The following is a 244,295-nucleotide window of genomic DNA, read 5'->3' as shown; positions in this document are numbered from 1 at the left end:
CTCAAGCAAGTTTATTGTTGTGTTGATCAAGGCTTGAGTTGTAGATCTGTTTTTCTGTACAAGTATACTTTTTCCTGTTGGCTCTAAATGTGTTCAGATACGGTAGAAGCCTGGGGTACTGAGATTAGACAAAGTTTAGAAAACTAAAGAATAAAATGCAGGTTTAGAAGCAGTAGACTAGTTATTAAAAAATATTGAGTATTGTATTAGCTTTTCTTTTGACAAGATTTATGTACAGGGTAACCTGGTATTTCTCATGGAAGACCACAGGACTGGTTTTTCACTGCAGGAAAGGGCACCTAGCCCGTATTTCTTACCTTGCACTACAGTAATGTCACATTTTATTCTAGTTGTATAGCATTTGAAATGTGTGTCCAGTGCAGGCTATTACTTTGGAGGCCTTGAGTCTTGCTTGAGTTACTTGAAAAAACAGAAAATTTTAGTATTAATGAAATTTGTACTGTAATTGCAGTAATGAAGGGACAGTTGGAAATAATAAGGGCTACAGCTTGTACTGGTATGAAGGATGGCAAACCATTACTGTAATTTATTTTAATTCATGTTTATGGCTGTATGTATATGAAAGTAGCATTCCTATGTATAAACAATCCTTACTTACCCCCTTCCTTTCTTTTAATTCATGGCCATTTGTTTTGACATCAGAAGCAGTAAAATTGTATACAAACAAACAAACACAGCACTGGTTTTATCAGTCTGATGCTATACTTCACACAGATGTGCAAATCACTGTGGGGTATTGCCTACTGTACGTAAATAAAATGATTAATACACAGTGTGGTTATTTGCTTGGAGAAACTGTTTGATTCAATTAATGTGAGTGATCTTATTTTCATTTGAGTCTTAGACACAAATCCCGTTTGGTTATCTTGGGCCAGTCGCTTTCTCTCAACCCTATGAAGGAGGCAGTAGCAAACCATTTCTGGGGGGAAAAAATATTGCCAAGAAAATTGCAGAGAATTGGGCACAATTAAACAGAAGAAAAAATATTGTTTGAGGAGTTGCTGTCCTCTTTGGAAATAATTCTGTTTGGCTAGCACAGTGTTGGGAACCCGCAGCTCTGGAGCCACATGTGGCTTTTTCAACCCTCTGCTGTGGCTCCTGACGCTGCTGCTGTTGCCGCCTCCATGGCCTGCCCACTGCTCTTGCAGCGCCTTGCACAGCCCAGTGAAATTTGGTGCACATCACAATGGGGGAGACAGGGTCCCCTCCTCCTCCTAGAGCCCATTACGATGTGGAGCCATAATGAGACTCTGCCCCACTTGCCCCTAGTGACAGCAGCAGTGTCATTGGCTCGCTTTCACCTCCTGGATGTCAGTTGCTTTTCCTGCAGAGCCTGCAAGTTGCCTGTGTTGTGATGCCCCATTTGCCCGCCAGCCAGCTGGTCTTTGGCTCTCCGTCAACCAGGTGCTCATTGGCGTGCTGCTCATGGGCTGGTTGGCCTGCGGATATCAGATTTCCACCACCCAGCACCAGTTCAGGGGTTCCTCCTCCCCCCCCCCCGGTATGGCAAAGCCATGCGGGTTTGACAGTGGTGCGGGTGAGGCCAGTGTCTTGGGGCGGAGAGACGGTCACACGTCTTCAGCACTAACAAAGCCCGGAAGTAGCCACCCACCGTTTCCGTCTGTAGTCTGTCTGTAGCAAGACCCAGAGAGAGAGAGAGAGAGGTAAGAGAGAAGAGAAAAAGGAGCAAGAGAGAGAAGGGAAAAAAGAGAGGGGGGAGAGAGAAGGGAAAAGGAGAGAGGAGAGAAAAGGAGAGAGAGAGAGAAGGGAAAAAGAGGAAAGAGACAGAGGAGAGAAGGGAGAAGGAAAGAAAGAGGAGAGATAGAGGAGGGAGAGACAGAAGTGGGGGGAGGGAGAGGGGATGAACAACACATCCGACACCAGGTGTGGCGAAAGGTGGCTGGGAGGGAAGGGGTGATGCAGGGCCGGGCGGGACAAATAATTTAACTGGTTCCCTGCCCTAATGACTGGCTGGATAGGTGTGGTGGGAGGGGTCATGTGACAGGGGGAGTGAGTGATGTTGAGTTGGCCATGCCTACGCCGTCACATCGGTTGTGGAATTATTGGCTCCTAGTGTTTTCCGTGGGAAACGGGTCCAAACGGCTCTTTGAGTGTTTAAGGTTGCAGGCTCCTGGTAGCAGATGCAGCCAAATCTTACTCTTCTAATTCTTGTGGCGTTCCTTAAGACAGCTAAGATTCTTACATACTAGACAAGCTTTCTTCAGTTTAAAACATTCCAATGAGTTGGAGGAACACTTCCAGGTTATGTAGCTAGGCTGGCCTAATATAATTTATATTTTTGTTATTGTTATTTTAATGATATACTCGGGTTAGCGGCTTGATTGAGCCTTCTGCCACCACCCATCTTGGAACATCACAGTTGACATCCACCTTCGGATGCTAGCAAGAGAGCGCTCACATTCCTGGTGTTGGTTTTCTGGCAATGTAAGATCAAAATGCAAAATGAAAATATAACAGCACCACTGCATGGCCATGCGCTATAAATGTGTGTGGTGACCAAAGGATTCAGCTATTCCTTTTCCTTAGTGATAAGCAAACTCAAACTGAACTTACTGAAGAAAGAAAAGATGCAATGTAAACCTTTGCCTAACTGACTCAATGTCTGCATTACTTTCTACTCTGGGCATGTGGATTGTGCCTCTGTGCCTATAGTTTGGCCTGCAGGCTAAATCCAGAAAAGAAATCAAGAGGAGATTCCATTGGATTAGTTTTCCCTTCCTTTTTCTACAGAAAGGAAAGGTAAAAATCCTCATGGGGGATACACAGAGAAAGTCTATGATGTAGAAAGACAGCTGATTTTCTCCCTTTTGCTCTCAAAGTTTGCTGTGATGTTCATTTGGGGAAAAGATGCTGCCTACCAATAGGCCTTAGTGCCCTGAAAAACAGATCAGACCAGAACTGTAGGAAATAGAGAAGACGGCCTCACATTTCCTAGCAGGTAACTGTGACTTCTCTTACATGTATAATAATGTGAAAAAGGCTTAAGTCTGGTTCACATTAAATATATTGTCCTAACCCCAACACTAATATTTGTATACCCTTACAATATTTGTATAATAATATGATTTGGTGAAGCCAGCCAATAGCCTAAGATGGGAAGAAAATACTTTCTTGGAAAACCATCTCAACATTAACTACCATATAGCCAACAAATCAAATCATCACTGTCTCTCATGAACATACACGCATACATACATACATACGCAAAACAGATTTTTAAAAGGATGTTTAATGAAATGAAAATCAATGTAATCAGTATACATACTGAGAGCAATAAATTACACTGAAGCCATCCAACAGTACAAAAGCTGTAAACATTTCATCATCCTGGTCTTTGAAGGCAAAATGGCAGTTGCAGCAGCTAAGGCTACTGTCTAAACAAAGTGATATTTGGCACGCGCAAAGGAGGATATGATTTGGTCCTGACAGGAAATGTAGCCCAAATCATTTGGGGAAATCAAGGATATTTATGATATATAGGCAATTTTAGGTGATTTCCTGTGATCAGTATTTCTGCATAAAAATGATTTCATGGCCAGTTCTGCTCAGCTAGTGGCAGCTTTTTTAGCAAGGGGCAGTCTCAGAAAAGCAGAATTGTTATCAGTCAGCCATGAACAAACCAATACTTGGCACTGGTTCAGTAGACATGCACAGACCACTAGTCCGTATTTCCCCTTCGGCAGAACAGGAGAAAGTAGATTTTCAGCCTAACCATTAGGACTAGAGATTGAAAATGCATGTTTTTAATTTCTGACAGCTAAATCTGCCTTTAATACTCTACTTTTAAAAACAAATTTCTATCTTGAATTATGAGTGGGAATAAAGTACATTCATTCTCTTGAAAAGGATGAACATTGGCAATACATGACCAGATTCAATATCAGAGAAGCTATTTTACAGAATCTAAGTGCTCTATTGCCCACTGTGAGAAATCATGAAGTTACAATTATTTTAACTGTATTTGGCTAAATCAAGCTTGACCACCAATCCAATGCAAAAAAGAACAGAGATAATGGAATACTTAAACCTTATCTATCACCTGTGGCAAAGGTGTCTTTAAACAGTACATGGGAGTTGTGATACAAAGACCAGAAGGTTGCCAATTTACTCAACTCTATCCCTTCTTCATTAATAAGACTATTTGTAATCTGCTTAGCTCCCAAACCTGGAAATGAATTAGTACCAATATGAACAGCAAGCAATTGATAAAATATTTTTAAAAATACAAGGCGATCCTTTTCTGGACAACCTTGGATACAGAAGATACAAACTTTCAAACCTCTATGAATTCTACAAGACTGACTAGACCCTGGACAGTCTCACAAAAAAATTCAAGATAATTCAAAAGCTTCCATTTATTTTCCACTAGCCAATGCTGATCGGAAGATGTAACAAATGCCTGTTTACTCCCACTTTTTTCCTTTTTAAATGGGTCATGCAGTCATCGACAGCGGGAAGATGCTGCTCATTGTTATCTTCACTCTCTATTAAATAGTCTTGATTTCTCGAGAGTGACTCTCTGTAAAAGCTTGACGTTGAGATTTCACAGTCTGAAGGCGTCTGCCGTGCAAGCTGAATTGTGACCAGGTGAGAAGCTGTAGTAAAGCACAGGTCATGGGGACAAAGACAAGGAGGTAGAAGCAACCCTGGCGTAGTGTAGGTTTCCAGGCTACACTGGAAGCCAACCTTGGCTGGGCACTCACTATACTGCTCAAGGGATTCCGTTGAAAAATGTCATAACCTGGGTCAAAAAGAAATATGAGATTGAGAAGTTGGGTCAACAAGAAAGATGAGAATGTTTTCAAGAATTGAGAGGGTCTAATTTGATTTTGTTGTTTACTGAAAACATTTCTTTCCCTATTATATTCATGTACTTCCACCTCAACAGCCTTCCTGATGCCTTCATTATTTGCTTTTGTAAAAATAATGAAGTCGGCCTTGAACAAGTTCCCAATATTTATAACCAGGACATTATTTGTATGGCCATTTACTTCTTTGTAAGACTACCTGAGTCACAGAGTAAAAAGTAACAGTTATTGTCCTGATCAAACAAACATAAGTTGTGCCCTGCCTGTTCCTTCGGTTTTGAACCAAAACTTACTTACTTCTCTTTTTTTAGCAAAATAGTAAAAACAAGTGCAGCAGTAGAGGCCAAGTTGTAGTGGGGCAGGGGGTTCTGTTCACTTTTATACTGCAACTGCACTTCTCAGGAAGATCCTTCACTAGAAATACAAATATTTCCCTGCATGATGTGATCTTAGCAAAACAAGAGAAAATGAAATTCTCTTAAACAAGAATCTTTAAAAGTTTAGATTAAAATCTTTTCCATCAAGCATATTTAGTAGTAGAAAACACCCATTCCCTTTGGGGGTGCCTATTGGGTATGAGATTTATTCATGAAGAAACTATCCTAGTTTGCTCCTTTCAATCACAAAGCTCACTGGTGTGGTATCTAGAAAAGCAAAACATGAATCACCACATCACTAAGGGAAAGGGATTTTTTTTCTTCTTCTGTAGATTCACAATTCAGCAGAAAGAACAAACTTAAGAGGGACCACTGTGCCGTTTCTTTTCTAGACCTATTCTAGACATTCCCCAAGAAAAAATAAGCTGACAATAAAAAGCAAAACAATGAATATTGTCATTGCTGATGTGTTGTCTGCCCAATCAGTTATCCTGCTCTGATATTCCAACCAATTCCCCCACCGCCCTTCACCTACCAGTGTAAGCAGAAAGCAGCCAGGTGCCTATTAAGGGGGCAAAGGTTTGGCCTGGTTTGGTTACCAAGGCCACCATGCCAAATAAGAGGGCTGAGGCAGCCTGCTGCCTCCGATTTAGCACCAAGTCTTCGTCCACCAAGTCAGACACTACCAGATTCAGCAATTTGCAAGTCCCTTCAGTAAACACACGGTTGCTAAGGAAAAAGAGAGGGAGGCTGTTAACAGAAAGCACTAGCATCAGGCTAAGAGAAATTCCAGTTCATTTTTGGCTGATTTGAAACAACTGGGAGTTAACTCAGTGCAAAAAACTCTCTGCTTGACTGCTTATGTGTATGTGTCTATAAATATACTGTATGTGTTTATGTGGCTGCATATACATGAATACATCTGAAGTGAGCTGGTTCAGTTTTGTTTTCTTTTATATTGGCCTTCACTCCTAGATTGACTACTGTAGATATTCAGAAAAAGATCCATAAAAGAACACAGAAGCAGCATGTGGGAAAAGGCTCTATTTGCAACCCCCACAGCTCCCTCCAAATTCATCATCATAAAGTGTAAAAGTTCATTTGTACAATTTTTAATATGAAAAAACAAACTCTGGAATATCATTACCACTGAGGTGAGATTGTTCCCTACCCTATTGTCCACCTGAAGGTGCTGAAAACCTGGTTTTGCCATTTGGCCTTGGGAAATAGAAACTTGCAAAATGGCTGTATTGTGTGTAAGATTTTGACTGCACTCCTCAGTGTTTTCTAATTCTACCTTTTAATTGTCCTAATTGTTTTTTGCTTTTGTTGTTTTAACAATGTGAACCATCCAGAGTCACGTATGTGAGATGGGCAGCTATATAAACTCAATTAATCAATAAAAAAGCAGGTTTGATAAGTTTCTCTAGGACATAAAACATCTGTTTCTTTTCAACCTTCCCCACAATGAAAAAGGATCAAATTCACCATGCCCTATTCATACATTTCTTAATACATTCACATTTCCTGTGGCCATCAGAATCTGACTTTAATGAAAAATAAAAATAATTGTTGTGGTCTGCTAGCAGCCTGCAGATCTGGCAGCCGAGTTGGACAGTGAGGAGGCTGGGGAGGAATATGGGCCAGTCCTGGAGTCTGGGGAAGTCTCAGACGAGGGCTCTGCGTCGGAGGCAGAGAAAGGGCCATCTGGGAGGTATGTGCTGCCTCTGGAGCCTCCAGAGTTGGACCTCAGCGAGGCAGAGGAACAGAGGGAGCCTGTTCCCAGCGTGTGCATGCGCAGAGCTGCCAGAAGGCAAGAACAGTTAAAACAAAAGGGAAGACTCGGGAGTAGGGCTTGGAGATGATTGGTCCCTCCCATAAAACTTAAAAAAGGAGCAAAGGGGCAAAGCAACATTGTTAATTCTGTGCAGTTTAAAGTCTGAAGCTCTGTTTGATTCTGGACTCCATGTGGCTTTGCCAATTAGGTCTTTGGCAGCATATCAAGGGAGATAAAGATGGGTGATTATCAGCCTTATCCCGAAGGACTCTACAACTATTTGGGACTCATTTGTTAATGAACAGAATTCACAGCTGTTAAAATAAAACAGGTTTTTGGGACTACTTGTGTGTTTTACTGACTCAGGAAGCCTAGGTCAGAACAATAATAATAATGTGGTCCCTAGCCAAAACCCCCAAAACATCTGTCCCCACTTTAATATGCTTTTCAGCATGGCATCAACTCTGTTCACCAACTCAGTTCACCAAATCATTAGCCATAACGGCACTTTTAAAAACTCCTCGTTCCTCAGGAGCTAGATTTATAATATAAAAAAGAAAATGAGAAACCCACTGAGCTTCATAAATCTGATCCTCCACAAGTTGTCATCCCAAAAGAACATTAGTATCTCAAGAGATATAAATAACTAAGCCTGCACCCAGAATTCAAATGTTAAAGAATTTAGCTTCACTTTCTATGATGTCAATCTATGTCTAATATTTTATCATAGAGGCCTAGCCCATTGTGTTTATCTACCCCAATTCTCCAGTGTCATAGCAATATAGGAATAAATACCTGGCTATGAAGAAACAGAGCAGGTAGATCCAATCTGGTCCAGCAAGGAGCATTATTACACTGAGCAACAGTTTCAGGAAGAAAAGCCCTCGCACTACAGCATATACGCCCCACCTCCGGCAGAGAGAGAGGAAGTAGAGGTTGTTGAGGTGAGGAGCCACATAGGAAACACCTGTGACAAAGAATAAATAAAGGAAAGTCAGAGCTTAATGGCACAATTCCTATTTATACAGTATAGAGTAGATCCTGGACAGAATCTTTCATCATCTAGTCTAGAGGAAGTATAGGAAAAGAGACCTGCCTAAAACCCTGAAGTGAATACTAAACTAGATATGTTTTTCTTTTCTTGGTAATTATTTCCTTTGTATTTACATATCTAGCAAGAAATGAAGAAATAAACTTATATACATTCTGAATAAACCAGCTAAAATTACTTTGGGGACCTTTGATTTTAAGAACTCAAAGCATAAAAATGGACGTAATTTCACTGCATTAAATATCATTTTTAGCAGAGCAGACTAGACATATATCTTATAACCAATCATGTTCCTCTTTTTAAAATAGCCACATTACCCTAATCAATCAATCATAATAAAGGATTGCTTGGTTGATTGATTGATGGAAAGTAATCAGATTAATATCTGATTCTTTTTCCTCCAATCAATAAATCAATTTTTATTATGGTTAAAGTTTAAGGTGGGTGTGGTACAAAAAATTTGAAAACAAAAATACAACATACAAAAATAAAATTACATAAAAAGCTAGAAAATATAAAAACAAAAATCTAAAAGGAGTCTAAAAAGAAAAATAAAAGCAATAAACGGACATTAAAACATACATTTTATTGTACTACCGGTATTAGAAATCTTGATACATTGTATTATTTCAATATACTGATGTTTATAGCTTAGAGCCGTGATGGCGAACCTATGGCACGCATGCCAACTATCAGTGGGCATGCCAGCTCAGCTCTGGCGCGCATGTGCGTGCCGGTCAGCTAATTTTTGGGCCTTCTGGGCCCACCAGAAGTAGGGAAACAGGCTGTTTCCTGCCTCCAGAGGGCCTGGGGGTTGGGGAGGCCCGTTTCTCACCTGGCTCCAGATCCTCTCTATGCATCTGGGGAGGGCAAAAACAGCCTTCCCCACCCCCTCAAAGGCCCTCCGGAGGCCTGAAACGGCCCATTTCCCAACTCCCAGTGGGACAGGAAGTGACTTTTTTGCTGTTTCTAGCTTCTGTTAATTTGCAATATTTGCAAAAATGTAAATGTGATTATATTTGCCAGGCTGCATGATAGGTTGTATATTTGGGAACAATTCTGGCTTAAATTTAGTGAAATTTCTATTGTGTATGTGTATTGTGTATGTTTTGCCATTGTCTTATATTCTCCAAGTGAAGTTAACTTTTCTGATCAGACAGCAATGTCTTTCTTAGACACTCCTAGAGAGGCTCTGGAGGCTGGGGACAGCAAAAAACGTTTATAGTTTAAATTATCGAAAATAGAGAAAAATATTTCATCAATACTATGATTTAAGATAATATTACAATTTAAGGTTTTTTTTTTTTACAGTTTAGAGCATAACATTGAGAAAACCAGTACAACTCGCACTGAATTGCAATATAAAACTTTTGATCTTAAACAAATTATTGAATATTAAAGTGCCCATTATGTTCTTACTTGGTATCTTTGTGAGTATGTGTGTATTAATGAAAGGAAAATAGAGAAAATTTAACAAGAATTGAAATATTCAAAATAAAAAATAGAAGAAAAATAAACATAAAAATAAAACGTTGGATTTCTAGCTTCTGTTAATTTGCAATATTTGCAAAAATGTAAATGTGATTATATTTGCCAGGCTGCATGATAGGTTGTATATGTGGGAACAATTCTGGCTTAAATTTAGTGAAATTTCTATTGTGTATGTGTATTGTGTATGTTTTGCCATTGTCTTATATTCTCCAAGTGAAGTTAACTTTTCTGATCAGATAGCAATGTCTTTCTTCCAATGTGAGGCAAAACTTACTGTAAGCATATATTTTGTTACATTAGGATGTTTTTCTTGTTTTTTTCTGAGATTATTCCTAATAAATTGTGGTTTCATTTCAAATGTAAATACCAAGATTTTCTACATAAAATCATGCATGACTTTCTACTACTTTTGAGGCTTTTTATGTTTATCATCTGTGGTACAATGTTTCTGATATTTCATGGCATTTCCAATATTTATTTCTAAATATTGGATTGGTCTATATTATATATTACTGATAGAGTTTGTAAAATACCATTTTGCACCAATTTTCCTTTAGATTATAACTTGCTGCAAATTTTATAGATTTAGTCCAAAATTCTTTCCATTATGTAGAAATTCACTACTACAGCATTTGAAATTAAATCATTCAATTTTCTGATTATTGAAAAGCCATCAAAATCAATAGGACCCTTTAGTAGATGCAATGAGTATGACAATAAGTTTTCCTCCAAAGACAGGAAAATTGAAACATGCATAGAAGTTGTTCTGAATATTCATTTTGGTTCTTTTACACGTTCTGATTCAAAGAACATGTCAGTTTCTGCAGAATAGATCATGTTTGTTCTCGTTGTGTACATGGTTTAGATTACATGAATTCAAGTTTTATATAAACTAAAAACCCTTCCACAGTGACATAAGCAAACATTGATTCTTGCTAAGCAAAAGCCTTTGCATAGCACTTACATCTCTAAAGCCCTTTTCCATTTAAAATGGAATAAATATTTATGATAAGTAGTAGGATTTGAGGTTTATTTTGTTTTAAAATTTAGAAGTCCAAACTTATACTAAATAGACCATATTCTGCATGATTCTATGTCCTGGATTCATTCTAGACTAAAAAAACTGTACTAAATGAATTTTTAAAAAATATTGTGAATCTAGATTTTTTAATTAAAGCTCTCATAACACTCAATATGGATGATAGTTAGGGATTATTATTAATCCAAACCCCCTGGAAAAATATTAATCTAAACCCCCTGGAAGAAATAAATTTGTCTGACTCTTGTACATTGGTTTCGATATGAATTTGAACTATACTAATATGACAAAGTGATAGTAGGCACTTTAGTATCACTCATTTATGAGAGACAGAGAGAGGGAGGGACGGAGGGAGGTAAGGAAGGAGAGATCACTAAATAACTTATTAGCTACAATAATCATATCCAGTAAACTGTTGGAGAGAAAGGAACTATGAGGATACATGAAAATGTAATGGAATTCTGTCTGGTTGACTTCAATCCTATAGTCTTATTACTGGTCCTATTTGTTTTCATGGAATTCACACACAAAGAATATATATAATGCTACCTTTAAAAGACTATACTGTTTGTCATAATTAAGAGAATGACCGGAACTAACTTACATAATTTGGATCTATACTATTGGATACTGCATATCATATCTGTAAAGTTTCTTTTTTTCAAGAGAAAGAAGTAAAAAAAAGTAATTCCAGAAAATGATTCAGCTGAGATGGGTCATATATTTTCTACCTTTAAAGAGTAATAATATCCACTCTACAGTCCAGCTTTACCTGTTTCATACCCCTAAATGTGCCCAGGTAGAACGGTCACTATTTATTGCAGTTGAATACATCTGCAGAACAATTTCTGGAAAGCAAGAATCTACAGCTGAGCAGTGCTTCCTACTATTCCCACTTTGGACTTACCTAGAAGAAATGATCCCATTGAAAGGGAGATGCGGTCAGACAGCAAATGCTCCAAAAACAGAGGGAAGAAGTTGCTGTTAAAGTGGCAATGAAAAACCTGTAAAACACATTAATAAGACCTATAAAAAGACAATTAGAGAACAAATAAACACACTGAATCCTTAATGCAATATCTGCCCCACAAGGATAAATATTCAAGCCAGTTCAGTGGGTCTGTGTTAGATCAGAAAGAATCAAATCTGTTCCATTGATGGAACCCAGTAGTTTAGCTCTAAATAAGATCTTTGAAGGGAATAACTGCAAAATTACTGCAATATGCTCTACATGGGACTGCCCCTGAAGAGCATTCAAAAATGTCAACTGGTGCCTAGATAGTAAATGATGCCAGATATATGGCACAGATAGCACCACTTCTGTGTCAGCTGTATTGGTTACCGGTATGTTTCAGGATGCAATTCAAGATGCTGATTGTCACCTTTACAGCCCTAAATGGCTTAGGATGGGGTTACCTGAGGCATTTCCTTTTTCCAAGTTTCTCTGCCCATTCAACTCAATCTAGCAAAATAGGCATGCTGCAGATCCTGTCAGCCAAACAGTGTTGGCTGGCAGGGATTAGAAGACAGCCTTTTTCTGCAATGATCACCGCTCTATGGAACATCTTCCCTTTGGAAAGTAGAATGGCCCCAACCCTGTCAGCCTTTCATAAGACCCTAAAAATCTGGCAGGAAAATGTGAGTATTCTCACACAAGCCTATCTTGACATCAGGGTGATAATATTATTCTAGAAAAGCTGTGTTTTATTACTTTCAAGATGCAGCTGCTGCTGACTTCATAACACAACAATTATTTGTACCACAATTTACATTACTCCGACTGTACATTATTTTTGCTAATATGCAAATAAACCACAGAGTCTGCACTGCCAATTAATACTAACACTGTGTCAACATCTGCAAAGACTAAGAACATCTACTCATCATATAACAGGAATGCCATGTTTGAAGACAGAATGGCCTCATAGCCTTTCCTCCTGTCATATGAAAGTACACTGATGAAGAATGCAGAAAAGGAACCTTTGTTCTGTTGCACACAGTAACTTGAAGATTAACTTCAAATTTCTTCCCAAAAGGAAGGCTTCTCTCTTAATGGAAAAAAGCACAAAAATATTTAGAGTTCTCAAGAATGTTCTTATCCCACCATACAAATTATTTTGTCTGAGAAACAGGAAACTGAAAAGTTTATCATAAATTTTCCCAGTGGCTGACTTGTCACACACAGTCAAGATGAGACTATTGGTCAGATTCATCTTGATCTGAAATCTTTCAGATCAACACCGCTTTCTAATTCCAACTTTCCCAACCCATCGCTTTCTAGATGTGTTGGAGCTATAGTTCTTAGAAATCTTAGCCAACATACTCCTCAACCAGGCTGGCTGAGAATTCTGGTAGCTGTAATTTAAACATAATATTGAATACAGAGACAGAGACAATTATCAAAGATTTATGAAATTATATTGAAGATCACCAACACTCTGCTGGATAGGATCCCTATCAACGTACTAACTGGGCTTTTAGCTAGAAGCCAGTACTGTTTTGTTACAGAGACTATCCAACCCCTACCTGCATTAAATTCATGGAGACAAACCATAGAAAATTGTGATGTCTGGAAAGCTGTTTGAGGTACTCAGCCAGTGTGATTCTTTTATCTTGATTTCTAGAAGGATGATCAATATATAATCTGCAGGAACAAATTTCCACATTTTAAAGATAGCCAATATAATGAATTCAGGTCCTTATCTTCTTGAACATTTATTTTCTTGGTTAGGTAGAGAGGATAAAGTTCCAAAACAATCATATCATGCAAGAACAGGAAACAATTGAATAATAGTCTCTGCCTTCTCTCTTTATATAGAATGATGTATTTTTATCCAGTCACCAAACCAAAAGCAACACAGAATATAATTTGTTTAAAAGAGGACTTTAGTAAAACTTTCAAGGTGAATTTGTCACCATTTTGTTACAGAAGGCAAGCTCCATCTCGATTTACAGGGGTTCATTTCAAAAGTGCTCATGAATTACACAACTAAGCTTGAGGCCATTTTGCAGATACTGATATTTTGTTTCATTTTTCTGTATCTCTCAATATTAGAGCTAGAAACTTCATGGGGAAGGATAGAGGCCACAAGGAAAAATAGACAATTATCATCAACTGTATTATATCAGAAAGGGAGAGCCTAGTATCCTTCATATATTTTGAGCCTCACCTTCCTCTTGGGTTATGCCAACTAGATCTGATGGGAATTAAAATTCCTAATTTTTGGATGACAGGCTTTATTATCTATTAAATTATATTATAAATTATACAGAGAGACGGTTTGGCGTGGTGTTAAGGCACCAAATGAGAAACTAAGTGTCTGTAAGGTCTGGTTCTGCCTTAAGCACTAAGCCAAATGGGTGACTTTGGGCCAGTCACTCTCTCTTAGCCCTAGGATGGAGCTAATGACAAAGCACTACTGAAAATCTTGCCAAGAAAACTGCAGGGACTAGTCCAGATAGTCACTGGAAACCAACAAAAAAAGGAGAAGAAAGAGGAGACCTGATTTTGAATAAAAGGAGATAGTGAGCATACATTAAAACATTTTATTTAAAACATTACAAAAAATTTAAAAGAAAAGCTAAATATTAGCCAAATGTTTTTGAGAAATCCAGTCAAATAACCTTAGTTAATTGCTAAGCAGCTAGTTTTTAGCATTACATATTTTATATGGCTAGCAGAAAAAGCCCTTAGGTATCAGAGTGAATAGGCTTCTTCTGCACAAACCTTTCACATATATGGATTAAACGCATCCAATGTTCAGAGGGTTTAAATACGAAATCCAGTTAGAACAACTTCATACAGAAGTGCTGAAACTGTATTCCTACATAGTTTAATAATTTAAATTTTCCATCACAATTGGAAAGCATGGTTCTTTGGTTTCACACTAACCATGGATCTGGAAGCTCAGTCATGCACTGCTTTTTAAAAGAACCTGAATTCTTTACAATTCCATCTCCTTAAAATTTGAAAAGTCTTTAGTCATTTCTTTCACAAGAAATAAAACAATACTTGGAAAAAGCGGTCACTGTTTACCCACATCATTTTGTATATACTGGGCTAGTTATTTAAAATGAGAAAAGATACTGGACAACCAAACACCACTCACTCTTTTAATGCTTCATTTTCATCCCATTTCACGTGTCCATCTGTCTGAAGACACTGCCTCAGTAGCCATGTGGCCAAGGTAAACCCAAGTGCTGAGCAGAAAGCCAGAGCCACGCAGAATACCCTGAAGGAGAAGAAGTCCTCTTTGTTCCACACAGCATAGGACATAAAAACTGAGAGGGAGCCAATGGCACTGAAGAGTGAAGAGTAGAAGTTGAGGTCAGTTCTATCCTTTGCAGACACAGCGAGATCAGCAAGCAAAGCATTCTGGTTTAGATCCACCACAGTAAGGAAGCTGTCATATAGGCAGAGACAGATAAGGAATTGTAAGCCTGGGTTGGTCCAGGCAATCCAAAAAGCCAGAAATGACAAGGCAAATAATGGACCATTGCGTCTTAGAGCTTTGAGTCTCTTTGAAACAACTTCTGGAGTGGAGATTGCTATTCCAGACCTAAAAAGAAGAAAAATATAGTCTATGAAAACTGGTTGAGCTTCACTCCACTTCACTCATTCATTTTTAAATTAGACACCACCTTTTTGGCCAAATAGTAAGTTAATTTGTCTCAAGCATGGATTCAAAGTTTCTTCCCTGATATTCCCCTTTTGCTGGAAACTGTCATCAGAGACTGGCACACACGTAGAAAGTAACATCAAATTTATATTTAAAGAGTTGGAGGTCTTTCTCCAAACTAAAGAAAAGGAACACTTTGATATAATCTAGACCTTTAAAAGGTTGGTCCAAGAGACACAGGACTGACCTTAGACCAACCTAAATTGATATAAGAGGGTAATCTTGATTACTTCACAGCCTGGGAAACTTACAGGGAAACTGAAAACAAAAGATATGCATCTTAAGAAGAAAAAAAATTCTTGCTAGTACAGTAATAAAGCAACCTACATAGCTATCTTTTTTTCTGTGGAGCTTCCAATTTTAAGCTAGTTTCTGACTAGGGTGTCTGAATGTCTGCAAGATGCATTACTGTGAATAGTGTGAAATCTGACATGTTTAATGAAACATAATTATAATTACTACATTCTTTTAAACATCTACTGTCAATGAGCTTCTCTATGTCTTCTTATGCTGTTTAGACTTTGAAGCAGGACATAAATGAAACACTGCTTACTGCTGGGTGCTAAGAAAAGCTCTGTCACTCAACCAGCCAAACAGAGGATCGTTGAGGCTGTTCCAGATCAGAAAAACAGTCTAGGAAACAACAAAAAGAATATGACTTTGATACTGAAATATTTAACCAAACCTATTATCTTACAAGTTAGCCATGCCTATATTGGGAAGAATAACCACAATAATTGAAATGCCTATATACATACCCTTTTAAGGAGTTGCTTAAAGGTACACCAAGAGTGTCCACACAAGATGCAAAGCACTTACCCATTTTGGATCTGAATATTGCATACCTATAAGAATCTGATACCAGATTTTTTCAGACTAATTACTGTACTCTGAAATTATTTATTACTCCAACTCATTTTAAACTTTACCCAGAATTCTACCAAACTACAGTTTTTACATTTTAATGTCACTGAATCTTTACAACCAATGCAAATGCTATAGCATACATATATTTGCCATATATTTGCATATACTGGCTAATCAATAGTTCACGCATCTTCTATGATAACTATGCCATAATAAATTATAATTTATTTAATTTCTGAAATACCACATGTTATCACATGAAAGGAATGGCTAATGATGATTTTCAAAGTTAAGAACTTACCTCCCCAATCCAAAAGGAAAGTTTATCAATTTTATATATAGAAACAAAGGTGTCCACATAATAGAGGAGAAACACATTATGCAAAATTGAAATAAAGAGAGACAAGGATCCATAAACTACTCCAACGGGGAAGTTGAACAGGCAAGCTAAAAGCTTCAAACCCATGTTGATTCATGTTCTGGATGTCACCTCCAGTTCCAAAATGACCTCTCTGTCCAGTACTTGCTGACTTGTTGGTGGGACCAAACCATCATTAACTCTGTTTGGGCAGACAAGAAGAAATTGGACAATTTAGTGTATAGGTTTGATACATTCCCTACTCTTTCAAAGAAAGAGACAAGTTAAATTGCAACAAGGAAACCAACTTCAGCAAGTCTTGCTCTGGGCTTCAAAACCTACATAAGATGTAGGAAAGGAAATTTATAATAGGATTTATACATACAGTAACAAAGGAATATGCATCACATGACAGTAGGTTTCAGATCAAACTGACTACTCACTAAACTCTATTGTACTTTGGATATTTATATACATCTAATACAAATCAAGCCTACTTTTCTGCTGATACATCTTCATAGTCAAAATAATCAAAATAATTTAAAATTATACAAACTAGAATGTCTTAAGCTTGTGCAATATCACAGATGCATAGGACGGGGATTGGATGGGGATGATGAAAATCATACTCTAATTTGAAAAGCACTAGAATGAAGTATTACTAATATTAAATAGGAAGGGATGCTGAATGCCTAACTTTTTAAAAAGATAACTTTTAATGTGCTAATTTTATAACACATGATAGCCATCTTCCCAAACATGGCACTTTTCAGAGTCCTTGGGCTATAGGATCTTGAATTCCCATTTTTTGTGTAGGCTGTGTTCACACAATATATACATACAAGGTTAGTTGGATCAAGGTTTACTCAATTTTCTGGATTGATATAGTACATGAATTATTAACTAGCTGCACAGAATGAGTTCTTACAATATCCAAGACTGAAATGGAAAATTTCCTTCCAAGTCTTTCTGTATGTTGTCCAATGCAGCTACAGACTAACTTCTGAGATGTTTTTTTGTTTTTGCATAGAGGGTTTATCCCCTTTCTGGAAGAAAACAAAAACACACCAGGCTTATGTGCTCTTTACAGAATTACATGTTTCTTGAAAGCATAAGTTATTTGCAAGACTCCTTTCAAAAGAATATGGCAAGTTTAATGATAAAATAGGATGAAATACATGAACTACAGTACTTGAACTTCAGCAGTCTACTTGGCATATTGATACATAATTGCCTTAACTTGAAGGCATTTGGAGATAACATATTTAAAAAAAAAGAAAACAGTTTTCTGTTTTCTGAATTCAGAGTAAGGTTGATCTTTTGCAATTCAATCTATATAATTCTATTTCACCATAATGTGAACAGAATTATTAATTTTAAAAATTCAAATAGGAATCTAATCCAGTACATTGGAAAGGGCAAAGAGAATTTTTTTTTAAAATAGATTCTTAAATATATTTAAAATCAAGATTTTCACATGCAAAATTGACCTCCAATTATAGTCAGCCACAATTAAACACTACTGTACTATCCCACAAAGTATAAGTTAAACTGAAACAAGGAAATTGTTTCTCATTCGTCAGCAATATGATCTATTTCTTCTTGCAAGAAACTAAAGTCGACATTTTGACAATTATAATCAGAAGCATTTTCAGTCTAAATTTTTAGTCAAAATGTTACCTAAGTTATTAATTGGAAGCAAATCATAATATTCATACTAAAAAAAATGCTCAGCAGTTTAAGTCAACTAGAAAACCCCACTATGATTCATTGACTTTGTACATTGTTTGAACATAAAAATACATGAGAATTTGTTGGATGGCATTAATGATCAATGTTTAATTGGCTCTTTTGGAAATTTGAATACTTTTTTTTCAGAAAACGAAAACGCTGTGCTTTGTTCTATGACTAGGTCATCTATTTTACTAGTAAAGTGTTCAGGGAGTTACCTGTTTATTTGTCTACATAATTTTTTAACAATAAAGAGAAAAATAATGGCAGGAAGATCCCCTTCCCTGGTCAGTTTTCTAAAACTACAACTAAAATCTGTGGGGAAATTATGTCAGGAACCATTTGTTTAGGCAGGAGTAAATGGTAAAAGAAAGCAGACATGGTAGGCAGCACTGGGACCAACTGATAGGCACTGCAAAGTGCAAAGGCTGCTGCTACAAAAACTCAAAAAAGTTGGATGAAAGGCCGGTTTTGAGAAGGTGAGAATTTCATGCACAAGCAGGTAGTTGGATGCCTATATCTGCCTTTCAGCCATGCTTTTTCCACAGGAGTACAACAGGGAAGTGACACATGCTACAACGAACTGCCACATAGCACATCTGAATATTTACAATCCAGTTTTGTTCTTGTGTACAGGTTTCAGGTATCTAAACGAGTGTTTCTCAACTTGGAAACTTTAAGCTGTGTAATACTTCAATTCTCTTATATATGCAGGCTGGGGGATTTTGGGAGTTAGAATCGACAGGTCTTAAAAGTTGTCCAGGTTAAGTAACACAAGTCTAGGTCTTTGCCCCGGATAATTATTAGGGAACACAAATGAGAGTTCAGGAAGCACCCTTCAGCTCTGCCTGTCAATATAATACATTATCGAAGAAGCCGTCAAGAAACCTAAAGAAATGCCTCAAAGGGCGGGTGGTTTAGCCTAATGCAGGGCAAGAATCTGCAATCTACAGGAAACCAAGAGCTAACCGACCACCGAGAAAGAAACCGCTTTAGGAGCGGTAAAATCCTTTAAAATTAGGATTAAGATCGAATGACTTGAGAACGAACATTCTTTAAAAGAAGAAAGACGAGGCAGAATTTTTATAAGAGTTTTAAGATATATTACTATAAACGAAGGAGGGTGGGGGGGAAACCCTCAAGGAAATCACGAAGAGTTTTGCCTACCCAGCCATCGCTAACCGAACTCCGCCGGCATCTACGGCCCGATTTTGCCTGTTCCGTTTTCAGAATCGCGCAGCCGTACTTCATTTCTCAGGGGCCAACCTCCGGAGTTTCCAGTGACGTTCACAGGACGGCCATCTTTAACACTGAAAGGACTAAGCTCTTAAATGCCATGTTTGGTGTGGGCAGTAATAATAATAAAAAGAAACGTTCGGTAGAATTAGTTCATTGTCAGGAAAATGGTTGTTGTTGGAGTGATATTACTAATTTTACCGAGATCCGTCCAACTTCAGGATGTTTTCTTCGCGGTCTTAATTTTTTAAGTATATTGTACATCCTGTTTATGTTATAATTCCGGATTCTTGTTGTCCTATAAGAATTTCAAACGTATGTAGGGCATCACGGAGATGATATGCAGATCGGTGACGTGGGATAATGGTGTGTGTGTTTTTTTAAATATAAATCAGTAAGTTAGAAATGTTTCAGTATTTGCTCAGTTTATTTGGATTCCGATATAGCAGCCACCAAAACAAGATCTATAATTTTAAAACGTAAAGCAATGCATTTCCAGAATATCCAAGAAGTGAGTTAGATGCATATTATGGAAAAGACTGTGGTTTTTATTCATTCTTGGGATACTGACTTACTCCCCTAAACTGCTCCCACCTTAGAAAAGAAAAGCTATCACTGGACTTTTTCAAGAATAATCATTTGACCTGGATGGTATAAGGTTTTTTTGCCTTAAACAGGGGGTTAGACTGGGATAAATCCAGGATCCCTTCCAACTCTGTTGTTCTATTTCCAAAATGCTCCACCCAACTGTGTTGTTTGGGATTGCGAAAAGATTATTACCTGCCAGTTTCCTCCAGTGATGTGTTACATAACTTTTAAAGCTTTGTTGAAATGTCTTCAATTGGTTTGCCAAAAAAGAAACTCATCACCAAGATAGTCTAGATGCCCCCTTGAATGTAGTGTCACCAATGGAGCATCTAGTAAGGTTTCTTTTCTTTGCAATAGTTAGATTGGTTCAGCGTTTAATTTAAATACATAAGATAGAATCAGATTTGTGGTGTTTTCAGTATATGGAATAAAATTATATTTAAATCACTGGCACTACATAGTTCAAAATAGCCTAAAAAGAATTGAGGTAGCTTGGAGCAATATGTCTTGCTATTTGTCCTCTGGATTCTTGAGTAGCTTTGCTTGCATTGTGAAAATAAATTGCCCCTTAGACTTTCTGCATACTTACTACGGAACCTCATTAGAGTTCCATGGTGATGCTCCCTACATAAAAGGAGTTTGAACAAATGATACCAATTGTTGGTATTTGTTTCACTTATTTCATATAGACTGCTAGTTTGGTCTAATGGTTACAGCACCAGAATGTGAGTTCTAGTCCCACTTTTGGCATGAAGCCAGATAGGTGACCTGGAGACAGTCAGTCTCTCTTATCCTAGGAAGCAGGCAATGGCAAACCACTTCTGAAATTTTGCTAAAAATGTTGCAGGGACTTTTTTTTTTTTTTTAATTTGATTTATATGCCGCCCTTCTCCGGAGACTCAGGGCGGCTTACAATGCGTTAAGACTTGTCCAGGCAGTCACCACCAGGTGTGAAGACTGACTCAAAGGCACTGCTCCCAAATAAATAAAGTCATCCGACAAATAATCTGTATTTAGAGTGCTGTAGTAGCTTCTCCACTATGCAATTTAGGTGGATGCAAATTATCTTTACCTTTTTCAAATGGATGCAATGATACTAAATAATAGAGGTAAATTCCCCCCTTTTCACACACAAAATCCTAATCTCCCCCCAATGATCTCTGAGTCAGGTTTTAGCTCTGTACAAAAACTCAATTGGGGAGATGGTTCTTATAGCTATGGGGGCAAGTTGTTCCACAGAAGGATGCCATCATTGAAAAGGCCCTGTTACGGCTTTTCTGCTTTTAATATCCTGGTTTTAACTGCTTTTTTATTGCAAACTGTATTTGGCAGTGGTAATATACTCAATAAATAAATAATTACATATATTGATCTTTAAGGTTATCTGTTTCAGCATAATTAATTTTTATCCATTAATTTGTTGAATTCTGCTAGGTAATTTGTAATGAATATAGAGCACTATAGAATCAGATTTGTGGTGTTTTCAGTATATGGAATAAAATTATATTTAAATCTCTGGCACTACATAGTTCAAAATAGCCTAAAAAGAATTGAGGAGGATGTCCTGAGAGGTCCGTGTGTGTGTTTTCCGTAGCTTCTTCTGAGAATGTCTGCATCATACATGAGTCAAGGAAGACAGTTAATTCACTTTGTTCCGTAAATATTGTTTTACAGTGTTTGTAATATCAATTGCCACTGATGATTCACAGATTCCACTTACTAAAGCACAGGAATATGATGACTGATACTGTATTAGGAAACGTTTGTATCTATTAACATACCTTAAATAGCAATAGTGTACATGATGAAATAGAGAACCTGATTTGTCTTTTAGGACATTTCCTCACTTTTTTTGCATTTGGTCCTTTTTCTGAACTCTTATTTCTCTATTTTTTGATATTCTATTATAATCCATTACATCTGACAGCTAATTTAAAACTTTGAAAAGAGATTACTTAGAATGATGTATTAAATATTCAGATTTATTTCCACATCAGTGTAACAGCTTATGAATAAAAACTATCCTAGAATTGGTATTACTATCACTAGCCTGTATCCCAAAAGAAATAAACTACCACTGAAATGTGTTTTAAACTTTCTGCACAACTATGATTTGGTAAATGAGTGACTAAATTGTAGTTTATTTAATAAAACAGTTAAATCATACAATCTTCAGGTTACATCCTACTCCAATTAGCACTTTGCATTTATTTACAATACTTGCCTAATGCCGCTATTGTGTGACTACAGAAAACAAAAGTTCAATATTCCAGTTCTAGTAAGAACATAATCTCTAGTTGTTCACCCATCAATCCATGCAGTGGTGAGATTCAAATTTTTTCCCTAGCGGTTCTGTGGGCGTGGCTTGGTGGGGGGGGGTCATGTGACTGGGTGGGCATGGCTAACAACATCAATCACGTAGAGGGGTGCCTCACCTGGCCCCTCCCCTTCCAGCCACTCCTTGTCGCGAATGGCAGAAAAATGGGGAGGGGAATTTTCCTGCCTACCATCCTTCCTTCAGTCTGTGCTGAGCGTCAGGAGTGGATGACAGGCAGAAAAATCCCCTTCCCCATTTTCCTGCCTTTCATGAAAACGGCTCCATTCCGAGCCTTCAGCGTTGCAATCCGGGGATACGCTGAAGGCTCGGAATGCCTCTGCTTCAGAGCAGAATGACTTTCACCTGTCTCTTTCTGGGCGTGGCGCTTCTGCCTGTTGGGCCATGTCCCAAAGTTGGCAGCTCTGCAGCCAGCCGCTTTGGTTTTTCCCTCTTTTTCCTCATGGGAGGCTTGCGTGGTGGCACCAGCAGAAGGTGAAGGCAGAGGCATGGGGGAGGCAGAGGCGATCCCAATGCATCAGCCCCTTCGTCCTACTGTCTCTTGGCTTGCCTGCAGCTGCACCAAACAAGCACCAGCGTGGGGCATCTGGATTGCCTGCCTCCCTCATGCCAGTGCTGGTGCCGCTGCGCAAGCCTCCTGCGAGCCTCCCAAAAAGTGGGAAAAAGCAAAGCAGCTGGCCCCGGAGCTGCCAGCCTCAGGGAAGCGGCCCAACAAGCAGAAGCGCTGTGCCCAGATAGAGAAGGGCAAAAGCGGTATTTGCTCTGCCCCAAAGGGCCGGTGGGCTGCACAGGCAAGGCGAGCTCCGGGGCGGCAGCAGCACTCCGGAGGGCGTATGTCCCGGGGCTGCATATGCTCACCACATGTCCCCGTGGCCAGCTAGCAAAGGCAGGCAAGCGTCTGGGGGAGTGGGTAGGTGGGGAAGGGGCAACCAGGGGTGGTTTTTACTGGTTTGGCGAATCATTTAAAATCGCCATTACCGGTACGCGTGATCCAGTCCTATCCGGTCGAATTTTACCCCTGATTCCATGGGTCAAAGGCCCCTTGAAATAAACAGTCTTCATAGTTCTTTAGAAGAAAAAGTGACTTGGGACAAAATCTATTTTCAGAGGGAGTAAATTCCAAAGCACAGGGACCACTACAATTAAGGCCCAACACCTAGTCCATACCACCTGCAGATCTCTCAAAAAGTCATCTCTAGATAATTGGAGCAGATGAGCAGAATTGTACTTCGCAAGATAGTTCTGGATATATCCTGGGGCCCCAGAGGATGTGAATACTGTACATGTGTGTGTGCTGTCATTTTCTTCTACCATGTGATTCCAACTCTATGATTGTAACTTGTTTATCTTTTTTCTTATTCACAACATTTTATATTGCTACATTATAAAAAGTCAATCCAGCAGACAAAAACAATTACATAATAAACATTTAAACAGTAAAAGGACTGAAACAAAATTAGGGCCATGGATAATTGAGATGAGCCGAAATTAATTAGTCATTGTTTCAAATGTCATTGATGCTAATCAGAAATGGTGTTCCACAGTCACATGATACATATCTTAAACCATGAACTATAATTAGAGTTATGTGGGCTCTTAATAATAAGGCCCATCACACACAGCTCAATTAACCTATGATGATAATATAGCCACGATGCTAACCTGTTCTGTGGGTTTACACTTTACTGCAGTGTTTTCCAACCTTGCCCACTTCCAGGGTAATAGAAACTGCCAGATTCTTATCAATAGCCATGCTGGCAGTGGAATTCTGGGAGCTGAAGTCCAAAAAATGCCCAAGGCTTGGAAACACTGCTTTACAGCTAACATCAAACAGCATAACACATCTTCTCCTATCATCATCTCTTTTTTCAAATTTTCCTTTGAGGAAAAAAGGTTATTTGCTAGTTTTGGCATTAATTTTGAAAATTTTTCAAACAAGTGTAAAGTTGGAAGGAAATTGATTCCTAAAGATAATTCCAAATAATAGACCATCTGGGCCTAATGATAGAATTCCTCCTGAAATAGATTTGTATTAGGATTTCCTTTGCCTAACAAAGAATGAATGATGGCTAATTAATTGCCCCAGGTGTTGCCTGGGTTTGATAAAATGAGTTAATGAGGAGCAATGAGCTGAAAGTAATAAGTGTGTGGAAAGAGAGAGTTGCAAGTAAGACTGGTTAGTGTAAGATTGTTTGATAACAATGTTTTGTTTTTAGGTAGAAGAATAGGGTGGGATTCAAAGTCCTAAAAGGTAATCAATATTTAATAGTGGTACATTTTTAAAGTTGTGATATAGCAAATATGATAATTGGTAGTTTTACTAAACATTTACAAATGCTTTCTGTAATATGTTATTTTTATAATAGTAGGGCAGTTCTAATTCTTGACTAATACTTATATAAGCAGTACTTGGGAGATGCTGTTTGATTGTTGTTGAGTGTATTACTGAATTTAAAATGTTAGTGACGCTTTCCAGCCTGTTACGTAAACAATAACCTTCCTCCAGCTGAATGGTCTCCAGATATGGTAAACTGTAATTCTCACAATCTTTAACTAGCATAACTTCTGACAATGGGGGATATCCATTGTCTAATTTGCTTTGTTTTTCTAACATTTCTTATTAGGTTTTGTTCTTGTTGTTCTTGTTGTTGAAAACAGCTAAAGGTTCAACTCTTGTTGAAGGGTACTAGGTACACTTGAGGTATAGTATACTAGGGTATATCTTACATGTCTCTGCTGATTACTAAGATTACATAAAATTATTTATGAAATAGCAGGATGGCTAGCCTATTGTGGACTTGCAGATTGCTAGCCAAATGCTATGTTGTGAGAACTTGACCAATATGGTTATGGTTTATGGTTCAATGTAATGTAGAAATTCTTACAATTATGTTAACTCCATAAATTCTGTACAGTATGTTATCTAAAGGTTAGCAAAGAATATATTGAACAACAATACCAAGCCAACTACATTTTAACCTGAAATATGCAAATTTATCCTGTGCAGCTAGTTTGTGGAACTGTAAAATGTGAGAATGTAGAAAATTGGTTTAATTGATAAACCATGGTCCGACGGAATATGGATAAGCATGCTATGAGAACCAGTTTAAGGCACTAGGGTAGAATTCTAGTCCTGCCCTAGGTACAAAGCCAATTATGTGACCTTGGACCAGTCATATACACTAGGCCAAAAGAAGGCAATAGCAAAGCATTTCTGAAAATCTTGCCAAGAAAACAGCAGGGACTAGTATAGGCAGTTGCTAGGAGTCAAGAGTGACCTGAAGAAACCAAAACAAAACATGCTATTTGAATTACCGGTGTGGATTTTGTGCAATGCAATATGCTAAAATACAGCATGTGTTTTATTAATCTAGTGCAGAAGATTAACTGAATAAACCCTGATTCAATTAATCATGGATAAATGTAATACAAATATCCAGTGTTCATTCCATCAAACTAGGATGAACAAAAGAAAAAAACTTGGTTGATTTGTCCTTAAGTTTTATGTTGGACAGCAAATCTTATAACATTGTTTTACTGCATCCTGTTTTGCCATCACTTTAAAAGAAAAATAACATATATAAGTTATAAACAAATAGTCCTGTTGAATCATGCATAAGCTCATCTAGTCCAGCTTTCAGTATCGTATACCAGCCAACTGGATATATTTGGAAGCTCAGAAGCCTGGACAAGGGAGTGATAGCCCTTTTTCACTTTTGCTACTCAGGATTCATGAGACAGTAAATAATCATCAGTATTAGTAGCTACTGAGACTTTGATCCTTTATGAAGTTGTCCTGAGAAAATTTACACCTCCTGCTTCTTTCTCCCTGTATTTTTCTTGATTTTTAAAATTTTGTTTATATAACAATTTATTTATTTTTATATTTAAAAATAGTAATTCAGTTTAATATAACTGGATCTATATATAGACCTGGGCTGTAAAAACTAGAACAGCCACAAGTTACTTTTTTTATGTTTTTACTGTCACAGGCTGCTTATTTGGATTTGTGCAAACCAGAGTTAGAAGCTATAACGTTTTTTTAAAGCAACACCTTTGATAGTCTTACTAATGGGCCCCAGTGTATTAGCTCCCAAATCTATAATGTCATGTGTAGGAGAAAGTTAAACTTAAAAACTTTCAAATAATAGACAAAACCACACATTTATAAAGTAATACTTAATCCTTGATGCTCTCTGAGCTTGGTTGTTTTCCTGCAGATGTTTCATTACCCAACTAAGTGACACCAGTGGCTTGAAGCATGAGGTTTGCTTTTTCGTACTTCAAACTTCATAGCCTTGTTTACAGCCTTGATTACCAAAGACCTTTTTTTCCTGATAAACTCTCTTAACCCTGTTAATGGAATTTATTCAGCTTTGTAACTTTATCTTTAAAATTAAAGTCAAGAGGGTAGCCATGATGATGCAATTGAAGTTTCACCTGAGGAAGATGAGAAACTTTAATCACATCATTGCAACTGTTATCTTGACTTTTTAAATCGTATTTAATGTATTGTATATTATTACTAAAATATTAAAGAATCCTTTTAGTTGGATTATGCTTGGCTTCTCTTAGTTTCCCCTGAGGGACTCTCTCCCTCTCCCTCTCTCTCTCCCTGTTTTCTTTTCAACTATATAAAAATGGCTTGTTTATCGAATGATTAGTTTTGCAAACTTATTAATAAAATAAAATATAATACGTGCTAGTCTAATTCCAAAATAAAATAAATAGGAGGATAAATAAAATAAATAGGAGTGATAAAATAGATATGTGGTAATACAAAGAGTTAGTAATCGGATAAATGAATCTCTTTTATAGGGTAAGAAAGGAATTAAATAAACCTCAATAGTACTTCTTATTCTGCTGTGGAAAGAATCCAAGCTACAGTGTTACTTTAAAAATGCAAGGAGGAACAGAACATGTGCAATACTGTAATGTCAATAAGAAAAGATTGAGATAATATCTGCAAGAATGTTCTCCTGCTTTCTAGAGTTTATTGGTTGCTATGCATTCCTTTGTCCTGTTCTCCAGACAACAAAACTTGAAACCTGAACTGAGAGAGCAAGAGAGAGAGAGAGAGAGAGAGAGAGAGGGAGAACTATTCATGTTTAAGTAAAGGTAAAGGTTTTCCCTGATCAGTCGTGTCTAACGCTAAGGTGTGGTGCTCATCTCCATTTCCTAGCCGAGGGAGCCAGCGTTGTCTGAAGACACTTCTATGGTCATGTGGCCAGCATGACTATAAATCAAGGTGCATGGAACATTATTACCTTCCCACCAAAGTGGTATCTATTTAGCTACTTGCATACTTTCAAACTGCTAGGTGGGCAGGAGCTGTGGCAGTGATAATTGCATTTCCTTACATATTCTTGGGTATTGCTTGGGCAGAACTTACTTGCTGCTGTGGCACTACTATGGTTGGTAATGTTGCTTTCGCTTTTTAATGCAGGATTTACGGGGCATTTGATTCTATTTTTATTCCTTTAAAGAGAGCTAAACTGATGTGAATCTCTATCTGTGTCCCATTCTAGACTGTGAAATCTGGTATCATAGTTGGGTATAAAATGCAAAGTAAAGATTGGTGTGAAGATTAAAATCCTAAAGCAGACTGCAAAACACATAACTAACCTAATTCTAATAGTGGAACTTGTGAAATGGGGGGGGGGAGTATTGATCAGCCAAAGATAGGAAACCTTAGACTTTTCATTTTAGGAAAGTCTATTTCTGATATTAAATTAGCAATGGAAGTTGGTGTTTATCTCCTTGATATTGCAGATAGTGAAATGAAAAGAGAAAGAAATGTAAAAAGTTGTATTTTTCCTTATGTTTTAGCTAGCCAACTTCATTGATTTTTAAAATAATATTTTGGCTGCTTTTTAGCTTCAGGTGGCGATTTGTATTTCTATTAGGAGAGAGTTACCATCGCTGTTTACTTCAAATGCAATTCCTGAGAATATGCTTGAGAGTTGGCTTACCCAATTCTGTGTAACTGAAGTGAAGTCAGGAAGAGCTTTCAGTAAATTGATTATGATTGTTTTAGCAGATGCATAGATAATTTGCCATTTCCTGGTATATTATGCAATACTGTGTCTGAATTGCATAGTCAAAGCGTAACATTTATTGCAACATTATTATTGTTTATAATATTACTATTATTAATATTAACTGATTTTTAATATAAGCAATGGCTGAGGGTTGGGGGAGACCAAGGCACAGTGGGACCATAGTACAATGTTGAGGACTTTAATTTTGCCCTCACTATTGTGCTAGTTGTAATCAGGCTCCCTTCTGTCTGTTTCTTATAAGGAAAAACATGTTTCACTGGTACTATCAAAAGCCTTGCTTTCCTTGGAAATGACTATTGAGTTTGTTGCTGGTGTCCCCTCTGCTTAGTCTCTCTGGATGTTTGCTAGCATCTTGTCTTTTTCTTATCAGAATGCTGCCCCTTTCTGTTTTATTTTCTAAGACGGCACCCAGGAGATTATACAGCAATTCTTGGAAATAAATACAGTGCTTGTGGCTGGCTTTTTTTCTCTTCAGCTACTTTCCATTTAGGCACGTAATTGGGAAAACATATGGGAGGTCCTATGGCACAGGAATCAAGTATTATTAAGCTGCTCGGTGGGGTGCTTCTGCATAACTTCCCATTTGATGTGAACCCAGCAGTTGTGTGTTCTAAATCACAACTGTTTATGCAAACTTATCCAAGTATAGTTTATTTGGGAAGCTAAAGTTGCTTAACTCTAAGCCAACTCTCTTTGGCTTAATGTGCAATAGGAACACCATCTATATGTGCACATACAAACTAATTTGGATCACAGTTGGGACAAAGTTGAAATTCTCTTCTATCCAGAATTATGGCTTCAAAAACAAATAAAAAGGATCCAAGTACATTTTAAAATGTAGCCTCAGGCCTGTGTTTTCCAATATATAAATCTGAGTACTGCTTTACATCGTTTTGCATCACTCCCCATATCCTGGTGGAGCAGGTGAATAAAAAGCTTCCTCGTTTTTGTTTATTAGAACACCATAGTAGATACACAGAACTTGTCTCAACAAGCTTCAAAGCTACTGAAGTACCGTAATTGTTTAGTGCACTAATTATGAAATCATTATTTGTAAGGAAAAAAGTCCCTTTAGGCGTATTATAAAGGTTGCTCCTGAACAAATTTCATTTTAGAAAATGTGTATACTTTACATGCAATTTTTCTAAATATTTAGAGTTGATAAATAGATATGAACTATCGGTATTTATGTTTTCAAGAAGTTCAGCATCTCTTACTTTATCTTCACAGTGTGGAAGAAAGAACCTAGGTGAAATGCTTCATGAAAAAGTGGCACTTGGTTAAGAAGAAGCTGTGTGCACCATCTACGAGTATGGCTCTGTACTATCCTGGCATGTTTCAGAATTTTCCTTATGCATTCCTGCCCCAGGTTCCAATGCACAACACTTACAAGCCTCTTGCTATCATGGACTATAACATGGACTATGGTTACAATGACAGTTTATCCAACCAAATGGCGTACCATCATATCTATGGTCCAAGTCCTTTTTTTTACCCTTATCCTTTCTGGCACTTTCCCCAGGTGACTTCTCTTCCTCTGTACCAGCCTTACAGTAACTATCATCCTCATATGGCAGTCCAGAGACAAAGCTGGGATCTGTGGCCTGAAGGGTTTGTTCTGAGAGGAGAGCTCCATTGGGGTAGGCTTGATCGTGTTGTGGGGCCTAGGAGGGACTTGCCAGTCTTTGTGAAAGATGATCTCAGAAGAGTCTATGGCACGTATCCAAAGACAGATGTTTCCATAATGTATCAGAATGGTGAATTTATTGTAAAAGGAAACCCCAGGGTAGGAGAACAAGAATACAAGATAGAGAAGACAATCATAAGAAAAGAACCCACCCCAACTGCCAGTGAAGCAGAGGACAGCAGTGAAGAGTGGAACAGAAAGAAGAAAAAGAAAGCAAAGAAATGATGTAGCTGGATTAAACTATATTGATTGAAAAAGCACTCATCTCTGCTGCTGTAAGAGCCAGGGATGTCTATAATGAAACCGGGCTATAAGCACAACACGGGGTAGTGAAAAATAGTATTCGATTAAAATTTGTACAGTTGTCAGTTGCTTCCTTTGCAGCCAGTAATCACAGAGGGATGTGTGTGTGTGTGGGGGGGGGGGGTGTATTCACTAATATTTTATGTATAATTGATTTTGTGTTCCTGCTTGTTTTGGCTATATTTGAAATGATTCTTCCATTGAAAGGCCATGCGAAAATCAGAATTGCTGCTACCGTTACTTCAAATTCTTCCCAAGGATTTTTTCTGTCATATATATATGGGGTAGGAAGGAAGGGAGGCACTAACTACTAAACGAAATAACCATAAGATATTCACTATGGATCTACTTAGAAATTAAACCTGAAATGACAATACAAGATAATAATGTATTTCATCGCCATCTATTTTTTCACCTGTAATTTCAGATACACAGAAAGGTAACATTAGGGCAGGATTATCATTTTAGGTTAGCAAGTATTCACCTTGCTTAACTCTTAAAATAGACTTTTGAATATCTTCTGTGCCATTGATTATTCCTCTGAATCTCAAAGTTTTATTCACAAAGTTATGATAGACTATTAGACTGAAATCTAATTTGTACACAAGCTATTTGAGCAATTTTAAATAAAAACAAGCATGTTCTAGTGTGATTATTCTTACTTTGCTTGTGGAAATTTCTTTATAATGGTAAAACTATATTTTTTTTGAATAAATATTATTTCATCAGGCATTATGGACTTTGAGGCAAAAGTCAAATCATTTTGATTTTCTTTTTATTATTTTTGATCTTGGAATTGGAAACATATTTAGTCTATTGGGTCAAAGTTAAATTGACCAATTGCTGGCTATCTTCCACTTGATCATATTTAGTAAGGGGTTCCATTATCAAACTATTCTTCCTGTTAAGCAGTGTTTCCAGAGTTTAAGTGTTAAGCACTCTGGAACAGAGAGGTACCACATAAACTGGCCATGGTGCTGAATGAAGTGATACCTAGTTTTCAGTATAAATAGCCAGGTCTATGAAGTTTCACAGGCCCATGAATCCTGTTAAAACTGGATTGTATATTAGACTCTGAGTAGAGTTGAAACATCTGTGGATTGATTCCATTTAAATGTTAAGAATATTGTGTATTTGGGACTTAAGGCTGAATGCATAGGAGGCATCAGTATACAGATGACAAGCAGGAACTAATGAAGTACTGTTTTTGATGGAAGTCCTCCATTAAGGATGGCCATAATGGCTGTTGATATAATGAGAAACAGTTACCCGTGTTTCCCCAAAAATAAGACCCTGTCTTATATTTTTTTGAACCCTGAAATAAGCGCTTGGCCTTATTTCCATGCTCTCAAAAGCCTGATTGGGCTTATTATCAGGGGATGTCTTATTTCGGGGGAAACAGTATAAACAGTGATATAAAACAGTTATAAAGATGATATAAAAATGTTGGTCTTATGATAGTCATGGCAGCATTCTTCATCCTCTGGAAAACTTGATGGGTCAGGTTTAAGACCTGTAAAGTAGAGGACAGTATAAACAGTGATATTTATCTATATAACACTAAAACTCTTGTGCCTGTTTGTTTACAACCTTCAGTTGAATGAAACCGTGCATCACAGGGCAACAATTTTTCAACCAGTATACTGTACCTCAAATGGGCTAAATTAAAGAATGCATGCAAAATCCAGAAACCATTACTCCCATGGGATTGGATTTGGAAAAGTTGTAGCTGCTTTAGAGCTGCTAAACTGCCAGTCATCCATGGTCATGTGATTGTCATTTCCGGTGCTCCCTGCCAGCCTCCCACAAGTCAGTGGGGAAGCTAGCAGAAAGTTGCGTGTCCAAGATCAGAAGGCAGGTAAATGGCTGCTGCTGGGTGGGGGAGGAGCAAGGGTCTGTTTAAGAGGTCTGGTGAAGTTTCTGAGAGTTCTCAAGGAGGCAAGGGGGTGTACAAGACGCTTGGTGCACAGAAATGTATGAGATACTGCAGAGGTCAGGGAAGTTGAAGTGGGTGTGGTATAAATTGGGGAGGGTGTATGAGGATGTGGGTGAGGTGAAGCAAGAGTTGAGGATGCATGGGCATGTAGAAATATTAAATAAGGAAATAACTCTGAAATGATGTTTCCATGACCAATGGGTCCTGACTTGTTTAGTTACTTCTACTGTCAAAATGAAACAGAACTTGTCTGCTATTTTTAATTTTGGATTAAGCACATCATCAGATAACAGAGCCTGTTTTTGAGGTGTTCACCACCTCTGAGAGATATTCTGACACTCCAAACCCTAGTCCAAACTTTCAGGAATAAACCAAAATGACTACCTTAGAATCAATAGAGATGAGCATATAATGCTTGACTCCAGAACACAGAATGAAATCTGGCTAACTGGAAGAAAGTGGGCATTAAGATGGAATCGCTAATCTTGCAACTGTAGAGGTAGTGATGTTACGTTATCTTTGCAACATTTCCATTGGAGAAGCAGCTGAACCAGAAATAAATTCTTTTTTTTTTGAGGTGGGGTGGGGAGAAGATTGCCCATTGTATTTTATTTTATAACAAAATTACAGGAAATAAATATAAAATGTAAATAATCATATTAAATGAACTAAAAAGAACCAAAAAAAAAAAAGAATTTCTAAAAATTAGAAACTCCAGAAGAAAAAGGATCCCCAAATAAACTCAATATTCTCTGTGTGTGTCCGCGCGCACACATAGGTACCAGTAGAAATCACTGGTTTAACCCTGCTCCCCCCCAAAATGTAACAATGATGCTCTGTCATATAATATGGTGAAATTTGTACCAAATAAAAACATATACAGTTATCTTTGAGTACCAGCCACAATTTAATCCAGAATTTATGTTGCTAAGTGAGACATTTGTTAAGTGAGTTTTGCCCCATTTTACAACCTTTCTTGTCACAGTTGTTAAGTGAATCACTGCAGTTGTTAAATTAGTAATACAGTTGTTAAATGAAACTGGATTCTCCATTAACTTTGCTTGTCAGAAAGTCGCAAAAGGTGATCACATGACCTTGGGACACAGCAACTGTCATAAATATGAACCAGTTGTTAAGCAGCCATGTCTGAATCAGGTGATCATGGGGATGGTGCAATGGTGATAAGAGTGGAAAATTGTCATAAGTCACATTTTTCAGTGTTGTTATAACTTCAAACGGTCACTAAACGAACTGTTGTAAGACAAGGATTACCTGTAGTGCTGCATCATTTTTTGACTGGTAAAAAATATCATTTCAACACAGATAAATTACAAATCTTTGTATCTGGAATAACATCACTTTTCCATTTCCCAGTGTAATTATTTTGGCAATCCTCCCCCACCTGTGCTCAGTACAACCATAATTCCTTCTGTCAGATTCCAAATCAAAATTTATTTATAGTCCAAAACCAAATATAATAAAAGACTGGCATACAATACAATAGATATAAAATTGTGAGTAAATCCTAAAGCAATTAGCAATGATCAAATAAAACTAGCAATGAATAGCATGAGGGAGGATGGTTCCTAGGAGATAAGAGATAAGAATTCTGCAACTTCCTTGGAGATCTCTGAAGGGTAGGCACCTAGGAGAAGAGTAACAGTCTGAGCGGTCCTTGGTGCTCTCTGAGCTTGGTTGTTTTCTTGCAGATGTTTCATTACTCAAACTAGGTAACAACATCAGTCTCCTGGTGACAATGGCAATGAGAGTTATTAAGAATTGGAAGCATTGCACCTGATTGCCATTGGCTATAAAACAGACAATAGCACATGAGATATATTCTGTCTCCAAGTCTGATCAGAAACAAGTTTAAGTTTCATATGGGAGGCTTATATACCTACCAGTTATTGCCTTCATAGGTACACCCCAATTTGTGCCAAAGTAAATAGTCATGGAACATATGAGATGTCATAAAATACCTAGGAACAGACCAGGAAAGAGGAATGTTTGTGCTATGAAAGGGATGGCAGAGTTCGGTACTGTCATTTTGGGTATCTAGATCCCAATTCCTTTGCTTTAGCTCAGCCAGGGCTTTATCGAGTCCCAAAACAAATAGTGTTATTTGCAGTTTGAGACTTATTGACCCCTCACACATCTACTTTTGTACTGTTTGCTCCAAAAAGATGTAAATAATTTAAAGGGCCAAATCATATTGGTTGGTGAGCCCAGAGTCAGAAGTAGATTGGCTTAGCTGCAGAAGATCTCTTAGGCATTGTGAGGAGATCAATGTGCCTCAATCTGCTCAGTTCTTTCATAAGGAAAGGAATATTCCCAGATCTGGGACATTTGTTTCTGCTTATAAGTAATGTTTGGAACATTAAACATAATTAGAGCTATTAGGAAAAGAATGGGTTAAAAAAACTAACTAAATATTTTACCACTGGAACTTGCAAGAGGCTTTTAAATGCCACAAAATAACAGCATATTTGCAGCCATCTTACCCTCATAGCAATCACTCAGATTGTTTTGAAAACAACCCAAATAAACTCACATAACAAAGAGCTAAGGACATTGGCAATTTATTTTACTTCCATTTTGTGCACAGTGGAGTGTGAGTTCCCTATATGTCTTTAACATCTCAAATGCTGCTGTAAGAAGAATTACAGCTCAACTTCAAATATTTTGTGAGGGAAATCATGCCTTATACACATAGCAAATGCTCAGAATAGAATACTGTATATGTAGGAGATGACTGGGCTGAACTTGAGGCAGGAGTCAAGTACGTCATTAGTTTGGAGTCCCTTTGCACCCACAAGACATCTAAATCCAGCCTTTCTTGAATTCCCTTGACCCTTATCTATCACTAATTTGCCTTAATCATTAGTAGTTCAGTTTCTTGTAATAGTTAGCATGGATTAAACTTGTACTCACTTGAACAACACTAGTTCCTGATTTCTTGCACCTGGTGACATGCTCAGAGTGTGTGCTCACATTTACATTGGATGTAAATGTGCCAGATCAGCCTTTCTACTTGGATACTGTCTTTATAGCACTTTAGTGAGTCATGCCTTCATGCCAAAAAGTATCATAAACTTTTAAAAGATTGGCTTTGGTTGTAAGAATAGCTACTTAAAATAGAACTGCTTTAACTTTTTAAGAATAACAAATGATCCCGAAATTGAATGATGGATGGCAAATATTTAACTGAATGAGTTTGTAAATCTGTTCTTGGCAGAAGTTCTTTGATGATACTCTGAAGCATTTGTGATCACTCTCTGGAGTTTATTAGCTGCCTAGCTGTAGAACTGAATCCACGGGGCGTTTCATTTCTTCTAAAGCCTATGGAATTCAGTTCTCAGAGCTAAGCCAGCCATATAAGCACCTTGTTCTTTGCAGATGTCATCTGTCGGAAAAAGCAACATGGATTTACTACTAAAGATGCCAATGCTGTAAATGTCTCAATTTAATGGACCTTAGTTTAGTAGATATTGGATGTATCAGACACATTTTGTATACTATATTTTTGTACATTATAAAATCCCATTCACCATCCAGTGGTGAAATCCTCTGTGGTTTGCCACTGATTCGCTGCCCACACATGTGTGGTGCACGCCAAATGCACGCTGCATGCACGCACATGCACAGTGCACACCAAACGCGCAGTTCACATGAAAAAAGGACACTAAACAAGGTAAGTAGAACAGTGGGGGGGGGGGAAACAGCTGTGCCGCACTATTCAGATTTCCTGCTTTCTAGTGAATATAAATCACGCGGCACAGCTGATCATCAGAAATACTGATTCGGACCAACCGGTAGCTTTCGTTAACTACCAATTCGCTGAACTGGTAGCTTTTATCACTACTGGTTCTCCCGAACCAGTGTGAACCGGTAGGATTTCACCACCATCACCATCTTAACTATATGTCAGATATGTAACCATGATTACAGAAAACTTATTCAAATTTAATGAACATTTAGTTTAAAGGGCACTTGCAACCTTCTCCCGTTTCCCCCCCCCCCCCGTTTGTTAAAACAAAAGTTAACTGCATTTTTAATACAGTCGGGTGGGAGGGGGAAGTGCTTGCAAATATTTCAACATCTCAGTGTAATTAGATATGTTTATTCTTTGGCAGAATTTTAGAATTTCCTTTTCTGTTCTCTGCTTTAACACATCTTTAAAAACATCTTCCTGTTTAGTAACCAGCCAGGTTGGGACATGAACCCTACAGTGCTCTTCAGCCTACCTGAGTGATAGGTGGGATGGACTCTGAATTGGCTCACATATTGTATTAAGCCAAGAAGTAAGCCACAGTGATTTTTTTCTGCTTTGGAATTCTTTCTCTCTGAATATGTATGTGGGTGGGTGAATGTGTGTATGTGTGTATATACATATACACACATACCTATCCACTTACCTACCCCAAGTACTGCAAGAAGCCCATCTGGTGATATAGTATTCACAGTGTAAATGGACCAATGTTGTTGGTTTTGGCTGGGGTTAAAACAGGTGAGTTTAATCTTCAAACAATTATGTAAGCCAGGGGTGGGCAACTGTGGCCCTTTTACAACCTGTGGACTTCAACTCCCAGAATTCCTGAGACAGCTTGGCTGTCTCAGGAATTCTAGGAGTTGAAGTCCAAAGGTTGTAAAAGGGCCACAGTTGCCCACCCCTGATGTAAGATATTCTTCTATCCCTGTGAACTAAGATAGTACTTTGATAGGTGATATCTGCAGTAGCTTTCCCTAAACCTAATGCCTTTCAACTTTTCTCCATTATGCATGTTGGAGAATTTTATAAGTTGCAGTATCAATACAACTGACAGATTAGTTGTTCCAATTTTCTTAACCTTTAAGTCTCTAAGCACTATATCATCTAATCGTTTTAGGGATTTTTTGCTTCATGTGTGCCTGTTTCAAATTAAGATCAATATCACTTCTTTTCAGTGCTGTCTTAGCAGAGCTGACAAATGATTGTATGACTAAATCTTTGAAAGAGAGGCAAAGATACAATTCTGGAATATTAGTCATTCTTTTTATGTATCTTCCCCTAGAAATTGGACATGGTTTTAACGGATACAATCTAATCATAATGCAGCTAGTTTTAGTTTGTATTATTTATTGTTGATGCTGCTATTCCCATAATTTAATTTAATTTAATTTAATTAATCATATTTCTCTGCCGCCCAACTCCCAAGGGACTCGGCCCTGCCATTGGCTAAATCAGTTGGGAATTATAGTACAAATTAGCTAGAAGAAAACCACATTAGCCAACTCTGGAGTAGAAAGTTCAAAGGCAAAGAAAATGTTCTCCTTTTCTCCACTCTTGTTTTTCCTTTGCCATCTCAGAGAACAATAGCTTCCCTGATGTGCAAATACACTCTCCACACTTTCTTTAAAAAAGAAAATACATAACAGTTCTAGCAAACTGAAACTATATTTTTAACTGTTTCCACAAATCATATTTTTGGTTAGCCAGAAGAAAGGACTGTATTAGAATTAAACATATTGCTCTGATTTGATGATTGCTAGCCTGTAGTCAGTGACATGCTGAAATCAGCCTGTCAGTCCATCCACCCACCCACAAAAAAACAGACCAGACCAAAGATTATGGTACTGCAGAACTCTTTCCTGAATTCTCCCAAGATACCTCTTGTTCCAAAGCAGGATCATAACACCCAAAGGCAGATAAAGTTAGGAACAAAGTACTAACCTTCTGTGTGGTCGCTCCAGCTGTTTCTTCCCAGACTGTTCAAGAGACCTAGCCGGAGGCACTTAAATATGACAAGCTACTTACTCACTTCTCTTCCTGGACTGCTGAGGCATGCACATGGTCTGAGCAACTTCCACTGCCCCCTCCTTCCAATCTTTCAGCTTCCAGGCTTTTCTGAGAAATGAGGAAAGTGTGGGAGGGCAAATCAAGTATCCCACAGAAGAATCTCTGCCAGCATCTTGTTCTCAAGAAAATCTCTGGACTTGTCATTGCAACTGTCTGTTCCAAGAAAAGGAAAGCACGCTTGAAACAGAAAGGTGAGTGGGAGGGCAAAGAGATACAGTACTTCAGCAGGGGATGGCATTTGTGCTTCCCTTGCTTGACAGGAACAGACAATTCAAGAAAACGCTGGCGTTTTATGCTATCTTGGCGAAATGGTTTCTTCCCCTCCCCCCTTTCAGAATTCAGCAGCCAAGATAAAATTCTATGGCTGTTAGCATTCCTACTTTTGCCAAATATATACAATAACCATTGAATACACTCCTTGGGCCTTTGGATCTTGTTTAGACTGGTTGATAGCCAAATAGGGAAAAATGAGCACAGCGCCCAAGCACAGTGGTAGCAATTGTTTCATACAGCAAATGGCATGTATGAATTTGCCCTGGGTTTGTAGCCATGCCAGTGATTATACTCAATCCAAGTACTGTAAGTTTTGTGTTTTAAAGGTTGTCTAGATTAACAGTTTCATCAAGCTTGGCATTATCATTTTGACGCCGTGACGCAGAGCCGTGGGGCTGTCTTCTTGAGTTCTCCACTCTACAAGGCAGAATTTCTTTCCATATTCCAGAGTAGTATTGTAAGAAATTAAAATGGTTGGGCCTTGTAAAAGGGGTCCAGCAGAGAACATTTTGTTGAAAGTTCCCTCATATCTGGAATCAGTTCTCAAAACAAGCCCACAATATGCTCCTCAAATACAGGTCCGCTTCACATATTGGTATCTTTAAAATGTACTCATGACAAGCTGATATTTACACATAACAAGCCCACAATGTGCTATCTTTCTCACAGCAATATGAGAGTATATGAAGTTTTTCAAATGAATTTCAGTTGCTGCCATATAGCCTTTCCTGCCATATGAACACATTATTTAGAGGTGTCAGTTTTTCCATCGTATTATTCTAACTGCATGCAAAAGGAATAAACAGACTTGTTAACATGTAACGTGCCATAATTCGTTAAACACATGGATTTGCATATTTCTTTGCTGCCATAAATAACACATTAAAAAAAGAAACCACCTTCAGATCTGTAAAGTTATTTCCTTGTCAAAGGCCTGGTTCATACAATGTGCTATTTTGTGTAATCATAATTTCTTGAATTAGCCATCACTGTTTAGGTTCACATAACCTAACCCAATTCAGTCAACGATGGCTTGAGTTTTTGCATATCTTGCCATATAAAATCAACTGTCTCATACTACCACATGGACTTCCAAAAAAGACAGAGGTAACCTTTCTAAAAATGATAATTTTCCCCCCAATATTCCTCAGGAGATATGGTATCTCATGTTTATCAAAGAAGGAAAACCAGAAAGTTCCTGGAATCAGATTTAAAGGAAGTAGACAAGAAGCAGAATCCAATATGGGATAAAGGTATCAATAATAATTCCTTTGGCGACAGAGGATATTTATTTATTTATTTATTTATTTATTTATTTATTTATTTATTTATTTATTTATTTATTTATTTATTTAGTATTTTTGAAATCACCCATCTCCCCCACAGAAAGACTCTGGGCAGTATATAAATAAAATACCCTTATGGTAGAAAGAATATGGTTTTTAGGAATTCCGCACTGCTTTGCTTATTTAAATATGGTATGTCATAAGTTTTCCTTCCCTGTTTCTTACTGTTATGCATATTACTATTTTGATTGTGAAATTCGGTATTAAGACAGAATTGCAAGTTAGATCTAAGTGAGTCATATTTTAAAGAGGAATATTCATACATTTTTATTATTATTATTATTATTATTATTATTATTATTATTATTATTATTATTATTATTTATATACCGCCCTTCTCCCGAAGGACTCAGGGCAGTGAACAGCCAACAGATAAAACACAAGAAATACAAAATTTAAAAACAGTATTAAAATCCAATTAAATTAATTTGGCCCACAATTAAAAACACCCCTGTATTAAGACCCATAATTAAACAATTTAAAAATTAAAACAATTTAAAAGAGTTAGGCCAGCCCGGCTTGCTGGAATAAAAACATCTTTAGGGAATGGCGAAAGGTGCGAAGATCCGGGATCCACCGTATCTCCGGGGGCAGCTCATTCCAGAGGGTAGGTGCCCCCACAGAGAAGGCTCTCCCCCTTGGGGAGAGCCAGCCGACATTGTTTGACCAACGGCACCCTGAGGAGCCCCTCTCTGTGGGAGCGTACTGGTCAGTGGGAGGCTATCGGTGGCAGAAGGCGGTCTCGTAAATACTGGGTCCTAAGCCATGGAGCGCTCTAAAGGTAGTAACCAATACCTTGAAGCGCACCTGGAAGACCACCAGGAGCCAGTGCAGCTCGCGCAGGAGAGGTGTTACATAGGAGCGCTGAGTCGCCCCCATAACCACCCGTGCGGCCGCATTCTGGACCAGCTGGAGCCTCCGGGTGCTCCTCAAGGGGAGCCCGATGTAGAGAGCATTACAGTAGTCCAGGCAGGACTACTTTATATTATATTTAAAATATAATAAAGATTGTAATTGTTCTGCTAAAATTTATTTTCTGATTGGAGTTTTAATTTCCTTCCCATCACATGAAATACATAAACAATACTAATTAATTTGCTTTTGTTTATTTGCACATTTGATTTGAGTTTCTACTTGTTGTCATTTACATGTTTTCAGAACCAAGATAACCTAACATAAAACCAATATCTGGTCTTATGATATGTTTGAAGAAATTAAAAGTATCAAGAGTAACCCAGGGTTTTTAGGTCTCTAGGTTTTATAGTCTTCCCAAGCCTGAGGTAGAGTAGCTGAGTTCATTGGTTGCAAACAAAAATCCTGTTAAGTGTATTATAGTATAATATTTTAGAGATTATTTGTAATTCATGACATGCATGAAGTGTTAATATGCAAAGTGCTAGTTGGTGGAGTAAATAAGATAATATGTAATAGTGACCATTCACAAAATATTATTGGGTCTTTCAGAGATACTATTAATGAGCTCATTAATACACTTGTTGGGTTTGCAAATTTTTCTAAGTAGAGTCAACTAACTACATTATGGCACACTTTAAAGTGTGAATTCATCAGATCTATCCTGCAGTAAACCATTGCTGGATATAGATCTGTATATCCTTCAAACTACAAAACTCATCTGAATAATATTCTTCTTAGGATGGGTACAGTGCTTCAGAAATACTCTCAATTCAATTACAATTTTTTAACTAACAAGTCTGAAAAAATACTAGAGCTATGCTATGTTGTGCTTTTGAAAAGGTGTTTCAGAGTGCATGGCTAAATTGTCTCTTTAAAAGCAGTCACATTATGTAAGTCCAGAAAAAGACTACAGTGCTTTAAGAAAATATAGACAGGGACATTCTTGCTCCTATGGTTTTTTTGGAAATCAAACACAAAACACTGCAGAGATAAAAACTTTTTATCAAAAGTTTTCATCACAGACAATAGATTTTCTGGCATTTTCTGAGTGGAGCTATAAATGTAGCGCTTAGGACATTTCAAACAAAAAATACTACCATGCCAGCAGGGAGATTATTGGCAAGTAATATCATTTTACCATATAATATAATCCACATAATAAAAAAATTACCAGAACTGTAAGAGCTATGCTGAATTTACCTGAAAGGAAAACAGGTGTTTTTTTTAACCAAACTTTTTATCAATCTTATATTTTTTCTGAGAATATAATAATCTAGTCTTCCTTTTGGAAAAAGACTATGTATAAAATAATTAAAGTGTCTTACAACAAAAGGAGTTAATGAACAAGATTGGAGTTAGTGCAGATGTCTGAGGGCTAATTCTCCACCATTACATTTTTACAGATTCTGAACCTTTTGATACCCCAAAAGAAATAAAAGAGGGGCGTGCATAAATGCACTAACGTGCCTATCATCCCTGTCATTGTATTTTTATTCTCTTATTCTTTATTTGACAAATTCCAATAAATAAATAAAATAAATATATATAAAGTCCAGTTAGTGATGTGGACTATAGTGCATGAAAACCTACTATTTAAACTTGGAAATATAGCAAGATTTTAAAGCATACAATTAAATATTGCTTGGGGCTGTTTTTAAAAATGTATTTTGCATTTTATTCTTTCTCTCGAAAACTCCCTTTAATGCTGCTATGCTAAAATATGGGATATTACTTAATCCTACCTTAACCCATTTTTATAAAGATAAAATACCTAATAAGATGAGGAAAACATTGAAAAAAGTTCACAGCTAACTGTGAAGCTATTTTTAATGCTGTTGGTTGTGAACCTGAATATTTAATGGGGAAGTAAGCCAGATTGCAATCACTTTGGCTTGCTTTTGAATAAATGTTTTCTGGTAACTGACAAAATATGCTAAAGATAGCCTAATCCCAATCACATATTTTAAGTTTTATTTGCCTATAGGTGTCCATAGAGTTGAAGTGGTGGGGATGTCATCTTGCATGAACCATGTAATTTGTTACAAGTAATATTATTTGCTTCATTTAGGCAGTGATGCCATGATGTTCCTAATCATGGTGATCATGGTGCAGCAATCAACATGGCTTCTAAAGGATGCCTATAGCCTTGTGCACGGTCACTCATGCCCTCGTTACCTCCCGTCTGGACTATTGTAATGCTCTCTACATGGGGCTCCCTTGAAGAGCACTCGGAGGCTCCAACTGGTCCAGAATGCGGCCGCACGGGTGGTTATGGGCGCACCTCGTTACGCCCATGTAACACCTCTCCTGCACGAGCTGCACTGGCTCCCAGTGGTCTTCCGAGTGCAATTCAAGGTGTTGGTTACCACCTTTAAAGTGCTCCAACATAGGACCAGGATATTTATGGGACCGCCTTCTGCCACCAACAGCCTCCCACTGACCAGTTCGCTCCCACAGGGAGAGACTCCTCAGGATACCGTTGGCCAAGTTATGTCAGCTGGCGACACCCAGGAGGAGAGCCTTCTCTGTCGGAGCTCCTGCCCTTTGGAATGAATTGCCCCCGGATATTCGTAACATCTCTGACCTCCGGGTCTTTCGCTGTGCCCTCAAGACTCTACTGTTCCAACAGGCGGGGTTGTCTAACTGAATGATTTTAAATTGGGTTTTAATTCTGGGTTTTAAAATTTGGCCAATACTATTTAATGATTTTAATTAATTTTAACTATGATATTGTATATTTATGTTTTAATTCTGGCTGTACACCGCCCCTAGTCCTTCGGGAGAAGGGCGGTATATAAATAAAATATTATTATTATTATTATTATTATTATTATTATTATTATTATTATTATTATTATTATTATTATATTATTATATAAACTTCAAAATCTTTCCCAGATAGCCATCATTGGATGTTATTGCCCATGTTTACCTAAAAAGAACATAATGTTGTGTAAAACCATGGTATACTTTGCTTGACTTGGGTTTAATGTATTCTATGAATTCGATCTTTATGATTAGAAGCAATGTTGAAGGCTTGTGAATATACTGTGTTATAATGAGATGTTATTAACTTAACCATGGCCAAGCAAACCAGGGCATAGTCTAAAGTATAAACTTGGTCTATATTTTCTTTTTAAACCACATAATGTTGACAATATTGATCTAATTCTAAGGGACTGATAGCTACCAAAATTATTTGCTTTAATTTTAGTACAAAAACATTTTTCTGTCCTCTCCCAAAGCGGAAGGTGACAAAAAAACTAAGCCTTATTTCAAGTAGTGAGTATTTTTGCATAACAATTTTGTTCTTTTAGAATAAAGGGGAAGAACAGGGGTTTTCCAGCATTCACTCTAATGTTACAGTTTCCTGCACAGATTTTCTCTTAAAAACAGAAGTATATTATTATACCTTTGTTTATTTTTAAATTTATAAAAAAATATATAATTTTATTTACTTTTTTAACCTGTACGATCGTTAAAATCATTCCTCAAACCAGGATAATTTCTGATATTCTGAAAAGATATGTGAAGTTTAAGATTTTATAGATATTAATAAGCAAGACTAATACTTCAAATGAATTTAATACTCTATTGCCATTCTCATTACAAGTCTTTCTTTTAACCGCTTCATTGGCTTGAATATGGCAGTTCTGTGCTACATGTTATCTACAGAGATCCTGCAGTGATGTATTACTGCTTCTAAGGAGTCATCAGCCCAACTGAGTTTTCGGAGGGGTAAAGGACTATTACTTTCCAGATCTTCACAGGTTTCTCAATATCTCTGTAGGAACTCAAGATCCTTTTCAGAAATAATAGTTGATTTTTAGATGTCACAGCAGTTATCAGTATCTAGCAACCTTGACTCTTTGAACCCTCCCTCAGGCTCTGCCTGGTCATCTCCTAGAGGAAAGACTATGTAGATGCTAGGATAAGGTGACCAGACGTCCCGCTTTTGAGCAATTTGTCCCGCGTCCCGCGGCGTTTCAAAAAAGTCCCGATTTTTCTTGAGCCCCAGCTGATGGCTAGAAGAAAAAAAAACTGTTTAAACTCTTGCCCGGGGCTTCAAAGGGCCGCCCTACAGGCAATCAGTGTAAAGCAGTTTTTTTTTCCCGTAGCTAAGCTTCAGAAACGAAAACGAAACCGAAACCAGGGTCTTTGGTGCAGCGTGACAAAATGAGGCAGAGAGAGATTTATTTTTATTTTTATTTTTCCTCCCCAAAAAAGGTAGGTGAAAAACTGCAAACATGGGAAATTTAGGAGGAGAGTTCAAGATTTTAAAACACAAAGGAAAAAAAGCTGTATTTAACTAGGGAATTGTAATAATTGAGATACTATTAATTGTATATTGTGTTGAAAGCAGAAATGGTTAAGTTGTGGTTCGGAGGAATATATGGGAGAAATTATTTGGTTTATTATTATTGGTAAATATAATTAATTGATTTGTAAGAAATTGGATTGCATGGAAATAATTGGAATATTCATGTTCATATTGATTAATATACAAAAAAGATAGTTTTATAACTAATTGATTTATATTAAAATGTTGAATTTGTATTAAACAACTGTATTACATAATTACATAATTAAACAATGTGAGGATGGATATAAAAATAGATGACAATGGGAAGGGGTATAATATAGAATAGAAGGAAAAAATTGAATTTGATTAAGATTAGAGATGAGGATGAAGGGTAATATTGGTTTTTTTAAAAAATAGATGAGGAATAAATATGGCAAAAAGGAAATATAGAAATTGTAAATTTAATTGAAATGACTAACCGCTGTTTAAATTTGTGAACCAGCCAAATATTCTGTTCAAAGAAAATACATTGTATGTTTGTATGTGTGTTTCTAATTATTGCTATTTATTCATATTTGTTCTCTTTTATTCTTTAAAGTTTAACAATTCATTCTTTATCTTAATATCTTTATATTTGCTTGGGGTTGGCTTTCTTCCCTTTCATCTTTTTTATTGTACAGCAATCTTTCTCCTCAAACCTACCACCTCTCTTTTCTTTCCTTCTTACTTTCTCTTCCCCCCACCCTCTTTTTCTCCTCCCTACTTCCTCTTTCTTTCTCCTTCTCCTCCTCTCTTCCTCCCTCTCTTACCCTCACTCTTACTCTAATTTCCATTCCTTCATCCCTCTCTATTGCTGTAATCCTTTAATGCATATGGACTACTCAGAGGGCTGAAAAAGTTATTTTTGACTGGTCCTCACACTTTTGACCAGTCCTCGAACTTATGACTGTCCTCACATTTTACATTTTTGCCCTATCTTGTCATCATGGGGAAGAGAAGCAGTTGTGAAATGAGTGACATGGTTGTTAAGAATGCTGCATGGGCATAAATGTGAGGATGGTCATAAGTGTGAGGACCAGTCAAAAGTGCGAGGACCTGTCAGAAATGACTTTTTTCAGCTCTCTGGTTAGTCCTTTTGTGCATATGGACTACTCAGAGGGCTGAAAAAGTTATTTTTGACTGGTCCTCACACTTTTGACCAGTCCTCGAACTTACGACTGTCCTCACATTTTACATTTTTGCCCTATTTTGTCACCATGTTGAAGAGAAGCAGTTGTGAAATGAGTGACATGGTTGTTAAGAATGCTGCACGGGCATAAATGTGAGGATGGTCATAAGTGTGAGGACCAGTCAAAAGTGTGAGGACCTGTCAGAAATGACTTTTTTCAGCCCTCTGGTTAGTCCTTTTGTGCATATGGACTACTCAGAGGGCTGAAAAAGTTATTTTTGACTGGTCCTCGCACTTTTGACCAGTCCTCGAACTTACGACTGTCCTCACATTTTACATTTTTGCCCTATCTTATCACCATGGTGAAGAGAAGCAGTTGTGAAATGAGTGACATGGTTGTTAAGAATGCTGCACGGGCATAAATGTGAGGATGGTCATAAGTGTGAGGACCAGTCAAAAGTGTGAGGACCTGTCAGAAATGACTTTCCAGCCCTCTGAGTAGTCCCTATACACATAGCCATGGCCACCTGGTCACATGACCAGCTAGCCACGCCCACCCAGTCACATGGCCTCCAAGCCATGCCCACACAATAAGCCACGCCCACAATGGTGTCCCTCTTACCAATGTTAAAATCTGTTCACCTTACCCTATACACATAGCCATGGCCACCCGGTCACATGACCAGCTAGCCACGCCCACCCAGTCACATGACCAGCTAGCCACGCCCACAAAATAAGCCACGCCCACAATGTCCCTCTTTACCAATGTTAAAATCTGGTCACCTTATGCTAGGATGCAAGCTGAACTTGAGGGAGAAAAATCTAAACTTGAAACTGTTATTAGTATTGGTATATATTAATAGATTTATCAATCTTTTGTCAACTTCTTAACAAATGGTGGCCTGCACAATTAAAATGTGCATGGCATGTATGCAATAAAACAGCAGTCCCCAACCTTGGCGGCTTGGCAGCCCAACTAGAAGAGGAGAGGGGAACTGGGCAGCACAAGCAGTGGGCTGGTGCACACACGCACAGCTCAACTTGTGAGAGTGGCAGGCTGGCACATGTGTGATTGTCCACCAGCCTGCTGCTCATGCAAGTTGTGCTTTGCACGCATACTCCGGCCAGCCACTCATGCAGCCCAGTTCTGAATAGGTCATGGTCTGGTAGTAGGCCATGGCCCAGAGGTTGGGGACCCCTATAATAAACAATATAAATAAAACATCCATAGTAATAAAAACAATAAAATGTCTATGGTGAGAAAGGTAAATCATCTAAGTAATAATGACAACATCCTAACCCTATATCCTATTTAGTATATTGTAACAACAGTTCTATAATAGTACACAACCAACATTCAATTACAGTAAAATTATGTTTAAATTACAAAAGCCCTAAGGAATGATTCAGTCATCTGTTTCCCAAAATGCCATCAAGGTGGGGCTGATCTAATTTCTACTGAGAAACTGGTATGTCACACTTACATAATAGCATAAAAGTATTGACACCATGTGTAAAACTACTGTAGGCTGAAGCTGCCATACCTAAAAATGATGCAGGTATATAAGCAAGGTGGATAACCAGGAATCTTACCTAAAAGAACCCTTCAGAAGATAAAAGGAAACTAAGTTATTAAGGAAAGAAAGTGTATATACAAATGTGTATATACACACATACATACACCCGTTGGTTGGATTAAAATAATTCCATCATTGGTTTGCTGAAAATGTGAGTGTGTATTAGCATGCGCTCAAGACTTCCACACATACATGACTTTTGCCATGCGGCAAGGCTTGACTGAACAGCCTTTTGGGGCCTGCTCCCCTCCATCTTTGCTCTCCGGGGCAGCGGCTGCTTCTCTCCACACTGCTGGGAGAGCGTCTTGTGCAATTTAGCAGCTGTGAGCCATCGCTTTCCTCTAGGTCCCATCCAGAAATCACTGTGGCTGAGAGAAACAGCATTCAACATGGCTGCTGCTTCTCTGTGCTGCAGCGCTTTCCGGATGGGACTTAGAGGAAAGTGGCTGCTCACAGCTGCTAAATTGCACAAGAAGCTCTCCCAGCAAGAGCAGCAGCGGAGAGAAGCAGCTGCCGACCCAGAGAGCACATGGAGCATCCCGTTGCGAACCGGTAGTAAAGATAAGTAGAACCCACCCCTGAATACACCCATGCGTACACCCATGTGTATGTATATTTCACGCACACATTGTAACCAGTAAAATTTTGCTGTTCTTAAATTCTCTGAGTCTCTGTGTATTTGTTTTGTGCCATTGAAAATGATTTCAATGTGGCTGTTTTCCAGGTCTGTGAGTATGGGTGAATAATCATAAGCTGAACCTGGGAACATACATGTAACACATGCTTTCCTAAAATGTAAAATTACTAGGAATTTTTCTGTAAATACATAGTGGGTGGGCTGCTTATGACTGGAGAAGCAGACCTAAATGTATTTTGCTATCAAGACTTACAGACTTTATAGATAAAAACAGCACTTTGAATTGTACTCAGAAGATCATAAAATCAGTACAGGATCTTGAGCACAAGATAAGATGCTTTTGATGTTTATTTGCACATAACTGGGTCATCATTGTACCAATTGTAGCTTCCAGATGTTCTTCAAAGGCAGCTCCATCTAAAGCACATTACAGTGGTCTGCATTTGTGATGAGGAGGGCATGAGTTAGATACAGTTCTAAAGTCCTCATGTACCAACTAGTGTACTGCCAAAGATGGGGGGAAAACCCTGATTTTGCCTTCCTTCCGCTTACCGATCCAGCAGTACCTTTGAGTCCAGGAGGACCTCCAAATAATAGATTTGTTCTCTTTTGAAAAGTAGCATAAAATATGAATCAGAGAAAGAAAAAAATGATGAGGTCATGGTGAACTTGTCCCCTCAGGCTCGTTTCTTCTTTCAATTCTCTCTGGGCATCTTTTTCTTCCATTGAAGAGAATCATGCCATTTCTCCCCAAAAAATTTTTCAGACTATTTTTTCCATCTAGGACAGTAGCAGAAAAATACTATCAAAATACTACTGTACTCTTTTCTTCCTCTCCAGACTGCAGTTTCCAGCAGCTGCTTTTCATTATTGAGGGTAGGAGGAAGAAAGCAGTGGAAAATAATCGAATTTTGTGGAAGATGGCCTTTGATTCCTAGACCAAAATCCTTGCGTTCTGATTCCTAAGGAGGCCCCTCAGCAGAAAACAGCAAAGTGATTTTTTAAGAAAAAAGATCATACCCAGCTATTTAAAAAATCATTATGTTGCAGGCTGAGGAATCCTCGAAAGGCTGAATAACATGTTACAGGTAATTGTAATTATAATAATTACAAACAACATTCTACAAATCATTATGTTATGGGAAAAGTGATAAAGGCAAAGCTTTACAGGAAGTGTTTTATATGGAGCGTGATAGTCTGGCATTTTCTTCTTAATTACTCCTCTCCTCCCCTAAAGAACAACACTATTGGATTACAGCGTGTCATTAGATATATAGCTCTTTTATGAAATCATTTTAGTTCATTTTTTTCCAAATACAATCCAGCCTTTATATGAAAATAAGATGATTGCAACATAAAAGAGCCTTCACACACAGGAAGAAGAAATGATTGATCTTGTTTACTATCAGGATTATAAAGTTGGAACCTTTACAAGCAGCAGCAAGATGCAACGTGAAATTTGACAGTGTAATACTCTGTCAAGATCGTTTGTTATTTAATATTGCTGTATGCACTCTTTTCACTCTTACTGATTTTCTGAACAGAAGATTTTTTTTCCCATCTATCTTTCCTGCCCCCATCTCCATTCCTTCTTAGCTTAACAGATGATTAAGAATTCTTAAGAACTGAAAAGATGGCTCATAACTTTGAGACATTTTGGAGACTCTTTATAAATGAATTGTCTGGTAGTGGAACCAGACTTATTTACTGCCAAAATGGCTAGCTCCCCCCACTCAACCCCCACCCTCTTCCGTTCTGGTCTGAGTTACAGTCAAGCTCTATATCTCAATCAAATTGGGCTGAATCCTAATTTCTGTGGGAAACCTCAGGATTTCTGCGAGTTCTTTGCCTTGCTACTGCCTACCCCATCACCATTTTCATTGATGTCTGCCTTTTCTTCCCACTTTCTAGCATTGCCAGTGTATTAACAAACTGATTCTAGCCAAGTTGGACTTCATTACATTTACAATGTGTTTTGACTTTTGTAATGTGCTTAATCTGTGATGCGGCTTTTGTAAACCATTCAAACAGAATTTGAACTGCTCCAAATGCTGTCGTGGAAGTTTTGGGGTTGGCCAGCTATTTAGAATGCTGTAGTTAGGGTCATACATACACGTATTAAATCCTAATGCAATTTGCTTAATTTGGACTGTGGCGTGTGAATCCAGTTTTGTGACTTACTCCATAAACCATAACTCACCACAGTATATGATCCTTGTCAGTATTATTAATGTGTATTAGTTGTGGGATCATTCTCACAGCCATATTAACATGCTTGAAGTAACAGAAAAAATATGATGGAATAATTTGTACTGCCTCAATGGCTAAGCTCAATTCTGCCTCAATAACAAGGCTTGTGAACCATGTTGTCTTACACCATTAACATGAAATAATTTAAGAAGAGTAGTTGGTAAATTCTCTTGGCTGTGTGTTTTCCTTGTTACAATGTCATTAGTTGGCAAGAAAAAAACAACCCTCCAATGCTTTCTTTAACATGTGGCTAAGAAAGGTTGGGTAAATATGGGCAAAGACATAATCCAATTTTCAAGTTGCCTAAATGACAGGTAACAAGAAGAAACCTGTTTATATACTGCATGGCTAGTGCTTTTCTTGAAGAACACAATTGGTAAGTGCTACAAGAATATGGCAGTACCAGTAATGAGAAGTCACAGCCAGCAGCATCCAGAAACAGTTCATGATATATACCATATGAAATGTTGTTACAGTAGGCAAAATTGCCTGGCCACCAGCCCAGCCCAACTAATAGAAGTATTAGAAAGTATAGTAATCCAAACTCCTTATCAGCAGAAGTAGCAGAAAGCTTGTAATATATGAGATAGAACAGCAGAGTCCAGCTGTCTTTCTCAGTTTACAGAGGCATTCTCTATAGATCCATGATGGCGAATCTATGGCACCTGTGTCAGAGGTAGCATGCAGAGCCCTCTCTGTGGGCACGCACGGCGTTGCCAGCTGCTGTTCTAAGTTCCATTGCGCGCATGCACTCTTCGTGCCTAGGTAGATGCATAAGGTAAAATAAAGAAAGGAGATCAAAAGTGATTCACAGTACATTCATTTTTTCTAAAATCCAAGAAGAAGGCATATTTGCATACACATAATGAATACATCCAAGGATTAGCTATTCTGGTTTTTTTAAAGAAGGTGTAATGTTCTTGTAAAAGAGTGATAAATTCCTCTTTATAAGTAACTCACACAATATTCACAAAGTTATTTCAGAGAGTTATGATCAGGCATTATGCAGGAAGATGCCACACATCTAGACTCTCTTTTGGCTTAGCCCAAAATGGCTATTGAGAAAATGCCCTGCAATTGGAGGAGATAAAGTATGCTCATATCAGCATCAAGTAATTAATGGAAGCTCCTGACCACATAATTTTCAATATTATCTATTGATTGTTTATATAGCAGTCTTCACCCTTAGTTCTCGGGCTCTTTGTAATGGTGAATTCCCAGATTCAGGAGGTGGTTGTCTAAATAACCAGCTGAAAGCTCTTTCATTATCACTGAAAAATCTCACAACTTCTCCGATTCATAGAAAAGAAATTAACAAGAAAGAAGTCTCCACCTTTAATGTACTTTGAGATATATTGATTGTAGATGGAAGCAGTATAGTTGCTGGAATTTTTGTATCTCATACTTTCCTTGTCAATAAATCTTGCTAAAGAGATTCAGTCTAATGGTATGCTTAGAACCATAAACATTGCTGGACATTCCTCCATCCAGGATCAAAGAACAGAAAAGCTGCAGTTTCATACAAAGCTACAAGTATAAGAGTGAGAAAATCTCCATCTTTACAGACAAATTAACTTATAGAAAGAAAAAATATCCACTTGCTAAGTCTTATTCTTCTGGAAGAATCTTATTTTCTGTGGTGGGATAGTCAAGAAATTAACACTCTCAGTACTCTACTCAGAAAAGAATCGCTTTTGATTTGAGAAAGATGCAAAGACCCTGAATATGTTTCTCAAAGAGCAAGACAGTTCTTTTCTTTTTCATATTTTCTATTTTATTCTTCAATATCCTATTCACCAATTCATAACTATACACAGTCCACCTAGGATAAGACAAGACTGAGCATGTTTTCCCTTGGCAAAATCATTTTACCTCCTACATAACTGGCCTGATTTGTAAATACCTGGCCCACTTGAGACTCCTGACCACTTTTTGATTATTTTAATTCTTCCATCTTGTTTTATCCTGTGCCTTCTGCCCTCTTTTTAGCTTTATTTTCTTCTACATAGTTACCATCCTTCTTTTCTTTTCTTTCACCTTTCTCCACCTTAAAGTTCAACTAATACAATTACTTTATGCTGTTGCCTCTTCTGTTCCTCAGCATTTTTTCTTATTTATTAGCAAGGAAATTTGGTGGTGGCTCCTAAGTTTGTGCATAGTACTGGCACAGTGCTAGATTGCCAGAGTCCATTGCTGGGCCCACGAGCTCCCTGAACTACAGCACCATTCTCTGCTTTTTTGATGGAACATGCTAGAAGTTGCCAGTTCTCTTGCCATGACAGCTTAAGAAGTATATATTACAGAGTTCTTTACTTTTTTTAAATGTTAATTTAATTTTCTAATTCCTTTTCCGGGTTTAACTTGTTTCACCAACTTTCCCTTTCCTTTTCCTCAACACAATAAAATGATTGGATCAAATCCACTCACATTCAATTGCCAGTTGCCATCCTCTACCTCATAGTCATTGATCTGGCTATGGCTTCTTGTTGAATATTGCACCTATTCTTATATTTAATTTTATTATAAGCTTCCAGCAATTTATTTGGGAAACTGGCAATTGTATTTGATTAGTACTACTTAATTCATTTTTCAGTATTTTCTTGAGGAAATTAGTCACATTTCTCTACTTCAGTTATTCCCTTTATAGGTCACTCAAATCTCCAGGCGCCACCATTCTGAAAGTTGTCTCACTGTGCGGCATATATGAGAATCTGAATAGATCTTCCTTGACTCATTGTTAATATCTGCAGTGTGCATACAGAAGCAATCCATAGGAAACCAACATTCAGAAATTCTCACTTAAAATTTCTCCTTTCTTCTTGATCCTTACAGCATTTAACAAAGACAGAGATCCTTCATCAGGACTTTTCTAGACTTGTTATTGTTATATTAAGCCTTCTTATGCATTACATCATAGATTTCCTTTAAGAGATCTCACTGCTAATTTGCAGCACTCATAGGTGGAGAAAGTTTTAAGAGTCATTAAAAAAATACCACTGGAACAGAAGGGCTACAGGTTGTCTACCCAGAAAATAAAGGACAAAAAAGGGAAGGCAGAGAATACATACTGTGATACTTTCAAACATTTATCACCAGCAACAGCAAGTTTTGTGTAGTGGTTAAACTACCAACCTACAAACTAGGACACCATGAATTCTGGTCCTATCTTAGGCATGAAGGCAACTGGGTGATTTTGGGCCAGTCACACTCATTGCCTTTGGAAGAGGGCAATGGCAAACCACTTCTGAAATCTTAACATTTCAAGGACTTGTTCAGACAGTTGCCAGGAGTCAACACTGACTTGAAAATACAAAAACACAGAGAGAGAAATTCTAAGGCTTTATGCACTCAAGAATCATTTGAAGGATTTGTATTTTATGAAGGCTTTTTTAAAAATATAATATTAGAATGTCAAATTGAGCTTGACTTTACAATTACTGATCAGTGCAAGTTAGGTATGTTGCATTTTTTTAAAAAAAGAAATATTTTATTATAGATGGTATTCAACATTTCAGAGCAGCAACTGAAATTATTAATAGAAGCATATTTATACAGTACTTATCCACTACTATCAGTTAAAACTACTAGTTTTCTCACACTAGAGGTGATATTGCTTTTCAGGCTTTCTTATTTATACATAGCTTAATACCACTCTCTAGTGGTTAAGCCAAGAGAAACAAAATGTATTACAGTACTTTTAAACAAAGTAAAACCACAAGTGACTTTCTCATGTTAACTAATGTTTTCTTCGCAAATTGACAAAATAAAATTAGTGTGCATATATCTTGTAGGAATAGGAATACTTAAGTATAGCTTTTTAACAAAAAACTTTTTTTTTTTTTACAAAAGCTGTTTATAAAGCTTTTTTGCATGTAGTAACAATACCTAAACAGCCCTAAAGAGGAAACAAGCAAGGTAGTTTCACACATGCACAGAATACTATTAATAAGTATGTAGAACAAGCCATTTTATCTTTTACATGTAATGGTAATCAATAAATCCACAGTAAAAATGATGCTGCTAAGAAGGATCCCCTTAAAAACAAAGCTGCATTCTGCCATAGTTAACAGTTTTACAGTTGTTTCAAAACAAAAGCTCAAAACATTTTAGTTTTTATTTTAAATCCCCCACTGAAAATTATCCATTCAGTGCCAAACTAATGCATGAGTCACAGTGTCCACTTCTGTCATAAAATACAGTTTTAATATATGTAGTGTAATGATTAGGGTCATATATTATGTTAAGTGAAAACCAAACAAAGTACGTATCAGCCTCTATGATGCTTGCTTGCTATCGGCTGCCATAGTAACGGGGGGAGGGAAGTATAGGTATTTGAGCGGGGAAGCAAGCTGGTGGAGATGTCTCATGATGTGACTGAAAAGGGAGGAAAAGGGAGGGATGCTCTCGTCGTCTTCTGCGCAGCTGAATGGACTTGTTGACAGCCAGTGAAGGTCAACCGTTCTGGCATACCAGATGGATGGGGCCATCTGAAGATGCACTTCACATGACACCATGGGGGGCTGGGGATTGGACATTCAGCCAGGGTCCTTGGGGAGAGGGATTTGGGAATACTTTCAATATGTAATTTTCGCACCTTATTTATTGTTTGTTTGTTTGTTTGTTTGTTTGTTTGTTTGTTTGTTTAAACTTCTATACTGCCCTTCTCCCGAAGGACTCAGGGCGGCGTACAGCCATATTAAAACAAACATATACTCACCAAATTTAAAAACAATTTAAAATAAATATATAAATTTGGCCCTTAAGTTAAAAGCTACAAACACCCAATTTAACATTCATTTTTTTAAGCCAGCCCGGCCTGTTGGAATAAAAGAGCGAAAGGTACGTAGGTCGGGGATCATGCGAACTTCCAGGGACAGTTCATTCCAGAGGGCAGGTGCCCCCACAGAGAAGGGTCTCCCCCTGGGTGTCGCCAGTCAACATTGTTTGGCCAATGGCACCCTGAAGAGTCCCCCTCTGTGGGAGCGTATTGGCCGGTGGGAGGCTATCGGTGGCAGAAGGCAATCTCGTATATACCCAGGTCCTAAGCCATGGAGTGCTTTAAAGATGGTAACCAGCACCTTGAATCGCACCCAGAAGACCACCGGGAGCCAGTGCAGCTCACGCAGGAGAGGTGTTACATGGGTGCACCGTGTCACCCCCATAAACACCCGCGTGGCTGCATTCTGGACCAGTTGGAGCCTCTGAGGGGAGCCCCATGTAGAGAGCATTACAGTAGTCCAGACGTGACGTGACGAGGCGTGAGTGACCGTGTGCAAGGCATCCCAGTCCAGAAAGGGACACAACTGGTGTATCAGGCGAACCTGATAGAAAGCTCCCCTGGCCACAGCCGTCATATGGTCTTCTAAAGTCAGCCGTGCATCCAGGAGAACACCCAAATTGCGAGCCCTCTCTGAGGGGGTCAAGATCTCGCCACCAATAGTCAGCGATGGAGCTAGCTGGCTATATCGGGATGCCGGAAACCACAGCCACTCAGATCTTGTGTTTCTTTCATTGCTATCAGTTCATACTCAATAATGAGTATGAACTGAGTAGTTTTACTACTACTTTAACTATTAGCCACCTAGAGTCATGTATGAGATGGGTGGCCATATAAAACAAACAAATGTCATTTGCTAATATGTCAGTTGGCTGTACATGTATTTATTTTTAATCAATATATGATCACCTTTGTAAATTATTATCAGATTAGACTCTCACTTAAATAGTGGCAGTGAAATGATACTAACAAAACATTATATTACAACTATAATTCAATGTGGGCAATATATAGTAGTTTGTTCTTTAGTTTATGGATTTAAAGTAACTAGAGTAGAATTTATTGGTGGAGATTTTAAAGTTTTGTGCACATTTTCTGCTTGTGTAATATTTTCCTCCATAAATATTGGGAGTTAATATATTTGTTTAACACCCCTATTTGCAGCTCTGGTAATGTGACAAAAACACCATTGCAGGGCAATCTGTCTTTTGGAAATGTGTGAGATCATGATACCCACATGGGATGAAGCTTATGGTGTTTCAGCACAAAATTGCTTTCATCCAGGGGTGAAATGTAAAATTTGTTACTACTGGTTCTGTGGGCGTGGCTTGGTGGTGGCAGGTAATGTGACTGGGTGGGCATGGCCAACTTTTTTTTTTTAAACTTTTCAAAGCATTTTTTTCTACAACCTCTTCGGCTGAAGAGGTTGCAAAAAAATGCTTTGAAAAGCCTCTGCCGATCAGGCAACTCAGCTGGGATCGTCAGAGGCTTTTCAAAGCATTTTTTTCTGCAATCTCTTCAGCCGAAGAGGTGGTAAAAAAATGCTTTGAAAAGCTTCTGACAATCCCAGCTTAGCCACACGATCATCAGAGGCTTTTTAAAAAACTTTTAAAAGCATTTTTTCGGCGGAAGAGGTTGTAGAAAAAATGCTTTTAAAAGTAAAAATGATAGTGCGGCTCAGCTGGGCATGGTGGGGGTGTGTGCAGGGATTTTTGCTACCGGTTCTCCGAACCACCCGCCGCCATCGCTACCGGATCAGGTGATCCGGTCTGAACCAGGAGCATTTCACCCCTGCTTTCATCAAATGAATCTTGACCACCCTCTTGGATGCCACTACTGGCCTACCTGCAGTATACAGTCAACCTAATTTTTTAAGAAGTAACTATTAGAGATTAATAAAGGAGAATATTATAAGTCAGGGTTGAAATGAGAGGCTCTTTGTGCTCTTTGAGCTTGGTTGTTTTCTTGCAGATATTTCATTGCCCAAACAAGGTAACAACATCAGTGCACTGATATTAGAAATTAGTTGCCTCTTGCAGTAAAAAATTAGAATAATACTTGTTTTTTTTAAAATCTTCTAAATTGAAATTAAGGTTTATAATATGTTATCTGGCAAATAAATATATAAGTTTGTTATTTTCAAACAGAGTAAGTGGGTCATTGAGATACCCGCAGGAAGTAAAAAGGAGTCTAATATTCTTAATACTGGCAAATAGCCTTTTAAAGCAGGGGAGGACAAGCTTTTTACATTCTACTTGAGGAGTAGAAGATGTACAGTCAGTTATTTCATTACGATGGCCAATTCATGATTGGCCCAATAAAATGCCGGATTTGTTTTTCCCTAGTGCGAAGTAGCCAATTAACACACAATGAGGGAAACTGCAACCTGTTTATTCTGTACAGCACAAAGAGGTGTACTCTTGGGAACTTCATCACAAATCAAGAGCCTCCAGTTAGCATAGCTTTTATACATTTTTGGAAAACAAAGGTATATAAAATATTGTAATATTTGCAGGGCCATTCCTACAAATTAGCAAGCAATAGGCAACAAGCAGCAATGTATTCACATTCCTCTAGAGGTCCTTCTGTCCCTGCCTGATAAAGCTTCTAATTTAGTATGCACACTTTCTAGCTAATTTATCTGCTACAAGAAAAGGGGACTTTAGTGCATTCTAAGTTTATAATAAGAAGAGGGTCCAATCTTGTTTCCATTGCTAGCCTCCTTCAGGATGGTTCAAGTTCTTTGATAAAGCTATCACAAAGCCTTCAAGGAATTTTAGGGCCAGGATGTGAGGCCCTGAAATGAGACGTTCTAAAGACAGAAAGTTTCTCAGCAAAATGGGGTTTCTGCAGCTAAAACTAGCTATATTAGTCCTACAATTACATCACTACAGTGGTTAGAACTACACTATAGGCCCTTTTATGTGTTTTGAGTATTAAATTGGTAAAATACCCATTGTCCCTTTATATCCTTTAAAGTCTGGAAAAATTAGCCTGATGGACAGGGGTGTTGAGTATTTTTAACAGGTGAGGTTAGGCCTCCCCAATCTCCTAGAAATGCAAAAAGGGCCAAGACTTTTTATACTTATGCATCCCAGGGGAGTTCTAAAGCTATAAGTGGGGTAATGCAAGACTATATATAAAGGCTGTACATTGTTACATACTTGGAAGCAAAGTCTTGTGTGGTTACTTGGGGCAAATTTGAATCTGAAATTCCTGCAGAGATAAATAATCTATTCTAGACTGCTAATCTAGCCAGCTATTTATTGTATTTCCATGCCACCCATGGCTGATGGCCACCCAGGGGATACGAAGCTGGACCTGAGATCATAACTGCTTGGTTGAGAAAAGAGCCCATGGTATGCCCATTCAAGAAACACGCTGGGAGTCAGGTGGCCCTATAAATTTTAACATAAAAGTTTTTTGTGCCATCTCAGGCAACTGGATTAATTTAGGAATCCTTAAATTAGCATGTTGGGTGATAAAACTGTAGCCAGTGGCTGTCAATTCCTGTTACTGCTGCTATTCTGGTAATTTGGCGATAAATCTAATGACTCCTTGTGATTGCACTGTTCTGCCGCTGTGTTTGCTATTTGGGATGGCACATTTACCCAACCTATAATTCAGGATTGTGCTGCTGAGAGCCACAGAGGATGGACTTTGCAATACTTGAAAGATGGTTTTTGTAATACGGTGGCAGTGGCTAATTAACATGGGTTTTCTTGCATTTTAAATTTGCTTTTCAATTGTATTGCTGATAATTTCCCATAAGCCTTAACCAAGAAAAAAGCCTCCCTTTCCGAAACCAGGACTGGCAAGAGAGCATTTTCTTGCATTTTAAAGTCCATCCTCTGTAGCTCTCACTGCTGAGAGGGAACAAAGCCCGTCTCACTCCTCAATCGCTCTCCCTTCTCCCTCTCCCAACGCCGAGAGCGCGTGTACGCATGTGCGTGTTTTTTGTTTTTGTTTTTGCCTTCTCCGGCGTGAATCTGAGAAATCGGGCCGGCAGCGCGCGCTCTTCCGCCAGCCTATTGGAAGCGCTGCCACCGGAAAGCGCCAAGTTCTCCAACTTCAACCATTTGCCACTCCCGCTCCATAGAAACGCCCCGTTGAAAGCCAAGCCGGAGCTACGTAACGAGACGGAGTTCGAAGTTGGCTCGGAGTAACAACCAATCCGAAGAGCGCTCCGGCTTTTGGTGTTTTTTTATTCCTCGAGGTCGGCACGTGAACCGGAACGCCCTTCCTTGAGGTCGACCAATCCCGGTGCCGCCTCACGAACGCCACGCCCTCCTCTCACCCCCCTCCCGCTCTCTCCCGCGGTGTTGTGCAATGGAGAAGCGAAAGCCCGGAAACTCTTACTCCGATCATCCCCGAAGCGGGCGGCTGTATTTGGAAACATGACCCAGAACTGTAATGGGAGCGGCGGCTACACGCAACTTAGCGTTTCTGCGCGTTCTCCCAGCCAACATCGCCAGTCGGTGGGCCGCGGGACCGCGGATACCAGGTACGTGCGAGTGACCGCTCCCCTTAAATAGCCCGCGAGGAGCTTGGGAAGCGGAAGGGTCAGCCGCGTTTCCAAAACTTGATGGGAGGGTGCTGATGCCGCGCTCGGGGAAGGGAACGTGTTGTTCGGTGGGTGCGTAATTCGCTCAGCCGGATAAAATGGACAAGATTCTTCTTAAGATGGGTCCTGGAGTGGCTTATGGGCTTCCCTCTAAAGCAGTGTTTCTCAACCTTGGTAGCTTGAAGATGGGTGGACTTCAACTCCCAGAATCCCCCAGCCAGCACTGCTGGCTGGGGGATTCTGGGAGTTGAAGTCCACCCATCTTCAAGCTTCCAAGGTTGAGAAACACTGCTCTAAAGAAAAACGTCGTGTCGGAAGTTTATTGCCTATCTTAATATCTTTTTATGTTATCTGACAGAATAAGATGTTCCAATCCTGAAAGAATGTGGGGTTGGGGGGGGGGGGGAAAGAGGGATAAAAACTTGGTTGGGATGATGCTTGCAAGGAATGGCTCTTTGCTTTTGCAGTTGGCTTTATCTGAGGAGAAACCACTTCTAGGGGAATAAATGGATAGTTGAAAGTTGAATACCAGCATTTATTTAGTGTATGGCAAATACATGGACTTATAGTGGTTCAAATATTAATGTCCAGTCAAGGACAGCAATAGGATAGCAACTAAAAATAAGCACTATTAGTATGTGGCCCCAGAAGTTTGCACATACTACAATCACCATATGGAAGAAGGGCAAGCAATGTGACCATAAAGGGAGAAAAATACAATATTTATTTCTAGGTCGTGTTCAAAATTCCTTTGTACTAAATAGTTAAAAAGAAGTTCCATTTCTCACTATGTAGCACAGAAAGAAAATGGACTCTGGAAAAGAAGGTGCTCTCCTCCTGCAAAAGTATTGTGTTTCCTTTCTCTTTGGTTTGCCTTGAGATTATATGAACTATTTTCTGGATTTCAGAGGAGAAAAGGAATCCTTTTCACATTATGTAGCTAATCTGAGAATTGCCAAATATTGGATGATATTCTGAAAGGCAAACTTAATATTTTATAGTGCTTTAGAATTGACTGAGATATGAACAGGATGTCTGGGAAAGCTAGATGCTGAAATAAGGGTAGAAGGAAAATGCATTTTGGCATGATCAATGAGGAGAGTTTCCCGGGTTAGAGGAAGTTCAGAGGTGGGTTTTTTTTTTTTTTTACAGATTCAGAACAGACTAAATCTTACCATAATAATTCTAAATTCTGTTATGATAAAAAGTATATTAATGGGAGGTAGAACCGCTGGACATAGCCACACAGCTTTTGGTATAACTTTGATGGTAGAATTTTGGCACTGTTGAAGTACTTCATTGGCACTATTAATATTTGAGGGAAATATAACCAATAAGGAGAGGACTGAAAGATACATTGATTCTTATTCTCAGGGAATTATTATATAGAAGAGCTAAGTCATAATAGGGTTTGTCCGGTTTTGACTTAATGCAACAATATTTGATCCCGATCATGGATACACAACAGTTGAGAGACCAGCACATGTGGAGAAGCTAGGAAATGTTAAACATTTATACAGTACATTAAAAAAAAAAAATGTGATTTATTCCTCATATCTTACCTTGTACATTTAGTTATTACGCCATAAACTCTCACTATGCTGCCAGGTAAAGCTTTGCTTTTTATTTTACACCTAGAACACAAACCTTTCTGTGAGGCTGTGCATATGTTGGTCCCTCAGCTGTCAAGCAGCTAGGAAACCACTAATCTGGAATATATCCTAAATTAAACTATTAGTGGCATTTAGAATATCTTCTTGTAATATAAGTTAGCATAGCATTTAAGCCATCTGATGAGATGGGTTGTAATTAATACAGTTTAAGTCAGTTTAATTTTTGCTTAATATGTAGATTAGCAATAAAATAAATTATTATGATGGGTTATTAAAATCTTGTGTATTCCTAAAAATTTTATTCAGTTGTAAGCATGGAATCTCATATCACTGTTTTATTGTACAACATTTTTTAGTGTGTGAGACACTAGTAATGTTGCCATAATGTGATGTTCATTAGGAAAAGTGTCATTACTATACTTCAATTTTTACTATTGCTATTCTTACAACTGGTAGAAAGAAAACATTTTTAAAATTTGATAGAAACTCCGACTCAGGTATTGTTTGTTGACAATACATTTATATTAATAATGTAGCATCTAGGGTACATCTAAAAAGATCTGATTGAGAGAAAGAATTTACTGTATGTTTTAAAATGTCCTTTCTGAACATTGCTAAGTTTTTATTATGTTTGTTTTTTTATTATAGAAGCAAATGTATTACTGACTTTTTCAAACCAACTGTCAAACAAGGTAAGCAATGTTTCTTTTAATTTAGATAGCTGTGTGGCTTTTTGTGTTGAGTGGCCTTTACATTTGATTTATATATAAATAAATGTATGTTAAAATTTTTATAAAGTTGTCCTCCAATGAAAAATCATATGCAGTTGTATACATTAACAAAATCAGAATTTCAAAAGTTGTGATTTAATGCGAGGAAATGTGATATATAGTGCCATGCTTCTTGGCTAGACAATGGAAGGGATAAAGTTCATAGCTGAAACAAATATGAAATATGGTAATGTTCTGTACTTGTTAATGAATGTTTACTGATTCATAGAGATTTTATGAACAGCTGCATGTATCTCATAAAATGGACTAGAAATGAAGCCGGCTTAAGAAATATTTTTCCAGATTTAACCACTTTCCTTCACTTTAAGTGCTGTGATGTAGAGGTATTTGGTCTGGACTACTGTTATTATAGTCCCTTTTTGGTAGATTCTTCTGCTTCTCTCGTCCCAGGAACTACACGTTCCCCCTTTTGTGATCATATTTTCTGAGGACTGGTGAAAACAAATGATGGTTCTATTATTCTTCCTTAGTGGATCCTCTGACAATTGGGATGGAATTATGCTATTATATAGGCAGTTAAATTTCCAAATCTCAGTAACTTGAAGGAACTAAAACAATTTGCTAATAATAATGTATTGGAATAGCTGTCCCAAGATTGGAATATTACAATTACAACATTTCTCCTTTAATCCATATTTCTTAATATTATCTACAACTGCCCTTGGCTTTGATCACTGACCATACTAGTTGAAGCTGATTGAATGTTGCCATCCAAAATAACAAGAGAAAATAAATTGCCTGAAAATAGGTCTACACTGATGGTAGTGTCCCTTATGTTTTTCCTATTCAGTTGAAATGCTGGGTTCTCTTACCTGTAAAGTATTTATTGGTATTACTGAGCAGTTAGTATTCTTACAGCTCAGTGATGGCTAACCTTTTTGCCATCGTGTGCCAGGAAAGGGGGGACCGCGGGGGGTGCGTGGACACACTCATAATTCTATGTGCCCCATGCATGCGTGCATGATCCCCCCCTCGCTCCTGGCATGCGATGGCCCACTAGGCCCGTTTTTCTTCCTCCCCAGGCTCCAGAGCCTTTCTAGGAGTCTGGGGAGGGCAAAAATGGCCTTCCCCACCTCCACCCCCGCAAGGCCCTCCGGAGGCCAAAAACGGCCCGTTTGCCAATTTCTGGTGGGACTGGAAGGCCCATTTTTCTCCCCCCAGCCTCCAGAGCTTTTCTATGAACCTGGAAGTTGACAAATGGGCCTCCGGGGGGGGTGGGGAAGGCCATTTTTGCCCTCCCCAGACTCCTAGAAAGGTTCTGGAGCCTGGGGAGAGAGAAAAACAGGCCTTCCCCTCCACCCCCTGAGGCCCTCCGGAGGCAGGAAACAGCCTGTTTCCCTACTTCTGATGGGCCGAGAAGGCCCAAAAATCAGGTGTGGAGCTGAGCTCGCGTGCCCACTGACATGGCACGCATGCCATAGGTTCGCCATCACGGTTATAGCTGATACATTTCTTGCTGTGAAATATAATTCAATTGTATGACTTAGACCAGGGCTGTCAAACCCGCGGGCCAGATGCTTCACGTGCTAGTCATGCCCATGCCCGGTTTAGCAAAGGGGAAAAAAGTTGCGATATGTCATATGATAACAATGTGACAACACACATTTGACACCCCTGACTTACATCATAGGCAAATAACATTTTTTGACTCCAAGAACCCATTACTGGGATCTTGCATGTTTTTGATTCTCTTGGAAAGATTTAATCTTACCTAAAGAGATTCCAAACAATGTCTTGGAAAGGATATTCCTCTCAAAAATCTAGTAGGTGGTGCAGTATTAACCTCTTGTTCAAATAATCTCACCCAAAGACATATATGTTTCAATAAATATAAAAAAAATATTTAATTATCAATAGTCAGGGACTTGTACTGGCCTTTGGAATATGACAATTGTGACATGCTTCATGAGATTGTAGAAATTGTGTATGATTAATCTGTTATTCATTTCTTTCATATGTATTAATGAAGACAGAACTGGGTTGTGCTCTCCAGAAAAAGGAAATGGACAAGCTGGACATACAGTTTCATGTGTAGACCATGTTAAAAAGAATACATCATCTTCAAAGCAAAATAGAAAGAAGAAATTGCCTTGCTCACCATCAGGCAGAAGCCCAATAATTGATGCTTTATTCCGAAAGGCTAAGTCAGAGAAAAACAACAGTTCAGAAAATGGTGTTTGCATGAAATTTAATCATCCAAAACCTGTGGTTCGGAGACTGTTCATATCTAATGCCTTACCTGACGGTTCTTTCCTATTAAAAGATCATATTAACACAACAAATTTGGAAGGAAATGAGAACTATCCTGTTCAGACAAGAACACATTTAATAGATAATGATAGTAGACAACATAAAACAGAACATGAAGACCTAGACACAACTGGTTCAAGCTTGAATAAATGGCCTTCCACTTCAGGAAATAACAGTCTGAAGAGCCACGTAACTCAGTGTCAAAAAACAATCTATTCCAGGTTGCCACAAGTCAGCCCAATTAGTTCTTCATCTCCGAAATCATTAGGAACCGTTGGCAGAAAGAGACAAAAGAAGGTGAAAAAAACTGCACCGTTGTTTCTGAAAATAAATCTTTAGAAATTATTTTTTTCTATTCATGTATATTTAAAGAATAATAACTGCATAGCTTATTAATACAGGTAGTCCTTGATTTATAGCAACAGCATTTAGGCCCATAGCGCTTTACAGCACTCTCTGGGGTAGTTTTGCTGTATAGAAGCATTATTTGAATATTGCCTGCAACAATCTGGGTCCTCGTTTTACCAACCTTGGAAGGATAGAAGGTTGGGTCAACCTTGACCCCGTCAGGATTGAACTCTAGGCTGCACTTTAACCACTGCATCACCAGGGCTGAAACCGGTCACTTAGTTCAGAGTTATAGCAGATACTCCTCTCAAAATTACTTACTGCCTGGTTCCAAAATTATGGCCAATGTAGCGCCTCTGCAGTTGTTCACCCTTATGACTGGCTGTATAAATGCTGCAGCGCCCCCCACCCCATTTATTTCCTCCCTTTCTCCACCCCCACCCCCACTGAGTCCCTGCAGGCCTAGGGTCTCCTTCCCACCAGGTTGGGCCCAACACCTTCCTCGCCTTTTGAAGATCTCAGGAACTCAGGTTAGGGAAAAAGGATAGTTTGCTCCATTCCTGGGCCACATGGTGTAATCCTGGAAGTACCCACCATGTTTTGGATAGCCACATTGAATTGTGGGTACTCCAAAAGTAACAGCTAATTCCAGGATTGCACCACACAGATCAGGAATGGAACAGCTTGCTCTGCATGGCACAGTGCAGAAATGGCTGTCATTTTTTCTTTGACTTTAAAATAATTATCCTAATTTTATTAAGAAAGCAAGGGTTTAACCCAGTGTCCTAATGCAGGCTCTACTGCAGCTATGAGCTCATAGTTTCTTCTACAGCTCCTGACCCTCAAAATCACAAATCCACCAGAAGAACTCTGCAATCTCCTTATGAGGAGCAACCTTTTAGAGCTCAAGAGGGTGGTCTCTTGGCTTTTCCTTGTCTGGCTTAATGCCTGAGTGCTGGTCTTGGGCAAAATGTTGTCTCCACTCCTTTGAAGAGTCAACCTGCCATTTCCTCACCCAGAAGCTAAAAAAAGCTCTAAATGTTTATTAGGTTTTTAATTGTACTAAACCATAATGTAGTTGGGTTTTACATCACTGTGTTATGTGACAGTAGCAATTGTGACACAGGCTATCTTTAGCACAAATTCTGAACTTGGCCAATGTAATTATTTTCTGAGGAGAGAGGTGCTTCACTTTGATTGGTTTACTATAAACTGAAACTCCTTTCTACCTTTGAATCTGTTTAAATGTTTATCAGTTCTAAATTTATTACTTCTTCTAAGATGCTGTGATTCTGCAGGTGATATTTTAACTGCTTCAAATAAACAGTCATGGTACTGTTTAAGCCTGAAATGTCTGCTATACTGAAAAGATCTATATTCTGTAAAAGCTTACCTGTATATTCTAAAACCTTTTTCTGTATATTCTTATTTTAAGGGCATCAAAGATTTCTTAAGAAAAAATTCAAGCTCAGCTTCACTGGAATCTTCTTCAGGTACAAACAGCAACATAAATGATGTAACATAAAATTTAAAAATATATATGCTATCTCATTACACCTTGGCTATTATTCAAATAAATTATATGGCCACCCCTCTTACAACAATGACTCAGGGTATCATATAAGAATTAAAGCAATGAGAACATCCATATGTAATCCACAAAGCCTGAAGTTAAAGGGGGAAAAAACCCTCACTGCAATCAAAGAATCCACATCAGAAGTAGATCTCACCTAACCACCAAATTTTAGGAGTAACAGCCAGGTCTTCAAAGCCTTGAGAAAGTTTAACACTGTCAGGACAATACAGTTTTTGGAGGGATGTTATTCCACAGGGCAGGTGCTGTCACAAAGAAGGCAACTCCTGGTTGCAATAGCATGGCACTGTGATGGAAAGGACCTGGAAGATGCTCTTTGCACAACTAGGGCTTTATAGGTGATAACCATCACCTTGAATTGCATTCAGATGGCTACTGAGAGTGCAGTTCATGAAACAGCAGTGCTATATAAATGTAGCAAGAAATGTCAAAACACGACTGCTGCAGTTTTGTGGACCAGCTGCAGCTTCTGAATGCTTTTCAAGGGCAGCCCCATGTAAGATTTGTTTCAGAAATCCAGATGGAATATAACTAAGGTATGATTCACCATGACTAAGGCTTTTTTGGTTCGGGAATGGATGCAATTGTTGCACAAGATGAACCCACGCAAGGCTCCCCGCTCCCACCCACAGTTGCCACCTGTTCTTTGAAGAACCTTTAAATTGCCTATCAGATCTGCAGCTCCTGGCCCTCAAAGTCACATAAATTATATGCCAGGCAGAATTAAAGATGACAAGTCTCTGGAATCAGTGGGGGAAGGGGCTTTATATTCCACAGCTATCCAGTCTTACTGGAGTTGAGACAAAGCCTCTTGTCCCCCACAGTCCTCGGGCACTGGGAAAGGTTCTTGGCAGCATTGCTTGGTTGGCCCATGGTGGAAATGTAAAACTGGGTATTATCAACATAGTAATCTCACCCAGCAGCTTCATGTAATATGTTAAGTAAGAGTGGGGAGAGGATAGAGCCCTGAGGAGCTCCACAAAGCAGGGACCTCTAAGACTGACTGGAACCAGCCTTAAAGAACAGAGAAACAATATTAATATAGTGTCTCCTAATGCCCTGAGCCACCAAGAAAGATTCTGTGACTGATGGAAGGCCACTGTATTCCATTTGCAAAACAATTCTATACATAATTATTTGGAAGTAAATCCCATAGAATTAATTAATAAAAAAAGAAGGGCACTGTGTAGCAAGAGCTTCAATGTCATGCATGCCTTTTAGCTCCAAAATTCAGAGTTGCTTACATAACTTTTAAGCTATTATCTTGTTTACTATCCCATGATCTCTAGCTGACTGAACTTGCTAAAAGTTGTAATTTTAAAAACTGATACCTATTTTTCAGACTAAAAATATTTAAAATTATATTTTTTGTGAAGATGTCATTTTAAATCCTAACTCCAAATTTATGTATGCTATGAATGTTTAAAAAGCTACATTTATAAACCCAAGTATAGTTACTTATTGCATTTTTGAACTGCCCATCTCACTCCTTGGGATGATTCTAGGTGGCTTACAGTATAATAGAAATATAGATTAAAACATATATTCATTGGTTCATCAGTTTCTTATATTTTTTGATGTTTCTAGTCTTTTTACTCATTAAAAGAGCAAGAACTTACATGCTTATAGAAGAGAATATATGTAGCTTAGGCTTGAACTGTGGAGTCCTTGGTGCTGTCTGAGCTTGTTTATTCAATTGGGTAATCTCTTCAGGGATTAGCATGTAAACAACCAAGCTCAGACAGCACCAAGGACTCCACAACATACAAACTTCTGACCTTGTAAGATATTGTTTTGTAACTCTCTTATCTCTCACATTTTTTGCTTAATCTTGAGCTATGAACTTTATTCATAGCTTAACATTTTTTAACATCCTATTCATAATTTATTAATTTCATAACAATAGTATTGAACTACTTTAGGGAATTAAATACAGTACCCAGTTCCTACAACATTTAATTTCCTGAGGTTTACCACTTCAAAATGTATACTGCTTAACATTATACGTTTTGTGTATGTGCATGCATGCAAGAGGAGAGAATAATCACGTTCATTATTATTTTGACCATTTGAATAGTTAATAATGACAGGAATATACAGTGTAATCATCACTTTATTTTCATTTTACAGATGAGTCTTCTTCAGCACAAGCTTCGAAAAATGTGTTTCGTTCAGGATTAAACTCTGATAAAACTATTGTTACAAAAAGCCAGCCCAGTCCAACAACATATTCCAGTGCTACAACTTCATTTGGAATAGCTAACCATAAACATCCTAGAAAACGGAAAAAGATTTCATCAAAAACAAATGTGAAAAATTTACAGAATGTTCAGACGCTAAATAAACACAAACGTCATAGTTCACGAATTTCCCATAGTACTAATTACTCAAAACACAGAATATCTGCTCACAAGAATTTCCAGCCAGCAGATATAGACTGGTCTAGCAGTAACTTGGCTATTTCAGTAGAAAAATCTGAAGCTGAAGAAAATGAAATTAAATCATATAAATACACTATAAGTAAAAATGACCAAATCCAAATTTCAGATACTAGCAAGAGGAAATTACAGACATCTACTCCTCTTATTTATTTAGAAACAAGAAGAAATAATGCTTCTACAGTTCCTTCAGAAAAAATTGCTGAGCCACTTGGATGTTCTTTGGGAGAGTGTGACAGTGTTGTCTCACTTGAAGATTATACTTGTGACACTATTCCTAATTCTTCATGTAACTTAAATAAATCTAACAATGAAGCGTATGAGTTAATTCAAAAATTAAAGAGCATTTCTGATAGTGATGCTGAGGCTTCTGATTGCAGTGTGGACAGTAGCGAAGAAGAGACACTCATCCCTCTTGAAAAAATATTATACCAGAGTGTCAACCCAGCTGCAAAAAAGTCAGAAGAAGCTATGGATGAGGATGAAATAGCAAGCACAAATTCTACAACACATAATGCTTCTGTAAGTAATTGTCTTTGGTTAGAAAGTCTTAGCTGCTGCAATGACCATAGGTACAAATATCCTCATGAAAACCAACTCTTTACTTGTACAGTTCCTAGCCCTACTTTTGTTGTTGTTAGTTGCGAAGTCTTGTCCGATCCATTGCGACCATGGACACCGTTCCTCCAGGCCTTCCTGTCCTCTACTATCCTTTGGAGTCTATTTAAGCTCATGCCTACTGCTTCAGTGACTCCGTATAGCCACCTCTTTCTCTGCCGTCCCCTTCTTTTGCCGTCAATCTTTCCCAGCATTAGGCTCTTCTCCAGTGAGTCCTTCCTTCTCATTAGGTGGCCAAAGTATTTGAGTTAGCCCTATTTTTTAAAACTTTTAAATATTGATATAATTTTACATGAAAAAAATTCCAGAAAACCCTCATTATAATATGAAGATAGCATCTGTCTTTTTAATTGAATCTACTGTATATACCGTATATTAGCCATTGCAAAAGGGAAGATATTTTCAAACACGAGTAGTTTTAGACATCTGAACATACAAAGTAATATTTGCCAGAAAATTGTTTCTCAATTGGTCTTGCTTGTGGTGGAAACTTTTGAAACTTTGTACTTGTACCTCATAGGAAAAAAAAAAACCATATTGACTTATATTTGTGATTAGCTCAGTCACTGTTTTTCAGTTAATAGGTTGCAGTCTATTTAAGGACTTGTGACTAACAAACAATTTTTTTAAGAGATCATGTTTTTCCCCCTCTGATATTCCACTTATTACATTTGAGATACAGGTACTTCTTGATTTACAAACAGTCATTTAGTGACTTTTAGTGAAGTTACAGTGGCATTGAAAAAATGACATGACTATTTTTCATGCTTATAATTATAAGCAGCATCCTTGTGGTCACAAGATCAAAATTTGGACACTGGCACATATTTAGGACAGCTGCAATGTCCCAGGGTCACTTGATCACCTTTTGTGATCTGACATGCAAAATCAGTGGAGAACCAGATTTGCATAATAACTGTCAATAACTGAACAACTACAGTAATTCACTTAACTGCGGCAAGAAAGGTCGTAAAATGGGGCAAAACTCACTTAACAAATGTCTCACTTAACAACAGAAATTTTGGACTCAACTATCATAAGTCCTTGACTTACGTAATTGATTTTCAGTGTGTCCTTCTAGCTCATTCAAGCGTTTTCTTGAATAAACATCTAATAAATGTGGATATTAAGTGTAATAGCTGTGATCTGAAAATATTTTATGTTTTTCATGGACTTTTGCTTCAGCTTTCTAAAGCTTTTACTGAGCGTGGGGCCTCATACATGAATCATTTGGAGCATCTCCTGAAAGAGAAGGAAGAGTTAAGGAGGTATGCATGCTTATCTTTCTGGTCCATCCTCATTTATACAATTACGTATTATTGTTTAGAACATAATTATAACTTGGCTGTTACTTGCATTTCATCTGCCTCTTGGCAAGTGAGCTAAGTTTTGCTTTTACATATATAATGGAAAAGTATTTAATTGTTAGATTAAAAAAGTTTTTTTAGAGGAAGGTGTAACTTGACTTCATGTAGGTATGGGAGAGCCTAGAAAGAGAGAAGAAATGGGGCAAATGTAAAAACATATAAATGGTGAAGGTTATTTTCAAGCAGACAGAGCAAGAGATAACCTTCCTCTTTATGGCTTTAGGACATTACAAAAGGGCAGTTAACAAATGTTTCCAACTTATTTCTTGGGACAGTTAATTAATGACTTAAAAAAATAATAAAAGGACAGTAATAAAGATTTATCACTTGGGGGTGGAGGGCCGTGAAATTAGTAATAAACTAAAGCAAAGACTACCAGAATCTTAGTAGTAGTAATAAATAAAGTTTATAGGGTCCTGGGCATTCTGAGCCTGGTTGTTTGCAGACGTTTCATTACACAACTTGGTAACATCAGTGCTAATGAGGATGGGGTTGTAGCCCATACTCTCTGTTTATATGCAGTTCCCCGTTTATATATAGTAGCATGCCCTGCCAGTGTTAGTGATTATATACTTTTTCTCCTTGTTATTCCTTGACTGGGATATTGTTTTCTGCTTGCTTGTTTGTCTAGTGTTAATCCCCGCCAAATCCCTCTCACTTGCACTGATGATGTTACCTACTTGGTAATGAAACATCTGCATGCACACAACCAAGCTCAGAGAGCGCCAAGGACTCCCCAGTTCAATCCTGAGCTACATATATTATTCTATTTATTTATTATTTATTTATTTGTAAAATGTAATGGCTGCTCATCTTACCAGAGGATAACTGTCGCTGGCTTACAGTTATAAAAATATGTCTATATATACAATATATATACATTAAAACAAATTAAAATCAAACATTAAAATATAAGGACATGTGAGGAGGGCGGGTGGAGGGGGGGATCTGTTGTTACTCAATCAACAACCTCCACTCTGCTATTCCCCCACTGGGCCCCCAAGCCAGCTGGCAGAGCCACACTTTTAGGCCCTTACAAAAGGATATAGAAAGATTATCCATATCCCATCCATAAGGAAAGATGAAGTAATAGCTGCAGAAGTGATGTGTGAATAAAATAACGTTACGATTTGTTGTAGAAGCTGGTTAATGCAGTAATTTTCCCTTAAGAACAGTTTCCCAGTTTCTTTGTGTAGCCCACTCTCTCACCTTTCTATATTGAAAGTATCTCAGATTGTTTGTCCTACCACTTTAAAGCAGACAAGCCTGCTTTACTGTTTTCAGTAGAAAAGAACTGACGTTGAAATAAATCTTTCAGCACTTTTATTTTATTACCAGAAATGTCCTTACATCATGTTACAGTACATGCTTATAAATTAGATAGCCACATGGCTACCAGATTTTATTTTAAAATAAAATCAGGAGAAGCATCTTGGGTAATACTACTATCTTGCTGTATAAATTTGCTGGAAAGTTTGTTTTTATAACCAGGGATCAAGATTCTTTTGAAAGAAATGTTATCTCTCTTTTTTAGGGTAGATGAATTAGAGAACCAATTACAGCACGTTAAAGAGATAGTTGGAATAAACTCTGAACCTGAAGATCAATCTACTGATGGTGAATTATCTGCTGAACATAGGTTGGTCCTCTGATTTCAGTTGCTAATTGCTTTCTCATGTTGTTACGGTTAGTTATATTCATACTGTTCGACATATTTATTAGTCATATTCATACTTGTTCTGTAATCTACTCCCTTTCTTAGCTTTCTAGTTATTTTAACGTTATACTTGTTTGGATACATTGTCATTTAGTATCTGTATTTATGTATCCTGCTCAGCCACGGTTTGATGTAATGTTTATCAACATCCTAAGCAAGATACATACATACATAAATACGTAACTATGTTTTAATACAGTACATGAACTTAACATAACTCTGAGTTGCTCTGACTCCTAACGTTTTCCTCTTTTCATAGCAGCTGCTTTATAGGATATCCTAAAGTTAGCTAGAAAGGAGGTATAAAGGGATTGTATTGAACATGAGTTACATGCTGATTTCCTTGATGAGGGTGTGACATTGTCCAGATGATGGGTTGTATCAGTCGGATCTGATGCTGGCTGAGTCATAATTTTTGACCACTCCCCTTGCTCCGCCCCTTTCATGCCCAGTTTAGACTCAGTCGGCCTGAGAGAAACATCTCCTACAGATCTGGCTATACAGCCCAGGTCTGTTCAATTTCACAGAATTGTAAGTCTTTTTGACCACCTTTTATTTTCTCTAGTTTAAAATTGTTACTTCCCCTTTAAATTTTTTCCCCCCCTTCTATTGTAGCCTGCCGGTTTTGCCTTACTAGAGCGTCCTAAGCTGCAGGCTTTGCTTCGCTCCTGGCGGCGGCCATTTTGAAAGCCCCATTTTAAAAGGGAACTTTTTTCCTTTTTCTTTTTCCTGTCTTTTTTGGGGGGGATTTTTTTGATCTATCCCACCAACGATTGTTTAAGGGGCCCTAGACCACAATACCACCAACAATAATAGCGATTCCCTAATTTTAAGGGAAATCACCAAATCGGGCCGCCGCCCACGCTACAGCGATCCCAAAACCGCTGATCAGCTGTAGAGCGGTTAATTGAAGCGCCGCGGCAATTTTAAAAAGAAAAATTTTTGCCGCTTTGCCACCAACGAGTCTGCAAGTTTGGGGGGGGGCAGCAAGCTTCTTCTTGCCTCCCCCTGTGGCATTTCCAGCCAGTATTTTTCTCATCGTGGCTGTGGGGGCGCTGAGGAGGTCCGTTTCTAGGCTTGCCTAGACAGATACCTCCGGAGCAGAGTTTCCTCCTGCTCACGTGTGACCTGGCAGCCATCGTGCTTAACGCCAGAGTCGTTGCCATCTCAAATTTCAACCACGTGGCGAAACTGAAACCAAAAGCTATTTCTCCAGTCGACATCGTGGTCGCAGTGAGTATACTAAAGATGGCAGATCGCTCTTCCCATGGGGAGGAAAATACTATGTACACTGGGAAGAAATCAACTTCCAAACGTAAGCACCTTTCTAAACCTGAGGAGAAGGATTTAACAAAGAGGCATAAATCTCTAGAAAAGCAAGTTAGTGAGGTGCCTGCAACTGAGCCTGGTAAGGGGACCCCCCCCCCCCATCTACCCCCCCTCCTCCCATTTCAACTGTTAGCCAGGCCTGGTCTTCGGAGGGAGAGGGTAATGTTCTTCAACAAGACCAAAGCAATTTGCAAAACCCCTTTGCAAGTCAATTAATGACCCCTGCAACTCCTGTATTTGGTGGCCATGCAGCTGCAGCTGCTTCAACAGGTGAATCCTCTATGCCTGTGCTAACCCCCGAAGATCCTTTAAAAAATGTGCCAGAAGGATTGAGAATTCTGATTGAACAGGCCATTGCTTCTAGAATGGCAGCCAATATTCATGGTCACCACTCTGGCTCTGCTATTTCAGAGCGATCTGCCTGTATTAGAATTTCTCCTGCAGTCAGTCTTACTGGCTCTCATTCTCCTGCAGCCTCCAGAGTTAGTGAAGCCTTTGTGTTTGAGGAAGAGAGACATTCTGACCTATCAGATGATGAGGGGATAATCCAAGATCAACCTGCCTTTACAGGATTATTTCCCCCCAATAAATTCAAGTCTTTATTGCATAAGGCTCGCTTAACAGCCGCCTTAAAGGAAGATGAATACTTTCAAGAGATGCAGGAGGCTCAAAAGGGTGGACTACAGGGACCTTTTTCTGAGCCCCCCCCTGAACTTTGTTATGTACCAACTCCACAACTGTTCATAGATGTGGTAAAGAAACAGTGGGCTGGGCCTGCAACCATGGCATCTGCACATGGTTCAGATAAGAAATATTATGCTGTTGCTCCAAAGTTTGCTCAACTCTTGCAAGTTCCACCTGTAGACAGTCCTGTAGCGGCCCTTTCCTCTTCTTCTTCATACGTAACTGGGGATACTTCTGAAGGTCTAAGGCCAGAAGACAAAAAGTTAGAATTTCTGTTTAAAAAGAACCATCAGGCCTCGGCATGGGCAATTCAATCAGCTTCATCAGCCTCATTTTTTAATAGAACTACCATCCTTTGGCTTCAACAGTTACAGGCAAGGGTACCCCCCAGTGAGGTTCGCCTTCATCAGGATATTAATAAAATCATTGCTGCCACTCAATTTTCGGCTGATGCAACCTTGAATTCAGCCAAATTTGCATCCAGAGCCTTAGCCTCTACAGTTTCAGCCCGCAGGATGCTCTGGCTTCGCCAATGGCCTGCTGACCTTAAGGCCAAATGGCGCTTGGCTGCAGCTCCATATTCTGCAAACAAACTATTTGGGGAATCACTTGACCCTCTTCTTGTAGAGACACGGGACAAGCGAAAAATTTTGCCCTCAACATACAAACGGGCTGAAGGAAGACCCTCTCCATATTACAGAAGGCCTTCCTTTCGTTCCTACCCCCAGGGAGGCCCCTCCAGGCAGGAATATCTTCAGGGATCCTATCGATCCTCGGACCGTCAATATTTTCGGGACAGGAGCAGACAATTCCAGCCCAAACGGTCCTTTCGGGGTTCTGGTTTCCGCCAGTCCCGCAGTCGTAAGTGACTCACTACCAAATCCTCCAGTAGGGGGTCGCCTGTCCCTCTTTGCGGACAGGTGGGAAAGGTCATCTTCAGACCTTTGGGTTCTTTCAGTTGTGAAATTCGGCCTCCCCCTGGAATTTCTCTCCAGGCCTCCAACCCGCTTTCTTCAATGTCCAACTTCCAAAAGCGAATCCAGACGTCAATTAATGAACCAAGCAGTTCAGCACCTACTACAGATTCACGCCATAGAGGAGGTCCCCCACGATCAATGGAAACAGGGGTATTATTCCATCCTGTTCGTAGTTCCAAAGCGGTCAGGGGGGTGGAGAGCCATTCTGGACTTAAAAAATCTCAACTCATACATAGTGTATCGCAGATTCAAAATGTGTTCACTAACCTCTATTCTTCAAGGGATTCGTCCCAACGATTTTCTAGTTTCCATAGACCTCATGGAGGCTTATCTTCACATTCCCATCCTGCCAAAGCATCGACAGTATCTCCGATTCAGCTATGCAGGAAAGCATTTTCAATACCGGGCTCTTCCCTTCGGACTGGCATCTGCACCAAGGGTCTTCACAAAGGTCCTGGCGGTGGTGGCGGCTCACCTGAGACAACAACCGGTAAGGATCCAGGCTTACCTGGACGATATTCTGATTCAGGCTCACTCTCAAGAGCAAGCCTTACACGACCTACACCTCACGATTCAAACCCTGAACGACCATGGGTTCTTGGTCAACTACAAAAAAAGTCAGTTAGTGCCAGTCACCAGGATCACACATCTTGGCGCCATCATAGACGCAGCCCAGGGGACCGTCTACCTAACCTTGGAACGACGGTCAGACATCAGGGACCTAGTAGCTCTCATTCGCAGAACTCCATCAGTTCCATTGGCCACTCTATCCAAGCTCTTAGGCAAGATGGTCTCCTGCGTCCAGATCGTCCCATGGGCACACCTTCACGCTCGCCACTTGCAGTGGTTCCTGCTTCCTTTTCAAAAGAAACGCCAAGCTCACACCATGTCAACAGTCAAAGTTCCACTCTCAGTCAGGCGATCGCTAGGTTGGTGGACATCGCCTTCTCTCGACAAGGGGTGTCTTTTCATGAATCACGACCGACTTGTACTCACTACAGACGCCAGCCTTCACGGATGGGGGGCTCATCTTGCATCACACGTGGCTCAGGGCCGTTGGTCTGCATCAGACCTCGCCAACTCTATCAACTGGCTGGAGCTGAAGGCCATTCGTCTCGCTCTCACGCACTTTCACCGGTTCGTGCAACACCGTCATGTTCTGGTGTTGACAGACAATATAGCGGCGAAGGCACATGTCAACCGTCAAGGGGGCACCCACTCAAAGCGCCTCATGGAGGAATCATTTCGCCTGGGCAAGTGGGCAGAACAACACCTCCTCTCCATCAGAGCGGACCACATTGCGGGGTCGGAAAACACACAGGCGGATTTCCTGAGCAGGACAGAGGTGGACAACAGCGAGTGGCAGATTCATCCCGACATATTTCATCAGATTTGCAACAGGTTCGGCATCCCAGCCATAGATCTCTTCGCCACACACCTGAACAATCAGCTTCCTCGCTTCTTCTCGAGGTTCCCGACGCCAGGGGCGGAAGGGGTCAACGCTCTCCGTCTCACCTGGCCGCCGGGTCTTCACTATGCCTTTCCACCGCTGCCTCTGATTCCGGCCCTGATTCGGAAGGTCATCGCCGACAGAGCAGAAATTATCCTCGTGGCTCCCCACTGGCCACGCCGTCCGTGGTTCGCAGACCTGGTCAGTCTCTCCACATTTCACCCTTGGAGAATTCCACCAGACGAGATTGTCCTGCGTCAGGGGAACCTTCTTCATCCGGACCCTCAGTGGCTCCAACTGACTGCATGGCGCTTGAAGGGGCCCGTCTAAGGCAGGACAATTATTCAGATAGGGTGATTCACATTGTTCAAGCCTGCAGACGTAAATCCACAGTCAGACTCTACAATATCTCCTGGCTCGCCTTTTATAGGTGGTGCCGCTCCCGGCAGATAGATCCTGTTTCAGCCTCACCTGCCCAGATCTTGGAGTTCCTCAGAGATGGATTTGACCGTGGTCTGGCCCATAGTACCCTTCGGAGACATGTGGCGGCTCTGTCTACGGCCTTGTCCAGTCCATCCGGCCGACCACTCACTCAGCACCCTGTGATAAAAAAGTTCCTGCGAGGAGCCAGGCTCTTGCGGCCCTCCTCGATTCATAGATACCCTACTTGGGATTTGCCCAAGGTCCTTAACGCTTTAACTGAGACTCCCTTTGAACCCCTCCGTACGGTTCACCTTCGCTTTCTCACCCTTAAGGTGGTTTTCCTTATAGCCATAACTTCAGCCCGTCGCATTTCGGAGCTGGCAGCCCTCTCAGTTAGGGAGGATCTCTGTGTTTTCCGGCCGGACACAGTTATTTTGAGATTGGACCCTTCCTTTATTCCCAAGGTTAATTCCCCCTTTCACAGGGCCCAAGAGGTTATTTTGCCCAATTTCTGTCCCCGGCCCTCTCATGCCTTGGAACGAAGGTGGCATACCTTAGATGTACGGAGGGCCCTAAAGATTTATATCAAAAGGACTGCTCCCTTCAGGAAGTCAGAGGCTTTGTTTGTTTCCTTTTTGCCAGGCTCCCTAGGGCTCAAAGTCTCTTCTGCCACAATTGGTAGATGGATCAGGGCTTGCATCGCCTCGGCATATCAGGCCCAGGCGATTCCTGTTCCCAATAGCATTACTGCCCACTCCACTAGGAGTGCTGCTACCTCAGCAGCTTGGGCGACTCAGGCCTCCCTTGAGGAGGTATGTAGGGCAGCCACCTGGTCTACCCCCTCGCCATTTATTCGTCATTACAAGATAGATACCTTTGCTTCTGCTGAAGCGTCATTTGGCAGGAGGGTTTTGCAGCAGGTGCATCGTGCGAGGGTCTCTCCAGGCCCTTCGACATCCCGCCCTTGAGACAGCCAAATCTTTGGTATGTCCCTCATCTGGACAATGTCACACCCTCATCAAGGAAATTGGGCATTGGTCTTACCTTAAATGCCAGATTTCTTGAGGGGGGTGACATTGTCCAGCCCCTCCCTCTGTCTCAGTGCCTGTACAGTTTATTGTTCTTGTTCAGTAGTTTTTTTCCAGTTGTCCCGTTGGACCGATTTACTTCCTCCTGATAACGGTGGTTCCTGTTGGAGATACTTCTGGTGGCCTTCCTTCGTCAAAACTGAGCATGAAAGGGGCGGAGCAAGGGGAGTGGTCAAAAATTATGACTCAGCCAGCATCAGATCCGACTGATACAACCCATCATCTGGACAATGTCACCCCCCTCAAGAAATCTGGCATTTAAGGTAAGACCAATGCCCATTTAAATAAAAATCTCATCCAGGTCAATAAACTGAGGTGAATTAACATCCAAATTATTGTGCTTTAAATACTTTTTAGTGTATTTCCAGATATAATTTTGTCTTTCAGAGAATTTATAGAAAAATACTCATTCAGCCAGGATGCTATTCCCGATCAGCACCCTGGAGAAAACATATTTCAAATAGTGAATGCTGGGAAAATCTTCAGCCAGAATAATCTTGATTTGAGAAACTTTGGTTTTCATCCTCGAAATCTAATTGAAAATTATCTTCTTAGGTAAGAATGGATCCTTTAACATTTGAATGTATAGGCTAACTTTGAACATATCAGATCGAACCTTAATTTGTGGTTGTTTTTGCAGATCTGGAATAACACAGCAGCTTTTTGTAACTATTGAAGGCTTACTTGCATCTACTTACCATAATTCTCCTTGTCCCGTACCAATTTTAAAATGGATGTTTCAGGTACGTTATCTTTTATTTTGCCTTGGATGGATATAATTAAATACATAATGAGTTTGAACTATCATTAGTTCACAACTTTAGCTTAGTTTTCTGCATTGCCTGTTTCCACTTTCCCATTCTTGACTGTTAGTTGGTAGAACTTGATCACTTGCCAAATACAGAAAAGTGGAGGTGGGTTTTTTAAACATTTTTATCCAGTATTCCTGCCATGTTGCGGTGTCAATAAGAATAGCATTAATGTATAGAATGAATATTCTCATTTCATTTTACTTCATTTAGAAAATAGTTATAAGATTATATTCAATAATGCTAAAAATTTATCTGACGTTTTGCATTTCACATTTTCAGTGTGCTTGCCTGTTGTTTTTCCCTTCTACTTCTTTAGGAGAATGTACCGTTTGTTTTTAACATGTTGAATGTAGGAATACCAAAAGTACTCCAGATCATTGGTTTTGTCTGAGAAACTAGTCAGTTTAGTAATTATTTTATCTTTATTCCCACATCAAAAGGGGGTTCCATAAGGATATGCATGGCTTTTAGAAAAACCTGTACTGCATTTGAACATAGCGTTTCAAGACATCATTTGCTAAATTGTTTACAAATCACTATATTCTGTTATGAGGGATCAGGTGTCTCTTTTTTAAAAAAAATTTAAAATACATTTGAAGATTTGAAGAATCATTAATAGCACAATGGCTGCAATAGACCTATGTACTCACAAAGGACAAAGTAAAAGTTGATACCAAACAACAAGTTTGCTCTAGACAATACCACAAAATATCAATTTCAGAGAAAAAAAGGGTGATGTTTTGAGAAACACTGAATTCTCAAAAGCATACTAGTAAAATGTTCTTCTCAAACATGCGCAGCAAATTTAGAAGAAAAAATAATCTGTGAAGCATAGAACTGTCTTCCTTTCAAAAACCTCTAAAAAAGCAAAGGCACAATTTAGCTGGCTGAGAATGTTTCAGAGAAAATTTGCAGTCCTATTCCAGTGTTTCTCAACGTTGGCAAGTTGAAGATGGGTGGACTTCAACTCCCAGAATTCCACAGCTAACTTTGGTTGAGAAACACTGTCCTATTCTATTCTTCCAAAGAATTGGGGCAGGAGGAGGATCAGGTTGTAGCAGTTTCTTATGATACTCAAAGGCATCATGTTGCAATCCCAGTGTTACGAGCTGTTGTATTAGGTTCTAACTAAATCTGTAAAAAATGTTTTAATTTGCTAAATATGTTTTTTTTTCAAACAGATGATGTCAATTCACTCAGATAGCACAGTTTCAAGAAAAATTTTGGATACGTTGATGCTATTAACAATTAGAAATTGTAAGTATTTGAATTAAAACTTGAGACTTTATAACTTTACTTGGTGCATAAATTATTCAAAAGAAACCTGATTAGATTCTGCTGTTACTTTAAACTGATTAAGATAAAAAAAAAGTGATGTGAATTATAGGATTCCTATTCCAGATTGTGCCTTATAGCTTTACCAATATAATCAAAAGTATGTTAGTATATCTATATAGAAGCTGGAATTAAGTTGATGCAACTAATTGATAGCAAAACAGATTCAAGGAGGGGGCTTTAGAATATACAATTTAAAAGATATTCTGTGCAGATACTGTGCCAATGCTTTTCTTGTTCCCCAGGTTGTCCAGATTCTCAGGGCCAGAGCCTCCGGCTGATGTTGTGCAACGCCAGGTCCGTTGTTAATAAAGCCCCCCTCATCCACGATCTTATTCAGGAGGGGGAGGCGGACCTGGCGGGCATTACGGAGACCTGGTTGGGCCAGGAGGGGGGAGTCCCCCTCGTGGATATATGCCCACCAGGCTTCCGTGCATTTCATCAGCCGAGGGCTCAGGGCAGGGGCGGGGGGGGTGGCGGTTATTATAAAGGAAGGTCTGGATCCAAGGGAGACCACTGTTCCACAGATAGCCGGATGTGAGTCCCTCTTTGTGAAGTGGGGTCGTGGAGTACAGATGGGCCTGTTGGTCACGTACCTGGCTCCCTGCCACGTGGCAACGGCCCTGCCCGAGCTCCTTAACGTTATAGCCGAGGTGGCGGTGGACACCCCCAGACTTGCCATCATGGGGGATTTCAACCTGCCATCTATCGGTGAAACGTCTGAGGTGGCTCGAGAGTTCATGGCTTCCATGACGGCCATGGACCTTACTCAGTTAATTCATGACCCCACTCACACAGGAGGACACACTCTGGACTTAGTTTTTATCTCTGGTCAGTGGTTGAGTGGCCTTGATATAGGGGATATAGCCATCGAACCCTTGTCATGGTCTGACCACTCGCTCTTTCGACTGGACTTTCTAACCGCTGCACCCTGCCGCAGGGAGGCGGACCGACCAGGTGGTTCCGCCCCAGGCGCCTGATGGACCCTGATAGGTTCCAGATGGAGCTTGGGCCATTTCCTGAGATCCTGGCTCATGACTCGGCTGAAGACCTGGTGGCCGCCTGGGATAGTGTGGCTGCCGGGGCCTTGGACCGAGTCGTGCCTTTGCGGCCTCTGACCCGGCACCGAACTCACCTAGCTCCTTGGTTTTCCGAGGAGCTTAGGGAGATGAAGCGCCGGAAAAGACGCCTGGAGAGTAGTTGGAGGACCAGCCGCTCCGAACCTGACCGAACACTGGTGAGGTCTCATATTAAGACCTACCTAGTGGCGATAAAAGCGGCGAAAACTAGCTATTTTGCCGCTCTTATCGCGTCATCAGATAATCGCCCAGCCGCCCTGTTTAGGGTGACCCGCTCCCTCCTCCATCTGGAAGTGCGGGATGACCCCTTGCAGGGTCGAGCTGAGGATTTTGTGCAGTATCTGTATGACAAAATCGCTCAGATTCGGGAAGGGCTGGCCTCTGACTGGGGATGTCCAGACGGGATGACTGAGACAGGTCTTGAGAGTGTTATCTGGGGGGAGTTTGATCCTGTGGCTCCCGAGGACATGGACAGGGTCCTGGGACGGCTGAACGCGACCACATGTTTATTGGACCCGTGTCCCTCCTGGTTGGTACTGGCTTCCCGGGAGGTGACACGAGGCTGGCTCCAGAAGATTGTTAACGCTTCTTTGGGTGAGGGGGTCCTGCCGGCCGCTTTGAAAGAAGCGGTGGTGAGGCCCCTCCTCAAGAAGCCTTCTCTGGATCCGGCTGTTTTGGCTAACTATCGTCCAGTCTCCAACCTTCGCTTCATTGCGAAGGTTGTTGAGAGTGTGGTGGCGCAACAGCTTCCCCGGTACCTGGATGAAGCTGTCTATCTAGACCCGCTCCAGTCCGGCTTCCGGCCTGGACACAGCACGGAAACGGCATTGGTCGCATTGGTGGATGATCTCTGGAGGGCCCGGGATAGGGGTTGCTCCTCTATCCTGGTCCTGTTAGACCTCTCAGCGGCTTTTGATACCATCGACCATGGTATCATGTTGCACCGGTTGGCGGGGTTGGGGGTGGGAGGCACCGTTTTGCGGTGGTTCTCCTCCTACCTCTCTGACCGGTCGCAATCTGTGTTGACAGGGGGCCAGCGGTCGACCCCGAGGCACCTTGCTTGTGGGGTGCCACAAGGGTCGGTCCTCTCGCCCCTTCTGTTCAACATTTATGTAAAGCCGCTGGGTGAGATCATCCGTGGCTTCGGGGTGGAGTTCCATCAGTACGCTGATGACACCCAGCTGTACATCTCCACCCCAGGCCACCCCAATGATGCCCTTAAAGTGATGTCCCAGTGCCTGGAGGCCGTGCGGGCCTGGATGGGGAGAAACAGGCTCCAACTCAACCCCTCCAAGACCGAGTGGCTGTGGCTTCCGGCGTCCCGATATAGCCAGCTGACGCCATCGCTGGCTATTGGGGGCGAATCACTCGCCCCCACGGAGAGGGCTCGTAACTTGGGCGTCCTCCTGGATGCACGGCTGTCGTTAGAAGATCATTTGGCGGCCGTGGCCAGGGGGGCTTTTTATCAGGTCCGCCTGATACGCCAGTTGCGCCCCTTTCTAGATCGGGACTCCCTACGCACAGTCACTCAGGCACTCGTCACTTCCCGCCTGGACTACTGCAACGCTCTCTACATGGGGCTCCCCCTGGGGTGCACCCGGAGGCTCCAGCTGGTCCAGAACGCGGCCGCGCGGGGGATTTTGGGGGCGACGAGGCGCTCCCACGTGACACCTCTCCTGCGCGAGCTGCACTGGCTCCTGGTGGTCTTCCGGGTGCGCTTCAAGGTGTTGGTGACCACCTTTAAAGCGCTCCATGGCTTAGGGCCGGGGTACCTACGAGACCGCCTTCTGCCACCAATAGCCTCCCACCGGCCAGTACGCTCCCACAGAGTGGGCCTCCTCAGGGTGCCGTCCGCCAGACAATGTCGGCTGGCGACCCCCAGGGGGAGAGCCTTCTCTGTGGCGGCGCCCGCCCTCTGGAACAACCTCCCCCCAGAGCTACGTACAATAACAGACCTCCGGATTTTTCGTCGGGCCCTGAAAACCCATTTATTTCAACTAGCTGGGCTGGCTTGAGTCAAATTTTAAACGGATTTTAAATTGGAATGTTTTAATTACGGCCAAAATTATTTAATTATTTTAAACAGTTCTTTTTTAGATTTTGTATGTTTTGTATGTATGTCTTGTTTTTACTTTGGCTGTTCACCGCCCTGAGTCCTACATTGGAGAAGGGCGGTATAGAAATTTAAATAAATAAATAAATAAATAAATAAATAAGATACAATATTTTCATCCATTTTCTCAGCTTTATAACATTGATTGTATCTCACCGGTTCAAAGTTGACTCAGCCTTCCATCCTTCCAAAGTCAGTAAAATGAGGATTCAGATTGTTGGGGGCAATATGCTGACTCGGTAAGCCGCTTAGAGAGGGCTGGAAAGGACTGTGAAGCGGTACATAAGTCTAAGTGCTATTGCTATTCCTATTATAGATATTTGCCCTTCTGAATGTTATTATATAGAGCAGAAGTACAAGAACAATAGGAAGAATATGTAAAAAGTACAGTTTGGTTCAAGAAACATAACTGCTATAATTTCAAATGTATGTTGTAATCATATCACATTTGGTTATTTGTTAATTCTGCTCTGCTTACTGAATAAAAAAATTACATAGTTAAGTGAACTCCAGTTTCTCTGGCCTGAAGAGAAAATTATCATTTTTTATCTCTTTGCAGTTTCTGATAAGATTGACAAGCAGAAGCCATGGATTCCATCATTATTTGATATAACAGCTGTGTTAATCAACATGGGTATTTCCTTCAGTGTGTTATTTCCTTTGCAACATTGTCAGCCTTGCTTTACTGAAAATGATATTATGAAAGTATTTAGCAAAAGGTAATAATCTGAAGTATGCAATCTTTAGGACCTGTCCAAAAATTTGTCACCAATTAATAATTTTTCATGTAAAGGGAAAATCTCTAATAATTTGGAATATTTCTATTAATTGCATTTAAGTAAATTTATTTTAATTAAATGTAAATGTGAATTAAGTCAGATTTAATTTGTGTCCTGGCCCACCCTACTTTTAGAAGTGGGTTTTCCAGCATGTCAGTCGAAGTCCAATTATGACCTTTGTGCTGAAAAAAAAATCCCACTTTTGGTGTGTGTGCACACACACACAAAATTCCTCTTCTGTTGATGCAGCTCAGGCAAGACAAAAGGTTGAACAATCATGACTTAAGCCTTTGTTTTTGCGATTTTTCTAAAACTCAGATTGCCACGGGTCTGAGACTTGTTACAGTATGGTCCTCATCCCTACCACATTATGCAATAAAATTACTAGTTTTGAAATTTTAAAATACAGAATATTCTTTCTAGATTATCCCTTCATAATAGGTTACATGTGGGATGAATATATGTAATTAAAAATATGTAATAAACTGTATGGAAACAAGTCTCTCTTTTTTTAACCAGGTCTGAAATGCATGTAACTGTGAATAAACAATCAAAAAGAGACATCTGTATAAACCCAACAGCTTTCTTTCTTATAATAGAGAACAATCTTTGCAATATAGCAAAGGTAAGAATGGTGCTTTGTTTTTAAAAGTCCTCGGTTGAGTATAAGAATACGTCTTCTTAACTGAAAATCGTTAGTAGTAGCTGGAATTTTCCTTGCAAAAGTAGTTCAAGATGCACAGGAAAACATTTCTCTAAGACAGAGAAAAATAACAAGAATTTAATATAATAAAACGTGAAAGTTTTTTTTTTAAAATCCTTTATATAATATATTGCTGCCTTTAAAAAGTTCACTAGAATCAAGGATATATTCAGAATGTACACACACAAATACTGCTTTTGAAATTGAAAATTAATATTGCTCAAAATATTTGAAGTCATTCTTTCTCTTTTTCTTTCCTTAAGTTTCTACGGCTGTGTATTAATGTGTGTCCAGAAGGTTACACAGACAGAGAAATATTTATATTGCTACTGCTACTATTTAAATTAAGTTTGGAAACAGAACTGAAGCAATTTCCACTAGTAGACTTGGAGTGCCTTATTATAAAATTGCTTGAAAGTGTCAGAAACTGGGATAATGAGGTAACTTAATTTGTGCTAATTTAATGCATTTTTAGAAGATCCAATTTTTAACATTATAAAAACTCTTAGCATCAATTAACCTTAGGGTTTCTTTAAATTACATGCTCTAATGCATATGTATATACTGCCTGGTCACTTTGTGTTACCACAGTGGACAAACCTGCCCAAAAGAAACAACAATTTATTTTTAGTAGTAAAAAATAATTTAAAAAGTGTTATGCAGACTGGAGTTTTGTTTAATAACGAAAAAATCTAGAAATCAATAGAGATCTATAAAAACTATAATTATTTTGATAGTCTGCAAAAGTGATGTTAAAAAAGTCTAAGGTAAAGGTTCCCCTTGCAAATACGTGCTATTTGTTCCCGACTCTAAAAAAGTCTCGTTTGATGTTAAGTGCAAATATAATCAGTGGGTTTAATTACGTTTTGTGGAACTGATATATCTAATAAAATATAGTTAAACCATTTACCAGTAAGTGCTGTTAGATGCCTTAAATGGAAATATTTTTGCATAATGGGGGCATTTTAAGTTGTGGTGCTAATAGTCAACTTTTATCTTTTCAATAAATATGAAATATTAAGAAATATTAATGTTATAAGCCAATGCCTATAATCACATGCTATTAATAGTCTTTAAATATAATATTTATATGATTGTCTAAGAATTGCATACACACTGATACTGAATTTAGCAATTGCTTTCAAATTCTATTAACAAATTTGTCTTTCTCTCTTAAAAAGATGTCCCAGTTATCCTTGGCAATAAGTTGTCTATCCAATCACCATCATAATCTGTTGTGGCTTGTTCAGTTTGTCCCCAATTGGACAACTCGTGGAAGGTAAACTTTAAGACAATACCACTTAGTATGCCTAACAGAATTCATGCCAAAAGCACCAAATTGTAATTGCTCACATATTTATGTTTATGTTAACTTTATTCTTCTAGACAAATAAGACGACATCTTAGCTTGGTAATAATCTCAAAACTTCTTAAAAGCCATGTGAAAATACCCAGTAGCCATGATCATCAGGTAGAGTATATATTCTTTCATTAGAACAATAGTTTGCTGGAGTTAAGACTTGTTTTCTCAGTGCAGGGAGTTTTTTAATTTCATTTTTTGAATTTGACTGTGTAAGTGCTTGTGTTGTTCTCCCGTTTTTTTTTTTATTTGATTTATATGCTGCCCTTCTCCGAAGGCTCAGGGTGGCTTACAATGCGTTAAGCAATTCTCTTAAAGTCTTCTAGGAGTCTTAACTCAGTTGCTTAAAAATGAGCATGTAGCCTTCTTGACATGCCATGGAGGTAGTTTATTTGGCCTTCTTCTGATTGTTTTTTTTAACTTCCTAGGTTAGTCTGCAGCCCAGGGTTGAATCAGTGCATGGGTCTAATAAGCAGAGCATAAATTCACATTAGTAATCTCACCATCCTGCTAATTCATGTTCCTTCCATTTCTTTGTATGGATAAAAAAATTACTTCTCTTTTAATGGTGTGCAGCTTTCATGTACTTGAGAGCTGCACCCACTATTGCATAGCAAATTGAAAGTTACACCAGAAAATGGATGAGACATCATTTTATTTTTTATATTTTACATAATATATTTAATTTATATTCAATATTTTAATTTTCTAATCATTTAATTTCTCCTATCCTCAGTGTTATGGACTCCATTCTATATTCTGCAGCAAAATTCCTCCCCAAAGCTGCAGCTTATTATGCTATTATATAGAATGAGTGCAAGGTGTAAAAAGGCACAGCATTTAGAATGGGTCTCTGCAAAAGGCAGAGATTATGGAGAAAGCCAAGTCAGCAATTTAGGCACAGAAAATAATCAGGGAATAGATAGGGGAACTAGAGCTAGACAAAACAGTGGAAATGGTAGAAACAATGAGCAGAAAGTAAGCTAACAGAGGAAAATGTCAAGGACAGCTGTGCTAAGGGGGAGATAAGGTACCAAGTGGAAGAGACATTGTCAGCTGCACCCAAATTTTTTGCTTGGCTAAATATGGCCCCAGCACTATATTTTTCATTCTTCTTTTATTTAAACTTGTAAACACAGTTTGTTCAAGGTTGATGTTTAAATTCTAATGTATCTTCTGGAGATTTTCAAAATTTAGATAAAGGGAAGTATAATCTTCATCTACTTTATTTCAAGTCAGAACTGCTCATTTTGATATAGCTTGATTCCTCTTGCTGTGATAGTCCCGCCAATTTTATTCCTGGCATCAGGGTTTCAGAAGCTGCATGCATAAAGATTTTGAGAAAACTGCCTCCTCCTACTCCTGCTGCTGCAGTGTTTTAGTTTCTAAAATGATTTAAGATAATTCTTCTCAAGGTTGAAAAAAACCCATAATGTGAACCGTATTGCACTCTAATTCCCAAATAGATGTCACTACTGTGTAAGGAGCTAGTGAAGATGAAACCTTCAGGTCTGTTAAAGAGGCTGTCAGAAACGTCAGGTCATCGTGATGGTATTACAGAGCCTTTTCTTTCTGAATCTGAGCACCAGGTAATATGTTTTTTTTTAAGTAGGGTTAGACAAGATATACTATCTAAACTATATTTATAGTTATTGGTGATATAAGAGATGCTCATGTTTCATGAGGTCACATAACCAAGTTGCTATTCTATGTGCAGCAGAGTGAATATGAGTAATGTTAATGGACTCAATTTGAAAAAATTCCTTCGCTGAAAAGGAGTAATGTGTAAATGTTGATATTAAAAGCAAAGTTCTCTGATCTGATCGTGGTTAATCAAGTTTCTTAGTTCCTCTTTTATTTACGGGAAAAGATTGCTTGGTGTGGAGGGCGGGGGAGTAAAAGATATATTGTTTAGTTCTGATTCTTGTAACCTTTTTTCTTTTACTTCAATAAAACCCTTTAAGAAAACTCTGTGTGATTCATGTTTGGGAAAAAGATTATTCTCCATTTGAGAACTTTGGCAACTGCCAAAGAGTCTGACATGCAAGTCCTAATGTGCAAGGAGCAGAGTGGCTGGCAATAGTGTGGGAACCCACAAGACGTATAGGGTTTTTTTTCTATGAATTCCTTCTTTTTTTTTTAATATAAACATACAGGTAATCCTTGATTTATGACCACTATTGAACCCAAAATTTCTGTTGCTAAGTAAGGCAGTTGTTAAGTGAGTTCCACCTCATTTTATGACTTTTTGCCACAGCTATTAAGCAAATCATTGCAGTTGTTAAGTAAATCATGCGGTTGTTAAGTGAATCTGGCTTCCCCCATTAACTTTGCTTATGGGAAGCCAGCTGGGAAAGTTAGAAATGATCAAATGACCCGGGACACTGCAACTGTCATAAATACATGCCAGTGGATAAGTACCTAAATTTTGATCACATGATCATGGAGATGCTGCAATGGTTACAAGCGTGAAAACTAGTCATAAGACACTTTTTTCAGTGCGGTTGTAACTTTAAACAATCACTAAAAGATTGGTAGTAAGTCGAGGATTACCTGTATTTTTTAAACATGTTTTAAGAACATAAATTTTCCTACACCATTTGTAGGTGGTTGAGAGTTCGACATATAATGATATGTTTTCCCATACAATTGGCACTGATAACTTTCAAGTCTAATGCATGTTTAATATGCAGTAAAAGAGAAATGTCTGGACTGTGTAAGCCTTATGAAGCACTTCAAAAGCTGAATTACCTAAAAAAAGCCTGGTGGGTTTCTTAGTCCCAGAAACTTGGTAGCCTTTTAACTAACCATTTTTACTAAATGTTGCCTGCTTTTTTTTTTCTAGGCCTATTATCTGACTTATGTCCTCCTTCACTTGGTTAGGGAAGCTAGCAATTTTGAGCGTACAAGTTCCAATCAAAGAGTAAGTAATTTGCTCAAATTCTTTCATTAACATGTACGAGTTTTTTTTTCCATCAACATACATGTACTGGGGGTTGAAAATCAATGAATTTTGACTAGTGTTCTATTATTCATATAAATAACAGATTCCCATTTCATACATGCTGCTATAATCTTTGATGATGAAGTTTCCATAGACAGTACTTTATTAAGAAAAAAATGACTTGTATAAAATTTTTATGAAAATTGATGAAGATCCGGTTATGTATCTCCAGCTAATACTGTATATGGAGTACTGAAAATATGGCCATAATTGCAACCCATTTTAGGACTTGAATTAAATTGCTTGTTGGGTTTTCTTCATACTTCCATAAAAATATAGTAGTGAAGTATCAGGCTGCAGTCACTGATCTTCTATTCTGTACTCCGTACTCACTAGCACTGATTATGTTACCTAGTTGTCTACAAACAAACAACCATGTTCAGAGAACACAAAAGGACCTCACAATTTCTAATGCAGCTATGGTAGCCTTGCAAATGATATGGCTGCTTTAATAATCCAAAAAGAAGTGCCTCTTAGATGCTTCCATATATTGGGTTATGTCCCTTTCAGATGTTTTTGGGAGCTCTGCTACTTGCTTTTCTCCAAGTCTGTTTGATTTCAGTTTTTAGGTAGAAGTTTTGGGAGAAATGATATTTCCTGTGGCTTGAAAAATTTAAATAATTTGACAGGAAATATTTACTGTTAATATTTATCAATATTATTTAGATTTATTTTTACTTCCACCATGATGAAAAAGTTAGATATCATAAATGACTAACACCACAATATACTAGCTCAAACAGAAGACGCCTGCAGAAATTCTTGACTCCTTTCCTTATGTGGGCAGATAGGAACACAGTTCCAAAAGTAGTACATCCTATACTTTATGAGTAATATAAGAGAACTCAACTACAACGTCCAGTGTGATACATGCAAGTTAGTCCTCAACTTACAACCATTTGTTCAAAGTTACAACAGCACTGAAAAAAATGACTTACGACTGTTTTTCACACAATCATTGCAGCATCCCTGTGGTCACATGATCAAAACTCAGAGGCCTGGAAACTTAAATGTATTTATGATGGTTACCGTGTCCTGGAGTCATGTGATCACTTTTTGCAACCTTCTGACAGAGTCAATGGGGAAGCCAGGTTCACTTACTAACTTAACAGCTGAGGTGATTCACATAACAACTGGCAAGGAAGGTTATAATTTCTTAGCAACAGAAAGTTTGAGCTCATTGTGGTTGTAAATTGAGGGTTACCTGTATTGGGGTAGACAGTTGTTTACCCAGCTGACTTCTAAGCCATTTAGGGTTGGGAATTTTTAGAAGTGGAAAGACAGAATAGAAATTCCTAAGTAATTTGTAATCATCTGTGACATGATTATATTGCAAAGCACTAAAAATGTGAAATATACTGCAGCTTTACAAATTTTGAACAAAATATTAATATTATTTACACTTATAAACTATAGCAACAATTGGTTGAAATAAGCTAACTAAATGTTTAATGTCCTTTTAGAAATGGCTGTTGAGACTCTGTAGCACCCTAGAAAAACATGTAAAGTGTGATATTAGGGAAGACGTCAGACTGTTTTACAGAACTAAGGTAAATTTGCATTTTCTTTTTTTTAATCCCAGAAGATATGCATTATAACCCGGAAGATATGCATTATAAGATATGCCTCTTATCTTTTAAAATTTCTCTTTACCGTTATAACAGTTTACCTCGATCAGAGCAAACACATTCTTTGATTGTTCTTAACTGTGGGTTTTGAAGCCTTTGTACTAGTTCCTACTTTCTTAGGCATGACAGTAGAAATAAAAATCTAACACATGAAGATGAAAAGTCTGGATATCAACAAGTAGGAAATTTTGTTTCTTTCTCGGATATCAAGTCTGGCTTCAGTCGATATTCAGAAAGTAAACCGTATATAACATGTATTTAGCGATATGTTTAGAATGTGTTATATTTGGAGGTGCCAGGAAGTTTTTCGCGTTGGTTTTATGTTTTTTTTTTTTTTTACTGGTTTTACTGTTTTAATATTGCTTGCAAGATTCCACAGATTATGCTACATAAAATGAGTGGTTATGTAAATCTTTCAAATAAATGTACATAAAATCTAAAGACAAGTTTGCAAATAGTTTCCTTCTATCTCATCTATATGAGAGAAAAAAAACACACCTTTGTATTAGAACATTGTGTTACTGGTTCCATTTATTAAGATATTAATGGAAAGGGTATTTAACAGAAATGTATCCAGAACATTAGAAGCAACACTTAATTTCACAAGGTACAGGAAGTCCTCAACTTAATGACAAGATATTGGAACCAGAGTTTCGCAATAAGTTACAACTTTAAGTAATAAAGTGTGACTGCATTGCTTAGTGATGGCAAGCTCTGCAGTTCTGGTTGCCATTGTTAACCAAATCCCATTGTTATTAGGTAAGGCAACTTCCTGCTGGCTTGCTATGATCAAAGTCAATGAGGGTACTAGCAGGAAGTTTATTTATTTAATTTATTTATTTATTAATGGAACTTGTATGTTGCCCCATCTCCAATGGACTTGGGGCGGCTCACAACAATTAAAGCAAACAAACCATTAAAACAAAAATCCAGGTTAAAATTAACAAAGATTCAATAAAACCCAGTTAAAATTCTATTAAAACCCCCATCAGTCCAGGGCGGCCAGGTGAAATAGCCATGTTTTCAGGCCATGGCGGAAAGAACGAAGGTTGGGGGCCACCCGGAGCTCCAGAGGGAGTTGATTCCAAAGGGTGGGTGCACCCACAGAGAAAGCTCTCTCCCTGGGGGTAGACAGCCGACACTGTCTGGCTGACAGCACCCTGAGTAGGCCCTCCCTGTGGGAACGCACAGGGCGATGGGAAGCTGTTGCTGGCTGCAGATGGTCTGCCAAATATCCCGGGCCTAAGCAAGTCCCAAGCCAGATAAATGGCTGCTATTGGATAGAAGAGTGCCAGAATGCAGGGGAGGTGCACAAGGATTTGGGGGAATGCATGAGAGGCACAACACGAGGCTGTGGGAAGGGATGCAGGAATATAAGAGAGGGTTGGAGAAGGGTGTATGAGTGGGTGCGTGAGAGGTACAAGCCAGAGGATGGTGAGAAAGAGATGAGCAGGAAGGGTGCATGAATGGTTGGTGCAGCATGAACAAAGAGGGGCTGGAGAAAGATGGATGATGTGGGGAAGACTTACTCCAGCGATTTATGGTCTTCTATGCCAACTTTCTCATTAACTTTCTAGGGAGGTCAGCAGGAAGGATGCAAATGGCAATCATATGATCATGAGGCACTGTTAACAGGTCATAAGTGTGATTTGTTGCCAAGCACCCAGATCACAATCATGTGATCGCAGGGGTGCTGGGATGGCCAGAACACTGAGGACAGGTTGTAGCTGCCATTCATTCAGCACCATCCGTAGCTTTGAACAGCTACTGAATGAGTGGTCGCAGGTCAAGGTCTACCTGTAATTCATAATGCCAGCAACATTCTGTTAACTTGCAAGTGCTACTTTGCTTAAAGTCCTGGGCACGAGACTTGCCCTGCATTCTACTGTGTGGGATGGTTTGACTTTAAATTTGCAATAAAATTCTGTCCTTATTTCTTCCAAAGTAAGTCCTGTTATATTCCTAACCTACACTCCAAAGTAATGTAGGCCAGCAGCAATAATCATCACTTCGTCTTCCAAACAATTCCTAATTTTCTGTCTCTAGGTAAAAGATTTAGTTGCTAGAACATACAGCAAATGGCAGCAAATGATACACAGTTCTCAGCTTACTCAGGTATGGTACAGTTATAATATATTTTCATATAGAATATTACATATTATCAGTTAATAATGGCATAGAAATAAAACTTTCTGGAAATAATTTTTTTGCCTCTTAAGAAGTAGACACAGTATAATAACTGGGGAATGGAGTAAAGGGATATGTAGTGTTGGATTTAGACCAATTAAGTTGATTTTAAAGCTGTGTTGGTAATGTCAATAATTTTCCACTAGTTAATTTAGTATTTCAAATATATTTTAAATGTGTACATCTTTCCATCTAATTCTTTTGACAATCTTTTATTATAGGGTCAGATCCATGACTTTTGGGTCCCAGATACTTAAAAAATAGAGACTGGATGATCAAATGACCAACAAAATGAGTGGGAAGACTACACTATTGTCTAAGAAGAGGCATTCTTGTAAAGTGCACTTAACTCCCCCAATTACCTAATTGGGCAACTTTAGTAAACTATTTTTTAAAAGATCCATTTAACATTGAGAAAGTTGCTTCTTTCTACATGATAATATCTAATTTTTCTTAATTTAAATTGGACGAATACATTTTTAGAAAAATCAAGGTAGGATTATTTTGTCCTTTTTACAACAAATATGGTTCTTTCATTCCTACTGTGAAGCAGAATTTAAAAACCATCATTGGTGTTTGTTTTTAGTATTGAAAATGCTTCTCTGGGGACTTTACAATAGTATCAGTTATATGGATGTGACTTTTAACTTGCATTATTAGCATATCGAATATTAGCTTTTGAAATGGAAAGAAACAGTAATTTGATGGATGACACAAAAAATTACAGACCTATACAAATTGGAAAGCAAGTTGGAATTTATTCTGTTACGAGTTTATCTCCAAGTAAATTTGGATAGTCTGTAGCTTTATATTTATAATAAAGGGGTTAAGAAATCAGTCCTAGCAAGTCCATATTGTTCAAATGTTTAGGATTGCTGGTTGTTTTTACCTAACATTCAGGTATTCATAGATATCACATGCTAATAAATTGGTGCAATAATTTGGTCAATCTTTTTTATTAGAATTCCTCTGTTTATATCAGCGGTCCCCAACCTTTCCAGCTTGGTGGCCTGGTGCCACGGGTGCTTGTGCTTGCTTGCCCATGAAGCTCCACTTGCATGAACAAGGGCGCTTGGTTTTGCTCGGGAAGCTCCAGTCAAGCACCGTCTGCTCTCGTGTGAGTGGAGCTTCACACACATGGACTTGCCCATTTATCCCACAGCCCAATTTTGAACGGGCCGTGGCCCAGGGGTTGGGGACCCCTAATTTATATAACTTTAGACTAAGTATATGTATTATTTTATGACATGAACATAAAATATATTGTCCATAAGTTTCAGTCTTAATATTAATATAAATATATGTATGTGTGTGTAAATACCGTTTGTGTGCAGTTTTAAATCTGAAAACTTGCACTGCCATATCTGTAAATAAACAAAATTTTAGAAGCCATACAAATTAAATGCTTTAGAAATAGTATACATAAAATAGTTATATTTACATTTAAATCAAGGTACTCATGTCAAATAAAGAAATGGCAAAATAAATGGTATAATTTGCTATTATCTTAAGTGTGCAATAAGCACCGATAAATCATTCAGGAATTTTATCTTTATTCAATAGATGGTGGTTTATGCCTCAGAAGTGTAAATCTGGTTCTGACTTTTAATGTTGAGAGTTTCATTAATTCCAATATAAAGTTTTAATGGAAAATGCTACTTTAGAAGGAATAAGTAAGGATATGTTGTTGTTGTTGTTGTTGTTGTTGTTGTTATTATTATTATTATTATTATTATTCAGATGGGGTAGATTTTATTGTTTCTTCCTGCATTCTGTGCCTAGGGTACAAATAATTCCTGTGTGCAATTAGAAATAATTTCTGTTCTCATGAGATGCTGTACACTTCCTCTGCATTCTCTTGGCTGCAGCACCTTAGATTGCATTGAAGACTATTGTAGAAAGTGTAGTAACTGCCAAAAGGTGAATGCTTAGGAAGACAGCTATCCTAATAGAAACAGCCTGGTTATATCTGCATGATCATAAAGGCTTGGACAGAAACTTTTTTTTCTTAAAATGTACTTTTGAATGACCTGTTGTGCCAAACTTTTAAAGAGAATACAGAAAATAACATTTCAGTCGCAATGTATATTGTGTATAGTATGTAATGTGTATATGTAATACACATGTACATTATGTATATTGTGTAATATCTATATATTATGTGAAGAAATATGATTTTATTTCTTTTTTATAGTTTTTCAAGAATGTTCAGATGAAACATCCAATTTAACCACTTTAAGTTCAAGAATAACATTTACATTAACATTGATTACATCTCTAAAATTTCACAGTAAATTGCAAACATGTCATCCTTAGTATATTCTAAAAAAACCAGATATAGTGAGGATAGAACCTCCCTTTTGCAAAAATAACATTTTAATTGTAGGGTCTTAATAGCATACGAAGCTAATTCATTCCTGTTGTTTATATGTGTTTATATTCTTAATTATTAAACAACAGGCATGTTAGTTCTTACAAACTCTGTAAGCGTAATCTCTCCAAAAAATGGTATTTATAGATCAGACTTCTCCAGCTATCCAAGTTCCTGGTATTCCTAATATTAAAATTCTGTTTTGTTTTGTCTTGGATGTGCATTTTTTTATTTAGGCTGCACAACCTAGTTTGAGATTTATACAGTATATGAATGTATTGCTTGAATGGAACTTAAGTTATAAAGTATTTAATTCTTGCTTTAACAAGGTGTGCGAACTAGACTCTTATGTTTTTCACAAACCATGTATGTTCTAAGAAAAGTTAATCCAAAAAGTAGAGAACCATAAACCAATAAAAACACAATACATTAGCTATGGTTGTGCTTCAGTTTTCTTAACTTTGTTATCTTCATGTGTGTTGGACCTTAACTCCCATAATACTCATGTTATGAAAGACTAGTATAATATTCTGATTTCAAGTTAGAATTTATCTAAATAATACATTTAGGCTTTTGAACATAAAAATCAAAGAATAATTGTTGGACACTAATGCAAAATACTTCTAAAAGTTCAAAAGTACTGTTTTTTATAGGTATAATTGTATACTTTGTAATTGTACATAACATACTGAATCATAAATCAGCCAGGCATATTTTAACTTAATGGATCCTGGACAAAGCTGAACAAGTAAATTGATTTAATGAGAGCGATGTTCCCAAACTTTCTTGGACTTTCCTGGGCATCCTTAGTATCTTTGTGGGACAGTTAGGACAATCACATTTATTAAGTACGGTAGTAACATAAACCCTAGGGTGCTGCAATGCAGTTTAGGAACTGTGCCAGTAAGATACCATGTTTCCCCGAAAATAAGACCCTGTCTTATATTTTTTTTGAACCCTGAAATAAGCGCTTGGCCTTATTTTTGGGGAGGTCTTATTATTTTGGGGAGCAAGGAGCAAGATGGAGCTCCTCTTGACGTTTTACCTGATTTCCAGCTCTGTCTTCCTAATCCTAACCAGAGGAAATGGCTGGAACCGGCTGCGCATGCGTTTCAATATTTTCAGGGAGGGCTTATTTTAGTGCATGTGCTCAAAAGCCCAATTGGGCTTTTAATCAGAGGATGTCTTATTTTCAGGGAAACAGGGTATGATTAAATTTAATCTTAATAGGTCCTATCAACAGCCCAAGTCAGCAATCAAATAACAAAAATATAGCATTCTCTCACTCTGTTCCTTTTTCGAGGGCCTCTACATTATCACCAAAACCTTTTGAGGACTCACAGATAAGTCACTGGCATACATTCACCACCACCCCCAACCCCAAAGTTACTATTTGCTGTATCTAAAATGAAATAATTATGATAATATACCCACCTGCATTGGAAGGGTAATAACACTCACAGACTATTATTGACCTGCCTATAATAAGATCCAGTTTTTCAGTTTGGTTTCGGTTTAGTTTGGTTTATAATAAGATCCAGTTTAGTTTCCAGTTGGACATGCCTGGAAAGGGAAAACCTTTACCTTTATAATAAGATCTCAAGCTGGGAATCATTGATACCTGAACACCTGTAACATACTGTTACAGTAATCTAAAAAGTAAATTGTACATTTTGGGCCCAACCACCAAAATTGTAAGAGAGTCAGCTACAAGATAAGCATTGATGATATTCTACAACTTTAAAACCCTGGCTGTTGCCCAGGCCTTGGGTAGAGTGTCCCAAGGAGCCCTATAGGTGATGATTGTGTCCGAGGGAGTGGGACACAGGATTTATTTGCTTGCTTTTTTTTTTTTACTGTTTTTTTTATTTTTGATTTAAGCTGCCCAAATTTCAAATCAAATTTGTATTATAGCCATATACCAACATAGCTGCCAGAGTTATTTTGGAGTCAGGCAGCCTCTCCATCTGATATTATGGAGACCAAGCTACTACAGAGAACAGTACTTCTCTAAATAATATACTACTGGAAGTATATAAATGAGGGTCTTTAATGGAGGCGATTCCTTCAATTCAGTACTCTCTCTTAGGCATATTTCCATTGTTGTTTTTATATAATAAGAGTTAAAATTAAGGAAAAGATTCATAAATTGAATACCGGAATATGTTAAAAAGCTATTGTGATCGAAGGATTTGTATCCAAGCATGCTGGCTGGGGAATTCTGGGAGTTGAGATCCACATATCTTAAAGTTGCCAAGGTTGAGAAACACTGTTTTAAATCGACCATAAATAGATCAGTATATGAATTCCAGCTACAAATGAGCTTTCTGGTAAGGCCATCTCTCTAAATATTGTACATTAAATTTCTTTTTGCTTAGCTCATTACTTTTTTAAAAAATGTAAACATGCCAGCAGTATATGCAAAATGAAGTTTATTGCTGCTCTATTGAAGATTCCAAATTCAAGCGGGACTTTGGCAACCTGTCTTGATGGTTTTATTCCTTATTTCCATCTGATGCGCCTTTTTTCTGTTCATGTATTTGCAAATATTAGTGCAACTTTAAATAATGTACATGAAACTACAATTCAGATTCTTATGCACCCTTGCTTAATATATTGATTGCAAAATATGAATAATTTCCTTTCAGCCTCTCTTGAATCTAAACCTATGGAGCCAGAAAGTTTGCAAATGCATGGACAGAACTTATAGTGATGATTAGACCAGAATTCAGTGGATTTATCTAGCTATTAGTATCAAAACTATTCTACTTATTTCTTCTTTAAAAAAAACCTTATGGCTTTGAATTTTTCCCCCTGCATAATTATAGATGTCTCTTAATTATACAGCCAGTTAATTTTTATTTAATGCTGCTAGATATTTTGTTTTTACTAAGCAGTTTCTTGTTTGTGTTTGTACTGATGTAATATGTAATTAAAACTTTTTAAAACAAATGTACTATCAAGTCACTCTTGAAAGCTGGAAATAGCAATGTGCTGAAATTGAAATGGAAGAGGTTATGCTGTATCGTTATATAAGATAAGATTCAACGTTTTTAAAATTCTTTGTACTGGATTGTCAAAATTATGGAACATGAAACAATCACAAGTCCCCAAATTCATAAAAGTGAAACTGAGAACTTGGACTCAGCTTCTACTTGCCTCCAGAAGTTGTGGGTACTCCAACACTGGAGGCTTTTAAGAAGAGATTGGACAACCATTTGTCTGAAATGGTAGAGGGTTTCCTGCCTGATCAGGGGGTTGGACTAGAAGACGTCTAGAGTCCCTTCCAGTTCTGTTAATCTATTATTCTGTTACTGTATAAGAACAGTTAGGAAGTTGGACAGGGTGTTCCTGATGGCCCAACTGTTCAGAGCTCAAATCTTGCTCTACTTTCTGAGATCTTTAAACTTCTGTTTTGCCTAGAGCACGGGTGTCAAACTTGCGCCGTCACATTGCCATCACGTGATGGCTTGTGACATTTTTCCCCATTCGCGGAGTTGGGGCGGGCATAGTCTGCACATGATGCATCCAGCCCGTGGGCTGCCAGTTTGACCCCCAGCCTAGAGCAACACAAAACCTTGTTTTGCCTGCACAACAGGTAGCCCACCAAGCATAGTGTGGCCCACCTTTTTTTAAAAAAGATAAATTTAGAACCATTGCAATTGCCAACTCCAGTGCTGGTGTGGCTCCACTAGCTACTGTATAAAACAACTCATCCGTGCAGCAGTTATTTCTTGGTGGCCCAGAAAGATTTTTAATTTTCCAATGTGGCCGTTTCCCCTCTTGGTCTAGTGTATGCCCCCATGACACTGACTGAGCAGCATACAATAAAACCAACAATTAAATCATTATACAAAAGCCGTGTAACATAAATATATATATAAAAAAAGGAAATGAAAAGAAATGTGTTGCAATATTATACGTGATACAGCCAATGCATGGGCTCCCTATCGGCAGGGGATCCCCAGGCTTACTGAAAAAAACACGTTTTAAGAAATTTTTTGAAAAGTCAATAGAGTCTGAGCCAACCTCATCTTAAGGGGGATGATGTTCCACAAGGCGAGTCCCATAGCAGAAAAGACCTGTCTCCTGGATCCCATCAGATGGAAATCATTAGTGAATTGGAATCTGTAGCAAGTTCCTCCTACAAACCTGATGGGATAATGTACCTGATAGAATGTAATAGGGAGTGGCAGTTCCGAAATAACCTGGCCCCATGCCTTCTTGACCTTTAAAAGACAAACCCTTGGTTGCAAAGTTATTTTTTTCTTCACACTATGAACGGTCACTAAGTGCGGACTACCTGTTACGTTAACTCTGTCTTTTGTAATTTATATTGTAATGTTCTAGTGTTGCACGTGAGGCGCCACCAGATGGTGGTATTGTTGATCGTGTCACATTTTTCTTCTTTCCAACCCAAATGAATGCAGCAGATATTATGTAATTTCTAGGCTCAGTATTCTGTCCTTCACCTGTCTGTTAGCATGAGGACATACTAAATCATACAGTACTGGAGTAAATTGGATATGGGGAGAGAAGCCAGTTCAAGAAAGACTGAAAATGGGCCAGATTAGGTTGGGGACTGCAGAAGAAGAAAAAAGTCTAAAAAATCTCCTGAGGGGAGATGGGACACAATTAAGCAGTACCTCAGAAGGTTGGTGTCTGCTCCATTCTAAGCTCTCCTCCCTTCTGTTTTTATATGCCTCAGGGCACAGCATATACAGTCTGTCTAATGCTTCCCAGTGCACACAAATACATGGATACCAATAGTGGGTTTCAAAACCTGGTGCTACTGGTTTGCTATTGGTAGTGCGCGGGTGCTCTCACTTTGTGAGTGTGCAGCACTTCTGTGCATGCGCAGATTGTTTTTGATGATGTCTGGGTGGGTGGGCGGAGCTTCCCGCTGCCATCACTATCAATTCGCATGAACCGGGAGCAACCCACCACTGATGGATACTACAATAAAGATGTATACCCACAAAACATATTACTTCATTACAAAGAAGAAAATACAGTTTTCTATTCTATGATCACTGCTGGCAGGTGGTGGGAAGAATGCTGGAAGTTTTTACCTTGTGTTTTGTTCCAATCCAGTGGCATGTTGGAAAGAAACTACTTTGGGATTCTTTTTTTATTCATTTATTTATATCCTGCCTCTTACTATTTTCACAAATAACGCAAGGCTCTTATCCTTGATACCCATATCAAACTACTTTCCTCCTATTTTCCCCACAACAATCCTGTGAGGTGAGCTGGGCTGAGAGAGAGATACTGGCCTAAGGTTACCAACTGAGGACCCAGTTGTGGGGGCAATAAGCTGACTTTGTATAAATATACAAAAGGATGAAGGCTATTGCTGAGCACATTGTAAGCCGCCCTGAGTCTCCGGAGAAGGGCGGCATATAAATCAAATTAAAAAAAAAAAAACTTGTTTTCATGGCTAAAGCTGCACTTGAACACAGTCTTTTGCTTTCTAGCCTGGTACCTTAACCACTAGACCAAACTATCTATCCATCAACAAGATACATCCTGAAAACAGAACAGAATGAAACCAAATCACGGAGGGGAGGAGCAATACTGAATTTGAAAATGGGTCAGATCTTGCTAGAAGCTGCAGAAAAAACCATTCTCCAAAGTTTCTTCAGTGTTCCTTATGAGAGAGTCAGTTGAATAGTGTTGGCAGCTGTTCTATCCTAAATTCTCCACCCATAATCATACAATCCAAGGTCCAGGCAAGTTGGCCAGGTGGTACCACCCACTGAGACATCTTTCTATTTGTTTTTTAATTATTTTAATCTTGTTTATTTATTTTACCTTAGCCAAAATGCTTGTTCCACAGTCCACTTGTTTTCTTACTAGGAGGATATTTCTTTTTTATGGATTTATTTTTAATTAGTTTTCATCCAGCCCATTATTTCTAACAAACATTTCAGGACATTAAGATGAAAAGGCAAAAACAGACCCTTGCATATTGGTATTGGGGTATCCTAAATACCCTAATGAGCTTACCCAAAGGTTTCATTTAGGTGTTGAATAACATGGGATGTAAGAATGGATCCTGAGGAATATTGTGTGCCAAAGTTCATAAACCAAACTTTTTATATCCAACTTCGCCACCTAAAACCAACTTCTGAAGAAGGATAGGAAGCATTTAGAAGCATTACTTTCTAAACATAAATCCCTATGAAGACGTGCAGAAGATTATGATGGTCAATGGTAATGAACACTGCTGAGAAAAGGACTGCTCCAGTCGTCTACTTCCCCACTCCACTGGACAGTTTAAAAATATCCTAGTGCAGAATCCAGAACTGAAACCAGAATGAGGGGTCCTTGAAGCTCTCTGAGCTTAGTTGTTTTCTTGCAGATGTTTCATGACCCAAATTAGTTAACATCAGTGCTAGCTCATCAGTGCTAGCTCACTAGCACTTATGATGTTATCTAGTTCGGTAATGAAAACCCTGCAAGAAAACAAGCTCAGAAAGCACCAAAGACCCCTCATTTCCATAAACTACAAATATTCTCCTTTAGTGAAACCAGAATGCAATAGATAACAGTTTAATCCAATTGATATCTGAATTAAAATGAAGGATTAAATAAATATATTAAGAATTTAAAACTTGGCAAAATAGTTTTTTCTCAAGTTCCTAAATGCTGGGAGAGTGTAGGCAAAGAGCATTTCTCCCGGGGTTATATTTCATAGCCTGGGAGCCATAAGGAAGGTGTTTTCTTGCAGAAGGGGCATTTCTGCTGAACTGAGTAACCAGGCAAGTACAAGAAGAGTCATCTTCAAATACAGCGGCTCCAGCATTTATGACTTAATCAATCAATCAATCAATCTCAAAGCTTTGAACTCTGTCTGAGAGACAAATTGCAACCAGTGCAGTTTTTAAGTATATGGATCATGTAATTCTTGTTTCTTGCATTTGTCAACAACCTGGATGTTGCATTTGCACCAATTATAATTTCTGGACACTTTTTAAAAGTAAGTATGCTAACTGGGATTGCATCTCATAAAAGAGATCGGCCAGTAAGAACAGTGTTTGCAGTCAAAACTGCTTTATAGTGATTCCCTCTTTGTTTGCTTTATGTGCCTTCTTTGAGTTACTTCATGTACTTCAATTTGATTAGATGCTGAAGGCTGTCATTGCTTTCAATTCATGAACTTTTTTTCTGCATTATGCTTTTCCTTAGAATTCAACTAGACCTGGAAGTTTGGCTTCCTTTCTAAATGCAATTCCCTAATCAAGTTGTTCTTTAAAAAAGATAAGCAGCAGTCTGAAGAAATCTTTGTGCAAATTGCTCTATTACTTTTATATCTCTGCACACATATTTATACTGCATAAAACTAATCTCAAAAAAAATCTCTTGAGGTTTACCCAGAGTACATCTTGCTTACTTTTTTATGCCCTACCTCTAGTCCAGCCTCAGAGTAATTTAAGGATCATGTACACTTTGTTCAGAAGTCTGTAACTATTATTGAATCTTGCTATTTGTTCTTTTCCCTTTGACATCTGACAGGTAAAAGATTAATCCAGAAATGGATTGCTCTCAAATATTTCCGTTCATCCTTGTTCAACATTAACTTTGGTCCATTCTGATGTCTCTCTTAGTATCAGGAAGAGAATATAAAAGATCTGGAAAGCAACTTTAAATGCCTAGCCAAGTATCACTGTTTAGCTATCTTTTAACCTACTTCTATGCAAAATCCTGACAGTTTAGCTTGAGTTTTTGCCTCTAAATAGCTGCAGTTAAAAGCTTGGGGAATAATAGCTTGTTGTGCCCACAGTCTAATTCTCTGTATCTTTGTAGATGTCTACATAGTAATCACTGCTAAGCTTTAAACTAAGAATACACATCAGGAACCATGATCCATGCAGTATAAATGACTCAATGAAATTATAAGCTATTAATACTAAAAATTATTTTAATTAAAGTATCAATTCCTTATTTTAAATATAATTTATGAGTAATTAATGATAAACTGGAAAATCATGTTTTTAGTATTTTAGATCCTTTGTTTACTTATTTGCATTTTACTTTTTTATTCTTTTTACTTACTCTTTAACTTTCTTTGCTTATACTCTTCTCTAAAATGCCTAATTAAAATAATAATAAAGAAACTGTCCACATAAGCACCAGGAACAAGCTTTACCTGACAGAATCTTTACATTTTCAAGCTATATACAAATTATGAAACAATAGTGTTCTGTTTCTTATCCTCTCCAAAACCAACTAATTGTTCTAAGCCCACCATTTCCACCACAAAAAATTGCCCCCTTACATGCCCTGTCATGTCAAGAGTGGCTCCTTCCTTAGCTTATTTTGCATAGGATTAAATTCTTTATTTTCTAGATACCTCTCAGTTCCACATTTTATAGAACATGCAGTAGTATAATAAAAATGCTGAGAAATCTAAACTCTAATCATTATTATTTCTGATACAGTTTCTTTAATATTTCCACCATGAGCACAAAATAACATCCACGATAGGCCCCAACCTATTTAGTCTTCACAGCAGCTCTGTATGTGTGAAAAAGGACAAAGAACAACTTTCAGATATCTGAATTTGGATGATTGTTTGAACTAATTATTGTCCAGTGTAGAAGTATCTATTTTTGGAGAACAGATTTGTTCAGAGTGTGACATCATTTTCAAAAAGACTCTACCACATCAGTGGTTGTCTTAAACAATACACTAAGTCCTTAACGTACGACCACAACTGAGCCCAAAATTTCTGTTTCCTAAGTGAAACATTTGTTAAATGAGTTTTGTCCCGTTTTAGGATCTTTCTTGCCAGAGTTGTTAAGTGAATCACTGCAGTTGTTAAATTAGTAACATGGTTGTTAAGTGAATCTGGCTTTCCCATTGACTTTGTTTGTCAGAAGATCACAAAAGGTGATCACATGATCCCAGGACACTGCAAGCTTCATAAATATGAGTCAGTTGCCAAACATCTGAATTTTGATCATGGGACCACAGGAGTGCTGCAATGGTCATAAGTGTGAAAAACAGTCATAAGTCGTTTTTTTCAGTGCTGTTGTAACTTCACAGTCACTAAATAAACTGTTGTTAAGTCGAGGACTACCTGTATTAACATACTCACATATATACATGTGATCTAAAGGCATGTGGCAATACCATATTTGATATGAGTGTTGTGACCTAGGCCCAAGTAGGTATTATCAGACGCAATCAGTTCTAAACAAACAGATTTTATTAGAACAGCTGAGAATTAACTCATTCTCAGCGTAGTCCAAACTAATTCAAAACAAATTCTTCATAACAGTTCTTCGGCCTTATCACCAATCTTGGTCTACTTTGGCAACCTGCCAAAGGCTTTTATTGGCAAAAATTCAGAAGCAGGAGACGCCGACAAGAAATAAATGCATCAAGACAAGAAACAAATATATCAATGTTGTTTTCCGACAAAGAGTCCAAGAGCAGTTGCTGATCTTTTAAGCCTTATGGGAGGGGCCAATCATCTCTTGGCCTTACTCCCGAGTCGTCTTTTTGCTTTAGCTGCTTGTGCCTGCTGGCAGCTCTTCTCATGCGTGCACTAGGAACAGGCTCCTGTTGCTCTGCCTCTCAACTTGGAAACCATACTGGCTTAGTCATTGCCTGGGCCAGCAAGAACTCTGTCTGTCATGATGGTTCCTGGACATTATTTATTTATTTATTAAACTTATATGCCACTCATCTTGCAAGAGGTGACTCTAGGCCAGTGACAGCAAACCTCTAAGACACCGAGTGCCCAAACTGCATGCGCGCTATGCTGAAACTAAAAGGTGTGTGCACGTGTGCAATCATGTGCATATGGGACAGGCATGAATGTGTGCATGCATGGACATGCGCAAATGTGTGTATGTATGGACATGTGTGAACATGCACATGTGCAGACATGCGCGGACATGCACATGTGCAGGCATGCATGGGCATGCACATGTGTGGACATGAACATGCGTGGACATGCATGGACATGCATGTGTGGACATGCACATGTGCAAACATGCGCATGCACAGACATTCACACATGTGCAGCAGAGACCTGAAGACCAGCTGGCTGGCAGGAGACAGGGCATCCCAAAACCAGCAGCGCAACAAGAGGTAAGATCTTTTTCTTTTGTGAGCTTCTATTTCATTGTTTGCAGAGAAACAAAAGCTCATGAAAGAAACGCCACAGAGATCTGACCTGGGGAGACGGTGTGCGTGCCAGCAGAGAAGGCTCTGCATGCCACCTCTGGCACGCTTGCCATAGGTTCGTCGTCATGGCTCTAGGCAACACATGGGCTACAGAGTGAAGCTGATCCTGCTAGCAAGCAGAGTGACCAGTGGTAAAATAACTAGGTGGTTCAGAAAAGTGGAAGAAACGGTCTGCTGAAGAAACTTGAGCACAGTCACAAAATAGACTTTTGAAATAGACCCTGAAACGATAAGATTTCCAAAGAAAATGTCTTATATTTAAATGAACTCTTAGAAAAAAAGGATATCATCTTGCAAGAACTGGAAAAAAACAAGTATTGTTTGTTTGTTTCCTGTCTTTATTATTTTCACAAATAATTCAAGGTAACAAACAAACATATCCAACACAACTTCCTCCTTCTATTTTCCCCAGAAGAGCAACTCTGTGAAGTGGATTCAGCTGAGAGAGAGAGAGAGAGTGACTGGCCCAAAATCATCCAGCTGGCTTTCATAGTAAAGGCAGGACTTGGACTCAACAGTCTCCTGCTGCTGCCTTAACCTGTATGCGAGTAATAAACTGACAGGAAGGTGGACATGAATGATTTGAGCAAAGCTGTGTGTCAACATCTTTGACCGGTAGCATTTGATTCTGATAGAAAACCAAATCCATAAGGATATCCTGTTGTTCAAAGATGGTGTACTTACTTATTCATGGGCACAATCTGCATTCAAGTCTTTTCTTGGCCTTGTTTCCACTCTGATTTACAAGCCCGTAATTCTTTGCCAATCATGAAATGCAGCCACCTTGGAGATGGTGAAAGAGGATGGAGAAGCAAATCATGTCTGTTTTCTTTTGACAAAAGAAAATGGTTGAATATTCTCTTCCATGTTTATAGCTGAAGAAAGCCAAGCACAACCAAAAAGTTACCAATGTTCCATTATATGATTTGTTTGAAGATTTTTAGCCTAGAAAGAAAAACATGTTTAGCAAAACGTGTTTAATTGAACATTCCTTCAATTCTGAGGAATCAAGGAAGTTTAATAAAGCTAATAAAAACAGGAAAATAGTTGTGGAAAATAATGATTTCTTACATCTAAAATACATTTCTTTAGGAAATATTACATATAATCAAGCTACGCAGACACATAAAGAAAGATGGAAAATCTAAAGAACTTCAGTGAGGATTTAATGAATGTTTCCAGGATGCTTAATCTAGTATATAATGTAGTATATATAATGGAATCTGATACATCTGGTATAGTTTTATTGCTGAACTTCAGAAGCAATAAAATGGATCTTCCAGGGACCCTACAAGATTTTTATGTGTCAGAGCTAGTGTAGTGATAAACCAAATCCGATAAAAATTGAAAATGTGGAAAAAATTGAGAGAAATTGTATGTCAATAGTGCTATACTTTCTCAAATGTCCACTCTCATAAACATGAAATGGATCCAGTATGCACAGGAATCCAAAGACCAGGACTTCAGAATCCATTTAAAGTACAATCCTTAAATCCTTAAGTATAGTAGAAGTTGCACACAGATTTCAGATTCACTGTGCTACCCAAGATTTTCCATTGAAAGCAAGCACTCAAAAGTTGGCAGACATTGCTCCCATTCTGAAATGCTATATCTACAAACTAAACTGTAAACCTTATCTGTTTAAAACTGCTTAAAGTCTATTTGTTAAATCAGAGAGAAAAATGTTGTGGCATGGATTGCACAGCCCCACTCACTGCATAATTGCCCTCCCTACTGTTTCATTTTCTTCTCTGCAGTCATTGCCCTTCTCTGCCTTACAAGTATGGATTTCACAATCTAAGTTGTGAAAATCTGACTGACCAGATTATGCATCTCTTTGTTGCGTGTTAGACTTTTGTAGCTCAACTCTAAGAGCCCTATTGCAGACTTCCAGTGAAGGAAGTTAAAAAAGAATTTTCCAGTAACAGTAACTCTTAAAGGAAACTTATGTTGGCATCAGTTCTAATAAGATGTCACATGTCACAAAGTGTATTTGGGGTTTTTTTTTTGTCTGCAGAGGATGCAAAACAAGCATGGAGTTAAAATATTATATTAGTTTGCTGGATACTATCATAGGAAATACTGTTCACTATCTTTATATTGGAGAAATTGCTTCTTTAACGGGGATTTGGTTCATCAGGATGTATAGATGTATATATGCATCAATTTATATTCTGACTTTACCCATTCAGTGCTCTGAGCAACCCTGATGTTCAAATAGATGACTCCTAGTTCAACTGCTAATTTACAAGATTTTATTTTGTAAATCAACAAACTCCATTTCTTGACAGTACAAAATCTTGAATAGAACCAGCTCTGCCCAGGCCTTGGCACTATTCCAAACTACTCTGTTGTAAAACAAGTTAAAAAACATGGGGGATGATTGCTGTTAAATTGTCTTGGGCTAGAAGTGACGCAGTAAAACAATGAATGGATTTAATAAAGTGGTTTCTCTGAAAGGAGTCTAGTGGATTTAATTGCAGCAATGCAAACAAGTAGGAGAGGGAGCAAACCTCCCCCGCAGATTCAAATAATGGTGTGTTGCAAGCTTGACAGCACAAGGTAGAAATGGTCTATTCCTGTAGTGCAAGGTAGGGCTGATAATAATTGCTATATTGTTCTACATTTGGAGGCAGCCAAAATAAAAGACTTCCTGGGCAAGATGTTAAAAAAAAAAACCACAGCAGCATACCATAATGAATAACGTACTCAGTCATTTTCATATACTGATTAGGTTCATGCATTATACAGAAACCATTAGGTTGTTGTCGTTTGCTTAGTAATGTAAGAACCCAATCACTATTGTTTGTAAACTACAACATATGGCTTAGTGGCATTGGCCTATTCAATAAACTAGGATTAAAATAATAGTTTATCCAGATATATGAATTCAGCACTGAATTTCACAAATTTCTTCACTACTAACAATTTTTTTAGTAGTGGAATAGAAAGAAAGCAATAGTACTAAGATTTATATATCACTCTATAGTGTGCTTTCTCTCTGAGCAGTTTACAAATGTCAGTATATTGCGCCCAACTGGGTTTTCATTTTACCAACCTTGGAAGAATGGAAGGCCCATAGCTGTGGGCAGAGTTAGCCTGCAATACTGCATTCTAACTACTTTGCTACCTCTTTGTCCCAAACAGGACAATTAATAAACAGATTCATGCAAAGACAAGGATGAATTTTAAAGATTAAGAGCATATTGGAAAAGCAGCTTGTTCTCTTCTTAATATACAATTCTTCCCAGCCTAGTGCTCCTCAGTCATGTGGGATTTAACTTTCATCACATCAGTCTGGCTGTGTATTAGGGAAACTGAATTTTAATACATCTGGAGGATACACAGTTGAAGAAGGCTGCTGGACCTGATCTCAACAGAGACAGGAGTTTTTACAGTTAGCTAAATTTAGGGGGGGGTGGAATCTGCACTATTTAATTCTGCTTTGCACTTCACTGATAGGCAAGCACATCTGTGTATAACAGCAAAATCAGTCTTTCCAAGAGATTCTTGGTAATAAGTTTATACAAGGATTTAGGCTTGGAATGACTGCTGCAAAGATTATGGAATTGGAAAGAAAAAAACACATCGACAAAGTGAAATGATATGAAATTAGGAAGAAATACACATCTCAAATGAGGACAAACAATAATGTTGTCAAAGACCTGAGGAAACTGTAAATGTGATTGCTATGGTAGAGAAGGAAAGTAAGATAATTTATTTTATAGTACAAGTTTAGATGAATTCTAGAATAATTGCATACTAAAAGGAAATTATTGCACACTAAAAAGATACATTAGTAGTGAATAATTAAGTCTCCATAGTTAAGTGTACATAGTCACAGGAACATAATACACAGTTAACTAAAGCAGGAATAACAATGATTAGCAATTAAAGAATTAAATTCAACAAAACTAGAAGAGATAGCAGTGTTAAAAATAAATACCGAAACCACATTTAAAGCTAAATTTTAGCTAAAACAACTTTTAATGTTAACTTTAAAAAGACTGAGCAGCATGAAGATTTATCTCCTGCAGTGTAAAATTATAGTTAATTAAAAGCCATAGTAGCAAGAATGTTAATAATGTGTGGCTGTCATACCACTGCCTTTAAACAATTTTTTTTCTTAAAATAGAAACAAAGCAGAAATTCTATTTTCAAATAGAAATTTTGTTTAATAGTGAAACAAGATAATTAATACACTGATGAAAATAAATTGGACCCAATCCAGGGAAAGGTTAACAATCCAGGAAAATAAATGGGACTAATAATTCTATAAACCTTTCATAGCAGGTTTCATGTAAAAGTATGGCAATCTAGCATGAAAAGTAGGACTCTAGCATGATAGAGGTGCAAACTTTCAGATGTGAAATTTTGGGATCCAATCTGAGTTGGTCACCGGGACCAGAGATTTAGTCTTCCGAGCTTTCAGACTCATGCAACATTATCCTGGGACATGTATGCTTGCCGTCATTTGTGTGAAATTTTAGTTTCTCAACAACATTGTAGACCTTGCCATAATGTGCAGTTGACTATCATCAACATTTGAGAGTTTAAAATACGTATATATACACTAAGTTTAACATCATTAACTTTAATAAGTTGTCACTTTTTCCAACACCTGGTCTGGACCTGTGATTTGGACTAACAATAATGAACATTAAAATCAGGATACATATATATGTTAACTTTAGTTAATATTATGTCTCATGTCTTTCTAGGCAAAAGCAAACTTAAATCTGCAATAAAGTATACATTCAAAGATATACTTCTACTCAGCGGAGAACTTACGAGTTACTTACGATTTCAAGAGTTGAAATCAGCACCTGCTCATAGTCTACACATAAAATTATGCTCAAAGAAGGATGTGCTACAAGCATTTAGGCTCAAATGGCACCTGAGGGACATACACAGCCAGCTAGACTATTTCTTTCAGCAGAATGAACAGAGAGTAGAACATTTTTCTTTGTTCCAGATTTTTACACTGATCTGAGTTATACTATAATAAACATAGCAGTGGTAGCATTTCCATCACTATACAGTTGTCATAGACAGACAGACACAAAGATCTGTGAGTAACAGGCATTTTGTGACAACAGGCCCCTGTGGTTATGTGATATTCAGAAACGGATCCAATAGGAATACATATGCTGCTTGTCTTCGTTTATATTTTTATATGTAATGCTTACTTTAAAATATATAAGAGTACCATTGCTCATGAAAAAGGAATGAGAGAAGGGTGTACCACTTACAGTAACATGTATTTTAATGAACCTAAATTGTTATCAGTTTTAACATCAGTTTGATCAACATTGTACATTATAATTTAAACAGTATCATAAACAAAGCGCTCCAAAGCCACCAAAGAATTTACAGTTTTGGGTCGTGAAGGAAATCCTCACTCAAAGTGATTAGTTGCCAGATTTCTTTTAAAGTGTTTTTTGTCCTCTGGCACAAATTGCCTAGATAATTTTAATTAAGAAAATGATAATTCTTTCCTTCTCTTCATAGATACTTTCATTCGTGGACTTGGGAGGGGTGGAGTAGGAATAAGGCGTAATTCCAAGATAGAAATTTAAAAAATCAATCCATCCCAAAGTGGACTCCACTTTTTCTGATCTGACAAGTCAGTAGGTCTTTATAATACTTTTGGTTCTTGTAGTTTGGTAAATCATCCTTTGACAATCTTTTTTTTTTTTTTTTTTAATTTTTTATTGAAAATTATTAAAAAATACAGAAAAAAATATAATAATATGGATAGAATTGCAGAGAGTAATATAATACATATAGAGTTTTAAAGTATCAATTTTCGCCTGGAGAAAGTACAAACTTCCATTAAGCTAACTCATCAAAAGAAAGGAAGGTTTAACCAGAAAAAAAATTTTCAATCGTCATGCAGTACTCCTGGAAGTATTTACCCACGTTCACATTAAGGTTAATATTTTCGTTCTTCTTAAGATTTCTTTTTTTGCAGCCAAGCATACCATCTGTCCCAGCTCCTATATAACCCCGATTCTTGTCTATCTCGCAAAAGTCCAGTAAGCTTGTCTGCTTCTGCACAGTCCATGATCTTTGCAATTAACGTAGCCTCCGATGGGATATTTTTAGATTTCCATTCTTGCGCGAACGAGATCCTGGCTGCAATGATGATGTGGAGAGCGAGATACCAATTAGATTTGTTTAAATTCTCTGGTTTCATGCCTAGTAAAAACGTTTCCGGGTTCAAATCTATTCTACATCCTATGATTTCTAAAATCCATTTTTGAATTCTAACCCAATATTCTTTTGCTCGGGGACAGGTCCACCAACTATGAAAGTAAGTTCCCATAGCGGCGTTGCATTTCCAGCAAACCGGAGAGGTCCCCGGGAACATCTTCGATAATCTAGCCGGGGGCAGGTGCCATCTATATAGCATTTTGTATATATTTTCCTTATAGGAAACTGACATTGTTAATTTTAAGGTTGTCCCCCAGATTTCTTCCCATTTTTCAAGTTCAATCGAGTATCCCAAATTTCTCCCCCAGGCAATCATTGAGTCTTTGATGACCTCCTCTCCAATCCAGTCCATTAAGAGGAATTGATAGAGTTTGGATAATACCTTCTCATCCTTCCCCAACAAGATCTTATCAAGTTCCTGTAGAGAATTATAAATTCCTCCTTTATTTTTATCCTGAGCTGTCCTGGATTGGATCTGATTGTATGACCACCAATCTAGCTCATAGCCTAATTCCCCCAGCATATTTCGAGATTTTACTTTGCCTGAAGGATCCAACAGAGCTTGGTAGATTAGTGGTTTATTTCTGTTGTAAAGAGTCGGGTGTGTCATTGCCTCTAAAGGGGAAAGCCAAATCGGAGTCATCAGGTAAAATTTATTTCTTATTCGATCCCATATGGTCATCAAAACCTTTCGAATAAAGTGGTCCATAAAATATTTATGTTTTTTGGGCCTTTCCTGACTCAGATAATAGTGCCACCCCTGTTGCAAATTGTGGCCTTCCAAGCTAAGGATTCTCCTCCTCCTCAAGGCAATCCAGTCTCTGATCCAAGTTAAGACAGCTGCCTGATGATAAAGCTCCCATTTAGGTAGGCCAAATCCTCCCCTGGAAGGGGATTCTTGAAGCATTTTCAATTTAATCCTTGGTTTTTTATTCTGCCATACAAATCTATGTATACACTGATCTAAAGAATGAAAAAAAATTGTATCTACTAAAACTGGGGCTGTCTGAAAGAGAAAAATCCATTTAGGCAGGATATACGTCTTAACTACTGCAATTCTACCTAATAATGATAGCTGTAAACTTTTCCATCCTTCCAACATTTCTTTAGTTTGACTAAGTAGTTTTTGGTAGTTGTCTTCTTTAATGGTCGAGCATTTAGATGAAAGCCAAATTCCTAAGTATTTTAGTTTTTTGACTATCTGGATCCCTAGTTCTTCCTCTAACTGCGCTTTTTGATTCTTCGTCATATTTTTAATTAGGATCTTGGTTTTATCTTTATTTAATTTAAATCCCGCTACTTTCCCGTAAGCCTCCAATTCCTGTAGCAGGATTGATCCCGATTCCAAAGGTTCTTCCAAGACAAATATCAAGTCGTCCGCAAAGGCTTGGAGCTTAAACTCTTCCCCTCTGTTTCTTAGCCCTCTAATTCCTTGATTTCTTCTGACCTCATTCAATAATAACTCTAGGGTTAAAATAAATAAAAGTGGAGATAATGGACATCCCTGTCTAGTACCTTTACTTATATCAATTTTTTCAGACTCCTCCCCATTAATAAGTATTTTCGCTGTCTGTTTTGCGTATACTGTCCGGATTGCCCTGGTAAAACTTTCCCCGAATTCCATTTCGCTCAACTGTGCAAAGAGAAATTTCCAGCTCACTCTGTCAAAGGCTTTTTGTGCATCCACGGAGACCAGGGCCACCTGTTTATCAGAATTACACTCATAATATTCTAATATATTCATTATAGTTCTCACGTTATCTTTCAATTGTCTATGAGGTAGGAAGCCATTCTGGTCTCCGTGGATGTACTCATTCAGGAAAATTTTTAGTCTCTTCGCTAAAATCGCAGAGAATAATTTATAATCGGAATTAAGCAGGGAAATCGGTCTGTAATTTTTAATCAGAAGCGGATCAGTGCCTTCCTTCGGAATTAGTGTGATATATGCTTCAGACCAGGAGGGTGGCATTTGACCAAAGACCAGAACCTCATTAAATACTTGAGTCAAAAATTCCCCCAAAGTCTCAAGGAGGGCCTTATAAATTTCTACTGGCAGACCATCCGTACCTGGGGTCTTTCCCCCCTTTTGTTCCCTTAATACTAACTCTACTTCCTTCAAGGTAATCTCTGCATTCTGGACTTGGGAGGGGTGGAGTAGGAATAAGGCGTAATTCCAAGATAGAAATTTAAAAAATCAATCCATCCCAAAGTGGACTCCACTTTTTCTGATCTGACAAGTCAGTAGGTCTTTATAATACTTTTGGTTCTTGTAGTTTGGTAAATCATCCTTTGACAATCTTGACTACTAGTCTTTAATTGACCATTGGGTTTACTTAACTTGGTTTAATAGTCTTGTACTTTGGTAATCTTTATCTGTTTATAAAGTTGTGATGGCAGAATTATTCTGATTATTACACAGTAATATGAAATGACAGCTGCCAGTTCTTTAGCTGGTGTTGGCTTTCATATGCATCAAGTTCTTCCCAAGAATTTAGGATGGCATGTATTGGCATAGTATATGTGCGGACCCAAGCAAGTCTTTTGTAATTGACAGATGGAAATTTGTCAAGGTGCAGATTTTCTAAGTGGTGTCCAAACTTTTTTGGCATGGCACATACCATGCTGATAACTACTGGGAACAACTATGGCTGATTTATTTCATAACCTTTCAGCTTCAATTTTGAAACTTTGAAATTTTTGTGATTTTCTCCAATTTTTTGTCTTCTGTTCTGCTATCTAGTATTTATTTTATTGAATTTGTATACCGCCCTACTCCCGAAGGACTCAGGGCGGTGAACAGCCATGGAGTAAAACATATAAATACAAAATTTAAAATAGATTAAAACAAATTAAATAATTTGGCTGAACAAATTTAAAACCCCAATAGTATTGCCGCATCTATGATCCACACTTTCACTTTTTCAATCGCAGTTAAATCTGGTGTGTTGTGAGTCAAGAATTTATCAGTTTGTATTTGGAAATCTATTTTAATTTGCTCGTTTTCAATTAATTTTTCAACTACCATATATGTTCCTATCAACTTTTCATGAGTGGCACTTGATAATCTTTACAGATATACCTATGAATCATTTTGGTGACTGTTTTGTTGTTGTTTATAATCAGTTTGTATGATCTTCTGGCATGAGCTGAATATATGATCTACTGTTTCTTCTGCTTCTTTGTATAATTTGCACTTTATTTGATGATTTTTCAATTCTTGCCTTGATTGCATTAGTTCAGAGGTTCCCAACCTTTTCTGTACCCCGCACCCCTAGAACACTTCTGATATATTCTTTCACCTTACAAAAGTAAATAATTATATGCATCTAATTATTCATATACACTATAATTTTGAAACTTCTAAACCCAAGTTTTCACACCCCCTGGAATATCGTCTCGGACCCCCGGTTGGGAATCCCTGCATTAGTTTGAATAGCTTCCTCTTGAGAGCAGTCAAAATCAAAATTCCAGTTTCTTTTTTTTTATTATTATTAAATGGGTTGATAGTCTGGCTCTTCCACTAAGAGCTGTCTGGAATGGGTGACCCTTCTGGTAGAATACACTATATCAACATAGCTCTCATCAGAGCATCACAAGCCCTTTCCTTTGTAACTTCATGGAGAGATTATTATTATTATTATTATTATTATTATTATTATTATTATTATTATTGTTGTTGTTGTTGTTGTTGTTGTTGTTTTTGTTTTTGTTTTTGTTGTTGTTGTTGTTGTTATTATTATTATTATTATTATTATTATTATTATTATTATTATTATGGTTGGTTGCACAATCAGATGTTTAAATTGGATTTGGCAAATGTCTATGGAGATTCTTAGTCATCCAGGTCATGGTTGTCCCAAAGGTCCTTTTTCAAGAGGCAACTGACTCTTTGAAAACCTTTCTGGTTTTTCTCTGAAGACATTTCAGTTCTCATCCAAGAAGCTTCTTCAGCTCTGACTGGATGGTGGAAAATGGAAGGATTTACCATATATTCCTTGCAGACAGCTGGTCATTTGCATTCTTTTTAGAGAGTCATTGAAGCCACTTGGAGGTTTATCTGTGTCCTCAGGGTTACCTGAGTAGTGCAAATATGTGTGGAAACTTCTTGGAACTGCTGCAAATTATTGAGAAAGACATCTATTGAGTCTTCCCCAATGACTGGGATGGACAGGTGTTTTTCTTTAATAATATTAAGGATAATGTCACAGGATGAAAGCTGTTCCAAGTAAAGCTGCTTTTTGTAATTGACTGATGGTCATTTTATCAATGGCAATGGTGTTCTAGTGATGCTACAAATATTTTGAATTGCTCCCCAGCTGCCTATTACTATTCCTACTACCTTTGCTTTCTTTTGTTTCAGTTATTATACTTTCTTAATATTATTTTTATTATTATTCATAAATCTGATTTACAGTAGCATCTCTAAAATAACAGACTCATCTTAGATACATCAATGGGAGTCTTAGATCACAGATGTTCAATCTGTAGCCTATATGCCATAGGGCAGGGGTGTCAAACTCATGGCCTCATCACGTGATATATGTGGATTTTTTCCCCTTCGCTAAATCAGGCGTGGGTGTGGCCAATGCGTGACACATAGGGCCCGCAGGCCGGGAGTTTGACAGCCCTGCATAGTACCCAACATGCTGTTCAAAGGTTGGGTGGCCCCTATCACAATAAAACTTTCATCTTAGCCTTAGTTGTAGAAATGGCAATATTAATGCATAAGGCCAAATAGCATCATTTATAATATCTCCTCTAAATGATGGTTCACATAGGTGAGGTGTGTCACTGAGAGGACTGCAGATTTCTTGATTTTGTCTTACATTCACCCCAAGTTCTCATTTATTCAGTTACAGAGTATAACAATCTGAAGCTGCCTAAAGTTGTCTGGATTACATATCATAACCCAATCCTTCCTTCCTTCCTTAAACTGTTCCTGTATCAAAATTCATTGTATGAAACCAATTAGCCATAAAAATAAAAATCAATTACCTTGGGAGTCATCTATTTTTGAAATATAGCAGCTGGCAAAGAGAGAACACTTTACAATGTTCTTGCACATACAGCATGCCATCCTATATTACATGGAAAAATATTCTGCTCTAAAATCTGACTGTGGGTCAAAAGCATTGGTACAAGAAACAATAACCAGAGGCAGTGGAAGCAGGAAGAGCTGGCCTAGAAGAAAAGCCCATTTGTCTTCATTCCTGTCACCTGGAAGACTGTGATTATCTGCTTGCAAAAATGGGGGTCATCTTTTCAAACTAGGGCAGTTCAGATTTGTTTGGACTTCAGGGCTCAGAAACCCCAGCAACTTGGCCAGAGATTTTTGGAATTCAATACTGAACACAGCGGGGGGGGGGGGGGGGGGGGGGCTGCCATTTGGCGAAAGGTGAGTTTGGGCAGAAGTTAATACAGGAGGGGAAATAGGTGACCACAGCACACTGCAATATTTCAGAATGTAATATTTAGGAAAAGGATAAGAGATAAAACCTTATTGGTTCTTGGCAAATCTTGCTATACTAAGTGCAATTCCAGTCACATGAGGCTGGGGGGAGGGGAGGGACAGAAAAAGGCAGTTAAAATGACAGTGGGATCAGTTGGATCCCTTCCCCTTTAATGAAAGGTTACAATATCTGGAGCTTGAAAGAAAGCTTAAAAACAGTTGAGTAATGGGACCAAGATAGAGGTGAATATAATCATGCATATAAAGTGCCTGGCGAAATATTTCTCTCTGTTTCAAGTAATACCCAACAGCAAGGTCATCCACTGATTCGAAGTAGCAGGAGATTCAAGGCAGGAAAAAAAGAAGCCCTTCTCCGTGTGCTGCACATAGTTGAACCCTGTACAGGGATATGATGATGGGTATAAATTGAGATGACTTTAAAAGAGGATCAAACAAATTCAAGGTGGCTAAAAGGATCAGCAATCTCAAATGGCAACGCTACCTACTATTTCCAGAGTAGAGACTTATGAAAACCAATTGTTCGTTTCCAGCCTCTCAGTGAAAGAGAACAGTTGTTTTCACATATTAGATTGATCCCTATCAGCCATTTCCCCCAATAATTAGTTTTAGGTTTCTTTCCTGGTGAACTTTTAATCCTGAAAGGTTCAGTCATGATCCCTACTTGATCTTCAAGTGCTAATGTCTTCCAGAAAATTCCCTCATACTATATTGGGTTTTTTTAGAATAGAGTTTGGGATATTTTTCAAAGGAGTCTTTCTAAAAGAAATAGCATTCTCCCTAGGATTCATTTAACAAACCTAATGTTCAATGTGAATATTATTTTATATGTACAACAAGCCATCTTCTCAAGAGGCATTCAGCAAACTTCAATTTTATCAGTTCTTAGAAATGCTTGATTCCATGAAACACCACATTTCTTCTACTTTTGTCCATGATCATTTTTGCGTGCCTTTTAAAGGAGACCTTTAAAAAACCTTTCTGGTCTTATTTGCATAACATTGAATATCTAAGAAGACACTTTCAATCAAAGAAATGTTATACTATGTTTTGGTAATTAACTATTATTTATACAATCACTTAGCTATGTCATTTACATTTTAATAGACTCTTATTGATTTTAATTATAGTTGACTGCTGCACTACCTACGCTTTGTATTATTTGCTATGATTTATGGTTGAAACAATATATACATTTATTAATTCATGTTCAGTTAGCTTAGCATGTTCTCTAAAATAATGTATAAACATTTTGCCTGATTTAGGATAATTGTTATGTTCCTGTGTTGATAGATGTAATGCGATTAAAGCAGTGCTAGGATTCAAATAATTTAACAACCAGTTCTCTGCCCTAATGATTTCTTCCAACAACCAGTTCACCAAGCTGCTCAGAAAGTTAACAACCGGTTCTCCCGAAGTGGTGTGAACTGGCTGAATCCCACCAGTGGATTAAAGTATGCAATAAGGAATCTACACCTCTTTGTAAATACCCCTCTTATTCTCTAAAATGAAAATTCTTTCTTGAAATCTCTCTTAAAGTACTTCTGGGATTTGCATCCAGAACTCAGGGACTGGGCTGCTTCTTCTCCCTGTCTCCATGCCAGTAATCTCCAAAGTTTGAGAAATCTATTGGACTGATGCACAGATTTAAGAATCAGCAAGTCTTCTCTTCTGCCATCAACTTGCTAAGGATTCTTAGAAAACAACTTCATCCGCAACACGAGAAATAATGGTACTAGCTTGTCTTCTAGAATAGATTTAAGAAACATAATTACAGTAGATACAGCATTGTACTCCTTGAATTCTTGAAAGATGCTTGCAAGTGTTAATATTATTGAACTTCATGGTAAAAATGATTTCTGTAGTGATGGAATATATTTTTTAAACTTAATGGAAAGAAGCCATTTTTCAGTCACTGACAGCCACATCCTCTATTGCTAGAAACAAATTCTGTGAGAATACCATGTTCCTGAGGAAATGTACCCTGCTAGTAAGGGAAATGAAACTTTAACAGTGCAATCCTGTATCTTTACCCTCAAGTAAATGTTGATTTTGTTGGCTTATCATGCAAAGACAAAATGAGGTTTGTTCAGTGGCTTATAAATCACTATGGTTTACAAAATCTGATTTATGATTTACATGCGCAAATCCAACCAAATGAGCTTTTTAAATAAACCATAGTTGTCTGAACCAGGAATCAACATGTTCTACAGTCTTAGATGATTTAAATAACTTTACTTTTGAATAGGCATGTATGAAATTGTATTTTCAGTTCTTTCTAATTGATTTATTTAGTATTAAATTTATTTGCCACCCATCTCGCCATGGGGCCCCTCCAGGCAGCTTGCAACAGTAGAATGTAAAATTGTGAAAATGTAACTATTACAATAGTAAAACAAAGAAACAAAATAAATAATGCATTTTATGAATTATGAATTAAAAGATGGTTGGGTATGGAGTAGAATGTGCAGGGGGGAAGGTGGGATCTGCTATTAGTCTAATAACTACCTCCACTATTAGGGTTCCCCAGGCCAACCAGCAGAACCAAGTCTTCAAGCTCTTATGAAAGGACAGGATGGTACGGGCAGACTTCATTCCAGGGGTCAGGATGTTCCAAAGGGGTGGCACTAGGCAGAAAAGGCTCTTTGCTTGGATCCTGCTTGCCAGAATTCCTTAATTGACAGGATCTGCAGCAGGCCTCCTCTGCCAGCATGAATGGGATAGGCCTGTCCTACTAAGATGAGATGGCTCATCAAGTAAACTGGACCTATGCCATGGGGGTCATAGCCAACACCTTGAACTGCACTCAGAAGCAAACTGGCAGCCAGTGCAACTTGCAGAGCAGCAGTAACATGGGCCATTCTAGGGGTCCCAGAGACTGCTCTCACTGTAGCACTCTGCACTAGCTGAAGCTTCTGAATGTATTTCAGGGTAGCCCTATGTAGAGTGCCTTGCAGTAGTCCAGACAAGATGTGACTCAGACTAGTGACTGAACGCAAGGAGTCCTGATCAAGGAAACGCCACAGATGGCACACAAATTGAAGTGCACCTGTCTCTTGGTCATGCCTGGCACCTACTCATTGAAAACTTGTTGCAAGTCTAGGAGAGCCCCTAAGTTGCAAACAGATCTAAACAGAGTAGTGCAATCCCACCCAGGACTAACAATCTCAAAGATTTGGATCTTGAAGCTCCATGCATGTCTAATGTCCTCTGTATTAGTGGCATTTGCTCTATATAACTGTATGTCCATTTCCCCCCAAATGATAAAAAAATGACATCTTTTGACCTCATCTGATAAACCCTCCCTAGCTATTGAGCTACTGGATTTGGAAAATATCTAGCAATATACTGTTTTTTCCCATTTACTTTGTAAATTGCTTGCAATCAATATAAACTATTTGGCACTTTTGCCAATTAACTGGTTTTAAAAAAACAACTCATTGAAATAAATTGATAATACTCTGACATGACAGCAGAAATGTATTTCCATTATGCAACAATATTTTGCCTGTAATTTATCTACAACCCTTAAATGCGAATCCTTCTGAAGCCAGTTTGGACTACTAAACTAAATTTTGCATACATTTTCATATATGTAACTCAGTCAATCTGAGCACTGTAATTTTAGCAAGATAACTATATCTGGAAATAAGTAGAGACACTGAAGGAACAATATCAAAATCGCCATGGATTTCACTGAATTCATGAAAGGGCTTCCTTTGCAAGGTGTCTTTCCTCTCTCAGAGGAAAGAATTTGTGATTCTGTGACTATCAGAATTCTAGATGGCTGTGATCTAAAGACAGTACACAAACTGTGAAATCTCCCCCTGCCTTGGGAAACATTGCTATTTATTTTGGGGGTGTACTGTGAAGATCATTCTGTGTCACATGTTATTTATTTGTTTGATTGCTTTAGAACATCCACAGTGTTCTTTTCCAGTAGAATAAATCCTACTGTGTAACATTCACAGATAGGGGTAAAAAAATCTTACCCAGCTTCAGGAAGGCAGCCAGGTAATTTTGTTATTAGCTGGCTTCTATACAGCTGTCTGTCTATTGGCCTGCAGGAGGATTTTTTTTTAGTTCAAGAAAACAAACTGGTTTTTACATAAAGGGATTTTCATGCACAATTAATTTACGTGCCTGACTACATCAAGCATTGTAGTCTGTGATGCAGAACTTCTGAGGCAGAGATTAGCTTCTTTAGTTATTTTTGCAATATTATTCTAATGGCGGGACCTCCTGTTCTACAATACTGGTCTTGTCTCATCAGAAAGCATGATTTACTTGCAGTGTTTGTTACAAACCACATTTATGGCAAAATGAGAGCATACATGTAATGATGTCATGACTCAAATGATGCAAGTATGTAATTGTGTTAAAATGTCTGACACAAATACATAACTTACATGTGACATCATGATGCAATCATCATCATTTGCCTCTGCTCCCCACCGTGCAGCAGGTAGCTCTGGGCCCAAACTTGCTGATTTCCATTCCACATAAAACAGGAGTGAAGAAATTTAAGACAGATATTTTGTCTCTCTGTTACTATATAGCAGATTAAGTTTAGCTAGAAAATAAGTTGCTGCAGTGGTTATAGGCACCAAGCTAGAAACTAGAAGATTATAAAGCTGCCCGCAACTTCCCATAGTGGTTGTCACATACCTAAACTGTGAAGGGGTATGTATAAGTTGCAGATGGCCACAGATGGGCTGATGCAAACACCTCCCAAATCCCAACTGTACATTGTGTGGAGAGGTGCGTTCTGCATGCTGATTGTTTAATTTTACTTCCTGTTTTGTGCTTTGCTGTTTGAGTTCTCCCGGCCACAATGTTAAAATTTGCAGATATATGAATGCAACAGCTATGCAACCATCTTTGAATGACAGATGCATATGTTCCCTCACATTCAGTGCTGGGGAAGTCTGCTCAGGTCCACTATTAGACCTCTTGCAGTTTGCCTACCGAGCAAAGAGGCTGGCAGATGATACTGTCACTATGTCATTAGACTACATCCTGCAACATTTTGAATCACTGGGGACCTATGCACGAGTCCTTTTTATGGACTCAGTGTTCAATACCATCATTCCAGAAATTCTCTACTCTAAATCAATCCATCTTACTGTACCTACTCATACTTTTAGGTGGATATTCCATTTTTTTGACAGATAAGGAGCAACAGGTGAGGCTAGGGAAAATTACATCTAGTACCCGGGCAATAAGCACAGACTCCTCTCAGGGCTGTGTGCTCTCTTGGTTGCTCTTTTTTCTCTATACCAGTGACTGAATCTCAAGGGAACCTCTGTCAAAGTTCTGAAGTTTGCAGATGATTCACTGGCCTCATCTGAAATGGTGATGAGTCTGCAGATAGACATGAAGTTGAACAATTGGCCCTGTGCAGCCATAACAATCTAGAGCTGAATACTCTTAAAACTGTGGATTGAGGTGAGAGTGGATTTTTGGAGGAACCCTTCTATTTAACCACCTCTTACCATATTTGACAGCATAGTATCAGCAGTATAATCCTTCAAATTTTGGGGTTCTATAATCCCCCAAGACTTGAAACAGACACTTAACATTAGAACCATCATTAAAAAGGCACAACAAAGACTGTTCTTCCTGCATCAACTCAGGAAATTCAGACTGCCCAGGGAGCTATTGATACAGTTTTACAAAGGAATTATTGAGTCTTGTCATTTGTACTTCTATAACTATCTGGTTTGATATAGCAACCAAGCAGAACAGATACAGACTCCAACAGATAGTGAAGACTGCAAAAAGAACAATGACAACTAGCCTGCCTTCCACAGAAGACCTGAATATTGTGTGGGTCAAAAGGAGGGCTGAGAAGATATCTGCAGACCCCTCACATCCTAGACATAAACCGCCTTGGGATGGTGCTACAAAGCATTGTAGACAAAGCAACTGGATACAGATACTCTTTTTCCCCCTCAGGCCATCACTCTTACTGAATACCTAATTCTCACAGTGCTGTCTAATGTCTATGTGTATTTACCGATATTACCACATGGCTTTAGTATTATTATTTTTAATATCTTTCTCACTCCCCCCTCTTATTGGTATTATTATTATTATTATTATTATTATTATTATTATTATTATTATTATTATCTTCATCATCATCTTCATGATAATTCTGTTGCTTTGTATATACACTGAGATTATAATCACACTAGGCCAAATAAAGTATTCAATTCAATACAATTCGCTCTCCAGGAGCCAATAAGCAAAGTCAATAGGGGAAGCTGGATACACAACTGCAATTACTCACCTAACAATGGTGGCACAAAAGATCATAAATTCAGGCATACCTCACTTAACAACTGCCTGCTTAGCCATTGTGGCCCCAGTTGGGATTTTCCAGACTACCTGTAGAAAAAAAGACTTACTCAGTTCTTCATTTCCTGACTGAAAAATAGACCCTTTGTTGTTTATTAGTCATCTGTTAATTTGATCTGACCTGAAATCATTTTCCATGCAATGTGACCACTCAATGACAGGAAGTATTTGGAATTACTGAAAGGTGCTTCGTTATACAGAAGCTTTCCCAAACCTTAAGTTTCAATAGTTTTGGTGGGTGAGTAATATTTTTCCTCAGCCCTGTTGGCAATTGAATTGTAGAATAACATCAACAAATACATACTTTTCTATATGTACATCCATATGTGCTGGGGAGTTTATTTTTGGAAATCTGATCATCCTAAAGCACACAAACTGCGTTCGCTTGACCCTCTTTTAAAGAACTCAATATCCTCCTCTTTAGCGAAAGTTTCTCAGTTTGAATTAATAGTCATTTTACTTCCTTTAATCTGTGTTTAACTGTTTATATTTAACATTTCAATTGTTCACTACTTTAAGTGCCCTTGGGGCAGAAATTTAAGCACCATTGGATATAAATTAAATTAAACACACACACACCCCAACCATCATCACTTGAGTAAAATGTAGTTGGCTAGTTCGTTGTGTTGTGCAATACCGCCAATGACTGCAGAACAGTCAGGAAGGTGAATCAGAAAATCCTAGACACCTTCCGGATGCAGAGCATTGCCTCTTCCCTGCAAAAATTTTGTTGTAAATCATTGCTGAAGACGGAGGGAGTGACATGTAGCCTTCTGTTTGGAAAAGCCATTGGTTTAATTGGGGAAAAATACAGTTGAAGCTCTGTTTCTCTTGAGGGTAAAATGTAATTATAAAGTTCTGAACAAGAATATGCAGCTTCATATACATCAAAGAGTTAATTTCTTAAAGAATGCATCTAAAAGCTGATGGTGTGATTTCTGGTTTTCCAGGTACTGTGATGTGCGTTGGTAGCAGTTTTTCCTCTGCCAAAACTCACCCACTTCCTTTCTGCACACAAATAAGTCAAGTACACTATGTGAATTCTAGGCTTCCAAGTACTTTAATTTTGTGCAGAAGGGAGCAAGAGGTTTAATGCTTTTTCTTTTCAATTTTCTGATGAAAAATGTCACCTCTTGACTTGCTCTTTGCTCAGAGTTGCCTTTTATAATACAATCTTTAGAAGCTAAATTAACCACGAGTGTGACCCAGGTCTCCTGTGACCCCCCGCCCCAGAACGCCTTTTTTGTGGCCTAGTGTTCCCATACTGTATATATTATGACTACCAAATGTAATAGGATAATGTACTCTGATACACCTAAAGAAACCTAGATCCAGAAAAAAAGATTGAATAGAATAAATACTTTATTACGGTCATTGACCAGCAATAGACATACAATAAATTAAAAATAATACTGACATTAATGGTGAATATTAACATCCCTGTTATGAAAATACATGATCTCAAAACGTTAGGGTCACTCCCTAATTTACATGAGTGGGGAGCCGATAAGTATGTGGGTAAATGTATTTTTCTAATAATTGTTATAGATATCTCCAAAAAATTGGCCCCAGTTGACATCTATAATTCTGTAACCAATTTTTTTATTGTGGACATTGTAGCGACAATGTAAAAAATAATTTTAAGTCACTTTTTCCAGTGTTGTTGTAACTTTGAACAGTCACTAAATGAATTCTTGTAAATCAAGGACTACCTATATGCAAAAATGCCTGCCTGCATTTTATGATGACCTGGACTTTCACCATAATGTCTTACCTTCTATTGTGTTGCAAATGTGTGTGGGTGGATGGAAAATCCCCTTCTGAACATGAAATCATTAACACCTGGTAAATGGGGGAATTAATCTGCTGCAAGTGATTTTGAATCTGTACCTTTGGATCTCAGTGCATATGGCACAGAGCTCAGCACATAAATCATATGCTGGTAATCCTCTCCTCCAACACTCCTAGAGTGTCTAAAGTATTTTATAGAATCACTTAGAGCTCAATTGACTTTGAGGATCTTTTTTGTGGATTAAGAATTGTGAGCTCTTAACATATTCAGAAGGTTTGTAATTATAATTTTTAATTATTTTGTTTAAAATAATTTACTTTGTATCTTCCCAAAGTGAATTGTGGCACTAGAAAGAGGTTCTAGGGCTAAGAGATTTGGCTTGTTCATCAGATATGGCCTTATCTGAATTAGAAGATAAGGTAAAGGTAAAGGTTCCCCTTGCAGATATATGCTAGTTGTTCCCGACTCTAGGGGGCAGTGCTCATCTCCGTTTCAAAGCCAAAGAGCCAGCGCTGTCCGAAGACGTCTCCGTGGTCATGTAGCCGGCATGACTAAACGCCAAAGGCACACAGAACGCTGCTACCTTCCTACCAAAGGTGGTTTTTATTTTTGTACTTGCATTTTTTTACATGCTTTCAAACTGCTAGGTTGGCAGAAGCTGGGATAAGTAACGGGAGCTCACCCTGTTACGCGGCACTAGGGATTCGAACCGCTGAACTGCCAACCTTTCAATCAACAAGCTCAGCGTCTTAGCCACTGAGCCCCCACATCCCTTGAATTAGAAGATAGGGGTATATTAATCCATGCCCTGATCACCACACAACTGGACAACTGAAATCGTAACTCCAACTTTGTATAGGGCTGCCTTTGAAGCTTATTCAGAAGCTACCCTTGATACAGAATGTAGTGATGGGCAGCCAATAAATTTAAACAAACGAATAATAGTGACCAGACCAGGGGTGAAATCCAGCAGGTTCTGAAAGGTTCTGGAGAACCAGTAGTGGAAATTTTGAGCAGTTTGGAGAACCGGCAAATACCACCTCTGGCTGGCCCCCGAGTGGGGTGAGAATGGAGATTTTGCAATATCCTTCCCCCAGGAGTGGGGAGGGAATGGGGATTTTGCAGTATCCTTCCCCTGCCACGCCCCCCAAGCCACACTACGCCCTCAGCCACGCCCACAGAACCAATAGTAAAAAAAAATTGGATTTCATCACTGAACCAGACTAACGGGAAAACCACAACTATAGAAAATCCCTACACACCTATGAGACACCTTTGTAAACACTACAGATTTCCTTTAAAGCCACATATGGCACAGCTCTCCCTCACGTAACAGATTGTGGGTTGCAGTATGAATCTCCCTGATCTATGTGGACATCTAGAGAGGAGGTGCTCAAGGCCCACCTTGGTGAGGTGAGGCGAGCAGACCTTCTCAGTGGCTGCCTATACAGTATGGAATATGCTGGCCTCAGAAACACATGGCTCCTGTCTCCTAGCATCGAAGCAAGGGCTAAAATTCTTCCTTTTAAGACAGTTTTATTGCCTAAACCATGCTAGGGGGCAATTGTGCGGTTTGTTTTAAAATGTATTTATGATTGAATTTAATGGAGGCGATAGTGATGCTCCTTTGACATTGTACACCGCCCAAACCCTTTCTATTGGGCGGCGTAAAAATTGTTGGAATAAAACAAAGCAGCGAGAAAAAAAAATGCCTAACTCTAACGAAGTCTCCTCCGAATCCACGACCCGGAAGCTCGGGACCTTCTTTAAGGTTCGCCGCTAGCCTTCGGAGGGCAGCCGCCGTTGCCGCAGGAGCCCGCTAGATGGCGCCCCAGAGTCCTCCAGGGTTTTCATACCGGTTGCCCAGCTGCGGCTTCGCCTTGACGGGCCGCCGCTCACTCCGCACCGGCTCGGGTTGTGAGCGGCGGAGGAGCGGATCTGGGTCGAGCGGCGTGTGGGCCGAGAGGTAGACCTCCAGCTGCGGCCGGAGCTCAGGTGAGACAAGGGGGCTACTACCTCCTTGGCGGGTGGGGCGGAGCGGCGAAGCTCTGCGGTGGTGTGTTGCGCGCGTGTGTGGGTGCATAGTTGGAGGGATTTCGGAGTAAGAGGCGGGGGATGCGGAGAGTCCCCACGATATGCGCTTGTGTGTCGGCGGGGCGGAGTGTTGGGGGGCGCGCGCTGAGGTCTGCGATCTGGAGGTGGGCGGATTTATACCTGGATGCAAGAAAAGGTCGGGGGCGGGGAAAAAAAGCCGAGGAATACTGTAGATTTTTTTGGGGGGGGGCGCGCTAGTCACGTGTCACGATTAGGTTGGGGGGGATGTACGTCGGAACGTATGTGATGCTAGTTGGAGAAGACCCAAAGTATGGAATGTGCGTTTAAGACAAGGGATAAGCAGCCTGCTATTCTCCAGAGCCCAGGCTCTTTGGACTGCAACTCCTGTAAGCGCCAGCCAGCCCTGGCATTGTCAGAGGTAAGGAGGGTTATTCTGTACCTGGAGAGCCTCGGGTTGCTGTCTCCTTGTTGAAGACAAGAATAGGAAGGGAAATACCGTAGGAGGAACTGGAGCGCTTGAGAGTTGGATGATATGTGGCTAATGTCCCCCCGTGAGAAGGCACAACATTGACAAGACTTCCTGGGGAAAGGGGTTGCAGGCTAAGCTAGCAGTATATGAGCGGCAAGGGAATAAGCTGAGGCTGAGCCACTAGAGAGGCAGAATGTGGGACTCAGATACTAGATCTGAGTATGGCATTGGGTAAAACAAGAATGACACTGATTACTTAAGGGATAGACTTGTCTGGGGCATGGCAGCTCTTAGCATTACAGCTGAAGAAAAAAAAAAAAACCGGCATACAGATAGAGCAGACTCCAAGAACAGAATAAAGTTGAGGCATGGATTGCATGGAAATCCAGCCAATGCATAGAAATAACTGAATCAGGAATCTATAGAAGGAGTTTGCACTAGAAGGAGTTGATGCTTCTGCGCTGGAGAGCTTGACGGAATTACAGAGGAGAGCAGTGGTCGGCAGAGTGACCAAATTACCCAAATATCAAAAAGCCTGTGCCTTGTGGAAGGTGTTTGTTTTGAAATACTATTTTGAAACTGAGGATGTGGAACTGCACTTTTCCGAAATCAATTTAAAAAAAAAAATCAGAAGGAAAAACTATCCTAAGTTCACTATTAGTCATTCATTAAGGCCTGCCAAAATGTGGCAAAGAGTTATATGCTCTTTTGTGAGATTTTGCTTCATCCTAATTTAGAGATTGCCCCAGCTGTTTTGTTTTTTGAAACTTGTAAAAATAAGTGTCTTGCATTTTGGTAAGAGCTGCGGCAGATTGAGTTGCTTCTTTAAAATATTAGAAACTTTATTAAGAAAGGGTTATCATTTTTACTGACATAATTAGAGGAAGTTGACAGTGATGTGTTTACCGTATATGCATCACCGGACAAATGTCACTTTACTTTCCCTACACAGGTGTGCATGGGTATGTTCATTGTTTATAGGCTAAACAATGACAGGCTGCCAGTGGATGCTTTCATTTGGAGTTCTGGACCAAACCTTAAATGGTTTCTTCCAATTATGGTTCTAATGGATCTGATAATGGGGGGGGTTCTCATTGGGTGTACCCACCTAATAAAATAAACACTTGAAATATTGTCATAAGTACACGGTTTTGTACTTACCTATTTAAAGCATTTATATGTTGGTCCTCATTTTAAAAAATCTGCACTGTTACATAACCTAATGAGGAAAACATCTTATGTGAAATGACCTTCAGATACTTAAAGAATAGGACAAACTGTTCTCTGAGGGCATAAGATGATATGAAAATTGGTAATGAACCCACCATTCCCTTTTAACTATGTAAGCTTCTGTGCTTACAATGAAGGTGGTTGAATGTCTGCTGCATAAACCTTTTTGTGATTTTTCAAAAGTGATTACTGTTGAATTTACTTCCACAGAAAAGTGGATTTAAATTCTTACTATTTCATTTTATATTAATCAATATCCACAAATACATTTGTACTCTTTGACCCCAGTCACTAAAATTTCTGCCTATGTCAGTGATGTAAGATCCTGAATTGGTACATTTTTTTCTATCAGAAAGGTTACTAAAGTTAGTTTGTTGGGTTTACTTGATGGTTTATATCAGGGCTGTCAAACTCGCGGCCTGCGAGCCAGATGCATCACACGCTGGCCATGCCCACGCCTGGTTTAGCGCAGGGGGGAAAAGTCTCGATATGTCATGTGACGCTGCCATGATGCCGTGGGTTTGACACCCCTGGTCTATATGTTTGTTTTTGAGGACAATGAATTGGAAAACTTCAGACTACTGCAGTGCTTTCACGAATATCAGCAGGAAGCTTGCAAGACACAAATAGGAATCCAGGACAAAGGAAGAAATGCATAAAATTACTACTAATGAAACTAATCTATTATGGCCAACTATGGAAAAGACAGATTATTTACTTCTGTTATTGTTGATTCTCTCTTTGTTCTTCCTTTTTAAGAACTGTCTCAAATGATATGCTAAATATTTTGCCTTTGCCTTACCAAACATATCCCCTATCTTGCCAGTTTTGCTGCAGGTCCTCTTCCTTCCTGTTGGCTGTGTATTAAACAAGTTTATGATGTAATGGATCTATTATCTTCCATTTGTGTAGAAGAAAGAGAAAAACACCTCATTTTCCCTCCTGTCTTTTTGTCTAAACTTGCAGTGCTCGGTTCTTGTGCAGTATTATCCTCCTTCTCTTACAAATCCATCTGAACCTTTTTCCTTTATAAATGTAATGGGTTCTTGTAATGGAGTGATTTATTTAGCCTTTTTTGGCAGACTGACTGTTGTAAGAAGAAACTACCAGAAGCACTCAGAATAATTGGTATAGTCATCTTTAAAGGTTTAGTAGTGAATAGTTGCATAAGCCCTAGCACCTTATTTTGGAGCACTGTACAGCAAAGATGTTCTACCAGTTTGGCAGTTTATGGCCTCTATTGCTATACAAACTGCCTTAAATATGATCTTCCAGTTACTCCAGGCATATCCTCTGAACTGGAACTAAATTGTCCACGAGTTCTTGGGTAAATTCATTATAGGATAGGAATACATAGTGCCTTTCCTTATTTGACCTAACTGTAGCACAAACTTGCCTTGGCATTTTCTTTTTTCTGTTGTCTGCCACTAAAATCATCTTATCTGCAGCTCATGAGTACAGTTAAGTTGTCCTTGTTGTATAATTTAAAAGAGTATTTCCCCCTTATTCCAGCACCATCCAAGGGCAGCCCCAAGATTTACCATTATCTTGGAATCATTAGTTAGCTGGCAGTGACTAGGTACAGAAATGTTGGGGGTAGGATAAGAAACAGGCAATAGAGAAAGCAATTTTAATGCTAGCATAGGTTGTTGTTTTTTTGCCATGTTAAGGATGGATAGTTACAAGCATACTAGATATTTGGAGAAGAGCACTCATTTTTGGCCAGTACGCAAGAAGGAGGGCATTTCTGCTTTATAATAACAAAGAGTATGACATATGCTGACTTGCAGTATTGAACACCTCCTGTTTTTGCATTTAGGGCAATACCACAGAATTGGGAGTATGACAAATCTTTCACCTTAGGGAATTGTTACAACTATCTTGTGAAACAAGGAAATTAGATAATTTTCCCTCAATAGCTAAGGGAGAGCAACTTATTTCTTAGCAGTTAATTGAATGCTTGAACAAATGGATTCCAAGTTATATCCCTAAGAGAGATTGTTGCAATTCTTATTCCTTTTTTATATGTTTATATAAATCTGAATTTGATAGAAGTATCTATTCTATGAACATCATGTTTTAATTGTATATCAATAATGCAAGGACAGAAACACTATCTATCCAGGTATTTCCTTCTAAACAATTTTCTTCATCTAAAGTTAGAATATATATGTTGCAATCTTACCTCCAGTTACTTGGGAGTAAATTTCATTTAAGACAGTAAAACTTCTCAACAGACATGCAAAAATTAGCACTGTTCTCTCAATACGGTAGTATTGTTGCTTTAGAAAGACAGGAACTTGATTACTATTGAATAAGACTATTGATCCATCTAACCCAGTGTTGGTAAAATGTCCAAATTGGTCTTTTGGGGTGTCCAGCCATACTTGGCATTCACCAATATCTGAGCGTCCATGTTGGGGTATCAGTTAGTCCTACAGACAGGAATATCTTTGTGGACTCCCCAAATTTAGCATCTTGAGTCTATAAGTCAGCTTCACCTTCCAGGCATGTCTCTCTCAGAATCAGCTGTAGAAAGCTGGAAGTGCTGTACCAGTTCTAGAACCTAAACACCATGGATAATTCCTGCTGGGAAGATAGATCCCATGATGACTTACCAAAACAGGCTCCAGAATAATCACCATGACATTCCTAAAATTTTGCTCAAAGATAAAAGTAATTTAGACTCTATATTAATCCTAATCCCAACGTAGCCATTACAACATGCCTTCTGGTTCAGCCCCAAGATAATAAACATAATTCAGTCAAATCTGCTACATTCTACCTCTTCACAGGCAATCCAGTCAACCTGCACCCCTTTAACTTCTTAAGTGAATTGCAACATGAGAATCAAGAATCAATCACTGTTAGATTGCTCATTTTACTATCTTAAATGAAATGTTTAAACAATGTTTAAAATTGATACCTAAAATTGTAATCTAAAGAGGGAAGTGCAAAAGAAAAGGGAGAAGTTCTTAGAGAAGTTCTTCCTAAGAAACTGTTTAATTGGCCCTCATCTTCCATGGCAGTTGATTTTTGAGGGCAGGAGTGGGTGAAGATAGGATGCTGGTTAGTATAGAAATCTACACTGCTGGTTTATCTCCAAGAGGCTGGAAAGACTTCCTCCTTTTTGTAGTTCTTCTCTTTGTTTTAAAGTTTAATACTTAGAGCAGTGTTTCTCAACCTTGGAAGCTTGAAGATGGGTGGACTTCACTCCCAGAATCCCCCAGCCAGCGCGATCTTAGAGCATTTGACGGTTTCCCCTCCAATTGGTTCTTTCATTCCATTTCTCTATGGCCAAGACTGCTTGATGCCCTCTTTTCGTGACTTTCCATCTGTCTGAATCAATGACAAATTGAAGTTTTCTCACCCTGCAGGTCCTTTGGCAGACTGTGACAGCAGACTTTCACTTCTTTTTGGCTTTTTGTGATTGGCTAAAAATGCTTGGAGCCTGGGGTTCAAACTGCACCTGTTAACTGCAAGATCTGATAAGAGATGAAGGGGAGACAAAGTTGTGATGATCTAGGTCAAAGAGAGGAGTCTGAGCTTAAGTTTAGCATGGCTTCACTGTTATTTTTTATCATGGTGTTTCTGCCAAAAGCAAGATTCTTGGCTTATTTATCACCCTGACTGGCAGGGCTATTCAGGATTCAGGCAGGATCTTTTCTGGTAGTGAGTGGAGATGTTAGAATCTGAACTGACCTTCTGAATGCTGTTACTTCATAACTCGTTCTGCTATCTGAATGTCTACAAGGTTTCTTGCCAATAACCTCTGTCCAACCGATTCAGATTTTAATTGGTAACCCAGCAAAGGGTTCCAGTCTGAATAGGCTCCCCTGTGGTTAATATTTGCTAAAATATAGATGGGAGATTTAATTATATCTCTCCATCATGTTACCTAATCCAGCCTAGAGGCTGTTTCTAAGAAATCCTTATTAGTAACACTGTAAATTTAAAAATCTATAAAAAAAAGCGTACATATAGGCATTAATTTTTAAAGAAGATCAGTAATGATACAAGATTTTGACACAAAGTACTGAAGATTAGCCAACCTTTTGAAAACTCTAATGAATAGAAAAATATTTATAACTAATTTATTTATCCATAATTTTGTTCTTCTCTACACCTATTAATAATTATCTTGAAGCCATCTTCTTGTAATATAATCCTATTAGCTCTTCTACCAATTGTAATAGTAACATAAGTCAACAGGTTTGCAGATTGCTTTGAATAGCAGACTGAAATATGTTACCATATCATATGGACTAGTCAGCTTGGCACAATCTATAGCATTTGGCCCTGATCCTGAAGTTGATGAGAGTAAGTAGTCCAACATAGCTTAACAATATGAAATATCTGAGTGGGCTTAACTATTGGCATTGCTTTGGTCTTCATAATTCCTTCACTTTTTCATTTCCCTTGCACCCAGACTTTTCATCCAATTGGCTGTTGAAGATGCTTCAAATATATCACTTTCTCAAGTGCATTTTAAGGACCAGATTAACGTCAGTGCTAAATTATTTACAGTGCTTCCCTTTTTGATAAACTTTAAAGCAAAGTATAAATATACAAAATGCCGGGCTTTTGCAATTTCTCATTATCACATTAGCTTTTTAACACTTCTGCCATAACACTTTTGTCATATCACTTCTTCCCACTTGCAAAATAACCGCACCCAGTATCTTTGGATTTTTCCAAAAAATCGGCTCAAACTACTGAAAAAAACATATACAGTCCAATCAAAGAACCACCAAGACCATTCCCACCAACAGTGAAAGGGAAAGGCACTAGAATATACATTGAGCGCAAACTCACTCCCTACCAGCACTGATGATGTTACCTAGTTTGGGTAATGAAATGATTGGGGAAAAAAACCCCAAACAAGCTCAAAGAGACCAAGGAGCCTTCATTTCCACACTGAGCTGCAAATATTTTCCTTTTCAGAGCCACATACAGCCATATATAACTGGAAATCATAGAATCACATACTTAAAAAAGGGTAAAGGGTACATACTTAAAAAAGGGTAAAGGGTAAAGGAATCTCTGCAGATTTCACTCCACTAGCCATTACAGACTATTAGGGGCAGTGCTCATCTCCATTTCAAGGCTGTTGAGCCAGCGTTGTTGGAAGACATTTCCGTGGTCATGTAGCCAGCATCACATCATGGAGCATTGTTACCTCCCCACCGAAGTGGTACCTATTTTTCTACTCGCATTTGCATGTTTCGAATTGCTAAATTGATAGGAGATGAGGCAGGAATAAGAGCTCACCCCATCATGCAGTGCTTGCGTATCGAACCCGGGGCTGTCAACGTTCTATCCAACAAGCCCAGCGACTTAACTATTGAGCCATGCTGCTGCCACATACTGCTCTAGGTTAAACCAAGATGTGCTCTTTTCATTTGAGGTAAGCTGCTTCTGCTGAATTGTGACCAAACAGAAACATTGAAGGATAATTATATATAAATAATGAAATCCACTTGAAGTACTGAGTCCCCCAATGGTAAGCTATTGAAAGATCAAGAGTAGACTTCAAAAAAAAGAATTGCATGGCTATGCACTATAGAAAGGAAAGGAGCTTCTACTCTGCATTCTGAAAGAATTGTCATTCTATGAACTTAATTAGAAACTTCTGTAGAGGAAGATTCAACTGTGGTAACAGTGGAAGAATCAAACAATAATGAATATAGGAGATCTGTTACTATTCTCCAGGCCAATGTTTTCCATGTGTTGTTCTAAGAATAAAATCAAGAAGTAAAAAAAAAATCTGTTGTCATTTAACCACACAAAGACTGGATAAATACCCATTTTGATTACAGTTCAGAAGAAACGGCTATCATTATCTGGACCCTTGTCAGTCTGGTTTCAGACAAGGTTATAGGACCAAAAGAGTATCAATTGTGCTTGTGGATTAATTCTGGTGGGAGTGGGAGGAAGTAATACAGGTTGTTTTCCCTTACCAACATAAATGGGACCAGGAACTCATTTGCTAAGCAATGGAGTCATAAGTGCAACATCAAATGACTACAATGTTGGAGAGATCCCAAGCCAGAGAAAGAAGTCAAGCGAGGAATTCATCTGGAGTCATTATGTAGGCATAAGAGGGCATGGTCTGACATCCCCCACCCCCTTTGAATGCTGTGGATCCTTATCTAATCTGTCCCAGATGCAGACTGCTAGTCTGGGAAGATTTCTGTGTAATTAGTATGAGCAATAAAGTAGCTAATTGAACTCTTCACATCTGGATCTGGTTGTTTACATCTGACTGCAACAATTTACAATGGTAGTTACTGACTTCCACATTGACTTTGCTTGATGGAAGGCAGTAGTAAAGGTTATAAATGGTGATCACATGACCACAAGTTGCTACAATGTAATTGCAAGATGGTTGTCAATTACCCAAATCACAATCACATGGCTGTAGGGATGTTGTAACGGTCACAGCTATGTGAGCCTAGGGTCCTTCTGGACTTGCAGCCCTTTTTTGAGGAACAAGTGACAATCATGACTTTTGCACTATTTGCCTTGTGTGCCAGTTGCACTTTTCTTGGACCGGGAAACTGTGCTCACTGTGAGTTGCACTTTAGTTATTTCCTAAATTGATTACTGCAGTGCACTGCACATAGTGCTGTTGTTGAGGAGCATTTGGAAGCTACAGCTGGTGCAGAATTTAGTGGTGTGAACAGTTATGAATGCACCTTGGTGTTCCATTGTTATAACTCTACTCAGGTAAGAATATCTGAACTGTTATTTTTAAGGGGAGTGCTTAAGGCAGCCAGGTTCAGTATTAGAAGGATGGGCCTTTATTAAAAGAAGCAACCTGTGACATCCAGATTGAGTACTCTCCATAGAGGTGGACATTAGCTCCTATGATTTCATGGCCAGCATCTCTATTGCTCAGAATTCTAAGAGTTAGTCTACATATCTAAAAGCTTAATTGCTACTTATAAATCAAAAACAAGTAAACAAAGTTCAGATTTGTCCATCCATAAGTTCTGAGAGAATTCAAATATAAAACTGCGGATTTTTGCAAGTAGAAATACGTTACATACCATAAAAACTACAGGAATAGGCATTTGCAGAGCTTATTGTTAATAACGTCAGGAAACTTTTCCAAACTAGAGATTCAAAAGAAGGAATGACTATCACATTGAATTTAACCTCTTACCCAAAAATGTTACATTAAAGTCATGTGTGAACCCAGCTTATGTCAAGAATATGTGCCCTTTTTTAAAGCAGGGACTGTGCTTAATGTTTGCATATTTTATTTTATTATTTTATTTTATTGAGCTGTTCAATTTTCCCTAGGAACAATGGTTTTGAGTTGAGAAGTTCCCTTCAGTTTATGCCCGGAAAAAGAACTCTGTGAATTAGGTTGGAATAAGAGACAAAATTATAGATCCAAATTCATCTAGGGAGTTTCCATAGTTGAGGCTGAATTTGAATAGGATGAGGATTGCAGTGACATAGTAATAATGCAAAGTGGACAGGCTTGATGCAAAATGTTCTTACTAGCAATTGTTTTGCTTGCCTTTTTTTTCCAACCTGTAGATAAGTTTATTATCCTCTGAGACAACTTGGTCTTATTGAGTGCACTGCCTTCCCAAATTGTATTGCTGGTAGTTTAGCAAGTATTGTCTACAAACACTGTAACATACAATCAAAAAATTGGGTCTTTAGTTGGAGCATCAGCCTAATAGGAATTTTAGTGGAAGAAAGAAATGAATGGAGTGGAGTGGAATTTCTAAGTATGGATTCGTCATTTTAAAAAAACATAAAAATGAGAAATTGTTCTTAGTAGTGAAAGAATGGTAGTCCCCTCCCCACGAATTTGGACAAAAGCTTTACTTGTTGGTTATTTATTTATGCACGCAGATGTTTATCCTGACCCTGCATCACTGAGGATGGCTCATAACATTGTAAAAACATCATAATAAGACGCATTCATTAAAATAGGGAGGCAGAATCCATTGATAAAACAATCCTTAAATATATAAACTATTTAGCTAGTAGACATTGAAAAGAAACACCATCAAATGGTAAAAGACATCCAGATGGTTGGACCATCTGCTCCTTGTGCTGAGAGATCCATGGAATAGATTGTCATGAAAATCCTGTGAGATCATCATCAGAAGCATCAAAACATCCCTGCTGGATCAGACAAAAGTTTATCCAATGTAGCATTTTATGACACACCGAATTACATGGCAGCATTTGGGTGTATTTGGTATACCCACATGTATGGACAGAAGCCACTGTTGGTATGTAAGACATGCAGCTATCAACACTAACAGCCACCAGTAGGCTAATCTCTCACCCATTTGTCTAGTCTTCTTTTAAAATTAAATGGTGGTTTTCACCCCATCATAAATCAGGAAATGCCATAGTTTAACCCAAATTTTGTAAAGAAACAATAACTTAGATATTAACACTGTGAAAGATCCATGAAGCAGAGAGTTGTCTCCTGTCCAAAAAACCCTACTTTATGTTTCATGATTTTTTTGTCCCTGTAATATGGAGGAATACAACTACTTTCCTATGAATAAGTGCTAGGATCAGGTTCAAATGTTTCATTTTTTTATTCCTATGAAGCAAAATGATAGTTGTTTCATAGCTGTTTTAAATAATGGGGATATTATTTGGTGAAGAGGACAAGGGAAGGAAAAGTTACAGTTCAGGACACTGTTATCCTTGTGTCACAACTTGTAAAATGAATGTCAAGCCTGGCTCCCTTCAGGAGTCTTATTGCTTTGAATTTATTCAGAGTCCTGCAGCATCTGATGCATAGGGGTTACAGGGAGCACCCCACATGTGTGGCAGTGTGGAAAAGGTAAACGTAAAGCCAGTGGTGGGATTCAAGTAGTTTAACAACCGGTTCTCTGCCCTAATGATTTCTTCCAACAACCAGTTTGCCAAACTGCTCAGAAAGTTAACAGCCGGTTCTCCCGAAGTGGTGCGAACTGACTGAAGCCCACCACTGCGTAAAGCCCACCTTCTTCATACTGCTGGTCTTTGAACCAGCTTCTCCATGGAAACTTGTTCTTAAGTGGCTGCCCCAAAGAGATTAGTTTTCAATCACTGAAAATAGTCTTTCAAACCTGACTTCAGGTGAGGTCTTAAATCATAGGTTTTAGAAGTTTTGTTTCTGGGATGTGTCAGCAGCAATGCATTCAGCGTGGCTTTGAATGGAAAAAGAACTATACTTAACAGGAAGGGCTGGATAATGATTACCATAGCATCAAGGATGTAAACTGGTTAAATAATTTTTAGTTGATTAATATTCTGTCTCTAATCTATAATGGGTTATTCACTTTTGGATAATCCATTAGCTGAATTATCACACTTTAGTGATCTTGGCTCTGTCTCCTGTTAAGAGGAAGGCAAGGTATAAATTCTTCCCCTTCCTTCAGAAGATACGTTATTTATAACAGCGTGGGATAATCCAGTGCCATTTTATCTGCTGAAAACATTGGGTTCCCTCTCCGCTGAGATACCAAAAAGTTTTTTTTAACCAGATTGTAATTTTGCAGTAATATGGCAGATGGGGGCAATTATTAAATATATGACTATGAAAAAAATGTGAACCTATTGGAACCAATTCACTTTTTAAAAATTATTTTCTTTGTTTTCATTTTTAGTGATTCAAAATTCTTCTGTAATTTAAGTGTCTTCAAGGATAACCTCATGTAGAACCTATTGCAATAATCTAATCGCAAGGTGACCAGGATATGAGTGATTTTCTGCAGGTCCTCCTAGTCAAGGAAAGGGCTTAACTGGCACACAAGATGAATCTATGCAAAGACCTTCTTGGCCATACTTGCCACATGCTCTTCAAGCTGCAAGTCCAGAAGGACTCCCAAGTTGTGTACCAGTTCAGCTCCATCCAAAACCAAAGATGGTAATATTTCTGACTCAGGCAATCCAAACAGCCAGAGATACTCAGTATTATTTGCATTGAGTTGAATGTCTGCCCCATCTAGAAATGAACAACCTCCAGATACTGGGTCAATACATTGATAGCTTCACATGTGCCACTCAGGGTGGCAATGTAGAACTAGCTATCATCAGGATACTGATGATATCACAACTGGCATATGACCTCCCCAAGTGGTTTCATGAAGATGTTGAACAGGAGAGGGGCAAGTGTTAAACCCTAAAGTACCCCACTTCTGATGGGTTGCAGATGTGATCTCCCTGTCCCCCTATTAATACTGCCTGGAACCAATCACTGAGGAGTTGAACCACACTAGCCCAGTGCCTCCCATTCCTAATACCCACAGCCAGACCAGAAGAATACAGCAGTTGATAGTATTAAAAGTCACTAAATGATCAAAAAGCATCAGCTTCACCAAAGATCATCAGCAAACATGACTCATACAAATTCTCTATTGTATTGTGACCTGAAGCCACATTGAAATAGACCCAGATAATCCATTTCTCCTAAGAACTTCTGTAGCTGTTATCCAACCGTTTCCATAACCTTTATCAGAAAGGGAAGATTGGAAATTGGCTGATAATTCTCCAACAGTGAAAGGTCCAGCGATTATCTCTTGAGGGGGCATACTGCTGCCTACTTCAATGCTGGTAAGACCATTTTGACTCTCAAAGAAATTGAAACATCACATAAACCCATTCTGTGGTCACCTCTCAGGCTGCTTTAATAATCCAGGAGGGCCAGGATCTCACAAAGAGGTGGGTGAATTAACAAACAAAAGGATATTGTTTACTTCCTCATAACAGAATCAAACTCAGTTGGGATAATATCAAAAGACTGTTCTGTGGGCAACTCATTAGAACTTTTCCAGTCAGAGTCCATCTCTGAGGGAATCTAACTGACTTTGTCTGCCAGATAGCATGAGAACTCCTCACTACAGCCCTGGGAATGGGCCTGAGGCGCAGGCCCCCATGAGAGATAGCAGGTCACTCTAAACAGGGCCAGCAGGAAGTGCAAGGGTGGAGAAATAGAAACTTTTACCACCCTTATCACAATGTAGGCCTTAATATGTGCTCTTACTCATGTTTGATCAGATTAACTCTTTGACTTTTTTCAGTTATACTCTATGCATCACTCTTGGTTTTTCATCCCTTGGAATTCTTCAGAAAACCAAGGAGCACCCTGAGTTTAGCACACAGAGAGAGACTGCATAGGAGCAATCTAGTCCAGGTCTTCCATCACATGCCTATTCCAGGCTCCAGCCAAGGTCTCAGGCAAAATGCTATAAAACTCTAAGGTCCCTCTGGGACCCAATAGAGTCCACCAATCACACTTAGATGTGTTTGAATGAAGCAAGTAGTGTCAAAGTAACGGTATAGCCAATACATGAATAAATTACAATGGGTACAGATAATGAGCATCTTCTAAATGTGTTTGCAGTTGTGAGACTTCTATCTTTGTAATGACAGTACATTTGAGAATGGCTTGTAATTCCACAGGCAATTACAACTCCTAAGGCAAAAATAGGTCTCTTATACTGTATAGTTTTCATTACAGCCTCTCTTAAGATGGAAGCATCTGTCTCATACAGAGGCTTTTATTATGTTTTTTTAATTATAGTGCAGGTTCCATCTTGGCCAATTTAATCTTTTGCGTTTCTCTGTCAAGAAAGATTCTCTTCTTTTGAAAATTTTGGATTAGTAACAGAATAAAATTTGAAAAGGAGAAATATATACCCAGTGGTGCTTGGTTATTGATGATTACTTATAATGGTGTATAAATATGGATCCAGGAGATCTCAAGGACCCATTTTTCCTCCGTCAATCCTGCCAGCTCCAAAAGCTGCTTTACTTGTATTTATTTAATTAATTAAAATTATAAGGCTTCCCAACTTTACAATGACTCTGGGCAACAGATAATAAAAAACAATAATAAAATACAGTTAAAACCCAGAAGTCTGGTAGGAGAGTGAACCATTAAAACACACACACACACAAACACACACACACACACACACACACACACACACACACACACACACACATTCTAACACAAAATCTGGGAAAAGAGTTGTTTTTTAGGGTTCTTTTAAATATGGCCATGATAGGGGTTAGGCATATCTCGGGGATGATGTTCCAGAGACCAGCGCTACAACGGTGAAGATATGCTTCCTAGGTCCCATCAGGTGTCATTGTTTAATGGGTGAGACCTGGGACATGCCAGCTCTGCCCAATTATACAGCCAAAAACCACGAAAAAATTATATAGTCAAGAGCCACGAAAAACAGATGGCCTTTTAGATAATTAAGACTTGTATCACTTAAAATTAATAACCTGCACCTTGAATTGAACCCAGAAACTTATTTATAACTAGTGTGGCTCAGGAAGCAAAGGTGTTTGTCGTATATGCCAGCCCTCTCAGTTAAACCAGACAGGAAACAGGACTAGATGAACTAATTCTACTTCATTGTAAGACTACATTAACACAATCTTGTAAGTCTGAAGTCATAAACTTCCCACTGCCTTTTAACTGCTTGATCAATTTTGGTGGGTCCTTCCTTAAGTTTTTTTCTTTGACCATTAAGGTACTGAGCTCCTGCTTCTCTTGTCCTATTGCTTCCTAGACAGCATCTTTCCCCCTCTTTTTCCAAGGTCATTTACACATTTCATTACAGATGGGACTGACAAAGGCATGCTGGAAAAGTTGAAACTTCCAGAGCAGCCCCATGTAGGATGGATTGCAATAGTTCATATATGAAATGGCTGAGTATCTGAAAGGTCTCTGTAGGTGCTCAGTTGGAACAACAAGATGGGTTAATGTAAAGGCTTTTAATACTACAGCTACCACATGCTCCTCAAGTAGTAGCTCTGAGTCCAAAATGACCTCCAAGTTACACACTAATACTGAAGAAGAAAGTGGAACCCCCAGGATTAAGGATGAAATTTCCCTAACCACAAGGGATCCAAAGCCCATAGCCACTTGGTTTAGTGAAGATTAAGCTTTAGCCTGCTCCTCTCCATCCTATCCCCACAACCTTCAGACACTTTGAAAAGACCTTGACAACATTTATTTATTTATTTATTGGTTTGATTTATATGCCGCCCTTCTCCGGAGACTCAGGGCGGCTTACAATGCGTTAAGCAATAGCCTTCGTACTTTTGTATAAACCTGCTTAGTAGGGCTTTCGGCCCCCCCAAGCGGTGTTCTTTTTTATACAAAGTCAGCTTATTGCCCCCACAATCCGGGTCCTCATTTTACCTACCTCAAAAGGATGGAAGGCTGAGTCAACCTTGAGCCTGGTGAGATTTGAATTTGCAGTAATTGCAGGCAGCTGGTGCTATTTAACAGCACTTTAGTCTGCTGCGCCACCAAGGCTCTTTGCCTTGTTAACATTGCCTGGTTAATCCAAAATCAAGATGAATAATTTGGTATCATCTGCATGATCATAATCTGACATAAGACCCGGTGGCCTTATGTGAGACAGATGTTCAGAACTCTGATGTCCCCCACCCTCCAGAGACGAGAAACCTGCAAGATTGTACCTTCCAGTGGAAGGTACAATGGTTGGGGAATTCTGGCTTTGCTGATTGGGGAATTCTGGGAGTTGAAGTCCTCCAGACTTAAAGTTGCCAAGGTTGGAGACCCCTGATCTAGGGTACAGAAATCTAATATATACCACTTATGTAAAAGGATATTCCCAATTATATATGAGATTCACTGAAATAATACTTCAAAAACACTTCATAAAATCGCCTGTAACTTTATATATTCCTAGTGTGACACCTTGTAATCAATAGTTGCTTACAGCAAAGTATGGATGGAGAAGCAATTGAATGTTTTATTTATTTCATTATGTAAGAAACTGCATATTTCAAACATTAAAAACTTGGGAAGTACTTCACTGTGAATTTTGTTTGATCTTATAAAATGTAATATCTCCAACAGAAAACAGATAGCTAAGCATAAAATGGGTGGTTTTGGATTTAAAATATATGTCGCACAAACATATGTAAGAAACACGTGTTTCAATAATAAGCTTTGTTTCAATATTCTTATAAACTAAGCTCCATAATGTTCTGACAGAGATTCTTTATTCAAGAAACGGTATGAGAGGGATGAAAACTTCACATTTCTTTCAGTGCAGAATTTAATATTGTAGCAACTTTAAGAAGACACAACTGCTAAGTTTAGTGAGATTCTGTTTGGTTGCAATGCATTTTTTAAAGTATTTTTTAGGAAATTTCAAAATGATAAGCTGGGGAAATATCAGGCTCTCGTTGTTTTGACTAGTATACAGTAATGTAATCCCTAGATTCTCCTACTATTATCTTCGCTCTGATTCACCAGCCATTATAGGCATCAGATACCACTGGAAAAGGTAGCACTTTACCTTCAGTGCTTCATATGCCCCACTGCAGCTTTATTCAACCTGATACCATCCAATTGCTTTGCCCTCCGATGCCTACTTCAGCCAGCCAGCATGCCCGTTGTGGCTAATGACTATAGAAGTAGTTTAGTACATTTGGAGGGCACTAGGATGAAGAAGATGGTTAATTCTAATTGTGATGCTAGAGGTTAAGCTGATACGGAGATGGAAGGCTGCTTTTACTTTAGCTGTCAGCATGCTGCCAGAATTTGACCTACTTTCTGATGTCTCTGTCATTGTGCTCTGGCAGGTTCTACTTCCTAAGACTCAGTGATATATATTATTAAACTAACTTTACCTTGATGTGCTCCTTTTATGTATAATACTTCATTATTACATGCTAGACTGGTGGGACAAATGTTTCATATAAATCCCTGGATTTCTGGAGATTGAAATTCTATACAGCATCTGGTTTTCCAACAATACTAGATTTTACTCATTTTAAACTAAAATTAATTATTAATCTTCTGGTTAAAAAATTAAAAAGACACAGAAATCTTATACTGGCTGGGGTATTCATTGTTCCAGGAGAAAACTTCTCTTTCTTTCATGGATATTTTCTGAGCTTCATCCCTAACACTTTTCTCCTGAGTCATGGTTTTTGTCTTGTCATTATTTCTATCTCTTCTACTTAGAGGGTTCTTATGATAATAAAACGGAGAATCCTACCTTTTCTAGCTTCATTATACATAATGAAGAGGTTGCAAAAATGACTGTAAAGTAGGCAACATACTGCTGGCTAAATGTATGGCATGAAATGGCTTCTGGTTTGGTGTAACATAGAAATAAACTCCTTTAAATAATTGGATATTGTTTCCAAGTAAATATGTGCGATACATTTAGAATAGGTCTCCAATGCCTAAACCAGGGCTGTAATGCCAGCTTATTTGCTAAAGCATAAAAACCAGGTGTGTATGTGTGCAGTAATGTGTCAAGAAAAGGCTGCCCAAGGCCATGAGACAGAAAGTGCTATTGTATGTTTTCCCTAAGGACTTGTTCTTCCATATATTTTATTAACAAAACTCTGTGTAGTTGAACCTTTTGATGCTTCCCATTTTTGCATAGTTCAATTGCTAGTAATGGGGAAAAACTATGTAAACCATTAATACCTTGTCCCATAGCAGCTGGTAAAGATGCACAAAGGCCTACTTCAGTTTTCTCAAGTGATTTCTCCAAACGCTGTTGTGTTAGTTTCTAGAAACCCAATACTGTTTTTAAATGGATGATGGGACTCTTGGGATACTGAATCCAATGTCTTTCACTGTAAAGAAGCCAGATATGGAGCCCTCTCAAGATATTCTTCCCTTCTGCATATTTTAAATAGCCACCATAGTGCAGTTAGCAAACTTGTCAGTTCAGACAGAAATCTCTCACTTGAAATAAAATGTAAAGAAGGAAATGGCTTTTCAGAATCTATCAGTCCGTCCAGGAACTTCTCAGGCATATTCTTGTTAACTTTGTGTTGAGTTGGCTTCCTGGATGTGTTTTTCCCATAGCTGTAGATTTTATTGGATGTTCCATTACACTCCCAGCTTCCAACCTAGTCAAGCATGCCTCCAATATGTATTCAGTTTAAAGAGACATGTAAGCAAAACCTTTGAACTTTATAACTTGGATTTTTGCATGCTTTGCTAGCTCAGAGATTTGGTTAATGTTGTTTGGCTGATAGCTGATCTGCATCGTTAACATTCACATTGTACTTCTGTTTCAGTGGAGCACAAAATATGTTAATATGCAATTTGGCCAAAAAAGAGAAAAAGACTATGGTTTTTGGCATTGATATTGGCTTTAGAATTAATACTGATCAGGTCTGTTCTCTATCTAGTTAATCAGTTTGCTTCAAAAGACATATTTACTTTTAAAAGGACACTAATGTTTCAGTAATCTTTACATAACTCTTAAGACATAAGGGGATCGGTTTTCTAGATGAATGTTAATTACGCAATCACTTGGCCTCTGGTCCAGTATTGTTTTCTCATATTTTCCTGTTTCTATCTTTTTATCTTATTTAACGTTGTGTAAAGGAAAGAAAGACAGATTAATTAGCCAGTGCTTTTTGACTGATAATACTAGTACCCACAATGTGGAAAGGTCTCCCGGAATTTCTTGACACTTCTGGAATTAAGAAACATAAATCATTACTAAGATTGGAAAATTAAATTGTGGCTATTCCTTGAAATTTTGTTTGTCCTTAAACCCCCTTATTTATTTTTAAGAACCATGCTATATACAACGTTTTTGTGCGGCTCTGTAATCAATCAGTCATCTCTCTGTCTATCAGCACTATGCTGTTTTTCAATCAAAAGTCCAATGTGCCTTACAGTAAGCAAAAATACAGTTAACAATGCATAGGGTGAAATAATACAGTGCATTAGAAACACTATGCTTAGCTAGTGAATAATCTGTGCAGTCATGGTTTACCTTTTCAGCAGGGATATCAAAAGAAAGACTATATTTTATGACTGTAGCTGCCAGATTTTGTTTTGGGTCTCTGCTGACACAGGTTTTGTTAATTTGCTTGCCAGGACAGAGTTAAAACATAAGAACCAGAAAAGTGGCTTTGTCCAGATGAAAAGAATTATTGAGTTTTCTTTTGGGAAGAGTTGTGTTAGGGAAGTGGATTCTTTGAGCCCTAATAAATGCTCTTAAAAGAAATAATTCATTCTTCAAAAGGAGGCAGAATAATAGGACAGGAGAATAACCTGAAGCATTTATGGAGGGAGTTAGATGTTGTATGTGCATATGAATTTATGATGCTCATAGACTACAGCTGGTGTTAGCAGGAATAATTGCTTGGCGTATGAGAAGGGTGTGTGTTTTAGGTTAATTATTTCAAGAATATAATTCCCTTCCTGCCCTTAGCTCTTCCCAGTAACTAACCTACATGTAACCTTCAGGGCAATTCCAATTTCCAGTAATTGTGTAATAACCTATGGAGAGGGGGAGTAGTGCGCTGTGACACTAAGTATCACTGCACTTTGGAGTAATATAACTAGAAACATAAGCTGAGGTTTTCTTTTCTTCTTTACTCCTTTACCAAGTAAGATAGGGACTTTCCAGTCTAAACCAAGACAAGTAGCTTACTTCCTGCCATTTCAATTCTCTGTGTTCACATTGTTAGCCAACATTAGTCCATTTTTTCATTTACAAAAAACATTTTTTAAAAATTTGTTCTCAGAGGCAAAATGCTGCTGATTGATCACCAGCAGTTGAGTATTTGGGAAGATGATACAATTGCAAGAGTGTCCAAGAGTAGACATTGTATTTTCACAGTCCCCTTGTTCAAGAAGAAGCCCAAGAACTGCCCTGCTGGCCCATTGTTGATCTTGCCCTCTATTCTGTTTTAAATGACAGAGAAAAGGAGCTTGCACTGATGTTGCTCTGCTCTTTGGTTAAACTTTAGTCAGTGTTTGCTTTTTGATAAGGGAGTGCTCTGGCCTGGTTCCTTTGGAAGTCAGAGCTAGCTGAGTGTTTTATCATCAGCCAATCACTTTCTATAGGAACAAACAAGTAGAGTAGCAAAGTTCAAAGCCTGTTTTCATTTTAGAGACCTAGTAACATTGGATGATTTTTAACGGTAAAGGGTGTGAGTGTGGCACACCCATGCAGTTTATATCAGTCTAGATATGCAAGGTACGTGGCAAATGCCATGATATTTTTTCATAGGTGATAAAGGTTTGCCAAATACAGTTTAGCCATTTTAATATGAATCTTAGAAACCATTTTCTCAAACTTAAAGAGATCTGTCTCTCTCTCTCTCTGTGTGTGTGTTCCTCCTCCCTCCAAATCTTAACATATTTTTGTTAATAGGCTAAGAATGCCAGGAGTTACAGTCTCATATTCAGTCCCTTACATTATGAGGTCAACAGGTTGCAAAAAGACATTTCAGCTTACATTTTCAGTTCAGCTGAGAAAGCAAACTACTTATGCGTACTAATAGAGAGATATATGATCCTTTAGCTGGGAGGAAAAAAGAAATAGATAACATGCAGAAAATAAAGTCGGAAATTTCCTAGGGCAGGAATGGGCAGAGTTCAGGCATGCTGGATTTACTTTTTTTGTTTTAATAGAATCTGTAGTAGTAGCAGCCAAATCCAGAATAAAGACTCAGATGTGTTTTCAGCACTTCTTAATTTAGAACTTTGAAGGACAGTTCTAAATAATTAAAGTTGTAGCCTATCTATGAGGAAATCTACTCGTTCCCACTAAGTAGTAGCATCATCAATAGGAGCAGAGGTGGGTTTCAGCAGGTTGTGACCAGTTCTGGAGAATCGGTAGCAGAAATTTTGAGTAGTTTGGAGAACCGGTAGTAAAAATTCTGACTGGCCTCGCCCCCATCTATTCTCTGCCTCCCAAGTCCCAGCTGATTGGGAGGAAATGGGGATTTTGCAGTAACCTTCCCCTGGACTGGGGAGGGAATGGAGATTTTACAGTATCCTTCCCCCACCACGCCCACCAAGCCATGCCACGCCCACCAAGCCACACCCACAGAACCGGTAGTAAAATTTTTTGAAACCCACCACTGAATAGGAGTGAGAATAGGGTTTGCTACTTGTTTATTTGCAGCAGCTTGCCTTGCCAGTGAGGAGGAAACTACACTCCCATTCAAAACTATGAGTGCAAGAATTGCTTTAGATCCATATCAAGAATTATTATTGGTCTTGGTGCCAATGTTATAGCCATGTTCTTCATTTGGAATGTTGACTTTTTAAATTTGGTTTTGCTTCAGGTCAGGTTATCCTTCCTTAGACAAAACTCAAGCTGGGAAATACAATACAAAAGATCTATAGTGTTGCTTTTATTAAATTCAATCATTTAAAATTTCCATTATTTCCTGGTCCTTAGTGCTTAGTGCTTTCCCCTAATGTTGGTCTCAAAGAGAAAAATCAAAATCCTAATGTCTTTGTTAAATAGTGCTTTGAATACCTCACCTAGTTTCCTTTGACATCTTCTGCAATCTGTCCTTCAGTCAGTCTGAGTAACAGTAGATTGCATTATGTTATATAGGCTTTCTTATTAAGGTTTTTTTCCATATTACCCTAGGGCCGTGATGGCGAACCTATGGCACACAGAGCCCTCTCTGTCGGCATGCGCACCAGCCAGCTGCTCTCTTCCAGGTTCCGGTGTGCACATGTACACATGTGTGCATGCTCATTTCGGCACTTGGTGCCGAAAAGGTTAACCATGACTGCCCTAGAGTTTGAATAGATTCTGGGCAGGCCAAAGACTGTTCTTTCATATGTGTTGCAGGTTACTGAAAACTCCATGAGGTCTGATAGCAGTAGCACCTGGGTACAGATTAACCTTTGTTTTTCCTTATGAGTTGAAAGAATGTCCTTTATGTCTCATAAAGAATTGCACATACCAAAGTTTAACTGTGCATGTACTTTCGCAACTAAAGGATAACTATTAACAAATGAGATCAGATTTAGATCATTCTTGTCTTTCCAGTTGCATTTCACAATTGACTCACACTTTTCATACAATTTTGGGCACAGTATAAATCACGGTACTCTTTTCAAAAGTTGAGTATTGCACATTTGCTTCCTTTGTTTGCCCTTTTTAAGATAGGCAGCATATCACATCAAACCTGCACCTTGTTCCACTCTTGCATAGATAATTTTGGTTTCCCTTGGGATCCCTCTTTCCTTATTTTCTTATGTGTGATGAAAGCTCTATGTAGTGAACATACAGTCACATTTTTTAAAATAAAAATCATTTGAATCTTACACTAGATACTTAGCCATCTGATCTATTTGGAAAAGAGACACCAAAAGGAAATACCATATTTCAAATTCTGAAGGGAGAAAATCTGGAAATACAGGAACATTTGGATCAATATGAGACAGAAATGTGACAATGCTTGTGCAAGTACAGGTTTAATCTTTATCTACTGCTTTTGATTGACATGATTCCTTTATATTGAATCTGACTATGTTCTGTTACCTTATGTAATAGAGACAGGGAATCAATGGCTTTCCAGTTGTTACTGAACTAAGGAAAGAGATTTGTGACAGCTATCAGAATTACTGCCCCATCTCTTTTGTCAATTTCTTCATTGGCCACATTTCTTTTGTTTAAAATTGCTTTCAACATACTGTTTAATGTAATGGTTGAGGTGCTGAGGAACCAGGAGACTCTGAACTCTGTTTCCCCCTTAGGCACAGAAGCCAGCTGGGTGACTTTGGGCCAGTCACGCTTTGGGCCAGTCATGCTAAAAGTATGTATCTTGCCTTAGATTCATTTGTGATCCTGAGGAAAGATAATATTTTTAGCTTCCATATTGCATATTTATATTTCATTATATAATAACTTTTGGATGAATTATGAGGTATTGTTTGTTGAAAATGTAAAAAATGAAGACCAAATATGAATAACGGTATATTTGATTGAAGGATTCTTCAAGACTTTCTGATGATTTGTTAATTTTTCATCGGTGTTATTTTTTCTACTTGTAAATATCATAGAGCCAAAGACAGATGTACTTTAGTTTCATCAATGTGGCAGCTAACAACAGATATTGGCTTAATTACTTGTGTTGCACCATTCTATATCCTGGGGAAAAAGAACAATAAATCTGTGTTAAAATTAACTATAAAAGCTGTTGTATAATTTTTCCTGAAAAACTTTAATTCAAAAATAGTAAGTAAATAATCACAGATATATACCAATTTTATTACAAGCCTGCCATCCCAGTCCAAAAGATTTTGATTAATATAAAGCAGTTTAAGTGGGTAGAATACAATGCATGGATTGTTTCTATTGCTAATTCTTAATTTTTAAAGACTTATACAAATTTAAAAATAATTGATTATTATAAAGGGGGTTCTAGGGCAACTCATCAAGTTTAAATTTGATTAAATTTCCCCAGCTTTTAAAAAACTTTCAAGAGAACCAGTTATATTCCATATAGAGTTTTGTGTAGCATTTCAATTTTTTTCCAGTGATACGGATATACAGTATGCTGCTTTTTTAAATGTTGTTTATGTTTTTGATTCTCATGAGTCTAAGAAGAAAATATTGCAGTTCTCTCATTTGAAATGGAACTGGAATTATTCTTCAGAATATTTTTAGCATTTACAAATTTTTCAGTATATAATCATCTCTCTTCTCATTCCTTGAATTAATTACATTTATTTTATATTGTATGCTTAAAATGTGACTGTTCAAGGAGAATACTCTGGGAGAAGAAGAGAAGTATCTTGTGCCTGGTGTTCTTTGGAATGCTGTGAAATTAAAACCTTGGATGGATCCAAATTATTTATTATTTTTAAAGGATCAGTTGATGGTATTTAAAACCTGTCATACCAACATTAAGGCTGCTCTGTTTTGAGTCAGGTGCTGTCTAGTGTAATCATTGTAGGCTTGCAATTAATTAAATTGTTCTGTGAAATCCCATATAGTGCTTCAGACTTCCAGAGAATCTGCGACTAGGAAGAGTTGGTTGATAGGATATTTATAGACATTCAGCACATGACAAGACTGAAGGACTCTTGGATGACACTGTATCAGGATGTTCAGCAACATTGCTTTGTGTTTGTTTGGCAATATAGAATTCCTCACCTCCTCCCCCACTTTAGGTATATGTGTGTATAAAGATGATAGAGAGATGTACAGTATTTATCATGCTAGAGAGTAAAGCTTGAACTTTTAGCATCATTTTTATTTTTAAGAATTTTTTCTAGATCCCATATCACATGTAAGAGGCCTTCTTGAAGAACAAATTTGTTTGGAAGGATGACTATCTAATCAGAAAAAAAATACAAAAGGAAACTGAGAGGTTAAGGTATTAATGATCTGTTGGGTGTCTGAAGGTTTTCTGTTTTGTTTGTGGTGGCTGGCTGTTCCCAGTAAGACCATTATTTTGTAAATATACATCTGCTTCTCCTGTGGCAGCAATTTCATGGGAACGTGCTCTCAAAAATTTCTAGTGGGTTCACTGTTCCCAAAGATAACCTACTATGAAATTACATATATATGTACTGTTGTATTTCACTTGGCTTTCTAGCTCTTGCTCAGAGAGTGGTGCCATCTGGTACACAATTCAGCTGTGGTCTTAGTTGCACCCTGGAATGAGAATGCGACAAAGACCTTTGATTGGATTGTGCCTCTGTGGACTGCCTGTGATTGTGGGTCCAATTGGGCTCCTTGGTTTACAGCAGGATGCAGGGAAATAAAAAGACATGGCCAACCAACCACATGTATGACACTTTACTGGGACTTACTTTGTAGCGGTAAGCATGGCAAAGCATGCTTATTTCTTTGCTCTTATTGTGTCCATAGATCGCTGGCCAGCAGCTCTTTAGGTCTACTAAAGGCATCTGTCAAATAAAGTCATCAACAGTCAGTTGCACACTGGGTTGTAGTATTGAGTGCAATAGAAGTACAGCATTGGTCGTGCTTGTGGATGAACTTTGGAGGGCTTGGAATGGGGGTGGTGGGGATCCTGGCTCTATCAATTATGGTATCTTGCTGGGTCTACTTTGCAGACTGGGGGCATTGTCTTTGGTAGCAGTCCTTTCTCCTTGACCAGTACCAGTCAGTGCTAGTAAGAGAAGAAAGGTTCAGCTCTAGGCCTCTACTATGTGGGGTGACTTTAGGACTTGGATCGCGCTCTCCTCTTATTTAATATGTATATTAAGCTTCTGGGAGAGGTCATCCACTGGCATAAGATTCAATATTATCAGTGTGCTGATGGTACCCAATTATACATCTTTACACCATGTGGGGCAGGTGATGCTGTTCAAGTAGGTGAAATGAGGACCCAGTTTGTGGGGGCAATAAGCTGACTTTGTATAAAATATACAAAAGAATGAAGGCTATTGCTTAAAGCATTGTAAGCCGCCCTGAGTCTCCGGAGAAGGGCGGCATATAAATCAAATTAAAAAAAAAAAAAGTGCTGGTTTAGTGCTTGGAAGCTGTAAGAGCCTGGATGGGAAGAAACTGGCTGCAACTCAGTCTTAGTAACACAGAGTGGTTGTAGGTTTCTGTACCCCCAGGGTCAGGAGATATGAGATCTTTTACTCTGTATAGGGTAACACTTTTCTGCACATATGGTGTGCAGAAGATTGGTGTGCAATCTTCAACTCATGGCTGCTGCTGGAAGAGCAGGTGGCAGCCATGACCAGGGAAGGCCTTTGCACAAATTTATCTTGTGTGTCAATTGCACCCAATCACCATTCTTTAGACACCACCTGTTTTGGTTACTGCAACACTGTACATGGGGTTGCCTTTAAAGGCCATCCAGAAGCTTTAACTGGTCCATTTTAAGTTCCCTGTGGTTCACCTGAGTAACACATTACTGTGTGAGCTGCACTGGTTTCCAGTTGCTTTCTCTATGCAATTCAAGATACTGATTATCACCTACATGGCAACAGTCAGGTTACTTGCTGGATCACCTGTCCCTGAGAATATCTGTCAATTCTACTAAAGTTAGATGGGTGGGCATGTTCCAGGTCCCCTCCCTTAAATGTTAACATCTGATGGGACTTGGAGGTGCTCTTTTGAGTGGCCATCCCAGCCCTCTGGAACAGCCTTCCATCTGAGATCCAAGAGTTCCCTTCCCTTTTAGCTTTCCAGAGTGCTGTAAAGATCCAGCTGTTCCCCTAAGCATTGGTCCAGGGTGGAGGTTGAACTGCAAGTATCATTGGTCTGCTGCCTGGAAGGAAAGATATTTGTGTTTTTAGCTAATTTTTTATGGATTGTTGTGACCAACAAGAATCCTCATATGAGATAGATGGCTATATATGTCCTGTAAACAAATAAAAAAAAAAATGCTCCACATGAAGAACTATATACTTATTAGAGCTCTAATTATAGATAATGTGCTCTTTGGTTGGGGTAGTTTCTCTTATGTGGGAACAAGACTAGGCATTCTGAGAGAGCCGCCAAATATTAATTGAAGTCTTACTTTGTATGTGCATTTTTTATTTAAAAAAAACAATGGTAACAGAATGAGACATGAGATAGAACCCAAATAGTACTTTAAATATGCTTTTTAATTTGCTTTGATGTCTTTAACAAAATGTTTGTTTCATTTTGTTTAAATAAAATTGGCAGCTACAGTAGCAACAGAAGCATACTATGTGTGTATGGCTTCCCAAAATGCTTTCAATCAGCACTTGCTATTTAAAGCTGTTTCCCTATCTGGGTTTTTTATTAATGTGATACAGCTTACCTGAAAGGAGGTAGGATGATTTTTCCATTGGAGGGTTTCCCTGCTTTGGCTACAAAAATAAGTTTGGCTGAAATTTTTAACATATGCAGATACATGTAATCCTCAACTTGCAACAGTTTGTTTAGTGATTGTTCGAAGTTACAACGGCACTGAAAAAAGTGACTTATGACCACTTTTCACACTTATGACTCAGTGGTGAAATGTAAAATTTGTTACTACCGGTTCTGTGGGCGTGGCTTGGTGGGGAGGGTAATATGACTGAGTGGGCGTGGCCAACTTTTTTTGTTTGTTTTTTTTAACTTTTAAAACCATTTTTTCTACCTCTTCGGCTGAAGAGGTTGTAAAAAAAATGCTTTTAAAAGCCTCTGACGAGCCCAGCTGAGCCACACAATCATCAGAAGCTTTTTTTTTACTTTTAAAAGCATTTTTTCAGCCAAAGAGGTTGTAGAAAAAATGCTTTTAAAAATAAAAAAAAAGCCTCTGAAGATTGCGTGGCTCAGCTGGGCAATGGGTGGGGAGCAGGGATTTTTGCTACCGGTTCTCCGAACCACCTACCTCCATCGCTACTAGATCGGGCGATCCGGTCCGAACCGGGAGCATTTCACCCCTGTTATGACTGTTGCAGCATCCCCTTGGTCACATGATTTACATCCGGATGCTTGATATCTGGTTCATATTTATGACAGTTGCAGGGTCCCAGGATCAGGAGACCACCTTTTGTGACCTTCTGACAAGCAAAGTCAATGGGGAAGCCAGATTCACTTAACAACCGCATTACTAATTTAACAACTGCAATGATTCACTTAACAAATGTGGCAAAAAAAGTTGTAAAATGGGACAAAACTCAATTTTCTCACTTAGCAACATGAATTCTGGGCTCAATTGTGGTAGTACGTCGAGGACTACCTGTAGTCTTCTGTAGTGATCTGTTGGAAAATAACTGTTTCAATTTTCCCTTTAGGAATGTTTTATGTTGCTTTGTTAAAAATGAATTGAGCAAGATGAATTGATGCCGTCAGAATGACCTATTTGAGTTAAAAATCTGGTTATGAAACAATGCATCTGATTGATGACTACTATACAGTAGCTGAAATGCAGATGTAGTAATTATAGTGTTGGATTAGGAGGGGGATAGGAGTAGGAGGGGGATTAAGAGGTTCTGGTCCATTCTCAATCACAGAAGCAAATGGCCTTTTGATTGTTGTTATGCATAAATAGGGAGAGGGACTCTACATAAGCCATTTCCTATATAAATCAGGATATAAATCTAATAAATTCATTTATCTTGATATAAATCCCATTGAACTCAGTGGGACTATTACTGGAGTTGTAATCATTTTACATTGTGCCACTGTTAAGGTAAATATAATTAGTAATAAAACAAGTACATGTTTCTCATAACATATTTTTAGTCCAAAGATCACACATTTGGACATTCTTTATTAATACATAAATAGATGCAGAACACAGTTTTATGGAATGGTTGAATATAGGAGAAGAAAAAGATTTTTCAACAAATGGAATGGAAGTTGATATATTAATTAACATTTCACAGTCCATCTTTTCATCCTTAATGTTTCCTTTGCATGATGCGGCTGTGTACTGTTGTTGCTAAAGATATATGGCTTTGTTGCTGTCTTATTTTATAAACCAGGATGATTCAGGGAGCTGGTAAAAGAGACTGACCTGTAGACATATTGTTAATAACATGCCACACCCTCATTTGTTAAGTGATAACTGATGGAATAAACCTCCTGGATGTCCTTGTTCTTTAAATCAGCAAGCAGAAACAGTTGTGTGTATTTTTTTTCCTTTAGAATTGCTCCCTATATTACATGAAGAGCTGTGTGTTTATGTTCAGTAGATTTTCTTCTTCTTCCCCTGTGGAATACTTGGATGTAGCTTTTCTCCATTGGACAGCATCTACCTCTGCTTTCTTCATGTTCTAAAAACAGTATTTTGGTTCATCACTTCCTAACAAGAGAGTAGATGTTAAGGAAGGCTTGATTTGCTCACTTCCCTTGCTTTTTGATACTGTCCTTTCAGCTAAGTAGGCAAAGCTTATGAAAAGGTGCCTGTGGCAATAGGATTAACTGCTGTGTTAAGAGAGGCCGATAATCAGATTTAGTTTTGGCATGTTGCCTATCAGTTTCCTATCATAAGTCCTATTGAATTACATAAGTATAAATTTAAGCTCATCTGGTTTGCACAGCTATTTGAGAAGTCCAAAACTGGCATGAAGACAGATGTTGCCATCTGCCTCAAGTGACAACAATGGTGGGGTGAGATGTGTGGCATTAAATTGGGTTAGGAAGAGTAATGCTGCTCTCAAGAAGTGAAGCATCATTTCAACTATGCATTAGATAACCTGATATCTTGGGGCATTGATTAGGTACAAGGAATCAGCAGTGTACTTGTGCAGCTTTCACTGTATTTTGTTTTCATTTACTCGTAAATAAAATATTGGCATATTTTAGAGTCGTAACAAATTTTCTTTATGAAGGCTCCTGATACATCCCACTCCCTGTTGATGTCACTAAGTAATGTGTATTAAACATAAATGCCTTATAGGAGAAATCTTTACACATACAATGTGCTTATGTTGGCTCAATGTGGGCCAAGATTCTATTTGATCACTATTCTAGTTCATACAAAGAATAGTGTGTATACATTTATACATGTGATTTATTTCCTCCTGTGGATAGGTAAACTCAAAAATAAAACTGTTTGCAGATTTGCATTATTTCAGTAATACGGGCGGGTTAGCTATAATCTCACATGATAAGCAATTTGGAATTAAAGATTGGGAGTCTCTTGGATGCTGCTGTGCTGCATAATACAGACTTAGTTTAGTTGTGGAATGGCATAATTTTCATGAATGGGAAGAGGTAATTTTTTAACTACCATATGGGAGAGCATTTCAAAGCTGATAAAATTGAAATAAATTCAGAAAATATTGTCTTTATCTGATTAAAAATACTTGAGTTGTCAAATAGAGACATCTGTTATTTCTTTGTTATGAAATATTGCTCTAGAATCTGTTGAATGTTACATAATTCATTACCAAATTTGCATAGTTTGCAACCAGTAGTAATGAGTTGCAAAAATTTCCAGGAGAGATTTGGCTTTGTATTCCAAGGAAAAAAAAGCTAAATCTAAGAAATGACTCTCTTTCAAAACTGCCACCTGCAGCTTTGTTTCTTTCCTGAAGCCAAATTTAGTCCAAAGTATTGTGTGTTAATTAACCTGCAGTGGAGCAACCTGTGAGTTAGGAGGGGCTATTCCTATAAACCTCTCCTTTCCCGTTCAGCAGCTTCCTGTTTAACTTTTCAGACGATAGTTTCAGTTGATAATTTTGGCTGCTTTTACAGTTTATCTGAGAAATATTGGTCAGGTATGTTCGTTTCAGGTATGATATCATCATGAACATATTTTATAAGGAAAAACAACTGAAGGCCCCTCTGTCCAGTATTCTCTTTTCCAATGAGTCATCACTTCCCTCTGAGAAGCCCTTAAGCAGGACTGAGGTAGAGCAGTCTACGTTCTCTTTCTCCGCAATGAGTACTGTAATTACATGCATTCTGCCTCGAGTGATGTAAAGAATGAACATGAGGGAGAAATAAAGGCAATAGAAACCTGTGCGTGTGTGTTTGTGTGACTGGGGGGTGGGACCCCTCAAAATACTGGTTTCAATAAGGTTCTGGGTCAAATAGGAAGCTGGTGAACAACTGTATAGTATAATAAATCAAGAAAATGACTTGGAAGATCCAGAATAATCCAAGCAACACTGAAGAAAGATGAGATGCAACTAGTAAATAGGAACAGCTGCCACAAGAGTATCATTACAATAGTGCAACTGACATTAACCAATACAACAACAATCTCCCCCACCAGAAATGTTTAGATTATAAAGTTATGAATTCCCATGAAATGAAAATGAAAAACTCTTGCTAACATTAATAAACAGTTGCAGAGCTAATCAATCATTGTTAAAAAAACTGAGCCTTCAAGTGGAAAAACCTGAGCGAATCCAAAAGCATGGAGACAAACGGGGTGGAACACAATAAAGAGCAGAAAGGACAATCAGGCTAAAAACAGCCATCTTCATCTTAACCATACTCAACTTGAGGCAATAGAGGACATTCAAGAATTACCGTATTTTTTGGAGTATAAGACGCACCTTTCCCCCCCCTAAAAGGGGGTGAAAATTTAGGTGGGTCTTATACACTGAATGTAGCCCCGCCCACCCACTGGCCCCCACCCTTTGGCAGCAGTTACCTTCTTGCAAGCAAACAGCAAGAAAAAACAGCTCCTTTCAGCTTCAGCACAGCCTAATTAGCACACGTTGATTGGATTGGCCTCCCGACTCTCAGCTGATTTGCTCTCAGCTGTTTTGTGCAGGGCTCTGCTGCTTGCTGCAAAGAGTTGCTGCTTGCTGGAGCAGATTTTTTTTTTCCTTGTGCTAATCAAGCTATGCTGAAAACGAAAATGAAAGTAAAGCAGGCTGTTTGCTGTTTGCTGCAACTAGGCAAAATTGCTCAGAGGCAGAGGCAGAGGGAGATTTCTTTTTCTTCTTTTCCTCACCAAAAAAGGTAGGTGCATCTTATACTCTGGTGCATCTTATACTCTGGTGCGTCTTATACTCTGAAAAATACGGTAAGATATTTTGATACTGTTGACCATGTATTGTCCCCAAGAATCAGAAAACCTGATATTTTCAGCACAATAATTTTATCGAAGGACTGATCAGGAATGATAGTAATAAGGGGAAGAGAATAAATATAATCCATGATTAATCCCCAAGGGAATTCCCTTTAGGAAATCCCTGGCATTATAAGACTTTAACCACCAAGTGCATAGTCAGTAAATGTCAACCATCTCACAGGCTAAAAAAGCAAAGGAAACTTCAGGGACATCTTTTTTTACCGATTTATTGAAAATTCCATATGGGTACAGAAGAGTAGTGGGTTGCCCCTGGTTCAGACCGATTCGCAAGAACCAGTAGTAAAACCGGTGGGAGGCTCCGCCCACTGACCCGGACATCATCATAGGTGATGTGCGCATGCAAATCGGTAGTAAAAGTAAGTAGAACCTACCCCTAGTACAGAATTGGAAAAGCCAATTCTAACAGTTTTGTGTGCAAACAGCATGGGAAAACTTTCCTTTCCCTCTTGGTCCTTCCACTGCCCATTTATCTAGCCAATCAGTACACTCGCTTTGTTTTGGGAACGGTCTCTCCTGCCTTCGACTTTCCCAGCCTACGGGTACTGGATTTGTTTCAGGTTTCAAGTCGTCAGAATTTCATTCCTTCGCCCTCCCCAATATCTCCCACTGCATTCCAATGACTTCCCTCCCCCCTCTTGCTGTTACTGCCTGGTTGTGAGTGGGGTTGTGTAGTGACCCAACCCAACCCCATTACTGTGGTTCCTGACAGTAATGCTCAGGAATCATTATCCAAACAGCAGTAATTGGTGGTGAAGTATATCAAAGATACTGTACTCTCATTGTGAAAGAGCAGGGCAGAAATAAGGCACTGAGGTTTTAACCACTCATCATTCAGAACTCAAGATTGTGCTTTCTCGAGCTACCGTATCTGCTTGAAACCCTGATTGGTATGGATCTGGTTATAAAAAGGAAGCAAATGCAAACTGATAATTTGAACACGAAAATGGTTTCAGAGAGGGTTGCTTCAACGAAGGACAAAAAAAATTATACTTCAAGAGTCTTGAAAATTGTCAGTAGTTAAAGAACAATTCCCCAGTCAGATAAAACAAGACCGAAAAACAGGTAAAAGTGTAGGTGGCAGGGAGGAAAGGGATCAGCCAAAAGTGATAGTGTAAGAACAGCCCTGCCTAGTTTTTGGAATTTTTTCTCTGAGACAGGAGTGTATTGAAGTACTGTAGGAGTAGAAGAGAGTTAAAAAAAAAGGTGGAGGAGGAGAGCTGGTGGAAGAAAATAATGAACAGTGTTTGGCATTTTGTTAGAGAAGAATTCTCGTAATCCTTCAGCTGAAAGTACCTTCTCCAGCACAAGAGTAAATAGCACCAAAGAGCTGCTGAGTCCTGCCCTGAAACTGAATGGAGCATGAAAGAAGGCCTGCTTTGCTTCTGATGGGTGAGAAGAGGCACTTCCCAGACCTCTTTCTAGCCTTCTAATCAGACCTCTCTCTCTCTCTCTCTCTCCTCAGAATTGCAGATCTTCATGGTCGGTGTGGGGAGGCACATAGCATAGGTTTAGGCCCATCTTAAACCTGGATTGGAGTATTCCAATCCAGAGGAGTATTTTTGATATCAATGGTTTGACTACAGAAGTAAGATAAAGGAACAGCCATAGTAGATTCTATGGAACAGGAAGAGAGGGAGGCAAAGAAAGCAGAAAAACCCCTGAGAGATTTCTCTGAAAGCTCAACTGAAAATGACTCACATATGAGATCCATGAATAATCACACAACATGCAGTACCTGTTAGGTGGAAGTTGAGATTGTATCCTGAATCTCAGTTCATTTATTTGTTTCATTTAAAAGCCTGTCTAGTATCGAAATATTGGGGAGGGGGACAGGAAAGCCCTTTGTTTTGATTATTTTCCCCACATCATATATGATTTAATTATCATTTACACATTTTCCTCATGATCCCTTAACTTGCTTTTTTTAAAAACTAAGAAATCCCAAGACTTTGCAGAATTTCTGTAGTCTGTCAATCAGTTTGGTTGTCGTATTATGACATATTTTTTCAGCATTCTTTCTCAGGTTGGTATAGTCCAAGATTGATTATGTTATAAATAGATACAAAGGCATTATGATATTGGAAGTTTTATTTTGGACTTCATTCCTAATTACCCTCAATGTGGAACTTTAGCTTTCTAAAGCAACTACACATTGAGTTGATTTTTTTTTTCTTTAATTCCAAGATTCCTGCCTGACAATATCAGCACCAGTCCCTCAACGAATCTATGGTTAGCATTTTTGCCTCCTGCAGCATGGCAATAATTGGTTATATAAATTTTTAATTTTAACAGTAATTTATTCTTCTGTGCGGAAATATGCTTTTAGAGTTCTTTGTTGTCATTAGCGAATGTTACCATCTCCCTGCTCACATCTAATTCCATAACACTTATGAACTAGTAAACAAACACTGGCTTCAGTAAAGCTCATGAAAGGGAGGGACGCTATTTACATTCTCCATTATGAGAACTTTCAATTTATTCTTGTTCTTGGCTTCCTATTCTTCATAAATTATTGATTCAGAAGATGAACTCTTTCTTATACCATGGCTACTTTGTTTGCTGATGTCTTTTTAAATGAGGTAGATCATCAAAGCAATTTCACATCTGAGCAGTTTTAAGAATCCTTTGATGGGCAGCATCGGGAATGGGCGGCTTGTTTGTTTTCAGCTTGTCAATTAGCTTTAAATGGAATTCCTTCTCTTGACACCATTCTTTCACTCAGCAGCTGAGATTCTGTTTCTAAAAATGTCTATTCAGGGAACAGAATCTTATCTTTTTTTTCTGCAGTGAAAACAAAAGGAAAGAATTCATTCAACTTCTCAGTCTCAAAATCCTTTCCCTTTCTATTATTATGCAATAGGTTAGCTGCTTCTACCAGCAGGTTCCCTGAATTGTGTTTACAGGCAGGACCTACAGAGTACAGTAGCTGTACACCAACTAAAAAAAACAAATGTTATGGTTTACCACAGTATATAAATCCGTCTCTTTAACAGTCTGTATTTTCAGCAGTAGAATATCATTGAACTTCAGTTCCAAGCAGCCCCATTATTACCATGGCTAATAATGATGGATGCCAGAAGTTATATTCTGACAACATCTGGAGGAACCCTAGTCCCCTGCCTTGGTTCTACGTAATGCTTATAGCCCATTTCTACTCATCTGAACAATCAAAAAACATAACTGGGCTTCTTCTCCATAGGTTACTCTTCTCAAATATGAAACTGTTGGCCTCATTTGGCCACAGCAAGGAATTCATTCTTTGCTGATAGGAAACCAAAAATTGATGATACTTTGCTTTATAGTGCAATTATTTATGAGATGGTCCTTCCTTGATTCTGTTGCTTAGGCCAACAGTGCTATAATGACTTTCTGGACACAGTCATTTTTTAAAGTCCTAAATTGATGTAAAGAACTAAATATTGAAACAAATAAAAAGACCTTCACACTTTCTTCCAACCTTCGTCCATCTTCTTTATCATGGTCCACATTGGAGTAGCAATTGTCATCTATCTATTTTGACCATGCCTTCATGAATTATCTTCTTTCAAGATAATTCCCACTGAGTAATCTGCTAGGGCTGCATGCCAGTAATAGGTAAATCATCCAACTGATATCTTACCACTTTTACTTTCTTTTTTGTTTCTGATCTTTGTTTCCTGTTTTCCCCTACACTATAAACTTTTGGGATTAACAGCTCTTGATGACATTCAGTACTATCATATATACTATCCAGGGCCGGATTTTCCTATAGGCTAACTAGGCTTCAGCCTAGGGCCTCAAGATCAAGAGGGGCCTACATTCAAATTGTTAGCAAAATTAAAATTACACTTTCACTATAGGTGAAAGGGCCTCATAAGTGGAATAGCCTAGGGCCTCTTTTCATCTAAATCCGGCCCTGATACTATCCTTTTAAATCATCTGATACATTTAACGTTTGCAGTAGTTGCAGTCTTCTGTAGAGCTATGTCCAGAAAGTGGTATTGAGAGATTGCTATTTGATAATGTGCTAGTTTTTGAACCAGGGTTCCATTTTGTCCCCATGCTATTGCTGAATATCTAAATGAAGGTACTGTTGGAAATCATTTGGAGTTTTATTTAAGAGTGGTGCCATCAATATACTGATGATGTCCAGTCCCTCTGTGTCATATCATCTAATTCCAAGGAAGCAATTAGTAATTATTTGTAAAGTTCAGATAATGTTGAAGGGCTAGAAGAGGGAAAACAAAAATAAATTAAGATCAGATAAAAGTACTGATGATCAATAAGAAACTGGACTTTGGGATGGAGGTTTAGACTTTTCAGGTAGGGATTGTACTTCCCTTAAAAGAGCAGGTTTATAGTCAGGAATAATGATTAGATCCTCAATTGTCACTGGAAGGCAGGTGGCAGCTATGCCACGGAGCATATTTTTATAATTCCAGCTACTGTGCCAGCTTCTATTGTTCCTTGTTGGTTTGGAAATATATTCCTTTCTTGATCATATACCTTGTTGATACTTTAAAAAATATCAGGAGCTAGCAAGATAGAAAGCTGGTGCAAGATATGGGAATACCAGTGCTGAAGATTGGTTGCTTATTGTTTACTAGGCACAGTTTAAAATGTTCCTATGGACCTCTAAAGGGTTTAATGGTTTACAGCAAGCATGTCCAACCTGCGGCCCACAGGCTACATGCAGCCCTGGACAGCTATTAATGCGACTCCACAAGATCATAAAGTAAACATTTAATGTTATTTACACACACACACACACACACACACATATATGTTAATTATATGTTTTATATGTGGCCCAAGAAAATCCCTCTTCGCTCAATGAGGCCAGGCAAGCCAAAAAGTTGGACATGCCAGGTTTAGGCCTTTTGTATATCTATTAACCCTTTTGGTTCTAAGGTTTTCTGAAGGTTCCCCACTGTCAGAAACTTGTATATCTAGTATACAGGAAAAGGTCTTATCCTAGATTACTCCCAGGCTGTGGAATCCACTCCTCAGTAATTGCATTTGACTTCCACTCTTTCCTTTTGCCAGGCTTTTAATTGTTCATTGGTGACTGCAATCATTTTTTATTATACAGTATTTATAAAAGCTTGTTTTAGTTTTCCACAGTTTGTTTCTGTTAGCTGAATGCTGAAATTGTCTGAAAAATTATAGTAGCCAATGAGTCAAGCCTTGGATTGCAGATTGCCTTGGGTTGCCTTAGAGAGCCAAGCTCAAAAGTATGCTTTTTTCATATTCTTCCCCTCTTATTTAATATGCCATCTATGCCATTGGATGAGAGCAATAGTGAAATCTTACTTGATTCTTTATACAAATTGAATTGCTTGAATCCAGATTTGAATTACATAACTTCTTAATCATTACTGTTAGGGTTTGACTAGATCACTCTATCTAATTCCTTTGCATATCAACTAGTTTATCACTTTTCACAAGTTAGTTTGGGGATCACCATATTGTAATAGTTATATTCTCATGACATTAGTTAAATGATAATTAATCTGTTACCATTTAGATGTATTGGTTTTACAATGTCCAGAATTCCTTTGGTCATGCTAGCCAGGAATTTCAAAAGTTGTCTTGGCAACACATCTGGAAGGCACCCAAATAGAAGTTTTCGTCTAGTACAACCTGCTTCTTATTTAAAGGCGGTGGGGGTTGGGTGAGGTTTGTCTTTTGCCTTTGGTTTCTTGAAAACATAGAAAGAGAGAGAAGCTTTAGCAAATTTTTATCTAGAATTCTCTAGCGGTATATGTAACTTTAATAAGTTTGTTCATGACTACTATATCACACCATTATGTAATCAAAAGCTTCAGCAAAGTTTTCTAGCTTTTAAGCTATGAATAACTTCTCAGCTTTTAGCTTGTTAATTAGAATTGCTTTAATATTGAAGAAAAAGATCTCTTTGCCATTTAAGTTTGCTTGCTTGGCTTTTTAATGAAATTTTAGCATTTTGCAAACAGTCGTACTTTTTAAAGAAAGTTTTTCTAGTTCTGTCACTTGGAAGACCAAACAGGGTCTTTCTATGACTCCAGTGTTATGTCTTGTGCTTATTTAACTCAGGACATATAGAACCAAACACTTTTTATTTTCCACTTCACAGCTAAAAGCACCCCCACACACTTACATCTGCATATCTCTCTGTCCAGATTAGGTTCACACTGCAGAATAAATTGAGGCAGAGTGAATATCATGTACTGTATCTCCTTCTGCAGAGTGAATATCATGTACTGTATCTCTAAGATGCTACAATTCCCACTGACTTACCATTCCAGAAAGGCAGTCTTCTGTCATCTCTTGGTGCCATTCCATTCAAGTGCCAGAGCTTCATTTAGTTCTCTTGTTTTGGGAGCTATCAGAGTGGTATATACAGTCCACTTTCCTTTAAGCATTCAGTGCAGAGAGATACCAATGTTTCAACAGTTCAGCCTCGCACGTGTGGTAAGAAGAGCTGCCTAGTGGGCATGCGCGCGCCAGGAAACAAACTTTCAGTTTCAGGTGCTTGTATGCCCTGCCAGGTGACATGGCTCCATGTGCCACATGTGGCATGTGTGCCATAGGTTCGCCATCACGGACTTACATATCACATCTGATTTGAAAAGAGTTACAGTTGCAGGGGGGAGCCCACCTCCAGCACTTCTCTGCCACCCCCTTGCCTCTTAGTGACCCCCTAAGTCATCCCTCCGCCCCCCAGGGGGCAGTATCGCCCACTTTGGGAACCACTGGTATAGCGCTTTAGATTACTTCCACCACCACCATCTTGGAAAAGGACAGCATTCCCGCCCCCTTTTTTAATACAATGTGCATACGGTCTGATGTTTCAATTACATTGACCAGTAGGAGGCATTGTGTGACTGTTTTTGTCCTTTTTGGAACTCCTCAGATGTGAGTAGATGTTATTTTATATACATTATATCATTGTTTGGGAAATTTACTTCTTTGAGGAATTTCTCCATGTTTTGAGAACCATATCTGGTTGTTTCTTACAAACCTTCATTTTGTGGTTTTCCACATTGCGTATACTATATTCTTTCAGAACAAAGTTTTCTTCTCTAGCTTGTTTGAGGGAGACTTGCATTGTATATTCTATTTTTTAAATTCACGACATCACACAAATACAGTACATGACATAAGGTGTGGATCTGTATCTACAGGAAGCAAACATCTACAACTAATGCATATGATAATAACATGGTAACACTGGTAACAATATATCACACTTCTCTCTGTATCCTGCTGCATTATAGTTCTTTTATTAAGATAGTACCCTGAGGCAGTCTGCTAAGGAACTACTTATAGTATACTTCCTGCATAACAAATACACTCTTCTTTTGTGCAGTCAGTATTTTTCTTGTGGATATGATTATATTGTTCAAATCAGATGCTTCCATATATTTTTGTTCATTTGGCAAGATACTGATACATCTGCTTTCCATCTAGAATCCTTTTCTAGCATAGTAGCATTTCTCAACCTTGACTACTTTAAGATGTTTCGGCTTCATATCCCAGAATTCCCCAGCCAGTATGCTATGAAGTCCACACATCTTGAAATAGCTAAGGTTGACAAACATTGGTGTAGAACTTCTCCAATAATCTATGCATTAAAGAATTGCCATAATTTAAGGGAAAAAATCATAGTGTCTAAATTCTCTTTTCTTGGGTATTGCAAATGAATCTTCAGTTCAATTTCCTTTAACTTTGCTCCTAACAATTATGTGGAGAAAATTAGTAGAATCAGAAGATAGTTAGGGGATTAGAAAGGAAATGTCAGCCCTCCCAGGTAAACCAGACTGGAAACACAATTTGATGAACTAATTCTACTTTATTGTAAGGCTACATTTACAAAATCTTGCAAGTCTAAAAGTACTAAGTTCCTGCTGCTACTTTTAACTGCATAACCCATTAGGGCAGGTGCTTCCTAAATTTCTTTCTCTGACTCTTAAGCCACTGGGAGCTTCTGCCTCTCTTTTCTGATTGTTGTTTGATTGTTTCTTAGGCAGCATCTCTTCCCCTTGTTCCCCAAGGTCATCCACGCATTCCATTTCAGGAAGTGTTTTTGATCAGCTTCCACTGAGATTCATGGTAAATAACTGTAAATATTTTTGAAGGAGTGGGGATGATATTGGTGACCAGAGGATTAATGTTGGCTGGCAAAATCTTTCTGATTGTGAGCTTGCCTATTTGCACTCTAGACAGCTGCTCCTTGAAACTGACGTTTTTGTAATTGACTCATGAGTTGAGCAGCTGAGAGTCAAAGGATTCCATCTAAGCTCATAGCCATAATATAGCCTATACAGTTGTAAAGCTGAACCTCTTTTATTACTCATTTTGGATCTAATTAACTTACAGTTAAAGATATTTTCTTTATGGCAGGATAAGGAAGGTTTTTTTTGTGTATCACAAAGCAACAGAAAAAAAGGTTTTAAAGCAGGGCTGTCAAACTCACGGCCTGCAGGCTGGATGCATCATGTACTGGCCACCGCCACGCCTGGTTTAGCGAAGGGGAAAAAGTTGCGATACGTCACGTGACGCTGCCATGACGATGCGAGTTTGACATACCTGTTTTAAAGACTTAAGAATTTCTTAAGCTTAGCAAGGAGATGATGTAAGAAAGTTTAAAACAGATAAAGGGGATAGTTATTCTGAAAGATTGCTTTTGAATAAATTGGAATTAAATTAGATAAATAACCAGGGCCTTCATGGGAGTGTGTTCTGGTTATTATTAAAAAATGCAGGCAATTGGTGGAAATAAAAATAAAGATAAGCATAATATGAACCAAATCTATTGTTGACTGTAACTATAGAGATGTGGATTATATGCTGACTAATTACAGAGTGGCTTTAGAGACTAAAGTATTAAAAGTACAGGGAGACAAAAGAGGAAAAGAGTGGGGAAAGCTTGCCTTTTCCTTTTCCCTTGTTTGCAACAGTTTTTCATTTGGACTATAATATAATGGCAAGAACTCAAAAAGTGGCAAAATGGGGGGGAGAGAGGATTGTTAGAGCAATCTGCAGTGAGAAGAATTACATCATATTTTCTTCAGAAATTTTTTAAACTTGCCAGTAAATTAGCCAAACCATTGATAAATAAATTGATCCCAGTAGCTATGGAAAAAATAAAGGCTGAAAGACTTTTAATGATGTAAGACGAGATGAAAGAGGATGTTAAGATGGAAAACCCTATAAAATGAGTGTCTAGAGATGTAAAACAAGTTAATGCCAAAGTGGCGATTTTGGAGAGTAAGACAGAAGTTATAAACAAAAAATTGGAAAGAGAATTAGATAACCTGTCTCTGTTGAAATTGAGAGAGAAGGAATTTTGTTTGAGGCTTCTGATGAGGATATTAGAGAAAATATTAAAGTCTTGGCATTTTTTGAGCGGGGGATTCGGAAGTGGAAAATATAGAGGCAGAAATTGATAAAGTTTATAGAAAAAATTCAATATTTCCAAGAATAAGAAATGTTCTAAGGTGCAATTTATCAATAAGAAGACAAAGGGATCAAGTTTTGCAGAAGGATTTTAATGCAAGACTGAAGATCAATAACTCAATATAAAGAAATTATATTGAAATTATATTGAAAAATAAAAAAAAAATCCTATCAAAATTTTACTGATCACAAATAATAAAAATGGTATTTTTAAAACTGATAGAACCCATTTTGACGGGACAAATTGAAAAATGTAATTTTTCTTTTTCTACAGCAGAGGTTTTGATTAAATTCTGTTCAGAAGAGCAGAGAATTTCTAGAAAAATTCAAGGAAGAGAAGAGAAAATTCAAATGGAGGTGTCAGAGGAGACTACATAAAAACTTCAACAGGAAACTGAAAGTGATGGTACTGAATTAGATCTACACTTCTACAGGTATTGATTTTTTCTAAATGTTTGGCTTGATTATGGATTACAAATGTTTAACGTGGAATATAAATTGAGAAAATCCTCCTTAAAAGAGAAAAAAAGATTATTTGAAAAACATTAAAACACAAAACAATTTGCTTACAGGATTTATTAGGGCATAAAATAATTGGTTTATGAAAATTTGGGTGAAGAATTTTTTTTTGGCAGGAACAAAAGAAAAGAAATAGAGTTGTTTTGTAAATTAATCCCCAATTAAAAATAGAACTTGTATTGACTGATGAGTATGGTAGATATGCTAGAGTGGAAGTTAATTTGCATCAGGCTAAGACTTTTGGAAGACATTGGAATTCATGAATGATGTATTGTTCTGTAAATGATGTATGGAAAGATTAATAGTTTTCTTATAAAAACTGGTATTTGATAGGGAATTGGAATTGCACAATCTCCTCATAATTGGATAGAACTTCTGAGAAAAGCATTAAAATCACTCAAAGTAGTTTACCAAAAGGTTTTGTTTTTGTTTTGATTGACAATATATGGATATTGTCTGATCCATGGAAATGATATATGGAAAGAGCAAAATGTCAACTCCAGAGAATATACCTATTTTTCAGAAAGACTTAGCTCCTTGTCAAGAATAGAAATTATCTTGATTTCAAAGAACTTGAATACTAAGGTTTCTAAATTAGAAATACTGCCAGATTTTTTTAGAGTATAATCTTGTGAGTTTGATTTAAAAAAGAAAATATATTGGTTTATGAAAGAAAATTCTTTCACATGGAGGCTACATGAAATGTTGTTACAGAAAGAAGTAATGGAGGATTGCAAAAAGATATTAGAAGATTTCTGTTAACATATACTTTAGGTACAGGAACCAATTTAAGAATGGTTTGAGATACAAGTAAAGCTTTTGCTAGAGATTATTTTAACCTCTTATAAAAAATGAATTAATATCTAAAGAAGCAAAGACTTCAGAGTTCATTGGTGGTTGTCCAGTGTTTTTTAAATATCTGATAATTACTTCCAAAATGCAATATGGAAGCAATAACGTCAACTTGTCTTAGAAGGTCATTAAAAATATATTTCTTAAATCAATTTTGATATTAAAAATACCAAGTATTAATAGCAAGAATTGAAATGCAAAGCTACATCAGAATTTTATTCCTTCTCCATTGTAGGGGAGGCAGCATCCAGGAATGGGTTGTCCTCGTCTGTCAGCCAATAAGACTGAGTCTGTTAAAGCTGTGAGGACACGCCTTCTGCCAATGGTCCCCAGCTTTTGACTTGGTTTTGGTCAAAGACGGACATGGTTTTGTTAGCTGACCCATTCTTGGATAGCTTCTTCACCTTTCTTATAAATTACCAATCTACAAATCAATTACCATCTTTGACAGTCAAAACTGTCAGCCTGCTCCCAGCTTTGGCTGGTGGAGCCAGCTTTCCCAGTGTGAAAGGCTTTTAGCCTGATACCGCTGAAGGCTGAGTCTCAGCCACCGGCAAGTCAGACGATGGAGAGTTCCTGGCAGGGCAGCAAGCAGACCAACTTAATGCCGCTAACCCTTGGGCTGCACTGGACTCGACGATTGGCACTAAACTGATTTCCGGCTATTGCGAGTGACTCGTTGATGGCCGAGGGAGCACCGGCCAGCAGGAGTGCCCAGGATCGTCGAAGAGTGAGTCCAGCACCAAAGGGCGGCTGCCCAGATAGCCCAGCCTTGGCCTTCGGGTTCAAAAGGCACCTGAGTCCCTGCCCGGTTTCCGAACAAACTCTGCAAGGAGCGCAAAGTTCTTGCCATGCTAGATCACAGCAGGGCCGTTTCAGGCTAGCTGTTGAATTTAAAATAGCTGAGGAAGCTGCAGCTGCTGCCAATAGAGAGGGGAACGCTGCAGGCAGCATGGATCTGGATCTCTTGACCCCTGGGGAGACAGATTTGGTGGGACCCTCTGGAGAGAGGCCCATGGGCAAGAGAGCTGTGGCAAAGCCTCCCAAACACTGTGGAACCTCCAAAAGGGCCTCTAAGGCCTCAGAGTTAAAAGCGCCGAGGAGGCAGAAGGCTATCAATCAGGAGATCAAAAAAGCCTTAAAAAGGGCAGAATGTCAGAGGGAGTTACCTCAGTGGGCCCCAGATAGGGAAGTCAGTTCCCGCCTTTTCCCCTCACAGCCATTAGAGCCGCAGGAAGACTTTGACAGCTGGCCTGGCTTGCCAGATGGTGCCAGCGAGCAACTAGGAGCTAGTTTGGCTGGCAACAAGCCTTTGCTAATCTTAGTCTCTCAGGGTCCTCAGAGAAGTTCTGCCTGGCAATAGCCCGTCAGTCACAAACCAGCAAGCATAGAGGCTACTTTTACACTGATGGCTGCTGGAATCAGATCAGAGCAGGTGCCTGCAAGAATGGAGGACGTAATTTCGGAGGCCATAATTGAAGGCATAGCTGCTGGACTGCAGCAGGGCCAGAGAGCTGCTTCTCTGCATTCTGGTTGCCCCTTGCCACCAGCCTTTCCCCCAGGGAATTTTCTGCAGAACAGGGGTTCTATTCATATAGTCCTTCTCATCTTTCCTCTGTGTCTGGAGAAGAGACAAGCAAAGATCTGGACTTATCTGAGGATGAGGGGTTACTACCGGAGCAGCCATCATTCTCTGGTCTATTCTGGCCTGCTGTTTTCAAAGCAAGAAAATCCACCAATATGGCGCTCACCCCATCCTCTTTGGACCCTGTTCCAGGACCCTCTGATTCTACAGGCTCCTTATTTTCCGAGCAAATCAATGAGGCGGAGGTGGTGTCCTCCCCTCGTCTATTTCTGGATGTAGTAAAATGCCAGTGGACCTCAGCAGCAACTGGGCCTAACCCTGGTTCACTGGACAAGCAGCTGTATAACATTGGGCCTGAATTATCACAGGCACTGTTGTTGCCTCCAGTAGACACTGCTGTAGCCATTCTGGCTGTGCAGACCATGCTTCCTGAGGCCTCAAAGGAAGCTCTCAGACCCAAAGATAGGAGGTCAGAGCATGCCTTGAGAAGGACACACCAGGTGGTGCCTGGACCGTTAAGGCTGCCACGTCAGCCTCTTTCTTTAACCAAGTGTCTCTCATATGGCTTAAGCAGTTATAGGATAGAATCCCAATGGGAGATACCAGAGCCCACCAGGACTTGAACAAGTTATAGGCGGCTCTGGAGTTCTCCGCTGATGCGACACTGAACGCCACAAGGTTTGCGTCAAAGACCATCACCTCCAATATGACCTCCAGGAGACTTCTGTGGCTCTGCCAGTGGCAGGCGGATGCCAAGCACAAGTGGAGATTGGTCTCTGCTCTATTTTCTGGAGAGCGGCTTTTCAGAGACTCCCTGGATCCACTGCTGGTGGAGACACGTGACAAACATAAGGTCCTTCCATCTTTTTCACGGTGGACAGGTTCCCATCCGCCAGCTTATTTCCACCGCCAGGCCTTCCCAGGGTCAGAAGGCGAATTTGGGCTACCTCAGCCACAACACCCTTTCCAGCAGAAGCAGGAACAACAGCCAGATAGGGCGTGGATGTATAGACCATTCCCCCCCCACAAATGGCCCTTTGGAAGGGGAGGAAGCCGTCCTTTCAGACGCCAACGATAATTCCAGCAAGGGCTCTCCCATTGGGGGACGGCTGGCATTGTTTGCCAGGCAATGGGAGAGTGTTACTATGGGTGCATGGGTCCTGGAGATGGTCTGGTCAGGCCTCTCCTTAGAGTTCCTCTCCACACCCCTAAGGTTTTTCATTAGCTGCCCTGTCTCAGGAAACAGCATCAAACGTGGTCTCATGGAACCTGCTATCCAACATTTTTTGGATATCCAAGCTATCCAACCGATTCCGGAGACCCAATGCGGAATGGGTTTTTATTCCATCCTCTTTGTAATTCCAAAAGCTTCGGTGGGGGGGGGAGGGCAATTCTGGATCTCAAAAGACTGAACCACTGTATTGTGTACAAGCGGTTGAAGATGCATTCGCTTCAGTCCATTTTGGACAGCGTCAGGGAGAGCGACTTCCTCACTTCAATTGACCTCTTCATGTCCCCATTTCTCAAGACCATAGACAGTATCTCTGTTTCTGTTACAAGGCCTGGCATTATCAGTATAGGGCCTTGTCCTTTGGCCTGTCATCAGCGCCCAGGGCATTCACCAAATTGCTAGCTGCCTTGGCAGCACACCTCCAGGCTGTTCCCATGTGCGTCCAGTGCTATCTGGACGATATCCTGATTCAGTCTACCTCTGAATCCCAGGCGCATAGGGATCTAGGAGTCACCATCCAGGTACTTCAGGAGCATGGGTTTTCAATCAATATCAGCAAGAGTCATTTGATACCGACTACCCGGTTGCTGCATTTGGGGGCAGAGATAGACACCATGGAGTGCAGGGTATATCTCTCTCAGGAGCGATAGGCGAGTATAAAAGAACTGGTATGCTGGGTCCAGAGGTGTTCCCCTGTCAATACTTTTGCAGTTTCTGGGGAAGATGGTGTCCTGCATTTCAGTTGTGCCTTGGGCATTTTTACATGCCAGGGCACTCCAATGGTTCCTTCTCCCCTTTCAAAGGGCAGGCAGGAGCAATTTACCATCCAAGGTTAGACTTACACAGGACGTAGTCCATTCCCTGACATGGTGGGATTCCAGGGCAATTACTAGAGGTTGCCTTTTCAAGGAACCGGAGTCACTGACGATGACGACAGATGCTAGCCTTTTTGGCTGGGGAGCATATCTCCAGGGCCAATGGTCGCAGGCAGACCTGACCCACAATATAAACTGACTGTAACTCAGGGCAGTCCATCTGGCTCTACAACAGTTCCAGGACATCGTGGCCGGTAGGCACGTGCTAATTCAGACAGATAATGTAGCCACTAAGGCACATATCAACAAACAAGGGGGTGCCCAATCTAAGGCCCTTATGAAAGAAGCTGAAAGACTCTGTCTTTGGGTGGAGAAGCTCCATCTGTCCCTGAGGGCAGAGCACATTGCAGGGGCCTCCAATGTACTGGCGGATTGCTTCAGCAGGGCCACAATTGATCATGCAGAGTGGCGTCTGCATCCAAATTTATTTCAGGAGCTGACGGAGCGCTTTGGCAGACCAGCCATGGATCTCTTCGCAACTCCGGACAACGCCCAGCTGACAAGATTTTTTGTAAGATTTGCAGTTCCGGGTGCAGAAGGGGTCGATGCGCTTCACAGCCCCTGGCCGTGAGAGTTCCTGTATACCAAGTATTAATAGCAAGAATTGAAATGCAGAGCTACATCAGAATTTTATTCCTTTTCTAAGAATAAATCTGAAACTAAATAAACAATGACTATTTTTGTGGGTTTGTTTTAAAGCACAAATGATATAATACATAAAAATGCAAAAATTTAAATGTATCTTTTCAGTATTTTCACCTAAGCAATTTCCATGTTTGTATTTAGGCATTTTTGTCATATATAAGATGCTTAAAAGAGTTGTTTACAACTAGCTTTTCCTCCAAATTTTTTAATTTATATAATATCAATTATTTAATAATTCAGCTATATTTTCTAACTGAAACTATTATAATCTCACTGCAGAGCTTATCCCCAGAGGATCCACGGCATTTGATCTATTTGTTTGTGGCATTGGGATTTAATGAGGGCAGTTTTCAAATTTAGGAAAGTAAAATAGTTTTTAAAATGTCTTGCTAGGGCTATGATGTCAATGGCTTTTCAGAGCAGCAAGCCAGTTTTCCACACATGACAGATTGGTTGACAACAGAACAATTATTGCCTGAAATGATGGGGAAAAATATAAGACAAAACTGAGGCTTAATACAGGATATAAGGTGAGGCAGGGATGTGGAACAGTTCGACAGGGATGTACTGTAGAAATTGCTTGATCTACAGGAACAGTGACCATATGTCCTTAATGATAAAGGACAGTCCTTCATTTCCTTTCAGTCTCTCTGTCTATTTTTAGTTTTTGCCCTTGAATTTTCATTTGTAAAGGAAAGTTATAAACCTAAACAATTTTCTTATTCTTATGAAACACTTTCAGATTTGCCCCCTTTTCAGATTTGTCCTTTATTTCTTCCATGAAAATATGGTAACTGTTTACAGTCATATGGAAGCCAAGGGTAAATCATGCAAAGTACTCAGACTGTATTTTGTATATCTCTCCATTTTGGGGGAAACTTGAAGGACACATTCAATTTGCCGTGCAGCTCCACAGATTTAGGCTGAATGAAGTTCACCTTTTAAAAGATATGGGTTAAATTCATAGCAAATGTCTGACTTGAAAGATGGTGTAGGTTAGACAGTTATATTAGTGCTGGAATATTGCATTATTATTATTTTTTAAAAAGCTTTTATTTTTTATTTCAGGGTTTTCTTTGCAACCTGTGATGCCACATGTAGAGTCAACAGGAAACTTTTCCAACAATCGAAGGCAAACTTGTAGAAAAGGGCTGTCTTGCCCTGTGAGCAGCAGCCTTGGTTGACCAGGAAAATGAAAGAGAATGTGCTGTTTTATCTGATGGGTCTCTCTGTGGCCACAATAATGGGATATCCTTCCAGGTTGTCTTCCGCAGATTTGGATGCCACCCCCCGTATAACAATTGTCTATAACGGTAAAGGAAATCTCTGGTTTTCTGGAATTAATATGACATGCTAATTTGGATGCATCTTGAATGCATGTGAAGAATAATGTGTAGGGTATATGCGTGGGGTGTGTGTGTTTATGTTTGTGAATATTCAAAATGCATGCCTACTCCATGTTTTGTATAAGCAAATTTCTGGATTCTCTCTCTTCTACATTTTCTGTGACATTTTCAAGGCTAACACATTTAATTTTGTAGACACGTTGTAACCGCCTGTTGGTGAGGGTATTTAAAAAAAGAAAGAAAAATGATGGCTTGCTATAAATTATGAAGTTCATGGAATTCAGTGTACTTCAATTATTGACCTCTATGTTCTTTTCACAGCCTGTTTTCTTGAAGTTGGGCAGGAGGATTGATAGTCTGGGGGGGACCCTTTAGTTCAGATTATTCTACAGTAAACACATTCTAATATGAAGCAAATGTTTCAAGGCAATCTGTGTAAATCGTGTTCCAAACATTTTTGTGGCAGACATTCTAGTATCTTGAAATATGCAGTATGACTGTTTTGAAATTTTCAAATCTTTTTGGCAAAAATTTACTTCTTCCAAGATCCAAATCTGGCCTCCTCTAAAATGGGATATTGGTTAGTCAGTTTTGATTATAGGAAGTTAACCAAGTTAAATCTTATCTCTATATACCAATCAGAGATCCATGTATAGAGTGAATGAAATAAATGAATTATTAAGCATTTATTCCATAGTTTCTTGAATTTTGCTAATAGGGCAGAGCAGGGGTCAGCAACCTGCTGCTCCGGAGCTGCATGCGATTCTTTGGGCCCTCTGCTGTGGCTCCTGTCAGGTGATCCCACCACTGGCTGGCCCTCCCCTCCCAGTCACTCCTTGCCTGGCCTAAGAAGGTAAGGGCAACAGCAGGGGATGGAGAAGCGGCCAGGGCAGAGACAGAGAGAGACAGAGAGAGATACAGAGAGAGAGGGAGGGGGGGAGAGAGGGAGGGAGGGAGGGAGGGAGGGAGGGGAGAGAGGGATATGTCAAAAGGATTTTGTGGTTCCCGATGTTTTTTAACAACTGGTTCTCTGCCCTAATAACTGGCTGGGTAGGCATGGCTGAGGGGTGTGTGTCATGTGACTGGTGGAAGTGAGTGACACCGAGTTGGCCACGCCCACCCAGGTTTTGTGGCTCCCGGTATTTTCTTTTCTGTGGGAAACGGGTCCAAATGGCTCCTTGAGTATTTAAGGTTGCAGACCCCTGGGGTAAAGCTAATAGAGCTATTTACAGGTATGTGCTTCATTTATGATTTTAATGCTAAAGTGATGATAGTTGCATCCAGTATTGCACTAGCTGTGTAGTTTCTGATTTTTGATTCCAATTATGGTGTCCTCACTTGATTTTTTGGTGGTAGAATTGTGAATTGCTACCCTGGATCCCAGAACATTCACAATTCTGTGATACTGTAACTTAATAGATTTCTGAGTTAATACCAAAGAGATACCATCGTTGGTTTTGTGAGGCTGGAAACAATGAGGGACTGTTGTACACTGGTGATTTGCATGAGTTAGATAAGCCATTAATATTAATGTGGAGAGAGTGCACTATGATGTGAATGAATGATATAATAATGGCAATGTGCTGATTCCTTTCATCTGTCACCATTAATGATGCTGTAAACTGGACTGTACGAAAACCCAAAATATTAAAACTATCAGTTTTATTACCTTCAGTGAAATGTATTGTTCCATCTTGAAATAATTAATCATACTTTGGATAGGCTCCAACCTATGCAGTCCAAAGCAGGTGATTTATTGTCAAGGACCTCACTTCTGCACAACCAAAGGATACCAGATTGGGAAACTCTTCCCTAAATAAACCACGGATACTGGCTTGTTCAACCATTCATGGATTATTTTAGAGAGAGTTTTTAGCAAAAGAAAGGCTCCCTTTTGAGAGGCCCCAGTTAGGTTTGTTTCCCTTAGAATTGTTCCTTATTTTACTATGGAACAGAAAGGGAGAGGAAATCCTGCTTTAAGAGCTGTGTGAGAGCTGCCACTGATGATTACATGCCAGGTTGAAGCTGTCAGCACTGCTATCTTTCGCCTCAACATGCATGTCTGATTATATCAACATCTTGGTGTAAATCCCCAGGCTCCACTTTCCTGGGAATCTGCATGTATTAGAAACGCATGATCAGAAGTTCCTTCATGACGGCAAGGGAAAGGGGGAAGAATTCTATTTGATTTGCATGAGCTGCCTTGCCCACAGCTGTTTCACGTTGGCTGCCTCTGGGTAGTTACCTGGCTTGGAAGACTTAATTTGTCAATTTCAACCACAGAATAATGCTAAAACTTTGAATAATCTCTGTCCTTTCCTGTTTAAGAGAACAAATAGCAAACTGAGGCCAATCAACAATCTCTTAGATCAGGTCATAGAAGCAAAAAACAATGAGTCCAAAGGACAAGAGCACAGACTAAAACAGTAGCTACTCCAGAGGTCAGCAAATAAGCCAGGACACAAGTTTAACAGCAGTATAAACTACTGGCATTGTTCAAAAATGCTGTGAGTTCAATCACAAAGGAGACTAGGTTCAAGCACTGGAAAATCAAGAGTGCTGCAATACAGAATAAGTAGCCTCAGAGCTTCATGAACCTGCAAATGAATTCTACATCCACTAGAACACTTTTGGGTAATTAGTGATAGATTAGAAAGAGCTTCCAAGAGTTTTAGGCAGGGTACTAGCCTTAGAAAAAACTTAACAGTTTTAAAACCAAGCAGCTAATCTCTCCCTTAAAAAATATTCAGAAAAAATTGGTGGGCAGGGATTCATTTTGCATTATTGCCATATCCCACTATAACCCATAAATGTTAACTACAGCTTCCACCACATGAGATTGCTTTCTTCCACCATTTCTGTTACAACATATCATATTTTTCGGACTATAAGATGCTCCAGACTATAAGACGCACCCAACTTTTGGGGAGGAAAGCAAGGGGAAAAAAATCTGCCTCTGCCTCCCAGCAATTTGCCTCCTTGCAGCAAACAGCAAACAGCCTGGTCAGTTTCAGTACAGCCTGATTTAGCACAAACAGCTGATTGGCAGTTGGATCTGCCTCCTGGAATACTGCCTATCAGCTGTTCCAAGCTGCAGGGATTGCCACCGCCCATTGCCACCGTTGCTGCCCATCACTGCTGCTGCCTATCGCCACCTCTGCATGCCCCATTTTTGTCCTTCTTGCGCCCCATTTTTGATATCTGCACGTTCCATTTTTGGCCCATTCCAGGCAGAGGTGGAACAGGCCAAAAATGGGATGTGCAGAGGCTGAAACATATGCAGGTGGTGATGGGCAGCGACGTGGGCAATGTGCAGTGACGATCCCCGCAGCTTGGAACAGCTGATAGGTGGTATTCCGGGAGGCAGATCCAACCACCAATCAGCTGCTTGTGCTAAATCAGGCTGTGCTGAATCTGACTGTTTGCTGTTTGCTGCAAGGAGGCAAATTGCTGGGAGGCAGAGGCCGAAGGGTGGGGGCCAGTGGGTGGACGGGGCTTCGGCAACATTCGCTGTATAAGATGCACAGACATTTCCACCCACTTTTTTGGGGGGAGGGAAGTGCATCTTATACACCATAAAATACGGTATACTGATATACTGGCTGGGTTTGCCGAGAGCCGTGATGGCACAATGGTTAGAGTGCAATATTGCAGGCTAAATCTGCATTCTCACTGCCAAGAGTTTGATTTTTACTGGTTCAAGGTTGACTCAGCTGTCCATCCTTCTGAGGTCAGTAAAATGAGGACCCAGATTGTTGGGGGAAATATGCTGATTCTGTAACCCATTTAGAGGGGGCTGTAAAGTACTACGAAGCTGTATATATGTCTAAGTGCTATTGTTATTATTCAACTAGGCTAACATGGGTTTGAGTAGTTGGTGATCTAACATGTTGTAGTTACAGTCTCATTGTATTGCATTATTTAGGCAATAAAATTAAGCCACGACCATTTGCTATAGGGACAAAGGATTCATGGATTTACCATGTTTCCCCCAAAATACGATCTACTCCGAAAGTAAGTTCTAGCTTGATTTTATACATGCACACAATATAAGCCCTACCCCCAAAGTAAGCCCTAATTAAGACCCCGCCCACTCCAGGGTGCACGGTTAAAAATTAGTGTGGGGATGGGGTGCGGAGTGCCCTACTACTTACCTTCGGACAGTTGCAGCCAGGCCTCACTCCGACACCTATCACGCCGGTCCATTTCTTCTGCAGCCAGCAAGGTGGCAAGGCTTTCCTGAAGGCCTCTCCAGCGCACAAGTGAGGTGAGTGGACAACATCCCCCCCCCCCAAAAAAATAAGACCTGGTGTCTTTTTTGGTGGTAAAAAATTATAAGACAGGGTCTTATTTTCAGGAAAACGGTATGTTAATCTAGGTTGCATGTCACGTGTGAACACAACCATAATTCCAAAGTTTGTTTTGAAATGAAGACTGTGCCCCCAAGGCTTCATTCATTGCCATCAAGGCTATCCAGCCAGAAGGGTGTGCAGGATCAAGGACTTGTGTTGAGGGAGCCCTTCCTCGCAGCCAAAATATCATGCAGTTCTCTGTCTATAAACTTCAGTCCTGAACTGCCTGCAATCTCAAAGGTTCAGAAGGACCTGCTACGCTGGGTAAAGTATCGCAGAGGGTGGGCCAGGCACAACCTCATGTGCAGGTCCTGGACTTTATGGCCCTTTGAACTCTGTCTCATTATAGTTAATTCCTTCAAGGAATGTATGGCACCAGTGAAAATGCTACTATCATTTGATGCTGGTTTTGCTGAAGCTGCTGAATTCAGGATTTTCAGTATGGGCAATTAATTGCAATTGTTTTTGTCTGTGCATTCAACTTCCAAGATGGAACTGGCATGCAGATTTATATTATCAAATAGAGGTACCAGGGAAGCATTTTTCATTCTAGCGTTAAAGAAACAACAAGTGGGGAACAATGAATTTGCTGAGAAGATAGGAAAAATGTGGGTTTTTTGAGATTTTTTTGACATATGCTAAGGTAGTGAAAAAGGTTGGGAAAATGGAAGCACTGGAGGTGAGGAAATCATCCATGGGAAAGGGATAAGGAAAAATGCAAACCCCAAACATTTCCTGCCTCTCTGGCCACAGATCTTTTATTCCTCAGCTTTCAACAGTTATCTGAATGCTTTCATGTATTCCTCTGTTTTTGTGAGGTCTATATGGTTAATGGAAAACAATGAATGAAATACAGTAGTATTTTAGTCTCAGAACTTTCTCTGGGTCTTGAATGTTTTGCCAGAATCTTCAATATTAAAAGCAAAGAGAAATATATGAAGAAATAGACAATGCCAGGGCCAACATGCCTTTGATTATATTTAACGTACATTTACATTTAGCTGAAGCTTATTTAATTAAATACAACGAATATGTATAATTATTATACTAAATAAGTACAGAATAGTATTTACCTTTTGTTACATTAAAAATTCAAATCTGAAGAGACATTCTAACTATAGAAAGCCCCTGGCACTGCAATTAAGACTTCTGTATAAAATCCTATCTCTCTATGTCTATAGTATGTGATTGGGTTTACAGTGTTAAGCAAGAAATGTGATTTAGTAGTAAATACTAATTCTAGCCTGCAGATAATATTTTTAATCATGTTATCATATAAGTACTATATATCAGATCATATTCAGCAGATTCCAGTGAATTTTGGAAGATAAAACAGAATTGTGGAGATAAAGCAGTGGTAAATTTGATATGTGTGTGTGTAAATTGTTCTTTAAAAAATTGTGTCCACCATCTTGAAAAAGAAAATGAAAGCTCCTCTTAATAGAATAACAACAGAATAACAGAATTGGAAGGGATCTTGGAGGTCTCCTAGTCCAATCCCTTGCTCAAGCAGGAAACCGTATGCCATTTCAGACCAATGGTTGTCCAACTTCTTCTTTAAAACCTCCAGTGTTGGAGCATCCACAACTTCTGGAGGCAAGTGGTTCCACTGAAATCTGCACAACTTACATCCTGTCTCCAGTCTTCCCTTCGTAGGAAAAAATATTGAGAAATGATAAAAGGGTTATCTATGGAAGTTAGAACTGGATTATATGGATCCCTTTCAGTCCAGTGCCTGGCCTTGAATATGAGATTGAAATGGCTGTGGCTGCTTTTTTGAATGATATATATCAGGAGTTGTATAGAAGGAGTGTATCCCTTCATGTTCTACTATACTACTGAGTGAGATTGAGTGCTTTTAACCATGGAATCCTTTCGTACTACCTCTGAGAGTTGGTGAAACTATTCCTTTTCATGATAGGCTACTCATGATTATGACTCTGCTGTCTCTAGTAGTTATATTTTATTACACTTATGTGAACATTTAATCTCCTTTATGATTTCAGCTTTTTTATGTTTACAACATATTTTTATTTTATGAGCCATATAGAGTCTCTCACTATCGCACTCAAGTACTGTAAAATAAATGTTACAGCTTATATGGTTATATACATATACTCTGAAATGGTTTTGAAACCTAGTTCCACAGTGACAACATAAATAAATACTGTATATGACAAGGGCCAAGTGGTCTGCTGCTGAAACTAGAGGATAACTGAAGATTGAGAAAAGTAGTGATCATTGGCCGGTTTTGTTAGTGGAATCTTGGATTTTCTAATGGTGTTTTAGTTAGAATTGAATTGGTCTCTAAGGAGCTGCTCTGAATAAATAACAGACTATTTCCTAAAACAGCATCTCATTCATCTATAATTGCTATACTGAATAGGGCAGAAGTTCTGTCCCTTTTCTTCCTCTGAATTGTTGCTGTTCTCAACCTTCTCAGTGGATATTGCTCATAAGGAAATGATGGCTCATATTCGTGATGTTTGACAGTTTTTACATCAGGGTGTTCCACTAGATTCAGAAGTTACCGGTACTACAAATATATCAGTTGGCTTGAGATTCAATGGAAAGTTTGGCATAATCTCCATGCAATAATCCTGTAAATATTAAACTGTCAGGATCCAAATTATGTATTTTCAGATTAGTATGTAAGATGCTTCTGACTCACTGGTGTTCCACATGCTTCAATCATGCTGCAGTGGCATAGAATTCATTCTTGTTGAGGTAATGTTGCTCTAATATATGCATCTTACATTGAAATTGGTTGTGCTCTTGACTATCGGCCATGCTATTTTTTTCCCTAACATGTTTACCTATGGCAATGCTGATCAGGTTTTGAACTTTTTTTGTGGTAAATACAAGATGGTCATTCTTTGTAGTACTACCTTGAAAGAACAATAGAGAAAGCAAAAGAATTAGGCAAGATGAAAGTAAGGAAGTGCAAAGCAACTACCCAGGCATAGGAATGCCTGTTACAGGAGAGACCATGCAGGGACATAGTCTGAGTTCAAAATTGCAATAAGGCATTACAAATAGTAGTGATACTGATAAGAGCAATAGGAGTTGGGATCGTGTTGTTTATGGAATCTAGCTCCTTGAAGCACCCATTGGTAACTCATGTAGGTTGCTGCTGCTGCTCGCTCTGTTAAAGTCATCTGGCATATTACTTCCCAGTCTTTTCTTTTATGTGGACCATTACATCATAACTGGATGCTTGGGAGAAACAAAAATTGTATCATTGCTCCTCAAGGTAGCAAAGGCTTGTTGTAATACGTTGCAGATTTTGAAACACTTTTTTGGCACAGGTATCCATCAAGACAGAAGCAAATTATTGCAATGTAGCATTTCATCAATGTTGTGTACTCCAATAGTAGTCTTGGTGTCGTCCTTAATTTCAGAACCACACTCAAACAGAAGGACTGTCTTCCAGTAGGGTTAATGATAAAAGAGTAGTTTCAGTAGAATGCTATAATCAGATTAATTGCTTGTAATGAAATACCCAAACTGGCAAAAAAACAAAGAAAACCCCAAAAGTGCTGACTGGAGAATTTTAGAAGTTGGAGTCCATACATCTTAAAGTTGCTAAGGTTGAGAAACTGTTCTGGAGGCCAACAAGGGCCATATGATGAGGCTGTGGTTTTAGCACAAGAGGTGTAGACCAAATTTGATGTCTTTTTGGAATGGGTTTAAGAATAGGGATGGGAGCAATAAGCTTCCTGGAAACAAACCACTCCTGTCCGAGATCTCAAAAACAGACCAAAAATGGTGCTATTTTGTTGTTAAATTTTGCTATGGTGGTCTCAGAATTCTGGTGGCAGCTGTATAGAGCCCACATGTTGTCTATTTTAGGATTTATGCATGGTTTATTTGATTATGGTTTCGTTCATAAACTCTGCTGCTGGGTTCATGCAACACACTGAATTGCAAACCATAGTTCATTATAGATTTACTCTCACTTTAAGCCAATAACAAGCAAAACACATTTTGGCTAAAAGTATTGTGTGTGTGGAGAATATATTACCGGTATTAAATGTATTGTTGCGATTTACCACTGAATTTACTTAATGCCATACATTGCCCAAATATCAGAATTTCATTTGTAATATTGGTACAGCTCAGGAGCTATGTTGAAATCTCTGTTTAGTGTTTATTATAAGAAGAAGGAAGTTTTGAAATGTTGTGTCCTTCGAAGTTTAATGTAGCTGACCTGAAAGAAGAGACTGAAATGATAGCAATAAAACATGTCAACATATTTATAGCTGCTCTCGTTCAAGTATACAAGGCTAACATAAAATTCTTCCTGGCAAGCAGTTTGTGCTTGCAGCTTCTCTTTGGATGAAGTTTTTAAGATCTTGAACATCAAAAATAACCTGTTCTTCAGTTTCAGAGTCAGTTTCTTACCCCAGGGTTTTTTTATCCTACAACACTGAAATTCTTTTAAAGTGTGAAGAAATAAGACATCCACTCAGTCATAATCCTCTATAACAAGTGACAATGGATGGTCTAAGTCCAGGTCATTAAATTGCCTGCCTAGATTTTGGAATGGCTGTTCATACTAGAGTAATACTATAGCATTCAAAATGTGTGCTGAATATGTGCAGATAAGACTGCAGTGGCTAACATTGCATTGGGAGATGGCAGCTTTCTCCACCTCGTATACCTGCATATTAGTTGGACTGAAACTGTTATAATTCCTCAGCCAATGTGGAAGGTGGGATTTATGGGGTTTTATTTCTCAGTTCTATATTTCAAACACTTTCACATTTAAAAAAAAAAAAATCCAACATTTTCTTAAGATCCAAATAGGCTTATTTTTGATGTTAAATTCAAATAGGAGGCATTCAACATGCAGAGACAACACATATGAAATTTCTGTCAAATTGTATCAGAGATAAAGTGTTGAGAAGATTGCAAGAAAATGTATGAAATGATAAGGTTAAAAACTACTTTGTAGATTCTCTGGGTAAACAGCTGTTGATTCCTGTGATAATATCTTGATAATGGAGAATCCTAGGAAGGCCACTAAACGCACAGCAGCTTGGGATTTCTTAAGATCATGTTGTTTCAAGGCTTGGCTAATTACCACTGGATTTAGGATGGGCACAATCATTACTATACTAGAAGGAATTTGTTAGGCAGGATAAATTAAAGAATGGTTGTTCTTTCGAATATTAGGAAAATTCATTGTAGCCCACAAATATTGCCTTTATAAAGGTTGAGAAAGCAATTCACTATATTATCTTAGAGTGATTGAAATTAATAACAGCTTTTTTCTTTGTAGTAAAAGGCCTAGTTGGTGCTTCTTGAAACAGAAAAATATTGATTCCTGACATAGTGATTTGACCAGTGGCACTTTCTCTGCATTCAGCCTATTCGTATTATTAGTTAGCTGTTTTAAATCTCTTCAGTGTGATTATTGGAATGTAAAAATGGGCATCCTTGCTGGCAATCAAGTAAGAAAAAGCCGCTGAGCCTTTGGCTGTTGCTTATATTTTGGGGTAGCTGCATACTAGAATGTTCATTCAACACATTGGTAATGCCACAAAGCCGAAAGTCTATAGAGCTGTGGTTATTCCTTCTTTCCTATATGGATCTGAGTCCTGGACTCTGTACAAACGGACTCTGGTAAATGAAACAGCTGGAGGAATTTCACATGTGCGCTCTCCCACTCCGTGCTCAGCATTCATAGGCAAGACCATGTCTCTAGCCTGGAAGTCTTGGGTTGCAGAGAGTCCACCAGCATTGAGTCCCTAATTATCAGAGCCAAGATGAGAAGGATGGGTGGATGACTGCCATATGCCTCACCAGTTGCTGTACACTGTACTGGAGTCTGGGAACAGACCTTAAGGTCCACCACCCAAGTATTACAAAGAACTACAATGCTGATCCGGCCCTCGAAGAAATCCAGTTTGACACCCCTGTCATAGACTTTAAAAATGTATCATTGTGTACAACTCTTGCTGTTCACTTTTTAGAATTATCAGTAAATGTAATACAGGAGACTGCAAACTTTTGTTGCTATCTCCTTTTGGGTCATAGCCAGTTCCTGGTGACTCTATAGATAAAAGTTATCCAAATTGCCCTGTCACTTGCCAGAGTATTTCTGCAACATCCAGGTGTTTTTTCCCCCCTCATTTACCTACTTTATGGCTCAATGGCCTCTTCTCTTTCTGGTGATCTTGCCCAGCATTATTATCTTTTCCATAAATTCATCATCCCCCGTGATTTATCCAAAATATTACAGCTTTTATTTCATGATCCTTTTTGCCAGTGAGCACTTTGTTTTGAGTTTTTCTAGTATCAAACAATTGGGTCTCCTAGTTGTCCAAGGAATCTGAAACAGCCTTCTCCAATGCTATAGCTAAAAGGAGTTGATTTTCCTCTTGCTCTTACATAAAATCCATCCTTTGCTTGCATACATTATAAAAGGGAATAGCATTGAGTTGATCATTCTAACTTTTTTCTTGATTGAAATGTTGCTGATTGGAAGTGACTAGATGTAGAGCCAACTTTGTTGTTGAAATAATGTGTTAGCCACTTACAACCCATTTTCTTTATAGAAGTCTTATCTATCATATTGTGTTATTGTTTCTAGTCCAAATTTTCCAAACATTTTCAGTGAAAGTTCCTCTCCAATTTTCCATTAAAGTCATGGAAAGAACATCCCAAAAGTTTGTAATACTTGATTAATTATGGGACAATAACTTTGGCTAAAGATTGTATATAAATCCAGGAAATATTTCAACGCTGCAGATATGTCTAGAACACTAGGACAAATCCACGGGAAAGAAATAATCAATGAAACTAGATGAATTTCTTATGCTTTATTTTGGGATAGGCAGACTTGTTCTCCATAAGCTCCCTATAATAGCTAAATTTACCTCTGATAATTGCTAGCTGAGTTTGGACTAATGTTACCTGTATTCAGTTGAAGACTATAGGTTTTGTTTTAACTTCCATCTCTCAGTTTATATAAAGAAAGTTTCGGTATGTTCTAATTTTCAATGACATTCAAATGAAATAGGTTATGGGTAAAACGAAAATGATACAGCAAGCCCTAGTTTTACTCAGGGGTATATCCTGCAGGGACATGCAGATGACTCATTCAATCCTTATTTATGCATCATCTATATCATCAATTGTTAGCCTTCCCAAACTATTGCTGTTGTAGTAGCAGTGGAGGGGAAACCCATCTATCAGTGCTCTTTGCTGATAGTGGAAGCTTATGTGGGCAATTTTCTGGAGGTAACTTTCATTTTGAATTGCAAATCCAAATGTGGTTCTTGTGGCTGCTCTTTGGAAAAGAAATCTTGGAGGCCCTCAATATAATAAATTGGTTACAAGGAATTGGTATGAAATAAGTTTTAAGTCATAGTTAGGAATAAATTACTAGAACAATTATACTTGACATGTTGAAAATAATCCATAGCTACAGAACATGGAAAAAGTGAAATAGCTGGAAGAAAGGAATACATTTGGGACTGACAATTGTCAAATCAACACAAGGCAGCAACACATTTGAGCTGAAGAATGCTTAAGTTTGTAGGTTTATTAAATAAGCTTTCCTGAAAGACTGGCAAATAATGTATAGCATTTACTGTAACTTGTGCTATGAACAGTTCTCAGTATATTGTAATAAACTGGCTTACTAAGTATATATAACTGCTGACATGAATTGTTGTGAGTACCTGTTGTGATATACGGTTAAAAAATAAAATTGCAGCAGAAGAATTGGTAAAGGAATTCATACACAATAGAAATCGAATAAAGTAATTGTTTAACTTTTGGGGTTACAATCTTTTTCTAGAAATCTACAAAGTTCCTTTGAAATAAGAATTAGACTTTAACAAATTTAGAACACAACATCCTAAGGTTTAGTAATACAATGAAACTATAAATTCCGCAGTGGTTAGAATGCAGTATTGCAGGCTAATTCTACTGACTGCCAGCAGTTCGGCAGTTCGCGTCTCACCAGCTCAAGGTTGACTCAGCCTTCCATTTTTCCGAGGTTGGTGAAATGAGGACCCAGATTGGGGGCAATATGCTGACTCTGTAAACCGCTTAGAGAGGGCTGTAAAGCGATATATAATTCTAAGTGCTATTAGCAATAACAATAAACAACTGATCCCCAAAACAACTTTCAACTTTAAGATTGAAATATCCCGACCCCCCCCCGATCTGGAAACACTGACAGTTATGCAAATAAAACTGTTCTGATTTTTTTTTCAAATAAATGCTTGATTTGTAAGAACCTATTCTTGTAGCCTATTGCCCACATTCAAGTTGCTTAATTCTTTGTAGTGTGCTAGTTATCACGGGATGCTTATGGCATTACCTAGTCCAGGGGTGTCAAACTTGATTTCATTGAGGGCCACATCAGGGTTGTGTTTGACCTTGGGGGCTGGAGTGGGCATGGCCAGGGTGGGCATGGCCAACTCAACATCACTTGTGTTGGGGCACCTGTGGGGGCCCAAGCACTGTGCCAGTGAAAACAGGCTCCCAAGCTCCGTTTTCGGCTGCAATGGCCTCCTGCAACCCTTCTGTCAGCAAAAATAGAGCTCAGGAAGTTACAGAAATAATGGAATGTGTGTACATTGATTATAGCAACATGATCTCTGTGAGGAACCCTTTTCTTTTTCTTCTGTTCTCTGAAATGTGGACTATGTGTCATTGCTTTGGTGTTCAGTAGTGCCTATTTCCTGCTTTTAGTAATGGGTGAAAGGCAGCACAAATATTCAACGCACCTGAAATAAAATGAAAACAATACTCTTAATCCTTCTTAGAAAAGAAAAGCAGATTTGCTAAATCGCTAAATCGAAGTAGAGACCAGAACCAAGCCACAGCTAGAAGGAGCTTCTCCTGTGAAGAATAACACTCTAATATGACTCAGGTGTTTTCTGGGTAATATATTTCTTCAACCCAGCAGCGTTTATACTGACCAAGGTGCCATAATGTTCTGACCTTCCCCAACATAAAGCTATTCAGATGTCATGATGAAAGGTTAGACAGAACAAATTGATGAATCCTTGAGTGCTCTGAGTTATGCAAAAGAAGTTAGATTTTCAACCAGTACAAAGGGAAAGGATACATAGTAAAAGTGATCAGAGTGAAAACTTCCGCAGAGGGAAATTTTCTTTTCTATGCTGTGATTCAGAGCAAACTAAGAGATTGTAAAACCAGTCTGACAAGAGAGTCCTCTGAACGTTAATCACCCCTACCTTGCACTATACAAATATGAGGAAGTCCTGGGAAAAGTTGAACACTGTAAGTGTTGAACATAGTTCCATAGTGAAAAGCATTATGTGGAAATTATGTTTAACAGAAGAGGATTGTGATAAAAGGTGATAATAAACTCCTGCCCTATTGGGCCAGGTAGAGAAACTTTTAATCATTGGTGCTTTATTCATATGACAGAATAAATTGCGAATTAGTCAATCACAATTTAGGCTAGGATGCTGTATGAACCTATCTTTGGTGATTAATTTGGAGATACCATATGACTTGCCAATCACTAGATGATCATTAAAGGGCAACAAAGATATAGAATTTTCAGTATCTAATAATTGTCTGGATTTTCAGTTAGTAGCCACAGTTGGTATGATTCAATGTGTTATACTAAGATATTGCTGTGTCAGGTATGTCAGTGTTTTTTAAAAAACAAAGTTTAATTCTAGAGATATTTTTTTAACTGTTCTTGTTATAATCAAGATTCCATCAAAAATTCTTCCACTTCTTTGGCACCTGTCAGAGATTATTTTCCTAAGGGTAATTGAAGTGATGGCAGAAATTACTTTCATCACATTTATGAGGATAGATCTAAGGATCTCCAGAAATAAATCTGCCATGTATTAATTATTCTTTCCAAATGGAACATACATCCTTTGCTTCTGAAAAAAAAAAAACCCTACAATAATAGGTGAAGCTGGTTCAAGACAAAAAAAAAAAAAAACAAACAAACCCTGAAATCTACAATAAAGTTTCTATCAAGATCAATCCAACTGATAAAAAATAAGCTTGCAATTTTTCAGGTCCCATGATAAAAATCAGAAAGAAAAAGAAAAACCCAGAATAGGGCTATTATGTTGTAGAGGGAATGTACTAGGTAGTTGTGGATAGTCAATGTTAATGGTACTTCCAGCATGTAGAGATAAAAAATAATGTGCCACCTCCAGAAATTCTGTTAAAACAGGAAAGCGATTACTCCTCACTTAAGTTTGGATTGGTGAGGATTTCGAATAAAAAAAAAAATATGTGGCCTTTCCCCATGGCTGAGTTGACATGTTCTCCATCTGCCCTCAAGTTGGCAGAAAAACTATTCTGTCATGAAATCAGCCCTTCTCATGGCTGATCCTTATCCTGCCTTAGCTGCCTGTGTTTTAATTCACCTGAATTCCTTCCAATATAGTAGCAGATGATAAATTAAGACTGAGTTTACTCACTATGAGCCTATTCTTGGGTGCTTTGAGAATAAGGGGGAGAAATACAATTTTAACACTAGTGCATCTGTGGATGATTTAAGCTTGTTTCTCATGAGCTTAGTATGAAGGGAAGGCAACATCATGGGAACATGTAGAAAAAAGAGGTCACCATGGTTAAGTACAGGTAAGAAAAGACCCTTGGTTTTTTTTGATAGGGTAAATTTGTGCCCCATTCCGTGATATTTTCTGAGGCAATTTGTAGTTGCAAAGTATTGTATAAATCAATGCATTTGCTATAACATTTTCTCAAGAAGGTAGTTCTGCTCAGTGAAGGCCCCCACCTCTGCTCTCTTTTAGAGAAGAAAGCAACCTCTTTTCCATTCCTTTCATGTTGTGGGATTGTTCTCTAAAAAACTAACACTGCCAGCTGCATTGCATGCCCTGGGTGATTTATGAATCCCTTTGTTCTGGCTAACCAATACACTAGAAGCTTTTAACTTGCCCTGTAGCCATGTTCCTCCTTCGCTGTAGGCAGAGGGCAGTGATAACTGTATTTGTCTTTTCATATGAGGCATACTTGCCTTTACATTAAGTTCCCCTGAGGCTCAAAAGGATGTGTGCCTATGCTGCTTTTTCAAAAGGCTGAGTGAAAAGATTAGCAGAATGACATTGACTCATGCCTGCTGCAGCTCAGTACCATCCTTGAAAAAAATACAAGAAAACAATCTATTCTGTTCCACTTTCTTGTGCTGAGAGTATGCATGCTTAGGAACTGCACAGAGCTCTTCAGATACTCATAAGAAAGATGGCAGTAAAATATTTCCTAGGAAAATATTCACCAGTGCGTTCAATAGTTTGTTAGCAATAGGTTAAGAAATAGTTATTTTTGTGGGTATTCTAAATCTAAACTATAGAAAGGGATAATTTCTGAAAGGGATATATATAGTAAATACAGGCAGTGCAGGGTAGACTGCCTTGTTTAGTGATGCTTAGAAGTTGCAATAGTGATGGAAAAATAACTTTATTGACCAATCCTTGCATTTGTGACTTTTGCAGGTATATACAGAGAAGAAAAGCTGAAATAAACTCATAAGCACTGTCATGGTTTGACTACGTCACTGCTCTGCATATTGATCAATTTGCCAGTCCCAATTGTGGTTGCTAAATGAGGACTACCTGCATGTGGAAGCAGACATACTAGTTACTCAGAAAATAGATAATAATTTTTTTCCCCATTTTCCTTTGTTATCCTTGCTATTATTAATGATAAAAGAAAACCCCTTTTAAATGGTGGTGGATGTAGCCCTCTATATCCTTCCTTCTCACCTCACACTCTGAATTAACATATTTTGACTTCTCTTCTGCAAATTGCCTTTTCTAATTGGGTACTATTAGGTAATCAACCTTAGTAAGGTTGATTAAGCTTTGGGGAAGCTATACTAACAGTAAAAAAATATTTAAAGATATTTCACTTTATATCAGATCACACAGTTGATAGAGGGAAGTTCAGAGCAGTGAGGCATTTATAGAGATACAAGTTGATTAGCAACCTTGCTTAATTGCTATCTATTTTTTCATCTTGCTGAAATGCCATCTGGGTTTAATTTTTGCATGAGACCATATACAGCTAATGTCACCTGAGGCTAAGCCGCTTGCTGTTTCTGAAAGTGAAATAAAATATGGTAATCAAACAGTGTGTATAATTTGTACTTTGGTCCTATACACTTTCACTGGAAGTTAATTCAGCTTAGATTGGTCAGCTTTTTTCAGTGTCAGGGTTTTGTGTGCACTAGGATAGCTTATAAAAATATAAATAACTGTCTTTATCCATTATGTATGCAAAACTCTCATACAAGAAAGCATATAATTTCTGTTTTATACAAATAGAAGAAAAGCTACTTTAGTCTGTGGCTAAACTAGGATTTTACCCAGCTTCCAACTGAACTATATATCAAGACATATTTTTCATATAGAGCAGCTACATCTTGGGGATTTATTTGCAAGGGAGAATCCTTGTGGCCCTTTGCTGCATATTATCCGTTGCATATTACTAGCTGTAGAAATGGACAAATACCTTGTAGTATCGGCCTTCCAGCACACCAAGAAAATACCAGTCAGATTACTGGAACCAGTGGTGGGATTCAAAAATTCTTACTACCAGTTCTGTGGGCATGGCTTGGTGGGCGTGGCATGGCTTGGTGGGTGTAGCTTGGTGGGCGTGGCAGGGGTAGGATACTGTACTGTTCCCTCCCCACTCCAGGGAAAGGTTACTGCAAAATCCCCATTTCCTCCCAATCAGCTGGGACTCAGGAGGCAGAGAATAGTTGGGGGCAGGGCCTGTGAGAGGTGGTATTTACCGGTTCTCCGAACTACTCAAAATTTCTGCTACCAGTTCTCCAGAACTGGTCAGAACCTGCTGAATACCACCTCTGACTGGAACCCATAGCTGGCTTTGCCCAAGGGTTAGAGCAGAGTATGGCCTACTTAGGAAGAAGGAGAGTAGCACCTCTTGCTGGTCTCTTATATACGCAAGTATTAATCTTGCAGACACAAGAGATAGGGAAGTATATATCTGTCAAAATATATATTTATGATACATAGGAACAAATACCAAATATATTCTTTTGAATTATTAAAGCAGCTTTTTAGGCCACCTAGCTGCATCTGTGTCTGAAATATATAAAAGAAAACAAGCTGGCACTTCATGCAGACATACTGTAGGCGAAGATAACCAAGAGAACTTAAGAAGCCAATGGAAAAGCCTTGCAAAAGGCACCACTGCTTAAATATAAAGAAAAAAGATGCTAGGGGTGTCCCTCTTCATACTGAAACACCCTCCTTTTGAAAGATTTCCACCACCCTAGTAGGAACCATCCCATTGACAACAGATGGCAGGTTGCTTACTGATCCATAGGTACCTTGTAGGTGGCTATGCCCCCTGTGGCAGTCATTTTGTGATTGGGAAGACTGCAGAAGCTGTTTTTTTCTTTTTTGAGAGGGCCAACAAGTTTTCAAAATTGCAAATGTGCCACCAGTTCTAAGAATGTTGGAAACCAACCAATCCTCATTCCCAAGGTACCTTAAAATTCTTGTTAATTTTTTTCAGCCATTGTAGTGAGGTGACAAATAATAATACATCTACTGCAGATTTTTCTAATTTAGGAGGCTTCCTGGCTAGCTTTGCTGAAATAACCTCATGGGAAGTGTTCTCTTATATTGACCTTGTTTCAAAAATGTGCATATTTGGGTCAGGAGCATTGAAAATGAGTCAATTGATCCAATCAACTAACCACAGGGGAGTTAAAAGTAGCCCCAAAATAGAATTGCTATTGCCCAGGATTAAATTCCTTCGAGTCAGCTGTGTTGGGAGAATGTCGAATCAAATTAGTCATATTTTGTATATATAGTGTTCCCAGAAAAATTGTTGGAGAAAAGTAATAGTCGAAAAAACAAGTGTCTCCATTACAGAACTCACTGCCAAGGCCTGGCACTATATAACAACCTTCCAAGCACCGATTGAATGCAATATCCACTCTGCATCTCCCTACCTGCTCAATAGGAAAGGGTCTAGTGATGTCATGAAACCTTGCTAATATTCTCCTTCTCCAAGAAATCTTGGGACGCCAGGTACTTCCTCAATAAAACATGGGAGTTGTGTTGGCCCAAAATTATGGTTTTTGACCCAGTTTTATTCTGGGTTGTCAAAACTGCTGGCAGGAATATGTACTTGACTGGTTAGGTATGTTAAAAGAACAGCGCCTGTATCTTCCCTCTGAAATTAATTGAAGCAGAGGAAGCAGGTAAATAGATTTCTGGAAAAGTGATGGTTCAGTGAAAGATAGAACTTTGTAAGTGATGAGTGGATCGAGGAGCTGTGTGGTAAAGTGAGACAGCTGGCTTTCTTGCTGGTTTTGAGGAAGTTAACTTTCTGTCTCTACCAGTTTGGGAAGTAGGGGAGCTACCCAGCTAAGCTCAAACCCACTTCACCCCACAGTTCCTCAATCAATCTATTCAGCAGCTGCAGGGAATTGTTAGCAGCTGTCAGCTAGCTCTGCTCTCTCTCCCTGTCCCCCTTCCAGCTTAAAGAAAAGAATTGGGGCTGTCAACATAGGTAATGAAAATGCAATACGTTCTAAATGTATCCTGAAAGTATTGGTGGTTCTTATTGGTTTAAGTGGAAAACACTACTATCATGGCCAACTACAACCTAAGGATATATTCTGCATGGCTGAAGATGAGATGAAGGCAATCTTTTGGGGATGTGGCAGAATAAAGATGTCATGAGGGGACACCTGCAAATGGCATAAATATTGGCCTGAATTTCAATCTTGATTCCCCAGCATTGTCTGTGTTGTGGTTGCTGACATTCATATTGGCGTATTTTATAATTAATATTGGTATCCAGTAGACATTAAATGGCCCTGAGTTCTAAGAAATACAGTTTTATGCACACATGCAAATTTCTCCCAAGTTTTTTTTTTTTTTTTATGAAACGTATTGCAGAACATTTGGTAATGGAATGATGAACCTGATCAACAGATTTAGTAAGCTTGGAAACCTTGAGAAGAATGGTATGAAACAAGTGAGAAAGCAGCCAAGAAAGGGCATCTAGCAGAAAGCCATCCAATGTGAATGTCACCTTTCTTCATGGCATCTCAAGAGACCACTAAGGTTAATTGCTGGCCTTGAATCATGTTCTCTTTCACAATTAGAACTAACATTCTCTTGGGTGAAAGGAATGTTAGTGCTACAATTCTCTCTGCTGAGACTCATCCTGAAGCTCTGCATTGTTGTTCAGCAATGACATTTCAAAGGCAGGTATCTGCCATCTGTTACTGATCTGATCCCTCTTTGTTAGGGCTGCAGCACAACAAGGGTCTCTCTCTCTCTCTCTCCAGTGTTTGAGCTTTGTTTAGAAAATGTATTTTCTCTAGGAAGGCAGGTGACATCATCAAGGTACAGAGATGTATTATGTAGCAATTTGATGCATTAAGTGCCTTTTCTATTTATGTGTCATTTGCATTTGCCATAATAGTACATGCACATAAGCAGAATTGGTATTATCATAAGCAACATGTCATTTGGGGCACTTTCTTAAATTAGTACCCTTCTCATATGTTAGACCAGTTTTTAGAATTTCTATGCAAAATGATCAAAGGCCAGGTCAACTTAGAATTGTTAACATGTGATTGAATTTATCTGAAAGCTATCAGATTGGAAAGAGTGCAGAATCTTAGAACATGATTTCTATAAAGGCTGCATCTAGATGGTATATAGGATTTCCTGCCTGGGCAGGGAGTTGGACTAGAAGACCTCCAGGATCCCTTCCAACTCTGTTGTCCTGTCCTGGCCTGCCCTGCCCTGCCCTGCCCTGTTCTGTAGATTAGTGATGGGAAACTATGACCTTGCAGACGTTTCTGAATTCTAGTCACTATTACTGCTAGCACTGGATACTTTGGCTGCAGCTGCTGAGAGTTGTAAGATAATAGAATCTGGAAGCCACAAATTCCTCATTTCTGAATTAGATGTATCTAGTTTTTATATATCTTTGAAAGATATATATTATTTCATTATATATATTGAATATTGGATATTATTTATATTTATATATATCTCCATTATTTCAAAGTGGTCTGAATTCCATATTCTAGATATGCTGGTGAACTAATACATGCCATCCAATAACTAATTTCCAATATTTTGTGCAAGGTTATCTTGCTTGCCCAAATAGTTTCTTATGTTCCTCATTACAGTATAAGTATCACAAATTATGTATTGGTGGCAGATATGGAAAAGTTCTCCTTTTCCAATAAATACTGTTTACATTTATGAAAGATGATTATGAAATGAATTTTTGGAAATACTTGGAAAGCTCACAGATGGAAGCTAGTCTGGAGAATTGTTTTTTAAAACCTCCCTGATTTCAAACTATTTCCTAGACTGCCAGTGCTGGTATGAGCTGCTTTCTGACAAGAGCCTGAGAAGGAGGTTACATTAGATGATATAAATAGCACATTATGCAGGTAGCTGGCTCCCAAAGGTCTTGGTGTCCCAATCAAGATGATTGTTTCTATTTCATTTCTCTCAAGGGGTTTTTCTTTCCTTTCTTAGAAGGGGAGGCCAAGATGATTGTTGAAAGGTATTACTGAATATAGCTTTACACATCTAGAATTGAACAAAATGGTTCAGTTATAAGACAAGCAAAATTTGTGCCTGTAGTTCTCACATATGTTTTCAGTTCTTCTATAAAAGCAGTTGGTATGCAGACACTTTACTGTTTTCTGTCAAAAAGAGGTGTTTTTGTTAAAAGCAATATAATATCACTAGAAGAAGTTAAATCTATTTTGCTTTGCAAGTTAGAGGTAAAATCATTTGGGTTTTACCTTAGTATATTTTATATTGTTTAATGTTTCTTCTGATGCTGTCCTAGGAAATGGAGATTTATTTTCTAAGGCAGTCATACACTGATTGTTTTCTACCTTTCATTCACTCATCCACCCCCTGAAAGTTTCTGAAACTCACATTTCCAATTGAAAAACACAATCTTGATAAGAAGGAAGAACCATCTCTTGATTAGTTTTAATTCATATAGTAGAGAATAACATTCTTAACCTAGCATCCTGAAGATGCATAGAACGATAACCCCATCACTGCAGCCAGCATGGTAACATGCTGATTGAATATGGCATGGGAATTGTAGCTCCACCTGAAAAGTTCCAAGTTTTGAAAGGCTGCCATAAAACCATAACACCTTTGAGGGTCTAAGCTAAAATTCAGTGGGTATGCTACCCAACTATGGCTGGAGATAATGGATTTATAGTCTAAGCCATCAGGAAGAGTTCAGTGGGAAAGCTGAAATGTAGAAGGTCATGAGCATATGTGTGTACTCAGACAAATTCATATTCTTCAAATTGTGACTTTTTTATTTATTTATTTTATTTGTCAAGCATGTATAAGATAACAGATATAAGTATAAACATGAATACAGGAAATGGATACGAATAAATGGGGGACAGTAGGACAGGGATGGTAGGCACATTGGTGCACTTATGCACGCCCCTACAGCCCTCTTAGGAATGGGGCAAGGTCAACGCTCTCTACATGGGGCTCCCCTTGAGGTGCACTCGGAGGCTCCAACTGGCGCAGAGTGAGGCCGCGCGGGTGGTTATGGGAGCAACGTGGAGCTCCCATGTAACACCTCTCCTGCGCGGGCTGCACTGGCTCCCGGTGGTCTTCCAAGTGTGCTTCAAGGTTCTGGTTACCACCTTTAAAGCGCTCCATGGCTTAGGACCTGGTTATCTACGGGACCGCCTGCTACCACCAATAGCCTCCCACCGGCCAGTACGCTCCCATAGAGAGGGGCTCCTCCAGGTGCCGTCGGCCAAACAATGTCGACTGGCGGCCCCTAGGGGGAGAGCCTTCTATGTGGGGGCACCTACGATCTGGAACGAGCTCCCCCCGGAGATACGGAGGATCCCGGATCTGCGCACCTTCCGCCGCGCGCTTAAAACATTTTTATTTCATCAAGCTGGCCTGGCCTAAATCTTCTCCCTTTTAAAAATTTTTAAATTCAAATTTTAAACACTAATTTTAATTTGTTTAATTATGGGATATTTTTAAAATTTAGCCAAATTGTTTAATCTGTTTTAATCTATTTTAAATTTTGTATTTCTGTGTTTTAACTTTTGGCTGTTCACCGCCCTGAGTCCTTCGGGAGAAGGGCGGTATAGAAATCTAATAAAATAAATAAATAAATAAACTTTAAGGGCTACTCTTAACACCTTTTAAAATGAAGTTTCATAATGACTTCAGCTTGAGGGAGCTTATTTCTAAAATTATTTCTAGAACATATTCTAGAAAGTTGCTTAGTCCTTGTTTCTCTTTTCTACCTATTGTCTTGAATATTGATCTAAGTTTGGTTGGCTGAGTGTTTTTTGTTCTAGAGTTTAACTTTACATATTAATTAAACTCCTGTTTCTCAATTGTTGAAAAAATGTTTCTCATTTTTATTTGTTCCTCTGAAACTTCACCTATTTTAAGAGTACCTGCAGAAGAATACTGCACTGTCTGGCACTCAGAACCTGATAATCTAAATCACATTCTTATTGGTTCTTAATCTAAGTATTGTCCCTACATTAGTACTGGGTCTTAGATTTCTATCTTATGGATTTTTTTTTCTCTGAAGACAGGAAAGTGAGGTATCTCAAGATGAACAGATGCTGCAGCATGGTTAGCATTGATCTAGAATTCATAGCTTATCTTCAGAAGTCAGAAACACCGCATTGGATCAAGTGAAGCTGCTTCATAATAGCTGGCTTCACAGTTTACACTAATTAGTAAATCATAGTTGAGTGATTTCACATGTGTGTGCTAAGTCATAAACCATAGTTTGCATGCCATTATTAGGTGAATTCACAGAGCATATTAGAAAAAAATAAAGCAGTGTAGGTAGGAAAAAAAGAAATGTTAAAAGAATCAAAATCTACTAAAGATTGACATCATTCTGCTAGGAAAAAATATTAATATCTGTCTTGGGCAAAGGTTGCTATGGTTACATGATACAACTGGTGGCAGAACAAAATCCACAGAACTGATTGAGATCAATTGGGGAAACTTAAGAATCAACTAAAAATATTGAGGGTTAAAATTTTAACTATTAACATTAGATAACCAAAAAAGACCAAATCAACATGACTTCTGAACTTCTTTCCAAGTTCTTAATAGCAACTAAGTAACTGGGACGAGATTGAAATGCGCAGTCAACAATTTTCTGGCATACTGCCTAGTAGAGGAATTTTTCAAGATTTTTGCTTTTTTCTATATTTAATCTATTTTATTGACTTCCCCCCTCTACAATAAATCTCATCCAGTTCAGTTTAAACATTCATTATGGTAACTGACTGGCAGGTGGAGAGATCATCATTTTCACATAATTTCTCCTCAACACTATTTGGTGGGAAGGATTAAAAATTACAATCGGTTAATTTTTAGCCATGAGTAAAATTGGGATCATTGCACTGGGAAAATCAATATCAAGGCAAGCTTTGATAGCTTAATGTTAAATAAAGCTTTGGTAAGAGACCAGCTTTGTCATATTCTCCCTCCAGAAAATGGTAAACAACCATAGCTTTTGCCTGTCATTAGTTATCAGCTCCTTCTCATTTTTAACAATTTCTGTTCCATCTAGTAAAAGAAAACAGTATTATTAGAAGTGCCATATTTAGGCTACAAACATCCAGATTATTACTGTATAGCAGCAAAGATAAAACTCTTTGCTTCTATCTAGTGGTCATCTAGTGGTAATTTTGCAGACAAATTGTAACAGTCTAAATACTAGTAACTTTACAGCAATTACTGGTTTTAAATGTGGGGTTTTTGTACCATATTTTTTTTCTTATTGGATTGTAAGGCTGTCAGCAAGTGAAGTTTTATTTTTTATTGATTTTTATGAATCCTACTGCAAGACCCACTCTTTTTTTTTAATGAATAAATAAATGAGGTGTTTATTTAAATTGATGTTATAATTAAGTCATGTCACTTTTAAAATGGGTCTCATGCTAAGCCAATAATATAGATGGTTTGAAGTTTTGTACAGGTAGTTCTTGTTTAACGACCACAATTGAGCACAAAATTTCTGTTGCTAAGTGAAACAGTTGTTAGGTGAATTTTGCCCCATTTTACAACCTTTTGTGCCACAGTTGTTAAGTAAATCACTGCAGTTGTTAAGTTAGTAACATGGTTGTTAAGTGAATCTGGCTTCCCCAGGGATTTTGCTTGTCAGAAGGCCGCAAAAGATGAGCACATGACCCCAGGACACTGCAACCATCATAAATATGAGTCAGTTGCCAAGCATCTGAATTTTTACCACATGACACTGGGGATGCTGCAATGGTCATAAGTGTGAAAAATGCTTATAATTCACTTTTTTCAGTGCCGTTGTAACTTCCAGCAGTAACTAAATGAATTGTTGTAAATTGAGGACTACCTGTATTATTTTCAAGCTAGCCATCATGGATTAGTCAACAAATCATTGTTAATAAGTATAAGTATAAGTATAATTTTATTTCTATACCGCCCTTCTCCCGAAGGACTCAGGGCGGTGTACAGCCTATTTAAAATAAAATAATAATGGGTCAACCTGCTTAAAATTGAGTTCTATAAGTTTTAACAGAATTGACTCCTGATTAAGGATATATAGAGTAACTATTAAAGGTAGCCAAACTGCAACACTCCTGCAACATATCAATATCAAACTTACGGGCTTTGACTTTGTGTAAAAACAAATCATTTTAAAGTCTATGATTTTTTAAATCACAATTTCTCTTAATTCAGAGCTTAGAATGTACATGTATTATTTCATATATCCTGTCTTTCTACTTGGAGTTCAAGGCAGCACACATATTAGCCTCCTCTGTTATTATCCTTGCAGCAATCCTGTGAAGTAAGTTATGCTGTAAAATAATAAGTGACCTCCATTCCTTTGTTATGTATAATCGCATAGTCAGATTTTTTTTTTAATCATTGTAAAGTGTTTCTTTAGAAAACAGCGAAGCATATGAAAACCTGCATGGTTTCTTTATGCTGCAACCGTGTAACCAATTTCTTAGCAGCAGGCACAGTACTATGCCACAGACGTGTATAAGATTGCACTTTTAGTGATTGAGATCATCTAGCTAGGAAACAACATATTTATGGGGAGACTGAAATAACTCAAATAATTGTGATCAACAGCCCATCCTGGATGATGATGTTTTCCTTTCAAAGACTTTAGGTGGAAAGCTTTCACTTATTCACCTATTAATCCACAACAGATCACACCCGAGACATGAGACTCAAATTCAGCTTCAGACCTAGATGCCAGCTCTTTCATCTTTTCTGGTGGTTTTATCATCAAATCCAAGAACATTTCCACGTTAGGGAACTGATGATATATGCAGAAATGGCAACATTCAAAGACCAAAAAGAACATTCCCTTGAACATGCTATCACTAATAGAGCAGAGGAATGAAAAAGATCCATTTAGATTACAAAACGGTTGATTTACAATTTCTTAGAAAATTTAGCACCATTTCTTACAGATTAAACAGCAGCCTTTAATCACAGTTAACCAGCTCATTAATGCAAGGATGTTTGTGTCACACCTAACTACAGTATCACATTGTTAACAGCCGTTGTCTACTTTGTCTCTCACCTCTCTTTCCACTATTCCCCTTCCTTTCATTCTACCCCCACCCCAGCAGCTCTTGTTTAAGTATATTTGTGTCTTGTTTGCCTGTCTGTGTCTATAATGCTGCTTTCTTAGGGCTCAGTGCATTGATCTGCAAAACCCTAAGGAGTAATAAATGTATTAATTGCTGTGGCACCACAAGCTTTTTTTGCTGCAAAAACTTAATAGGTTAACCAGTCAATATCTCTTTGAAGGTTTGTTGTACTTGAAGGTTTATAAGCTTTTTCCTTTCAGTGACACAGACATGAAGTGGAGAGGAACCATTGTTAAGGGGAAAAAAGTACAAAATCAGTAAAGTTGTTTAAAAAACACATAAATTGAAACGTTTGTGAGCCATAATTCTTGAGTTTGGTGAGCATCTATGTGAGATGAGTCATCAGAACCTTTTTTTTTTTTTTTATTGTGTTAAGATGTTGGATACTTGCTGAATGATCTGAGGTTCTTGGAAAAGCTTATTTGGAGGAATGGCTCCAATAGTACCTGTACTTAAAAAAAATCAATAATTGCTTGTGATGTCTTGTAGCTTTATTCGATGCTTAAGATAATTGTTCATAATTGCATCAGGAAAAATATCGGGTCATTATGGCTGTCCAGAATACAGAGAAATTCTGCTTCCTGGAACCTGATATTTTTTTATTGAATAAACCCATGGTGCAACAACTTGAAATTGACAGGTAGACCCTATGGGAGATAAGTGGTCACTCAGATTACTGGCTCTATGCTGGGTTGACCTTTAGGTTAGGTCATAACCAGCACCTTGAATCACGCCTGGAAGTAAACTGGCAACTAATCTAGATTTGTTAACATCATATCTAAAAATCTGTTTGAAAGATGTTATGCATATTTTGAATAGCAATGTAAGAATTAATTTGCTTGCTCCATAGTAATTCATGCCTCATTGGTTTACTTCAGTCCAGCAATATAATATCCAAGATATTAATAACACTTTAAGGTCTCAAATGTCTCTATGTTCTTGTTTATAGAAGTTCTTTCTTTTGTCTCCCTAGCTTTGAAATATGCAAGGCGTTTTAGCAGCAGTACCCAGAATTACACCACCCTCTTGCTGGAAGAGGAGAAGGGAATTCTGTATGTGGGAGCCAGGGGGGCAATCTTCTCCTTAAGTTCCAGCAACATCTCTGATATCACTGATGGCTCCTATCAGAAAGTAAGTCTTCATCTTATCCAGTTGCCATGCCTGCTGCCTTTTCCCTTGGTAAATGCACAGTGTGTGTGTGTATGTGTGTGTGTAGTTTTTTTACAATAATAATTATTAAATATTTTAATGTAAGTAAAAAATGAACATGATTTTGTATAGAAATTAAAACAGACTAAAAGATAAATAAGTAGAAAAGGCAATACAGGTAGGAAAAAGAAAAGATTTAAAGAGGTGGCTTCCTATCTTCTTTACAGCATTTGCAAATAACTTCATTATATCTCCTCCCTTTTTAAAGTTCTCTTCTTCCCATTTTCAACTCCTTTTAATCAGCAAATCCATAAATCACCAATTAAGTTTGTCATGCATAATAAAATACCCTTTCATATTTTTCACATTTCCAACATCGATTAACAGTATCGTTAGATACAGTGGTGGGTTTCAATTTTTTTTACTGCCGGTGGGTGTGGCTTGGTGGGCATGGCATTCCTTGGTGGGCATGGCTTGGTTGGCATGGCAGGGGAAGGATACTGTAAAATCTCCATTCCCACCCCACTCCAGGGGAAGGTTACTGTAAAAATCCCCATTTCCTCCCAATCAGTTGGGACTCGGGAGGCAGAGAATAGATGGGAGTGGGGCCAGTCAGAGGTGGTATTTACCAGTTCTCCGAACTACTCAAAATTTCCGCTACCGGTTCTCCAGAACTGGTCAGAACCTGCTGAAACCCACCTCTGGTTAGATGTCTTTGATATTGTCTTTGGAGTCATATACCAATGACAGATCATTTTATAAAAGTTCTCTTTTAAGTTGCAACACAATTTGAATTTCAGTCTTTTTTATCCACATTTCCTCCCACTGGCCTAGCTGTATATTATAACCAAAGTCCTTAGCCCATTTTACCGTGCACTCTTTAACTTGGTCGTCTTCTATTTCAAATCTTAGCAAAGGTTTATACATTTTAGCAATAACATATTCATCATTTGTACATAATTCAATTTCAGATTATTATTTAGTTCAATACCAATTAGCCTGTTATCCATATTAAATCTGTCTCCGAATTGTGAGCATGAAAACCATTGGAAACTAAATCCCTGTAGGTCAGTTGTTTTCCTTTATTTCATCTCAAGTTCTGCATTTTTCAGTACTAACAAATCCTGGTAAGTTAACCATTCATCTTTGCCTTTTTTTTTTTTCTATAAAATGCTTCTTATGTCAAAGCCAATTCTGTAAAGATATTTTCAGCACAGCCAGGGATTGTATCTATTCCATATTCTTAATATTGAAACCTACATTAATTTTAACTATCATACCATAGAAAGCCATGTCTCGAAGCCTCAGGTTGTGTTCTTCGAATTCTAATATTTTCTTATTTCTAAACAGCACTCACTCTTTATTCAAACCAGTTAGCAGGCTAAAAACTACAATTTAAAATCATGCAGCCGTAATCCTTTTTCCTTTAAATAAAGTATTTTATTTAAATATAAAATATTTTATATTTAAATGTTGGTTTCTTCCCCATCATACGAATCTAGATGTATTTTTTGCAGTTGTTTAAAAGGTGCATCATTGGTCAAAACAGGTGTTGTTTGAAATAATATCATTCTGGTTGGTACATTCATTTTTATCACAGAAATTCTTGCAAACAGCGATAAGTGTAGCTTTTCCAATCTTAACAAATCTTTTTTAATTTCATTACATACTTTAACATACTTTTTTGAAATAACATATGATTCATATTAGAGATAGTAAGAACAGATACTTTACATTTTTCTCAATCTAAAAAAAAAGTTTTGCCATCAATCGTTTTTGTTCTTCCATCTTTATATTTTTGTTAACATCTTCATTTTTTATTGTTAATTTTAAATCCAGCTAATATATCAAATTCCTTTAATTTTTTCATTAATATCTGTACTCCTTCTGTAGGATTTTTCAAAATTAAAATCAAATCATATTGAAGTGCTCTTACTTTGTATACTTCTTTTAAACCTTCACTTCAATGATTCTCTCATCATGTGTTATGTTTTAAGAACTGCAAGATTTAGAATAATCCCAATGGAGAAACATGTGTCCTTGCGTTGTCACTTTCGGTATCTCACAGGGTTTTGTCTGTTCCCCATTAACTATTTGTGCCCTTTGTAACATATATATCAATTCCACCAAGTTAATAACATTTTCTCCAAAGCTTTTCTCTTCTAGGATTTTAAACAAAAACGTCCAGTTCAAATTGTCAAATGCTTTTTCCACATCAGGGAAAATCAACAAAGCTTGTTTTTCATTATGCTGCTCCAAGTATTCCTATCTGCCAAAAACACCTCTGATATTGCCCCTTAATTGTCTTTTAGGTAGAAAGCCACATTGATCTTCATGAATAAAATCTTGCAAGTCATTTTCTATCCTTTCAGCTTTGCTGCTCAGTCACTAAGTTTTGTCTGACTCTTCACAATCCCCCCCCACACACAATTCTCCCCCCTCTCTCCATTGGAGTCTGGATTCTACCCAAACCCATGCTCAGCATGTCAATAACACTATCTAACCATCTCATCCTCTGCCATCCCCGACTCTTTAGGACTCTTTTCCTTCATCAGGATCTTTTTCAATTAATCCTCTCTTCTCATTTGGTGGCCAAAGTATTTGAGTATTTAACCTAGAAAGATGTAAATATAACCATTATTCAGGAAAGATTTTGGTCAAGATTTTTCAGTAAAATCAAGTATGGACCTTCTGCGGGAATTAATGCTATATTTGCATCTGTTTAGCTGTTTGGTATCTTTAATAAATGGATATTGTTAAGGATAATTTCAAGGAGAAAGGGATACAGCTGTGGACCAAGCTCTATTTGGTTTGTCAGCTATTCTTCAAACAGACTCAAGCGCAATGCATACACATCACAATTCATACTTCAGAAAGGTTGAGTACTTTATTTTTTAGATTTTCTTCAGCTTTTTATTGCCTGAAATATTTTTTTTCTTTCAATTTAAATTTGAAATCTGCATTGAGAAGGGAGGTATACATGACTGATTGAGAGTTGGCCAATCAACCTGTGCAATTCACTTTTTGCTTTAACTAGGAACAGATTCCCTTCCTTTCTCTCTAAATTTAGGTTAGAGGAGAAAGATATTTGTAGGAAACAGATGCAGATAATTATTTTCCCTGGCCTTTTTAGAATAGATTATTTCTTTTTTATTATAGTCACATGGCAATAAATAGATAACTAAGATGCAATGTCTGTATAATACATGGCCTCTATTATGTCAGAATATTGTCACAGAAAGGCTGCTTTCAGAAGGAAATAGATATTGGGGGGTAATCTGGATTCTGCAATACACATGAACTTGAGATTTCATTTATCTTGTTTATTCACCAAAGTAGGGGAATAGCTGGGTTCTTTACTGAGTAACTTTTGTTTTGTTTTTTAAAGTATGTAACTGTTATTGGAAATTTTAAACAGTCTATAGCAGGCAAAATATATATTACAAACATAGACTGAAATATTAGAAAAAGTTTTGTGGACAATTTAAAATACAGGAAGAAAGGAAAGCAAGAATGAAAAGTTTATGCTCAAAGGGCTGTCAAGAGCCACTCAAATCATATGGTTGAAGTACATCATGAATTTCAGGCCAAAGCATTGTAAACAGTGAAATCACTTAGAAAGCCAGACTGTACATTGTGACTTAGCATGATATATGACCAGGTCAGGGTCAAAATGGCAGGTCATTAGTCTAGAAATAATATAGTTGTACTCTTATTTAGAGCCTTTATACTTACCTCTCTGCTCTCTATTTATTCAATATGAGAAAGTAGCTCCTGAAGGCACTCCCTCTAATAATGATAATAAGCTATTTTTTCCATTCCTTCACTTGATTGTTCCCTTTATGTAGCAAAAGCTAAAACTCTCATTTCAGTCAAGGACTTTTAAAAATAAATGGGCTACAAAACTCTCTAGTATTCTCCTGCTTTATATTTAGTTAAATCCACTTACTTTGTACAAGACCAAATATGAACTCTAAACCAGTTTTGTGAGCTTCATGGAATTTGTTTTTTAATGTCATAATTAACCCCTGTTTCCTGTGCTGGGTTGCCTGAAAGAATAATGAACTCATTTTCTGTTACTTTGCAGTTAAATTGGGAAGCATCTCCCGAGAAGCAAGCAGAATGCTTGAAAAAAGGCAAAAACAACAAGGTGGGTGCATTGCCTTTGCCTCTTTCTGGGTGTGTTACTTAGCTTGTTTGAACCTTTAATGAATGAGAAAATGTATGAGAAATCTTATGAAAATTATGCTCTTGCTTCCTTTTTGCAGACTGAGTGTTACAATCACGTCAAGCTTTTGCAGAGGCTAAATTCAACCCATCTGTATGCCTGTGGTACATATGCCTTCCACCCACTCTGTGCTTACATCGTAAGTGAGGGTGGTTTTCACCACTGCTCTGGGCTTTCATTTTACTTACTGGCGGTGAAGTGAGGGTGATATTAAGATCATAATTAAATAATTAGCTCTGACAAATTTAAAGAAATTATTATTAACTGGTTTCTGTCCTTCCCACTCATTCCCATCAACAGCTTTTTGATACAGAATTGGATGTAGGTATATTCTATTTACAGGCAGGTATCTGGGTTAATAATTCAGTCTGCAGTCCTGGCTCTTCTATTGGTAATTCCTGCCAAGGAATGAAAAGATCTGGAGGATAAGAATCTATTTCTTTGGCTTGCTATGATGAAGGCAGAACATGCCAATTTTTCCCTGCACTCTTTTTTGCTGATTTTCAGGAACCAGTTGACTTTAGACTAATATTTTGAGGAGCATTCTTTTAATTTTGTTCATATAAAACCAACTTTTGCCAAACTCAAGCTTTCTGTGTGTTAAATTACAATTGCAATAATTCTTACCCAGTTGTCCATGAAAGTCACCAAGATGGTGAAATCTAGTTATTTTCCCTAAAGAATACAGGAAAATAAAGATAAATATGCCTTTATAAAGTCTCTGTAAATTCATGTTTACATTAATTTCTTTAATATTGGAATGCCTCCTGTTATTTGGAGACCAGAAAAAATATTGAGGTAGGATCTGGGAGACTTTGGTTCAGATCTCCCTGAAACTTACCTTGGACATATCATAATATTCCAGCCTAACTTATCTCAAAATGTTATTAACTGAATCATATATATTCTTGGATTTTTCGAGGAACAACAGGAATCAACATCTGTAATTTTAGATATATACTTGGTAGTACTCAAATAAAGGAGATTTGTTGGTAAAAATAATGGTTCAATAGCTCTTTTATGCAATGGAGAGCAAAGTGGGGATGAAGGCCTGTTCAGCTGCTTCTTGTTATGTTGGATCCATTATTCTTCAAGCTGGTACATCTGTTGCAGATAAATGGTACTTTCTCTACATTCAAATTACAATTGGCTATAGTTTGGAAATTACTGTATATTTTCTCTCTAACTACTGAACCAATTGAAGTAGGTCATGTCACTAAAGATGTCACTAGTGATAGGATTTCTTGTTTCTATTGTTGGAACAATAGAAACAACCAATTTCTACTATTGGTTCTACTATATAATTTCACATTCCATCATGTGAAGGAAAAAATATCAACCTTTGCTTTTTTAAGGATTATTTAATGCCAGATATAATGCTTATTTAGCTTTAATATCTATGTTATTGATACTGATCTCTGTATTCAATATATGGATTCAAAATATCTATAATATTGCATGCAAAGGACTCCCTGAATGTACTGAATAATTACAGTTTCATTAAAAACAATACAACAGATTGATTTATTATCAAATTAAAAAGGAATGGCTCTTGACTTCTCAAATGTAGAAAATAAATTGAATGCATTTCTAAATCCAGAGTTTTATGAGACCCCCCAAGAGATAGTGCCAGGTTTAGACAAATCTCCTTGGATACTGCATTTCAAAGAACAAGAAAGGTTACTGATACGAATTGATAAAGCTTTGTTATGCCTCCCTCTGCCTCTATTTTTAACTACCAGTTTCAGAAGCGGATTTAATAGATACTGTCAAATTGATCTTGATAGGTTTCACAAAAAGAAAAGAAAGAAAAATCATAATCCCTTAAAACTGAGATGAATTTTATCCTTTTCCATCTTTTGTTTTCATATTGATCTATAAAATCTGTTTTAAAGTATAATACAACAAGGATGAGGGATGATCTAGTCTTTGTAACATCATCCCTCCACAATAATCCTTATGAAATCTCTACAATAAGTTGCAGATTTGAGTGTTGCAAGATAGGATGGTGTACATGTTTGTATTTCATTTTTATTAGTGAAATATAGTAAGCCAAAAATGTGATGCATGATTAAAATAAACTAAAATATAAAGAGAACAGAAGAAAGAAAATAAATTATATTATCTTAGTATAAAACTAACATAAATTTAGACCCCATGATCTACAAGATATACAGCAGTTGGCACAATTGTTAAAAGATGTCAGAAGATTATTTTTGAAAAATAAAAGTTCTTGTTAGTTAGAGTTTGAGAAACAAAAATGAGAGAATAACTGCTTCAGTCTCTAAGTAATTACATTTAGGATGAAAGTTCTTCCTGTTTGAATATTACATTTAAGGTTTGAAGCACATACTTTCAAATTTGCTGAACAGCGATCTATTGTATTTTTTTTGTTCCTTTTATTCCTCCATTCATGTGAAATATGATGCTTTTATAAATCATTTGGTTGGATTACATGTTATCCTTGAGAGATCAGAAGAACTGTAACTTCTATTTTTATTACCATTTTGCATCTATTTTTACTTTCTTGTCTCTTGCTATACTAACTACTATGCTTCTTTCTTGTTATGTTTAATTCCATGCATTGTGCCAGTTCCATACATTTATCTTTTAAAAAGCTCCCTATAAATAAAGGGAATTTCCATACCACTAGCATTTTTATTCTTTTAGACCATTGCACTGTCTTCATAGGCAATCTTAGAATAATTCACATCATTCTTCTACACCACTTTCAAGAAATCAACCTCAGTCCATCCAAATCTCACTGTCTTATGTGGCACTGGGGAGAAAAATTGCAGACCAGCCATTTATAAAGTATCCTAATGCCTGATGATGATTGACAAGCACCTCCAATTGCTTAGTTGCCTTATCTGTGGTAGGGTAAGGTAGGGTCGAATGCAGTGGGGTTGAAGTGAAGTGGGGAGGAAAGGGAAAGGAAAGGAAGCTAAATCTTAAAGCTAAGATTGTTTTCCATTAGTGCTTATGTTTCAGGGTAAATATTTTCTCCTCTGTGCCTGTTGGATCAAGAATGAGAGAAGCACAGATAAAAGAAAATGGTTATTTGTTTTTCAAGATCTTTTAAATTTTGTGTTTTCATTTATTTTCTGTTTTTGTTTTCCAGAAATTTCTGAAAATGTATCTATTAGTAACTATTATACTCTAAATCAGGGGTCCCCAAACTTGGCAGCTTTAAGACTTGTGGACTTCAACTCCCAGAATTCTCCAGCCAGCATAGCTATGCTGCCAAGTTTGAAGACCTCTGGTTTAAATTGTTACTTTAGAACTAAAGGGACAGTCTTTTTTGGACCTGAGAGCTTTCCTTATATTTCCAAGTTGCAGTTGAAAGGCACAATCCCTCAAAATGACAGGACAGTATTAAGAGATGGGCTCATAAATTAAGTAGCATGACACCCCCCCCCCCGCCGCCATTTCATTATTCTCTCTCTCTCTCTCTCTCTCTCTCTCTCTCTCTCTCTCTCTCTCTCTCTCTCTCTCTCTCTCCCTCCCTCCCTCCCCCTCCCTCCCTCCCTCCCTCCCTCCCTCCCTCCCTCCCTCCCTCCCTCTCTCTCTCTCTCTCTCTCTCTCTCTCTCTCTCTCTCTCTCTCTCTCTCTCTCTCTCTCTGAAGAGGAGATGGGAGCAACATATGTGACCTGGGTCTTTGGACTGTGTTTTTCTGCTTTACAGTGTTTTATTTTAAAATAGTGGTTGATTATTCCATGTTATCAGTCATGGTAAAAGAATGTCATTCAGTAGTTTGGTGTAAAGTATGTTAAGTCAGTAGGTCAAGATAAAATAGTAAATCTGCCATAACGTAAGATTTGGATATTTGGAGTGGTATAGGCATTTGGTGCTCTGCATCAGAGCTAGGTCACTTTCATTCCACATATACCGGGTGTGGCTCATCCTCAGGCCAAGTAGCTAATGCTGATTAGTTAATGCTTAATGCTAATTGAGGCCAACCATCTGGTTCAAAGGGAGGATATCAGTGCTTTTGCTCAAAATCAGCATGATGATTCTAAACCCCTGGACTAGGAAATAGGCAATCCATTCAATTTCCAATTATATTTTTGTAATTGATTCAACTGCCATTACTTTTAAAAACAATTTTGATATTGGGGTGGACAGGAGAGAGGAATAAAGGAGCAGATCCATAACTTGAGGATCCTCCTGGGTTCATGGCTCCTGCTGGATATGTGGGTGGAATCTTATTTAGGACAGGAGGCTTACCATCTGATTAGACTACTGCAAGATACTCTACATGGGGCCTCCTTTTAAAAAAAATCCTGAATCCATGCTTGGTGCAAACTGCTCATGGGTACTTGCCACTAAGTGCATATTAAACTCGTTCTGCAAATTCTGGACCGGCTTTCTATTTTTTTTTTTTCTGGTTGCAATTTAAAATGCAGTTTTTAACCAGTAAAGCAATTCACAGCTTGGCTACTTGTAGGACTGCATCTCCCCACTAGAGTCAGACCAAACCTTGGGAGCATTGGGGGTTGCCCCTCTAGAATATCTTGCCTTTGGAGATTCACTTTCCAGTTACCTGCCTTCTGGAAAAAGCTAAAGACAAAATTTTCCAGAGGGCTTTTGGAGTCTGATCTGCTACATTATCCTGGAAAATTTAAGTCATTGCAATTTATTTGTTTCTGATATTATACTTTTGTTATTGTGAACTACTAAGTGTCTTTTTTGTGATTGTGGCAGGATATACATTTGATAAATAAATATGTCGAAAAACTGGGGGTGAAAGTATCTGCCTCTTGTGAAAAATGTTAATGGAAGCAGGAAAAATATATTTATTGACCAGTAGAAATTACACTGGATTCACCTATTATGGTAAACTTATTATACAACCATTTCACGGCCAAGAACCTTTGTGTGGCATCCTGGGGTGGAGGGAGGACATACTCCAAAAGATAGAACCAGATCTAAAGTAAGCTTTTGTTTCATTAACATTTAATCAAAATTAAATATAATCAATAGGAGGACTGGAGGCTAAAACATATAAAGAATGGTTGCTGGAACTGGGTATGTCTAGTTTAATGAAAAGAAGGACTAGGGGAGACATGATAGCAGTGCTCCAATATCTCAGGGGATGCCGCAAAGAAGAGGAAGTCAAGCTATTCTCCAATGCACCTGAGGGTAGGACAAGAAGCAATGGGTGGAAACTAATCAAGGAGAGAAGCAACCTAGAACTAAGGAGAAATTTCCTGACAGAACAATTAATCAGTGGAGCAACTTGCCTCCAGAAGTTGTGAATGTTTCAGTGCTGGAAGTTTTAAAGAAGAGATTGGATAACCATTTGTCTGAAGTGATGTAGGGTTTCCTGCCTAATCAGGGGGTTGGACTAGAAGACCTCCAAGGTCCCTTCCAACTCTATTATTCTGTTCTGTTCTATTCTGTTCTGTTCTGTTCTATTCTATTCTATTCTATTCTATTCTATTCTATTCTATTCTATTCTATTCTATTCTATTCTATTCTATTCTATTCATTATATTCTTATTGTATATAACATGATTTCTCTGTTGTGTCACATTAACTGGCTCTCTCAGCCTAACCTACTGCACAAGGTTGTTATTGGGGAAATAGTAGGAAGAAGGAGTATTATGTATGTTTGCCACATTGAATTGGTAGGATAAAAATCCAACAAATAAACATATATTTTTTTAAAAAAATGATTTATATGCCGCCCTTCTCCGGAGACTCAGGGCGGCTTACAATGCGCTAAGCAATAGCCTTAGTCTTGTGATTTGAAGCAATATTTATTATTTGTTGATTTCTCACCTTGATATACTGCCAGAATCCAAACCGTTGAAGGTCATTTACTTGGGTGAAGTTGTATCCAAGCTTTTGAGGGAGGAGCACATGCAGGCCAGGGACCTCAGGTACTGCAGTTCTGTGCTAAACCACAATTATATGCACTAACCAAACTGCCACCATGCACATGTTCTGCAGAGAGAAAAGTAATCTCAGTTCTGGAAAATGCTGATCTTTTTAGACTACCAGAAAGATAGTGAGCTACCCACATCGATTATGATTAACTGGAAGTATGGGTATTGTAAAAGGGCAATGAGTATGTGGAAAAATGGGAGTCTTTGTTCCAAAGGGCACCTTGCAGCTTTTTAGGAGAGTGAGCATACAATTGATTAGAAGGAATCCCTTCCTGTCTTCTATCTTGCTCCCAGAACATGAAGTGCTGTATTTGCTTCCACAGTGGGATAATGAAGCTCCAAGGCAGAGTTCTGTGTCTTAAGAATGATTTGTGTCTTCTGTTCATCTTCTGCAGGATACCAACAAATTCGTGTTACCCTCTCACTTTGAGGAAGGGAAAGAAAAATGCCCTTATGATCCTTCTCATGGCTATACAGGCCTCATTGTGGGTATGTAGTTCCATTCTCACCAACCCTTTCCCATGCTGCAACTTGAATTCAGAATGGGCAGAGTGAGAAATTCCTCTCTGAAATGTCTGTGGAGTGTCTGCATGGAGCTTCAAAGGAATGCATCACCAGTGATTGCTTGAGGGTCTAATGTATCTCTGTCCCCTGCACTCAGTCTTGTGATGCAAAGCATAAACAGAATAATAACATTTGAAGGAATCTTGGAACTCTTCTAGTCCGACCCCTGCTCAAGCAGGAGGTCCTATACCTTTCCGGACAAATGGCTGTCCAGTCTCTTCTTGAAAACCTCCACTGATGTTTGTCCTGCAATCTGCAACTCTTACACTACAAAAACATATGGACTTCACAACTCAACCAGGGTGAAGCAATAGACACAATTTATATAGCGTTCTGTAAAGCCTTTGATTCAGTAGTACATAACAACTACTTCTAAAACTAAAATCTTATGGCATTTCCGGATCCCTGCATAAGTAGATAGCTGCATTCCTATCAAACAGATAACAAGCAGTCAAAATAGGGAATGTCCTATCAAACCCTGCACCTGTTAACAGTGGTGTCCACCAAGGAAGCATTTTAGGACCCACACTCTTTATACTTTACATAAATGACCTTTGCAATCATATTATAAGCAGCTGCATTCTCTTCGCTGATAATGTAAAACTATTCAACACCACCAACAATGCTACCCTACAAAAAGACCTTGACTATCTGTCAGAATGGTCAAACAATTGGCAATCTCAACCATCAAATGCTCTGTCTTACACATTGGCAAAAAAAATCAAAACACAAAATACAAGCTGGGCAGATACGACCTCGTAGATGACCCTCACTCTGTCAAGGACCTTGGAGTACTCATCTCAAACGATCTAAATACCAGAGCTCACTGTAACAGCATTGCCAAAAAGGCATTAACCTAATCTTGCGTAGCTTCTTCTCCGGTAATTTCAAACTGCAAACTAGGGCATACAAAACTTTTGCTAGACCAATTCTTGAATACAGCTCATCTGTCTGGAACCTGCACTGCAAATTGGACGTTAATACAATCAAACGAGTCCAGCGTTATTTCACGAGAAGAGTCCTCCACTCCTCTGCTCACAACAGAATACCTTATGCCATCAGACTTAAAATTTTGGGCTTAGACAACTTAGAACTTCACCGTCTTCAGTCTGACCTAAGCATAGTACATAAAATTATCTGCCACAATGTCCTACCTGTCAATGAATACTTCAGCTTCAACCACAACAATACACAAGCACACAATAGATACAAACTTATGGTAAAATGCGCCAAACTTGATTACAGAAAATACGACTTCAGTAACAGAGTTATTAATGCCTGGAATGCGCTACCTGACTCTCTGGTTTCTTCCCCAAACCCCCAAAACTTTACCCTTAGACTGTCTACTGTTGACCTCACCCCATTTCTAAGAAGTCTTTAAGGGGCATGCATAAGTGCACCAGTGTGCCTACGGTCCCTGTCCTAATGATTCCTTTTATTCGTATCCATTTCATGTATTCATAATTATGTTTATACTTATACAGTACCTGTTATCTAATACATGCTTGACAAAAATAAATAAAAAATAAAATGTGGTTTGATGCAGCTGCTGGTATCAGAAAACAAAGCCCAGCTGTCCATTCAGTGCCCACCTCAGGTGGGGAGTCAGATAAACACCTCCCCTCTTTGGTGAGGGTGATTGAATCCCCTTTTTAAAGAGTGTTCCCAGTTTTGTCATTTATGCTACCTTTATTCTTGGGGAGGAGGGGGATTGATTGTTGTTCCTCTGTTTTTAAATGTTCTTAATAATTTGTAAACCAATCAAACTTGCTTGGAGGGAGGCAATGTATCAATATATTTCCATGCTTGTTTGTTTATTATAGAAATGTCATGGGTGAGTCAAGCTTGGGTTATTTCTTGAAAAATCCTTCTATGTCTAACCATATTAAAACTGCCATGTCCTTGGCACACTGCAGTGGTTCTAACAGATCTGGAAGAAATAGAGGAGCGTTTATATATATATATATAAAAAAGAAGGTAGATAATATACTGTAATAAACAAATCTATTAGGATCAACATGTCCTTATTGCTTTTGCTGCATTTGTTTCCCAGATGGCGGTTTATATACAGCAACACGCTATGAATTCCGCAGCCTACCAGACATCCGACGCAACCGGCACCAGCGGGTTCTGAGGACTGAGGAATCCCCCTTGCATTGGCTGAATGGTAGGTCCTACAACCATAGCTCAGGTCTTTCATTCCTCACCCTCCTAGATAGTAAAAGCAATCTTGCATTTACGTGGGTCAGCCTTTGTATGTCTGAATCGTAGCCTACTTCCGTTCCCCAGAAAATGACAGCCAGCCACTTGAGCTGTCTTCTGGAAAATTCAAGGTATGAACTGCCTCACTTCCTTGAAAGACTCAAGGAAGTGACCTGCCCTGTGTAAGTAGCAGCAGCCTTAGATACTTTTCTAAGACCGTGCTAACCTTTCCCTTTCTCTTTCTCTTTCTCTTGCAGATGCAGAATTTGTGGCTTCTGTGTTGGTCAGGGAGAGCACAAGGAGCTCTGTGGGAGATGATGACAAAATCTACTATTTCTTCACTGAACGTGCTGGAGAGGAGAGCACATCAATATTTGAGAAGACCCAGGTGCCCAGAGTAGCTCGAGTAGCTCGAGTGTGTAAGGTAAAATAAATGGTCTGTTGTGAATATACACTTGCACTAATGAAGGCATTTGGAGGGTTGGTTCAGGCTACTATGCAAATGAAATAAAGGCTATGGACACCTTTGAGTCATCCCCATAATTTGGTCAAAAACATTAAGGTGAGGAAAGGATTTATTTAACCTGGCTCTCTTCTTTTGTTCCAGAATGATCTGGGTGGCAAGAAGATTCTCCAGAGAAAATGGACATCCTTCATGAAAGCAAGGCTGGTCTGCTACATCCCTTACTATGAAGTACTGAAAGATGTTGCCAGTCTGGATGATGGTAACTGGACGAGCACTGTCTTCTATGCAACATTCATCTTATCGGCCCAATGGTGAGCCAAGCATTTTTATACTGTTGAATTCTGTATAGTTTTGGGACCAGATAATTTATAAGGTTGGGGAAAATTTGGAATGTTGAGAACATGGAAGATGCAGAACAATGAACTTATTGTTAGGATTCATGGCATTTTATCTGAAGAGAATCTCCTAAAACCATCTTTACAGTTGTTAATTGGTAAGGCTCTTGTAATCTGTCTTACATGTAATTTCTCTGCATATCTGCATAACCTCTTTGTCTTCCTTTATTCTTTCTCCCCCCTCAGTCTCATTTCAGTTTTAACCCTACGCCCCTATAGCCACTCAATATATCTGTTGAAAGGATCAGTTGTTCACAGAAGCTTAAGCCTTTTAATACATGTTGTTAATTTGAAAAATTGCCTACAGACTTCTGGTTTTTAACCATCCAGTGTACCTTTATGTTGAAAAAAAATATGCTTTTCTCTGCACCATGTCAGTTTTTGACATACTCATTTTTAATTAAAACATTCTGTCTTAAGGACAGTGGAAGAGGAAAGCTGTTAGACACCAAAGGAGGTATGTGAAGGCACAGGGGTGCTCACCAGTGGTCAGTTGCTACTGGTTTGTCCCAGATCAGCTGAACTGGTAGTGGCGGCGGGAGGATCTGCCCACTCACCCGGACGTCTCTGTGCATGTGCAGAAGCATCACTTGCGCAAACGCGCCCATGCCCACAAGCAAACCAGCAGCGGCCAAAATTGAAACCCACTACTGGTGCTCACATGTGCTATATTAGTTACCTCTGAGATAATTGTACAAGAAAGAGGTGTTGGAATGTGTCATAAACGACACTTCGAATGATGTGATCCATCAACTTTACCAAAAGGCAAGCAGAATGCTTAGGAGTGTTTAGGGAACAGTACAGAAACCCGACAGGAAATGCCATGGGACTCTGAGTATTGGGTCAAGTTTAATCTACCTGTTGTGCTGGAGAACTTGTATCCTTTACCATATAGCGAATAATGTAGAGAAGTCCTCATGCAAGAGAAATTGATAATATATGCCTGAATGTTTTAGGAAATATTTGCACACCTGGTATAAATTAGTTCAGCCTAAGTTCCAAGCCAACAGATACAGACTCAACCCACTTTTGAAAGAATTCTAGATAGTGTATGTTGAATTCACAAACACATTAAACCACTGAGAAAATCATCTGATGTTGATAGGGGAAAAATTGAATTCCTAATCTTTTCAGGAGCTCTTGAGCTAACTCCTCTTGCCTTCAGATACTTCTTGAACCTTTTTTTCTTAAACACTGATGCAGCAGGACCCTTCTTCTTCTAGCACTGGTCACCCTAGGCCCGTGATGGCGAACCTATGGCACACAGAGCCCTCTCTGTGGGCATGAGCGCCATCACTAACTGCTCTTCTGGGGTCCGGCACACACATGCACGCCGGCCAGCTGGTCTTTGTGCGCACTCCAGTTTCAGCACTCGGTGCCGAAAAGGTTAACCATCACTGTTCTAGGCATTTTATAGTGGCCAAGACAGGCAGATTCTTTAAGTAAAAACAATCCTCATTCCATTAACAGCTGTGAGTGGATAGAGAAACACAAAAGACTTCTTGGTTGTTATTACCAGTACAGTCATCTGTCCTTATAAATGTTTTGGTTTGTAATTGGTACAACAACCAGCCAGAATTGCTGTGGGCGTTTTATGAAAGAAATTCTTCTGGGTGACTAGCTGTGGTATAGATTAATGCAGAAGGCAGTAGTGATTGGAAGGAAAAATCACACCAATATTTTGGCAAGATCCCTTTGGTGCAACTGGGGACAAAGTCTGTAGTTTACCATATGGGCTGTACTACAACAACAGCTGCATGTTTCTTTTTCTTCTTATTTTTGAACTAAGCCAAGGCCAGCTTTTTGCATGTTTCTCTTAATGATACTGTGAATTTTTACAAGTTCTCCTCAGTTAATTAGCACCTTTGTGCTTTTGTAATATTTGTCAGCTTTGAAGTCTGCATTTATAGCAAATGCCACCCATGAAGCTACATCCCCATTGTGAAAGGACTGCATATCAAATGTATTTATTAATAATCAGCCCATGCCATTGATTTCAAAGAAGCATTTGGAATGTACAAGATGTTTTTTGTGCAACCCTTTCAAATGTATAAGACTTACTTTTATCTTCAAAAATAAATCAGATCAATCTTGTGCATCTTCAATTGTTTTCCCTCCCATGGATCAGTATAGTTGAATTGTGGAATTTGTTGTTAGGTATCAGGATGGCCCAAGGAATCTAGAAATTTTTTTAAAGGAGACAAGACAATTTGGGGAGGGGGGGCTACCGGTGGCAATTAATCTTAGTGATTACTTGCTACTTCCATAATTGTGTGATACAGATAGCTGGGTGAAATGAGTCCTTAGCCTGATACTTCTGTGTTAAGATTCCAAGGTTTCACCATCCTCTTATACTGCACCTTCCCTGTTCCCTTGTCTTTTATGAGAGTTAGGCCTGAAGGAAGACTAATGGGCTGTATTCAACCCACGGCCTAGTAGATTCACTGCCACTTCTCTATGTGTTCCATTTTTTTTGACCCAGGAAGTGGCAGCAAATAATTGATAAGCACAAATATGAAGAAATGGTGGCTTTGTTCTTCAGAGCATGATAAGGAATGTCAAAACTTCAGATTCTTTATAATGTCCTAGATTATGACAGGAAGTCATCAAATTCAGTTATTAAGTGAAAAGGCTAGCTATGTGAAAGAGACTGAGCCAACTCCAAAGAATGGTACACTTAAAGAACTTGGCGTACAATCTGTGTTCTAAAACCAGACATTCATAAGATCAAGATAGCATACCAAGACCAATGGCAAGCTTCAGAGACCCTGTGATGAAGTACTTCCTGGCAGGTTAGCAACAATGATGGGATACAGCATAAAGAATCTGACAATGTTGTTATGAGTTATAAGATGTTAAAATAGCAACATTGTAGCTGGGTATGATCAAAGCAACAACTAATATAGATTAAACATGCTCTGTGATTTGTAAACCACTATTTATATAGTTCAGCATGTTGTATGAAAGTCCATTGGATTATTAAATATTGTTAAGTACAGCATGATTTGGCCTATTGTGAAAAGGCAACCTATATGAAAAACACTCTGGGAGTTTTAGTGGCATCAATAGTGTAGTAACAAAATCTTGTTGATATTTTTAGACCCTGGCAGTTGCCTAATTGTGTTTGGTGCTATTGATAAATTTTCAAATTACTGACATGCTCTGCCAGACAAGTTGCCTCTAAACCCCAGTGAATCTTTGTATCTTGCTGCCATGCTGATGACAATTTCTTGGAAGCCGAACAAATATAAAAATGAAGACGACCAATTGTTTGACTGAAGAAAGATTGCATGTCAGTCCTAAGGGAATGTAATCCTTCACAGAAATTAAAGTTACCTTCTCTTGGTTTGTGATCCTTGAAATTTAGGTTTTCCCACCATTTTCCTATATTTTCCAGGAGGAGCATAGAGGTGTCTGCTGTTTGCCGATACAACATTTCAGAGGTGCGAGCAGCTTTTGAAGGGGCGTACATGGAATACCAAGACTCCTCCCGCAAGTGGTCCCAGTACACTGGGGATGTACCAGAGCCACGGCCAGGATCAGTGAGTTATATTCATCTGTATCTCATCTTCATGTTTATCAGATGAACTCTACAGGAGTTACATGTACTCCCTTGTCATAAGCGATCCAAAGATCTAGGGTGAAATACTGTAGATATGGGAACTCTCTGTGATACTTTACAGAGGAGTTATGCCTTTTTTTAAAACTGTAAATAAATGATCAAAAAGGGTAGGTTGAGTATATGGGGAAGTTATATGGGAATACATTTAAATCTTTGCTGCAGTTTGAAGGCATCCAAGTCCATCAGAAGGCTTTAATTTGTATGCTTTAGCTCTTTATGTAACCTTTGAAAACTTAATTCCTCTGGTTGGTTTGGATTATGCTGCCAACATTTATAATTGATAATGATGAGAAGTGGACTAAAACATAACTGATAGGAACCAAGTTAAAGAAAGGAATATTAAGCTTTTGATCTGGTGGGGCCAATTATAACAGTTTCCTCTCTGCAGTGCATTACCAATCGTGCTCGCAAAAGAGGCTACAACTCCTCCCAGGATCTGCCCAACGGTGTGCTGGATTTTATCAAGCTTCATCCACTGATGTATGATGAGGTGAAACCTACAGATAGAGTCCCTCTGCTAATAAAGAAAAATGTGGTCTACACCCAAGTTGCAGTAGACAGAGTACAAGCCCTGGATGGGCATATGTATGACATCCTCTTTTTGGGAACAGGTAATTGAAGTTAAATTCATCATGCATGTATGTTTGGGTGCACTCTAACAACTCAAGAGACTTTCAGTTGTTAGCTCCTTTCTTAACTATATGCAAGAAAGACTAATCATAATTTTCTTTATTCTTATAAATTTTCCAAACCTCTATCTTCTTTATAACACAGAACTTTTTTTTTTTTTTTTTAATTTGATTTATATGCCGCCCTTCTCCGGAGACTCAGGGCGGCTTACAGTGCGTTAAGCAATAGCCTTCATCCTTTTGTATATTTATACAAAGTCAGCTTATTGCCCCCACAAACTGGGTCCTCATTTAACCTACCTTAGAAAGGATGGAAGGCTGAGTCAACCTTGAGCCTTGGAGAGATTCGAACCAGCAGAAATTGCAGGCAGCTGTGTTAATAACAGGGTGCTTTAAACCACTGTAGTACCAAGGCTTCCCTAAAACTAAGCTATCTCAATATCATTCAGTTATGGTTGACTTGACATACCAGTGCTGTATTTTTCCGTATAGCACTTTATAGATTACCTCCCTCTGCGTTGCTTCTGGAGGGAGCCCATCCATCCCTTCCCTGCAAACAAAGAATTCACCCTTTTTTTGTTTCCAATTTCTCCTGCTCCTTCCCCGTGTCTTAAACTTAATAGTTCTAGATTAAAAAGAGACACAGATTTAACCCATAAAGAAGAATAGGAATTTTGTTCTAGAAAGGGGTAGGTGACATCATGGACACACAGTTCTGGGTAGTATTTAGAATGCTCTTAAATCAGAAATATAATTCTCAGTAGTCGGAATGGGTGGACCAGGCAAATCTTTGATTTGCAGTGGTTGCTATAAATGACCACTTGAAATCTGATTTCCTCCAGAAGTCTTCAATTCTTAGAATTTCAGTGCTAAGATATTCTGATGACGCAGATTTAGGAATTCCACCCTGCAACACAGACTAGATCTACATTATTAAAGTGTATGTTTGCTCCATTTCAATATGGAATTGGATAGATACCTCATTTCCTAATCAGGATCATGATAAAACTACATCCTACAACAGGGTCTTAATAATGAGATTGTAAAGTTAATTCTTCTAAAGTTAATTAAAAAATTAACTACCTCTGAATAGGTAATGGATGGATTCACAAGGCTGTCGTCATTGGCTCCACGGTCCATATCACAGAGGAGATGCAGGCCTTCAAGAACCCCCAACCTGTAGAGAACATCGTCATTTCCAAGCAACAGGTATAAACAGTTGTACACCTGCCCCCAATACCATTAAATACAGCTCTTTAAATTACACTTCTCCCAGTGAAAAGACATGCATTACAAAAATAATGAACTAATTTGAATAGTTGTATCCAAATTTAAGAATCAAACCAAGACAATATGAATTAATCACCAACTTTTGCCTAGTTTCTCTTTAGCTGGTCTCCATGTCCACAACAGGCTGGAAGATAAAATAACTGATAGAGATATTTTACTGGTTATTTTTAAGAATGATTTTCTAACTCGCTTTATTTTATTTCACTTTTAATTTATTTTTAGCTTGCTTTTCATTATTAAATGAATTCCAAGACCCACTAATTAGACCCTAGAGCAAAATATACTGAATTTTAAAAAGGATGAATATTTTAGACTTTTATAGTTTATTTTCAGCTTCTTAACAGAATTCCTTCCAGCAGTAGTCCACTCATGGTAACCTTGAACTTCCTTTATTTCTCTCATGTAATTCAGGCATGAAAAAAACCCAGTTTTGTTGTTATCATTATACAACTGAGAAATAAAAACCAATCACCCAGCATCCAGATTGAGTTTCTGTCTGCCACTAGCATTAAAACATAATGTTGTAGTTTGAAACAAAGGTAGGCTGTCCTCAAGCCTTGCCTTCCATAAAATAAAAGAATAAAAATACAATACAGTAATGGAAACATGTTGTGGATGAAGGTTTTACTAGTGGTGGTACCGCTCCTAGGTAAAAAAAATTGCCTTGATGCTATTTATTTGTCCTTTCTGTTAGCTATTTGGTCCACCCAGTGTAGTAACTACCACTTGTCCAAGGACTAATCATATGGCTGTCCTTTGACAATTGTTTGGAGCTTGCTATTCTAGTTCCTTTGTGAGGATATTTGCTTCCCACTTTGCATGGTTTCTTTCCAAGGTTCCAAATGTCCTCTAAATCTTTCAAGCCTGGCTGTGTTTTTTTTTACTTGACATTTTTCATTAGATGCTTTAATAACTGTTGGAAAGGAGGTCAACACAGGAGTATTAGAACAGAATAGAATTCTTTATTGACCAAGTGTGATTGGACACACAAGGAATTTGTCTTGGTGCATATGCTCTCAGTGTACATAAAAGAAAAGATACATTCATCAAGAATCATAAGGTACATCACTTAATGATAGTCATAGGGTACAAATAAGCAATCAAATCATATTAGGAAACAGTCAATATAAATCGTAAGGATACCAGCAACAAGGTTACAGTCATACAGTCATAAGCGGGAGGAGATGGGTGACAGGAATGATGACAAGATTAATAGTAATGCAGACTTAGTAAATAGTTTGACAGTGTTGAGAGAATTATTTGTTTAGCAGAGTGATGGCATTCGGGGAAAAACGGTTCTTGTGTCTAGTTGTTCTGATGTGCAGTTGTTTTATAGCATTGTTTTGAGGGTAGGAGTTGAAACAGTTTATGTCCAGGATGCGAGTTTTAGTTAGGAAGTCAATACATTAGCATTTCTCCGGTTGAATTTCTCTGTTCCTATTAGACAAAAAAGTGCTGACTCTGTTTCAGCTTTATCCCAAGTTTAATCTAGATCAGGAGAGGGAAACTATGGCCCTTTTATGACTTGTGGACTTCAACTCCCAGAATTACTGAGCTAGCCATAAAAGGGCCGTGATTTCCCACCCCTGCTCTAAATGCTACAATTGATTTATGGCCAAATATGAGAAGCTGCAGGAGGAAATAATGTTTAATCTGTATAATAGCCTTCTTCATTCTGGTTCTCTCTCCATGAACTGGATTACTCTTCATCTTCATTCAGCATGGGTATGAAGAATTGGCATACAACACATCTGGAGGATATGGGATAGGCTGTGTTAAAACTTAAGTTATTAGTTTTATAAGCATAACATAGCTAGACTACAAAAATCCAGGGGAAATTAGATGGCAGCAAAGAAACAGAATTTTCTTTATGTCTTTGCTATCATCTAGTGTTCATTTGGAGTTTTTCAGCCCAAGTATGATATTGATATTGGAGACCTACTTCTTCATACTAGGATAGTAGAGAGTTGATAGAATAATAGTCTTGGTCCATGTTGAATAAATTAAATATATAAAAGTGAAAACCACTCACACATTAATCACAAAATCTCCAGAACCTTAAAGCCTACAAACTTGAAATTTGCCACATATGTTCCTCTTGGCTTCTAGGTGCTAAGAAAGGATTTTTCGAAATGACAATCAGAGCATTAGTATTTCCTATATTATTATTAACACGCTCTGATGTTAAGGAGTTCTACTCCCCCTCCCCACCTCAAAAGAAATCTGTTCCAAATGCAAAACACAAGCAGAGGAGTTTCACTTTCAGTTTTACTTTCATAGCAGCAAGCAGCTTTACTACAGAACAGTTGAGCTAAGCCACACCCAGCCTCCTTCCTGTCTCCTTCTTGCTCACACAGCAAATACTGTTTGAGTTTCCAACAGCCCTCAACTCTCTCACACACTGACAGGATGCTAGCCAGATGAGTACCGATGGTTGCTGTGGCCTGGGACATTCCCCCTCCCCCTCTGTTCCAACTGCCAGTTGCATTATATTAATACACTCTGATGCTACGGAGTTACACATTCTACATTAAGTTTCAAGCTGCAAGTGTCAAATTTATCAAGCCCGAGCACATAGTTTCGTAGCGAAGCACAGGCGTCCAGCTAGTAATAAATAAATGTGAAATAAATGGCTGCATGGATAATGCCAGCATTGTGTTCTGTTTCATTGCTTCCATCTGGTGGAAAACTCTGATGTTGCAGCCAAGACAACAAAGAGTGTCCTTTTTTGGGGATCATAATCCTCCCCAGCAGAAACACAAAGTATTATTCTGAGATAGAAGTATTATGTTGATGAAAGAGAAGGATAAAGTAGTTAGAGAGATCTGAGGCAGAATCATTTTACCAACTATTGGTAAATAATGTTCATGACATTTGTTCATATAGCACACCTACACAAGAATAACCTTAATTTATTTCATTAACCCATATTGCATGGATTCACATGACACAATATCCATAGAGGCTGACTTTGTATCATATACTAAGACAAAAAGTGCTTGCCTAGTTTGTGCCTCATGTGTAATGTAAACAGTCATTGGTTTTGCTTCCACATGTTTAACTAGATTCATGGATGTTTGTTATGGAAACAACAAAGAAGGGTCAGTTGACTGATTGAACTAAGGGAGGGGAGGTAAATATACCACCAAACCACCCAAAACTTGCATAAACAAATTCCACCCAGCTGTACCATGGGAATATAAAAAAAAGTTAGTTACCCGGTTTTACTTCCCTGGTTCTCCAGGGACATGATCTGAAGAGGAAAGAGTGGCTGAAAAAGCAAGCCTCTCCATTATAGTGCCACTGCCAAGGCCTGGCAGCACATAATAATATATCTCAGACAGTGATAAATTGCAGCAACCCAATTATACCTAGTGCCTTCTGCATGACTGATGGGAAGGACATGATAGATAGTAAAGCTATGCTAGAATTCTCCGGGTGCAAGGACTGATAGAAAACTGATTAATTCCTGGCAGGTATTTTGTATTCACCAAATAGATACTTTTAGTTCAAATAGCATCACTATTTCCAAAAGCACCAGTAAGAAAGATCTAAGTCAGTGACTAACTGGACTCTTTGTATTGTGGAAACAGAGTCACACTTTGTTTTCTTTTACTTGCCATCACCTAATAATGGCTATCTATCTCTATTCCTTTATCTACCTAGATGGGAAGAAGAAGTGGTCAGGGCATTAAGGGTGCTTCCAGATTGTAGTTCTAGTACAGGAACAAAAAATGGTTGGGTAACTGTTGATTTCCATTCACATACTTAATCTGGTTATTGATCTAGCTCATTGAAACTTAAACAAGTGTTACCTTAATCAAGCTGGTGAAAAAAAAATAGCTGCTGGTTCTTTAATTGAACTAATTAAACATTAAATATTTAAAAAATGTTTTGTGGAAATAAAAACAGGCTGGGGCACTGGGAGGAAAAGAGTCAGTTGCGTTATCCGAACCCCTTGTACATTTTTGTAAATGATTCTGGCATGACAGAAGCTCCATCAGGAAGCCCTCTCTGTGTTATCCTAGTGAGTGTCGGTGGAAGTTTCAGTGGTAAAGAGTCCTGACCATGTTTTAACATTTCCCCTCTTCCATGTCTTAAGCCAGGCCTTGGAATGCCACACCTTAAGATGCCATTTATCTGTGATTTGGCAAAATCAATACCTTCCCTTAGGGTAGGGATGGGAAAACCATGACAGATACATTCATCAAAAATAGTATGTGGAATTGGTACTAAGCATCCTTTTTTTGCAGAGGTACGTATACGTTGGGGCACAGAGTGGCGTCTTGCAGTTACCACTGTCTACTTGTTCACAATACATCTCCTGCTTCAGTTGTATCCTGGCCCGAGATCCATATTGTGCCTGGGATGGCAAGAGCTGCCGAGAAGTAGCTGATATTCTGGACAGGTATGAAAATAATTGTTCTGACCTAGGCTCCCTTAAAAAGCAGGACGCAGGAATTGGTCCCAGTAAAACCTCTTTTATTTACACGACTGTGAATTACTTTTGTTCACAGTCAGCAAGGTTTGTCCAAACAGTTTTTCAAAGGAATATTTATCAACACATCTTATCTCATTTGGCAAGCTGCCATGTAACTTGTTTCCAAACGCAAAGTAAGGCAAAACTTGGCACAGAGTCTCTTAGAGTCATGAACACAACTTTCCACTCTTGAAACTACCAAACAAATGAATTGTTTCCTGCAAAAGCCCCCTCTCCATTCGCTCCTCTTTTGTTTCCTATGGGAGGGGCCAATTATCTCCAAGGTGTGGCTTTACTCCCAAGTTGACCCTGCTTTCTGAGTTGTTCTTGTCTTCTGGCAGCTCTGCACATGCGCACACTGGGAATGGGCTCCAGCTGTTTCTCTGCCTCACTGCTGTCTGTCTCCCTCTCTGCCTCCGAAGCAGAGCCCTCGTCGGAGCTTTCCCCAGCCCCCAGGATTGGCCCATGTTCCTCCCCAACCTCCCCACTGTCTGACTCTACTGCCAGTTCCTCTGGCCACCAGCAAGCCACAACAATTATGATTGTGAAGAAGAAAATATAGCTTCAGGATTCCTGTCTCTAACTGAGATCAGATTATTTTTTGAGGATCTGCTGCAGCTTCTGTAAACGTCCTATTTATTAGATCAGTAGAGTCACATTAGATCTGAAGTATGCGTTCTCTGTCCATTTCATTCAAAAGAGGACATCCAGTAGGATTCTCTTGCTTTGGTGTTTGTTAAAATTTGGCTTGTATTGAGAGCCAGTTGTAACTTTCAAGCAACAACAGTAAAGGACATAGTTGAAAAAAAGTAAAAGTATATTTATTTCTATGGTTGATCACACTGTGACCAAAGAAAACAAACCCAGAGGGGAACAGAAAGGAGCATTAGTTGTCTTCTCCAAAGAACTGGGCAAAAGATCAGGCCTTCAAGCTGCTTTGAAATACCAATAGGATGGGAGTTGTTTGAATTTGGTGTGTGTGTGTGTGTGGGAGAACCAGGGGTGAAATGCTCCCGGTTCAGACCGGATTGCCCGATCCGGTAGCGATGGAGGTGGGTGGTTCGGAGAACCAGTAGCAAAAATCCCTGCCCCCCACCCCCATTGCCCAGCTGAGCCGCGCAATCATCAGAGGCTTTTTTTTAATTTTTAAAAGCATTTTTTCTACAACCTCTTTCGCCGAAAAAATGCTTTTAAAAGTTAAAAAAAAAAAGCCTCTGATGATCGCGCGGCTCAGCTGGGATCGTCAGAGGCTTTAAAAAAAAAAGAAAGCCTCTCCCGATCAGGCAAGTCAGCTGGGATCGTCAGAGGCTTTAAAAGCATTTTTTTTACAACCTCTTCAGCCGAAGAGGTTGTAGAAAAAAATGGTTTTAAAAGTAAAAAAAAAAAGTTGGCCACGCCCACTCAGTCATATTACCACCACCACCACCAAGCAACGGCCACAGAACCGGTAGTAACAAATTTTACATTTCACCACTGGGAAGAACCTCATTCTAGAGAGTGTTACTACATAAAGGTACTCTTCTGGACTCTGATAAGAGGCATTGTTTAATCAGTGGAACCTAGAGCATACCAACCCAATCTCAGCTATAGAGTATATTTCTATTACTATGTACAAGCATATTAAAAGCTTCCAAAAATTAACAGCTCAAAAATGCAAGGCAGCTACTCATGAAACATAATTAAACAGATTTATATAAATATCTTTATTTCTTTAAATAAATATCTCTTATCCATTACTTTATAAAAAAAACACTGTGAAAGTTTAGGATCAGTTTAGATGTCCCCAGATAATGCATTCCTGAGAATCAGTATCTCATGTACAAAAGCTTAGCTTCATCTAAGCTCGGAAGAGTTTTTTATTTTATGCTGTTATTATGTGCTGTCTGAGTATTTAGGTCTCTGTAGAGTGACTGCACATTACACTCTGAGATGAAATAAGAAATGTTGGTAAGAAGTACAGTTTCTCTTATTGTGCATGCTGAAGTGCTGAGCAAACGAGTATTTATATAAGTATGTATTAAAGAATCTGCATACAGCCAAAGAAATTTCATGTGAAGTTTGTTGAATATTGCAGAGATTAAGAATCTTCTTGCTGCTGTGTTTCCTAACTGATCAGAGTCCTGCTTATTTTCACCAGATCTCTGTTGATTCAGGATGTGCTGCATGGCAACATGGGCTGCTGGAATGATTCTGTGCAGGGTAAGTTTGTCAGTCCCTTCCCTCCTTGGTCCCCTCTCCTTCTTAGTAGTTGAAAGAATGATTACACAGAAGAGATCAACTGCTTCCTAATTCTTTTGGACAGAAAGAGGAGCAGCATCCTTTTCTTCTCCTTTTGTAGACGTAATGTTCCTAGGAAATCAAATATAACCAGTATAAATTTGTGTGCAATAATAAACACAAAACCCCAATTATCCATACACAAATTGTAGCTACATATTAAGGCAATCTGCATATAATTCTTAGCTTTATGAGTTTCTTCTGCTTTCAAAAATAATTTCCTGCAAGCAAGTTCAGTGATGGGATAGGAGAAGATAGAAATGGCAAGTAGCTTAGCCTCATGGGCATAAAAGGACACAGCCATTGGAAAGAGCTTTTGGATGAAGCAGTTGTGATAATTCCTGACCTGAGCGGATAGGATCAGGATATGTGGATCTCTGCAAATTCTGTTTCCAGATTGTCTTTTCTTTCCTAAAAAAGTTAATTTGGTTAATTTGTTTTTAAACCGTATTTTCAGAGTTTTGAAGTTTTCATTCTCAACCTGAGCACTTGGCATATTACCTCTTTCAGACTGAGAGTCCCAAACCCCTCTTCCCTACTATTAAAGTGACACTATGTGCTGACCCTGAATTATTACAACAGACGTTGGGTAGTGAGAGAGTTCTTGTCTGTTATTGTGTCTCTTACAGCTGTGTTTGTGCAGAAGAACCGGACAGTGCTGCATGGTGGTGATGTGCTCTTGCCTTGTGAACAGACATCCAACTTGGCACGGGCGACTTGGATGGTGAACGGCACCAAAGTGTTTGCTGAGGATGGGCAAGGACACTTCCGCTTAGGCGTAGATGGATTGTTGGTGACAGACACACAGCTTGAATACAGTGGGGAATACCAATGCTATGCTGAGGAGAAGGGCCTGCAGACCTTGCTAGCCACCTATACTCTAACTGTGCTGCCCAAAGAACTGGGGCCACAGTCGCCCGGAACTCCAACCCTCCCATCTTGGCATTTGGCCAGAGATGATGATGGGAATGTGAACTTTATCTACATTGTGATCATTACAGTGCTGAGCGGATTATGCTTCGTGCTCATGATTGTGCTTTTCTATGTCTGCTGCTTGCAGAGGCGTAGAGGCAAATATCAGCTGGGGGGTCCCCAACCATCAAGTGTAGAACTGCAGACTGTTTCTTCAAATTGCCTGAGCAAAGGAAGGCAGGATGAAGAGGAGCTGAGCACCTATCCAGATGGCTGCCTTCAGATCATCCCCGGAGAAGCCACTACCTTGTCACTGTCACCCAAAGTGACACCTCTGGCCCTCCCCCCTCCCCCTCCCCCTCTCCCTGCTGAGTTCACCAATGGCATTTCAACATTGCCCAACATGCTACGCAAAATGAATGGCAACAGCTACATGCTCCTGCGACAGAATGAGGAGCCATGTACTTCACCGCTGTACAACTCTTTCACTGAGGAGCTGAGCAAAATTCTGGAGAAGCGGAAACACACCCAGTTGGTAGAAAAACTGGATGAGAGCTCTGTGTAAGGGGGAGAGAGAGTCCATGTGCTGAACTATTCTCTCTTGCCACTGCACAATTCTGCCTCCTCAGGCCAAAAGAACCAGTGTTAGGACTCAGCAACTACCTCCGGAGTGGGCCTCCGGAGCCGCCACAGACTCCGCACTCATTTCTTTTATCTTACTGTTGTCTTTTTTGTTGTTGCTGCTGTTGATTGTTTTGTTTTTCAATTGCTGTAAACAAAGAAATCTGTTTAAATGGGAATTATATTTATATAAAAGGCTGATCAATAAACGGGGGCCACAGAGATGTGTTGGGTTTGTCTGGTTGTCTCCTACTTCCTTCCATCATGAGGCATCTCTGAATCCTGCCAGCCAAGGGTCTTAAGGAAGAAACAAAGGCTTAATTATGATTTCAAGAAGTTGGTAGCTAAATTTTGATAAAACCCTCTAAACCACAATTTACAGTCAAATTACCTTTATGTATTTCTTTTTTTTTAATGTGAAAATTGCACTTAAATTGTTTTTAAGGTGAATTGCGATCATGAATGGTGATAGATGAAACCTCCTTAAACATGATTTACCATGAATAACTTCAAGCATTATTGTTGTTCTCTATTTTACATACAGTTTATATTCATAGTTGTTAACTATGTCAGCATAGTGAATGGATAGGTCATCTCTGATCTTCCTCTCAGTAGACTAGCCAACAAGGCCAGGAGAGAGGTACTGAGTGTGGTAATTCAGCTACATCTAGGGGGCTGTAGGGTGCTCCCAGCCAATAGCAGCTAGGGACAAACCTGGCATTTACATTCTAATGGCCATGAAGTACATTAAAACAAACTTTGTTTATTAAAGGTACCTTACAAGTTTTGAATGCCACCTGCTGGGACAGGGTAAAAGGTCAAAAATGAACAATCATTGGTCTCAGAGCTACCCGGATAAATTTGGATTACAGTACTTGTTTACTTATCTATATGAACTCTCTTCTGTTTTCTTCAGAGTTTTGTGTTTCTTTTTCTCTGACAATAGATCTCATGCATAGAAAAATGTGTAAATTTTAAATTTAATGAGGTGCAAGAATAGATGTTTAGATCTTGGTATTAGGCCGTATCTTTTCTAAAGTCTACTAGAGAGAATATTTTCTCGATTGGATTTAGTATAGTGAGAGAAAGAGTTGACATTTGCCAAACTTCATTAGACAAAGCTGCTTATGCCTAATATAGAGCAGAACAACACTGAAGTTTATTTATTTACCCCATTGGCTTGATATGATGCTCTGCTTGATGGAGACTCAAAGTGGTTTACAAAATCCTCATCAGTAAAATGATAAAAAAAAATTATACCAGACTGACAAAAGATGAAACATTTTTATTCATGGATCGCATTTAGGTACCACCCATCTCATTCTCAACAGGACAATGAATTAGAACTGCAGTAGAATGTTCACCAAAGAAATAAATATCAACAAGTGCTACAGCAAAGGATCTTCACAATATTCCAGCCACCTTGAATTCCTAAGACATCGCAACATGGTATGCTCTAAATGTGATGGCTGTAAGCCTCAAGAAACCATTCCCTGTACTTGCTATAAACATGAGGTTGTATTCCAACACATCTAGAGGGATGTGAAAGACTTTCTCAAAACTATCCAAAAGTCATCTAGAGCTGCCTTTGTTCTAACATGAATGAGGATCTGCATTATGGAGTGAGAAAAGAAGAATTTGCTAATGAAAAAGTGATTTCAATGGCAGAAAGGAACATTTTATTTTCAATTTTGATCAAATTAATCTGAATCAGAAATAATTTCTCACTCCAGATCACTCAAATTAATGGTATGTAGACATGGGCCGCTAATGTAGGGTATTGTTAGGATTTCTAAAACAGCAATATGAGCATTGAAGAATACTGTTTTCTAATAATCATGTTTTTGATGGTCTTTTCTAACATTAGGAAATCTGATTTTTTTTTCTGCATAGCATTTGAACTTAGATACTTCAATATATGATGTAATTTACTTGCTCCAGCTATGTTTAAGATACCGCTAAGAAACTCATTAATAGCTCATTTTCTTTAGATCACTCAAAAATTGCTTAAGGTATTTGTGGACCATTTTAAACTTTTCTGTTATGTTAATGATAATGTGTACAGCTAAAGGACATTCAAAGATATTTTTGTAGTGCAACTTTGTCAAAGACCATCTGAATTAAATCTTAACAATCAGCCTAAAGATCTCAGCATATCCAAAACACTGACAGCAAAAGTTGCTCTCTCTTGAGTGTGGTTTCCATGATGGAGAAATGGCAAGATTCAAAATGTTTTCACTTCTGTTGCAGCTACAATGGATGATATGTTACCATCCTGCAACTTAACCAGGAAGTATTGCTACCTTTCTTTTACAAAAAATAAAAATACCTCCTTTCCTCTTTTTTCCTTTCTGTATGAGCTGAATTCTTCTCTTCAAGAACTTTGAAAGTACTTCTTTCAAATTGACAATAATCCTTTCAAAATGAGTCCACCGAACTCTGTATTGCATTCTAAAGTACTATGTCATAGATTTACCATAAGCATATTGGCATTTTGTTGTCTTTAATATACCCTACTGATCCCCCATTGCTTTTTCATTCTTCTATCTGCAGCCTTAAGTTCACCCCCTTCCAACCTCCATCCACTTCACAATCTACTCAGATTCTCTGTTGATAGTGAGGAATTTTCGTCCCCTTATAAAAGAAGGGGATCTGCATATACTCAACTAAGCATTTCAAGAAATCCTTTTGGAATTATTCACAGTCCTGCTCATTAGTGAATAATTTTATGCCAACAGCAGACCATTACTTGATCTGGTAGAAATGATGGGTTATCTGGCATCTAAAAGATGTATCAAATATGAGTCTGTACATTTCATGTTTCTGTAATTGCACTGATACTTTTTAAACTTCTTAATAAAAAGGTTTTAACTGCTAATTTAGATTTGATAATACATGGTAGCCTTTCAGGAGAAAAAAAAAACAAATAATATTGACTGACATTTTCCTTAGTAAACATATATTAAAAATGAGGAATTTCGTAAAAGGCAAATTTTCTATTGAAAATTCATTATATAATCTGAATAGACTGAGGCCAATATAGAATGCAAATTTGTTTCACCAGCTGAATATTACGCTCAAATTGGAGATAAATTGCAACCATGTCAAGATATACAGTATATTGAAGCAAGTGTATATTGAACTCTCAACAAATGTGTAAGTTCAGTTTCACTTTAGCCCTGAAAGTCAGCTGGGTGACTTTGGGCTAGTCATTCTCTCAGCCCAACCCACTTCACAGGGTTGTTTTTGGGGAAAATAGGAGGAAGTTATGTTCATCACTTTTAGTTATTTCTAAAAATACGGGATATACTCTACATATATAAACTTATCTAGCAATGACCCCTTCTCTTCCCATGTGAAGTCTATTTAGGCTTCTGTACAAAATGTTTTGCACAAGCCTTCTTTCAAATAGCCTAGTCCAAATTATACTTGATTTTAAAAATACTAAGCAGCATTCTGTATTTCACCTGGAAACAAATTGTCGGTGCAAAACTTTTAGCCTAGATATTCTTTGAATCTTTTCAGATTTTCCAGGCTTTGGGTACTATTTTCTAAACCATGCAAAAAGCAGGCCCCATGTATAGTGTTATATAAATCAAGCCTAGGAGTTACTGGTGTATATACTACAGTCACTTTTTTTAAGGAAAGGACACAGTTGGTCTGTTAACCGGTCTGTTAATAAAAAACATGCTGCAATCTGAGAAAGCCGGAAAAGAGTGATCAAAACAGGATGATTTCCTTCTTTGGAACCATGAACTCCTTACAAAAAGCCTCTCTGTATTTTAAAACTAATAGTTATGTAGGGAGGAAAGACTGCAAGCTTCCCACATCTGGTCTAAAGAAATGACGAGCCAGAGAAAATTAGGTTTCATCCTTTATTTTCAATAAGAATTAAACTGCAAAGTACAATGGGAAGAAGGCTACTAGCATAACCATGCAGGCCTACAACCACCCAATAGTAGAATTTACTTAGAAATAATTCAGTTTGCAACCACAAGTCAGTCATTTCCCTTCAGTACTCACTTTCTTAGGTAAGGAAGGAAGCAAATAAAGATTTCCTGTGCGCAGGAGATGTCACACTCATAAATGTCACAGGGTATACAGCATAGCTTTATTTTTCCAGTGACTGGAGTCTGGCTCCTATGGTTTGCACATTCAGCATGCTGGGCTTATTTGTGAAAGGATGCCACTGGCCTTGGATACTAGGGTTATCTGTATGGAAAGGTTTTCGGATACGAATGATTTCTAGGCCAGACTGGTTGGCCAACTTTTGGATGATATCTGCAATCTCTTCTGCAGTCTTGCTGGTTAAAGGCTCCTCCTTCACAGTTCCATTCACTAGAAAGAAAATTTGTTTAAAAACTTGTTCCATCTTAGAAGACACAATTGTCTGGATAGCTTGGGCTTCCAATTCCCCAATCTCTGTAATTTTATGTTTTAATGATGTAAACTAGCTTGTTCAGGATTTCCAATGAAGATATAGTCATTTCTACTTAATTATTCTATCAAGATGCTATGAGACTGCAGCTTGCAATATTTTTCCTTGCAAGGTCAAAAGACCTGCTGCCTTAGAATACTAGAAGCTCCAATCTCAATACATCTGGGGACTGTCATAATGGGGATAGTTTTAGATAGAATATAGTTATAGATAGAAGTCAAGTTTTTATTTCTGTTTTGCAAGAAAATGAAGGTCTCTGTGCTTACATAATCTTATTAAAAGAACACCCATGTGAGTGATTTATTCATTTTGTTTTACATATTTACAATCTTTCTGTTCATACTGGTTTAACATTAACACTCACATTTTCACTGAAACAATTAGATCACGCCAACTGAAAAGGTTTGGTTAAATAGAAAACAATCCTATGTTTTAAGAGGGAGCTGAGCACATCTTAAGTCTTAAGAGCAGATTTCTTGGTTAATGGCAGTAAAAAACAGATTATTCTCTATTTGGTTTTATTCAGTATTACATTCCATACTCACAGAATTCAGCAACCAATGTGGGGATCCTGCAGTTCTTTGGGTTTACATAAACCACAATCCCAGGGTTCTGCCTTGCAAAATCCACTATCTTTTCTTCAACATATTCTCTACAACCAGACAAAAAATATCTGCATTGAGGTGTTTTAAAAAATATACTTAAATCAAGTGAGGGATTACACTGCTGAAGGAATGAAGTCTACTTGGACATAGAACTTTTCTATAAAATTATTTTGATTGGGGAATCCCCTTAGGACAAAAGTCCAAGTCCAGCACTTCTTTTCCAAAATAGGTGGAAGTAAGCATTTCCAAATGTTTTGCATTCAATGATGCCAAGGAGGGAGACCCAAGTGATATTATGCATCTCATGCTATCATAGTACAAATGAATGAAATTATATAAATACCTTTATTTGTTAAAAAAACATGTACCAGGGTTTGAAGTAAGCATTCCACAAACCTTAACACTGCAAATAATCTACTGAATATTAAACTGTCTAGCCTTTGTGAATTCTAACTACAATTGTTCAATCCTGCCTTTACAGAAAGTACTTTTAATTGCTGTCTGAAAATAGTTTAGATTGGGTCAAATGAAGAACAGAATATAGCAATATTGCCTGGTTCTATTACATCCTTGGGATCAAAGGGATTACTTTGGATGGTAATATTAAATAAAAAATAGGGTAAAGATAAAGGTTCCCCTCACACATATGTGCTAGTCGTTCCCGACCCTAGGGGGCAGTGCTCATCTCTGTTTCAAAGCCGAAGAGCCAGTGCTGTCTGAAGACGTCTCTGTGGCCATGTGACCGGCATGACTAAACGCCAAAGGCGCATGGAACGCTGTTATCTTCCCACCAAAGGTGGTCCCTATTTTTCTACTTGCATTTTTTACGTGCTTTCGAACTGCTAGGTTGGCAGAAGCTGGGACAAGTAACGGGAGCTCACCTCATTATGTGGCACTAGGGATTCAAACTGCTGAACTACTGATTTTTCGATCGACAAGCTCAGCGTCTTAGCCACTGAGCCACCATTATTCCCTAAATCAAAAATAGGGAGGGAGAAAAGCAAGAGCTGCAATACAAGTGAAATCCATATACAATTAACTGGAGTCATGGCTCAGCCATTGTGGCACAAAAGGGAGGCCAAATTCCCCTTCTTGTTCCTAAGAATCTAGGAGTAAATATCAAACATCGGGAAGGAGGAAACAAATAACAGAGTTGGAAGGGACCTTGGAGGTTTTCTAGTCCAACCCCCTGCTCAGGGAAGAAACCCTATACCATTCCAGTCAAATGGTTGTCCAATCTCTTCTTATAAAACCTCCAATGTTGGAGTACCCACAAGTTCTGGAGGCAAATCGTTCCACTGATTAATTGATCTCACTGTCAGGAAATTTCTCCTTAGTTCTTGGTTGCTTTTCTCCTTGATTAGTTTCCATCCATGGCTTCTTGTTCTGTCTTCTGTTGCTTTGGAAAATAGGTTGACCCCCCTCTCCTTTGTGGCAGCCGCTCAAATATTGGAACCCTGCTGTCATGTCTCCCCTGGTCCTTCTTTTCACTAGATTAGACATACCCAAGTCCTGCAACCGTCCTTCATGTTTTAGCCCCCAGTTCCCTAATCCAGGGGCGGACAAATGTGGTCCTTTTACAACCTGTGGACTTCAACTCCCAGAATTCCTGAGACAGCCAAGCTGTCTCAGGAATTCTGGGAGTTGAAGTCCACAGGTTGTAAAAGGGCTACATTTGCCCACCCCTGCCCTAATCCTCTTTCTTATCTCGCTTAACGCCTGCGCTGCTTAACCATGAATTCGGACGGCTCCGAAGCTTGCAGAGACACGACGGGCCCGCCTGCTGCAAAGCCTCTCTCTCCCCACCTGGCGCCCAGCGAGTTGGACATGTGCTGGCTGACCGTCAGGGTGATGCGCTGCAGCTGACACACGTAGCGGCCCACGCCGTTCCGCAGGACGCTGGCCAAGAAGCGGCTCGAGGTCCCCCGGCCGGTCATCGTCGTTGGCGACGCGACGCGTACCGGAAACTCAGAAGCGGAACAGGAAGTGAAGCAGGAAGCAACACGGAATCGGCGCCGCTCTAGCGTACAGTCTCTCTGCGCCCATGGAATGGCAATGGCTTTTAAAGCCGCCTCCCCTTTTTCTGCAAGATAAGAACTCGCAAAGAAATGTAGAGATATTCCAGGCTTTTCCGTCGCAGGAGTTGTTGCCTGGCCTGTTGCCTCCGGTTTATTCTCGCAAGAGAGAGGGGGGGGGGCGGTAAATCATTGGGTCTATATTTAATCATCTATTTAAAATTTGCAATGTAGACCCAGTTTGTGCGATGCACCAACAGGAATCGCCAGGAAGGGTTTGCATGCACGGCTGCAAAAATGGCCCAGATACCAGCAGCTCTCACTCTTGGTTGCCGCCCTCGAATTTCTGCAATTTGGGCCTGAAAGGCAACGAGACGAGCAGGGAAGGGTGTATATTAGTTTTATTTTATTTATTTTATATCTCTATGGAGGGAAATCCGTATGTTCCGCCAAGTTAGTTTCCGGGGTGGTTCCTGTCCCTCCCCCGCAGCCGCTCTCGGAAGCGTTGGTTTTAAAGGAAGGTCGTGGCGCGCTTTCTGCAGCTGCACGTGGGCAGCCGATGCCCTGATGCGGGGGCCGAGCTGTGCGGTCAGGCTGTGGACGGAGGGGAGGTTTTGTAGACAGCCTTGGCCGGAGAGCGGCGGGAATCGGGATGGGGGGTTGCATCGCAAATGCACCGCAAACTGGAAGGAGGGCAGCGGCATAGGAGGGTCTTGCGATATCAGAAAGGCTTCTCGGAGGGTGGGAAGCTTTTCTGCAGGAGAAGAAAAGGCGCTTCCCGCGGGGCAGTTCGGGCATTTAAGAGACGGCACTGCAGGGTCGTAGAGCGAGGAGGTCCCGACCTATGAGGCCGCTGAGGGGACGGGGGTCCCAGACGTAGAAAAAAATGTTTTCGGTGACGTCACGGCTCCTTTTGCGTCCCCGGCGCCTTCCAGGTAAATGGATGCTTTTTGGAAGCTCTCCTTGTAAGCACTACAAGCAGGAAAAGCTTCCACCGGTGCAGGACCCGATTCCTCCTGCCTCGGTCACAGAGATCCGGCAGTACCTCAAAGCGCAGAAAATCCCCTTTCACGATGGCTACAGTTGCATTCATGTGCCCAGTATTTTTGTGGGGGATAAACAGCAGCACCGCCATAGTTACAGCCTCTTTATTGATAAGACTACGGGCCAGTTTATCTGCACGGCCACCCTGGTAGAAGGTAATTGGCAAGACTTCCAGGCCAACGTAGAGCTGCAGGATAAAGGACTGACCTTACGCGACAGACACAGTATTAATGAGCAAAATGACCAAACTGGAAAGGATGCTAGACACATATGGGACCGAGCCTTGCCTCTCTGGCAATTGCTGGATGAACAGGAGACAAAAGAAGTCAAGGCTACATTTGGCATTTCCAGCGTGTCGAATACCACTCTCAAACACTTTGGGGTGCGTTTTCTTCGGACTGCTCAAGCACTGGTCTTCCCATGGTTCAGTCCTTCTGGCACCAGCTTGAAGGGATTGAAGCTCCTCAGAGTTGACCACCAAGGAGACAAAGTACACCATGTGGAGAATATGTTGCCTCGTCCCAATGCCTATCATAATCTCTTTGGCTTGCCTCTGATCAATCGGCGTGATACAGAAGTGGTGTTGACTGGCCGAGAGTTGGATGCTCTGGTGTTGCATCAAGTGACTGGTTTGCCCACCTTGGCTTTGCCTCGTGGGATTTCTTGTCTTCCCCCAGCCTTACTTCCCTACTTAGAACAATTTAAAAGGATCACTTTATGGTTAGGAGAGGATCTCCGGTCTTGGGAATCTGCTAAACATTTTGCACGTAAGCTGAATCCTAAGCGTTGTTATTTGGTGCGACCTAGTGACCAGCAGCTTCGACCTTTAGAGGCTTTTAGCAGTGGTATGAACCTTACCAAGATTCTACGCTCAGCTTTGCCAGCTGGCCACAAATCTATAATTTCATTTTGTCAATTGCGGGAAGAGGTGTATGGGGAGCTGGTCAATGTAGAACAAGTGGCCGGAATCAAATGGGCTCGTTTCCCAGAACTAAGCAAACTTCTCAAAGGCCACCGCAAAGGAGAACTCACTGTTTTCACAGGTGAGTGTATATTTTATTTATTGATGTATTTATTCATATCCTGCTTTTATTATTTTTATAAATAAGGCAGCAATATATTGCTGTTTCCCTTTCATCCTTTCTCCACCAGCATATGTAATCATTAAAATATTTTCTACAATGTTCTTGAGCTATTTGTCAGATTTTGGCTTACTTGTCAGACATAGCTTATAATTTGAAAACCAGTTTCCCACAAGCTTCTCATGATTTTCTGCTTCCATATGATATTTTTGTCTGGAGAAGCACAATTTACTTAATAGAAGTCATGATTACTAGAAAGAAAAGGGAAGAGGTATTGGAGATGTCTAAAATAAATTTAACTTATTTTCTGTGCTGCATTTTCTTAAGTTAAATTGTGCATGTTTCCAATTCTGGCAAAAATGAAGATGAAAGTAAATGAAATTCTGACTTACTGCAATACTGTGATTCTGTATGCACTGTTCAGCAGAAGTGTCTCTGGGAGATTTGATATTTGTCTCCAAGCATGATTTTTATTACATTACTAAATAGTGGTCAAACCAAACTCGATTTCATTGAGGGCTGCATCAGGGTTGTTTGACCTCGCAGGTGCCGGGGGATGGGGGGTGGGGGGTCATGACCAGTTTGATGTCACTCGTGTCAGGGGTGCTTGTGCTCTGTCAGTGAAAACGGGTTCCCGAGCTCCGTTTTCGGCTGCGACAACCTCCTGCAACCCTCTGCCAGCGAAAACACCTCAGTTTGACATCCCTGATTTAGAAGTACTATTATAATGGGTAAGTGGGATGTTACAATCAATGGGGAAAATATTATGTTGTGACATAGTTCTCCATTTGCATTTCTTATCCACGGAGAACCTATAGAGTAGCCAATGTAGCTACCCATCAAAGGAAAGGGCATGTCAATTTGTTCGAGGTGAAACCAGATTCTACATAAGTTGGATCAAACTGCTTTTCTTACTAATTGTGTCTTTGTCTTTCTGGATCAGGTCCAACAGGCAGTGGGAAGACCACTTTCATAAGTGAATATGCCCTGGATCTCTGCATGCAAGGAGTTAATACATTATGGGGGAGCTTTGAGATCCATAATGTGCGTTTGGCCAAGATCATGCTTACTCAATTTGCCATGGAAAAACTGGATGAGCAACTGGAAAAATACGATGAGTGGGCAGACAAGTTTGAGGATCTTCCACTTCATTTCATGACCTTCTATGGACAACAGAACATCAAGTAAAATTTGGGGTAGCACTTTCTACTTTGCATATCATGGGTTACAGGGGTGGTATTCACTTATTTTCCCTACCGGTTTGCAAATGTGAGTGTGCACGCGTCCATGCAAGTGCCCGGCCTTCTGTGCATGAGCTTTGCTGGCATGTGCGCCTTCTGCGCATGCGCCCGGCCTCAAAAACGCACCTAAATAGGATGGCATAGAGCCGGGGCAGGTGGGCGGGGCCACCCATGATTTCTGCTACCGATCCGAACCGGCTGAATACCACCTCTGATGGGTTATTTCTTTTTTATGAGACAATAGAAGTGAAACAGTGCTATAATTAATGTAATGCTGAGTTTGCAGTCTTAGTTCTGTTTAATTAGCAGCAAATAGATATAATTCAGAAAGAAATTCAGTGGTACCTCGGTATTATTAATTGGTTCTGGGAGGCTCAACGAGTACTAAAAACGAGAGCCAAGCAAACTACCATGTGACCCTTTGTTTTTTTAGCCTGGAAGGACTTTCTGTCTCTCCTTTTTCCTATGTCAGTGACCTGCCCAGCATGGCCAATTTTCTATTCGTTCTCTGCAGCCATCCCCCTTTTCCTATCACAGCATGTTGAGTACCAAGCAATGAGTACTGGGACAATATTTTCACATCAAATTCATTGAGTACCAAATTTGATGAGTTTCGAAGCAGTCGAGTACCAAAGTACCACTGTATAAGTATCCTTGAAAAAATATGTTGCAATATTTAGAAGTAAGGCCAAAGTAAGATTACATTAACTAGCTCTATATAATGTTAGTCTGGGAAAATCCAGAGATATTCCAGCACAGGTTGAGGGGAAAGTGTTACAACGCACCCTTTGCCTAGCAAATATTGAGACTGGTCTCAAATTATACACTATTTTACATTAAGGCAATTGGTTCCCCTTAAATATGCAATATCATGTGATTTTCTTTACTGTAGGACATGAATTGTATATTGCAATGTGTAAATGAATGTTTCAAAGAAGTTCTTTAACTCCATTCTTTGTTGATTGCTATTAATGAAATTACCATAATTTTTCCTGGGATTCTGAGGGTTTTAAGATACCTTATTTAGTCATTAACTTTATAAATGCATTTGTTACTCTGAATTAATTGAGACTGCGGACATGTTTTAATCTGCAGCAAATGTTTCTGTTTAAAAACTCCTTATTTGAACTTGGTCTGATCTCTCCCTAGGTAGGAATGGCAGAGTAAATTAACCTCTACATGTGTGTAACTTTAATATTTTTTTCATGCAGGACAGTAATTGATACCATGCTCCATGCTGTGTACATGTATGATATTGCTCATGTTGTCATTGATAATCTCCAGTTTATGATGGGCCAGGAGCAACTCAGCGTAGACAGGTAATCCTCTCATTTCATGTTTCCTTAGCATAGAATCATGGTTTATAACATTGTTCCTTTTCTTTTGCTCTGTCCACTACGTTTTGCAAGCTGCGTTGAGAGCCATGAGAAGAGCATGTGCAAATCCCACAATCCTGTTTCCAGTTGCTTATTCATAGATAAACATTTGCTCAGGATCATTATGCCTGTTCTGACCTAAATTGACATAGCTTTTAATGCCATAATGTTTCAGGGTGTGTTAAATATCTGCTTTGAACCCTCTTGTCAATTTAGCACTATTTGTTCACCGAGAAAGAAAAACACATTTTTTCAGATATTCACTAGCTTTTACAGCAAAGTGTATTATTTATACTGCCCTATTGCTGTCTAGGCTTGCTCTCCAAGACTACATTGTGGGTACCTTCCGAAAATTTGCTACAGACAACAACTGCCATGTAACACTGATCATTCACCCTCGGAAGGAAGATGAAGACAGAGAGCTGCAAACAGCTTCCATTTTTGGATCTGCAAAGGTAAATCCTTCTTGATAAAAGTTTTTCCAAGGAACTAGACAGATACCTAGTCATCCACCCAATCGATCCTTCTGTCTGCCCTGTTCTAATCATAGTGTTATTTTTCTTTCTCTCTGTTGCAGGCCAGCCAGGAGGCTGACAATGTGTTGATCCTGCAGGATAGGAAATTAACAACAGGACCAGGCAGGCGCTACTTACAGATCTCCAAGAATCGCTTTGATGGAGATGTGGGAATATTTCCCCTGGAATTCAGCAAAACTTGCCTTACGTTCTCTAACCCTGTCAAAAGCAAAACTAGAGTAAAGAAGGTAAAAGAGGATACCGAGGAGCCAGTCCAAAAACCTGTAGCAGCTGCTGGGGAAGTTCCGAAGAAGCAACGATCCCAGAAACAATCCAATAAGAGCACAAAACCTGCCTTAAATGTATCACCTGATGGACCCAGCAAGCCATGAGGAATTGAATTTTATTCAGAAAGGATTTGCAGCCAGCAGAATCACTATGGTTAATTTGATTATAGGAATAATCAGTCCAGCCACATAGCCATTGGTCAGGTTCTTCTTTCTGTGTTGCAGCTCTGTTGAGTTGGAACCAGTTGCAGGAGATATCTGTGAATGGTAGCAGGGTTTATACCACTGTTTACTATTAAGAAATAATCTGAAAAGAAACTTGGATTATTTCCCCATGCCATCCAGAACAGAGAGCAGGTCTAGTGTGTACAGCTGAAAGGCTCAGCTGCACATACAGTGGGGTATGTGCGAGAAAGGAGTTGTGTTTGTGTTAAGAGATAGATAATGTCTACTTGCAACAAGGAATGAATAATACAGCTGCAGGGAACACTAATGTATGTAAGTTGTCTCCTGCATTTGCTGTATGTACATGGGGATACAGTCAAGGTTCCCTGAAAGCTATTGTGATAAATCATGGCGTGGAATCACAAATGCTGATTGAATCCTCTAGTACTATACACAATAATGGTTGGAAAAATTAAAAATTTGCAATAGAAACTTTTTTCCCCCTGATCTGGAGAACTGAGTGATGACATTAGAAAGATGAAAAGGGAGATGCACATACCCATGTACCTGTAAGGGGGCTATGGAAAAACCATTTAAAAAAGTAATGCAGCTTTATTCAAAAAGCATTGCTATACCTTTAATGATTTCCACATTGATTTTAGTTTTATATAGATTCTCCCAGCTTTATTTTGTGACAGTCTTCCAGTTTCAGCGGTTCACTGTAGGAAATTTACATTCAATTTATTTCCTGCTTAGGAAAACTTGTATTGAAAAGGAGACTTATGAGTGTTTTGTTACCATTGTACAAGAAAAGGAAAACATTGTTTTTAAAATGATAAATGAGCATGGTAAAAGACTTTAATAGGAAAATAAAGAGTTTTATTCTGTCAAGATTTAGTATTTGTGAGATTCTGGGGAGGATGCCTTATTCATTGTAGACTGAGACTTGATATGACATCTTTAGGTTATGTCATTCTTTCTTAGTCTGGTTCACTCCAGTGCTAGAAGTGCAAAACCACAAAGTTTTGGGTTTGCTGTAAATATTTTTCAAACAAATGCAGTATAATGCATCATTTATTTCACTTTAAACATTTTCATTGGCAGAAGTGTGATATTCCTTCTGTTCTCCACCAGAGGTCAGCTTGACTTAGGTTTTCACTTGTCTGTT

The 244,295-nt window shown here is 38.7% G+C and overlaps 5 protein-coding genes across 5 annotated transcripts; 3 read left to right on the top strand and 2 right to left on the bottom strand.

The window, feature by feature from the left end:
* Positions 1 to 3,253: 3,253 nt before the first annotated feature.
* On the bottom strand, positions 3,254 to 17,475 carry MFSD13A (major facilitator superfamily domain containing 13A). The gene is made up of 9 exons (XM_070945136.1): positions 17,418 to 17,475; positions 16,433 to 16,691; positions 15,818 to 15,897; positions 14,695 to 15,144; positions 13,112 to 13,229; positions 11,493 to 11,589; positions 7,800 to 7,971; positions 5,763 to 5,956; positions 3,254 to 4,783 (listed from the first exon to the last, which is right to left on the bottom strand). Exons 2-9 carry the CDS (start codon positions 16,595 to 16,597, stop codon positions 4,530 to 4,532), a joined length of 1,530 nt encoding a protein of 509 aa, XP_070801237.1. The 5' UTR covers positions 16,598 to 16,691; positions 17,418 to 17,475; the 3' UTR covers positions 3,254 to 4,529.
* A 42,371-nt stretch (positions 17,476 to 59,846) lies between these two features.
* Positions 59,847 to 94,915, top strand: SLF2 (SMC5-SMC6 complex localization factor 2). The gene is made up of 20 exons (XM_070945441.1): positions 59,847 to 59,953; positions 62,275 to 62,318; positions 64,387 to 64,964; positions 66,451 to 66,508; positions 68,740 to 69,569; positions 70,851 to 70,933; positions 72,567 to 72,671; positions 79,088 to 79,255; positions 79,341 to 79,443; positions 80,694 to 80,769; positions 84,599 to 84,758; positions 85,338 to 85,443; positions 85,785 to 85,961; positions 86,703 to 86,800; positions 86,908 to 86,992; positions 88,348 to 88,470; positions 89,727 to 89,804; positions 91,349 to 91,435; positions 93,560 to 93,628; positions 93,922 to 94,915. Exons 1-20 carry the CDS (start codon positions 59,847 to 59,849, stop codon positions 93,955 to 93,957), a joined length of 3,171 nt encoding a protein of 1,056 aa, XP_070801542.1. The 3' UTR covers positions 93,958 to 94,915.
* Positions 94,916 to 128,419: 33,504 nt separating this feature from the next.
* On the top strand, positions 128,420 to 230,714 carry SEMA4G (semaphorin 4G). The gene is made up of 16 exons (XM_070945029.1): positions 128,420 to 128,582; positions 168,820 to 168,979; positions 175,321 to 175,565; positions 202,606 to 202,763; positions 206,869 to 206,931; positions 207,050 to 207,148; positions 213,297 to 213,390; positions 215,519 to 215,632; positions 215,925 to 216,091; positions 216,275 to 216,444; positions 219,926 to 220,070; positions 220,539 to 220,761; positions 221,873 to 221,988; positions 226,323 to 226,477; positions 228,687 to 228,748; positions 229,456 to 230,714. Exons 3-16 carry the CDS (start codon positions 175,445 to 175,447, stop codon positions 230,301 to 230,303), a joined length of 2,535 nt encoding a protein of 844 aa, XP_070801130.1. The 5' UTR covers positions 128,420 to 128,582; positions 168,820 to 168,979; positions 175,321 to 175,444; the 3' UTR covers positions 230,304 to 230,714.
* A 3,506-nt stretch (positions 230,715 to 234,220) lies between these two features.
* MRPL43 (mitochondrial ribosomal protein L43) lies at positions 234,221 to 237,360 on the bottom strand. The gene is made up of 3 exons (XM_070945265.1): positions 237,209 to 237,360; positions 235,343 to 235,449; positions 234,221 to 234,697 (listed from the first exon to the last, which is right to left on the bottom strand). The coding sequence occupies exons 1-3, from the start codon at positions 237,337 to 237,339 to the stop codon at positions 234,471 to 234,473; spliced, it is 465 nt and encodes a 154-aa protein (XP_070801366.1). The 5' UTR covers positions 237,340 to 237,360; the 3' UTR covers positions 234,221 to 234,470.
* A 224-nt stretch (positions 237,361 to 237,584) lies between these two features.
* TWNK (twinkle mtDNA helicase) lies at positions 237,585 to 244,018 on the top strand. Its single transcript, XM_070945297.1, has 5 exons — positions 237,585 to 239,504; positions 240,487 to 240,727; positions 241,996 to 242,103; positions 242,474 to 242,615; positions 242,738 to 244,018. Exons 1-5 carry the CDS (start codon positions 238,304 to 238,306, stop codon positions 243,065 to 243,067), a joined length of 2,022 nt encoding a protein of 673 aa, XP_070801398.1. The 5' UTR covers positions 237,585 to 238,303; the 3' UTR covers positions 243,068 to 244,018.
* The last annotated feature ends 277 nt before the right edge of the window (positions 244,019 to 244,295 follow it).

This window comes from Pituophis catenifer, unplaced genomic scaffold, assembly GCF_029215685.1.
Source record: "Pituophis catenifer annectens isolate HBS135680 unplaced genomic scaffold, rPitCat1.0.hap2 SCAF_6, whole genome shotgun sequence".
Taxonomy (NCBI): domain Eukaryota; kingdom Metazoa; phylum Chordata; class Lepidosauria; order Squamata; family Colubridae; genus Pituophis; species Pituophis catenifer.
The sequence above is the reverse complement of the archived record's forward strand: the minus strand, read 5'-3'. Positions and strand labels throughout refer to the sequence as shown.

Excerpts from the sequence above, each read along its gene's own strand:
- MRPL43 (XM_070945265.1), bottom strand. The coding sequence starts at position 237,339 with ATGACCGGCCGGGGGACCTCGAGCCGCTTCTTGGCCAGCGTCCTGCGG. Across the intron at positions 235,450-237,208 it reads TCCAACTCGCTGGGCGCCAG|AGAATATGTTGAAGAAAAGA; the intron begins GTGGGGAGAGAG and ends GTCTGGTTGTAG. Across the intron at positions 234,698-235,342 it reads CACATTGGTTGCTGAATTCT|TGAATGGAACTGTGAAGGAG; the intron begins GTGAGTATGGAA and ends TTTTCTTTCTAG.
- TWNK (XM_070945297.1), top strand. The coding sequence starts at position 238,304 with ATGTTTTCGGTGACGTCACGGCTCCTTTTGCGTCCCCGGCGCCTTCCA. Across the intron at positions 239,505-240,486 it reads AGAACTCACTGTTTTCACAG|GTCCAACAGGCAGTGGGAAG; the intron begins GTGAGTGTATAT and ends TTTCTGGATCAG. Across the intron at positions 240,728-241,995 it reads TATGGACAACAGAACATCAA|GACAGTAATTGATACCATGC; the intron begins GTAAAATTTGGG and ends TTTTTCATGCAG.
- SLF2 (XM_070945441.1), top strand. The coding sequence starts at position 59,847 with ATGACCCAGAACTGTAATGGGAGCGGCGGCTACACGCAACTTAGCGTT. Across the intron at positions 59,954-62,274 it reads CGCGGGACCGCGGATACCAG|AAGCAAATGTATTACTGACT; the intron begins GTACGTGCGAGT and ends TTTTTATTATAG. Across the intron at positions 70,934-72,566 it reads GAGAAGGAAGAGTTAAGGAG|GGTAGATGAATTAGAGAACC; the intron begins GTATGCATGCTT and ends TCTCTTTTTTAG.
- MFSD13A (XM_070945136.1), bottom strand. The coding sequence starts at position 16,597 with ATGGGTTTGAAGCTTTTAGCTTGCCTGTTCAACTTCCCCGTTGGAGTA. Across the intron at positions 15,898-16,432 it reads TTTCCTTTTGGATTGGGGAG|ACTGTTTTTCTGATCTGGAA; the intron begins GTAAGTTCTTAA and ends GTTGTTTCCTAG. Across the intron at positions 11,590-13,111 it reads TCTCCATGAATTTAATGCAG|GTTTTTCATTGCCACTTTAA; the intron begins GTAGGGGTTGGA and ends TGTGTTTTACAG.
- SEMA4G (XM_070945029.1), top strand. The coding sequence starts at position 175,445 with ATGAAAGAGAATGTGCTGTTTTATCTGATGGGTCTCTCTGTGGCCACA. Across the intron at positions 215,633-215,924 it reads CCCCTTGCATTGGCTGAATG|ATGCAGAATTTGTGGCTTCT; the intron begins GTAGGTCCTACA and ends TTTCTCTTGCAG. Across the intron at positions 216,445-219,925 it reads TTCATCTTATCGGCCCAATG|GAGGAGCATAGAGGTGTCTG; the intron begins GTGAGCCAAGCA and ends TATATTTTCCAG.